The following is a 288,358-nucleotide window of genomic DNA, read 5'->3' on the forward strand; positions in this document are numbered from 1 at the left end:
CAATATAGAATATCAAGTTTACAACAAGATACAGTCTGCAACAAGCTGCCCACTGACTTTGCATAGTAGTTTATATCCACCAGTTTCTACTCAAGAGATTATTAGAAGTAGGTTAATTTTTTTCAGTGAATCTACTGAGGAAAGAATGTTAAGGAGAGTAAAACTGTCCTAGATGAGAGTCAAATAGTTTTTTAACAGTTTTGACTGATAACTTCCTACTCTATGCTTACCTGAACCAAAGCTATCCAGCTCTTAGGACACTATATAAACCTTATACATTATATGATGGAGAAAAATAAGCTTACACAACAGACTGCACACACATACAGAATTTTATAAGATCTTCTCTAAGGGATGTTGTCATGCCTCTCATAGACGCTAGTCCATTATTTATCCCCAAAACACTGGTCTGGGGACGTACTTCAAGTTTAAATTCATTGAGATAGTATTTGGTTACTGTTTCCTCATTGGTATTTCACTGCACAGCACAGAGCTCAGCTAGACTGTAGTATGCTGGATAAGGCAGGTATGCCTTCTTTGAGAAGTTACGGGAAACCCTCTCAAAGCCTTTCACAGTAGCTTTCTGAGCTTCTTGGTCTCCTGATCATTCTGCCCCATCCTACTGCCCTCTGACTTCTTGCTGCCTTCTGTCTTCTTGCAGAAGTTTCCCTCTAGTCAGCTTTTGCTAAAATGCTTTGTTGAAAAGAGAGAGATGTGCACATATACATACCTTATATTTATACAGGCTGAACTGGCTCGTGTGCTCTACTCTCCAGCAATCTTTCTGGCACAGTTTCTCTCTCTCCTAAAAAGCGATTTGAGAAACATCCTTTGCATTACTCTGTGATTTCTGTTGGCTTACTTCCAATATGCAAAATAAACAGAAAAAAATAGAAGAAAATTGGCCCCTGCCTCGAAATTCATGTCCTCCTTTTCTCCCCACCTCCCAATTACACCTGGAAGTGCAGTTACAGCTCATGAGCAGCTGTGTGGCCTCTAAAGGGCAGTCAGAGCCCAGGGAATGCTAACACACTGGGAGGAAGATTCACCCCCCCAACAGACAGAAGTTTATCACAGCCAGGAGGATCCTGAGAGAGACTGTAACATACACAGAGCACTTTATTTTATTTTGTGAAAAACAGGAACCTTTCTCTTCCCCCAGTCATAATGCTTACACTGAGCTCAGCCTCAAAAATGAGCAGGTAAAGTCTGTCTGTCTGTCTCTCTCTCCCTCTGGACAGGGATTGCGGTAGCATCAAAGGGAATGCTCCTGTCTTGGCATTGCTTTACACAAAGGAGAATTTCTCTGTCATGGGCTTCATTCTACTGACTTGCTGGGAAGTTACAGAAAATGTGGCTTATTTTTGTTCCTTTCCTTATTATAACCAAGTGTTGGTCCTAGCTTACAATTTCCATTTAACAGCCAGGGCTTTGTATTCCCAAAATGTAATTGCATGTCTCAGCATTGTCCTTGCAGTGTCATGCACCACTACAAAACCCTGAGCTGTACCAGCTTTAACAAAGAAATCTATTTCCTTATCATTCCAGGAAAAGACTATCTAAAACTCCAACTATTTCCTGGCCTTGCCATATTTGCTTATCATGGACTGGGGATTTGGTTACAAAGCCTATACAGTCACATTTTGTTACCTAACAGCAATTACGAAAAGCAAATTTCACCTTCTGATGAATCAGATACTACTTCAGTGTTTCCAAATGCTTCGGCTGAGCAAGTAATTATCTGCTCATTTCATAGAATGAAAACCATTGGCAAAAACAGAAAGCAGACAGTCCCTCTCTGGGAAACATTTCCTAGGGAATTTTGGTGGTATTAACCAGAAAGGAGGAGGCAGCAGCAATGATTTAAGTTCAAAATCATTAAAAACTCTCTATTTTTATGTTAACAAAGTCTCTGCTGAATATATTCCTTACTGTTAAGGCCAATCCACACACATTCATCCACACCAGATATCCATCGACACTGTAAGTCTCCTTCAATTACACCAACACCGTAAATCTCTAGCTCAAACGCCAAGTGGCAGCCCAAGCCATCCCCTCAAAATTGTTTACTTTCTGGATATGAGGATGAGCCTACCTTTCTCCAGACACTTCTCATCCCAGTCTATTATTTCCTTCTTCCAGCTCACCTAAGTTCTGATCCTCCTCCCATCCTAGTGCAAACCAGAAGCGCCTTGGGAAAATACGGTATAAGAAAACCTGGGGTACATCTTACTGCTGTGTTCAAGATGTAGGCATCAGAGTATGAATGGCTTTGGTACAGTCAAAAGATGATATAGAGGGGAGAAAAGAGGTGGCAATTCATATAGCTCTGGCTAACCAGGATCACCCTCTAGTCAACGCTAAATATAACCACTCATATAGGCCCTTTTGTCATATGGGTTATATGGCCTCCTTGTTCCCCAGTAGCAGCTTTTGTGTATTGATTCTAGTTAGATGTAATCAGAAATCTATTGTAATCAGAAAACTTCCACGGCACTCAGGTCCTTGACTGCACGGAAACATCTGCAGTTGGTGTAAGGCTGCCTTCATATTAAGGGCAAGATGTAAGGGAGGGGGAATTGGAGATGAGCTTTACAGAACTCATTAAGGGTTTGAAGGTACTGGGCCATAAATCATCATATGGATATACTGATTTGATTTTAATGCAAATACTTAATGTTACCTTATTTGTGTTTCAGAGTTCTGAATTTTAATATGGGGCAGTGAACAAGGAGTTCAAGTTCAAACAAGGATTAGTATTTGACTATGCCCAAATCCGATTCCAGCCTAACAGTCAACTTAATGTTTAGTGTTTGATTCCAAGTTTGTTTCTTTTTTCAATTTTCTTTTCTTTCCTGGAGCACAGAAACAATTATCTAAGTTTACAATGAACTCTTGGCTACGTCCAAACTACAAAAACAAAGTTATTTTCAGGCTGGGATCCTATCTAAAATGGAGAGTAGGTTTGTGCTATTTGCTCCCTCCATATTTTTCAAAATAATTTAAAAAACTAATCTTAGTATATCTATGGTAATATCTAATTGAAAATCCAAGGTAAGCTTCTATGTAATAAAGAGAGGCCAGAGAAGGTGTCAAACTCATTAACTTATATATAAACTATGGCTGTTTGAGTGCTAATACGATTGCATTATATCTAGGCAGAGAAGAGGGGGGGGGGGGAAAAGAGTAAAATCCAGCTGACTAAGAAGTAATTAACTTTGGTACTTCATCTTTTAACATTTTAAGGTGGAAGGAGGCCATTTGCACCAAGTTATTGTGACCATTTCACTCTAATTATGAGTTTCTGAATTCAAGAATCTTTAAAAATGTTATTGTTATGATCCTAATATCACATCCTAATATGTGATGAAGTAATACTAACCCGATCAGGCTGTTTTAGAAAAACAGCATGAATGCAACTAAGAAAACAACAGGACAAGATGTGGGAAAAGTAGTTAGTGTTTTTTGGATGCACAGTTGGCCAGAACAGATTATTGCGCAACTTCAATTCCTAGGCATGGGCAAGTAAAAATACCTAGTGGCAGTAAGCTGACCTGCTATGTTTTCAACCATTAAATCAACGTTCATTTATATTCTGTAGTCTGCACATAGGCATACAATTTTCTGCTGTATTATTCTTGAGCACAGAGGCAGTTACAATAGCATGAAAGACATCCTATAGCTATAGGTAAACAGCACAAAACTTTCTGGCCTACTGGGTTTCTCATTTTAACTGCAGTGTTGCAGCTGAAGCACAGAGTCAAGGGAGATGCGGGCTTAGACTCAAGCAGATGCAGAGAGTACTGAGAAGTTTCTACTCCCAGCACTTGGAGCTCACTGCACAGCCAAAAACCTAGAACCGCTCTTTGTGCTTTGGCTGCCAGTTTGCTTGGCTCTCATCTATCTGCCATTAAGTACCATCCACAGCTCTACATAATCTCCAGTGGTAAAAGGGATTGAGAAGTGCTTTCAGCTGCAGCATTAAAGTCTGTCCATGCCTGCTTATACAGGAGAATACATTTTCTGTTCCTTTCCCTTTAAACAGCAAACACAAGACAGTGAGGTTTTGGTGCTTTTTTAATTGTTGTTTGGTTTTGTGTTTTTTTTTTTTTTTTTTTTTTTTTTTTTAAACTAACATTAGACTTTCTCAGGGAAGCTCAGCACTGACTTACAGCCAATAGGGCCTTACTGGGTAGCTGCCAAATGACAATATCACCTCTCAAAAAAGGTTTCCCTTTCTAGCTATCTCTGTGTTATTTATAGGCAAAAAGCAATGGATACAAAAAACTCAGGGGAAAAGGGAGGGACAGCATCAAGTAACTTGGGACTTTATTCAATTACTGCCCGACAGAAATATTTACCAAGGTCTCTTTGAATTGCTTTAAAAAAAGTTTCTAGTACAGGGAAAAAAAGTCCATTATTCACAATCTGGTAGCCTGGAGATAAGGAAGAGGCTTTAATTTCTAAACAAAAGGACACTTGGTATTAAAACCACCTGCAACATAGTCAGTTCTAGAAAATGATGAGGGAGGGTTTGTTTGAGTGTTGTTTGTTTTTTTTTTTTTTTTGGGGGGGGAGGGGGGGGAGTGTTAGCTTACTTTAGAAAGCGTGCCTAGAATAGAAAAAGCTGGTGGAGAAATACAGTGTGGGCAGAATTGCAGTTCCATGGGACAGCCAGGAAGTTTCAGTGGAACTGTTCCCTTGCTTTAAATTAGGCAGCTGCTTACGCACATAGCAGAATTTTGCCAAAGTGCATTGTTTTTTCATCTTGATTTTCTGAGAAAATGAAGTTCATGTTATTGTGCTGCCTCTTCTGCCTCCTATTCCTGCCATGAAGGCTTCAATGGGTTGGTCAATTCCAATCCAGTTTGCTACAAAGCTTGAAATACTGGAGTTATCTGCTGCCTCCAGCCCTTTGAAGACCCGCAGTTGTGAAGAGAGGGGAAACTGTTCTTCTCTACCCACCTAATCTCAAAGGAAAAAGTATAAACAGCTCAACTTAGATTTGTTTGGGATGGCCCACCTCGTATTTGGGAGGTAAGAGCCAGCATCTGCTTAGCTCTTAACCAGCCATAGGACATGCTGCTCCCTGACCTGTGAGCAAGCTAAATAAAGGTAGGTGAAGATGGTGGAAGGTGTGTGTTTGGGTGGCTTTTTTGGCATACACGTGTGTGTATGCACACATGTGCATGACAGTAGGAGGCTAGGCCACTACAGACTGAGACAGAGAGGGAGCTAAAAGTGCATCTATGTAGGAGTTTACACAAGACTTGAGGTGGAGCTCAGAAATGCAAGGCAAATTCATAGAAAGATGCAGTTCTGTAAGGTCTGCTGTTAATGGCCTAGCTGCTCTCCCACTGCACTCATCACCCAAGAGGCAGAGCGCCCTGTCTCTTTCTTAATTAGCCCTGGAAAATTAATGATCTATCACTTTAACTTGCTGTATTACAACTTCTATTGATAAACAATAGATTAACCACTCAGGGAGCAGCACAAATAGCAACAGACTTACTTCAGCAATCATAAAAAAAACCCCAACAAGCTAGCACTCAAAGGAGGTTCAGCGAGGAATACCTGAACATGCATACCCTTTTAAGGAGCTCGTGTGCTCCTAGTTTGCCATCACAGGCAATTAGTCTCAGAATCACTAGAAACATTAAACTAACTACACTTGATGGAAAGCCTAGGATCTACTGACTTTCCCTATACTGCTAGATTTAAATTCCTATGCTTTTACAACATTATAAGAGAGAAGTTAAAAGCAAACATCAGAAACAAGGCTATGGAGCAATCAGTGAAATTTCTGATAAAGGCACTGAAGTCCAAGAGAAGGAAAATTTCAACATTTTGCCGTTTGAATGTACTCAAAGTCTTGATTTAGCCACTTATCTAGAAAACAATTAAATATATTGTCATTGTATATGGCCTTTTCATAACAACCTGTAGCTCAGTTATCTTGCTCTGCAAATACAGAGGAAAAGTGGCAAGGCAGATCTAAAATGGAACAATTAACATTGGATTTGCAGGTTAAAAACTCCCAACCCCAGTAAACAAGGCCTGCTATCATTTTTAATTTGAACACTAAAGCTCTTGGCCCATTAAACTTTTTTTAGTGTTAATTAAACCACTACAATTTCAACACTTAAATTAAACTAGGCAATTTCTGTGTTTATAGAGGTCTGGCATTCTTTCAGTTGAAGGTAGAAAACCTATCACTAAAGTCCATCCACCCGGCTGTTTTGCTTAATCTCCTAGAGTAAGTAGGTAGGAGCAACCCTCTGCCCTCCCCAAATGTCTTACTGCAGTGACTTACTGATTGTTCAGCTATCCAGACATATAAACTGTCCTCTCTCCAGAGGCTGTAATGGACAGTAAGGGTGATCAGGTCCACACAGATTTTGCCAGCTATTGAACTGAATAAAGCCTTTCCCCCGCCAGCTCTTTGGCCAGTCAGGCCTAGAACCCTGGTGACATCTTAAGTGTATTGAATTTAGATCTTGCTGAGAATTTTGTATATTATTTATGAGAATGGATTGATTTTTCTTTTCTGTGAGGGAATAATATAGCATGTATCCCTCCCTCCCCCATCTGTACTTCTGGTAAAATAATTCCTACATAAATACTGATGCATCACTGCCAGAAGCATTGTACAGTTTTAAAAGACTGCTTCATTTTGTAGTTCCTCTCTTTACCAGGGATTCACAAGAAATTTATGGAGAGGAAAAAAACTGAATACAAAGGAAATTCACAATTACCTTTCCTGCTTGCTGTTTGTGGTGCATTACAGCATAAGGTTAAGTTCTCTAGCCTCTTGTTTGCTGTCCTTCAGTCACAACTACATGTTATACAGATACTTATTTCATCTTGTTCCAAAGCACATTAAAATTGAGAAGCACTGAGGCAGTGAGTTGAATAGTAGTAGTAGTAGTATCTTTCTTCCTCTCACAATATATTATGCATATTTGCTCTTTGCTAGCTTACACCTGATAAATCAGAAAGACTTAGACAACTTCTGTTCATGGTTTTCTTTCACAGGATGAGGTTCCTATTGTCATAAGACATTTAAAAAACCCCAGCACATAGGGCAAGAAATATAGGTTTATGAAGTGATATTATGGCAGAATTTGGGTTCCTAAATTCAAAACTGTAATCATGAATGTGTAATTCTGCTGAACAACTGCTGGGCCCTGAAGATGCTCTTAACTCCAGAGATCACTTTTGGCTTTACTTCTACAGGTTTTAAATACTGCGTGTTGAGTTGAGCAGCCCTCCAGACAGCATGCTGAATTTGCATCTAAGGGTGGGATTATAATAGAATTCTGAATTATGGCTAATGCTATCAGTGTAGCAGAGGTAGAGTGTTTATAGTTAGGCACCAGTGGATTTATTTCTCTGGAGCATTTGATCTCCTGTGATCCATTCTTCAACAACCATTTTCCAGAACAAGGTTGTCCCTATTCAAATAAACCTTTGCCCCTTATCCTACCTGATAATTTTTGCTTCATTATTTATCCCAAAGCTTATCTACTGCTTTTTCTTACTGAAGATGTCTCTGTTTCTGCTCCTGTTTTCTCCCCCTGCTTTCTCCCACAACTATGAAAAATTAGTATTTCCATCCACTCCCTCAAGGAGAATGAATCAGGTTATACCTATAAGCAGCGAGGAGGAAAACAAGGAGATGGCCCTGGGACAAAGCAAGGTTTGCTCAGAAATTTCCTATTGGGAAGTAAAAGGCTACAAAAGTTAGCGTAAATTGTGAGCCAATTACAAAATGTCACAGCAGTAGATACTTCTAAACATCCTTTTATAAAAAAAAAAAAAGTGCAGGTTGAAATCAGAAGAGGTCCATCTTTTTATTTCATGAAAGCAAGTTTTTATTTATTTAAACCAAATAGAACGATTTAAGATTACTACTTTTGTTTCAAATCTCAAGAAGAAAAGTTGTATTTAAATAAGTGCCCTACCATTCACTGCATCAGGGAAATGCAGTAATTCCAAGAACCTGAAAGTGAAACTTACAGTCTCATAAAAGGTTAACTGACTCCACTGAGCTGCAGCATCTCAAGAATTGATGAACAGAAACCAAGGCATTTACTAGAACACCGTCATACCGGTTTTCAACAGCCAAACGTACAAAAGAGCTGCAAAAGAACTCACATGGCTTCCCACCCCCAAAGATGCTATACAACAGTTCAGTGGCAACACAAAGGAACACCTTAAATCAATTGGCGGGTAAGCAAGAAAACACTCAGTGGAAGAATAACTCTCCTCACAGAGAGTTAATTTTGGGAGAAGCTTCTGCATAGAAGCAGCCTTGCTTGGTGCTGAGGAAGAAGGGGACAAAAGATTGGAGGAACAAGTCTCCAATGCTGAGATCAGTTCAGCTGCACCGAAGTCAGTCTTGCAAGTATACATTGATATGGTTAATACCCAGACTGCACAAAAGGAGGTTTATCACTAGAGCTGCAGTGCCACCTCCCTGACATGGCTGTTGGTTGTATCAAGGTTGAAGTGGTACAGCTACAAGCTTGGTAAGGAAAATGAATAAGCCTAGTTTTCTACTGGCTTAATCAGATCCAGACTACAGCACCAGCCAGTACTGAAATTACCCTGCTAAAAAACCCTGCAATTCTTTCTTGACCAATGCTGCCTTCCCATTGAGTGTGCTAATGCCAATCTCCCATAAGTCCTGAAAATAAAACAGCACTACAAATCACAACTGGGCTTGCTCTGTGGGAAGTTAGTTACTCTAACATCTAGGTTTGGGCCAAATATTCACCAGGGAGAACAACTTCACCCCATTTGTAACAAAAAAACCCACTAAGTGCAGTTTATGGGCACAATGGTAAAAGCCTAGCCTGTAATCATAGCACCTGCATTACTCTGATACAGTTGTACTCAGCCCATGCTGCCACTCCTGCATTTAAAGTTTTGCAAAATATTCATATGACCTGCCAGACATCTCCTCCAGTGCTCACTCCAACTTATTTGCTGCTGCTGCGGCAGCATAGCCAGGGGGTGCTCTGTACCTCAGCGTGCTTCAGATACACTGGGCCTGGATTCTGTGGGCAACACACAGATGGAGACACTGTCCAGACTTCAGAGGGAAGAGTCTAAATGTAACTGCACAGCCCAGTCATGCCTGTTGTGTTAGCGCAAAATGAGCATTTGAGAAGTGATAATTTTTGCACTTGGAACTGAGTCCCTGGAACTGCATACCCTGCATCTGCTGAGCCAGTATCTTCCCTCTCTAGACCATCCCTCATACTTCAAAGAACAAACCAAACCAAACAGCAGAAGAATATAGACTCTGCTGGCTCTGACACCGGATACAGTGACTCAAAAATAAGGCATTCTGCTTTTCTCCTTCCCCTCCCTTTCCCCCCCTTATAGGCATTTAGAAGAAATCTGTTTCATATGATCTGAGCCCTTGTTTTAAATGGGAAGGATACTGTCATCATGCCATTAAGGTCTACTTGCAAGTACAGTTTTGATCCCTAGCCAGTGCAAATCCCACAGATCTGCTCAGCACCTTTCACTCAATACTTCAGACTAAGAACAGAAGCAATCCTGTCCCTTTGTATGCAGATATTTGTATGATAGATAAAAACAAAAGGAGGCTACAGCCCACAATACTTGTGCACATACCAAGTCCTGACAAGGACTAAATCGTAGCTCTGAAGGGCTTCCTTTAAACTGGATACTGATGCAGTAGTCACAAAATGAATGACAGGTTTCATTATAGAGATAAGAAGGCAGCAGAAAGCAGCAGCAGTAGTAGTTAAGACTAGCTCAGAGAATGCACATGCCTGGCACCCAGGGCCTGGGACATGCTGAGAGTTTTCAGTAAGGTTTCACGGAAGTTTAAGTGAATCTCAGCCAAGATGCTGTGGTCCTGTGCCTGTCCATCCCTCCCCATCTCTCTCTTGTGCCAGCAGTAAAGTTTATGTGGCTCTACAACGAAAAGGTCTGGCAAAGTAAGAAGAAATAAATTATTTTGGAATTTTTTTCTTCCAGTTAGAGCTCACGCAGATTAGCTCCCTCACCACAGACACAGGACCAATATTTTAAATGCGAAGGAGAGGAGAGGCAGGGCTGTACAGCAGACGCCAGGGAGAAGGGGCTGCCAGTACCCACAGCAGACCAGCTGAAGCTGACATGGAATCATGCTGCTGTCACTTGATTCTTTATTCACAGAATGGAGATATTGAACCTCTTTGCTAGTAAACAAGTTCACAGACATAAAGTCCTTTCCTTAGTTCTTTGCACGCTTCTAGAAAAAGTGTAAAATAAACCAAATCTCAAACACTGACAACCCACTTGGCTCAACAGGAGTAGCATTACCTTAATGGACTGAACCGCTGGAGCACTCTGTCTTTAGCCTCTGCAAGTTGAGTGCAGAAAAGCTTTTCATCTGAGCTGTATAGGCTAGCTCTCAATACAAAATGGACAGTGGTGTGAGGGAAGAAGAATTTTGCTATGGGAAGATGATGTCTAGTCAGAGAATGTCAAAAGCTTGGAAGCCAGTTCTTAGCAAACAGGCTGCGAGACATGGAAGATGCTAACGTGAGCTCGTCAAATGCATGCCAAGAATGTGAAAACCAAAAACATGGTTGACAGAAAGCGGCCGTGTCTTGATATCCCACTCCTGAGAGCAGAAAGTGGCTGATGGCTCGCCAGAAAGGTCCTAGATTATCAGCCAAAACAAATGAAGGAGATTCCCACTTTATAAATGGTGAGACTGAGTGGTAATCTGATCAGCCACACCTAGAGAAAGCATACTTCAAGCCTCCATCTGCCTCCCCTCCCGACAATGTGACCATGTCGTCAATGTCAAACTATTTCAAGATTACGAAAATGTGTTCCCTAAGTGCACCTCTTGTCAAAACACAAAAAGCTTTCTGAACAGGACAGGAACAAATGGTACAGGCAAGATGGCACAGTAATGCCTGTAAAACACAGGCAAGGTAGGGGGAGAAAATATCCTCTGCAAGGTCTTCAGGCACTGAGTATCAAACTCTGGAAAGAGTCTGGATTGTTGCAAGGTACTCCGCAGTAAATCCAAACACTGCATACTGCCTCCTTCAATTTGGTATTTTCACTTTCCATTCTGTTGTCTCCATGGGATTATCAGCTGGAAACGGACACACTTGATGGTTTCTGAGACCTCAGATTCCATTATTCTGCCACAACACTTACTAATTATAAATGCTTTGCCAAATATCTGATGTTTTCACTGGCTGAAAGCCCACACTTAATGGGCTGATAAAGAACAAGTGCTGCCAGAGAATAGTGTGTGATTGGTTACACGGGTCAGCTGAAACTGTGCCCTCAGGGGGTGCCTGCCTGAGCAAACAGCATAAATGAACATTTCCTGGGTGAGAAGCTGAATGAATTCTACTCCTAGAAGAGAATTTCATATGTTTAACTATTCCCAGTGCTACTAAGGCTTCTCCTTCCATGCTGAAAGTTGAACATCCAATGCAGGTTACTCTCCCAAGAATGCTGTGACCTATCTTCAGTGACTAGAAGACAAGATATCAAACAATCTGAGTGAGTTGAGCTCAAAGATGAGTCTGTGTTTGGCACAAATACCTGTTTCTCCCTTTTCTGGGCATACTGAAGGAGGATGCTTCCAACACTAATCTGCATATTCTTGCTGCTGTATCTAAGTAAGACGTTGTCCTTTTTCTCCTATCGTTCTGCTTCCTCTCTTGTTTGCCCTGAAGTCCACAGTTCCCTTGCTCTGTCCTCTCCCTCTCCTGCATTACTGCTCCACACCATCATCAATTCACACCCACAAACCTGCAAGAAAACAAAGAGAGAGGAAAGTTTCAACCTTCTCCTCCACTCCATCCTACCCCCTCCCACTTGATCACTCGGAGCACTGTTTCTTACAGAAGGTCTGAGACCCAAAACCAACATGGGTCACTGCTAGGTGCCGTACGAGTAGTGTCCCATCTAAGCAGGCAGAACAGACCCCAGGCTGGGGAACGGACAAAAGACAAGCAGATCTATACCAATGTGATGGTGCCCACATGCTCCAAATACTTTTTGGTTTTAGGATTAAATCCTTTCCGGGAAACCATGTCAAAGTACATTAGCTACACAAAAGGTTGGAGTGAGAGAGCAGAAGACCGAACAGCTCAAATAAGATGGTGATCAGCAAGAAAGCTTCAGAAAGCAACTCAAGGATGCCAGTGGTATCAAAGGGTTGTTTTCCGAAAACTTCAACAGCTGTTCTTCTGGCTTCAGACTTCAGTTGGCTTCCTTTGCTTTGCTGTTTCATTTTTCAAAAAGCCATGTGCTGGTGGAAAGGGGAAGATACCAAATGAATGTTAGTCTCTCTGGCTCCTAGATTCCTCAGACCTTTGTCATCTAAGCTCTCTCAACAGCTAAAACCGCCCTTCTCTCAGCTTCTGGAGGTTACACTGATGACATGTCTTTAATTTGACTTATCAGCTGAGTGGATGCTCATTCAGTAATCTGATGGCAGGCATATGATTTGAAATCAAATAGTCTAGTTCCTAATAAAAAAAAAAAATCACTCACTTCTTAAACTTTCTTCCATGAAGTCTTTGCTTCTATTGCACCAAATTCAGGAAGTTAACACTGTGGAGACGGGGTGGGGGGAAAAAGCAAAAAACCCCACATCCTGTCCTGTCACTCAAACTTGTCAGAGGCTTTGAGAACCTGTGCAAGGGAACAGAAGGGAACTACAGGAGAAGCAACAGCACAGGTGTGCAGAATGCTCTGGAAATGAGTAAACCCCAGGGCTGGCTTTCTAGACACAGTCAATGCCCAACTTCTGCTGTTATTGATTATGCCCCTTACACCTTTCCAGTTATTTATCAGTCATTTTACTTGCCATCTCACTCATATTCTTTTGGTAGTGCTGTCTTCTTAGAAATATATTCAGTGGTTTATTCAATTCTGCCAGGGGGGAGGAAGGGAACAGAAGCCACCACCACCTGGAGGCTGAGCAATTAATCTTTTTAAGATATTTTAAGATTACAGAACTGTGTTTTACAGACACCTTTGTAGGGCTGTCTTTCTATTAGATGGAACATTATCAACTCAATTCTGTTTATGATACTTAGGCTTAATTCCATAACCTGTGTTGAGTGAACATTTTGGTATCAGCACATAGTGTCATATAAAGGTGAAAGTAACTTCTGTGAAGGCTGCAAGGCAGGGGAAATTAGGCCATTTAGTAGCATCAGTCAAAGTTAGTTAGCATCAGCATAACCCATCCAGGCTCAAAGCTAGCTAATGTAAAAGGTCTATCTAGTTTGTTGGGAATTCAAACACCACATTGAAAAGGAATAAATATATGTTTTAATACATTTTCACAGATGGTTTAATAAAAAAGCAACTTTGAACTGAAATAACTTTGAAATGACATACCTATTTCAGTGGTGGGCATGCTAGAGCACAGTCTGCAGACAGGCTTTTCACCACCTGTTGACTCCTGTGTTTTGAGTCATTAGCTGCTGTAGCTGCATCAGCAGAAAGCTAGAGGGTGGATGAGCAGAATAACAATTTGTAGGAGTTGAGCTAGCTCTGAGTTCAAACTCAGGTAAAACTTCAAATTGCTGTTTATCACCAACTTTGCTGAAATCCCTGGAGTGACAATGATAGTTTCAATTTTCTTTCTCGTGGTTCAGCTGTTGTGCCCATCACTGAGGGAGGAGCTCAGTTTCTATTTCTCAGAAATAGAATCATAGAATCATAGAATCATTGAGGTTGGAAAAGACCTCTAAGATCATCGAGTCCAACCATCAACCCAACACCACACCATGCCCACTAAACCATGTCCCTAAGCGCCTCATCCACACGTCTTTTAAATACCTCCAGGGATGGGGACTCCACCACTTCCCTGGGCAGCCTGTTTCAATGTTTCACCACTCTTTCAATAAAGAAATTTTTCCTTACATCCAATCTAAACCTCCCCTGCCGCAACTTGAGGCCATTTCCTCTCATCCTATCACTAGCCTCTTCACCCTTAGGATTCCTGCACTCAGACAAGGAATGTTTCCAAACTGAAGGATTCTTAAAACATTTCCAGAAACAATCCCAGATTCCTCAAGAAAAGCAAGGACATTGACCACCTGCATCTATTCTTGTTTGCAATGGACCAGCAGGGGCAAGGCCATGCCTTCACAGCAATTGTTCAGTGCAGTGGGTCAGTTTTAAATGTCTTTGTACACATTCTGCAATTTGCTGAAACAGCCCAAAACATATATTTTATAATGGGAACCACCAAACTTCCATGACATAAGCACTGTGTCTAAAGGTCACTGGCAGGGAATGCATAAAACAGACTACTTCTCCCCAGCTACTTCAAAATATAGAAGTTCTGGTATTTTAGTTCTGGACACAGTTCCATTTATTTAAGCTAAATGTGTCTAGTGTTTCATTTGGTCTCACCAATGGACCAAGCATGATCAAAATACTCCTACCAACAATTCCACACAAGCTACTTCCACTTTTTTTCCCCCCCCATCTAGTATATTTTACGTTTTTGTACTTTCAAATCTATCTCATTTAAATCAAAACTGGTTGCAACACACGCAACCCAAAAAGAGTTGCATCAATATATACAAGGACATGGAAACTTGCAAGGTAAAGGCAGGAGCAAATGACTACTTAAACCATTTTCTGCAAGGAAAAATATATTGAAATGACACACTCCTGAGTGTATTTTAAAGTTAAGCTTCTGTATGACTAACGACATTAGAAGTCCATCTCTGGAACACAAATAGTGAAATAGTCACCCATAGGATGAACTTGCAGGCATGGTTTGTTTCAAGGATGGACAAAAAAGGATGATTAGATACTTTTTCCATTCAAAAAATGGTTTGGGGTTTCTTTAATTTATTTTGGCAGGACAAGGAGTCTGTAGTGGGTATTACTGTCTTGATGCTTTGAAGAACACTTTTTTTTTTTTCATATTCCCACAGAAAATCGTTTGAAGGACAAAAAAACCAAACCTTTGCCTTTTTATGTAAGAAATGGCTATGGCCTAAACCAATAAGAGAGCTTAAAATTAGTGCTTCTAATGTGACCACTGAGACATTTCAGACTTAATTACATCTGAAGCAGACTTAACCACCCATTTCTCTCCAGTTTCACACAAACAGTAATTGCCCCTGTAGCCGCACTGCAACATTGTAGAATTAACCACATCCTAGAGGAGCTGGAAAAGAAAAAAGGGAAACAAAACAGACTCCAGAGTATCTATCCAGGCAGAACAGGCTCATTGATCAGTCCGGCAGGTCTCCCTTCTGCAGTAAGAATTAGAACCATTCCACTGAAGTCAGTGTTCTGTACCAAACGCCTAACGCAGGTAATGCTCTACTTCCTTACTTGGCTTTCTACTTCAGCTCTTGTTGACTTACATGAAGTCAGAGATACAAGGAGAACATTCCTGAGTCTGTATATACTTATGTATGTACACACATACTTATGATCATCCTTATTAATCTACTTCTTAAAAAAAAACCCAATATTTTTACTTTAAGAAGCTGTGCAGATTTTACTGCAAGCTGTAATCTTGTGCACCAAATGATACACTAACCCCAAGGCAAAAAAAAAAGTGTTATTAAAGTTAGTGCACTAATATAAACACAAATAAATAGCCTCTGTAGTTAGTGCACTAATATAAACACAAATAAATAGCCTCTATTAATAAAAATGTTGAAATTAATGTCCCCACATAAGTCTTACATCTAGATCTTACATTAGAGGCCAGCGACCATACCGTGGAAGCTGGAATGTGGTTCTGCAGTTTCAGTACAGCTGGACCACTCCAAACATGCTCCTCTGTGACAGGCAACAAATCCTCAGTGAATGAAAGAGATAGCAAAATACTTTTTACACACTTAGGTCCTGTGAATGAAAGAGACAGCAAAATACTTACACACTTAGGTCCTGTAATCAGTGGGGCTATACACAAGCTTATCTGTTAGCCACAGAGCTAGGATACTCTGCAGATTCAAAGCCTAAGAGGTAGCAGAAAAGTCCAGGAGTTGCCTGGCACGGTAGTACAATTCAGGATGTCTCTGCCTTGCTGCAATGCTGCTCAGCACTATGATACTCTTGCATAGGGAGATAATCCCCCCTCATTTTACAAACTATCTCCACTGCATACTGTTCAGAGTGTACAGCTCCCAGCCACCTTCCCACTACTACATGTTCCAGACTGACTCTGGAAGCAGCATGGAGCAACAAGCTGCTTTGTTGCTCCAAGATTGCAAAGCTCATTGAGGGCCACGTACTTATTTTATGCCTTGTACTTACAAGTTTTGTTTTTCTATCTTGGCTCAAGCAGGTTGAATTACAGGTTCCCAGTATTTCTGTTTCTTCACTGCCTGCTTTAATATAAAGAACAGGATTTCACATTGCACATTGAGCTGAGGATCCATCCTCCCAAGTCTCCTGGAATGGAGGAGGAAAGCTAACAAAACAAGGTGCAGCTGCTCCTTCTTGCCCACCAGGTTAGAGTTGCTAGAGATCATCTTGGTTCACTATACAGAAGTGATTATTGGATCTACCACCTAAAAATGAAACAAAACATCTTACACGAACATGTTACTGTGCAGATAGATTTGGAATTGCTCCAAAACGAACCCTCCACACTGTGAGCCAAATGCACCTGAAAGGCTGGCACTCTCTCACAGTCAAAGGAGTGTTCGGGTGAAGACAAGTCTTTAATCAAAATTTAGCCAAGCCAAGGAAGACTATTTCCTCCAAAGTATTTTGGCAGCTATGTAAGAATTACATGTTATCTAGCAGACAGTGGTTGCAAACAACACTTTCGCAGGAAAGCCTTGAAGCTGATAAACTGTGATAAGCAAATTCAAGTGAACTGCATGATGGATAAGCAGCAAAGCAAAGCCACTCACATCTTGTTCCCAAGAACTTTGGAATTAAGTTACACCCTTATCACATCAGCAACAGGGTTTGCATAGGATAATATGCATGTGGTGTAGAAAGAGTATGACTTAAATGGAAGTGTGGCTGTGGACAGTTAAATTCTTACAGATGACATGTTTTTTATAGTACCAGTTAAGTAACTGATACCCTGACTAGAGTTCAAGATTACATACAAAATGCTATATACTGATGTTTTTCTCTTGGACTGTCCTGTCAAATTAGGTATTATTTTCGTTCTTTGTATGACTTAGAAGTCTTCTCTCTAAAAGCTTCAAAACTTCAATACCTGAAACAAGACCTAGTTACATAAAAGTTAACAAAGGGTTTCAAATTTCTTATCAGAGAGAAGCCAAAATGGAACAGCAAAGCCTGTGACCAGTCAGACAAAGCAAAGGGACTTTATTTTGAGCTTAAGGTATGCCCTACTATGATAAATGTATGCCTAAGCATACTGGAGAAAACGGCTCTGGTTTGAGAGATGCGGGCAGTCCTAAACATTCAAAAAGGTTGTAAGCACATAAGCAACATTATACATCTGTCTTGTTAAAGATTCTGGAAACTACTGTATATTTTAAGACACTTAAGCTTTTCTTTTCTTTTCAAATATAAGAAACTTTTTGAGCTCTTATCCACTAGAAATGTATGTAAAAACCTCCTGAGTTGGTTATACAGAAAATGCTAACTTCAAATTTTGCATCAGACTCTTCCGTTTTACCAAAATTATACATCAAGTAGCCAAGATTTTTGGTATAAATTCTTGAAATCACTCTGAAACATTTAAATGGCTTTTAACATGTATCACTAGCACCAATGAATCAGTGGGCACAGAGCATTGAGAGAACCATTTAGGCTTTCAGTAAAGTATCTCCACTCTGCCATCTTCAGGGAGAGTGCAGAAAGGAGATGGCCAGAGCTACCAGGAGGCAGGAACAGAGTAACTACGCAGGGTGAACTTCAGAAACTTGCTCCTTTCCATCCTTGTTTTGCAAGCACTGAGCAAGACGTGCTCATTTCTCAGGTTACTGTCTCTCCCATTTAACAATTCTCATTTTGCCTGTTGGGACCTTTTTGAGAAACAGGAATAATGGATAGAAAAAGGCAGAGTTCATTCTACTATTCGCGATTTGTCATTTTCCATACAGCCTCTACAAAGAGAGGTAGAAACAAGCTAATTGTTCTGCCTTTAGCCAACTCTATCCTAGGGTCTTGTAATCCTTACCAACAGTTACTATTTCCAATGCCATTGGCTGAACTAGCTGGGGAGGAATGCGTTAGCTAACAAGCAGCAGGTAAATCTCACATTCAAAGACAACCGCTCTGTAACACACTGATTTCATTTAACTTTAGAATATCAGACAGAAATCACAAGATGTGCATAGGAAGTATTCCCAAATCGTAACATATACCAGACTGTATTCATATAGATTAACAGATGTATCAGATAGGGTAACAAATACTGGAAATACAAGATTATATGATTACTGGCCAGCTGGATTTTTTTTTTATGGTGCTTTGCTTTGTTTTTTTTATTTAATTTGTTCCATCTGCACATGGATGTCAATAGATAAAAATAAGTTAAATTAAAATTAAAGTCTAATTACTGTCTTACTTGAAAATCCTCCCCTGAATAGGGCATTAAAGTTTATTTTAAACTATGCGTGATTGCTTTGATGCTTTGTAAACTCTTACAAGGACAAGATAGATCAAGCTGCAGACAGCTTCAGCAGTGACCAGATGCAGCGGGTCCTATTAGACCACACAATCACAGCAGACCTGTACAGTAGCCTAAAACTTTTCAAACTCAGTTCAACTTGAGTAGAGAATGCTGCTGACAGAAATGTCTAGTTTCTTTTTAGGAGAATAACTCCACTAGTTTTCTGAAATAATTTATAGCACAAAGTACTTCAAGGCTCTCCAGCACTGTTCTCTGTAAACACCTGGGCAGGTTAGAGAAGGAACTGCTTCTTTATCTGATCCTAAGCCTCCCCTTAGGGTTAGAAAGCCAGCAGTCTCACCAAATCTGAAACATTCAGGTGGCAGACCAGCACAATTCTGAATCTACTTTGTAGTCTTTTTATTGATGTTTTTGTTCTTACTCATTGGCAACCTCACCAGATGTGCTACAACAACCACTTGTGCAATTTCTCCTGTCCCATAACGGATGCAGACCTAAAGACAGTTAACCTGCCCCACTGAACAGCGTGCCAGTCAAGGTGCACCTGAACAATATAGTTACCTACATTTGTGATGCTGCACTCTCAGTCCCCAGAAAAAGATGAGAAAGATCTTAAATAGAAACCAGTAACAAAAGAAAAATGCCAAACCTTTTCACATGCTGAATCAACAGTGAGTCACGACACTCCTAGACTCTGACTAACAGACCAGAGAATAAAGCAACATCGCAAAGAAAAAAAAAATCCTCTATTTAGTGTGGCCAATAAAAGATAATGCTAAGAAATAATAATGGGAAACAGTGGCTTTTTTGTTCAAAGATCAACTGTGTTGGTGATTTCTTGAGGTTTTTTGGGTTGTTTTTTTTTTTTTTTGATTCCCCAGCAAAAAACCCTCTTGTACTTCATAAAAACAGAGGGTAAATTTAATCATCGGATATTTCAAAAAACTGTTAAAGTTCTCACCTTAACCATGATTTCCCAATTAGTACTTGTTAGTCAGGGGCACCTACTATTAAGAGTCATGCTTCCCTCCAAATGAGGATATATTCCTTTCCACCTCCAGTTTGTGTCAGAACTATTTGTTCACTTTTAGCCACCCAAAATCAAATTTCCACCTTCAGAATATTATCCTAAAGCAAAACTATGCAAACCCAATCCATTTACTAGGGCCTGGAATTGGTAGAAAAATTTTGCAAAGCCATTTTCAGGTATTTAAAAAAACCTCACCACCTCTTGCAGATGAGTATATTTTTATTAGCTTCTTGTCATATTTTCTCCTTTTTAGTACTTTCTCTGTAGTTTAAACAAGCTGAGAAAGGCCTACCAGTTTTCCTCAAAATTAACTCAGAGAATGAAGTGTTTTGGTAGAAAAAGAAAATGAAAAAGCAGCTCTTCCTGAACTGCATGGTTTAAAATCATAACAGAAAGTCCCTATTATGGTTTATGCAAGAAAGGTTTTAAATATCAGAGGATCAAGATTCTGCTCTTCTCAATTTTATCAGCCTACATGAAAGAATTCCCATCTTGTGATTTTTCTGAAGCCTTAAACCAATTAAAAAAACCCACCCAAAACCAAGCTTCCCTTCCACATCCTTAAAAAAAAAATACATAAAAGCAGAGAGGACAAGGGCAATTAGAAATTTAAGTAACCCCCTTTAAGAAACTAGAAGAATATTAGATAAGAAAGACTGACAGAGAATTTTCTATTATTTCCACTTTGACCATTCTGAAGAGACTTTCCTTCCACCTTCTGATTGTAAGAAATTTTAGGAAGGACAGTTGTTGAAACTGAAACACTGAATGCTAGCCACCAAAAAACCCCCAGTGAATATATTAACTGTCACATACTCAAAAAGCAAGCCTTATCTCCATAATTCACCAGTCCTACCCACTACTCAAAACAGCTTGTGCTAAGCATGCCATCTCCCTGCTGGGGAATCCACCTCCAAAGCTGATTGTTTGGTACATGTTACTGAGTAGAATTTCCTGTGCACGTTATTACTCATCTCACCCTGATGTATGACAAAAATTGGCAAAGAGGAACTCTGCTTTACCAAGTGCGTAAAATCTGTAGAAATTAAAAAGTAACACACAGTTGCATCCTTCCTACACCTAACCTAAGACAAGATGCAAAACAGTCAAAGGAACACTAATAGGATATGTGGTCTTGCCAACTCTTGTGATTTTATTATGAGTTTTAATTACGGAAAGGTTCTTAGAATCCTAATATTGGAACAGTATTACCTGAGAACCTCATCTCTTACTGAATAAAAACATTTCTAGCCTTTGTGACAGGTCAGAAAAACAAGGATCCGGAAATCTACTCCAAAACAAAAACTGAAATCTTCACACAAGAGAGCATCAATCCAAAGGACACTACAATCTCTGAGTGAATTCATGCTGCTGTGAGGGATCTCCCCACTGATCAGACACTGTAGAATCATCCTTGACCTCTTGCCTCTCCACCTCCCTCAGCCTGAACCGGGACATCAAGAGGACTCAGGGGGAGAGGGAGGGGGCAACAAAATGCTGCATTTGGTGGTAAGGCATACTCACCTGCAAACAACTTCTGTCTCTAAACTATCCAAGTTTGACAGAAGTACCTGTCATCACCCACTGAGATGACTTTGGCTTCTTTCTTCCCCTTCTCAGCAATATGTAATTTTAAAGACCTTATCTACTAGCCTTTAATAGTATATTAATAATATTATATTATTAATCACTAGTCTATCAGGATGTGTCAGAGGAGTAAAGCATGTGGGATAAGTATTGAGTACAGTTATTTCAGTTCACAGGTGACAGCCAGGAGTAAGTCTGATTGTTATTGCATAGTCTACTGGCTTCTTTACCGCTTTTGTTTAAGAGAGGACAGATGCAAGCAGTTTTCCCTCAATGTTAGAGGCTGGACAGAGTGTTTTCACTGTTATTCAGGGCAGGAGAAATGTACACACGCATATTATCATTACAACCAGGTTCTCCTAGGAAGAGAGAGACTACTTGTGTCCTTTGTAGGCCCTGCCTCCCTCTGCTGACTTGAAATTCTTTTCAAAAACTCCTTTTTCTATTTCTGGTAGCTCTAGCTGTTGAGGGAAAGCAAGCTCTGACTATCTCTGTAGCGGAGATATAGTCTGATTAACTGCCTCCTTGACTCACTTGTCCATCAACGTACAATTTCAAACAGCAGCTGGAAATGAAGAGCAAGTTAGCATAACTGTGTAATCAACTTTTCCATAACCCCTAGTTTGGTAACTACCACCAGATCAACATGACACTTCCCAGCCCTTTAGTAATAGAGTGAAGTTGATACATTTGACCTATTACTGCAACAACTACAGCTTTCCAAAAAGAGCTTGTGGGGACGCTGATGCTGGTACATACACTGAGGTAGCTCAGTTTTCAGTTAACTTCTTAGTTTTGTGCAGACTTTTGTTCTATTGTTTCAACTTCATGTAGAAGTCTCACAAAGTAAGTCATGTTTACAGCCCATTTGAGTCATTGACAAGAGCAATGTTGTTGAAGTAAAGAGCCAAATGTTTCCTGGGAATAAATGACCCATTTTGGAAGAGCAGCAGAGCTAGGAAGCCTCAGGAAACATTCTATTATTAACAACTGTACTAAAATAAACCTCCTCTCCACATTTTGTAACAATTGTTTTAATAAGTTTTCTGGCAAGATGCTAGAATAAATTATCATTCTTTGCTCCTGTGCCAATCACATTAACTCCTGCAACCAGCGTAGCTCAGACAATTGGGTCACTACAACTGTTCATAGCACTCAATTAATCTACACAAGTTTTAAGTGTACCTTGTAGTTTCAGACATTTTTCTAAGCTTCTCAGAAACCTAAATCTGCTTCAAATAAATGATCCAAAAAAATGAAGACAAATTTACACAAAGATGTCTTCATCCAGTTAACTTAAAGTCAAAATTTATTTCTGCAGTAAAACAACAGCTTGTTTTCTCATCTTGTGTCACAATGTTTATTGCATACTAAAGCTGAGAAAAATGATGTGTAACTAGGAAACAGAGCCTGAGTATTCATCTGTCCTTATCGGTCATCCAAACAGGCCAAAAAAAAAAATTAAACTGTGGCCTATGTGAAAAATAAACCTTTATTTGGGGGCAAGACAGTGAGGATTGAATGATGAGATCAGTATTTTCCATTCAACAAGCACATTTCCCAACTTTGTAGAATGAGTCTCTGAGGACAGGCAAAAGCTTTCAACGTTTTTCAAAAAATCTCATAATCTAAGCCTCAATAATAAGGCACTTGATAATCTAAAAATTTCACCTCTTAAAATCCATTTTAGAGAACCTGCATCCAAAAGCAATAATAATTTTAAGACCTAGACGTGTGCAGATAAGCTGTTGGTAGAATCCTTGAGCTAAATACAGACACACATCTGACCACCATCCAACCAGACTGAGTTACTCCCCATCAGCTCAACTGCCTTAACTGTGTGTTAAGACTTGCCTTAAACCTTTCTTCTAATTTTGCCAGTGGAGAGTTGCAACACCAGCATTGCAACTCTCACCACCTCTCCTTATTTGAGAGATAAAAGTTAACAGCTTAAAATTCAATGGAATTTTCAGGGAATACACTCACATAAACAGTGAGCTTGCATTCCCAGTTGCATGCATCACATATTAAAAAAAGATCACCAGAAAGTGCCAATACAGCTTTTGTCTTCACACAAGCTCTAACATGGCAGCATAAAAATGCAGTTAGGGATGTAATTTCTTCCCCCCTACCAAACAACTGCATCCATGCAATCCCAGTGAGCTCTTGCCTTGATACAGAAAGAAACCAAGCAGTTTAGGTGTCAAAGAATAAAGATACCAATCTCCAAACACCGCATCTTTACTTAGACAAGAGTTACTTTGATAGACATAGTCACACAGTTTCACTTTCTTATTTATATAACTATGCTGCAATTAATTATCTTAAAGATATGGATTTACCTATTAAAGGACTGTTCAAGTGGCTGCACTTATATATTCACGGGGACTAAGAGTGGACTAATACAGCATTGCATTTCTGTCAAGTTCATTGTCATCTCAGTCAAAATGAGAAGAGGGCTTGAGGCTGTGCTTTCATTCCGTCTCTGACCATTAGTAACTCAGGGCAAGATGCTGAACCTGACTTGATGTCCAAGTCTATAAAGATCTTGTACAGAAACAGAGGAAAAGTGACAAGGCAAAAGGCTGCAAAACTTCTGAGGCATCAGAAGGATACAGGAACCACAAAACAGTTTCAAACAGAAGGGAACTTCCTGGCCATGAATTATAAAATTGGTATCCTTAAAGTATTATTGGCATGATGTAGGAAGTCCAACTGCCAGGAACAGATTTAAGCTCATTTTCCCCAATACACCATGTTTTAATATTTGCATCTTATAGTAAATCAGTGTTGTCTCCTACCTATGATACCTAGCTTGCTTATTTCACAGTAGAATGCGATTTTATTTCTTCCTAAGAAAGCTTCTGGAGCAATGCCTAGTTTGAGAAATAACATTTCACAAGGAGTGTATATTGACTGTAATTAATTCCTATAGATGGAGAGGCTAATTAACAAGAATCCAACTAATAACTCGGTTGGATTTAATCCATATACTGAACTGGCAACATGCACCAGAGAAAGAGGCAGAGGGTGCAAGGATATATTTGGGGAAGAAATCACACATGACAGGCACTTTCAAAGTGGTTCACAGACATTTTAAATGTTGCCCAGCCATTCTTAACCCTTGGTCTCATCTACTTTCTATCACCTCTGCAGGCTTCTTTTCTGCTCTCTCTCTCATGCTCTTTCCTGCATACACAATGCAAAAATACCTTGGCTATTTCAGTTTTCAGCTTAAAGATGAAAATGCCTGACATTCCCATATACACACTATTCTTCTTAACAAAAGCAAGCTTCTGCAAATTTTGCATTTCACTGTTACTGAGTGTCCTTGTGCATCAAATCCAGCAATAGAACATGAAAAGGAAGTTTTCTTAGTAACACCATTTTTATTGCCAAGTTTCATTTACAAGGAAAGGTCTGTTGTTCATTCTCATCCAGGTTTTCAATAGCCATGACACATGATTAATACCAGCAAATACAGACTGTGCTATAGAAATCTGGATTTCAGAAACATACACCAATATTTTCTAATTTCACTCCCTTCCCAGACACTTATTTACATTTTTCTTTAAATTAACATATGATATTGTCACATTTACTCCAAATGTCTAACATAACTTACATTAAATAATTAATACTTATTGCCTGAAAAGACAATTCTGAAAGACATTTCAGAATTCAGTTCACCTTGTGTTTGGGCTTTTTTCCATGTAAGTGTAAGTGCATGTTCAGGGCTTTTTCTCCTCCCCGCCCCCCCCCCCCCCCCAATGAAGTACATTTCAGACACAACTTTATTGGAATATATTTCATAGGAGGACAGTCCTTCATGTTCATTAAATGCTTTATGTAGTGTTTAAATCCCAGGTACATTCATTCTTCTAGAAAAATACATTTCCCCCTCTTTGCACTTCAAACAATCAAACTTAGAAAACAGCTCAAAATGAAGTAAAAAGTTTGCAACAAAAATATCAACACACCTATTCACAAGTGGAGATGCTTAAAGTTATCCCCTAAGTTTAAAACGCTTCCAGCAGGTCCCCTAGAGTTGTAACAATGTATTATTTAGTGCTATCGCTGGCAAAACAAAGCTCCTAGAAATTCTAATAGTCTGTAAATTCACACACTTGAATCTATTCTCAATCCTTTTCAAAATTATCTTCATGTTCATTGTAATATTTCTGCCACAGTTAGTCCTTAAATACACCCAAATACAAAACCTCAGACCTTCTCACCTCCTCATACATACTTCAGTTATCAGATTGCAGTTACTATGTCTTAAACTTACTTTAGTATGAGTACCCATAACCAAAAGTAATGAGAACAAGATGAAAACAAATCTCATGTATATTAAGATTACGATCTTAAAAGAATCCTGGGAACACTATATACTAGTCTGAACCTTATTTAACTCTAACTTTTGTCATCAACAAGTATTCTTAGTCATTACCTGCTTTAAGCCCTTTTAAGTTATTTTTATAAATAAATGCACTCCACACATTTATTCTAACAAGACAGTCATAACAATGACTCAAGTATTTCCTTTTCATATTAAGAACCAATGAATTCAAGTCAGCAAAACAATAAAACAGATACCGCTACAGTGCACTTTTATTAGACAAGCAAAATTTAGCTTTACATTTATAATACATTAATAAACATTAATAAACATAAAGTACATATTTTATAACACCTTGCAAAACAAAAAATCTGAGCAATGCGCAAATCTAAAAATTTTGGGAGATCAAAATAGGGAAAAATCTGTACAAATGTAATATAAAAATATGTTTCCATATGAAAGAACCTTCTGTTTGAGACTCAGTCCAGAACTGCATCCCCCATGTCTTTATTGCTGCTCAAAAAATGCTGAGCAGCAGGAAAAAAACCCAAGCACTTCCCCCCTCCCATCCCCTAAAAACATCCCACCCTAGCAAGCCCTGCTTGGATCACCATCTGCTTTTCAGAAGCCAATAGGAGACAGTAAGAGTTATTATTAGGAGACAGTACGAGTCATTTTATTTGTTTCTAATTCATGCTGCAAATGTTGGGAAAGGTCAGAGCAACAGAGCAGGCAAGTACAGGAGAACCACTTCAAAGACTTCTAGATAATAAAAGTGCAGTGCCCAGGTTAGTGATATCCCAGGGTAGGCCAGTGATGGTTAAACAGTGACATACCAAAAAACTCTTTCAAGAAGAGTGACAGTAACAGTTAGGAAGAGAATTTCCAACATACATTTAGATGCCTAGCAGTAGGTTGCCTGAAAATAAGTAGGAGACTCATCAAGGAGACTCATTATCTTTGAGGCAAAATGCCTAGATCTCACTGATGCCCCCATCTGATGTCTCTTCGCAAATCTTTGATTCAACTATAGGATTAAAACAGTTTCCTAGACGACAGCTGCCTGTGCAATGTTCTTTTAAAAGCAACTCCCCATTTAACTTTAGCTGGTTAGCGAAGACAACATCAGAATGCTTAGCATAGTGGGTTTGTGGTGGGTTTTTTTTTTTTTTTTTTTAAGAGTACTACATGCAGATTAGTGAAACTATTCATTAGGCTGTTCTGTAGTTATTTACCTATAACATGTGCAGCAAAAAGAGTGACTGATTACACTACAGCACTGACAGCACCATGTGATTAAAGTGTTTACTTTTATGAAGTGGCTTCATACTTATACATACAGTTTGACCTGCTTGTCTGATAGCTTACATATGTCTTCAAGCATACAGTTTTAAGTTTAATTTACTACTAGTAAAATGACACCCAATTGCAGGGCAATTATTGAATTCCTAGATTGCTTAAAGTAATCATCCCAGGCCACTTGCAGTAAGTGTGGAAATTATAGTCACTCATGTCTTACTGCTTAATTAGAAAAACAAATCACAGTAATATCAATCCTAAAGATTGCTGATTTTGCTATAAACAAACTATTTTAACCATCAGTTTTAAAATTCTACACACAAGAATACTTCAAATCCACAAAGGAACATTATTTCCCCCTGTATTCTGTCTCTATTGGGCAAAGGGTTCATATGAACCACTGGACATTGACAAATTCTGAATACTGATCTAGATTTGAGTCTTAAATTCTGGATATGGAAGAAGAGTTTTTAAATGTCACATACCTGTCCGTTAGCAACAATATTGCAAAAGAATAAATGAATTCTGGAAGGTATTCCCAATTTTTCCTCACCAAGTGACTTCAAGGAAAATTCCAACTGTGTTGTAAAGCGAAGAACGTTGAGCTTCTTAACAGGTGTAATTTTATATCTTTTGCTTTTAAGCTCATCTTAATTTAAGGAAAAGAAGTCAGAATTTTAGTTTATCATGAATTAGCAGCGGAAAACACAAGTGAGCTCAGTCCTTATGTTGTATATAATTCATGACTTCACACACAAAATACAGCTTTTCGTATTAATATATGTGACCACATTTCTAATGAATTTGGTTTAATCCACACAGCTTGTAAAATGAAGTGCAGGAAGCTTAACCTTTGGCTTCTTTCTATATCAAAGAATTTCTGCAAAACAATTATTTTTTTGCACACAAGTTTTACACTGCAAGCAAAGCATTATTTCCATGGTGAAGCAGACATTAGAATTGGGCACTAGTGTTTCCTCCCTTCCCTCTTTACCAAATTACCAAGTGTACACCACCATTACTCTCTTCACAAATGAAAAGCTCAAGTCTTGTTCATTGTTGTACACTGGATGACAGAAAAGCAAAGGGGACCAGCAAGAGGCAGCGAGACCTAACAGTGAAGGCAACACAGTTCTGTTAAACAAGTAATATCTTGGTAAAATTTGATAAAATGAGACACATAGACCATAAAATAGCAAAGTAACATTCAGTATGCCTTGGCTTCTTTGGCTTCTCTTCTCCAAAGGAAGAGCATAATACAACTGTTTCATGTTAACAGAATATGGCTGAAGATAGGCATAGCCTCTACAAACAAACACTGAGAATTTAGCATCTCTCTAAAATTTTGGCATTTGCTCTGGAACATTGCTATATTTATTTTAGAGTGACTCTACCTCCCTCTACAGTATTACACTGAAATAGTGAGCTTTTTGAATGGTCAATTGTTTAGCTGTTGCTCTCATTTGCAACTTGGTATTTGGATTTGGTTAAAAAGAGTGATGTTACACTGACTCAAATCAACTTTTGTTTAGAAAAAAATTACATTTGTGGCTGATGTGCTAATGCTTTCTTGGTTGAGTTTCCTTTTTACACTGAAAGGGGGAATAAGGAAGCAGCCCTTGAGTTTTTCTGATAAGGGAGATATAGACACGATACTCTTCAAGGAACTGGAGATGACTAACACCGTACTTGCAGAAACAAAAGATGGCTAATGACAGATTATTTCAGCATCTCCAGAGCTTTTACATTCTGAAGTCTCCTAATGCAGCATGAAGCACAGTCAAATTGTATACACATATACCTTGATTTTTTTACTTGTTTGCTTCTAATATTAATTGCTTCTGTGGCATAATCATTCAGAGATTTAGCTTGGTCTGTACCAGTCGTAGCATTTATGTAACAACACGACATTGGTAGAGCTGGTGCAGTCAGAGCTTTCCTAGTGTAATTCCATCTTTGCAGAGAGCTTTTGATAGAACTGCTAAAAGATATCCCACCTTACTACCCCTTGACCAGCAAGGCCCTGCCAGCAGCAGCCTAGATAGCAGACCTAGCCTTCTATTTTCCTAATAATAGTATCTATCTCAGTCATTTCCTGTGAAGCTCTCAGTAGACAACTGGTCACGTGATATAAAAGCCACTCAAAGGCAATGAAAAGCACAAAGTCAGCTTTCTTTCCCTTTGTCCCATTTCTCCTGCAGTACGGCTCACGGGTGAGATTATGCATACCCATTAAAAAGACTCCTTGTGCATGGTCCTAATCTTGCTAGAACTGAATTTGAAATTAGATAAAGAAAGATCAAGGTTTTCCTGTCTAAAATTAATTCTATTTAAGAGAACTCAGCCTGCACAGTGGCATTTTGTGTAATCTAGGTCAAGAGTTAAGGTTAACAACTAACATAAAATGCTTTCAAATTAAGTAAGGCATCATTTTTTATAATGATCTTCAGAATATTACTGGGGCTACAGTGTAATGCTGCAACATACTAGAGGAAGTCTAGACTGCAATCAGTTCAGCTAATAAAAATTTATGTGCTCCTTGTGCCCAAATTGCTGCTGATGTCTTAGGCTTGTTCAGGTACATGTACATTAGCTGCAACAGTGACTGCAGTGTAAACTCACCCTAAGCATATGACCAAAAAAAAAAAAAGGTAGGCTCTTACTCCAGCAATGCCAAATTCTCATCCCGTATGTGGGATGTGCCCCTCGGCACATCCATAGCAGTGCCAAGGACACCTAACTCTCAGAATTCATTTAGAGTTTGGGCTACTCTGGAATGGTCAGAATATTGGTTAATTCAATTTGAGACAAAGTAGAAGTCACAGAAAACTAGAAATCAACAAAACTGCATGTAAAAGCTAATAAGGGAAGAAAAAAAAATTGCTGGCATTCAATAGCAGACATCTTATATACACATTTTACAAAGATTAAGTTATTATGTGAAGGAAGAAATGGAAAAAGCAAGCAGAGTTATACTTGCGGATTAGTCAATCTCATATATAAATATAATATTTAAAATCACTTCAAGGATTGCATCTGACAGCCAGGAAGAGGTACAATAAGAGACTGGGAAGTAGGTAAAAACTTTTCAGATTCACCTACTTGATATGAAAACAATGTTAGTAGAGACAGAGTGAGGAAACAGATTGCACTGATGACTGAAATCACAATACCAAGTTAAGTAAATACTAGTCTTCAATCTTTTGAGAGCCAGAAAGCACTCAATGTTATGAGCAGACCAATAATGACAATCTGCTCATTTTACTATTAATTTAAATTAACACACATGGAAATTGATGAGAAATCTTAAAATTCCATTCATGTTAAATCACGTATCAAATCAGCAAAGAACATTCCGAACTTTAATCAACACTTTTCCACTACTTTCTGTCAACTTGGTATCAGGATCTAGGAAGCAAAGTAAGGCAAGCATAAACTCAGAATCACTTTTATGTAGCAATGTTGTTTAACTGTGATACTATCCCAGATAGGAAAAAAACCCCACACGATACCTTTCCTTTTGAGTTTCAGACTTGCAAAGGAATTATCAGTTAGGTGTGGTGACCTTCTTCCTACATGAAGATGAAAAATTTAAAAAAACCTCTTTAGAGTAAAACTGCTTCTGCCTGCTTCTAGAAGTTGTCCTTCAGTAGAAAGGGCATCATTATTCCTCAGAGGTGTAGCAATTTGACTGTCAGAAGCAAACAAACAAGCTATAACAATCTCTTAAAATTTCACATTCCTCTGTAGCTGGTTAAGCAGAGACTAAAGTAGTCTCAAAAATCCCTTATGTTAATTTGAATAAGCATTTGTCATTACATTTCAGGCTTTTACCTTTTAAAAAATTGTTTGATATATATCTTGCTTTGAATCAAACCTTGAAATAAATATTACACGTGGAAAACACAATATTGAAGTCTGGAGTCCTATGAAGACAACACTGAAAGTGGCCAAGCCTGCCGGTATCATGCAGAACTCCAAAAGATGAATTAGATCAGGATTAAAAAAAAAAACAAAAAACCCAAAACAACAACAAACTGAAAACCACACCATATCTCAAATGGAAATGTTATCTCTGTACTACAATATATATTTTTTCTTGTCAATAGTACGTCTCCAGTTTCAGAGAAGTAATGATACAATATCCTGAAGCCCGGTATCCAAAAATTTCTTCACTTTGCCATAATACTGTAGACCTTTTACAATTAACGTAGTTCCTGCAGCTGGAACTCTGTAATAGAAAGAAAGTAGGTGCTCTGAAATACTTTCATGTTCTTGTATAACAGAAATTGGTAGGAAACAACCAGTCCAGATTCAAAAGTTTTTTTTTTCTTCTCCAGTTTAAATATGCTGAGCATCTGATGTTTACTCTAAAAGTTGCCCACATTCTCTTTCATCAGTGGGCCTCTTCTTGCGGACCAGATGGCCTCAGGCTTCAAGAAATATCTGCACTCCCAAAGAAAAAACAATGAAGAATTTGGTTGCATTTGCTTCACTGTTTATCACAGTCTGCAGGTGGGCTTTAGTCAGAACGCTCTTCCTCTACCTCTTTTACCTTGCAAACTTCAACTTCAGATTGCAAGGAGGACTGAGGAATGCAGCTGAATGTTCGAATGCTGTGTGGATCAACTGGTGGCACCAGTGTAAGCGACTCTACACTTAGTGCATCCGTATTGTCATCTGTTATTAATGATATTGTGGGCTGCTGTGCAGGAATCAGGCTAGGAGACAGGTTTGCTGTTTCTATGTCACTGTTTTTTACAGTATTCTTGCTAGACTTTGAGACAGCTGAAAGAGTTTCATCAGTCAACATCGTCTGACCAGAAATGGTCATCTGAGGCTGCTCTGGAGCTGAAGTGTCATCTAATAAAAGAAAACACCAAGAAACAATGAATATTCAACTTAGTATGTACATTAAGCCTAACAGTATACTATTATTTATGAATATTTAAGAATAACTGCATGGAAAATGCAGTTCTGTGAAGCACTATGCTTACACATTCACTTTTTAGTAATTAGAAATAAAACAAAATATTATGAAGGCATAACATAAAATGCCAGCAGGAATATGTTCAAATTAGGAACCAGAAAATTTTACACATTTAGTATCAGAATATGCAGCAATATCAGAAATATTCCTAGAGCGAGGAAATTGAGGGGAAGAATAAGAAAGCCTCTCCGGTTATTTAGTATAGACTAAAATGAATAGCCACCCCATACCAGGAAGCTCTTGAGAAATGTAAAAAATAAAAACCCCTGAACAACTAGTTTTCCCAAGAGGTGGCTTGTTTCCTACAAAAATTTGGAAGTCATTCTCTCATTTCATTTTCCAGATTCACATTTAAGTGACACCTTGACTACAGAAAGCAGAACTATGGAAGAACAGGAAGGAGAATAATGTGCTTACTGTAACCAAAAGGTGTGCAAAATAGGCCTGTTTTTATACAGACTTGTGTTATATGATTTTTTTTGTGCTCCTAAGCATGGAGCATACAACACAGATAAAATTAGGAATAAGCATTACACACCACAGAAAACTGATACACTACTCCACCTTCCCACACAATAAAACACATTAACACCTATTTGTACTGTCCTTTTCCCCCTTAAAATCCTAGCTAACTATCAAGTAAACTGCTCATTTGGCTCAGATTCATAGTGAATGGAGGGGATGAGGTGATATAGCCTTATATGAGCAAGTATGCCCAGAAAAGTCAGGTTTTTTTTCTTTTCAGACTAGAGTAATAGATGCCATGAAAGTAACAGGTATCCAGCTTCAAGACAGACCATTTTTAGAGCTCTTGCAAGAAACAGCATGTGTTCAAGTGTACAGGCATCTGCAGAAAAGTCTACAAGGCAATGTAGTGAATACAGAAGCTAAGAATTAGGTTCTTTTTTTAATACACAGTGACCTTAAAAATATTTCCGTTTCAATATGATTCCAATTAATCCTGTAAGAGAACAGAAAGCATGAACATAAGGCAAAAAAAAAAGAAAAACAAAGCTGAGAATGGAATGGATATCAGTAAGGTATCAGTGGGATAACAGTAAGATTATTGTTTTTTTTTACCTTTCTGGTAAGATAACCCCAGTGTATTCCCACTTCAGAAAACCACTCAATTTTACTTTTTGCTGAATCGGTGGCTAAAGCTTCTCGCTTTAGTAAAAACAAAATTTATAGATTGTAAAAAAAGTCTCCTTTTAAATAAAAAGGACATCACTGGTTATTTTTGAAAAACAAGGACAGATCCAAAGTAACTCTGCAGATTCTTCTTTTTAGCTGTTAAGAAGCTTTAGTGAGAATGTAGTGATTGATAACAGAGGAAGTGATGCAAGACTTGCATGGAAAATGAACTGCTGAGAACACTGAAATAAAGCCTCATTTCTCTGAATTCCAAGATAAAAACTAACATTTAAGTATGCACAAAACAGTGAATCTCTTTGCAGTGATTTTACTTTCTGAATTTATAAAATCTTAAAAGAATATAAAATGTTCTTTGCCAAGATTATTTTTTAATCTTAATTATAGTACGAATATTCACCAAAATTCAGGATTCAGAAGCCTGAGACATTCTGGTAAATAAAGTATTGTCAATCAATGGCATTCTGCTCAGGAATGTTATATATGGCACATTTCTGGTGCAGTTCTGCTATTTCACTTCTGATTCTGCAGTTCATTTCTTAAATCATTCCTCCCCCTCTCCCAACAAAATATTAATATATTTTCTCAATATTTTCATTTACTGAAATCATGACAGACATACATATTCTTTTGTTATGCTGTATTGTCCCCAAATCCTTCCACATAGGATCTAAATTAATGCTAAACTGACTCCCTTCTTAATGCCAGAAAGAAAAAGAAAGTATTTGAAAAAAGTCTCCATTAAAAAAAAAGAGTATCTGGAGTCAACAAGTTCAAATTTTCTATCCAAAAGTCTGAAAAAATTCAGAAAAAAGATAAAAACATCAAAAAATGTAAGCAGAACATACTCTGTCCAGTATTTTAGCTGCAGTATTTATAGGGAATACAAAATTAGAGCTCTTCTATGCTTCCCTCCTGCTTTTATTTACTATTGATAGAACTAAGTCTCTCTCCTCTACTTTAAATATTTTATTAGTTACTGTCAGAGCTTCATTTCTGTTACTCTGTTACTGTATTTAAGGGTAGCAGTGACAGATTTCTGTAACCCAGCCTGGCATTACTGCCAAAATGGTAAGGTATTTGCAAATTGCCACTCATCCCTGCAGGGGCTGAAAGCAAATAACAGTACACAAAGGGGTGGGGGAGGGAGAATTTTTAATATTGTCTAGAAAAAGTCAATAGCTCTCACTACTATTTTGCAATATTTTATCCCTTCTGGACTAATACTTAACTAAAAATCTTACTCTTCAGTCACAGCTATAAACTACGGCTGTGAGAGCGGTACTTACACCTTTGTGACCAAGCTCTCAAATCCATAGGCTACTTGAGGTGTATACTTAGTGTGAAGCTGCAACTGTAAGCTTGTGCTAGGTTAAGTTTTTAAGCATGATCATCTCCCATATCTTTTGGATACAAGGATAGAGGAAAACAATCCTAGACTACAGATGAAGGAAACTAAATAGAAAATAGAATACAGAGATCCAGCATCTTGGAATAAAAATTTGGTATATAAGAGGCATTAGAATGATAAATTAGACCACCCTCTTGATGTAAAAAGTTTTCACATATAACATCTCCCAGTTAGCTGAATACATGGCTTCAGGACAATAATTACTAATGAGAAAATCTTTGAGGCTCAAAATTTCAAAGTCTTTTGAAGTCATACTCAATTCAGAGAAGGATCCAAGTAGATAAATAGATATTTATGTGTGATCTGAATTCTTAAAGTCTCTGAAACTGGAATAACAATTGGCAAAAAGATGCACCCTAGCTGAAAAAAAAAAAGGTCAAGAAGGGATTATTACAAGAATGTCAGTCTCTCAAATCCAGATAGGTACCAAGCTCTTGATTCAAAAGAGTTTCAAGGCACCCAGCATGTTTAGAGATTAAGTTCTCTACCTGTTATCTGAAGCTTCTGTCTATATTGCACATAAAAATACTAACTGGCTTTCAAAAAAACCCAAACTCCTAAAACTTGGTTCCAGTTTGACTTTTGGATAGAAAGAGCAAAAATAATTTTTACCTGAATAAAATAACCAGTCACTAAGATATGCTCTACTCTTAAATATCCAAAAGTTATCATCTAATATGGGGAAAACCGCATTTCTATTTACCTCTCCCCAGTCCCCATGTATTTAAGCAAGAGTGTTCTGGCAAAAAATGTAAGCCAGGTCTGCAACAAAACCAAGGAGAATGAAGTCAATTTCTTAAAACAGTTGTGATGTTAACATTTAGTTCTAACAAACACCCCCCACATACTCCCAAATTTAAGTACCAAACAAGGTTTGAAAACAAAGTGTCATTTTGCAAGTTTCTGGGTATTACTAGCTCTCTCTCTGGTTGCAGTGGCTTCGGCAACTTTAGATGTTTTTCAGCACTTCTATAATGCTACCAAGATTATCATTACAGCAAAAAAAAATCCAAACTAAATCACTCAACTTCTGTTATGTTAACTTATGTTAAGGATGGTCATTAGTGAAAGAAGATAGAAAAGAACAGGAAAAGGAAAGAATGAATATCATCTACAGAGAAGTGTCCTAAGCTGTACAGCAACATACTATGAAAGAATAACAAAAATATAACAGGACATTAAGTGAAAAGATGCAAAGTAAATATATAAAGATGAAAAAGGTGTTTATATAATATTAACAGAGTAAAATACCTTCATGCCATGATAGTAAAAAAAAATAAATTAATCAAATACCAGTTAAAACAGGTTGTATAAATAAGAAGGTAGTCTGAAGCGTATTTCCACCTTTTTTGCATCTGCTTCCCCTCACCTCCTCAGGCAATTAAACAGTCCATAAAGCCATCTGCCTGAGTTTGATGATCACAGAAATATTAAGCTTGTGCCACCACAGTCCAAGGACAGTCTTATGCTGAATGCTTGTCCATTTTACCCGAGTTAAATAGATTTCTTGCTGCTAGCCAAGTACCCGCATTACTGTCCATTCAGGAGCCTGTGCTTACTAAATTCCACTACAGCCATGGCTGCCCCTGTGCAAATGAAGACATAGCTGCTTTGAAGCTGGAGGCTTGATAGCAGAATTTCCATCTTTAGCAAGAGCGCCAAGAAACATGGGAGAAACTGCAGATAAGGCTTTCAGAAACGGCTGATTATTGCTTTACAATTCTCCCCAAAAAAACAGTAGACAAATATTTATGATGCTTTCTTCAGTTTCCTACCTCATTGCTGTCAGCATGGAAACCAAATATGTTCTATTAACTGTTATGGGCTTTTGAAAGCTTATGGAGGAACCTGCCTGAATTGATATTGCGCGAGTTTCTGTTGCAGCTGCTGCTTGAAGACCTAAACCCAGTGTCCACCGTGACTGTCAGCCTCCGACAGACTAAACACCCGCCGACGTCCTTTCCTGCCAGACCTTACTAGAGGAAAACAGCGATATATCATATGAAGGCTTTAACAATGAAACAAGGAAGGGAAACTGGAATGAAGACAAAGGATAAATGTTAGAGTAGCAACAAGAATAAGTGACAAGGACACATCCATAACTGCTGGTACCTTGAATACAATTTGACACCACACCAAGAGTCTTATAAGTTTGGCAAATACTTCTGAAGCTGGAAGTATTCATTCTTTAGAAATAAGCGAGTTTAACTGAATTTAATTTTTTGCTTACCTATCTTGTTCATAATACATTTTGGGCTATGTCTGGCAATACCAACAGCACTTACACTGAAGAGGGACTGGCAGGCATTTATTTGCATTACAATCTACTGACATGATTTAGAAATCTTGAGAGAAGCTATTTATCACAAATTCTGCTGACACAGAATTATTCTGATTTCCACTGGCCATAAATTATGAGAGGTGCACTACCGTGCAGGTGACAATACTTCAAACCATTCAGCCCTACTATTCTGCGATATGAAACTGAAGTATTAGATTTGGTTTATAATAAAGCCAGAGTGTTTTAAAAGATAGCAGCAGTTCAGATGATGATGCTTGGTGCATAGAAAGTTTCTAGAAAAGACACTTTCTAGAAACAAAAGTACTTCCTCACCTAGTTGGAAAATTAGTAGCATCATAGAACAAAAGAGATCAAACCACATTTACATTACTGATTATAGAGGGAAGAGACAGGGGTGGTTTCAGTAAGATGGCAGGTACTGTTCTTACAGGCTCTCCATGCTTGATTTGTCATCCTCTCCTTGGAATAGATAAATTTTATTTTACAGACTGGAATACAATATATTCTCTGCAACAAGGGACAGCTCTTTGTACTTATTTTAGACCTTTTACCATCAATATCTGCCAGAAGTATGAAATACAGCACAACTGGCATAGAAGATCAATGCCTTCTGAAGTCCTCAATATCCACTGCTCCAATGTAAACATTTTCTTATGTATTGAAGCCAATTGCATTTTAAAGCTTAAGGCAACTTAAAAAGTGATAAAATACATAAATGACATTACACATACATAATTCTGGAAGACTGCTAACTTACAGTAAGAGAGCTTCTTTATCTTATTTCTTGGTATATATAAAAATAAGCACTTTAAAGAAGCGCACGGTTCCAGCAACTGTAGCCAAGAAGAGACTGTATTCTAAGCTCAGAAGCTTGATGATTAAAATCTGCCTAGCAAGAGAACATTTTTATCTTATGCATAGCAACACTTCAAATGGACGTTAATTAAAAAAAAAAATCATGTAAATATGAAGAAAAAAACCAACCTGATAGCAGCATTTGCAGAACCCGATACTGCTTTTTCTGTCTTGCTAGGGATTCTGCTTTCTTTAAGGGATGACTTCCGCTTTTTCAATTTTAAGGAATGGAGATCTTGTAAAGGGCTAAGCTTAATTCCCAAATACTGCAAATGGGAGAGCTGCTAGGCTTTAAAATATCTGTGCCATGAAGTATTGTGACAATTATTAGGTAGGATAGCTGATATCAACTCAGGAATCATAAGAGTTTATTTTACTCATGACAAAGCAGTTAATGCAACTATTGTTCTCTTACAATGACTGAAACATGAACAGCAGTCATATGATTTTATGTAAGTTCAGTTAACCCTCCTCCTCATATTAAGACACTGTGATTGTTTGATGCAGGTAGGAGTGATAACAAGTATAGTATTTTTACAAAACACCAAATTAAAATTAATTTTTTTCCTGTGATACATTTTTGAAAGCTCTTTTACTGTTTAACCATTAATATACACTCTATCTTGTAACACTGTTTTCTCTCTACTAACAATTATGCCATTTGTCTTTATTTTGTTCTCATCTATCACTGTTTTATGTAAAAGTCAGTGTGTATATTCCAAACCTCATTTCCTGAAACAACTCTGTGAAGACTACAAGTACCATCTCAAATATATCAAACTCTGAACAGTTTAAATCTGTCAATAGACAGTAGCTTAGGACAATAATCACAAATTTACAGTAGAAACAGCTGTTGTGGTTTAAGATGTTGCTCTTAAGGAAGGTAGTTGAGGTAGTTTCCTTGAAGTCCACATACACATCTCCCCTTTATCTTGTCTGGCCTTCTTGACTGAAGTTCCTAAGCAACCTAGCATGTTCTTCACGGTCAACAACCTGAGTAGTTGCCAGAACAAACAGGGGAGCAGGGAAGGAGGGAGGGACAGAGAGCACGTATGTGTGCTTGTGTGAGTGTGTTTAAAATGGAATGGGAAATGAGAAGGGAGATTCAAATGTGACAGACGGTGGCAGCATTCAGGTGCGACCTTGGGGCATAAAACAGATGTTGTTCACATCATGCAAGCATCCTCTTCTGCTTCACAGCAAAGTAAGGCAGTTTAGTTTCAATTGTCCTCAACAGGTTAAGGGAAAATCACATTGTTTTACATTGAAGTGGGTGAATACCAATAATTGTTTCTGTAACTTAGCTGTTCGTAGGCTTCTGCATGAACAGATGTACACTGCTGAAATAAGCAATAGTGTCTTGACCACTATCTGTGTTATATCAGGTCTTACTGACCACTCAGCTATCTGGACAAACAGATAATCTCTTTCATGGTCATGCTCCCAGCAACAGTTTCCAGTATAGATCACAATTACATACAAATACTATAAAAGGGAGAACATTCATGAGAACATTCATTACAAACTTGCAGTAAACTGGTCAAATCAGTTAATACAGAAACATTGTTCCCAGGAGTAGACAATAGTATTGATCTGCCACTGAAGATTAGCAAAAAGTGTCACCAAAGCTCCCTGGGTTGGAGAAAACCCTCCCCACGCCCCCACCCCCCCAAAGACCCAATACCAGGGATTTCAGAATCCTCTCTATATACCAAAGATCTTGAGACACCATCAGCCACTCAGCTATTACTATTTAAAACATTACTTGTTCATTATTGGCTGCAACTACATTAGCAGTTTAGTTCAGACCAATAGAGCAGCTTTGAAGAATTATGCACACTTACTGCTTCAGTCTGATTTTAGGAACAGTTTCTGTGCATTAATGAGATTCTTTCACAAGGAAACCAAACTATAAGATATGCTGCAACTATGCACCAAATACACTTCAAATATTAATAGCAACATACGTCTGAATTAATAATTGGTCCTTCAGACAATCACATACATGGCAGGGATGCTTGGTCCTGAAGGTCAGAGTAAATATGATCCACAGCAAAATCCCTAAGCCACGTGCAGATTAGATGCATGCACCTCAGCACCAACTGTTAATTGTCCTATTGCACCAAATTACCTGCTCATGCACATACAGTCACTGTCTTTGTCTTTATTACTGCTCTCTGAGTAGAGCCAGCACAACAAAAATCCAGGAGTTGAGCTCAAAAGTCATCCCTGCAGCAGGCTAATGCAAGCTGCTGACTTGGGACTGAAGTAGCTGATGCAGATTCTCATGTTCCTTTCCACTGACTTTGCTGAAGGTTACTATGCTTATAGTGGTAGGGCACAGAATGGTATCCACACAACTAGACTCACTAAAGCATCTACATGAATGCGCCTAGATCCTGTGCAAAAATCCAAAACCCACCCAAAGATTGTTTTCCTGCATGACACATGGCACTTTGAACATACTTTATGATTAAGCTACCACGAAGGTCATACTAAGTGTGGACATTTCATGCAACCTAACTGGTATGAAACCAGGCATTTAAAAAAAACCTTTCCTCTGTTTTTTGGTTTGTTTTTGTGGGATTTTTTTTTGTGGGGGGGGGGTGGGGAGGAAAGAGTTTGTTTGGGTTTTTTTCGGTTGTTTTTTTTGTTTGTTTGTTTTTTTTTAAAAACCAATGAGCAGCCTCCTGTCATCAGGCTTTTTAAATTGCAGGAAAAATAAACAGAATTTTATGTTACACAAATGCCAACATACCATGTAAGTAGATTTTAATTTTGTTAACCACAGTCTATGATTACGCTTCAGTAAAGCACTATCTTTTTATGCTACATGAGGAATTATGTGCTCTGGATCTACTCAGTTTTTCATAGAAGTCAGATTACATGCACTTGAAGGACCTCAGTTTGAAACTTCATAAGCAGCCTTTGCTTACCCTTTCCAGCAATATTTCTTGCAGGGATAGTCACTTTGGACATAAAATATATACTGATCTCCTGACACTGTCCAGTGAAACCTGCAAAGCAATAAATGCCTAACAGAGACTGCATCATTTCCTGTAGGACTGCAAAAAAGTGTAGATCTACATGAGGCTTCCAAATAAAGGCAAAATGGTGTATCTTAGAAGAGGGAACAAGAACAACCATTTCAAGGAGCGATCAACATTGGAAGTGACCGTTAAAATGAGGGGGCTGTTTGAAAAGGTCTTGAGAATCAAGTTACCTCTATTGTTTTATAACCAAAATGAGGTAGAGTAGGTCAGGTCTAGCATGAAAGCATGTCAGTACCCACCCTTCAGGATTTACTTCTTTAGTCTCCAGCTTGAGGCTTTACCTCACACATAATTTGCACTCAGAACAAACAGCATTACAAGATTCTCTACAAATACTGCACCACAAAAAGGAGGAATGAAGGCGTTCTAATGCAACAAGTCGTCCCAGTATAAACATACCCACTAAATATACTGACCAACATAAACATGTGGTAGCTACATTTGTGAAAGTTATACCGTTAGGCTATTTATATGGCAGCTTCTTCTGCACCAATGAAACAGCCTCCTCAAATTTAGTGGTGTTCAGCCAGAATAGTGTTATTGCAAAAGCTTTACAATATTAGCATCCTAAATAACTATTTTCAAATATTTCATATTTGGCCCATTGTTACAAATTAACATGAGTATCAGAAAAACATACAAAAGCAAATGTCACCCAGTTCAAAAAAGACGCTTCATGTGGAGATAAACTTATCCACTACGTGAAAGGCTAACAGTTTACATTATAAATTTATGCAAAGTAATACTTCAGTTTAAAAAACCAAAACAACCAACAACATTTTAAATTGTATGTGCTAGGAGAAAAGTCAGACAAGCAGGACATTATTTCACCAGTACTTAAAATCACTGCTGAAAGATGCCAAGTATTTATTAGAAGTCCAGAAAGCTGAAGAGATCATTAGAATTTACACCACAATTTACTTTAACTGGTTTAGTTGAATGATCAAGTGAACTAAAACCATAAAGTTCTACTGTTTTTAATCCAATAACATAGTAACTTAACTTTACAATAAACTACTCTACATCCCTTAGTGCCTAGGCTGAAAATCATGATTTAATACCTGATGGGCTCTGTGCAGCAGAAGGAGTGGATGTTGAGCTTGCAGTCACTGAATCACAGCGCCCTGTACTCCCACTGCCACTGGAAGGTGATGGTGATGAGAGTGGTGAGGGATTGTGCTGATTTATACACTGCGCTACAGCAAAGCCTGCAAAACAGGACAATGAAGTTTAGCTTGAAAGAGTTAACCTACATGAACAAATTGAGAAAGGGTAAGAGCAAATATTGCATCAAAGTGCTGCTAATTTCGTGTAGTGACCCAGAGGATGCACCCTCTCCCGCCTTCACCTTGGAAGCCTGAAAATCTGAATGCATCTTAGTGAAAACATGCTACAAATGCTGATCAACGAACAAGAAAGTGGAGGTTAAGGGATTCAAAACGTTTTAAAACTTAGAGCTTGCACAAACAGTCAAAACATGTCAAAACTCTTCAGTTTTTGATATATTCAATAAATTCATGGGTCACAGATCTTAATGTGATAAGGAAAATGGTTCAGTCAAAAGTGAACAAAAACACACTCAGATAGAAGGCCTGCACTACATTTTTTTTATTGCAGAGATAACTTCAGAAAATTTTAATCAATCAAATCTAATGCTGGCACTGGATTTGATTCACCTTCTCACAAGTCAAACTTCTTCCAGTCTGAAGACTAGAAAGGTCTATACAGTGTCTGACAGCACTTTTAAAATAAGTCTTCTTCAGGCTTTTAGTCTAATATTTCCTCAAATTCTTTACATTGTAGCATCCTCTTATTTCCTAACATAACCTTGCATTTGTTCCTTTCTCCTTCCTCTGCAACCCCCTGCTTCAGTCTTTGACATGCCTTAAAAAAAAAAAAAACTTCACTTTAGTTCCTTCCCTCCTCACATACAATGACTCATGCACTTTCTCTTTTAAGATGCAATTTCAGAAAGTATTGAGGACCTGTGGCACAGGGAAATCCATTGGAAGTATGCAATTTGGGAAAGAAGCGCAAGGAAGGAATTCAAATCCCTGGTTTCTCGAACCCAGCATCTCAGAACTGAATAACCTGAGAATGACGTACTTTGCAATATTTAATTTAATTGATTTAGTCAAGATGAGAAGCCATGAGTACCCAGAATTATGCATTCGTTGCATAAGACTACACTGAATCAGAAAGTAAGCAATAGTTATTCCATGTATGTTGTGCAAAATATTTTGTGCAGAAGCATGCTATGAGCCAAAAGACAACTGAAATTTATTCTTTAGGTTACTGGTGAAAGTGTTACATTGCCATTCAGTCATATCCTACTAAAATAAGTGCCTACAAAGGTGTCTCCAGTAAGTCCAGCAGCACTGCAAACACATGCTGAACATTTAGTAGAAGTAAACAATTAGTAATTTTTTCTTTTACAGGTGAGAATGATTATATGGTAACTTTGTACAAAACAGATACTACATTAAAAACTTATTTGACATAACTAGCTTGTATTTATGAACACCCTTATTTTTATATTGCAATGTGTCTGGTTGACACAATTCACTTGTGACAGTCACAGATTAGAAATGCCAAGGCATACACTTGACTGTTATTTCACCTCAACATAAAGAGAAATACAAGAGTATCTTTGGAAGAGTTAGAACACTTTACAACATCAGTCTTGTAAGAATGTAGTTTGTATTTGAGAAGAGAAGCTGGAATATGGAGCAAAAGAAACAAAACAAAAAAAACCCCACTGGGTGTTTCAAAAGCATGTTATTTTAACAATTTTTTTTTCTTTTTCTTAAGTAGTCATGTTCTATTATATCTGACAAATACATTTTTGTTTGCTGTTTAAAACATCTTGTGTTTTCCAGCGATTGTTAAGACTTTCTTAAAGCTTATATTTTCATTTAACAACAAAATGAGTTTATCATTGCTGAGACAAAAGCAAGTAAGCATGCTCTGGCTTTCAGCAGATTTCGGATCAAGAAAGTCAGAGCACTTAACTCTTGTGTCAATCCTCTGCCAGATTATCAGAAAAAAGTTTTTCAATGACACTATAAAACGTCCAGGCTTGACAAAAAGTTTGCTTTTGCACAAAACCCATAGTGTGAAAATACTCCAGTTCTGAAAAACTTCAGAAATTATTTTCACACACTCTGTTGATCCCCATATGTTGAAGACCCCCCCACTTTGGGATGACCTGCTAACTCACTTGTGATTAGACTGTTTGAACAAGTCAGGATATCTCCCAATATATAATGCTTTTTATAATTTCTGTTCCCCAGACTCAGGACTCGGACAAGTTGAGCTCCAATTTAGTCGTAAGGCAGTAGAACATCTGCTTTCTAAGTAGGGCATTTGAATTTTGAATCACTGAAACACATTTAGAGAAATCTTGAGTTTTGTGAAATGATTGGCAGCTAGTGATAACAAAATTGCATCTTTTTGTATAATACAGCAAAATTAAGTACTTTCAAGCAGTATGAGATTCAACTTTAAAATTACTCAATCCAAAAGGAAAAAAAAGTTCTGGAAAAAAAACTCTACAGAAAAGTCAATTTGTGAAATAGACGATAAGGAGACAAAAAAAGCAAAGAGCTCAATTTAGAATTATTCCTTTAATCCCAGTTCCAACCTAATGTTTTAGCAGTAGCTGTGGCCCTTTTCTGTCTTGCTAGCTCTAAGGTAAATGAAGCAGTGCACAGTATCCCAGCTATTCTTACAAACTGGCAAGAAAATGATCATAACCAAATTGAAGGAGGAACTATGCACAACTCACAGATGTGTTGCATAAATACTGAGTATGTGAAACATGATTTAAACTAAATTTGTAAAGGAAGGCAAAGTATTAAGACACTTCCAGTGAATTTGGAGAAATTGCTATGGATGTATCGCTCACAATGTACCTGGAATACACACCCAGGTATTACTTGTTTCTCTAGGAGTAAATTTTTCCATAAGCCTCGTCCTGGAGTTGTGTTCAGAAACATATCACAATAAGCTTTTCATTGCTTATACAACTTAGAGTTCAGCTTTTGCAGACACAAATCACAAAGCAAAAATTGCTCAATAATGAATGCTAATCTTACCTGGAACTTTGTCAACAGATGCAAAAACAGAGCGTTGCACTGTAGGATCACTGCTACCACGCCGTGATTGATCATAAAATCTAAATGGAAGGTGTTGGGCTGTAGCTGCAGAGCCATGTCCAAAACCCATAACTTCAGTTGAAGACTGAACAGGAAGATCCAGGAGAGCTATGTTTAATCACAATTGATAATTTATGTTACTCAAAAATACATAGAAGGAAGAGTAGGTGAAAGTAAAATGGATAGTTTGCTCAGGATCTTAAGACTAAACCAGATTGTTTAACGTAACTTGCCTGCATTTACCTCTTAATTATGGTTACAATTGCACTGGAAAAAAAAGAGAGACAACATTTCTGGCAACCTTTTCTACCATTGCTGTCCACACCACATCCACACTAAGGAAGCCTCAGAATACAGTGGAGGAGAAAAAAAAAGCATTACAGTAAGCTCCTTGCATTAAACAAACCATAGGAGCTATTTTAAAAAAAAAAATCTTCTGTTTTTCCCTGTACAAATAAAGTCATTCATTAGTTACAGCTGAACATCGCAGAAAGCCATTTAAAGAGACAATCTGCTTTAAACTGGCAAAAATGCCTTTGCGTTACCATTCAACCTAAAATTTTAATATCGAAATAGACCTGTATTAACCTCAAAGTTGCTTTAAATTTTTTTTAACATGAAGCAAGCCATAAAAGTATGACATATCTATTTTATAAACTCAAAGCATAAAACTTTTTAGTTAGCTTCCTACAGAACCATAAGACACTAAATCTTAAGCCATTTATAATCAGAATAATTCTCTGTGCAACTCAATAATTTTAATACCAGCTATGACTTTGCTTTTCACAACTCCGATTAGTTCATTATTGCTCTTGGACAATCCAAGTAACTGTGATAGCTGGTGTCCTTTTCAATTTGCCCACCTATTTTCCTTCCTGTACTTCAGAATTTCCTCTTCTATACTCATCAATTCATTCAGTTTACTGGTAAGCTTCAACTTATGCTTCACTCACTTAATATTCAAGTAATATTTTAATCACTCTTTGCTATTTACTCAGATTAACTTTCTTTCATCTCTTCGCATGCATTTCCTCCAAACACAGAAATCTAGCTGCTGATACTCCACTTAACATTTTGGATTGCTCATCATCACTACATCCAAGCATTAAGCATTATCATCAACATCATCAGGACACCATCCAACTTGGGACTCAGGCAAGCTGAGCTCCAATTTAGTCCTAAGGCAGTAGAACATCTGCTTTCTAAATAGGGCACTGAATTTTGAATCACTGAACCACATTTAAAGAGAAATGCTGAGTTTTGTGAAATGATTGGCAGCTAGTGGTAACAAGACAGGATTCCTTCTTTTTTATCCTTTCTTTGATGTGTCTATCATTAAATATGAAAACACATATTTTACTCCAATAAAATCTATTGCTTGGAAACTAGACACTGGTTTACAGTTTTCTGTGGCACACCACTTCTTAGATTTTTCTAACATATCCTTATGTTACAAAGTGACTTGCTATGACATACAAGTCTTCTTTCTCAGAATCATGTCAAAATAACCGTTCACCTGCTATTCTCTGCATTTTCATACGCCGAGCTTGGATACGGCCTTTTGCAAGACGTTGTTTTGCAATAATGCAGCGAATGTGATCAGAAAAAATAAATGTAGCTTGAAGGATAGGGAAGGGCTTAGAATGAGGACTTGAGGCAGGCTTATGAATTATTATGTTCAGAGCTCTACTGTCATCCTCCACTCCCGTCACCTGCATATCCTAAAAATAAACAGAAGGCAAGTAGCTAATGAAAATGTTAGCATTTTTAAACTATAGATTAAATATCAACATTGAAAGAAAACCCTAAGAAAGCTTCACTAAAGCTCCTAAAAAACCAGTTTGTGTTAAAAAAAAGGACTATGCAAGTTGTACAACCTTGGATTTAGTTCTTCAGAAATTGGTACTCGTAGAGATTAAGTCAGTTTAAAATTTAATTAAGTTATTTGAGCAGAGTGAATTTTCAGGAAATACAGTGTTGGCTAAGGCAAGAAAGAGACAAGTGAGAGACACTTCTTAAAGCTTTTGAAATCAATTAGATAAGCACAGATTACTCTGAAGTTACAACCTGTCACCTTCCCTACCTGTGTAAGAAGATCAGAACTCTAGGAGAGTTCATTACTGTGCCACTTAAGGAAAGTGCTTGGGACTCAAATCCTAATTGTATACGATTTCAGTGTTCAAATGAACACAGCCCAAAACATATATTGGGGAAGTTACCTCATTTTTAAGTGTGCTTCTAGTTAGCTATGTAAACTTCTTCAGAAAACCAGAAATAGTTAAAAGACAGGAACAAGAAAAAAGACTAGTAACAGAAGAAACAAGTAAGCACGGTACAGAGCTTCAATATATAAGCTAATATTGGTATTACTATTTATCCAACATAAACATAGATTTTCAGCTGAGAAAAAGTAACCACCCAGATTAAAACTTCTCTTACCTGCAGAAGTCCTGCAAACTTAACTACTCCCCAGCCAAGTCTGGCAACATCTGGCTCAACCAAACTCATCTGGTAAATATCCACAGCCAGAAATCTTTGAACTTGACCCCCATCCTTTGTTATGACTGTACATGCAATTAGATCACTGTTATCTGAAGGAAGGAAGGAAGGAAGGAAAAAAGTTACATAGCTACTGAAGTTAAGGATTCTGGGTTTTGGTTGTTTTATGTAGCATAAAATGTTAATATATAAAAGTGTAATCATCTTTACAACACATGTATAAAGTTATTCAAGGGTTTGGTTTTTTTAATATGTATTTTGCATTTCCCTATCATATTTATAGTTACACAGAAAGGGCAGGATATATTTTAACAACAGTGGTTCAGCTATCTTACAAGTTATGTATAAGATGTGTATCATGATGCACCTTGCTTTCTCTTACCACCTTCATTACTTTTCAGTATAAAAGGTCACTTCATTTCAGGAGTGAAACTGCAACAGTGTTGATTTCTCTAAGCAGAAGCCTCAGAAAATCTTGTCAAAAGACCACAGATACAGTCCTACACCACTGCAGGCAATTACATCTACCTCATTATAAACGTAGGCTCCATTCTGACACAAGTTACATTTCTACAGGTCTGAAACCCGACTATTCTGAATGTTGGCAGCCTTTCAAATTCAAGACTATATGGACTCTCCAGGTAAACTGTAGCAGGTTTTTGCCAATATTTGTTAAATGCGGTGACATTTTTTCCTTTACCCACCCATTTTATTCATTTATATTGAATAAACATATCCTCTCTTAATCATTACTCTAGGACCCCTCAAACAAGCCCCAAATTATAGATCTCAAGAAGTAAATACACCATTCCCTGATCCTCCTGCATCTCCTCACTGCACCTGTTCCAGTTCAAACCCATCATTCTTGAAGAGTGACTAAATCATCTTCTTCACATCAGCTGAAGCCTACTGAGTGCCCCATAAACTGGCACTGCTGCCTCCTAGCAGACCTTTGCTAATCTTAACTAGAATTGCTTTTTCCTTTGCTTCAAATTGATACTTTCATTCACATACTTAACACACACAGGTCTTTTTCCTCTCTCTCATCTAGTCCAATTTATAGCAAGTAAAAGATTCTATGACCACACATGCTGTCCTACCAAGTTCATAATCTTTGCAATTCTAGATGGTACTCCACATAATTTGATGGATTTAACCAGCTAAGTTGCAGCATTTTAATTATTTCCTGCAATAGTTTTGATTAAGTTTTGGTTTTGGGTTTTTTTTAGGATAGAAACCATCTGACTTGAAAACAACAAATTTTATATTTTGCTTCTACCCGAGCCATAGTTTTTCAACACACTCATTCTCCTCAGCACTCGCATTCTTTTGTATTGCTAAGGCATTGATAGAGTCAGCAGTTTGGAGTTATTTGTTCAAATAGCCTTTCCTAAAATGAGGGTTCAATGCTATAGGCAACAATTGCTGTTAAGATGTACGAGGCTTTTTTTCCCTCCTATTCCATATTCACATACTATTTTTTAGACGTGTCTGTATACTGAAATCAGTTTGATAAATGGTATAATTTACAGTAAGGTAAGTACCTTTCAAAAAGGCTGCCTTCTTATTCAGATTTTTTATATCTATCTGAAGGGAGCTATTCTGACACACAGAATTCAATACATCTCTAATACTTATCGCAATATCTACACACTGAACACTGATGTTAGGTGCTCTTGCATTTGAAAACCCAGCTGTAGCATTTCTCACATTATTTACACAATGCATTAAAAATAATCCAGCAAAAGTTCAACTCTGTGTTCAGTATCTGAATTAAAACAATGTATAAATATTTGACTGTTTCTCCTCTTTAGTTTCTTATGGAAAAAAAAACAACCCTAAAAATAAAACTAGAAGAATTAGCTAAATAGATAGGAATGAGGCTGCAGGTTATACAAAACAGTAAAACTTAAATTTACTTATCCAAACATCTAAACAAGTAGTTAACACCATATTTCATACTAGAAACATCTGTGGGATAGATATAATCTACAAGTGGAAGCATACAGCTCTTTGCAGTGGCAGGTCATACAACTAGGGACAACAGCCATAAATTATGGTTTGGGAGGTGGAGGAAATTCTTTTGTGCATAATACAGCACAGCAGGTTACCCAGAAAGATTGTGGAATTTCTATCACCAAAGGTTTTCAAGTTTCAAAAAACCAAAACAAACACTCCTCCCAAAACCAACCTCTTATTCCCCCCAACTGAGAGGTCCCTTCCAACCAACATTTCTATGATTCTACCAATTACCCTTTACCAGCAGGATCCATTCAAAATTGATTGGGTGGTAGGAGAGAAAGGGAGGAAATACAGAACCCTAATACAATTAAAAGAGGATAATTAACGCTAATCCAGTGTGAATTTAGTGTGAGCTTTTGAAATTTGAGAAAACAAGTTTAATCAATAAATACAACACTGCTAATTTTCCACAATAGATACAGGACATGATTCAGTTACATGAGGATTGATTGCTATCACCTTCTCATATGCCCTAGAAGGCTCAAGAAATCCATACAGGATTGGCAAATACTACTATAGGAGCCTATGGGAGATTTATTCCTTTTTAGAGAAGCTGAAACACCAGGCTGAAAATCATCGGAGATCTAAAAAGGCAATGTATGCTATGTTTAGCCAACAGAATCCTACTCCAATATTATTGTACCAATGACATTCTAGTAATCTGAACAATGAAAGATAACAACATATATTAAAGGCACCAAAAGCTCTATCTAAATTTTTGATCCAAAAGTGTATCTGTATTCGTATATATTTTATACACACACATCTAGAAGTGGTGACAGAGGTATAGATCTAATACATCCCTCCAGAAATTACTTTCTAATACCTAAATTATTCCACCTTTTCATTTATAACTGGAAAGCTTGAAGTTATTATCGATGTTTCTAAGTCATGGGAAAACAAGAATAATGCAAGTGTCATTTATTCTGAACCGGTCTGTGAATTTAGGCATAAAAACATATTTGATTGTTTTGAAATGCATACTGTTATATACATCAGGGAATGAAAAACAGAAGCCTTCTAGTAGACTTGGAATTACAGTTGATAGGAAAGTGAATGTATTTCTACAATGAAATGGCAGACACAATCTCTGAATGTACACAATGGGGTAATAACTCTGCTTTACAGTGGTTTATTACTGTAACACTGTGCCAGCTGAAGTACACACAATTTTAAAGAAGCAGGCGGAAAGCAACTTGAAAGACCACCACAAGAAAAACTGACATGAAAATTAGAAATACCTTTTTTTTTTCTTTAAAGCAAAAAGCTTAATAATTCAACTAACTTAAAGAATACCTGGCAGGCAGGAAGATTTTAATCCACACATAAATAGTACAAATGGATAAGAAATTTAATACAGGGCCAAGTCTAATAGACAAAAGCTACAAATGGCAGCAGTTCCATGGTGAAAACAATTGACTGACAAAACTACACAATTGGTAGTCTGTTCCTTCATGGGACAAAGTTTCTAATCAAGAACTAACGTTTTTCTAGGAATACACTTTGGTTCAAACAGAACTAGCTTCAGGGAAGTTGTATGTAATACACAGGATATATGCAATGGTTTTTTCAAGCCATAGAAACAGAATGAAACAAGAAAATCCCTATGAATATAGCTATTTACTGAGAAGGAATTAATTCTCAAACAGTTGCTACGACTAAACAAGGATGGGCGTACTATATGGCCTATTCTCTATATTGCATAAACTTTTATAGCTGATATCTTCTTTTGAAGCAGTTTCAGTAATAAGCATAAAGTGTTAACTGTTAATGAGCCCTTAAGGCTTTTAACAATTATAGATATGTTTCAAAACAGGACTTTGGAACATTTCTGGTTACTTCTTAACTTGGGACCCTTTATTTATTGCCTCTTTCATTCTTTCAAATCCAATTAGTCCATCAACTTATTTCAGTCGATATGAATTCCTGTAACAGCCCTATTCTTCTCAAGACCTGAAGTAACTGGATTTGGACCCCTCCGAATACGTAATGTGAGGTTGCTGAATTTTGTGGATTATCTATTGTGAGATTCTCAACATATAGGCCACAACACCAAACAGAGTTGTGAGGTTCTCAAATACATGGTTTTGTCCAGTATTTATACAGTTTTTAGTGCAACAGCAAGCAGATTAAAATACTAGGAATTACTGCTGTACAAATTCAACTGCCTGACTACAAAAATGCAGTACTTAAGGTAAAGAACTCAAAGGGCAGAAGTTGTTTTCCAGAGCAGAAAGTTTTAATTTTAGATCTGACAAAAACTTAAAGCATTACTGTAAAAGTTTATCAAAGAACAGAAAGGAAAATTACTCATTTATTAGGTAACTGTTACAGGAATCTTTTGAGTTTATACAGCTGAATGTACCCCATTTACATGACTGTTTCTAGTTCACAGCTGCTGAAGGGTCATAAGCTACAGTCATCCTTTATGAAAAAAAACAGAAGAGAAAGTGTGGTTAAACACATTTCCAGTGAACTGATCCGAGAATACTTACAGCTATGCTATAAAACAGTTACAGATACCCAACCGCATTTAGCTGAAAGAATTTTGAGCCCAGTAAACCTCAGTACTATTGAAATTTGATCTGGGGATTAAAGTGAACCACAGACTGAATGACTCACTGATGTGATACTGCTGCAAAAAAAGTGTAGTGTCATTTCTGAGACTAACAGCAATGCTTAATTTTTCCTCATGCAAAATGAAGCTCGTAACTAGTTTGGACACTACACCTCCAAGACATGGATCCAAGATTTCTCTGGACTTTCTCCAAGAAAAATACAACTTTTAGGAAATACAGCCTAGGAAGGAGAATTCAAAGACTTCAGCTGCTTGCAGTGAAGATGATTTAAATTAGGTGAAAATATTACATGAACACAGGCAACTATTTGCTTGGAAAGACTGTATTATATGAAGTCTTTACGAATATAACAGCTACTTTAGGAGATGGTCTAAACGTACCCGACCTGCCTCAGGGCTGGATCTTTAATAATTTTATAATTTACAGTCATCACAATTCTAGAAATCATCTGCAGACATTAAAAGCTCTTACAGAAAACTTTCAGCATTTTGTGTGCATAGCTGGCAGTCCAAGATAAGCATTAGACTGCAAATAGTTAATGCACCACCTCCCACTTCACATAAAGAAGTTTTCCCAACAGCATGTAGCCCATTTGGTACGATATTCTGCTTTACTACTTACTATGACAGTCTTTAACTGTGAAGTTCTTTGCAATTAAAGTTTTGCACTTTGACGAAATGAGTTTATAGAGAAATACACGATCCTTGACAGAACTATGACATATTCCCCAAATATACTCAGATTTTACAAAGCCATTTCAAATTTTATGTAAGTCCTGTGAAACAATTATCTGCACCATACTCTCTATCCAGAATGCTTTTGACAACCTACGTCTTGACCATGTTGTTGAACAGTTTAAAATTAGTTAGTTCTGAGCCTCTCTGAAAGAGGGCTGTTTATTGTGAAGAGTAACAGAATTACTTTCTCACTATGTCTGCCATCTCTCTTTTTTTCAGTAGAAAGTCAGAATCGCAGTTCACATATTAGTCCCTCCTCTTGGTCAGGGCAGGATGCCACCACCCTTCTTGAGCAGGGGAGCACTGTTCCCATCAGGAACAGCAGAAAAGAGCAAGAATAACTGCTAAGAGTGACTTTAAATCTCTGTTCGTGCAAGAAATACTAACCACTTTAAAAGAAGAATTCTTCTTTAATGAATTTCTCACCACCTGTTTCAGATAAAGAAACAGGTCTCAAAGACAGTTTTAATGCTGAAGACTTTTTATAAAAGACAAACTGTGTCAAGATTTACTGAACAAAAAGGAAGATTCGGGAAAAAGGCAGAGAGGTTTAAGATGACCTTGGAAAGAGGGGAAAAATACAGAACTGTATACACATGAATTGAGAAAGCAAGATAAGTTGAGGAGAAACCCAGGACGCACATTTCAGAATGTAAACCAAAGGACAAGTCATGTTAAAGATGGTTTGGCTTGTGGTTCCCCCACATACTTTTTTCATTAAAAATCTGTCTTTTAAAAATCACTTTAAAAACTCCTACGACAAAGTATGTACAACCATCACTGTGTGGGGAAAAAAAACCAAACCAATAATCAGACTAGGTTTGAGTATACTCAAACAAAAATCTAGTGGAAGAAAGTAGCTAACAAATACGTTTACAATAATAACATTTACCCTAGTAGCCATTGCAGAATTTTGAGAGCATATCTTTTCCCCATTACTGTTCTTGGTAATTTTTTTTCCTCTGAATATGAAGATTTATTTCTATACTCCTCCAAGTAACTGAAAATAAGGGACAACATATTATAAAAGCTAATCACACAAAGGGTACTTCAACCAAGCAGAAGCACGCTTGCTCCTAAAACTTATTTTCCTATAAACACAAGACTACTGATTATCAGGCAGAGGGACTCTGTATTGCAGTGTCATTTTCTTGAATTGTCTTGACATTGTCACGCTGCACTTCTGACAACGTTTTTTTTTTAAATTATTTAAATACCTTGAGTTTTTTTTTTTAAACAGATACCAAGTTGTTAAATACAAATCTAGCATTTGCTCCTACCAGGCAGGTGTATTTTAAAAATATTTGAAACCAGTACTTATAAATCTAACAGAGAAAAGATCACTATTCACAAGTAAAACATTAAATAATTAACTATTAGCAAATAAGCAAAACAGTCCAGTCAAGCTTTTTCACATTACCACCAATCAAGCTCTTTCACATTACCACCAATAAATATAAGATTTGAACACCATACACACTACAAATGAGTTATGCCGCTAAGTCCAGAAAAAATCTTGCCTCCTGATGATATTCAGGAACTAGTGGATATTGGCATTTAAAAGGAGTATCTGCTGGAAATTCTTATAAAAGATGTGATTTCCTCTCAGATGCTTATCAAGTTTCAAGCATGCTGAACATAACCCATTTTCTTGTACCATGTGTGCTAGTAGTCACCAACTTACTAGTGCAGGCTAGTGAAAAAATTTGTCAGAATGTCATGGAACCTTCAAACTCATGTCAGTGTTTCATGACCATCTGGAAAATGCTCAAGACTAGCGTTTACTAGCACCTATAGTGATGCAGGAAGACAAAACCAGATATGATATTCTCTTCTGCAAAGCATAAACCTAAAATGACTAGCTATTTTTGCTCAAACTGCATTTTTTTTTTAACATAAGCGTATATGTAATTCTTTCTCATATATATGTGTGTGCACATGTATAAAAAGCATTTAAATAGATGCCTTTAAAAAGATATTTTGGTCTCTTAAATGCATTATAAAAAATATTAGAGAGGTATACAGGAAAATAAGCTGTCATTTCAATTTATCTAAAAACCACATGATTCTGCAGCAAATGAGAACCAGTGAAAGCTTCATTTTCAGCTTGTAATGAGTACCTGGATTTTAACATTGGCATAAAGTTCAGACAGATCAGTTTTCAAATCAATAAATCCAATTCACTGATGTTTGCTTTGCCATTATGAAAACAATGTAAAAAGTTAAACACCTTCTTACAGAAGGCATCTAGTTGTGACATTACAGAGAGAAAAAAATTGAACTATGTTGTTTATTAAGCTGTATATAAATAAACTTCAGTGTCTGAGGGATGACAACATTGAACTGGAGAAGTGCTAGACTGATTATGTTATTTCACTATTACTGTACTCTGACACCAGAGGGAAAGGCTCTGTGCGAGAGAAATCACACTTGCCAAATCTCTCAACTGGTCAGAATCTGTAATGAATTCCTGAATATGACAATCCAGAGAGCATATCAGAAAAACTTCTGGGGAGAAAACTTTCCTGAGAGGAATTATCTGCAGAAGCATGAGGAATGACAAGGACCTTGTTTTACATGTAAGTCTTCGTAACAGGACAGTAGGCTGGGAACAGTTAAATTTTTATCACGAAAAGTATGCTTGTCTTGCTCTGAAATAATCTCTTTTTAAGCCAATACCTCACTTTTGAAGTGAGAAGGAAATGCCACTTAATCACCTCCGAAGAAAGCTTAGCAACTGTACACTCTAAAGCCTCCAAAGCATCTGTTAAACTTGGAAAATCCTGGTATTTCACTCACAGAAGTGTCATTATTTAGGAAATCGGGAATGGAGATCAGTCTGTTATACAGCATTAGCCTTCATAGACTAAGCAACTGAAAGACTATGCAGAAGCATTTGCATCAAGAATGCAACAAATCAAGCATCTACCTAGGTGTTCCCACAAAGTACATTTAGTTGAAATTAGAGGACATGTCCCTGGTCATACACCTGCACTACATTTTGGCTTAGTCTCTTTTCCTCAAATATGACAACATACTTAGGAATGAGATAGACAAACCCCAAACATCAGTACTTTGGAAAGAAAACTAAACAAAAATCCCTTTTAGCATACTCAACGTAGTCTTGAAAGTAAGTTATTGTTGTGGTTTAACCCCAGTTGGCAAGTAAGTACCACAGCCGCTTGCTCACCCTCCCCCCCCACCCCCCCAGTGGGATGGGGGAGAGAATCGGAAGAGCAAAAGTAAGAAAACTCGTGCATTGAAATAACAGTTTAATACTTGAAGTAATAATAATAAGGGGGGAGGGCGGGAAGAGATTTCTTTTGATTTCTTTTCACCCACAGTGAAATCTCTTACTAAACTGTAGAAGGAAGCTTTCATTTGCCTAGGCAGTTTATGTTCAAATTAAATGCTACTTATGCAAATACACTGAACTAAGTTTCATTTTCCTGACCATAGAGTACAGTTTATGTTCACTGAGCAGATCTGCAAAGTACCTCGATAAGGACTCAAAAGACAACCTGGGGCCTGGGCAACTCACTCTAGTTGACGCCGTTTTGAGCAGGGGGGTTAGACTAGATGATCTAGTCTAGAGATGATGATCTAGACGATTTAGACTAGAGATGCCGGGGGAGTGGAACCTCAATCCATCCCACTCCTACCAGTTTGATGCCAGAGCCAGCAATAGATGCCCAGAGCCTGGAGGAGGAACACAGGTGAGCAGGAGAGCACCTGAAGAGCAGCACAAAGGAACTCCAGCCAGTGAGACAGCTTCATCAGGGGCCCAACTTAAATGCCTCTCTGCAAATACATGTAGCACGGGGAATAAACAAGAGGAGTTAGAGATGCGCGCATGCCTGCAAGGCTACGACCTTACTGGCATCATGGAGACGTGGTGGGATGGCTCCTATGACTGGAGTGTTGGGGTAGAGCGATACAGGCTCTTTAGGAAGGACAGGCAGGGGAGATGAGGAGGGGGTGTCGCCCTCTATGTCAATGACCAGCTGGAGTGTGTGGAGCTCTGCCTGGGGATGGATGAGGAGCTGACCAAGAGCTTATGGGTCAGAATTAAAGGGAAGGCAGGGGCAGGTGACATTATGGTGGGGGTCTGCTGCAGGCCACCCAACCAGGAAGACCGAGCGAATGAGGCCCTCTATAGACAGACAGGAGCAGCCTCACGCTCACAAGCCCTGGTTCCTCATGGGGGACTTCAACCACCCCGATATCTGTTGGAGGGACAACACAGCAGGGCATAAGCAATCCGGGAGGTTCCTGGCATGCGTCGATGATAACTTCCTTCTCCAAGTGGTAGAGGAGCCAACGAGGAGAGGTGCTATGCTGGACCTTGTTCTCACCAACAAGGAGGGGCTGGTGGGGAGTGTGAAGCTAAAGGGCAGCCTGGGCTGCAGTGACCACGAAATGGTGGAGTTCAAGATCCTTAGGGCAGCGAGGAGGGCGCACAGCAAGCTCACTGCCCTGGACTTCAGGAGAGCAGACTTTGGCCTCTTCAGGGATCTGCTTGGTAGAGTGCCATGGGACAAAGCCCTGGAGGGAAGAGGGGCCCAAGAAAGCTGGGTAATATTCAAGGATCACCTCCTTCAGGCTCAGGAGCGATGCATCCCAACAAAGAGGAAGTCAGGCAGAAACACCAGGAGGCCTGCATGGATGAACAAGGAGCTCCTGGACAAACTCAAACCCAGAAAGGAAGCCTACAGAAGGTGGAAGCAAGGACAGGTGGCCTGGGAGGAATACGGAGAAATTGTCCGAGCAGCCAGGGATCAGGTTAGGAAAGCTAAAGCCCTGATAGAATTCAACCTGGCCAGGGACATCAAGGGCAACAAGAAAAGATTCTATAGGTACATCGGGGATAAAAGACAGACAAGGGAAAATGTGGGCCCTCTCCGGAACGAAACGGGAGACCTGGTTACCTGGGACATGGAGAAGGTGGAGGTACTCAATGACTTTTTTGCCTTGGTCTTCACCGGCAAGCACTCGAGCCTCACCGCCCAGGCCACAGAAGGCAAAGGCGGGGACTGGGAGAATGAAGAGCCGCGCACTGTGGGGGAACATCAGGTTCGAGACCATCTAAGGCACCTGAAGGTGCACAAGTCCATGGCACCTGATGAGATCCATCCGCGGGTCCTGAAGGAACTGGCGGATGAAGTTGCTAAGCCACTATCCATCGTATTTGAGAAGTGGTGGCAGTCCAGTGAAGTTCCCACTGACTGGAAAAGGGGAAACAGAAGCCCCATTTTTAAAAAGGGAAAAAAGGAAGACCCGGGGAACTACAGGCCAGTCAGTCTCACCTCCGTGCCTGGGAAGATCATGGAACAGATCCTCCTGGAAGCTATGCTAAGGCACATGGAGGACAGGGAGGTGATTCGAGACAGCCAGCATGGCTTCACCAAGGGCAAGTCCTGCCTGCCTGACCTAGTGGCCTTCTATGGTAGAGTGACTACATCAGCAGACATGGGAAGGGCTACAGATGTCGTCTATATGGACCTCTGTAAGGCCTTTGACACAGTCCCCCCACAACACCCTTCTCTCTAAACTGGAGAGGTATGGGTTTGATGGGTGGACTGTCCGGTGGGTGAGGAGTTGGTTGGATGGTCACATCCAGAGGGTAGTGGTCAACGGCTCAATGTCCAGATGGAGATTGGTGACGAGTGGCCTCCCACAGGGGTCCATACTGGGACCGGTACTGTTTAGTATCTTCACCAATGACATAGACAGTGGGATCGAGTGCACCCTCAGCAAGTTTGCAGATGACACCAGGCTGAGTGGTACAGCTGACATGCTAGAGGGATGGGATGCCATCCAGAGGGACCTGGACAAGCTCCAGAAGTGGGCCCGTGTGAACCTCATGAGGTTTAACAAGGCCAAGTGCAAGGTCCTGCACCTGGGTCGGGGCAAACCCTGCTATGAATACAGGCTGGGGGATGAAGGGATTGAGAGCAGCCCTGCCGAGAAGGACTCGGGGGTACTGGTGGATGAAAAGCTGGACATGAGCCAGCAATGTGCGCTCACAGCCCAGAAGGCCAATCGTATCCTGGGCTGCATCCAAAGAAGCGTGGCCAGCAGGTCGAGGGAGGTGATTCTGCCCCTCTACTCTGCTCTGGTGAGACCCCACCTGGAGTACTGCGTCCAGCTCTGGAGCCCTCAGCATAAGAAAGACACGGACCTGTTGGAGTGGGTCCAGAGGAGGGCCAGGAAAATGATCAGGGGGATGGAACGCGTCTGCTATGAAGAAAGGCTGAGAGAGTTGGGGTTGTTCAGCCTAGAGAAGAGAAGGCTTCGGGGAGACCTTATTGCAGCCTATCAGTACTTAAAGGGGGCTTATAAAAAAGATGGCGGCAAACTTTTTAGCAGGGCCTGTTGCGACAGGACAAGGGGGAATGGCTTTAAACTAAAGGGGGGCAGATTTAGACTAGATCTAAGGAAGAAGTTTTTTACACTGAGGGTGGTGAGGCACTGGCACAGGTTGCCCAGAGAGGTGGTGGATGCCCCATCCCTGGAAACATTCCAGGTCAGGTTGGATGGGGCTCTGAGCAACCTGATGTAGTTGAAGATGTCCCTGCCCACGGCAGGGGGGTTGGACTAGATGACCTTTAGAGGTCCCTTCCAACCCAAACTATTCTATGATTCTATCTGCTGAGGTTCCTTCCAACCTCAATTATTCTATGATAATTCTCCTCAAATCTTATTAAAAAAAAGTTGACTATGATGGCCATTATGAGGCCTGTATATTTGGTAGAGACAGAGTGAACAAGGAGACTTAACTATAATGTTACTTTTTTCAGTTTTAGTAAAGAAATAACGGCTTTAAATGTATCATCATTTACCTCTTGGCCATGGCATTTACAACAGTGTCACTAACAGAACCAGCACCCTGAAACCAAGCTCCAAGGCTGTTAATGTGAGCTGCCAATGAACTTCACACAGTGAGCTGCTGAATAACATTAAAGAAGCCACCTACGTGAGACACCTACAAACTCACATGCAGTCTAAGGCTGGCAGTTATCACATAATATGTGAGTGCTTCAAAACTATTTACAGTAAAAAACAATTCTGAAAAGTAACAGCATATATTATTCTGGTGGCAGCATACCCAGCAATATCGGATGAACCTTCTGTGGAACACCTGACTCATTTCTAAACGTACAGTCATATATAGTGCTGACAACCTTGCAATTACACTTAAAGATTTACAATGAACATATGCGCATCAAAATATTAAAATGCTTCTTTACAAGAAACTAACCTTTCTCATCAAGCTCCCATAAAACATCAGCAGTGCATTCAGGAAAAAAAAAAGCCCATTTTGATAAGGTGAGTTTTGCAGGGTTTTTCAAAATCAAAACAGTAGCTGAAATAATTACTGCATCTTGTTAACCTCTACTCCTTCTTGATACTATATGTATATGAATGAGCATAACCACTGGAGGCATCTCAATCTTCAGAAAAATTTAAAAAGCATTGTAATATAGATTGAGGAAAAATTGTTAGATCAAAGATATCTCCAAAGTGATAATTAAAAAAAGGCACACAATTATAATTTTTTGGGTCACATTTGCCAACTCCTAAGTCTCCTCCCAAGATATGGCACCTATGCAGCAGCATGTATCCCATATGGTTTCCGCTGAAATGCTGATATTCTCTTATCTCTCTCTCGGGCAATGAAAAGACTTGAACTGGAAACTATGTCTTTATACTACCACATACACTAGAACTTCATCACTGTACTACCTCAAGTCACATAGTTTAAGTAACAATAGCAGTAATAAGCAGTTTAGAAAGTGTTACCAACTGAAATACATAAACTGATGCACGTGTAAATGGAGAACTTCAAAGGCCCCCGTGACTGCAGAGTATTTGCTGGTAGCCTTAAAAATGTTAAAATTAAAAGTAAAAATAAAAATCACAAAACAACTCATGACTTTGAGCAAAGAGTATGCAGTGTTGTAGATGGGAAGAAGCAATGGAAGGAAAAAGGTAAATGTCCCAAGGAAAAGGTTAAAAAAATCCCAAAACAACAGAACAAAACAGGGAAAAAACAGCTAACACCAACCCCATAATCACGGATACTCAGCAAGTGACTTGTTAAAACCAAATAGTATCTATTTGCTGTGAGGATCAGCTCCAAATATCTGTATCTGTGCTACACAGTATTATTGTAGCAATTTACTGACAAGAAAAGCTCCTCCCAAGGAAACACTTGAAACATGATCATATTTTGCAGACACAGATACCAGTGCCACTTCTTTGGAACCGGTCTAACACCTGTCAACTTGATTTGAAGGTGAAATAAGTCTATGCCTTTCCAGCTAACCAGGAAAGAAGTCTTTTGAAACCACCATATGAAACTCCACATCAGGCACTGATTGTTCAAGACAGATTCTAACTCAAGGACAGGATATGAGAAAACTCAACAGAAAGGGCTTTTTACCGCTTTTTTCAGTTTATTTCAGTGTCCTGGTTTCGGCAGGGATAGAGTTAATTTCCTTCCTAGTAGCTGGTACAGTGCTGTGTTTTGGATTTAGGGTGAGAACAATGTTGCTAACACACCGATGTTTTAGTTGTTGCTAAGCAGTGCTTACACTAGTCAAGGACTTTTCAGCTTCCCATGCTCTACGGACTGAGAAGGCTGGAGGTGCACAAGAAGCTGGGAGGGGGCACAGCCAGGACAGCTGACCCAAACTGGCCAAAGGGACATTCCATACCATGGGACGTCATGTTCAGTATATAAAGCTGGGGGAAGAAGAAGGAAGCGGGGGATGTTTGGAGTGATGGCGTTTGTCTTCCCAAGTCACCGTTAGGCGTGACGGAGCCCTGCTTTCCTGGGGACAGCTGAACACCTGCCTGCCGATGGGAAGCAGTGAATGAATGCCTTGTTTTGCTTTGCTTGCGTGTGCGGCTTTTGCTTTACCTATTAAACTGTCTTTATCTCAACCCATGAGTTTCCTCACTTTTACCCTTCCAATTCTCTCCCCCATCCCACCGGGGGGGGAGTGAGCGAGCGGCTGCGTGGTGCTCAGTTGCCGACTGAGGTTAAACCACGACATTCAGTTTTTGGAAACAGGCTAGAACTCTGTTCAAAATTTTGAGATCCTGGACTCTTCAGATACAGGCTGTTTTCACCAATAGCAGGGTGATATGTTTAACTGAACTTCTGTAACTCTGCCAGTTGTAGAAAATTTTTGTTTACTAATAAACGCTGGAGTATATGGAAAGAGTAATGCTTTGAAAAAATCTATGGCTGTAATTACATATTGTGGTCCCAAAATAAAGACTAAAACCTTCTGTGAAAAGATCAGAAAGCAGTGAATACACTAAGGCACAGAACTACTATCATTATGTGGATACTTGGTGTTTAAATTTAAATATGTAACAACAGCACACATAAGGAATAGATGCTACTGTAATACTCTTCAAGTGTGTAATGCTTCTTACTACAATTCATACTGTTTATAAAGTCTATTATTTGCACTAGGTGTTTACTAAAGTGTCTCAGGAGTGTACCTGGAGCTACCAAAACATCTATGCAAAAGGTTCAGGTTTAACTCTGATGTAATCTATAACAGTTTCCCATCTGTCCACAGAATATAAACACATACACATACATTTGTCCATTCAGACATTTTGAAAGTCCTATATCGATCCTTCTGTCTTCTGATTTATATCATACTGAAAACTGGTTTGGTAGCTAACATCTAGTTGATAAAGTAGTGATCTTAATTCTTAATTAAAAATTTTAATTTAAATAAAAATCAGGTCAAGCTAACCACTAGACTTCTAAAATAGATTATCTGTAGGAAAAAAAAATGCTCTTTTCAAATGTTCCAATAACAGTAACACACAATGAGCAGCAGGGATACATAACACATTATCTAGTTTTGAGTGACATGTCCCCTTCTGGGAGAAGCAGCTTAAAGAGGTTTCTTCTGTAAAGATAAACTCAGTTGCTTAAGTCTACATTAATGAGAATTTGGTTCTCTCCTCCAAAGAAGGGTGGATCTGCTGTCCCAAATTGCAAGTGTGTAATAAATCGTAATTGCTATTGTCAGTGAGTTCCTGGTTTTGTAATCAAAGAGCTACCAGCATACAGCAATATGCTTATTTCAAATTATATTACAAAAAAATTAAAGTGAGTATAGCCTGGCAGATTCTTATCTACAAGATGATTCGTAAGCACTATTCCACAATTTTGAGTCCTTCTGCTTTTATACTGCAGTTGTGAGACTTCTTGAATCCTTTCCTAACTACATTGGAAAGGTGATCTTAACTACATAACCTGATGTGTTAAGAATTCCACATTGTTACTATTATAATTTTGATAGCAATGAAATATTCATTGTAGAATAGTCTGCAGATTATAAAAAAACAAGCTAGAAATCACTAGCTAGAAATCCATGAGCTCTTCTAAAAAAGAGCACTGGGAAAGCACAACTTAGCAAAGGTGTTGGGAGGACTATCAGGCAATACTTTAGGAATAAAATAGGTTAATTCATATGAAACTATTTCAGTTCTCTCCTGGGATGTACTACAGTCATGCAGGCATCTCTCCTGCCTTCCATTAAGAAAGCGGAAAAGCACAGGTAAGTAGTCACTCAAAGAAAAAGCACCTCCAGTCCTTTAAATGAATCAAAGATAAGTAAGTATTCAGTCAATCCCAATGTTGTTCTTTATTTGAAATACCACCATTTACCTTCTCAAACATCTTAGTGCTGACTCAAAGGAGAATTCTAGTCTTCCTATCTCAAAAAAATAGTTTTTTTAACTTTAATTTTTTATTTTAAGCTTGAGTTTATGCTTATTGTAGTGGAAAGGATAAAGTCTTCTGAAAATTAAGATGCGAGTTATCAGGTAAGTTATAGAAAAAGAAGAGACTGTCATATAAGGGTTTCTTCTCATGTAAGGATCTCTAGAGCACCAGCACATAGGTTCCATGACTAGGGCAATGGAACCTATTTTTCTTCGCTACTTACATGCGCATGTGTGCAAACACATATGAATGTATATACATACTAACAAATAATAGCTTCATGCACATGCATACAAATACCATGTGACAAGCAGCTCAGTACCACTGTGGCCTTAGTTCATATTGGTCAGTATAAATTTATATTTTAAGTTAATGACTGTACAGTTAAGAACTATATAATATGCCTTAAAGCAGCAAATGAGTTTAAATCTAAAAGGGTGATGTTCTAAATCAACAGTACAATTTTAAATTTAATACTTCTTAAAAAAACCCTTTTTATAGTAGGCATTACATCTTTACATTTTATTCAAATAACACTTTATTCAAATTGAAGCAAATTAATTTTCAGGCTAATAGTTTGTTGTTTTGGAGGTTTTTTTCCCCTTTTTTTACATCCTTTCTATATAGAGACCCTTTTAACCATTTATATCCAGCATCCCACACTGGAAGAAGGAAACAACCTTGGCCACCATTAAATATACAGAGCGTGGACCACTACTTTAGCAATTAATCTGGCATAATGGACATGTAATAAAAATTACAAACAATTATACATAACAAAGTGAAGTATTAATAATCTATGGTCTAAATGACATGTTCCAAGAAAAGGATACCTTGTATTCTGTGTAAAAGCAACTGCCTTAAATGAAAAGTCATAAATAAAAAGACACCTGCAATGAACAGCACAATACCTGCGGTGCAGTCCATTAGATTTTAGAATGAGAGAAATCAGCATTTCTCTAGACTAACAGATAAACAAGGACAAAAGGTGTTCTTTTTCTTTATTTTGGGGGGTGGGGAAGAGGAACAAATAACATTTGGAAACTATTTCAATCGGATCTACTTTTTGTTCAGTATGTTCTTAAAAAAACCTAACTACTTCATAATCACATTTCCAGTTAGTTTAAGAAAAACAGGTTTTTTTTCAGTAGAAGCTGATTCATTATTTCATCTCACCCTCTGAAAAAGAGCCAACATTACAATAAATACCTAACTCATTTGAAACAGGAAACTGAGTTATTTCTATATTACTAATCCTTTAGCAAGTCAACAGTAACTAAATTCTGGACATCATTTTTTACCTGACAACTAGTAATTGCATAATGTAATTAACAACATCTTGCGCTGTTCATTCTCTTTGGGAAAGCTTTTTGGGAAAGACCAGAAGTGATGAGTTTACATTAAGCTCATTCTGCTTAATTCACCAAGCCAAACAGTACCAGTAGGAAGAGGACAGAATACAACTATTGAAGAACACATTTTAAGAAGTATTTTCCCTGTACATCTTCTTAAGTCTTTTAAATAATACAGAAATTCAACAAATGGGAATTGCGATGACTCAGCTGTCAGTCTTCCACACCATTGGCCATGTAGCTACCAAAAATGCAAACACTGCACTGATATCTTGATACCTTCTCATCTATTGTAGCCTAATGCTTACATTTACTTAGTAAAAGCCTGTCCATATCCTACAGCATGTACATTTTTACAAGTTCAGTTAACTGCTTTGATAGCATTCTTTCCACATTTACAGATAAATGAGTTTATTCTCAAAACCGTTCACTGCTCTAACCTGCATGGCTTGGACTTTATGCCAGAGGGAGTGTCCTCTGACATTTTCAGTATCGCAGACATATTTTCTAAAAATTAAGTTTAATAAATTTTTAATGGTAATTTTGAAATATAGTTTATTTATTTAAGGTTTAATCTGGATTTCATCCATTAAGCTACTGCACAGCAGCTCTGATATCACAAAACTTTTGCTTAGCTCACTTGATTTCAGTGTTTTCCTTTCACTCACATAATATTCTTGATGGACTTGATGCACAAAAAGGTCTCAGATACTGGACATAATCCCATAACATCTACTAGGGCGACTGTTTTTTTTAGTCGGAGTAAGATCAACAAGCACTTAAACATAGAGAATCAAAAAAATTAATGTCTGAAACATCAAGCATTTTTTTCCTTCTTCTATAAGAAAAAACCTTCAAAAATTAAAACCCTAGCAAATACACACTCCATTTTAGCAATCACATGCCCTCTAAAGCTATGAACGGTACCTGCAAGTTCTTAATAAGACAACTGCCTGAACAAAAGCTAGCTACTTATCAGCTAACACCAATATGTCAAATTCTTCTAGGTCTTTATTACAAGAAATGGAATTAATAGTATTGATATTATCATATACTTTCTTTTCAATTCTAGCCTAAAAGCACACTTCTCTACATATTTTAAACCTTTAAACAAAAAGCAAGTGTCTCACATTATAGTAAGATTAACTTAAAACATGACAAGTTACTGTTTCTTAAACAATGTCAGTGCTAGAGACAGTAAAACTACAGCTTTATGATTTAGGCCAGAGTTACTCTAGAAGTTGTACTGTTTAGTAACACATAACATCATCTAGAGATGTATATTTTGATGTTAAATGAATACAGGTATATTCAATTTGCAGACAAATAGCATACTTCATGATTCTACTACTTCAAACTTTTTTGTTTCTTCAGTATGGAGAGTGCAGCAGTATTCTATAATACTGCAGAAAGAAGGTACTTTGCCTTTACTTCATAATAAGTACTACTTAGTATCACAAGGTCATTCTGGACATTACAGACTGATTCCCCTTGGGAATCAGCATCCTGTTCAACTATGGGAGTAAAAGCTTCCATAAGCCAACTTTAAAATGACAGAAGAGATGTGAAGAAAAAAAAAAACTCCAGAGCAGGGGGACACATGATGATGACCAAACCCCCGTATCAACAAAACAGCACAGTGTAGCTGTTGGAGTAATTACCTCCAGTCTCTTAAAGTTCATGAATGGTTTAAGTGCATTTTGAGTAGGTGAAAGCAGAATAGAAGAAAATCCTCCTAGGATCAGTTCATTTAGAAAACTAACATACCAGGAAACCAGATGGACTGTGAATCCTTTATGTGCTAATATTTAAACCCTGGAATACTTACTAACAGTCTCTTTTAAAAAAAAAAAAATACAAGAAGTGTTTCAAATCCAGTAGAAGACAAACTTAATACAATCATCCTTTGTAGTCAATTACACAGCCAAGATAACTATTTGGGGGTTTTACCTTAAAAAAAAAAAAAAGCCAGCAATTTTTCCATGTCTCAGACTATTTGGGAAATTGAGGGACTACTTACTCAAGTCAAGAACATCATCTGTCTTTATCAGATCTTCCTCCCTTGTGAGTGGTAACTGAGTTTCTGGCTCATCTCGCAAGTGCAGTGATAGCGAACGGAGCATAAAGAAAACTCTGATTGCCTTGAGAAATTAAAAAAAGAATATTAAAATATTGATGTGCTCAGTACTACATATTTTAACAGAATCTTACAAACACATACTCGCTTTCACAACCCCCGAGTTTGTTGTCATGCAGTAAGTCTACTTTTTAAATTGAGAAAGTAGAATGTAATTTCAAAGTTAATTAGAAAAGGATATGGAAGGAGTTGAAACATGCTATTTATTTTCAATGAAATAGAAGCAGCAGAGCTTTTATCCCACTGGCACACTTACACAGACTGTGACTGACAGGCAAATGATTACAGGAGCTGTTTAAGCAAAAACAACAAAAAAACCCCAAATAATCCAAGATTAAATCATTGTTTTAAGACTGATTGTATTTACAATACCTGTACACTACAGACAACTACACAACCAACCTTCAGAGACTCCCACATTTTGAACTTAACTTTTCTGGCTGAGTCTAGCTAAGATGTCTATGAGTTTGAGAGAAAACAGTGGGGATTTCTGAGTTTTAGTTTGCTGTGTTCATCAAAATTAACCACGTGCAAATACAGCATTCTCGGAGAACTTAATCGATATTCTCAGAAGGTCTACATCAGGGCAAAGCATTCTGAAAGCTGCACCAGTCCCAAGGAACTTTCAACAGCTGCTCTGTGAAATTAATATTCTTGTTTTGATTTAGAAATTAATGACATATGGTATGCAAAGACTAAATAAAGTACCAAAGAACAATCATCCTTTTATTAGCCACATTTTGAAAGGCACCATTTATAATCCTCTTCCACTATAAGAACTGTACAGCAAATGAAAAATCATTTTTTATTACTTCTGGTGTTTTCTTTTTTTAAAACAGTTTCCTACATAGTAATTCTGTGGCATACCGTATATTAACTGCTGCCTTACAGTAAAAGCATCAAATTCATGGAACAGCTGCAGTGCCCAGGAACTCCCAGATTGCAGGAAGTATTAGGAAAAACAATCTAAACTGCTTTAAGGCAAACCCCTTCTCCCCTCTATTTTTAAAATCAGCAGAACTGTGGCTCCTGTGAACCAGAAATGTGAGTGCTTGGTCAGCTATCATACTGGCGGTGCTTTCAGAAACTGCTGGCAGAACAGGGATGAAGAGAGGGAAGTCATATCTGGCTCTTCCATGAATTGACACCAGAGCAGATGAATTTGGTACACTGCTGAAATCTAATAGGGCAGTATGATTATTCGGAGCAAAGAATGTCAAGGATATCTAACAAAAATACGATATTAACACTACCTTATGTATAAGAGCAGAGTCACTTTATAATGGGAGATGATCTCTCCCATTTAGGCAGATTGCATTCTAATGTATTCTAGATTTTCTGAAATGAAATAGGATTACTATAAAGCAGTTTTACTAACAAATGCTTCAAGAAGAATTCATGGTATTGGGTTTAAAAGTTTCCAAATTCAATCAAGAACAGCAACATCCTTGCATTTTTGGTAACCCAAAAGTCAAACCCAACGGTTTGTTTTTTTTTTTTATTTCAGAAGGCAGCCATCACTCAGCCTGCTTTCACTTATTTTCCCCTCAATCCTCTTTCCCTCCTAGACAGAGCACTAATTTTCCTCCCATACATTCCCTATAAAACTAATGCCACTCATCTCCAAACATGTAATCACATTTACTGCAGAATAATCTACAGGAGTAGGAAAGAAAATTAGAACTTCAGCCTTTGCAAGGAAAGCAAAAATAATCAGAACATCAGATGAAAAGGGAACTACACTGTGCTTCCTACAATACTGATAGCCCTCAGTTTGCTAGCAATATCAATATAAACCCAAAAGCATGTGATTTGTGACTTCCTATAACATTTTATTAGATCTCAGTAAAACAGCAGAGCAGTTCAGTGGCCTAGAATTTTTTTTCAGCTGACTTCTGTTTTCTTGGTTAAGTAGGAACAAATATGAATTGCTATCTACATTAAAGAACTACGCATTATGATGAGGCATACTTTGCGCTGACTCCTTCATTTATATACACTTACCATGTGCAAAGAAATAACAGGTTGCAGGGAAACCTACCAGTATGTTATTACATTCCCATGAAATAGCGTTCTCACAGGTAGTTCAAAACCTTCTCTCAAAGTCTTTGCTTGCTATGTACTCCAAGGTGCAGAGTTCAAGACCCATACTGTTCATTACTTCCCAAATAAGCACGTAAATGAGTTTGCATTATTCTACGTGACTGGTAAGCAGTACCATCTTTAGGACTATAGAAATCAGAAGGAAGAGATGCAACCAACAAGCAGTAACTGGACTATCAACAATTCAAAGGAGCATCTGATTCTCGGCAGAAGGCTTGATCAAGCAGTAGTAGCTGATTTCAGAAAGCAGCCTAACAACTTCTGGTCATTTTAATGTTTTAAGTCAGAGGGGTTGGCTGTCTGGATTTTGGAGATGTGCCTTTGATAACTCGAAAGATACCTGGTTTCTGAGAGTTCCTCCTACAGTTGTTAAGAGGAAAAGAATTGCCACTGAGAGGGACTTTCTATAGCAAAAGAAGAAGTGAGAGCCTAAAAAGATCTGATCTCTAACAGCTAAGAACTCATGATATAATCAAAGTATGGGACTTCTTTACTTGCTAGTGAAATAAAACATGAGAACTTTTTTAGAATCATGCCATGCGATGCTCAGAATTGAATCACTATCCATTTGAAACTGTCAGCAAAAAGGACCTCCAGCAGGTTAAGTGGCAGCAGCAATGTCACAAGATACACCTGAAGTTCAGCATATTGTTATGGCAATTCAGCCTAAGAGAGGTAGCCTAGGAAAAAAGTAGCTTAGTAATTCTAAGAAATTCTAAAACTTCTAGAGCAATGCTATCAGGGGAAGGAGGACCAACAAGGAAGCATTCTGGGAGTTCTTGCTAATAAGAAAGACCCTTCCATCCCAAAGAGTTTACAGGAATATTTGTATTGATTTTTGAATTTCCACCAACAGAAGTTAAGCTATTCCTTAGTTAGCACATGAAAAACCATGGAGCAGTCAGTTTCCATTAATGTGCATTTCTAAGTATCATTCTGTTAAATGCCTCAGAGAATTCTAGGCCACATTTTTCCTTTCTAAGAACAATACTTTTCAAGATAATTCACTGTACTTTATCAAACTTAACTTGCTGTGATAACAAAAGTTGTGTGGCTTATAATAAGTAATGAAAACAAAACTTTTCAGAAGATTCCTGGAAATATGTTTTTTCAAGAGTACTTGAATATACTTACATATACATTTACATAAATGCAAAGCTACCCAAAGAACAGCACTTTCCAAATAATAACGTCGTGCAGTAATATACCTTTAAGATTTACTGGCACTGCAAGGCTTACAGGACACTGCCAGATAAGGGCCAAGAACTGATTATCCCAAGAATGCTGATAATGATGATGTTATTCAGGACAGTATCACCTCTACAGATTGTATCAGTCATAAAAATATATATTTTGCTATTTTTCTCCTCACTCTCAAGATCTCTATCATGAATTACTTCAGCGAGATTAACACTCCTGAGTAGAATTCTATTTTCTGCTGCGTCTAGAAACACAAGCAATATGAAACCAGACAGCCTTCCAGGGGAGATTCTTACTATAGGAATATAAGGAAAGATAGATCGAGATATCAGATCACAAAAGGAAACTGACAATATATATTGAGTATCATCAAAATGCCTTTTTATGTAGATGTCTCCATGGTCTAAAAAAATTAAAACCCCAGTGCAAGAACATATTGAATTGACTAGACACAAGAAATTGTAGAGAAAAAGTTTCTCCACTGGACAGGTAAATATTATATACTCCACACACGGGTCTGTCTTCATCAAGTCTTTATTATTTTATGGATTAAGCTTCCAATCAAGCAGCTTTCAAGCAAAAAGTTTCTATTTCTAGAATTGTTGAAAGCCTTTGGCATCATTCTGTCATGAACAAATATAAGAAAAATAGTCTTACTCACTCTTCGTGTTCTTTCCACATCTCCACAAGGCAATCTTTTCACAAAATCAATACCAGTCAGTGGTGTCCCCGTTGGAGGCAACAAGATTGAGGCATCCATCATCAAGTACTCTACATTCATGGGTTTAATCTATAAAAATATTTTAACATTGATTACTATACAGAACAATAAGCATTTGCATCTTTACTTTCAAATACAACTCACGGTTGCATATTTTAAGAGAAAGGAATTGTTAGACTTGTGAGAATTTTTGATACCATCCATCTTATTTTAAGCTCCTTACATGCAATCTCTATTTTATATTTGCTCATCGTTCCCTAACACACTGTTGAAGTTTCCATACTGAAAAAACACGGGAAAAAACTCTGAAAGATTACAGAAGAAAAGCTATTTCATGAGTACCAAAACCCAAAGTCTGTCAGGTTTGATTTTACATTTTGACTCAAATTTGTAATTACTTCAATCACAAGAAAAAGTTTCCCATATCTATTTCTCTCCAAAAAGAACTCTCTAGTCTCTAATAACACAGAAACTTTCACACTAGACAATTCCCTTCAATCTTGCCACTAACAGAGTCTCTCCCTTACATGGTTGCTTATTGTTATGAATAAATAATGTCTGAAATATCTATCCTTCTGTACCTTTGGGAAATTTCATCCAAGTTCTGTTATATACACATGCACTGGAGACATGAGCTTCTTTTTGCCAGAAAGCCAGCTGGAATGCCTAAGACATATAAAAGCCCTTCCCACAGCTTGTACGATATTCTGCATAGAAGAAAAATGCAGTCACGTGGGCATTCCAAGATAGTCAGCTGTAACTGGAAGCATTCCTGGCCACTTTGCCATGGTCAGATACCATAAAAGAAGCAGACTGAAACAAGGTCCAGAATTTTCATAGTGCAGTCTTGAACTGCTGCCTTGCACACATACAAACTCAAAAATAGTCTTTAGCCAATTTTTCTGATCTCAGAACAATTCATCTTCAGCGACTAAAACACTGGATTAACAAATTCAATTAATGTGTAGAAAGATACAGAAATCTACATAGACAAGAAGAACAAATGAGAACACAGAACTAAAATTTCTAACAAGTAAATAACTACTTCAGATGCAATTCACATGAGTGTACACTGGTTTAAACAGCGTTTTACATCATAAAAGTGAAGAATGTTAAAAAAAGGAAACATTGCTGAGAGCAAAAATATTAAGAACTACATTGTTCAATTTATTTGCTCCTCTGAACTCGTTCTCATCTATTGTTCATGAAGATACAACTTTTTCCTTTTTTTGTCATTCAGACAGAGCAAGTATACTTCGGCCTTCGTAGAAGCTCTATACCATGTTACTTACACAACTCATCTGACAAGACAATATCAGTGTTACTTAGCACTTAAATCAGCCTGCCCAGCAAGCCATTTGCTAGCTAGGCGAATAAATATGGTTTAATGATAACAAAGTTCAAGCTCCAGGGTGTAGCTCTGTCTTTTATGGTAAATAAAAAAAAATGCAGTCTCAGAGATACAACAGAAAAACCTACACGTATACTGAACTTGCAACATAAAAATGATGCTAGTATCGGTGCCACTTCTCAAACTAAAAGTACAGCAATACTTAACTACTAGAAAATTAAATGTTTCACTAAATACTTCTATTATTTAGGCTGGTAAAATACATGCAAGATGCTTCCCATATTAAAAGACTTATTGCAACACACCAACTGTAGATTGTGCTTTTTCAAAAAGACAGCTAGTGGCTGCTCATTAAATCCTGTACCACTGTACTTTCATCCGAATTCTATTGAATTGAAACAGATGATTAGTTTTAAAACATGTTTACCAGTTAAATATGAACTGTCTGAGATTAATCTTAGTAATCTGTTAAAACTTTCACAGCTGGTACTGCAGTGTAGGCAGTACCTCTCCTAGATGAGACAAAGGCCCTGATATTTGCTCCCTAGAACCCTGTTCTCTACTGGTAAGTGGCACCACTCAAAACTGAAACCTTGCTGGGCTTCAGAAAGATATGGGAAGATTTTCACATTGTTTAGTAACTAGAAAAAAAAAATTAATCCAATGTCTCATTTCCCAGGATAAAGTAATTTTTGTATATTCACTTTCAGAAAGTAATAGGCTTTTATTTAATAGAGCGCTGTGAAATTTCACATAAACAATTTATGTAAGTGTAGACACAACTCCTCAGAGAGAAAAAACCCCACCCACATTTTGTTATTCTACTCCCGGAAACAAAGATACCAGCATACTCAGTAGTTATCAATAAGTACTTGTTCTTGCTCCTGTGTTGTATCTGGGTTTGAGGATTTGGCAGGGTGGAAGGGGTCTCACTTACTGTCATACTCCGGTATTCATCTTCAAACATATCCAGAAAAATTTCTTCTCCCTTTCAAAAAAGGGATATGAACATATCATGAATCCTTATGGCTATGCAGCCATGCTTGTTTGTTTTTGTTTAATTATGTACTGGGTTTTCCTGTCCAGTCTCTGGCAGGGGGGCTGCAGGGGCCTCTGTGAGGAGAGGCTGGGGCTGTCCTGTGCCGGACACCACCAGTTCCAGCCAGTTCCAGCCACTTCGAAGAGCCCCACTGCAGGACACAGCTGAGCCCTTCAGCAACACTTATGGCACCTCTGGGAAAACACATTTAAGAAAGGGAGAGAGATTCCTCTGCAGCCCGTGGAGAGGACCATGGTGGAGCAGATATCCACACTGCAGCATCAGAGCAGGTGGATATACCCTGAAGGAACTGCAGTCTGTAGAGGACCCACACTGAAGGAGATTTTTTTTTTTCCTGAAGGACTGCAGCCCACAGAGGAGAGGACCCACATTGGGGCAGGGGAAAAGTGTAAGGATGAAGAAGCAGCAGAGACAAACTGTTATGGACTCACCCCAAACCCCTATTTCCCATCTCCCCTGCACCACTCAGCAGGGGTAGAAGGTACAAGAGTCAGGAATGAAGGAGAGAAGTTGAGCCTGGGAAAAGGGGGCGGTGGGGGAAGGTGTTGTTTTAATTTGTCTTTGTTTCTCACTATCTAGATTTATTTTAACTGGCAATAAATTAATTTTCGCCAAGTTGGGTCTGTTTTGCCCATGACTGTAATTGGTAAGTGATCTCCCTGTCTTCACGTCGACCACAAGATTTTTTTCATCTTAGATTCTCCCTCCATCCTGTTGAGGAGAGGGAGTGAGAGAGCGGCTGGGTGGACATTTGGCAGCCAGCCAAGGCCAACTCACCACAAGTTACTTATTTTCTGTAAGCCACATTTGAGAAAACATTCTTCAAGAGAATTCTAACAAAAATAGGAAGAGATTTTAAACACTTGAAATCTCTCATGGATTTACTGCTCCTTATACAGAAGTAACGCCTAGGGCTAAAAATTTTATTTCTGTCATTGTTTACAACACAAAAAAAAGGCAAAAAGCTGCAGAGATCTCCAATAAGAAAAAAAGATTAAGTAAAATTTTAGATCATCATTTCAGATAAGACACAAAAAAAGTAATGCCAAAAAGAAACACATTCCATATTAGTGTCAATGATAAAATCCCACAAACCTTCTAATAGTATGGCTCTGTTCCATGAAATACATCGCAGTTGCAACAAAAGCACGACTGCTAACTTGACCTCCAGTACAAACCCTATGAGACTTCTAACAGCCTTTTTGTGACGTATGTTAGTGTGGTATAGGAAGGGCAGGAAAGGACAGGAATCCTGCAACAAAACACTTCCTTCTCTATCACAAATATGGAGTTCCCACCTTAGAAGAAGTGCTGCCTTGGGCACTACATAGAGACTGGGCTGCAGACTTGCTTCTAATTCTACATTATGTAAAGGATTTTTTCTTACAGCATTTTGCATATATACCTTATAGAAACGACGGAGGAGATGAACACTTTCTTCCCTTGCACCCTAGAAAAGATAAAATAACTGTGTTTCAGGGAGTAAATACACCATTTACTCAAAAGTCACATTTAAGAAAACCCCAAAATTCATACAGAAGAGACTGTCTATTAATACCCTCACACTCATAGACTTCAGCCCAGAATTTGATAGAATATAGTTCTTGCACTTATGAAAATACAGCTTATGTGAGCTTGTTTCAAAAGCACTTTTCTTTACATTTTTGAGATAGATGACGTACAAATTTCAGAGAGAAAATTAAACATGACCCTGCTTGAGAAGTTAAGAGTTTAAATAGCAAGGTAACAGCAAAGCTGAGAACAGAACATGGGGTATTGATTCTTCGTGTTCACTGCACAGAGCCACCAATGGAAAGATGTTCTAGAAGCTCAAATTTCACATTTATGCTTATTGCAATCAAAAATGAAACGAATTTATTCAACTATGCTACAAGACTCAAAGATAAGTAATGCTGTGACTCCTAATTTGAAAGAAAATACTTACCTCAAGGCAAGCAAGGTGAACATCTTTTATGATGCTGCCATTTTTAGAAAACACAAGCTGCTTCAGCAACAGGCAGCCAAGTTCTAAAGTTGCCAAACGGATTTTTCCATCTATGAAAAGAAAATTTCAATATACAAAATAGTAGCAGTTTAAGTATTGCTCTTCTCATTACCCAATGTTCTTAAATGTTTCTACTCTTCTCTGCAATTGTCATAAACTTTGCTCCTCTATCATACACACCCTATCTGACAAGGATGAGTGCTGATGGCTATAAAAAAAACCTGGAAGAGTAATTTAAAGCAGAAGAAAATTTAAAGCAGAACCATGCAATAAGAAGGCAATAAAGATTAATACTATTAGAAAACAAGCCAAAACCAATGCCTTTATCAATGTAAAACTACAGAAGAATCACGTTTGGCATGGATAAAGTTACAAGATGAAAGGAAGTTTTGTATATAGCATACTAATAAGGCATAGCTTTTCCTTAAAAAAAGGATTCAGATTCAGCCTGGATGCAAGAATCTAGAGAAGTCAGACTGAAAGAATGCATTGAGATTTTAAGCTTACAGTTTCAGACGGATGTAAAAAAGAAAAGATATTAGAAATGTACAGTCTGAGCTCAGTGATCAATACTAAGACAATATACCCAAGAGACAGTTTGACCCCAACTCCCATCTACTATTTTACAAGTTAGCACTATGCTGCCAGAAACTAAAGATACAAAGGTCAGTACCCCCAAAAAGAAGAGAAAAGGAGATGTTCTACACAGCATTTAGCAAGCTTAATAAAACCCCACTATTTCCACCCCTCCCCAGAAGTGCTTCCGTTTAAATAAATGCATTTCCTCATCTTGCACTCTTTCCTTCTCCAGTATGTACAAACTCTTTATATATAAACATGCTTTTAATCTGTGACAGGCACATCAGCATAACAAGTTAATACTCTATAGATCAGTCTTGCGAGTCAAATAAGCGTTAGATTTTATTCTGCAGACAATCAGGAATTTGATAGTGCGTCAGTTTCAGGGGAAAACCAGTTCTACTCATTTGAAGTTTTAAGAGGGGAAGTGCAGGGAGAAAAGCTGTGGCTTGAACAAAAATCATGTTTCTGTGGAATAGGTCACTGAGCCTTATATCCCTCATTTCACAAAAAAAGTTGAAGTCAGGAAGAAAACCCACATTTTCTGCAAAACAGTTCAGAACTGAAAATACAATCTGCGATTAAAAAAAAAATCATGGGAAAGTTTGCTATTGCCTCTAGAGACAAATGACTCCTATAAGCAAAGGGTACCATATAGTTTTCAAGACTACTTCTCCACTGGAATTACTTTTACAATCAAAAGTGCCACAGATCATATTTTTAGGACAAAATCCTACATTAAGCTGAAATCACTATACATCATCATTTTTGTTTATTCAAAAACACAGGAAGTAGGAATTAAGACAACAGATCCTGTATAGTTGTGAGTATAAAAACAACTATTCAGCAGAAATCCATAGTTTCTGGTTCCTCAACAAGCAAGGAAAACCTGATAGTTGTCTTTCACAGACCGTATCTACTTATTGTTCATCGAAGAGCATGCTAAACAGACGCTTTCCCCTCAAAGACAAGAGGCTAGGTAGCTTTTTTTTTTTAAAAAAAAAATCTTCAGAAATTTCAGCTTGGCAAGAAAACAAATATTGGAAAAGTGATACCTGGTTGTGCAGCATAATTCATTATCCTGATGAGCCCTTCTGCAAGCACATGATTATATGAATTTCTCTCTTCAGCATGTTGAGCTGGAAGTTGAATTCTCTCCAGCTTGACTGGGTCAATTCCTTTTGTGGGGGATGAAGGAAGAAAGCTAAGTTAGAAAACAGGAGTATGCCTCGAGGTAAGTATTTAATAGACTGTAGCAGTTTTCTCAGAACAGTGCAATTAGCAATACAAAACTGGGCAAGTTAGTTTTGAATTTCTATTACAAGGAAAAGGAGGAACAACAGAAAGACTAAACACATTTATGTATCACTGAAAAATCTCAGCCTTAAATGGAGCCTACTGGGTGAAGACACTCAAATCCCAAAGCGGTTGGTGACATCCAAACCATTTTGCAGCATCTAGAATTCTCAGACTATTTGTTTGCATCTACATCTGAAGAGCATAAAGGCTAAAGGGGAAAAGATAAAAGTTTGATTTTAAATTCCGCTTTGGTAGTAAGTGATCAGTTCATATATGTTTTAAAAAAATAGGAATTTTATTTTGTAACTAGTAGCCTCTTATTTAGTACCCTCCCCAACACAAGTCTCGGATTCTCACTGACTTCTTGTGTAAGGAAACTCAACCCATCTTTCTTCAACTATTCCTCTAAAATAGCAAAGTTATTTCTCAGAACAGACTGGTTACTGTAAGACTTCTAAGAACAAAACACAGTTATGGATTGCTGAGGATCTTCCTGTCCTTGTTCTAAAGAACAGTAATAAACAACCCCATAAAACAGAAGATGACTATATTGTGGTTTATAGTTTCTTCCAACCCTGAACTTGTAGTTAACTCTACATAATGCCATTTATGATCTCTTATTTATTTCTTCACTAAGCATATGTATTTGGAACAATTAATAAAGGTCTGTTTGAAGATTAATGACAATGATACAAATGTTCTCTGTCTTGATGAGACTGAAGAAAGGGGTGGGGGGAGGAAGGAAGCAGGGCAATCAGAGTATTAGTGTTCACAACAATCTAACAGTTTAGTAAAGAGCTACAGTTTTCCTTCTGGAAAGGAAAGCTGCTTATGAGTAACACAGAGAATATCTATATGCAAATTAAGTTCTCACAGAAGAACATGGTCATTAACCAGCAGAAAACATGGGGGAGGAATGAGGCAGGACCAGGCAGGTGTTCAAAGTGGCCAAATTGAAATCACAGTGAAAGAATTCATATTCAGCATCTTTCATTTGGTTGCCTGTCTGCGAAGGATGCAGAATTCTGCGTTCTTGAGATACAGTACATGCTCTAACAATATATATGAACGGCTCCTTCTGGGATTAAAAAAAAAAATCTCTCAGATACAATTTGCAACAAATTTGTTTAGCTGCATACATGTACCTCTTCGGATTCTTTCTTCCTGTTCACACAGATATTTCTTGCTCGTGAAAAACAAGCACATTTTCTTTAAACTCATTCAAGAACATGGTGCAAAATGCAGACTCGGTATCCAAATGGAAGGAGTCATGATCAAAAGCCTCAATAGGGTGTCTACATTTAGCAACAGAGACTGAGAAGGCTGCTCCCTTAGAGGCAAGGCCTGAAACCAAAGTTCTTGGATAAGCTAGGGCAATTCAGATTTTTCTGAATGTGTTCTGTTGTAGACTTCTCCACAGTATCAGAATGAGGGGGGAAGGTGAAATTCAAACTGACCAGCTAGAGAATCAGAAGCATATCTGAAACAGCCAATATACTGAAATAGAAAACTGCAACTCATTTTCCTGTGGTGTAGAGAAGACAAGCTTGTGTTGCATTCAGTCACAAGAAACCATCCTAAAATTCCCAATTCATTACCTGTTTGTTTGAACTGATTCAAGTGCTCCCTAGAGCATTTACCATCTCTGTCAGATAGACAGTAAATAGACAATCAGATCCTAGACACACAACTCCTAGAGATTTATTACTTCCTGAAACTGGGGAAACAACATGGCCTCTCCATGTTTGGAGAGAGACCTTCATGTCCTTTTGTAAAAGAAAAGGATCATTGACCCATACCTTGAGAAAGTCTGTAAGCAGACATCTCTCTTGCATTATACTGAATTCAGATATAAACACTGGCTCCAGCTCAATCCTGAGGCACCTTCCATGACTGATATTGAATTTGATGTAGAAAGGAGCAGCTGTACAGCTCCTGAGCTTTCAAAGAACATTCTGCTCTTGCATCAAACAGGGGCACTGAATCAGCAGCTTGTAAAATCCCTGCTCTTCAAGACACAGAGGCACTGATTCTGTGGCCCCCAAGGCTGAAAGCAGCCTATTAAAGGGCACAAGAGGAGTGGGTTGGTGAAAGACACTGAAGACCAAAACTGGATCTCATCTGTCTAGCACGTAAGATCTAGGGTCAAGGATAGGGGGAGAAAGGAAAATAGCTTCCAAAGAGCAACAGGCCAATATAAATTGTTGTCAAGGAAAGCCAATGAGTATAGCATAAGAGTTTTTCATTTAGAGAGGGCTGATGTGACCACCAAAGAATGTAGATTTTGACCCCCTAAATGCATAAAAGGTATCTCCAGTTTTAGGGCCAGGATACTTTTAGTCTCTTAAAAGGTAGATATTTCACTGCCTGTTGTATTTCTCTTGGTAACTCTGCATATCGGGTGAAAAATAAACTGCACAGAGATTGCTGAAACTAAGCCGTAAGAGGCTGCATCTGCTGCGTACCTCACTGTTTACAGCAATGCTATAGATGTAAGCAAATCATCTTTGAAACAAGAGAGGATGTCAGACTTTTTCTGGGAACAGGATATTGAAGAGTGACTAATTACACTGAAAGCAAATACAGTGGGCTGAAGGACTATGGTCTTAAATAGAAGAATTCTTAAGAAATACAACCCTAGAGTGCAGGCTTACTCCTTTACAATGATATTGAAAGACTTCTGGGGACTCTCTGAAGCTACAACAGTTACAACTAATGATTCTGGCTATTCACAGCTTCAACTAATGAATTTTAAGAGGAGAGAATCCACCTCTGACATCAGGGTTTTCTAGTACAGTGATGCTCAAAAGTCCCTTGGACTTCTGGAAGAAGTATACTGGTTGCAGGGGCGGGTGGGAAATCAGAGATGCAAGTCAGAGAGGGCTAGAGCATGGCAAGGCTGTGGTGCTATCTTTGGTGGTATTAGTTGCATCATCTCTTGTCGTAAGAGACTGAAAACCCTGAAATTGTCTGCAAATTATAATCTCGGAGAAGCATTCCTTCATTCCTGGGAAAAGATAAAGCCATCAAGAGGATGGAGGAGAACAGGAGGGGCTCAGCTTAGCTGGTTCCCTCAAGACTCTCATTTCCACTCTACTTTTCCATTAGAGGTAGCTTGAAGCTAGAACAGAATCCTTACTTTTAAGCATGCCATCACACCTGATGCTCTTTTGCTCAGTTTACTGTAGCAGTTGATTCACTTAAATCACTAGTATGTTATAGGAACTATCCTCATAGGCAGAAAATAACTTAAATTCAGCTCTTGATTCCTGAAACACACGATTATTCACATGTATGAGATGTTTATATTATTGCTCCATAAGGAATCTATTTAAAATGCACACAAAGATAAACAGCAAAAAAGCTAACCATAATCATCCCTTAGAAAAGGTTACATATTCTCATACTGTCCGAATTATAATGAAGTACACATTTAGCATAGTTTTGCTAGTTTATAAAATAGTCCAGGCTCTTTGGGAGACTTGCAAGATGTATTATGGCATAGAACACTGACAACTTAAACAAGCTTTCAATCAATTACGGCACGATGGATGAGAAGGCTGTTGAGGAATTGCACAGTATAAAAAGAGTTACTGAAGCACTGTCAAAGCTGGATAGAAATAGGCAACACATGACTTCCGTAATCACATCTGATTCTCAGGCCTTGTGAATTATCTATAAGCTTAAACTATACAAAGATTTCATTTTAACATATGGGGACAAGTTTTACAACATTTTATACTTGGCTTACATGAGCTAACACAGTACATGCGAAGTGGGAAAGAATTGGATCCCATATATATGTGTAGATTGAATATAGTGGGCTTCAACTGAAATTAAGAGATTAAAAATGAAACACAATAATCCTATTCCAATTCCAAGAAACCTATGGAAGAAAAGTTACCTGATCTTCACAAAGCTTTCTACCAAACTGTTCTTAAAAAGGTGATCCTTAGCAACTGTTTTTACTTAGAGCATACTTATTTTTCCCTCCCCCATATAAAGAATTTCTCACCGTTTAAGACATGCATAAACATGTTACAAACAGATCATGCCTGTCTAAAACCATGTGTCTCATTTAGTTTCCTCTGGAAAAAGCAAAAATTGCTTACCTTTGTTGTGTGACATTGCATATAGAAGACAGAGCACAAAGAGGGCATAGTAATCATCTTCAGCACAGTCCAGTGCATTATAGACCATATCAAGAAAAGGCCTGTGGAAAGGAATAGTTTTATAACGGTTAAGAAGAAAAAGACCATATCTACAGAAAAATGAGTAACTATCTTGTTCTACATGTAGCTAATGGAAGAGGCAAATTTACAGTAATGCACATTTTCAGGCATTAAACAAAACTTAACCTGTTAAAGAGTACTCAGATTATGGCCATGCCTTGTATTTACATTCTGGTATTAATTCTAATGTTTTAATGGGATTTGTTACATAATACTTTCCCAAGAATTGGTTTGTCACACATTTACTGGGTTGTGTGTAGCACATTTAGTATGTATGCAGAAGCGTTGTACAGCTTGTTTTAAGTGTATACATAAGTAAGTTCAAGGAGCTGCTATCACTGTTGCATAAAAAAGACTACCTTAAAACTCATGTACTAAAAGTTTTTACTGTTACAATAAAGCAGTTTTCAAAGTTTGGAGGAAGCTATGTTATTCTAAAACAATCGGTCAAAAACTTTACTGTTGAACAGTTATAGGAAAGGAAAACAAACAAGGAAGGAACATTTGAATGGAAAAAAGAAAGTTTTGGACTACAGATGAGCTTTGTTTTCCTGGGTTTAAGCATGTGTGACCTACGACATATACACAAGAAGCTACCAACAGTGCCAAGTTCACCCTTCACCTGTACCCTGAGCAGACCAGAAAAGTCAATTTAATCCAGAAGCCGATTAGACAGATCAGATATGGCTGACATTCAGCTGATACTAGCACAAGTGTGATGGCAAGGCAACTTGGCTTCTTGTCTTAAGCTGGCTTGCATCTAATCAGTTCAGAGCACAAGTAGAAATTAAATCCATTTTCACAGGTGGCCCAGACAGACACCCACCCCCCCACACCCAAAAAAAAAAAAAAAATCAGGGAAGTGTCAGAGTCACCAGAAGAGGAGAGTTTAGAACCTTGATTTAGAAAAGGTAATTCCTACCTCTCAAAGTATTTTTAACAGTGAAAGGAAAAAAAATCCTTACATTACCTAAATTACATCCAAATAAAATACATTGAAATAACATCCAAAGTCATAAAAAAAAATACATTTTCCTATCTTCAGACCTAGCAGACAAGAAGCATCCACTACAAACTCATTGCTGTGGTTAGCTATGGGTCAGAAGGGCTATCAAAGATCAGAACACAACATACCTCTATACCTATTCCAGACCTGTGGCGCCCTCATGGTCACACTTAATGTATCCCAGTAAGCCACTCAACCGAAGTCATAACAATGTATTGAACACTTCCCATCAGCTCCATGCACATTTCAACAACGTGCTCTCTTTTACTAAAACAAGGTTATGACAAGAATAACAGAACACGCTGTTCCTCTGCTCAGTTCAGGACATTGCAGTCATATGTTTGTGCATTTCTGAAGCTGGATTACAAGCATCCTCTATGATAACTTAAATGCCACTGAGTTATGATCCATCTTTGTCCAAGTTCAGCACTGCTGTATGTACCTAAGCCAAATTTCCCACATGATGTTCCTATTGTAGATCTCAAAAGAACATCACTATTCAAGCAAAAATAGCCTAAAGAATTAGCAATGTTGAAAATAAACCAAGAGTGCCTTCAGTTTTCCTAAGCATTAAACAAGCCCTACAAGCCTCATGACATCCTGAAACAGGGTGCTTTACACATAGCAAAGGGAGTTGAGCTTCAAGGTCTAAAGAAGAAAGAGGACCAAGATATCCAAGTTCAAGATTATTAAAATACTTAAATGCTAGATAACACTACGTCTGTTGTCAGACCAACAATAGGTGGTAATTACCCTAAAAACTGACCTATGATGTAAAAGTAATATTTATTTTAATTTTATTAAAACCAATGTTTTAGGAGGTCAAAACTGCAGAAATATCAGTAGCTGTTCCATTAACACCAATATTACATGGTATTAAATGACTTCTGTAATCTCTAATGCATTTTTCATTGTTTTTCCCCCACATACTACTTAGATTTGTGAAATTACATAACTTCAAAAAATATGATTACAGCAGTGAAAGAAATAATTTTCATTCCAGATGCTTCTTCACAGCACCTATCTATCTGCATTATCAAAGTCTCAATGGCAATAATCTGAAGCCAAAACAACTTCTAGGAATCCCACTCATCAACAGGTCCTCATATAGACTAAATACAGGATAGACCCAGAAAAACTTCAGCTGTAAGAAAGCAGCAACAGAAGGCACAACATAGCATGAAGGTTTCACATTCTGGAAAAAACTTTGCTATGTAGAATATCATAAAAGGAAGTTAATTTAAAACAAGCCTTTAGGCTTAAACTTTCCAGTAGTGAGGCACATCAAAATGAAATTACACCCCAAAAAAATTAAACTTTCTCTTGTATGTTCTTCACAGTAGTAAAAGGGCCAGGGGGAATTGAAAACTTGACTTACCTTTTACAGCTACAGATTTTTAACTGCAAACTGTACTGTTTTCCATTTTAATTTTCAACAAATATTGGACAATTTTTAAAAAACACTTTTAACATTAAAGGCTATATGGCAAGTATTTTCAAATGTATTTCTTAACTCTGTAAGCATTTTCCTCCTTCACTAGCCTTTTACTAGTGACTCGATAGAAGAAACAGATCAAATGCCATACAAGTATTCTTCAAATTACTTATTCTTGTGGAGTGTGTCCACAATTGAAGACTGCAACACATTAGGAATCACTATTATCACAATCATTAATGATTATTCCAATTATGGAAGTTTCTCCCACTTCAAGCATGGAATAAAAGATCACTGCATTTTCCACTACCACATGGCACCTTATCCACAAGGCTCAGTGATTCCAATCAGTGTAAGAAAGAAGCTATACACACCTGAGCAAATTTCTTGAGAGATTTAGCTACTGTTTCAAATACTACATTTGGCATATGGAATAACACAAAATTTTAAGCTACAGCAGCTTATCCACCTATATTTCCAAAAATTCATGTACAAAACTAAGGCCAAAATGCCCTACACAATGTCTATCCTTATTTAAAAAATATTTTTAGCTCTGCAAATTCTTTGATGCTGTTTATTTTTAGAAAAGATGCAGTATACTGTCAGATCATATCTGCAGATCAAGGGTCCTGAAATGCAGACATTTGCCAAATGCATTGGCATCTCACATGTAAGTATGTTGCACATTTCAAGACCTGAGCATCCTAGTTGCTTTAGTATTCAATGCAGTCATTGCCAATTTCTTTCTAAAAACCATTTGGCACATATTTTAGTCAAAATATCAATAATCTAGAACAATGTATTTTAAAGCCAGTTCAAGTCGAGGTTGGATTTCACTTTTACAATGAAATTAAATGTTATCTTTATTAATGAATGTAATCTAAGCTACATAAAAGTTATAATGGAGACAGAATGAAATTCTGGAAATACTAGGCAGCATTTCCCAAGTTTAAAAATAAATTTGAAATCCTATTAAACGTGCATTTCCCAGGAGACACATTTGCAATTACTTTTGTGTCAGGGATGGCACGTTCGGTTTCTTTTCTTTAGCATTCTAATAACAAGAACACAAAATTCTTACTGAGATAATGTCTTATGGGTATTTAATATATCCAAGTTTAAATTTTGAAGGCAGGGCAATTTCTGCTCCCAGAAACACTTAAAAACTGCATTTCCAAGAAAAGTTTTCAATAACCCTAAGATATACTAACAGATCTTGGAAACCGTACATAGGTTAGCAGGGTTTGTTCGTTACTACTACTACAATTCTGCAAAATTCAGCCCTGAACTGAGGAGATTTCCTTGTTTTTTCCCTATGGGTGTATGCAAAATTGACAGATGTGACCATAAATATCATTAAGAAAACTTCTTCTGGCTTAATTTAGAGGCTTAGAAAATTCTGGAATGAAAACATTTATATTCTGGTTTTATTGTGTTAATATTCTGTAATTTAACTTTACCAACTTAAGGCATCACAATTGCCATAAAGGAAAGCACAAACTTTACAAAGGAACAGGACCATTTCCCAAACTGATCAGTAGAGAGGCCATATCCCATTTTTCTGTTGCCTCACTTATTTGTGATCCACAAGAACTTCAGTAATTTTAATTGGAGGCAGATTTGAAACATCCCTTAAGAGAAGTGAGAGTTAACGGGAGGGCAAGTAAGGAAGCAATCCAGCAAAATATATTACAGTTCCTTTATACCTGTTCCAGTTTGTTATCTCACTCCCAGAGGCAGCTGCACTCTTTTCTTCATCTGTTGTGTTCTGTTCTGTCACAGTAGAGATAGACAATTCTGACAGTTTACATCTCTCCATTATTACCATCTCTATTTCTAAAACAAAAACAAAAAACCCACCAAAATTTGATATTTTTAACAAACAGTTATCACAAGCTCCTTCGTATTTTCCGTTTTGCATTAAAAGTGACTGATGCAACTATATGTAAGAGGTATAACCATAACCTCAGAAAGGTTAATGAATGAATAGATGTAGGCAAGTTTTCCTCCCAATAAAGAAATTTGCTTACATTTCTTTAGGGAATTTAACTGCTATAAGAAAATTACACATATACATATGTAAAGAAAATACACAGATTATTTTGGCAAATAAACAAGCAACAGTAATCCCCCTCCCCTCCAAACCACAGGACGAAAACACATAGAACCTCTTTCTGGAAAAAAAATTTCTTTGTGAAAATGCTGGTGAGTTTGGGGCATGGGTGGACATCAAGTTTCATAGAGGGTGTAAATAGGTCTCTGCAATTACAGCAAACAGGATACCCGGTCCCGAGTGCTTCATAACTATTGGCTTTAAGTAGAAGTATTAGGACCCAATCTAGCTTTTGCTTAAGAATTTGGACAAAGATGACTACTAAATGCACCAGTTTACACAGTAGGTCATGTCATATTTTCTTCAAATCATGGTAGACAATACATCAGTTATTTGACACCATTTAAGGAAAGCCTTCTCAAACAGACTGTTTACCTAAACCAAAATGCAACTATGTTTGGAGAGGCTGTCAAAGCGTAAAGGTCTTGTTTTCAATTGCTTGCATGCAATTCCGCCACATTTTTCCTCAATTTATGGCTAAAGTAAAGACTAGTTTCTGATGTACATCCTTCTAATAGTTACTAACTAGAAAAATAAATAGTTACGATATGCTCTAAGACCACTCATCCTATAAAACCAATTCTTCTTAAGGTTAGCATTATGTCAAAGATCCTGAAAACGTGCAATTAATAAACTTCAGAAGTTAAAGACGTTTTCTTCAGTTCTGAACTATTTAATATCATCTTCTACCATGTACTGTCACTTTTAGCACACTTGTTGAATTTTATCATTGAAACATGCATAAAATACTCCCAGCCATCTTACAAAGGTAAAGTGGCTACACCATTTGCCTTACCACAGAAGGAAAAGTTACAAAGTTGTGAAGCCTACTTATAAAGTGCTCCATAATCATGTACACCTAGGTGCAAGGCTTGCATTTGTGATAAGGGCCGAAGACTACAGGAAGATATGAAAACACTTTCATAGTTTTTAATCAGATTAGAAGTAAATGTTCTGACAGAATGATTTAACATGAGGAAAAAAAAATACAGCCAGAGACTGAAACAAATTTAATAGTCCCATGTTTACCTAGCGCAACAAGAGAACAAGTCACGTAACAGATCACAACTAGGTCCATGCAGTAAATAAAAGTATCCAAATTGTAAGCATCATTTTTATTTGCTGGTATACTCACCTTCGTTTTCACTGCTTGTTCTGATGCCCTTTGAACTCGCTTCTGTACCTTTAGTTTTATCTAGATCATCTTGGTTATCTTCAGATCCTCTCTCCTCTTCATCTTCTTCCCCAACATTTTTATAGTTGGGTCTTTTCTGCACCCTCTTCTTCCCCTTCTGTTTGTTAATTTCAAGAGACCTCTCAAGTGTTTCTGTTGGTTTTATGAAACATCTGATACTTGACTTTGCCTGTAAATTTGAAGAGTTTACACTGAGTTACAACAAGACATTTTTAACTCTAATTGATAAAGAAACTTCAGTCCATATAAAAGAGGGTTTTCTAAAAACCTAATGTAAATTAGCACACCACTTACAAATCTCAAACCCATTTTAAAAATACAAGAAAGCAGATCTCGTTATATTAAATCATCAGTAGAACAATTATCTCCAAAGTAGCATATCCTAAAGATCAAAGTATGCCATCTTGAGACACAAAGATATAGAACTACCTATTTTATCAATAGAAGTTTATTAATATTTTTTCCCTTCTTTGAACTTTCTTAACAGGCGAGACAGCTAGTACATATAAAATTAAGATACCTTTTGCAAAAAGGATAAAGGCAGCAAAATCCAAAGTGTGTGTTGACAGCAATGTATTAATATGAAATACACTCTTTAAATGTCTTCAGCAGTAGCAAGGACAAAAACCAATGCTCTATGCCGCGAGCTCTTTTTGAATCTTAAGGTTCCCTCAACAGCATACTAGTCCTTGTATCAACTAGGAATAAATGGCACTGACATCAACCCTTTTCGGGCCTCCAGACATTGACTTACCAAGTCCAGAACACCAACACCATTTCATTTGTTAGACTTTAATATACTTGTGTTCTACCCAAAGATATCAGAAGTTTATCTTTCAAGTCAAAACACTGTTTTTGGACAAGAAGGCAAGCAGTATTAAATCAATACCTGATTTTCCTGATCATTAATTTACAGGGCAAGAAAATAAATTTAGATGACAAATTTCTCCCAGAGGAAATAAGTATTTCCAAGAGCCTGCGCCATCCTAACAACAGAGAACAATGTATTCTTACAGAAAGACACAAGACACTACAAGAAGTTCTGTGACTAGCAGGACTAACAAAACTTGGTTTCCTACAATTTTGCAGATTGTTTCTGAGCTGTGCTGCTTTGAGCTCCCTTCTCACTTGTTAGGCCTGCCAGCCGGATTACCAGAGTAATGCTCTCTCTCACCCAGAGCTATAAACACTGATCAGCCAAACCTCTCTGTTACTGAGAATTGAAACACATGGTTTGGGGGCTTCCTGCCAGCGCAGGTTTATGCTGAACAAGACTGCTACAGAACCTTCATTACCTTTCAGACCTCAATATTTCAATCACATTTAGTTGACGCTAGCTAAAGGGTTAAAAATTTAAGGGCAAGCAAGAGAAAAGAAGTAAGACTAGAGTAAATACAAAACTGATTCCATTCCTTGCCTTAAGTGACTCAAGTACAATAAGCATTGAAGATGAGTGCATCAAAGAGACCTCAGAGAAAAAAGTTTGGAAAAATCCCTCGTTTCACTTAATAAGGAACATGTATACATAAAAACTAAGAGATTAGGAAAAGATCTGGGAAGAAGCCTTCTACAAGTCAAAAGGCCAAAGTGTTTCTCTGAATCTTCTGACTTTTTAAAAAGGTTTATAGATATTGTACAAAAGTCACCTTACACTTCGCACTGAAACAAACCATAGGAGGAATCTTTCACAATACCAAAAAACCCCACAATGTGAAATTTACCACACTTATGTTGCCCAGTAACCTCTCTGATATATTTTTAGTCTGATCAAACTGCAACATAGGAAGGTTATAAAACAACCAGAGTTACAACCAGGTTACCTTTTACTGACGGCTTCTGGTCAGAAAAGTCATAAGAAAAGGGAAGAACACATTAAGTCCTATTCTTTGGGGGGTGGGGGGGGTGGGGGGAAGGTAGCATGCAAGTCGCATAATGCATTTTCCTCTTCCTGCATTCACTTACAATTGCTTCCTAGAATCCTGTAGCTACTTTCTTTATGAGGAATGCACGTACTTAACATCCTTGCATTTCTAATATGCTGTTAGCCATATGAGCAAAATAACAGAACAGAACAGTAGACAGCGGTGTGCTCATAAGCACTGAACCACGGTCTGGTCCATCTCAAGAAAGAATACTGAGAAAAAGTCAAGATATATACTCTGTTCTGCTAAGTATAACAAGGCTAAAACATTCTAAAATCAGACTTAAAATTAATTTCCATAGTATATGGTTTATCTAAGTTGATTATACAGTTTGAGACGCTGCTATTTTATATTTTTAAAGTGTCTTTCAACCGTATTTTCAATTATGGTTTATCTTGTGCAGTGTGTGGTGGTAAAATAAGGCAGTACCAGTAACAACTTCTATGGGAAGGAAAAAGTAGGTTAAACAAGAAACCAAGAAACATGAAATAGGTAGAGCTGGCCCACATCCGAATTATGCAGGAAAACAGATCTCACAGGATGTAAGGTAAACCTTAGCGCTAACAAGTTTAAGTACATTCTGTTGGCTACACATATTCAACTCTCATCACGAGATAAGAGTTAGTATTTCTTCTGATGCCATCTAAAAATAGAAATACAGGGAAAAACATGGAAAGAAAAGTGTATCTTAATTTGCTATACTTTGAGGTGGAGAACCTGTTCAATGGAGGTTGGGCAACCATTACTACCCTATGACATTGAGCAGATCTCCATGGGTAGGTTATTGCCAATTCATAAGGTATCAGCAGTTAGATCTGCTGGTGATTTTTTCCGCAAATTGATTTCCAGTAAAAAGTACCATTTGTTCCTGTTGTGACAACTACCATTGCTCTTTTGCCCTAAATAACTCTGGATACGTTGTATTTATACACAGCAACTGCAACCCTTCTCAGCTTTGTTAAGTATTCTTTACTCATTTAGTCTCCTATCATGAGGACACGTGACCCTGCTTCTGGTAATCTCAGTCCATACTCTCTACACCTCATTCCACTTTAATTTATCTTATTAGGAAGATGAATATAGATGTGGGGTTCTACTTACTTTGGGTTTTAGAAACTACATGTTAGTTAGAAACTGACAGTTACACTTCAATTTAAATATATCAAGACGTCTCAGTTACTAGATATGAGCAGTGTTAGGTACAGAGCAGGGGTTGAGAGATAACTGGGGCTCACCATAACACACAGAGATATCCCCAAAACAACAAGCTTAGGAGAGAATCAGAATGATTACCATGGGAAATTATAACAGAAAGGAAGTAGTAAAATATAAATTTGGGTCTGATTTAAGAACACACACAATTCTTCACAATTTTGAACTCAGTCAAAAAGTAAATTAAGAAATTTGCTCATCACTTTTCTCTACTAACCCTAGAACAAACAGTTCTGAAGTAGCTTCTGAAATATCTTCCATTATTCAATAGAAGTTTGTCATTTCTTTGCAACAGAATACACCACGGTAATAACTTTGCAATGATCCTGATACACCTTATAGTCCAAAGAACAGCCCCTGAAATGGTTAGCAATGCTCAAAAATCAACTTTCTACTCTAAGTCGTCCTATCAGAGCAACAAGAAACTGCCTCACCTTTACTTAAGTTGTCTATACCTCCGTAACTACAGCTGACTTTAGCCTCACTGCATTTTGTGTATCAGTAGGAAACACCATGCAATATATGCAGTAGTTGTTCATACTCATCAACTGAGAGCAGCTAACTTGATAGCTCCCCTCACTGGAAGCAGGGCATGGAGCTCTTCTGCTGAAGATAACTCCCTGCTCTTTCTGCAAATAACCAACCTCCACCAGTAGGCTTTCTGACAGCATAGGTTTTCCTCTCCAAGGTTTCATTGAAGAACATGGTGGAATTTACTAAAAACTAAAGTTTCTCCCATGGAAGTTTCTTCCTCATCTCCAAAAGTGCCACCACTCTGCTCTCCCTGTAACAAAGCTCCACCTCTAGCAGTTTCGCTAAGTGTCTATCCTAGAAAGCCAATACCCTTCCTATTTACTACCTGTTCAGGTATGACAGAACTCCCAGTTTACATGTCATGAGGACACATCTTTAAGACCACTAAGAAGCAGCAACCTAAACAGTATTACAAACATAAGAGAATAGATGAACAGAAGTTTATAGGAAGCCCCTAATATTCCTAACATCAGTGCAAGCACACAAACATATGCTACAGATATTTTGCAACTCTGTACAGTAACTACGACAGGAAAAGAAAATCTCACTTCTGCAACAACTGGTGCCCCACCCTCCCGCCACAAATTTCCTAGTAACAAAGCTGCTTCTGCACAAGTAACACACACGACATTCAGTACACAGCTAGCAGAAGGTCAGACATTTGCTAACACAAGTAGGAGATTGCTTTATCTTAAAGCATTCAGTCACTTCTACCATTCCACTGTAGTTTTTTCTAAAGAAGATTAGATTCTAAATATCAAGGTCAACAGAACCCAAAAGCTACTGGCTAAGATCAGCCCACACAGCTTCCACTGCACAGTAAGAAGAAATTTGGAAAAGTTGACTTGTATCATGGAAGAGTTGAAACTCTCAGAGCTATAGCCACTGCTGGGAAAGAACGTGCATAAGAACCAATCTACTGCTTGTTATAAATTAAACATTGTCAGTAACTGTTTGCTGACCAGTCAGACATTAGGGGACATGCTGAATCTTTAGACAGAACTACAGCCAGAAACCTCTTAACCAAAGTAAGGTCATACCCTCTTCTTATAACCATCCCCAAACAGGCCTTTAGAAAGTAACAAACAAGCATTTCACAAACTGTGAAACCCACAACAAAAGGGAAAAAATCATATACATGACACACTTAGAAAAACACTAACAACAGCATCTAGCAACATCTACACAGAATTAAATCTGAAGGTACAAGGGCAATGACAAAGTGATAGCACTCCCATGTATTTGTGGCTGGTCTATATTCTCTTACGCACACTGACACACACTTTCAGAGATGATCAGTTCTACTGCTAAAACACTGGGAATATTCAGATGAAAATCTTTATTTCCTTCTGTATCCAAAGGATATACCATAAGGCCAGGTATTTTTTCTAAGTCTCTCATTTCTACTACAAGTTGCATAAGGAAATAATTTCACAGGAAAGTTGTGACTCATTTCTATTTCGCTACCAAAACGCTGATAACAAAAACTGAACACACAAGACTGGATTACAAAAGTGTCCCATCAAAATGATGGAAGCCTTTGCAGTGTCTGACCCCCACGGAAGCAACTAAGTGTTCTAATTTGTGTCCTACACATTATTATACCACCACCTGAAATATATATGCGTGCACAAAAATATTGCAACTTTGACAAGAATGTAATACTGTAAGTTGCACAGAGCATTTGTCTGCTATCATATCCAACAACAAAAGCTGAAATCTCCTATTGCTGCTCTTCTCTCCTAAACACAACCACCTTAGCTTACCAGTTTCCAGATACCTGATTTTGTTTTTCAAATATTTTCTTTGCCCATAAAAAAAAAATATTAAAGATTAGTTGGCCACTTACTGAGTTTTTCTGTATATCTTGCTCAACTTTAGAAGAAAACACGGAGAGGTCACCATTAAGTATAACCTCAGCCAATGAGTTCACCAAAGGGGAGTAATGTATAATTAGAAAAACCTATTAAAAGAAGGGTGGAAAGAAATATCAGACATGTATTACAGAACACATACAGTTTCACAATTTCAGTCACTGAACATACCTCTTTGACATTGTTAAACTGGTATCTTAAGTTTACATATACAGTAAAGTACAATTGGTAACACTGATAGTTCATGAAATCTACTTCAAAACACAGGAGACCATAATCCCCTCTACAAGTATTTGACCTTTATCTACATTTTAAGCTACCTAGTTTTAATAATTCTTCATACTCTTCCCTCCTCCTGAGAAATGTAAATTTTCTCTCCTCATCAGCTTTGAGATGAAAGTTGTGTGATATTCTAGCAAGGAACCCAAATTAAAACTGCTCCAGAAAATCGGGTTTTTTTGAGAAACGACACAAACTGATCATGGTACACAGCATCCACTGACCTTCTTGTATGCCAGTGACTGGCAGGACTCCAGTAAGTTCTGTGTTGCGCACACAATTACTTTGCAGTGATTCATGAGTAAATGTCATGCAATAGGCTGAACTGGATCAGAAGCAGCTTTTCTGGCTATGAAATCGCAATGAATTATGGTCTAGCTACAAAGCAACTAAATAACACAGGAATAAGGGCCATACTGCCTATAACATTAAAGCACTTACCCAGAAGTGCTTTTGTGCTTTAACAGAGTTTTCTGTTTACACTAACCACTCTATTTTGAGGCAAGGCTTACAAGGTTGGGCCAGCAAACAACTGGCATCGAGACAGAACCGGCTCAGGTCCAGCCGCAATAGCCTTATGTCAGCTTATATCCATTCTCTTCACAGAAATATCAAAGCTGGATCCCTAAACAGTGGTTCTAGCTGAAAAATCTCCAAATAATTTCTAAATCAGTAAACCTAATCATTGTTTTGACAATATTTAGCTAAACATGATCTCCACAGGTTTTCTGATTAAAGTCAGAACCATTCAAGACCTTCAAAACTGAAGTGATTATTAGCATGTGGTGGTGACCTATGTAGAACTTTGGAAAGTCGCAACACACTTCAAAAATACTTTGAACAACCTCAGAAATCACTCAGGCTTCTTCTAATTCAGAAAGCATAGCTTGACTATACACAGGCATGTTTTGGCATAAATACACTACACGTTCACTTTGTGAACAGTGGATGGTAATCCATAGCAGTGAATTTTCACCTGCTAGTACGAGTCTCTCAAGCACTTGTCTCTAATACATGAGTAATGCCTAAAGCATATGTCTGGTGTCAATAACAGAAACAGTTAAGAAGGTTTTTCAGATACTCAGTGTACACTTTTTCAGATCCCACTCCATCAAAGACAGACTCTAGGTTAGAAAGAGGTGGAAAAAGATGCATTTCTGCCAGTTACAGAAAAAGTAGCTTGATTTTCTACATCACATCCTATTCTGACACACAAAATTTGTTCCCAATTCCTTATGTTTAGGAAAAAAGTTCCATTTTCTTTATTAAAAACAATAAAGAACATAGATGCAAAACCTTGAAGTGATACCTAGCCAATACTTCCACTGGAATCAAAGAGGTTAAAAGAGGTCAACATATAAAACTCTATGATGCAGATCCCTTTAGTTTCAAGAAGCTGTTGCTCCCAAGGTTTTTTCTCCGGTAAGTAACTCCCACAACATCACAATTTTTTAGGTTTAAATTAAGAAGCATCAAATTATATTAACCTGAAAAATCACATTTTTCAGAAAAGTTCTTAAAAAAAGAAGATGCAATTATGGGCCAGACCATAATAAAATGACTAACGTAAAAATCATAAGTTCAAAGAAAAAAAAAAATAAATTCTATGAATACAAGTCAAAACTAATTTCTAAGAATGTAATTTAAGAAAACTAGTCTTGTAGCAATGCACTCAAGACCACAGGGAGAAAAGATTATTTTTCTCTACAATAAAATAAAAAATCCACTGTAAAACTCTCTTCATTTGAAAATAAATTCCATAAAGAAAAGGAGGTGGGACTGGTAAGAATAAGAAATAACAAGTACTTAATTACAGATTTAATTCATCAGGCATAATGAAATTCAAATTGTGAGAAAGTTTGAGTTTTTGGTGGTGGTATTTTTGCGGGGTTTGTTTGTTTTGGTTTTTTTTTAAATAAAAAAACCCATGAGATCATTGCTCCCTCTATTTTTCAAAGAGGAAAATTCAAACCTGGAATCTTCCATAGCTTAGGCAGATTTAAAGTGCAATACAGCATCTATCTAAATTTCACCTGCAATGTTACTAAATTCTGTCCTAGCATGTTGCATGGCTCTACTATGCACTATTTGTCAGGCGGTGTACATAAACTATATAATCACTGAATGCTCTAAAGGCTACCCTGTGCTATGGGATCCTCAGAAGAATGACATTAACTCAAGTAAGAAGCTATTTTGTCTGTCCATAAAAAGACAAATGATCTTGCTTTTTTTCCCTTTTTTTTTTTTTTAAAGTGGAAACTGATAGGTTCAAAACTTCATTTGCCAAATTGCCTTTAATGGCTTTGCCAAAATAGATGAAAATACAGCAATTCATAAACCATAACACTACTGCAAAACATGTCCTGAAATAGGACAAAATACTTAATACTTACTTGAGAAAGAAGGTAGAGAGAAACTTGGAGACTTATTTTTGGACGCTCTCCACCCTATGGAAAAAAACATTATGAAAAAAGCCAATTTATTTATACAAAGTTAAAGCATTTACACTGTTTAATATTTTATTTAAAACAAAACTTCTAATATAGTATTGTTCCTCATTCTGCTACAAAATATTCAGAAAGCATCATGCTCTTTAACATTCACTTCTTGTAAACTATTTCAAATGAAGACTCTCCAAGAGTCGCTTACTCTACATGCTTAAAAAATGGCTGTTGATTACTGTCTTTCAGCATCACTTCGGTAACTTAACAGATGAGTATTGAGAAGTATCTTGGTTTTCACTATGCTACTATTCCTTCAAAAAGTACTTCTCAGTTAACATTCATTGAAGTCTGCTCTAAAAATTAGCTATTCAGAAACAATGAAATATTACCCACATAATAAAAACACGTTCTTGACAGATGCTTCTCTAAATCAAGTAAATCACATTGGACAAAAATATTTGAAATATAAAACTTGAGCACAACAGTACTGAATTTATATACCAGTAGTAATGAAAATGTTTCTAAAAATAAATCAGTGATACTTTAAAAATCATCATCAAATAAATTCATCAGTTATCTCAAGAGGTAAGAACAGCCCAATTTTATGATCGCAAGTATCTCTGACCTCATGATAATAGATACATCTGCCTGAAAACAGGAGGACAAGCAGATTTTTGTACATGCATGAATAGAAAGAGTTAGAACAGCTGAAATGAAAGTAAAAGCTTCACCCTATTTCAATGGCAAGACAAGCAGCTGATTGTTATTCAATCTTCAATGAATTTAGCATACTGCATGTGCACTAACTTGCAGTAAACCTGACCTCTAGTTAATGAAAGTATGCTGAAATTCACAAAGCATTGTGTATCTTAAGAACAAACACCACTACAGAAAATTAAGAAGGGGGAAGGGGAACCCAGGAATAAACAGAACATTGAATTTGGTTTTTTTAAAAGACAAGTGAATACAGGAACCTGTACAACTTTTAAAAGAACAGTTTCTATTTCATTAAAAATTAGCTTTCCACTAAATTTAAAGGCTATGCTTTAAAAATAAATTCAACTTTATCACATTCAAACACAGCTTATCTGCAAATAGAACCAAGTATCAAAACCAACAGTTTATATTTTCTACCTGGAGTGAATTTTTACACCATGGAAAATTTACGCATATACTACGAAAAGGTATTATAATCTGCTTTTGCCAGGATACCAGTTACCATACCAGAACAGGAAATCACACATCTCCCAGTGTCAGAGAAATTGAAACCCTGTTCCAAATTTGCAGCTCTTCTCATCTCCACTATTATTAGCATTTAACAACCATGTAATCCAAAACAGTACTTATGTGGTGAATAAAGTTTCATCTGTTCTGCCCTTAAATTCAGTCTCAGGATATTCTCCCTGCAGTCACCTTATTTAAGCTGTTTCACATAAAACACACAAACATAGATATTGACAGTATTAACCCTACTACAGAATACACCAGCTGAACAAATCATTATGCATACTGAAAGCAAGTAATACCTCTAAGACTTAATTGTTTGCAGGTATTAGCTTACCTTATCTTGATTTACTAACGAATACACATAGAGGGGAAGAAAGAGCCTATTAAGTAGGTGGTCTGTCAGCACATCATTTAAAAATTCACAATTAATTATAAGGATATCATTAAGGTAATGTAAATGGTCAAGATGTTCTGCTACCAGGTCACTCAGTTTGCCCCTATTTCTGTGCCTGAAAAAGACAGCAGAAAGAAAGTCTCAGATACAATCAATTGTCAAAGTCTTAAAAACTTAAGGAAAGAATTAATGTGCATCTTTTCCACAGACCACCTTGTGCAGACTGACTGCCTAAAGAAGGTGTTTTCAGTAAAGTCAACTAATGCAGCTAGCAAACAGTATTCAGGCTTGTACATGCTTTAGGATGCACATATCAAGTTTTTCCCCAAGTTTTCAAAAGCAGTGTTTTTACAAAACTTCGCTTTCCGTTGCCACAGTCTTTTCACAAGCCAACCATAAAAAGTGGTAAGATTTGTTTCCGAAAGTAAAAGAAGAAATCTATGTTGTATTTAATGTCTACCTCTTCACTTTAAGAAAGCAAGAAACAGCCACCCATTCTAAGGTGGGGGTGGGAAGGCAAACCAAGAATAACCTGAATCAACAAAATATTTCTGTAGTTGATAGTGGAATATTACACAGGAATTTCAGGTCTGACAGTTCTCATATTAAATAAAGTTCACCTTTCCAGTTTACATTTTTTTCCTAGCATCTTTTCAGAAAGCTGTTCTACTGAGATGATACACAGAAAAGGAGCATTAAAAAGACAAATTTAATAAGATTGAGAAGCACAAAGTACCTTTTGTGTCTTCTGGGTATCTACTAAATTTAGCAGAATTAAAACAAAGATGAAGAAAAAGCATGTTGCCAAACACTAATTTACTTGTACAGATATTAGCACAGATAGGGCATACAGCACTAACCACTATTAATTCAAAGAATCACTACAAAACTTTGCAAGAATGAAGAGCTTGAACTGTCTACAAGGGAACATATTCAGAAACTAACTTAAATGGACTACTACAGACAAAATAAAGATAGTATCAACATCTGGGTAAAGCATTTCCATTCAATACCCAGCATTTGTAAAAGCTTACTCTTCATCAGTCTGCACACAGTTATCCAGTTCTATCACGTGGCTTCCGATAAACCAAACGAGGTTGGAGAAATAAGGGACAGCAGTTTTATCTCTAATGTAATGCAGCATAGGTTGGTTGTCCACTGAAGAGAAATTGTTAAAAAGAAAAAATCAGTTACCAATTTTTTTAAATTATTTTTTTAAGAAATACAACAAAGTAGCTTCTGAATTTTGATTACATGCTAGCTTTTCATACGAGTATATACCTGACATGATCTTATGCATGAAATGGACATCTACAAAAGCATCATATCAATTCTTAATTGGCTTGAATGAGCCCAATATTGATATATTTACAAATCTAGTGGAATTCAGAAAGTTTTTTTTAGCACATTCTTTATTAAAAAGAAGAGGAAAAAAGCGTAAGAATAAAGCAGTAATGCTGAAAGTCAAGCTAGTTAGACTTACATGACACTGCATTAAGGAACACAGGAATCATCAGTGAAGGAAGGGCAAAAGAAACAGACAACAGTTAACAGGATTAGGAACTGGGATAGTGACATCCTCCAAAAGGGTTTAAAAAGCTAAAGCACAAAGCATCTAAACTAAAAGATACAGGGTAGGTGTTAGATCAGAATATATGCAAATGGATAGTCAGAAAATTATGAAACCTGAACATCTGAGATGTGATTTTTTCAACTCTAACCTTTATATCACCACAACATTCAATGAAAATTCTAGGCAAGTACATTTTTTTACCATAAAAATATTTAGTTACATAAATATATAACAAATAGGATACGAAGCCTGCACTTTGCTCTTTTTGTGGGCTCATGTTTGGGTTTACAGCTCCTTGAAGTAGAAAACAAGTACCAAGTGCCCATTTCTCAACATATAAAAGACATTTTGTCCCTTGCAGTCAACACTATAAAGAACCTATCTGCTATGCAGGCTATCCAGTTATTTGCAAAGCCAACCGTTCATTGTTTTAAAAAAGATCTTACATTCTTCTATGATGAAGACTGTCATCAAATCACTACTTCTCTTAATTGACAGAAAGCTGTGTAAATTCAAAATGTAATTTAATTTAAAATGGATTAAAGAATAAGAAGCCCTGCATGAGCATATTCCATAATACATTGTACTGGTTTTGACATACATACTACCTTGCAGCACACTGATTTCAGAGGTAGAAGTTCTGAATACACACCAGTTTTTCCTACAGAGACTGCTGTGATATTTTCAGGCTATTACAGATTTTATAGACCCCAAGAAAAATTTAGGGGGAAGTGACTTTTGGACATTGTCTAGTCCAAACCCATTCTCAAAGTAGCTTTAACTTCAAAGTTCAACCAGGTTGCTAAGGGCCTTGTTGAGTTTTGAAGATCTCAAACAATACAGCTTCCTCAGTTTCTCTGGAAAACCTGTTGTAGTCCTTAACTATTCTCACAGTGAAGTTTTGTTTTTTTTCCTTATGTCCTACTGGAATGTCCAGCACAGGAATTTGCGACTGCAGCCTCCTGGCCTTCACTGGGCACCTCTGGGAATGGTCTAGCTCTTCTTTAGACTGGAACGACTGCAGCACCTAGGAGCTCTATAATCATATTCAAATGCACTTCAAATCCAAAAGGAAGTGATGTAGCCAGCAAGGTTACTGCTTCATACATTATAAAGCTCAATTTCATAAGTAAAAAATACTTGATATTCTTAAACTACTTTGTTTTGGGGGTTGGGTTTTTTGGATTTATTTGTTTGTTTTTTAAATACAGTCACATTCTGATCTCTGTTGGAAGGGAAGCTAAAAGTTTCTTGTGTATGCTTGATATTCTTTTGTTTTTTTTAAACCAGTTTCATCTGTGAGGAAACAATACTATTTACAAGTAGATACTGTAGGTTTGGGGTTCTGTTTCATATAAACCAAAATGTGTATCTGAAGCATGTCAACATGCTAAGCTTTTCAATCTCATAAAAGAGACAGAAAACCCTTAAATGTAAATAACTGAAAATTAAACTACAATGAAACAAGCATTTTGTACACATGCCTTTTTTTAATATATAAAAAGCATACCTTTGTAGACATTCAAAGTTATAGTCCTAACAGCAATCCTGACCATGCTTTCTGGGTGGTTAAAAAATTTAATAGCTTCAGTGTACAAAGCGAAGTCATTAGTGTGCTGTAACAAGAGGAAAGAAAGTATTTATGAATTAACCAAAACATGCACAGAATATTTGTTGGGAGTATGAAAAATGTTTCCATGTATTACTGATATTTTTACCTTCTATTTAAGTAATCAAAATGATTTTACAATGCACAGTCAGCTGCATTTGTAGCTCCGCATTAAAATAAACTGCTTTAAGCGTCAGAGCTTTCCATGTTAACTCTGCACATATTCAGTGCTTTAATGCCCTCTTCTGGCAAGAGGTGGAATGGAGCAAGGAAAAATCCATTTCAACTTTGGCCTTTGATTACTCAGGCTTTTTAGACTTTGACTAAGCCTCTTAGAACCAAGTGGTGCAACAGAAAAGATCCTGTTTATAAAAGCACACAAAAACAAGGCATAAACAAGTCGAATTCTCAGGGGAGTAGACTTCAGAACTACTGAAACAGTCTGATATAACACTAACTTCCAGATTTTGGTTTTATTATAGTTGTATGAGGACAAAGACCTCCTTTATCATGCTTTTGCAGAGACCCCCACAAATGAATTCTAAATCACTGATACTACCATTATAAAAATAAATGCAGGACATGCTGAGACAAGAGACTTAAACAGAATGTGTGCCAAATTGCTATCGATTTCTAATTAAAGTCCTCTTACCGTTATACTCCAACTCTTTCTTCACTTACCTCATTATAAAAGAAATGTACAGTATGATTGTTGAGTTTCAGGGAAAGAGTTTTCAAAAATGATATGTAATATGCCATGATCTCCTCATCAGAAAAGTCAAATTTGTGGACAATAATAGAATTTACATAGTTATTAGAGAGCAGGTAGTCTGAAAAATAAGAGACATTACACCGGTTAACAGAAAGAAAAAAATCATTATGCTAACTAGCTGTATTTAAAGTACCAGCTAGCAACAAACTACCTGATGCTTGAAGATCCCAATTTTTAGCCAAACAACTCAAGTGATGGCTTCAAGCAGTAATATAAGGAAATTGTTCCCTACAAAGGTCTTTGCTCCCAAGAATAAGACAACTGAGAATATACTTCACCTTCCTCAATTTATGTAGGCGTTGCAGCTAATAACACTTTAAATAACTCCCTTTTCCTCCCAAAGTCATAAACTCTGAAAGGCTTGTATGTGACTTTCTCTTCATGATAGTTGTGGAGTACTTCAAACTATTAATTCTCTGTCTTCTTTATATGTTTCTAAAAACCTTGAAGTAAATGCAAGTGGCTGAATGCCAGCCCCAATGTCAGAATAGTTCCAGTACAAATTATACAACAGAGTTCTACCACATAACCTGCGGCAGCAAGGCGAACATTTCAGACAACTAATTTGCTGACTTAAAGAACCTCTTGAAACATGCTAAATAAGTGTTTCAGTAGTACCAAATGACTACTTTTGTACTACTGAAAATTTACATTAAAAGGTATTTTGGAGTCAAATTGCACTGCATTTTCAGTAGCATTCAATTAAAAAGATTGTTAGGAATTCATATAGTTCTTCTGTGAAGGGGCACTAGGACTAAATTTCATTAAATGAAAGGGAATTCAATCAAGTCTTGATCACTTAATCCTACACAGTTTAAAAGTGTGCCCTTACACAGTGATGTTTCATGACTGATGTTCTCAAAAAGGATGTTCAGAGTCTGCAGAAGCTGTACACACACGTAACGACCAGACTTCTGACGCAAGATGTTCAAGAAGAAAACAAACATATTCTTCTCCAAGAAAAAGCTGAAATAAAATAGAGGTGTCATTAAGTTACTTGTTGTATTTAACAGGAACATAATTTTACTAGGATCAGGGACGATTCTAGGCAAGTGTGACAAACAGTATGTTTTACATTTATGAAGAATTATTTTTGCAAAGTTTTACCTGTATAACAGAAGAATATTTTCCAAAAACCTTAAATATTAACAAGGGCATTTAAACATTCAAATTATGCAGAAAAGGGATGTCAAGAAATCAGGGCCTTTTTTATTTTATTTTTAATATATTCAATTTATCAGGCAGCTTCCCTACCTTGCAATCATATTCTTCGAAGGGGAGAGCCTCTAAATGAAGGTTACGTTTTGTTTACTTGCCCCCTTTAAGCCAACACACTTTTTATCTTCAACACTGTAGACCTTATTTGTGATCCACTTTATTTTTTTTTCCACACCAGAAGCAAGAATTTCATGGTTTATTGTACAATTCAAACAGAAGCGAATGCTTGCAGTGTTTTTAAACCAGAAATGCATGCAATTTAAAGAGAACAGTGTGGACTCTTCCCTACCAGAACATCATAAACATATCTGATGATTTTTTTTTTTTTTTTTTTTACATTAACTGCTGAAAAAACTCCTCATTCCTAAAATCCTCCCAAGCAGAAAAAACAGTGAGGAATGTGATGGAGTTACAGTATAGATATGAGTAATCAGAATAAGTTAATTTTCTTATTAACTTAATTATTTCTATTTCTATTTAATTATTTCTATTTCTATTTAATTATTTCTATTTCTATTTAATTATTTAATAATTTCTTATTAACTTAATTAAGTTAATTTCTTATTATTATTGGGTCCACATCATAACCCAATCATGTTGAAATCATACTGTAAAAGTAAAACCAACGACTCCCTAAATAAGTAAAGCTAAGGTGTTTGGTGTTTTTAATTACTTATCTCAATCACAAATTGCCTTTATAAAGGAGCAAGTGTCTTGAAGCAAACAGCCAAACAATGGGCATTAATACAGTCAGATTTGCAATTGTGAATATTTGTTTTCAAGTTCATTTTTCTATCAGGCTATTTTATGAGGGTTAAAATAACATCTGAACAAAAACTCTAAATAGCATAGCTAGAATAAGATATCTATTTGTAGTATCTTATATAAATTGAAGTGAACAAATTAAAGTCATATGATTATTAATAGATGTGCTGAGTAAATCTGGGCCCCAGAATAGGTTAGATTTTGTATTTATATCAAAGATTTGAGAGTCAAACAAAAGCAGTACATGAAAGGGGCTCTGGACTTGGAACCCTTTTTTGTTAACAGAAGCAAATTCTGTTTCTTTGTATGACAAGAATATGATCCTGCTTACCCATCTACTACAGGACATAGCTTTCTACCCACATTCATGAAATACAGTCTTGGAAGAGTTAACCTTTTGAACTAGATGTCTATGCAACTCTAATTATTCTTCAAAACCAGAGTCAAAATTGCTTAGAAGTACTTACTCAAATACTGAGCTGTCATTCTGATCCCCCCATATAAGGATCTCTGTTATAGAACGAATAGTCTCCACCAGCAGGTTGCGGTTGTGATCTGTTACTGTGGTATTTTTAGTCAAAACATGATACATGTACCTAAAAGAAAAAATAATTACAAATAATATGCTATCCTGCCACTTTCACATGCACCATATTTGTCTGTAGTCACTGTAACTTAATGTAGACACACACATACACACACACTATGTCTAATCATTGTACGATTTTAAAATCCTAAAATTTCCTTTTAATATTGATGCAGAGAGAAAAGTAATTGTTAAACAGAGTATGTGACAAATGAAACAAACCCGTAACTAGCCAGGTGAGTTCTGAATGCTTACACTTATGTTAACGTAGGACTAGAAATTATGTAACACTTGTCCCATGGTGCTTCTTATGGCAACCTGCTGAATTTCTTTGGAAGTATGTTAAAGGAGTGATGAGCAAGGAAAAGGAGAAATAGAAGAAACAGGTAAGCATGCAGTAGCTGATCTGGGAAAGTAATTCTGGAAAGAGGCACATGCAGATCTAACTAGAAAAGTTAGATCCCTTCTCTTGTCTGCAGAGACACTTTACAGACTCACGTCAATTTGACGGTTAATATATCAGGACTGTCAAAGACTATTCATTCACCGTAGCAAAGCTTAATCATCAGGCCTGCGGCCCTTCAAGCATAGAAATACTGATCCGAAAGGTGGCAAATTCCAGCTTTACCATCTCAAATGGCAAGAGTTTAAGGCTGTCTAGTGAAGTTTAAAAAAAAAAAACAAAACATGTCTATATTGCACAGGTGACAGGAAGCTAAATGAAATTTGAAAGGCTTGTATTGTATGTCCCAGAACTTTACTCAGTCAAGGAAGCACATTTCTTCCCCCCCCAAATAAGATGTTACATCAAAGATTACTTCCCTTTGTCCTAAAAAAAAAAGGGGGGGGGGAAGAGGGGGGCAAATTCTAATAAAAGCACAAGAATCACCACTGCTTTTCTACCTCTTTTTTTTGCTTTTATATAGTAATAGATAAAAAGGATGGATATGAGAAAGGTGCACAGTTATGAAAGTAATTAAATAAAAATATGATCAAAGAAATTTCATGTCATTTTAAAACTACAAGAGATTAGTTTACTAAACACAGACCATATATTGCTATACTGCAATCTACTGAAAACCAGGAGTAACACCTGAGCATTCAGGATTATCTGGGCAATATACTCACAAGTGTTTGGGAAGGAAGACGGATTTTCCATACTATCAACCTTCCCATGAAAAGTGGAGTTATTTTTGGGAAAATAGCCTGTGTGTCCTGACTCTGGGGCAGCCTATCGTTATTGTTTTGGATTCCATGAAAGTTTGTTCAGTGATTCAGGTTGAAATTTTAGGAATCTTATTAGTACGATGCGGGAGTTTAGAAGTTCAGGAAGCCAATTTTTAAGCAACAGACCCAAAGACCTCAAGCAGCTATTACGTAAAAGAAAAAAATACCAATTTTGCCACACTACTGTAGGGTTCCAGGAAACACTGTGCATTTCTACAACAAAATTTTGGGGTGTCTGGTTTAAAGTAAGTTTCAGAAGTTTAGGTCTAAAACAGACTCAAAATCACATTACAAAAAACAGTATTCCCATCAATTTTATCTACACTAAGAAACTGAATCACTGCACAGGGCAAACATGCAGCTAGAGACCAAAACACTATTTAACTGAACACACATAACAGGCTGTTCCAACTATTCATCAGACTTACGAAGACAAAAGAAGATACTACCCAGTTTCAGAATTTTTTTCATGCTTGAATTAAAGAAAAAAAAAAGTTTGGTCATATTTGCAGTTTACTTAAAATTTGCAAAATTTGGTTTGGGGAATCTTCTTCAACCATTGAGCTGCCACTCAGTTGGCCAGAGCTTCACAGGACTTGTGGCAAGACACAGCCTGTCCTCGTAAGCCATGCAGGAAGCAGAAGCTATTTCAGAGAAGTTTATTATGCTGTTATGGTAAAATGCTATATGCTTGCTGATCTTGATATTGCTTAATCATCAAATAACAATTTTATTGTGTTGAGTACTGTATAAGGACGTCGAGAGGTAAACATGTCTCAGAAGTTCACAGTTTTAACAAACTTGATATATCGCATGCTCCCCTTCCCCCCGAAAATCAGCAATGTGATGAACCTACATCATATTAAGGTTAACCTACCAGACAGCAGAGGAAAGAGGAAGAAAAAGGGAAGAGATGGCAGGAGGGGGAAAAAGATTGGCTTTTCATTCTCCTTCTCTTCAGTAAAAAAATTTTCTCTCCCTCTTCACATTGTTTTTTCCCCCTCATAAATCAATACTCATTTTCCAAATCCAGAACAGAAACTGCTCAGATTGAAACCATTTGAGGAAAAGTTGATTCACAGCTATCTCCTACAGTCATAACTGCCTGGTCACGTGCCATACTGTAACAGAGGTCACTAAATAGCAAGTAAAAGAGCACCTGCAAATCCTCTTCAACTAATCGAGGATCACAGTTCAAGATTCCTTCTGTGGAGACTGACAGTGTGATGGCTCACAGTGAAGATGTGAGAGTTTTAAGTCTGACCACCTATGAGAATTCCCAGGGCATTCTAAAAGAGCTCATGGCACACAAGCCCTGCAAAAACTTCCCATTATGGCACTATATGTATTATCAGGACAGTAAATCAAAAGACAGAGCAAAAACTGTCACTCTCTGAGCATGCATCAGTTAATGGAACAGTGAACAACTGAAGACAGAAGGCAATTAAATCGAAACAGTTCATTCCACCGCAATCCATATAGGAAGTATTTTTCCTGAGAGAGTTAAAGAGAGTAATTAATACTACACTACTTCACAGATTTTAGCCTATTTATTTGAAGTCATATACAAATTATTGCATCTGTGAACATGTATTTCTCATTAATAAGTTACAGTGTGCAAACTTGGGAATAAAGTTTACTCCAACAGCAGAACTCTGGGAATAGGAAGCAGTGGGAAGAATTACATGCTATTACCTCACCTCGGGAGTCTATGGAACATAGAGCATTACAGATGCAAAAAGCAAGAAACATTTAATAGTCAGGAATACATTAACTCCAAATTAATTTACTTAATATCAACATTACCACAGTTCCTTGATTTGCTAACACACTGATGCACTTAGAGAAAACCTGGGCTTCACTTTCAAGCTATTCCTTTAACTACTTATTTGAAAATGAATGAGAAAGCATGCACATACTTGTTTCTCTTACCAGACGTGCAACATACCATATCATGAGAACATAAAGCATCACACAAAAACAGTATTTTTATATTTACATAAATCCTTAAAGTCTATCTTTAAATGTTGATTACAAAACAGTCAAGTTTGTGCTCCAAAATGCTAAACCCTCAAAGAGGAGGTTTTTGTCATCTCTCTCTATATATATCCGAAGACTGGTTTCAAACAAAAACCTAATAAAAACCCACCATGCAAGAAGTGTCAAAGCACCTGATACCATCAAAATCAGTGGGAGATTTTGCCAGCAACTTAACAAGACAAACAAAATTCTGAACATTTTTCTGGTAAGAAACCATGCTCAAAGGGATAACATAACAACTCATGAATACAGAAAGTGTGCATTAATGACTTTCCTACTTATTACTTACAAAAATGCACTAATACAGGTAAGAGTTTAGGAAGTCAAGCACTCAAATTTAAAAACCCCAGACTTCACCATAACATGCTTGCATCTTCATGCTGCCTGTAACTATGTAATTACATATTGTTCTCATAGAGGAAACTATGTATAGCATGGACAGTACTTCAGGAAATGAATCAGCTGTGAAACAAGTCTTCAACCATACGTGTTTATGGACACTGCATCTGACCAAGTCATGAGAAATGTTCAGCATGCAACTCTAATGGTTTAAAATCTTTTGTGCAATCAGTATGCAATTAAAATATCAAGTGTAGAAGCAACAATGGGAAACATACTTGAAGGTAACAACAGGGCTATGTAAAATACCTCTTAGAAAAGTAGGAAAAAAATTTGCATCTAGAAACAAAGATACTAAGCTTAAGTTCCAAAGCCTTTCACTTTAGCAGGAACACCAGAGAGATTATCAGATGAACTCTTCAGACATAGTATCCTGGTTTCGGCAGGGATAGAGTTAATTTCCTTCCTAGTAGCTGGTACAGTGCTGTGTTTTGGATTTAGGGTGAGAACAATGTTGATAACACACCAATGTTTTAGTTGTTGCTATGCAGTGCTTACACTAGTCAAGGACTTTTCAGCTTCCCATGCTCTACGGACTGAGAAGGCTGGAGGTGCACAAGAAGCTGGGAGGGGGCACAGCCAGGACAGCTGACCCCAACTGGCCAAAGGGACATTCCATACCATGGGACGTCATGCTCAGTGCACAAACTGGGGAAAGCTGGCCAGGGGGACCGCTGCTTGGGGACTGGCTGGGCATCGGTCAGTGGGTGGTGAGCAATTGCACTGTGCATCACTTGCTTTGTGTAGTATTATTATTATTGTTGTTGTTATTTTATTTCAATTATTAAACTGTTTTTATCTCAACCCACGAGTTTTCCTCACTTCCGCTCTTCCAATTCTCTCCCCCATCCCACTGGGGGGGGGCAGGGAAGAGGAGTGAGCAAGCAGCTGTGTGGTACTCAGTTGTTGACTGAGGTTAAACCACAACACACAGTTACAATACCACCACTTAAATACTGGGGAAAAATGACATAAATCCTCTTAATCCATTCCAATGCAAAGTCAAGTCTGTAGACAGATGGGGAAAGAAGATACAGTTATGCTCTCAAGGAGGCCTTACCATGCATCTGCTAAGGTTAGACTATCCTCAACTTGGCAATATGAAAGACTTTTTGATACTTTAACCATAGGTCACAGCTCCTAAGGTGAGGAGCTGCAGAAGCCAAGTACAGTGACTATCACAGTCAGCAGCTGGAGAGAACCGTAAGAAACCCTGACCTACACAGGAACACCTGGCTTATGTGCAAAGGTAGGCCGAAAGAGAAGAACACGCAGTTCGTGAGAAAGCACTAACTTCAAGTTCGTGTAGCAAGACAGACTGTTGCCTAAAACAGCCTTGATGTATTTGCTTTTAGAACTGGAAGCATATAATAAACAGAGCAGAGGACTACATAAAGGGAGGAAAAAAAGGTCTCATTTTAAACTGCTGGATGCCACCTTTAAGAAGTGGATTCTAGCCTTGTTTCAGACACAATCTCATGTAAAGAAAAACAAGTCATTTCTGACCATTTTCAGGAGCAATCACTAACATCATTCCTGTTTCCAGAATATTTAGGCTTTTTCCATTTATTAAGTTATTGACATTCCCTCAATTACTAACCAAAGGGCACAAAAATATCAAGTTCTCTGAAAAATAATAGTCAGAAGCACTCAGGCAGTGCATGGTACTGTTTCATAGCCTCTCTAGATCGCAATTCAGCAAGGTATTAAAAAAGCTGGATTAAATTGCAACTGTTTTCACTAGACCAAGAGACTGTATCAAAACACTTAATACAAACAGCCTCACAATTTTCCTTTAGCCAATCCATTCTATGGCATGTTTGCAGAAAGACTAAATAGTAAAATTTCAAAAGCAAGCCTCAAACAAACTGCATTAAAGCTGATGGGAAAGGAAGTTCCAGATCCAACATTTACTGACAAAAAGCAGTAACTCTCTCAGTATTACTAAACAGGTGTATTGTTTACAATTTAGACTGAACTCTGCATTATGCATGTTAAAAAATAAAAATATTCCCTTAAGGATAGCCTGGGCTGATTTCACTCTTGTAACATAGCATAATGCATCTTTTATAGGCTAAGCTAACCTGTAATAGCAAGGTTGGTGCGTTCCACTCAACTCATTCACATGGAACACAACATGGGTTTTTGACGAGTTGAAAAGATGAGAATACAGACAGCTCACAAGATGGTGAGCTTATCAAGACTGACTTTCTTTCATGACCCCAAAACGAGGGGTCTTTGCCCTTTTTCCTTCTGTGGCTTTACCCACTTCAACTGCTACCTTAGAAAAGTCCTAAATTTCACTTTACCACGAGGTAGCTACCTTTGCTGTCCACACCTAGCTAGAAACTGAAATTCATACAGCCTAGCTAAACAAACACTTAAAATATACACAGTCTAAACAGATCAAAGGTCTTGGCTGTCTTTTATATACTACCATTTTAGATTTCATAATTAAAGAAATCACATGCAAAAAAGCAAACAAACCAAAGCTAGTATTTTAGTAGAGAACCATATACTTCAATTCTCAGATAAGAAGTCAAGCACAAGCCACAACACTTATAGCCTAATTCCCTTTTGCTGCAAATCAAACAGAGTATCACTTTTTCTACCCTCTGTGGCCCTGAGAGAACATATGGTCATATTCTTCTTGCCTGAAAGATTCTAACATCCTAAAGTCTCCCTCTCACCAGCCTACTTTTTCTAAACTTAAACTCAATTTGTTCAAATTTTGTCATACATCAGCATTCTTGCTCTATCTTCAAGTGTAATATCAAAACCAGACAGATCTAAAGCTCCACTAGCACTGAGTAGTACCTAATGAGTACCCCTTGCATGTTAAATAGAACATTCTTATGTTTATATCTGAGCATGACTTTTCCCCTTTTTCCTGCAACGCCAGATCACATTGACTTACTAGTCCGACCTACCATGTTTTCAAAATTACTTTCTGCAGTCCTACTGCCTCATCAGTTTTGTATTTCTGGACTTGATTTCCCTGTCTTTGGTAAAGAAGTAATGCATTTCAATTAGTCTTGCTGGTTTTGAACATTTTTCCAGTTTAGAGACAAGGACCAGAATGCATAAATCATCTTGATAAAGTAATTGCAAGATCCAAATCTTGTATAAGTGCAACCTGCTCATTACTGTCAAACCCCATTCATGTTCCCCTTGTAATTTGACTAAGTGTTGAAAACTACCCGCCACTTATTTCTCAATGAACTATGTATTCACAGTGATTTCATTTAGAAAATGCTTCCCCTCTTAACGACCTCCTTTTCTTGTTCAGTAGAAAGAGAAGCTGTAACAGTGGATCTCATTTTTTTCTCAATAGCAGAACCCTTAAAATGGAACAGAGAATTTAAAATTATCCCATGCCATCCTTCCAACTCTCCAGTGGCAGAGCTAGAAAAAACTATTCCACCTTCTGCAGTCAGCAGTAATGCAAGGATATCAGACTCTAGAGACTAATGTTATAATTCTCAAGCTCAACAGCTTTACTTTTGCCCCAGCTGCTGAGCCCTCTAATCAGGGTACATCCCCTGGATCTGCAAAACCACCATCCTGACCACCATGAATCACTGCTGACTACTAAAGACCCACACACACACACACCTCAAAAGGTCTATATTGTTTACAGGCTGTGGGACCAGGCTCCTCGCTTCCCCGTCTTAGCCACTACCAGGAAACAATCAAAGTTCTCCCTCAAAAGGAATGTGATATTTCTTGTATTTATCACCTCTTACACTCTACTCCACTGAATGAGTCTGTGACATTATTAAAAATCAAACAAACACGTATCACAGCCGTCAGTGTGACATGGCATCACAGAACTGCGTCTGCCCTGAAAACATTTTGGGACGAAGAGGCAGATTTCTGTGAGAAAGACACCAACCCACACCGCACGGAGAGCCTCCTTCGCCGCTGGCGAATTGCTCCGGGAGCTTTCGGCGCGGGAGAGCTGCGTCAAAACGCACAGCCGAGGAGACAGCGAGCGACTGGGGAGCGTCGCCTGCCGAGCCGCCTCCCTCCTCACCCCCTTCTCTTCCGGGACGCCTCCGAGCCGACCCGGCCCCGCTCCGCAGCCCTCTCCGAGGGAAAACCCTGCCCGAGCGGCTCCGCAGACGGAGCCCGTCCGCGTACCGCCCCCCGCGCCGGCTCGTACCCTCCGAGTCCCCTCACAACCTGGGAGAGCCGACCGCAGCACGGCTCCCCGCGCTAGCCCCCAGCCCCGCCGCCCCCGGCTCTCCTTCCCCTCACAGCTGCCCCCGAGCCCGCGGCCGGCTCCGCGCTTACTTGAGGTGGTCCAAGGAGTGGATGCTGCGGGCGGCCTTCCCGTGCCCGCCGCCCACCCAGCTGCGGGAGCGGCCGAACATGCTGGCGCCGGACGGTTGCTACGGCCCGCGGGGCTCTACGGCTTCATAGTCCCGCGGGGAAGGGCGGGCGAGGGGCGAGCGGCGCCCGGGCGGGCGGAGACCGGGAATGAGCCCCAACGGCGGCAGCCACCGGCGCACACAAGCGCCAAGGCGCATGCGCGGGCGAGGCACTCTGGGAAGCGCGGTCCCGCGCCCCGCCCCGGCAGCGCCGCGCGGACTGCAAGTCCCAGCAGGCACCAGGGCGGGGCCGCTGTCCGTCACCGGGGAGCGGAGAGGGGGCGAGCGCTAGCAGGCTCCCGCCTTCGCTCGTCAGGCCGGAACCGGGCGCCTTCTGGGGACGCCCGTTCTCCCGGGACCCCCGGTTTGGGAAGGCACCCGCCAGGGCCCGACACGTGCCGCGGCCCGCCACCGTCACGGCCCGCCACCTGTCGTGACCCGTGCCCCGCCCGCCGCGGCGGCCCGCCACCTGCGAGGAAACGGGAGAGTCCCCGGGGAGCCCGGGGTTTTCTCCTTTCCTCTCAGGACTTCCCCAGAGAAGTGGACACACGAGCCCTAAGCCGCCCTCCCCTGAGGGCCGCACCTCGGCGGTTTTTCTCAGAGTAAACGGAGTGGCGCTCTCCGGCAGGTGCTGAGCCCTTCCTGAGCGCCGCCTCAGCGGGAGAGAGAGGGGGCCTCGCGGGCTGAGGGACGCCCGCACCTCCCGGAGCCGGAGGGCTTGGCTCGATTTTTTATTTAATTGATTCCTTCCCTCTCTGGCAGTTACGAGTTAGATCTCGTCAGGTCGTGAGAGGGCTGTTAAGTTAGAAGAATAAAAAAGACTTAAATTTAGCCTAAACAAAAAATAGCCTTTTAATGTGTGCATGTACCCCCCAAATACATTGTAATTTGCGATCTAATTTGGCCCCCGACGTTCCTCGTTCACCTTCCGTAACGCAAAATGAAGCCGTTCTGGTGGGGTCAGCTCGGACCAGAGGAGAGCCGGATGCTGCAGGATGCTGCATTCCTCTTGCTAAGGTTTTTCCAATAAGGATTGCACATTTGGTTTTGAATCGGCTTAAAAACTAACTTAATTAAAGCAGAACAAAGAGAACAGGACCAGTAATGACTGTCTTGACCTGGTTTTAGGGTTTTTTTTGCTTTAACCAGATAAATAAACTAAATCTAAGTAAGCTGAAGAGTTTGTCAGCCAGTGTCAAAAAAACCCCCAAGTTTAAAATCATGCCTTTGATTGATTATATTTTGTTATAGGCAAGACCTTGGTCAGCAAAGAAATGCCTCCACCGAGGTCAAAAGGGGCCCAGGCCTGCACGGCGCTCCAGGAGGGCCCTGTGCAACAACAGGGGAACAGAAAACAACCTCCAGGGGCAAAGAAACGGACAAAACCTGCCCACGCTGACCCCCCCCGGGCTGCTGCGGGGTGCTGAAGCGCTCGGGGAAGGCGAGGAGCGGGGAGGCAAGGGCCGGGCACCACAATACGCCTCCTGTGCCCTCCAGCCCGACGCGGCCGGCCCTCGGGCAGGCGGAGCGGGAGCCGGCTGCCGGTAAACGCGGCGGAGGCGCCGGCGCCCGTCACGGCCGCTCCAGGCCAACCAGCAGCGCCACGGGCGGGCGGCGCCGCGAGGGGACGCGGCGCGGGTAAACAGCGGCGGCGTGCGGCGGGGGCAGGCGGCGGGGCGGGGAGGCGAGGGGGCGGGCGGACGGGAGGGGGTCCTGCCGCGCAGGCCGCGGCTGGCGGACTGGCTGACGGCGGCAGGTGCTCCGCGACGACGCGCCTGCGGGCTCCTTCCGCGAAGTTTGCGGGCGGGAGGAGGAGGGGAGCCGCGGCGGGACTGCAGCAGCCGGGCTGGAAATGCCCCTGAGGAGCCTCCTGCCAACGGCGGGGCTGCGGCAGCGCCGCTGAAGCCCGCGCTGGCCGCCCGCCTGCCGGGGCGCCTCTTCCTCCGGGGAAGGAAGGGACCGAGCCGGCCGCTCTGCGGCTGTGCCGCCTCCGCGCCCCTGCGGGGCTCGCATCTTCCCGGGGTCCGGATCCGGCTCCGTCTCTGGGGTTTTGCCTTTCCTGCCACCGGGGCTGCGGAGTGCGGCCCTGCGCGCCCCGCTCCCGGCTCCGCGCCGGCGCCCGCCGCTCCCGCCGGCCCCCCCCGCGCCGGTCGGGCAGGTCGGTGCCCGCTGCCCCTGCCGCCGGAGCCTGCCGCAGCCCCGCACGGCTGCATGCCCGCCGCGGTCTCGGCACGTCTGGATTCGCTGGAGTCCTGGGCCTTCCATGCGCTGCTGGTGCTGCCCTATATGTTTTACGTGGGCTTGTTCTTTGTCAACGTGCTGATCCTGTACTATGCCTTCCTGATGGAGTACATCGTTCTCAATGTAGGCATCGTCTTCCTGCCCGAGGATATGGACCAGGCTCTGGTGGATCTGGGGGTGCTTTCCGACCCTGGCTCCGTACTCTACGAGACGGACAGCGAGCTGGATGTCTTTGATGGGTACTTGGAGTGACGCCCCGGGGCGCTCCGAAGCGACTGCGGGGTGACGCCGCCCGGCCCGGGGCTGGGGCCGGGTGTCCCGGCATGGCCGTAGCTCGGGGACCGCCGCGGCCCCGGGATGCCCTCGCTGCGTCTCGGCTCCTTCTGCCCAGCATCTTCCCTTCCAAACGCCCCCTCCCCCGCCGGTGCAGGGGCGGGGGGGGGGGGGGCGCCCGGGACCCGCTGCCGCCGGGCAGGGCCGCGGACACGCAGAGGGCTCGCAAGGGAAGTAAGTCGTTTCCTCGGGCTCGTCCTGGGCAGCGGCCCGCGGGGCGCTCCCGGCGCCGCTGCCCCCGTCCTCCGTGTGCGGGCCCGCCGTGCCCCGGCGCGGCCACCCGCCCGGCACGCCATCCCGCGGGGGCGGCTGGGCTGGGGACAGCCCTCCCCGGGACGGAGGCAGGGAGCGGGCGCTGCGCCGGGGACACGCACCGCCGCAGCTTCTAGCACGGGCGAGCTTTGCGGGCAGAGGGCCGGGGTCGGGCTGCCTGCGGGGCGCTGAGCGCTGCCCGGCCGCCCCCGGCGCTTCCTCCCGCCCGGCACCGCCACGCAGAGCTCCGTGTCCTCTGCTGCGCTGCGGGGAGAGTGTCTTTCCCTAAGGACTAATTTTCACAGTTCTGAGCCACTGCAGCTGTTACGCTAGGTGTTATGTTTACAGCTGGTCGACAACTTTGCTAATCCGGTCTTGAAAGCAGCTCTGAATCTAAATGAACATCCAGGCTAATATTTATTAAAATTCAGAGACCATACTCGAGCCAGAAATACGTCTTAACCAGGTGCCCTTTAAAACCTCTATCTTGGATAATAAGAAACCTACCCAGCTCACCATTCTTCTCATGTTAATCGTAGCACAAAGGTTTGCTTGATCAATTTATCATTGTAGTTTTGAGTGATACTAAAACTCTGGAAATGTTGTAAGGATTTAGCATTTTAAAACCCTGAACTGCAATTGGGAAGAAAATCACTATTTCTAGCTAGGACTTTCTGTGCCAAATGTATGTTAATGAAAACATTCACAGTTTAAATTAAAATGTGTTAGCAAATCTGCCAGTAGAATTTTTAGCAAAATATTGTCTGTAAATTTGAAAACCAGCTCAGGATACCTTTTTATTTTCTATTTGAAATTGTGGAAATAGGAAATTCTGTTGCAAGGTTACAAACATAGCCTTGGTGAACATACTATACAAATACCATTTAACATCAAGGTATTTTAATCAGGCTTCTAATTTAAAAAAACCCAAACCTTTCCTGTAATGCTGTCCTTCATACAGGTTAAAACTATCTCCTCAGTATTTCTATTCAGATTCCATATAAAGCAATAGTAGCTGATTTTGGTCAATAGTTTAGAAGGGAAAAATGGAAATTTTTGGTGTTGGAGTAGCATTGATTGCGCAAACACAGCTGAACAAAGCTTGGTCAAAGGCACATGGGAGCATAAGAAGTGTGGGGGAGGACACAGATATTTGTTCGTACTGAAGAAATTCCACTGCATATAGTTACTGCAAATGAAAGTGTCCACGCCAACATTTGGTGGTCCATCCCAAGCAGCTGGATTAGAATCACTTCTGCTAGAATAGGAGGTCTGGAGCAGAACTAAACTCCCCACAAAACACTGTTGGCTACTTTTGTGGCTGTCTCCTCCTCTCCCCTTTCAGCTGGGCAAATAACACACGTTCTGTATTCCAGGAAAGAAATTCATAAAAACTAATGGAAAATTAAGCAAAATCTTTGGTGCAAAAAGCCCTAGCCATTTTCTCCCCCAAAATACCTTTTCCCAAACCCTTAATCTTATTAGTCCAACACCGTCTAATACAGGGATTAAAATTTTTTTTTTTAATCACTTTTTTGCTGACTGGGATTTGTCATGATGAGTTGCATCTAGTTTTCAGGAAGACCTAAGGAGAACAACAGACATACTTTTCCTCAGTGGATTTTTCATACTACATGAACATGTTTGATAGCGCAGGGTCTGAGCACAATTCTGTTCAGTGTAGATAAATGGGCTTCTTTAAAATTTTCCTTCATATTAATAGGATAAGCAGCTTTGCAAACTTCTTGGTATTCTAACTATAAAACCATGTCACTTCCATATGTAGAAATCAAAATGCAGTGGTCTTCACAAAGCTCAGAAGTAAGTCTCAGTCTATATCCACCTTGAGCTAATGGAGCTCTGCACAGGTACCAGCTCCAGCCTTGATTCTTTAATTTGGAAGTTGTCATGTTAGATGGTGGTTTCCACTGAGGATCAAATCACAAATCCCTAAAGTTAGATCAATTATTAGGGAGCAAAAAATGTACTATTGCTGTGGTTCATCTATTTATATATTTAATTATATTTATATACGCAGCAACCAGGCCACAAATTGCATAATTATTTAGCTACCAGGCAAAGACTCAGCGTGTCACCATGAAAAGGAATTTGTGTTAATATCCCGGTTACAGGTTTCTTCACTGTTCTGTGCCATTCCTCCTCGCCAGTTCCCTAGCAAGGCAGGCAGAAGAGGGTCCTAATTTGGAGCTGTGTTTCCTGCTTTGGAAGCAGAAGTAAGGCACTGAAAGGGAGGATTTAAATCCCTTTGGTGCCTAGCCTGCAGTGACCCGAGTTCTGTACGAGTGTTAACCCGTGCTCTCCATAGGCCTAGGAAGGCTGCCCACCTGCCCTCTTCACTTAGACCCAGAAGTGCTGAGGATTCACAAGACACTGCAGGAAAAATGGGCCTCAGTTTTACCAGCTGAGATGAAAAATACATAGGCATACTCTTTGCATTAAATACTAGAGGAGTGTTCTTCATGTGACTCACCAGTGATTACTGAGAACAAGTAAAAACCTATGATTAGCCTTAGCTGAAACCTTGCAGTGTGCTCCTTGCATTTAGAAAGAGGTGCCTTGCACCCAGGAGGTGAGTGGCATGCATGACAGGGAAACAAAGGGGGGAAATCCCAAGAGGCGATTCTGCAAAATGTGGAAAGGCTAATTTAGATGTAAAAATAAAAGAGCATGTGGATCAGAAAAGCTCTCTTCTCTCTTGCAGCAAAACCCTCACTTGAATAAACCCAATAGGAGCAAAATTATGTCCAGGTTTCTGAGCATAATTGGTGGCAGAGATTGAAGGTAGACAACTAAGCAGCTCAGAGAAGCTTCCTATCCTATTCAAATGGAGAAATCCATCTGCGTAAACTGAGCAGAATTGAGCTTGCTCATGTCATCAACTGTTTTAGTGTGAGTGTGCCAGGTTCTGTATTATATTTGAAGTCCCCTGGAATAAGGTGATATGACTGTTCTCCTTGTACTTTCTTAAAATCAGATGTGACTCATCACGAAGTACTCTAATCAGAGAGAAAATGAGCAAAAGTAATCAATAATGAAAACTGAATAGGAAATACTGGATTTATTTAATCTTACAGTACAAGCATTTCCTATATTTTTTCATCAAGGTGAATTATGATGAACATCTTCAGTGACCAGAATCCAGCACTCAAAAACTTGTGACTCAGCACTTCTGCTGAATGCCAGCTTCTAAATCCTGAATGAAAGAGCGAGCTTTACTCACTAGCTCATCAATATAGTGCCAATTAGAAATGCAGGCTCAGTGGAGAGGGAAATAAGCATGGTGGACTCCGTGTGTCTGCCACTGATGTCTTCTGTGAGCTTAACTCACTTGTGCCTCCGTTCCATCTCTCTAAAACAGAGATGCCACGTAAAGGAACAGATCAGAAGAATGTTATCACTAGCAGTGTCAGGATAGACATAAACGCATCAGAATCCACCTCCTGACTTCTTCCTTTTCAGACTTTGAATCTGAAAAATTGAGAGCACAGTGATCCGTTAGTTATTTTACCTTGCCATTTTTCACTATGCTCTTCCCTTATTTGTAGAAATCTCCATGTAAAGAAAAAAAAGGTGGCTTGTTGACTCCATGATACAGATCAGTCAGCTATTTTATGAGTTACAGTAACACCAGGATTAAGAGCAATAGCTGTGATTTTTAGAACTGTGTTTTGAATTCTTAGATGCTATTAAAATTAATAGAAGTTGAGTGCTCAAACTCACCTGATACCTCTGCTTTAAAGAGACTTTTGTACTCTGACTCTTCTTAACAGGAATTCCATCCTAGATGGAAGGAAGACAAAATTGCGGTTAACTGATGAACTGTCCATACAGACTCATTAACCACAGCCATGGACAGTCCTAAGTGATTTTCTACCAAATGCATTCATTTATATAATGCAGAGAGAGGAGGCAGATTTTTTAAAAAGTTTTCCAAAAGCTGCTGTTAATAACATGAATTGAAATGAGGCATAGAAAATAAAGGGACATGCAATTTAGGATAGAAATAGTTCAGGCCCGAGTATTTCATGTGTTAAAAGCCCCAGCCACAAGTGATTTTAAAGGATCATTAAAAAAAAAAAATCTCTGTGGTTCTTCCCTACGAAAATGAAGCTTACTGTAATAGCTCGCTTCAATAGGTGGCAATAGCCAATTATCAGTTTTAAACTGTCAAAGGAATTAAGAAATGAATCCAGTTTAATTCTTCATGTTTGTTTTCTCTGGAGGAGGGGCAAAGTGACACTATAGTTCAGCTAGCAACTAGCAATCCTAAAATAGAAGACAAGAATAATTTGTTTAGAGACATTTAGTTTGTATATTTGGCCAGTCCAACTCTTTGCATTTGTCCCCTCGTAATGATTCTAGTTTATATGGAGTACAACTGTCCCAAAGAATTAAATAGTACACAGAAGTGGCTAAATCATTCCATTTCTTCAGGGAAACTGTCAAACTGCCTTTCTTTTCCCAGTTGAGTTTTAGTACTTTGGCCACAAACTTTGGAAAAAAATAGCTGAATAGTTTGAAGGATGCTCTCTGAGGACACAAACATGTTTCTAATATATGTGATAAAAAGCGTAGAGACTAATAGCAGCCATATATGGAAAATAACGGTATAATGGAAAATGATGACGTGCACTGAATGATTTATTGCTGGGTAAAGCTCGAGTTCAGTCAATAGACTTAAGGCTATACACTCTCTGAAGGGCCAGAAAAAAAGACCCGAGGCTTGCTCAGACAGCAGAGCCCCAGTAGGCCATGAGATCTGAAACACACTTTTGCAGAAAGTCAGGAAACAGAAAGCAGACAATGTCAGGATGCAGAACAGAGTCACCGTGTTTCCTTTGGTCCAGCCTGAATTGTGAAGAACAGTAACTTCACAGACAGAACGGACAAAAATATCATGACTGAGTTTCTTCTTCTGATGCTAGAGTTACACTATAATAGCCATACTGTTAAATGCTTACAGGTATCTTTTAGGCTATTGGAAGACTATAATTCTGAGATTTTAAAAATATTTGCTACCTTTTCACTTTCCATTGGTTTTTGAAATTTTGGAAATTTTCTGTTAAAAATCAGGTTCACGTGAAATTTGAAGGACAAACTTTTAATCCGCTGAATAGAAAGGCAAGATTGAATATCCTGGTCAATTGTATCATTCACACCCCATTTAATATCTGCCACTACAAATTACAGTCTTGGACTAGCAGCCCTACAGCAATATTTGAAACTTCCATTAGGCAGCTTTATACCTTCCTTTGGAGGCCCGATACATTTTGCTGTGCTATTTTTAAGTCAGCCTAGAATTTGATCTACAATGCAGAATACTAACGATCTCTCTGAACTGTCTGCTGTAGATCAGAGATTTTAGTTCAACTTGGAGAGCAATCAGATAAACATCAAATGAGTAACCTGTTAGAGCTGCTGCTTCCCCTTTTCTTGTTCTTAGTCTAAGAGACAGGATTTTGAACATACGATTACTGTCAGCAGGGTACTGTAGCTGGTAGACATTTGGCAGAAATACCTCACTGGACACAAAAGCGTTTCTTGTTTCTGACCTAGCATCTACAGTCAGTGGCACAGAAGAACATGCAAAATGTCACGATGAGTCAGACCACGATCACCCAGCCCCGTGTTCTGCCTCTGACAGGAGCAGGGGATGCTCTCTGGGAGAGCACATGACCCTGACCAAAATCTGCAGTCCGTTCTCTTTGTGCTTTCCAGGATCTACAGTGGTAGAATGAGGGATGTTAGAGGGCACATTGCTGCCCAGCCCATTAGCAAATGTTTTCCAAACTCACCACCTTTTGCCCACTCAATGTTACGAAATCCTTCTGGAGTTCCTTGCTATCAGTACAGCATCTGAATACCTGAAAGAGCTTATTTTCTGCAGTCTTGAAGATTTCTCTGTTCGCTCTCTTCTCTGGGTCAGTAATGGTGATGTTGAATAAAAATTCTGGTATACCCTGCTACTGACTTCTTTCCTACCAAGCCTTATTGTTTGCTTCCAATCTTTTAATCTGCTTTCAATCCATAGAAGAACATTTCCCCCAGTGCTGTGTCAACCTGTTTGCTTTCGGCTTCCTGTTAATGATACCTTATTCCTCAGTCTGTCCATGCTCATGCAGAACATGTGACCATCACATTTCATTCTTCATTCAGACTCCTCGGAGATTCTGTTACGCCTTCTGCACCTGAAATGGTGGCAGCCCTCCTGCCTCAGGACCCCTTGTGCCAGACACCCTGACATACGATCTGCTGAGCCTCCGCTCCAAGCACAGAAAGTGAAGACCAGGAGAGAGGCTGTGTTTTGCCCTGCAGCCCAGTGAGAGCCTTTTCATAGAGCTCCTTGCTTAAAGCAGATCTGTTAGCAGGTCTGTTACGGCTTTGTACCACAAAGTCCCTTCCCGTTATACAACCGGATTAGCATCTTTACTGTGTAGGGTCCCCTGCCTTTCCACGCTGCACAGCAGGCCTGTAATACCTATAAAGGGCAAGGAGGGAAGAGCTGTCCTTCCAGAGACTTGCTCCACACAGCACAGATGATCTCCTGAGCTGCTGGCAGCCAGGGGACCTGTTCTTGGTCTTCTGTACCTCAGCTCTTCTTCAACACAGATTCATCCCCAGACAACCATCCCCTCTCAGAGCTGCACCATTCTACGCTATGTTAATTAGTGATCTGTAAGATCACAAGACCAAATGGGTACAGTCACTATTGCCCAGCACCTTCATAATCCACAGCTCTGGTTCTACTTAAAGGCGGCTTCTCAGGCCTTGTGTTTACCTCTGATGATAGTAAAAAATCACCTCTTAATAGCTGTCAGATATTTTGACCCAGTCAAGGCAAATTAGATAAACTGGGATAAAGCAATATAAGAGTAACTTATTCTTGTCAGTAAGACCACGAAGTTACCCCAACATGTTATTTAACTCCGTAACTACTTACCAGTGGATCCAAAACGCTTTGAACAAGGTGACTCTAAAGAAAGAAGAGAGAAAGTGACCAAAATCAGAGGCTACGTCAAATGTAGGCAATACATAATTAACACAATTATACAAAAAAAGAACAACAGTCTAATGAACAGTACCTGGTTAAAAAAATGTAGCCAGTTCAAATATCAGTTTTAATAGGTAGGTATAATAATATCAAACCTAGCATAAAATAGGCTATCCCACTGTATGTCACGGCTGGCTGTACTCTCTTAAGAGCAACCCTTACTAATTGACCTGATGGACTGTGGTTGATAGCTTATTCTCATACCCCTCACACTAGTATTGTCATGCCTCTGTTAAAATTACACTAAGGACTAGTGTGCTCTGATATTAACAGAATGTCCTGGTTTCGGCAGGGATAGAGTTAATTTCCTTCCTAGTAGCTGGTACAGTGCTGTGTTTTGGATTTAGGATGAGAATAATGTTGATAACACACCCATGTTTTAGTTGTTGCTAAGCAGTGCTTACACTAGTCAAGGACTTTTCAGCTTCCCGTGCTCTACCGACTGAGAAGGCTGGAGGTGCACAAGAAGCTGGGAGGGGGCACAGCCAAACTGGCCACAGGGACATTCCATACCATGGGACGTCATGCTCAGCATATGAACTGGGGGGACTTGGTAGGTGGCCGCTGCTCAGGGACTGGCTGGGCATCAGTTGGCAGGTGGTGAGCAATTGCATTGTGCATCACTTGCTTTGGATATTCTTTATTACTATTATTATTATTATGCTATTTTATTTCAGTTATTAAACTGTTCTTATCTCAGCCCACGAGTTTTCTCACTTTTACTCTTCCGATTCTCTCCCCCATCCCACCAGGGGGGGAGAGTGAGTGAGTGGCTGTGCGGGGCTTAGTTGCCAGCTGGGGTTAAACCACAACACAGAAACTGTTACATTGGTTTCTCTGAAAAGTTTTTCAGGCCTTTACTTCTCAAAGAATCGTTATCCATAGTCACAAAAGGTTTAATTTGTTTTGTTTGTTTTAAAGAAGTCAATGGCATGGTGCTATATCTAACATACACAGTGACTTCTCTGTTCATTTTAGGTCTAGAGGGTTACTCTATTTATGTGTTTCCTTTTAAACAGATTCATTAGACACCTGAAATGGATTATAACCAGGTTAATGGATCAAGTCATGGAAAGAAACTATACTCTGAAATGTAGAGATGAAAAGAAGGACGAGGGGACAACAAGAAGAGTTGTCATCAGACCTTGTCAGTTGTGACTTTTCTCCATGGTCATTGCCTCTTGGGTGTGCACTAACTGCAGTGATTCATGCACCATACTGGGCTTCCATAGGTAATTCTGGGATGGACTGTATGAACAAATAGTATAAGCTATGTTCTATTATAACAGAAAATCAAGATGTTACTCAGATTTGATAAACTTTTGAATAGCTACCATGTCACCCAAATGGACACGCTCTACATACTGCTTAAGCAAGTTTTACAATCGCACATTGAAAACTCTACCAGCCAGTAGTTCAAAGACGATGCTCTCTCAGGGGAAAATATGCAGGAGTGACTGCAAGGAGATTCTGTTCAGGGCAGTATTACGGCAAGAACTGTGCTAGTAAGATATTTTATTTAAATTGTGAGTTTTGCAATAAATCAGAGAGTGAATTTTATATGTCAGGTGGATTCATTATCTAACACAAGATACTTTGCAGATTGTTTAAGCTCATGTTCCTATGTACAGATGTGAAAGCAATACAATAAAGACTGATCTTTTCCATGAAAAAGTAAGCAGTCATTTGTTGGAGTTGTTCGTTTTCAATTTGAACAGAAAATAATTGAAATATACTTTCCAGGAAACTCCAGTTTTCCTACAGGTACCAGCAAGTAGTTCTAGATTGTTGAGATGGCCAGCACGTAAGAAATCCTTCTCATGAACAACTACTTAAAAAATCAGACCTGAACTGAAACACCAGGAACTGCACACTGTAGGGGGGTGAGGGGGGGGACCCACATGTAGTGAGGGCAGGTATTGTACTGGTTTTGTCTTACTATATTTTTTAGAAAAGTCTAATTTTCGTAACTGTGCAGTTAAGCCAAGTTAATGTACCAAGAACATTTCAGATAAAGCAGAATTGAAAATATTTCTCCTGAACTGTCTCCATGCGTTATATCTGTCCTCTGCAGTCTGTGACTCTACCATCTGCTCCCAGCTCAGGCTTTCGGATCCAGACAGATGGCGTCATGAGAGTCTCCTGACAGCCAGTATGAGGGACCAGAGGGTGACAGTTTAGATCCCCCTTGAAACAATGACAAAGAAACTTGCATATCAAACTCTTTTTTCCTGATACTCTCAGTGTGTTGCACTCAAATAGCATTTTTTAACTCCTAGTGCAGTAGAAATTAGCTCCCAGTTCCCAAAATTCTGTGCCCCAAATGCAATTTTCAGCTGCTCCTGCAAGAGGTGAAGCACTGTCATTGAACTAAGTAGCTTTTCTCCAAGATAGGTTCCATCAGATACAGTTTGGGGCCTTAAAACACTGACAAGTGCTTTGCTCCATACAATCCCTGGCCTGCAATTCAGGGATGAAGTCACTTAGGACACCATATTGTAACACGTAAAGATACATTGAGGGAACTAAATCCCCATTTAGGCACCGATATAAAGAATAGCCAAGTTTTTAAACTTGTGAAGCTTGTGTTCACATGCCATTTGGTACTAACACAAGAAAGGATGAATTTTGCTACTGAAGGCGGCATTCCTGCTGCCTATATAATTAGAAATTCATACTGTTCACAGAGACGGCTTACACTAATTTTTCAGGGGCACATGTACGCCATTTTAAGAACACGGTTCAGTTTGTCATTATAGGTACTTACTGCAGTATCTACTAGCTTGTAATCATTTCGCTGCAGTGGGTTTGTGCCACATGATGCGCGGATCAAGCAATACAAATTCCACCAAGTAATTCACTGTGGAGATTCTGAATCTTAGATCAAGATTTCTGATTTCTCAGAACAGCTCAGCTTCATATGTTTAAAGGATGGGGAGAGTACCCAGATTACAGGGTCTGACTACCATCGTAACACAAGCCTTAGCATTTTAACAAGGCTTCTTTGACAACAAAAAGAGCATGGGCATAAAGAGAGTAGCATTTTTCTCATCCTAAAAGATTTTTAGAATACAGATTTGATCAGAACAGCTTTTTTAGGGTAGCCAGTGAATTCAGTCCTCTACACACAAGGCACTCATTTGACGACAGCATTTTGGATAAGCTTTGTGCCACAAGAATATCCAGACTTTGAAACTTGATTAATTTTTGAACTTTTAACTGCAAAAAGTCTGAAAGGATGAAAACAACCTTTTGCTGTTACTAGCAGGCGGCTTCAGTCAGCACTTTTATATCTTCTAATTCTGGACTTACAGTCTGTCAGTTGGCATTGCAAGATCCCATTGCCTGTTAAGAAAGAATTATTTCTCCATTTCCAGACCACTGAACTGGTAAGTGCCAGCAGGACCAACCTGTCTCCCTCGCACACAGTGCTGTCCATTAACCTACAGTATGAAGCCCGGAGCATGCCATTATGTTCAGAAGCCAGCAGTGGTTTCATAGCGTTTCCAAGAGAAAAATCAAAATAATTTTCAACAGGTACTGCAAGCTACTGTAAAAAGGAATACTCACTTTTATTAATACTTTAAAAAGATGTATAAAGACAATGAAAACAGTGCATCACAATTTACAATCTGTACATTATAAACATACATCTCCCACTAACTCATAGAAAGAGAACAGCAGTATACTCAACATGATTTCATCAGTGCAGACAGGGTCCTGTAACACTTGGCTGCCTGTGTAATATTTAGCACATTCTCAGATCCAGTCACAGTGAAGTGTAGCTGCAGAATGTATCCCTAAAGGGGCATTTGTTATCCAAAGCTTAGTTAAGGGAAGCCAAGACAAGGGCTCACCATAGATCTGCATGTGCAGATCAGTGCCACAGGCTGATGGGAACATCACACAAGATTTGGCTCAAACTACCTCCCATACAAGCAGCTGAAAGAGGGGAATGTAAATGAGATTTTTTTCCATGACTGTCTAGAGAGAAGAACCATGCAGATAGTTAAGAAAAATACCACTTTCTAGTTACAATCATATTCTCCGTAGAGTTTTTCCACCTTGCTCTCTTGTACTATTACCGTCGCGTACTAGGTGTGGTTCCCAGCTCTCCTTTGATTAACAGAAACAACAAACCAGACCTTCCTTCCTTCCTTCTTTATTTAATTTGTCAACCCTCCATCCCTGCTGTCAAGATTCTGCAGGCACTGAAACTTTAGCAGAGAAGTATCATTTGCTGGAAAGAACATAAAGATTGGGGTTTTGAACTGTTTAAATTGAGGACTTTTTTAAAACCAAGTAACAGAGTATTTGAGAGGTTAGTTGAGAGATTCTAGTTTGCATAGAACCTTGGGTCAGTATTGTCAGTGTTTCCTAGCAGAGGAGATTTCAAGGAGGTTGTTGAGCTAACCCTGAGCTAACTGTGAAGTAGAAACCTCCCTTCCCAATTTGTGGCATATCGAATATTCCAAGCTTTTTCCATCCTTTTTTGTTTTTCTGTCTCCAGACTGTATCTGGACAGGGAGCCAGAATTCTAGTCCTGACAATTGTCTCGCTACAATTATAAGTTCTCTCCATGTTCACAGAGCTGAAATAGAAGAAAAAAAAAAAAAAGAGAAAAGAAAAAAGAAAAAAAGGAGACAATTATTTTGCTATTGCAGTCAGCAGGACTGGTATTTGGCCCACATATCACTGAGGCCAGCAGCACAGACACACGATAACGCTTTGAAATATGTTGTCTGTCATTGCCTAGTTATTCATAACTGTAAAAGAAGGCTACAAAACTCACAAACAGTAGTGATTTCACTGTCAAGTATAAAATAGATACTTGTACATTTATGCTGCCACCTGCAAGTGAGAAACTAAATCCCAATCCAGGTGTATGAACGAAGAAAAAAAAAAATTAAAGTTCTCAGTTGAGACAGAGTAAAAACCTTTGAAGATTGTCACTTTGAGGATTTTTGTGCAATAAACTGAAGCTATTTGTATGTATTTGGATTTCTGGGATAACATCAGAAGAATCCTTAATAGTTTTCCAGTTTTAATTCATTTCTTCTCTTTACTTCTTTCTTTTTTTCCTAATCTTTTTGAAGGATTCTATAACAAGAGAGTGATAGAAAATATCTTTCTATCCCTTAGGACAGCATTGGTGATTAGCATCAAGAAAAGAACCACTTCTAGATTCTCGTGGATAATCTTACAATATCAGACTGTTTTCTAAGACTGATCATTCTTATTTACGCTCCTGACCCTAAAGCTTCAAACCAGTCCAGACAGACAGGTGAAATCTGTATCACTGAGCTTTGGAAGTCCAAAATCTTCAAACTGAATTTGATCACAGTTACCACTGGCACTGTGAAACAATTAGATTTGATCTGTCACTACTTCAGATGTTGCAGGTCCAGCAGCTTGCAGTCTAGTCTTTGATGAATTGATGATGGAATTTTATACTATCAATATCCCAGTGATTCCTGGTCACCTTTAATGGTGATCACAATATCCAGATGCTCTTTTCATCTTTGAAACTTGTTGTTGCTTAACTCTTCATCACTTCAGTAGAAACACAACTGGGTCTTTGAATAGCATTTTAAATTACCTTCAAAAAATTTGAACTCCATCATTCAACCACTTCAAGCATCACCCAGAAGCTTAGATGTGACTTTTTTTTTTCCATTTTGCCACTATCATGAAAATCAGCCACCGATTCATAAAGCAGCAAGAAGATAGGAAAACCTTCCCCTCTTCTTTATGTTACCTGTGAAATGATGAAAAAGAGAATATTAGATGTATGCCCATCAGCTTAATCACCATTAACATCACCAAAACCATGTATTTGATACGCTCTGAAAACAGACAACAGTGACTGGTAGATGCTGGATGTTTCAAGTCTGGGAGGATCCAGACTTCCTGCTGCTACTAATCCTCAGTGCTAATGACGAAGAATGTTTCCTCACATACTCAGATACTACACTAACGTGGTAACCGGTGCCACAGGCACGTGCTGCAAACATGAAAGAACAGCACTGGAGGGAGATGCAAGGGGCTGTTTATGCAGAGCTGCGTTAAACACATCTTTTGAAAACTGACCAGTGGCCAAGAATCACTGACTTGCACAGAGCGGAACTCTCTACCACTGACTGCCATTGCTCTGGGTCCAGAGGAAAACCGAAGTCATTTGGGAGCTGACCTGCATGTTCAGAGATTCTTATCGCATGCTCCCCTTGAATGACAGACACAGGAGGTTAGAGAAAGCTTTGCTTTTGTAAGGTTTCCTGGCAGTGTTCACACCCCTAATGTCTTCTTTCCCAAGTAGGTATGGTTATTCAACAAGACAGAGTTAGTTGTACTGTAGTCTATTAAGGATCAGTACAATTTTTCACTGTTGCTGTATAAAGCTAGTCTGTGAAGCTGGTATGGCACCCGAGTCTTCCACAACCTGTAGCCTGATCAGTGCCATATATATATAGCCAAGTCTACATCTGGTGATCAGTGCACTGAGAGCAAAGGTCATGCAAAAGCTTGGCTCACTGCATGGTTTAGGGAGCCATTGGCAACTGCAGCCATTGCCAGGACCATTCAAACCACAGCTCAAGCAGCTGGCGATCACTCTGCAATGTGTTTTTTGCCATCTGAAAGAAAGCTGGAGGACATCTAGTGTCTGGCTTGATTTGGACTTCTCATTCTTCACTGGGATCATTTCACTGATGCATCCTGTGGAATTTTTTTTAAAAGCAAGAGGAAGCACATGGCAGAAAATTGGGAGCAGAAATCCTATACAAAACCCTGACTTCCTGTGCCTGCTGCAGCTTCTTCAGTCCAGTCAAGGCAGTCAGATCCTGGTGATCATCAGCAAACTGTTAACAAATTGCTAATGATGCAATTATTTCAAGGATCCTTGAATCTGCAGGCAGAATCAATGAAGTGAAAGTGGCTGCCAGTGTCTAAACCGCACAAAACAGACTGAGAACAAGGAACGTAGGAACAAATGGTTTGCTCTGAGTACAGTATAGGCACAGCTTCATAGCGAGACAAGCAGCTGTTGAGGATTTGTGTTAAAAAATGGAAAAGTGAAAGAACTTACTAAAAATCAACACAATAAGGAGTACAGAACTCATCTATTAAGCATGAGAAGTACACAGAGCTATTTAGTCTTCCGCAACAGAAAAGAGAAGGTAAGCAGGCCAGCTGCCAGTCACTGAACCGGGCTGGACCAGGAGTCCTAGAAGTCCATTCTTGTTGATGCAGCTCTTGCAGTCTGCTAGTGCCAGGGAGATGGGGGATGCAAAGCGAGCCGGGGGAAAGGGGGCCTGATGTGATATTGATCTGTGCCACTCTAGGGCAGCATCTCTTTACTTAGCCATGCATGCGTTGATACTGTTACTGTGCCTGCTGCCAGTGAGACCAGGATCAACAGCCGCCACAAAAACAAATCTTGCTGTTTCAGGGAGCCAGGGTTTATGTTACCTTTATGCAATCATCTGAATCTACACACTGATCCTAGAGTCCAGCTGCTGAAGGTGTTCAAGAACTCCATAGGGAATGGTGGGATTCCACATCCTGGAATGGGCAAATTTAGAAAGGAAAGAGATTTTAAGAAGCGTAATTTGCTTCACAGTTTTTTTGGTGTGTTTGGTATGTTTGTGTTTTGTTTTGGTTTTTTTAAAGTTGCCTTTCCCTTTTGAATATCATTCTATAAAAGTATTTATGCTATGGAACAAATGAAAATGCATTTTCATTTAGAAGAAAGCAGTTCACTCCCCCATAACTGCTTATTGGACACACTACAGTCCCGTCTCCATAACTGTTCTTTAGCTTTCTATCAAACTTCCCCTGAATGTGTGCTGGCAGCTTCAGTCTATTTAACCTCTAATGATGGCTGCTCATTGTTTATCCTTCAAATACAAGTCCTGCAGCACAGAGTAGGTCAGGTACTCTGGGAGGGTAGGAGATTAACAAAGGGAGGCTCAATGTAAACTACGCTTAAAGCAGGAGAAGCTTGCTTGCCTGGGACGGTTGGGAATTAACGCGGCTGAAACCAGAGACAACATTTTTAATATTTCTGTGGCTGCTTTTGTATTTTGGTGATGTCTTTTTTTGTGCCTCTCATAAATCTGACAAATACAGAACACAGCTTTAGCATGAATTCTAACCCAATTTACAGAACAAAGATACAGCAAACAGCATATCAAGAGACTTACACCAAGTTCTTTATATGGGGACATTTTCGTAGGCTGTCAGTCAGCTGCTGGGCTCCAACACCAGTTATTTTGTTATACTGAACCCTGAGGAAAAAAACCCAACAACCTTTGTTAATCCAGATCACATCATATAGCGGTATAATCAAACATTTCATTCAAAATAAAAAATACTATATAGGCTTATCTGCAGATGGGGGAAGAGAGAAAAAAAACAGTATAGGTCCTTGATTAAAAAAACCTGTAATAAAATACTGAAAAGGTCAAACTGGAACTTCATTAAGTTAGTTCATCTGAGGGATTCCTTATTCTATGTACCCGAGGTCCTTCTCCAACTCCCCATGACCCTATTCTCCCACCTTAAAACTGATTTTTTGGTTTTTATGGTGAACCGCTCCTTAATCCTTTCTAACCACTGACTATCTGGATTCTGCATAAGCACATTTTCCCTGTGAAATTTCCCTGAAATTTTCTTCCTCAACTTCTGTCTCCTCTACCCCGAGCATGGAAGATTTGAATTTTCAGTATCCAAGCAAGTAAGCTTTCCTGGGCCATCTCAAAAGATTTCGTACTCACTCTAGCACTCTTAAAGATGTCATCGCAGGAAGAACTTTGGCAAGATTTTCTGCTCCAAAATCACAAATGCTATTATTGTATAAGCTGCAGAAAAACAAACCGGTATAGTCACAATTGAACAATGGATAATGTAAACAGATTATATATTAGATCAAGGAATTTCAGATATGGTTGGTACATCTTAAATTCCAATTTATCCTTCCCTATTTGCAGCTAATATTTAAAACAGAGTTTCATATTTTCTGTATCAAGTAAGGCAAATGGCCACATCCCTTCTTCAGCTAGCACAGCTACAGCAAAAATAGGACTAGATTCTTAATGAATAACGAGAACATTTCTGTCTACATTAGATCAAATTAAAAATCTGCAAGAAAATGAAGTTCAAAGATTTGGGAGACAGCATTCAAAAGATTTCCACGTGAGCACATTATTCCAGAATTGCACACCACGGTTTCTAGCATTTCCTACGGAGACACTTCATTCAGGCCTATGCCAGCCATTTTAATGAAGTGGGATGGACCATTGCTCCCATATCAGCAAACACACATCACCTCCTTACTGGCTTAGGGCTTAGCACTGCGCTTAGCAAGCTCCGCATAAGCTTGCAGTAGATCATAGCCCTGGGTGGACATTTGTACAAGGTATTATTCATAAGTGGGTATTACGGATTGGATTTAAAAATCAGTACAGTCCTCGTTATATTCCTGAGATATCCTTCTGTATGTCTACACTGGGTCATACATGCATACTCTTCTTTTCTCTCTAAAGGCTTTATGCAAGAATGAAGTCAAAAGCTTGGCTGCTGCACAGTGTATATATTTGTTCCATGTTCAGTAATTTCTGACAGAGATAGCAAGCTATGTTGTACAAAACAACTGGACAGGCTACAACTACTTACCTCAGTGTCTTTAACGAAGACAAGAAAGGAAGAGCTGTAGCTAGTTTCTCCGCACCCACATCTGTTATCTTATTCTGTGATAAGCTACAGTAAGTGAGATCGCTTTGTTAGTTGAGCACATTTATTCTAATTTATTACAATGTGGGGAAAACTCATTTTTTATGTCTTTTTTATATAATTTGGTCAGTCTGTTTAGACCAAATGCAGGGAAAAAGACAAATTACGGCCCTTGAGGGGAAATAAAGAATTGCTATAGGACTAACCTATTTCTCTAACGAATGTACAGATTAAGTATGTCCATAGACTCATTGGTCTTCCATGCCCACGGGTCAGTTGTGCCCATAATTGTTAACACACAGTCCCTTAAGGCTCTAGGTTTAATCTATTTCTTTTCAAAATTTTCCAGAACTGTTAACCTTGCACTTACTTTAATGTTTCCAGTGATGTCAGGGTTGGAAAGACTTCAGATAGGCTCTTTGCTCCTTCATCTCCTATGCCATTTTCACTCAGAGCATCAAGGCTGGGTGATGACAAAGAGAGAATTAGCTTCCCTTTTAATCTAAATTTTTACGGTTTATTCACCTCAGAGACCACTCCACACATCTTGAGAAGCTCCTTCTCTGCAGTAGCCTCAATCAGCAAGAAGCATCACACAAATTGCAGCTTCTCTAATAAGCAGCTTTCTGCTTCCCAAATTTACAGTGCAAGAATTTTTTTTTTTCACTAGTTGAATGGCTTGACCCATTTCCTTTGATATGCAAATGGTAGCACTCAATGCCTTGCTTCCACCATACACTGAAGATTATTAAAATGGTTATGAAATAGCTGTGTTCCAGCTATGCTGAAATGAGACTTCCTGTGCACACAGAAATTCAGAACTGACAAAATCCAGCAGATGCTGTAAATCCCTGCCTAAACAGCTCCTTCTCCAGATAGGGAGTGTTAGAAATGAAGTTTTTCCTCATTCAGGTATCCAGATGAGAGTTTTAGATAGTCACAATTTTAGATACTAGATCCCCTTCTAATCTGACAGACAATGCTGGGATACATCGGACTCATTTCAATTTTAGAGCTTTATTGTCTTCCCAAAATATCATGAAAAGGCCAGATACAATATAGACAAATGGCCAATGGACTGAGCCAGTAAGGTCAAAGGCCCTCTCAAAACCCAGTAATCTTCCCACAGAGATGACGGCAGAATATTGACTATTGTTGCTACAACTGTTTCTAGCGTAAAGAAGCTTAAAATTCAGAGACAGCTGGTTTGTCATGGATATGAGAGAATAAATAGTAACTGGCGTTCTTAAAACTCTAGGAGGGGGCAAAGACTGCGTGAAAATACATGGACAGAACAAAACCAGATACTAGCTGAGTATGGCTTTTTTAATATCTTTTATATGAATCAAATCCACAAAGCTCAATCTCTTCCAAGTTCTACCAGAAGTTCAGGATGTTCGTTGACACCGCAAGGTGCACAGAAGTGGCACAAATACTGACGTTAACCCCCAAATTTAACACTGCTTCTGGTTCAGGAGGGAGCCTGTTCTCTCCTGGGGCAGACACAACCGTGAGTCCCTCAGAAACCTCACCACGAGGTAGCCTGGGGCTCGGGCATGTTATGGAGCTTAAATAAAGAAATAAGTAATCTGCAGGCAGTGTTGATCAGTGCTGTGGCAGAAAGGGGGAGCACCCCGTGGGGCTCCGAACTAAACCTTTCCCACAAGCTTTTAACCACTGAGGAACACACGGGGAAGTGACTGAGGGGGTATCGAACCACTACTAAGTGTCTTAAGGGAGATGAAGAGCGCTAGCTTTTAGTCTGCAGTTATATGCTCTGAACGTTTTTGTTGTTCAGTTTGTTCATCAAAGCAAGTACTCTTGTTGGCAAATAAAATGTTTCTTGGGTACGTGAGCTCCCCCATCATCAAGGGCTGCTGAGAAGCAACATTAGCAAAGTTAATCTTTAGCATTACTCACTCTAAATGCTGAAGTGATGGAAATGCTGCAAGAATTTCCACGAGTTTTAGGAATCCCTGTAGGCCACGTACTGGACCCAGCCTGGAAGAAAATAAATACAGACAGGCAGCAGTTTTTTCACGTGCTCAGAAATAGCAAAAGTTATGAATTTTTAAGTCCTTCCCCTGCAGCCCCAAATGCAAGCTAGTTTACACTCCTTAGAAGCAGCCATTCCCTACAATCTGCAGCAAGGATTTCTGCTTTGAAGCCTCCAGGCTTCCCACAAGGCTAAGGTCAGACAGAGCAGAGCTGCTTGCACAGAAGCAGCGGTACTTGAATTTGCCACTTTTTTGTTACTCTTTGCAAGACTCATCTCACTTGTTTTAGATTCCTGTATTTCTGTTCTTTTTCTACTTTTTTCAGATTTTTCATTTTAAGTGTTATAACCTTGATAATGGAGATTAAAAAAAATCTCCCCCCCCCCAACTATTGGCAATTCAGACTAACTTAAGATCAACATTTTACTGCAGCTTAAAGCATAAATTGAACTTTAATATTCCAGCTCCAAGCATTTGTCCCTCAGACGCTAACCTCTTATTTGGAGTTTCCTTGGTATCAGAACAAGTTCAGCCTAGTTAAAAGGATCAGAATTTTAACTAAAAAATTAAAATAAAGGGAAAGTAGGAGAGGAAACGAGAAGAGAAAGCAGCATAAAATGAGAAGTGAGGCCAAGCATAGCAGTTCTAGACTGGGTTAGATGTGAAGAGCGGGAAACAGATGAAGACCTGATGAGACTTCTCCATTGCATTGGTGCAAATTCTGTCCAAATTAATTCACACGCTATGGCAGTATCTTTTAAGCAACAGAATAGTCTTGGAGGCTGCTTACAGTTTGTGGGAAAAAAGAAATGTTACTACACCTCCTTTTTAAAGTCAGTGTTTCCAAGTCAATCTTCCTTCTTCCAGGAAAATGGTGCTAAATATTTTATTTGGGAGGTATTTTCTGACCTTATTCTCTCATGGCCTAAGCTCTGATAGGGCAGAAAATTACATCAGAAGACTCAGATAGAAAAGTTGAGCATTTCTGGGGGAAAAAATATTTCCCGGGTAATTGGATCACGATGAAGACATTTTGTACCCTGTGGCACAAGATCTACATCTAGTGATAAGGAGCTAACTTGTAGTAAAACCAAACAAAATTGATACAACCATGTTGATCTGTATCACTGCAGGAGCCAGAAATTACTTTTTTCAGTTTTGGCCATAACTTAATAAATCTAGTTGAGTAAAGCAAAAGAGAAATAAATGGGGTTTACTTAATGCTTTACCATAAACTAACTATACATCAGTTCAATGACTGTAGCCAATATCCATGACTCTTCTCAGTCTTAAATGTAATCATATATCAAGCAACAGAGAGGTCTATCACTTACGCAAATTCTAGTTTTCTGAGGTTTTTGATGGCAGGAATTTTGATGGCAGGAATTTCATAGCTGCTGCAACCAGATGCATCTTGCACACTAAATAAATCACAGTAGAACCAGAGTATGAGAAATATTTTAGCAACCAAAACAGTGCTTTAAAAATAATTTCTTAGTAAACTTTTCCAGGAAATAAACTGCTGCTGCATTAACTGAGGAACCAGGAAACTTCAGAATAACTTCTGCTCCAACCTTTCTTCATTCAATTCATTTCAATCTGATAGTTGCCTTTCGTAGTGCAGTTGTTTGCTTTTTCCAATAAAACTTAAAAATACATACTTCTAAATCAAGTATTTTCTGTCAAACTCAAAACTTATTTTCTGTATATTTTAATCAAAATCCTCTGCCCGTGTTAAAATGGAAGCCACCATTTTTATTTTAAAAAACCCAACCAAAATACTTTATTTATGCATGCTTTTAATTGCAACCAATCCCCTAGCCACATCATGAGCAGGGATGAAACACAGGGTTTATAGATCACATAACACAAGCTTTTACCTCCTGAGCTACAGGACTGGCTCAGGTCAGTGACTGGTGCAAAAACCTTCATTTATGGCCCAGGTGCTACAGGGGGGGAAATCAGTTAGCCCAAGTTATGTAACTGAAAGCAATTGGAAGATAGCATACTCAGAGATTAAAAAGAAATCTGAAGAAAAAAATGACAGCTGGCTTTTTTTATTGGCAGTTTTGATAAATATTCTGCATGGTGCTGTCATTGCTCCTCCCTGCCACGTCAGCCACCACACATCTGGGTAGGAGAACACTCTGAGACAATACAAGAGCTTGCACTGCCTTAGTTACTTCTCCTTTGGACAAACAGAGGACTCCATTCTCCAGCACTGTCAGTGAACCCCCATTTTCTTAATTTGCTAGTATATTAAGAGGACTTTTGATCATAAATGAGCCTACCAATTGATCATCTTCTCTTGCATCTCTACAAGGTCTGAAAGGTCACTGACGTCCTTCATTGTCTTTGCCTTAAAGGGATCAAGAACAAATTTCTCTGTTGATGCTCTCAGCAGTTCGTAGTCTTTTGTTTGTTCTAAAGATTTCCAGAGCCTGACTGTATCACTGAGGGAGGCCCTGTGAAGTGACAAAACACGTGAAATCAACAGATATGACTGCTGTCGTTGTATGAAAGTGTCGTCTACATACAGTCCTATGAATGACACTGCTATGTACAAAGAATGACCAACCTGAACGATGCCACATTATTTAGGCCAACCAAGTCTTTTAGTCCTTGCATGTCAATGCTGCTGTTTCGCAAATCCAAGGAAAACTCTTTTCTTGACCTTTTCAAAATAGAGTGCAGGACATGGACATCAGGTGGTGTAAGAACTATGTCCAGAAAAGACAGGTCTGGCTTGAGCCTTAAGGCCACATGCTGCAAAAGATAATCGCTTTGTGTTTCATAAATACAATGTAAAAGCTCGAGTAACCTCTCCGGACAGAGCTCATTTATCTGCAGCCTTCTAATACATTTCAAGAGTATATTCTGCTTCCTGGTTGATTGTTTTACATCCTTATTTGAAAGGGAGCAGAAGTAGGGGTCATCCTGGAGGAACAATAATCCAGCCAAAAATCGAGGCAGTAAATCTAACCAGTTATAAGGTTTTTTCTTCTTGGATGGAAAAGACAGGTACTTTGTTAGACTTTTATCCTTGATCTCTTCTGCTAACATCAGGTGAAGTGCACCCAAGAAATTCTGAATGACGAAATCAGAGAACGTACTCCCAAATTCCTCTTCTTCACTATCTGAATGTCTGGGGAACGCAAATGGCAGGAAAAATCCATATTTAAGAGCAAACTCTTTAACTTCCTTAGAAGGAAGATCACTTTTCATGGCACTTTGGTGCTTTTCTCCAAGATACCAGGCTATACGGGCTAGCGTAGCAAGACTCTCTTGATTTTGCATGGCTGTAACATCTGTTTGCATAGGTATTATCTTTTGCTGCACAAATTTCAGGAAGACTGTAGTAAGAGTTGAAGGAAGGCTTTTGTCTCCCATTTCAAGTACTGTCTCACAGAGAAAACAAACAAATCTACACATAACAGGGCTGTAACAATGACTGAACAAGTACTCACACTCTTTGATTAATTTCAGTGCATTATCACAGTAGGGTAATCCTTTGAAGTATTTGGTTATGTATACTTCTCTCTGCTGAGTGGAAAATCCTACTATTTCAATAGTCTTATCCACTTTGGACACATACTGGTACACCTTGTCTTTTGGTCTTGCTGTAAGTAATAAAGTACAACCATTGAGTATCTTTTTTTGGATGAGTCCTGAAAGCAGCTCCTTTACACTGCACAAGTCTTTTTCAGGCTGGCTGGCTGAGCAACGAGGGAAATTCTCATGATCGCACAACCCTTCAAAACCATCAAAAACCAGAAGGACTTTAGCAGGATTTTGCAATATATACTCAAAGATCTCTTTGCTTCCCTCTTGAGGTTTTACAAAAAATTCAAGAAGCAGATCCTTCAGGCTGTATCGCTTCTCAGGCAAGCTTATTTGTTTGCAGTCAAACCAAAATACAAATTCAAATTGAGAAAACTCTCCATTGGACCAGTCCTGGCAGATCTTCTGAACAAGAATGCTTTTGCCCATTCCTGCTTTTCCTAGCACCACTATCACTTTAGTCTCTAAGCCTTTACTTCCTGGGATTTGAAATATTTGGCTTCTTTTAAGGGCTGCCTTTTCCTTCCCTTGCAGACTGCAAGTTACCAGCTCCTTTTCCATTGCTTTTACGCTGTTCTTCCCAGTCTTGGTTTCAGTTTGGTTTTGAACAAGTGTCCCATCAATAAACAGGTCATCAAGAGTTACTTCACGCTCCATGGCCACAGATTTGCACACATCTTGGAAATAATCCATAAGTGATGTACAGAAAGCTTCCACTGGCTCTAGAGAAATAAAAAGCACACACAAACTGAAGAAACCGGTCCACAAATTACAACATTGCTTCAGGGTGGTTTAACTGCATAATTGTAATATGGTCAAAATACATCAGTTCCCATAAAGCATGTAGGTCTGGATTTATCCCATGTAATTGCAGGTACTTAAATTAGGAGTGCAGGCACGAGAGACACTTTTAGGCCTATGAACGGAATAATTTTGGAGGTACCTATGCATATGATAAAACCAGCTAAGTACACTGACCTCCTGAGTAGGTACTACAGCTAGATATTTAAAGCTAGAGAAGTCTAATATCTTAAAAACAGAAGTTGTGCTCGGACACTTGGAACAGCTTCACAAATTATTGAATAACAGTTCCTACAACACGTAGCTTTTCTGTATGGAAAGAAACACAGAAAAATTAGCCAAAAATACTGGAAGCTTGAAGTTCAACAGTTCTAAACTCACTTGGTCTTTTGAAAGGTTCTTCAGAAGGAATTACGGGAACTCGGACTTCTTTGAACATTTCTAAACCTGGAGAAACAAAACAATAGACTTGAGGAAGACACCTAGATAGTCATCGATTCAGCTTTGCTAATTTTAACAATAAGAGTAATGCAAATTTTCAAGTTAATTGCAACGTATGTTATGTATCATCCAGAGAAAGAGATATTTTGTTTATTTTACAGGGGAAAGAAAAAAAAATCCTCACACAAGTACAATTCAGCTGACATGAACTGTTGCAGGCAGTATGACACTAAACAAGATGACAGCTGTTCTGACAGTTGTACGAAGCAGAAGACCTATCATAACAAGGTGACATCCACTGTTCTTTTCAAATGTCAGTGTTTTGCATAAATTCACATTCACTCATAGGACTTCTTTATGCCATCAAAAGCAATAGCTTCCTTTTGTTATTCTACACCTTGTAGCCAAGCATTAAGGATGAAAGTCACAGAAGTGACTATTGGTAACAGAATTTACCCATTACTTTTCCTGACAAAGTACTCTCACTGTCCAATTTTCTTTCTTTTTGCCTCCTTGTTTTCAAACTACTGTAGACCTTCGCACTTGGTCAGATGAGCAGTGTCTGCCATACACAAAGAAATCGGGAATTTTTCAGAGAAAGCATATTTTTTACAGACTGTTAATGACAGAGTATCAGTTTTGACAAAACTTTTAGTAGGAAAAACTTTGCAGATGCAGGACAGAATTTAAATTGACAGAGACTGTAACAAACCCAACCTCATCAATAGTCTCATGGTAACCACACTCAACAGAGATGTGGGAAAAAAAACCCAACCGAAACAGGTTAATCTCCCTAGATTTGTACAAATGTATTTATTACCATAATATTTGGTTCATTTTGATGTAGAATGTGGTTTTAAAATAAAATACAAATCTTAAAGTTTCAGAGATCTGGAAATCAATTCCTACCCTGCATGGCAGCAACAGGTGGAATGGTTAGAGTTCAGAGTTGCTTCTAGCAGGGAAGCACCCACAGACTTCTAATAAGCAAGTACTTTTTCCAGTGAAAGAATACATTTGCTATAGAGATAGCTCTCCTCCTTGTAGAAGAAAAATCGACTTAAGATATTAAATAAAGAGGGGACATGCCTGTTTTCAGGCAAGTGTCTGTTTTTTGTTTTCTATTTATTTTATTAAATAAAAACAACAGAATGGAAAACCAAGAAAAGCTGTAATGAGACATTTAGATGGGAAGCAGCATTGGTCAAATCAATCAGGTGTTAATAATTTTTAAAAAAGGAAAAGAGACTGGCTTGCTAGCTTATGTGCTAGCATTTGGAGATCTGAGGTTTGCGACATACTCACGTATGTTGTGCTGCTGTAAATCAATTGGAATTATTAGTATTGTGTATTCACATAAACAGTATATATCATTTAGAAATACTTCCCCAAACCTAGGGGTATTTGCCTGTTAGTCCCCACTTAAAAATTTGCTATCTTCGTGGTGTTAGCCACCAGAGGGCAACAAAACACTTGTACTAAGCTGCAAGCAGCTGTAATCGCCAGGGTACGCAGAGATCAGCAGGTAAATGACCACTGAAATCAAACTCCCTGTCCTAACAGCTCTCTGAGCTACCAAGGCTCTGATTTCTTTATAAGCCTTTCTGTATATTAGGCTTTGGTATTGTTTAGTTAAATAAGTTGTCATCATTTTGGTTTTGGGGCTTCCATGCGAGCTGACTGCAGTCTGGCTTCCAGCACCAAGCATTTAAGATGCTCAGGCCATGCCAGTACCAGCACCACTTCCACTTCTCATGGTGCCCAAGCAAACTGGGCTTTTGTATTGTTTTAACTAGACGAGAAGACTTCTTCCAGAAACCGGACTTCATAGCAAACGCAGTGGATTGGCTGCTAATATATAGCTGAACCTGTAGCTCCACAACCCCTTATCTGCTCTGTATTTTGGACAAGACTAAGCAGCCAGTGATCAATACAAAGAAGGAAATGCCATTATTTTTTATTTTCCTCAATAAGGTCAATATGAGTAAAGCCTGGAGGGGAGAATTGGCTTTGGGTAGAAGCAATATGCTCCCTCTCCCAATCCAAAGTACTGTATATATAAAAATTCATTTTCTACTTACCACATAAACTAACTGGAAAACTTGGGGATATCAGTGTTTCTGTGGAAGAAGTCAGCACTGGCAAGAAACAAATGATAGTTTTCAGCCTATCATAGCTATCAGTAACTGAAATGAGGGAACTTAGTACTTTGTTGACAGCATTAATTTTCCAGTACTTTCTGCCTATTTATGTGGATAAAAGGTTATTGCTCTTACCTGGATATATTACAACATGAGATGTGCCATTTCCAAGAACAAAGTTAAGTATCTGCTGAGGAGGATCTGCAAAGCCTGTATTCTCTTGGCTTCCTTTCACACCAACAGGTAGACACTCTGGAATCAAAGGCGCTGAAAATCCTGAAATGAACGCAGAATAATTACTCTTCTGTTTTTAAAGGCTCCTGGTTTCTAAAGGTTTCTAAGGAAAAAAAAGCTTTCTAAAAGCCACTTATCCTTTCTGGCAGCTTCTGGGCAAATATTCCCAGTGGAGAGTTTATGAACCAGAATTCATAGGATCACATGAGATCCATAGAATCCATTAAACAAAAACTCTTAAAAGGTATGATGAATGTGAAATACAAGGGATTACCCATCTTTTAGTGACCACTGGTTTTCGATAGTCTAAAGAGAAATTCTATTAACATCAGGAAAAGTGCTTAAGGCAAAGTCTATAAATGTATGGGCCAGAGATCCAGAAGAGACAAAATGTGTAAATATTATGTATCTGAATTAATTTTACCATCCTTGGCCCTACATCTTTCCCACATAATTGCAGATCATGTAGCTTGTACAAGCAGCTAGCAAGCATCCTCCCTCTGAACCCGCACTGGGAAATTTTTTTGATGATGCAGTGCTTGCAATTTAATCAGCCATAGCTCTGAGTTTCTGTAGGTGTGACAGAATTTCTTCTGCTACATTGTGCTGTTTCAGCTAGCATCAGATACTTCAAGACTTCTAACTTATCCACTGCTTTTTGGTTCCTTTCCAGCATAGATTTAACAGTGAAAGGTGTTGAATTGTGTCTTTGTCATTAGCACTTGCCAGTGTACCATAAGCACTCTCTGCTACACAACGTGATCAAGGCAAGGTGGCTACACAGCCCATCACTTGGATTAGTACTCAGTTTTTGTGAACAAAATTCCAACCCAGATTTTGCTCTACTATTGCAAATTATCCTGCAGTCCTTTACAAACCTCTTGATGAAAAAGAAATTTGAACTAAACCAAAGTTTATTAATGAAAATTTTGTGATTTCCTACTCTTAAGACAAGTAGAGTAATTATTTAAATTAGCATATAGTAAATAATTCTGTTCTCTTGTTTATTAACCTGCACTTCACCAATTAAATGAAAGACTCATTCTATTTCATTAGGGGCAATGCACTTTTAATTTTCCTTGAATATTTTTCATTCTTTTAGTGAGTGCCACACTTTTAAGTGCTTGATTGAAACAGCTGCCATACTTGTTTTCCCCACCATCGCTCATGGACAATGACCAGATTTATAAGAGAGTTTTCCCCTTGTATAAATCAACCTGTGTACAGGTACCCACCTATAGCTGTACTGTACATACCAGGAATTACGAAACTTCTTTCCAATGGATTGGTAGCAGGAACAGAAAGGGACATGTGCTGGTTAGTTAGTGAGGTGGAGCTAGCTGGATGGGTGTTGAGAGGCATAGCTAAGAAACTGCCATTCCCTGCAGGCACTGCAGGGACTTCCACTTGAAAGAAAAAAGGCAAAACAAAAGAAGAAAGTTATTTCATGGCTAGAAGTTAAGGAGGCCAAAGAAGATGTTTCAACAGATATCATAAACCACTTGATTCTGATCAGCTGTGTTTTGATTTTGCAAAGGCAAGAACAATTCACAACAGCTTTCTGAAATTTACTCAGGTCTCAAAATCTAAAATGTATTCATGAAATTCTGTAGTAGATGACTTCTTTCCAGTAGTTCACTCTTTTAATTTTCTTCATCTTTCCTGGCCTGTCTTCTTTCTAGAAACCTTCAGATATGTTTAGATGTAAATGATCTTACACATGGATGATTGAATAACAAGGTCTTACATTGGCTGTACTAAGTTTCTCAAGCACGGTTTGTTACCTTAATATTGCACAAGATTAGAGACGTCCAAGTACAATAAACTGAGGACCTTGACTCTCTACTTAGACACTACCGTGCTTGTAAGGATCACTAGTCTGTGTTAAGAGAGCTTCCCAAAGAACAGTCACAAACACCTGAGTTTTAAAAGACGCAACTTGCCTGCAGCACTTGTTTTTTTTTAAGAAGAGGACAAATGGGGAGGGAGACTCATGTGCATTGTATGATTTCATCTGCTTATCAAAAGTTTCTTACAAATCAAGTAAGATACACTTGCTTATTTTGAACTAGGCTGCTAGTTTCCTTGGTTTTGCCACACCCTTATTGTCAGAGTTGGTTTTGCTTTTCTTTCCCTCTCCTATCTAGCAGCAACAGTTAAGTCTCTATTTCATCGCTTTCTGCAGTTTAATGTTTTATAAGGAGCTACAAACCTGTGTGGGTTTTGTGCCACTACAGTGTACACTGTCATCTGGAACGCAAGCTCTTTAGGGTGGGATGTGTTTACATTGTTCATGAGGAACTGATGTATTATTTTGTTATAGGAATCTTTCATTTTTACTTTAAAAAAAGACTTTTAAAAGTGTTTTTCAGCTTGTGTGTAAATCAGCATGTGAAATTCCCACATAATTTCCTATCCAAGGACTGTTGTGTTGCTATGGTCAGATAAGATCAGGTACTGTTATAGCTAGCCACAAACAGTTGGGCAGTGGCAGTTTAATTTAATTCAATTCCTTTGAAATAGTCTCATCCTTGGCTTACCACTCTGAGCTTTAGTACATGTTATCCTCTTTACTGTAGATAGTCTTACAGTTCTGAAGAGTTGATGCACTTGCCTTTTCAGGATCACACTGTGACACTCATTTTATGACAGGTTAAATAAATTCCTGATTTTGTCACGTAGCTCATCTTTCTGTCACTTAGATTTTTTTGTACCCAGTACTTATACTGCCTTATGTATATATTCCTTCCCTCAGCACCTTCATTGGGTCAAGTAAGGTAGAGAGAGTGACAATATTCTGAACACTTTTCGGAAAAGGATAGGTGCAGCTTTACAAAGCACCTCTTAGCTCTGTGATGATACTGTAGACTGGAATGCAAGTTCTGTATGGTGAGGCATTTTTACTGTTTGTTTTTGGGTTTTTTTAAGTCAGGAATCGATGTGCCATTTCCTTACTGAAAACTCTCATTGTTAGTATGGCATAAACATAGGCTTTCAAAAGCTCCAAATCTATAAAGGAATTTAAGCAGATAGAAGGTAATCCACCTTTAATGGGTACTGACTGCCAGGAACTTTACCTGTGTCTAAATAACTACAACTGGCAGGCACCGGTTCAGTAGGAACTCTGATTACCTTTCCAGATCCAGAAAATGTATTTTTTCCACAGCTAATTCTGCTCAATCCCCCCCCAGAAGTCCACATGAACAAATGAACATTGGAAAACCAGCTTGGGTCACAGTCCCAGTGCACGTGTGTTCTCTCTCTGACTTTCATTCAGTCTAGGCCAGTTCCTTAGCAATTGCTGGGCAATTGCCGGCCTGAATTTTGCTGAGGTGCAGTCCCATGATCCAAGCACTCTCTGGACGGCTCTCTAGGTTACATGCTGGTTTTGGCTGCCTGCCCTGACATGTACACGGCCCATGGGGTTTGGTACAGTCAGAGTTCCCCTTAAGAGGCTTGGGAAGTGTGCTAGCATACAGTAATGCATATGTCACTTCAAAACACAGTATAATACATTCACTCAAAGGTGATTGCTCTCACATGGATTTTGGAAGAGTATTTTGCTGGTTTAGCTATGTCTGAGACACCCATTTAGGCTACAGCTGGGAAAGAACTTTAGCACCAGTTTACACCTAAGGAACAAGTTACAGCCTGCCTGCTGGCCACAGGTACTGCCTTGTAGATGGTCTAACAGTGTGCAACACCTAGAAATTTCCCTTTCTCCCATTCTTACTTTGGTTTAAAGAACTGCATAACATGGGCTGGGCCAAGAAGCCATAGTTATTATTTTCACTAGCGTGTTTCACTGGATTTTTGGAAAGGGTCACACTTAGAACAAAGAGGATCAAACCCAGGAAATGCCAAACTATGGCCTGAGTCACATTACCCGTCATAAACAAAGGTGATAAAAATTACAATATTTGGCACTGACCCAATTCCCCACTGTTTTGCTTTCTTCTCTCAGGTGGATTTAGAAAAGTTCAGCTGTGCCTCTGCTGATGCTAAGGAAGTAATTTTTCTATCACCTGGCAGGAACATATGCTTTTGAAGCATAAGGATCCAGCTGTTCCCAGGCTACCACGTAGTTGGTCCTAAGACGCACAGTTTAATAGCTACTGATAAGAGGGCACAGACTTGTTGCATCATGAATTAGTCAGAGGTGTATGAGAATGTGATTCTACAGTGATTTCTACTCTGCTGGAAGTAGAAACATGAAAATGCATGACAATGCTGTATCATCAAATCTACGAGAGCAAACTTTCCCTAGAAGGTAGAGTTACAATACCTAACAGAGGATGAGACTTTGGAACACACACAGGAGACAATAGATGTTGAATAATCTTTTCCTGTTCAGCCAATAACCTACCAATTTTCTTGTATTTGGGTTCTGAAGCATCAGAGAAGCTCTCTGCAGAGCCTGAGAAGGCTGAAAGAAACAAAGGTGATAGTAAGTGACAAAAAATTGAACTAGTTTGGTAATTTTAAGCTTCCACTGTGGAAATTTATTTTAACTTTTTAAAGTAGAAAGGGGTGTTATCAGTTTCAATTCAGCTATTTCAGAACTGTACAGGTCCGATGTATAAAACATGAATGTGAAAAGCCTCATATTATTTTACTCTGACTGTGAAGTTTCAATTAGGCTGCAGATTTTTGCGCCAGTAATCAAAGATTTTTGCTGTTGTTCTTGCTATTAAAGAGGGAATTGTTCAACTAATGCTTGCTAAGCTATAGATACACTGAAAACAAAGTTAACACTGTCACACAGATGATTAAAAAAAGGGAAGAAATATAACATGCTTAACGTCATGTTACAGGACTACAAATTCTGCGAATTGTAAAGAATGTGCTTGGGGTAGCTGTTTTCTCTTCCAGCCCCCACAGGATGAGCAGTCAGAGGAAGCACATCTGGTTGTACCAGTGAAGATCTACATGCGAAATGCATTGAGGCTGTGTTAAAACCAAAGTACCGTAATGCAAATTTAGAATTCAAACACTACAGCCTTTCAAACTCTCATTGTTTTTCACTTACTTCGTTTGTGACATTTCTGCATCTTTATGTCAATAAATTTCTCAGTGTTTTCAGCAGCCATTTCATCCAAAATAAGGTTCCCTGCTAAAAACATGAAATATTGCCAAATGTCAACCTTTGTTCTCCTAGAAAAATTATGGGAAGAGGTAGAAGCAAGAGAAACACACCAATCGGCAGCAAAGATGTAATATGCTCCAAATAAAAGATAAAACCCAAATCACTCAATAAAACACATATCCAGATCGATAGGATTTAGAAAGCCCACAGAGCTCTGAATGCAGATTCTGTCACCCTGTTTCTGAACTGCAAAATATTAATCTACTGCCATATATTCAGTGGCTAATAAAACATAAATACTTCTCAATGCTCTAATGATGAGCAAAGGATAAAACATCACAGCCATATCACAGAATGATCTCAGTACTAGTGAAGTTACTTACTCATTTTATGTACGAAAAGGATTAGATCCTTTAAGAGACAGAATAAAGGGTTCTAAACAGATTTTATATTTTGTGTTGTAAGAACTGTGAAGTTATTCATACCATTCTTTTACTGGCAAATACGTAAATACTAATATTGTACCTCATTTCCTCTAAAACCAATACAAATTTTGCCATTAGGTGCAAAACCATCAAATTCTAAACACACCAGGGAGCAGTAAAAAGCATCAAAAAAGTCACATGAGCTTCCTGTAGCCAGAATTGTTCTAGGGAAAGACTGACCTTGGGTAAGTTATTCCAAATTACTTTGCTCAAACATAAAACAGGATATACAGATATTCTGTGAATCTTCCCAATTCTACGGATTTCCCAACAGCCACATATAAACATAAATATTCTGAAATAGCAAACAGCTGCATATGTGCCACTACCAAAACAATGATTTTGTACCAAAAGCCAAGCAATTTTCTCTGGTCAAGGACTGAATGAAGGAATAATTTACTACATGTGTATTATACCATTGCTGCATTGATCAGAGAGAGAAGTAAAATTTGACACTCTTCCTGAGGCAGCTCTGTGCATCCTGGACAGAAATAAGTGTGCATGAACTGCATTTATATGCATGCTAAGTCCTCTGAGTGGGTCAGGTTTAATGAACTTATGTATATCATCCGTGTTGTGCTCAGAATAAGTCTGATGCTAACTGAGGGCATATACTGCAGTAGACAGTTAAGCTGTGCATACACTATGGCCATGGTGACGTGATCAGCAACAGAGATAAAACTGCCATCATTGAGAAAGTCCTCCAGAAATACAGAAAATCCTCAAAGTTTGCCAAGAAAATCCTGGGAGACAGTTCCCAGGGGGAAAGAAGAGGATACCAGATGTATAGAAACCTCACTAGTGTTCAGATTGTGGGGATGAAGTACAGTGCAGATGTTAGCCAGAACACTGTCATGGAGAAAATTAATCTTTGCCACATAAATCTTACCAAAAGTGTCTTCCACCTGCTTCTCCTGTGGCTCTTTGAGCACATATTCTGCTAATTCAGCTAGCAAGAAGGGAAAAAAAAAAAGGAACACAGTAATGACACAGTAAATTTCACAGAAAAACTCTTGTAAGCTTACCCTCTTTAACAGAATTCTGCAGTATAAGTGAAATTGAAGAGTTAAATTAAGTTTTTCTTGTAAATTGTTGTTCAGGAAATAAAGAACACGAGAAAGGAGAAGTTGAGACAGGAAGTATTAAGCAGAAGGAGCCATTAATAGAGAGATTTTCCCCCAGCAACCACAAGCTACTGTTCATCTGTTTCCCCACAATGCACAGGTTTAGGTACCCTGGCTAGATCTACCATGCATGAGGGACAGGCCACTTGAGTACATGCCGCTGCTTTAGACTGAAAATAGAGTTTGTAAGAAACAGCTATAGCAAGTGGTTGGAAAATAATGATTTTAAAAAACAAAAATTGCTTTCATACCTATTCTAGCATAAGCTTCTATGGTGTTGGAACAGAGATACAATTCATCCCCATTTTCACCATTTTCCATCGTACACAGGAAATCTGTATTACTGAACTGATCATAGTTGCTGGCATCAGCTTCAGGATCTGGAATTAAAAAGGAATACGCATTGGCTCAATGAATACCATAACCAAGGAGTAAAAAAAACATAGCAGGACATGCAGAAAAGGCAGATTTGTTACTTCAGCATAAGGCTTTGGCTCTTCATTGTATGTTGGCTAAGTAGGAACAGAACTGAACTCTCAGTAATTTATAGTCACCCAGAAGTCAACACTTTTCTTTTGCTAACTCTGAGACTTCATCTCTCCTAGTAAATAAAACAGTTTCAGAATCCATTCTATGACACTAAGGCCTACATGCATGGCCTGGACCCATCCATACTATTAAACCTTCTTATTCTTCAGGATATGGTGGTACCATCCAAATTCACTGTTCAGAATGATGCTGGGTCCATGCTAACCCCTGAACTGCAGCTACAAATTGCCTGTGAAGCTGCTAGTTGGCCAAGGCCAAAAACATGCCAGGGACCATGCTAACATCTTCACAGAAGAGATGTCCAGCTTCCAATAACTGGCGCCACGTCCTGACAATGTTCAATTTATCTACATCATCTCAGACATTGCTAAGGCTCAAAAGTATTCAAATCAGTGAAATATCTCTGATATAACAAGAGTAAGTCCTTGATCCCTAATTCATCCTACTTTCAGTCACCGAGCAAGTGAAGCCATGGGAGTGAAGAAACACTCCTACAGGTGTTAGTAACAGTCAGAAGTTGAAAGAGCAAAGCTCAACCTAGGAAATAATTAATCACAAAGATTATTCCAGATTCTGGTGCTCAGTTCTCCACTGATTTGCCCATGTACCTGCTGACATTGGTCACTCATGAAAGCAACAAGGATGTGAGGTGGTATCCTCCAATTTGGTAACGTTTTATACCTATTGGGCAGAGAGCTATAGGACTTCATATCTGGCAGACATCTGTTCTTCTCCTTTCATTGCCACTCTCAACCCACAGTCCAGCTCATTTGTTTAAAATAAGCTTAGCTATTGCTCCACAACACAGTCAGCAGCACAGATACCGTTTCATACTTTTATACCAGCAAACTCAGGGAGAGCAGAACGTTCCACAACCTCCCCACAAATCCAGGAGCAGAAAGTTTGAGAGCCAGGGCAACCTCCTAACCTGATTACCTGTAGGAACTTATGTGCAAGAAACTATCATCTTTACGCCCTGGCCCTTCTGCTTTCTGATCTATCACAGAATCATAAAATGATTGGTCTGTGCCCCCAAAAGCTGTAAAACGGCATCTGGTAATGAAAGTCCATTGTGTTGGTGCCTTAGGATCTCAGAAGGAAATGAAATGCTAGTTTGCTTGCAGACTGGCTTTATCACAAACTCGTCTAAAAGTCTCTGTTTTGCAAAGCTTTTGGCTTGAAACTACAAAAGTGTTGACAATTACACTTGACCAGCTTACAATAGCAACATCTGCGAATAAACTACTTACAGGAATGATATCCAAACCAAAGACATTAGCCTCACACCTTGATGAGTGACATGTAGAATATGTTTTGTTAGACTCACTGAGCAGGAAGCTGTAAATATTTAGTTTTAAAAACATGATATTTTCTGGAAGCAGTTACTATTTTATATACAGATACTGACAAAGTTATCATATCGTAAGACCAAGTGTCTGTTGAATTTAGTCCAGCCACCATGATAATCTGCCATTAGATGGCTATGTAATTGAGAGGAGATGGTAATAACTTATAACATGATGACTAAACTAATCAAGCATTTTTTAGTGTTTTACTAACCTGCAGGGAAGTCACCTTCTTCATTTCCAGATGACTTAGGATCAAGGAGAGTATACAGATGCAATGGATCAATATCACTGTGCAGCAAATCAAGATAGCCATTTTCAGACACAAATGCTGAATCCATGATTTGTCTCTTGCTGTCTGAAATCAAATTGCAAAACAATTAGCTATGACAAAACCACAGTTTTTTTCAACCAAAACTACAAGTCCTGCACTGTGGCTTTCTGTTGACAAGACACTGAGATCTTAAGGCTGTGGAACTGGTATTGCTTACCAAGTCTTGCTCTGAGTTACTTAAACTTATAGATCCAGATACAGCTTGCAATGAGACTTATCTATTTTTTACACCAATCAGGGGAGTGGGATACTACAGTCTGACCACCTGGATCAAAAATTGCCAAGTATTGAATGAATCACAACTCCTCTGTTTTATCAGGGTATAAATGATGCAAGCACAGATCCAGCAGGTATCGGGGAAATGAGAAGACTGCAGTGAAGAGGATGGAAGAAGAATCCCATTCTTTACTGTCAGGACAATTTCTTCTCAGGGAAGCAGCTTCTGGCTGGGATACTACACCCAGTTCCTAAGCCCTGGAGGTGACATTAGGAGACATCCCCTCAGCACAAGAAGGAACAGTGATATGTAGAACACTTACTTTATACAATTCTTTCCCAAACCATACAGTTGATTGTGTACAGAATGGCATGGTCACCTTGGGAATTAGTTTCTGGTAACAGGGCACTCACTGACATTTTGGAATCTATCAAAATTATTTTTTAATCAATTCTCTTTCCCCTTCAGAACTCATGTGCATACCTACTCATGAGTTGGGAATTGCTATAGCCATTCAAGCAGAGTGCCATACATTATCCAGACAAATCTGACTGATCTAAGGTGCTCCCTGCTGTAGTCACCCGTGTTTATATGAGAACTGCTTAGACTGCTGCAGCTACATTTCTTGACAAAGTCTATGTCTTCCTCCACCTCATTTTAAGTCCCTTCTATTTCCTTCCAGTTACTGCAGCAGGCACTAGAATAAGCTCAAACATTCCTCCTGGATATTCCACAGGTAGTGGAATAACACTACTTGTTGGTTATTCATCATCTTTATCAAACTATTTCAAAACCAAATATTGGCTCCTCAGTGTTTACAGATCACTGATATGAATGCTACCTGGGCTAGTGATCCAAGTAATTTACTCCACCATAATATTGAGATACCAGCATGAAATGAACAACCAGCAAAATTTCCAGACCATATCTGTCAAAATAGGTGTCCAGACACCACAGCCATGAAAAGTTTCAGCTTGGCATCAAGCACCATATTTTGCAATGAAGGATAGCTATAATACAGTTCTCAAATATTCTGCCCTTAGCAGAATGCCACTGATGTCCCTGGCTGCACATGTCTACTTTCCTGAGGTGTGCAAATGTGGAGCAACCAGCTGTACCATGAAGTCTACCTGCAACATGAAAAAAGAGAAATACAGCTAACGCTGCAGCTCTGATGAAAGAAGGCAGAGCAGACCTAGTCACACACTACCACATGCTGCTTTGTTATAAACTAATCTTCATTCCTCTTACCCTTCTACACGGTTGTCCCTATGAACAGCTTGGAAATGGACCTCTCTGCGTTCTGCTGCAGAAGACACCAGAGTCTAGAGCCAGAACTTAGAAAAGTGGGTGGACACAGTGAAGTCCCACGAGTAGGAATAACCTACACGCACGTAGTTCTCCTTTTTCATGTTGTGTGGCCTCATTACGTTACCAAGATTACAAAAATTTGGTATTATTGCCTGCCATGCTATAAATGGAAAGCAGAAGTTGACAAACCTGCATGAGAACCAAGAATGAGGTTATAAACATAGCAGATTAAATTTTCAGTTTGTTGCAACATTTTGCTTTGCCCCTTCCTTTGTTGAATTAACGTAAAATCTAAACAGAGTTGGGCCTTTCAGAATGCCAGGTTGCTGGACTTTGTGAATAACGCTGTTGAAGCATTATCTCTGAGTCAATATAATTTTGAGGTTAGAGACAGAGAAGTAATTGGGCAGAAGCTGTAAAAGGAATGCAAGACAGACAAATGCATCACTTCAAGCTCAGTGATTAGTAACCTGCTTGATTACAGCAGACAAAGAAGAGGGCAAGTCCTATGGAAAGAGGCTAAGTAGGCCTACTTAATCTTCATGGAAGTACTAAGCTTTCATTAAGTCATAGTCATAAGAGCTTTTGTTATTTTAAGCCTTTCTTTCAATAGCATTTCCCTGTGGATAAACACATAAGTAATGCAAAATGTTTTCAGCTACAACGGTCAGGAAGTCAGGAAGCAGTCAAGAGGAAGTTTTGCCAGTGCCAAGTCCAGCTAGAGAGCTGAAAATTAGAACGTAAAAGGTGCTATAACCCAGGAGCACAGGAGTGAGAGAAACATAGCCTTCTACCCTGGGAAGAATGAAGATTGCCACTCTTTCAAGAATGAAAAACTTGATAACTTGTCTTTTTTGTTTCACCAGTCTGAATGGCCCTTGGCTTACCCTCTTCTTCATTACTTTGGTTTTGACACAAATCTATACATAGCTGTCTTTGTACTGACTAAACTGGATTTGGGATGCTGCAATTTCTTTCTGTAGCTGAACCAAAAAATTCTTAATAGCAGCTGTGCTTTGCTGCATTAAAATCACGGTGCCACCATGGAAAGCACTCTGTCCAAGGGTGCAGGAAAAAAGAAGTGAGTTTTTGAAAGGTGAAAATTTCTACACCAAGAGCGCCAGAGGCAAGGAGAATTATACCTCAAGGACAGCAAGCGTTTTGCTGCGTGTTGTAACTGGAGCACACAAAACGAAACCAGACGTTACCAAGCCTGTTTACAACAGCAAGTCCTTTCCCAGGGCTTCCCCTTTTTTCTCACAGCACCCCAGCAGTCCCCTGTCTGAGACAAAATATGAATAAGCTCTATACTGCTCAGCACTTTCTCTGTTGTTTCATACATGATTTTAACTTAGTTTACTGATAACACATTCCCTTTGGGGTCCCATACAGTGCTGCCAAAATGGGCGTTCGGCACATTTTCACATCAGAGGACTAAAAAATTTCATAATAATTTCTGTGTTAGGGCTGTGAACACTAGAGCCAGCGCTCAGCGGGAGGAAGACAGACCCCGCACCAACCTGCAAGACAAAGTACTGAAGTCCCCAGGGATGCCTGCGCCCTCCTTTGTGGCAGGCCTGCATGGACAAAGTGCACGTGCTGGGCAGGAGGAAGACAGGTCCTAGTTCTGAGTGTATTTCCATGCCATTCAGAAAGTTCAATCCTTTGTGGTTTGGACACTGGTTAAGACAGATTTTTTTCTTTAAATCTTTAAATGATGACATTACATGTCATTAGGTGACATTATATCACATAGGTGACATTACGGTGGGGGTCTGCTACAGGCCACCTGACCAGGAAGACCGAGTAGATGAGGCCCTCTATAGACAGATAGGAGCAGCCTCACGCTCACAAGCCCTGGTCCTCATGGGGGACCTCAACCACCCCGATATCTGGTGGAGGGACAACACAGCAGGGCATAAGCAATCCGGGAGGTTCCTGGAATGCGTCAATGATAACTTCCTTCTCCAAGTGGTAGAGGAGCCAACAAGGACAGGTGCTATGCTGGACCTTGTTCTCACCAACAAGGAGAGGCTGGTGGGGAGTGTGAAGCTCAAGAATAGCCTGGGCTGCAGTGACCACGAAATGGTGGAGTTCAAGATCCTTAGGGCAGCGAGGAGGGCGCACAGCAAGCTCACTGCCCTGGACTTCAGGAGAGCAGACTTTGGCCTCTTCAGGGATCTGCTTGGTAGAGTGCCATGGGACAAAGCCCTGGAGGGAAGAGGGGCCCAAGAAAGCTGGGTAATATTCAAGGATCACCTCCTTCAGGCTCAGGAGCGATGCATCCCAACAAAGAAGAAGTCAGGCAGAAACACCAGGAGACCTGCATGGATGAACAAGGAGCTCCTGGACAAACTCAAACACAAAAAGGAAGCCTACAGAGGGTGGAAGCAAGGACAGGTGGCCTGGGAGGAATACAAAGAAATTGTCCAAGCAGCCAGGGACCGGGTTAGGAAAGCTAAAGCCCTGATAGAATTCAATCTGGCCAGGGACATCAAGGGCAACAAGAAAAGATTCTATAGGTACATCGGGGATAAAAGGAAGACAAGGGAAAACATGGGCCCTCTCCAGAAGGAAATGGGAGACCTGGTTACCTGGGACATGAAGAAGGCGGAGGTACTCAATGACTTTTTTGCCTTGGTCTTCACCGGCAAGCGCTCAAGCCTCACTGCCCAAGCCGCAGAAGGCAAAGGCGGGGACTGGGAGAATGAAGAGCCGCCCACTGTGGGGGAACATCAGGTTCGAGACCATCTAAGGCACCTGAAGGTGCACAAGTCCATGGGACCCGATGAGATACATCCGCAGGTCCTGAAGGAACTGGCAGATGAAGTTGCTAAGCCACTATCCATCGTATTTAAGAAGTGGTGGCAGTCCAGTGAAGTTCCCACTGACTGGAAAAGGGGAAACATAACCCCCATTTTTAAAAAGGGAAAAGAGGAAGACCCGGGGAACTACAGGCCAGTCAGTCTCACCTCCGTGCCTGGGAAGATCATGGAACAGATCCTCCTGGAAGCTATGCTAAGGCACATGGAGGACAGGGAGGTGATTTGAGACAGCCAGCATGGCTTCAACAAGGGCAAGTCCTGCCTGACTGACCTAGTGGCCTTCTATGATGGAGTGACTACATCAGTGGACACAGGAAGGGCAACACGTGTTGTCTCTCTGGACCTCTCTAAGGCCTTTGACACGGTCCCCCACAACATCCTTCTCTCTAAACTGGAGAGGTATGGATTTGATGGGTGGACTGTCCGGTGGGTGAGGAATTGGTTAGATGGTTGCATCCAGAGGGTAGTGGTCAATGGCTCAATGTCCAGATGGAGATTGGTGACAAGTGGCCTCCCACAGGGGTCCGTGTTGGGACTGGTACTGTTTAATATCTTCATCAATGACATAGTGGGATTGAGTGCACCCTCAGCCAGTTTGCAGATGACACCAGGCTGAGTGGTGTGGCTGACATGCTAGAGGGACAGGATGCCATCCAGAGGGACCTGGACAAGCTCCAGAAGTGGGCCTGTGTGAACCTCATGAGGTTTAACAAGGCCAAGTGCAAGGTCCTGCACCTGGGTCGGGGCAAACCCTGCTATGAATACAGGCTGGGGGATGAAGGGATTGAGAGCAGCCCTGCCGAGAAGGACTCGGGGGTACTGGTGGATGAAAAGCTGGACATGAGCCAGCAATGTGTGCTCACAGCCCAGAAGGCCAGTCGTATCCTGGGCTGCATCCAAAGAAGCGTGGCCAGCAGGTCGAGGGAGGTGATTCTGCCCCTCTGCTCTGCTCTGGTGAGACCCCACCTGGAGTACTGCGTCCAGCTCTGGAGCCCTCAGCATAAGAAAGACATGGACCTGTTGGAGTAGGTCCAGAAGAAGGCCACGAAGATGATCAGGGGGATGGAACGTGTCTGCTATGAAGAAAGGCTGAGAGAATTGGGGTTGTTCAGCCTGGAGAAGAGAAGGCTTCGGGGAGACCTTATTGCAGCCTGTCAGTACTTAAAGGGGGCTTATAAAAAAGATGGCGGCAAACTTTTCAGCAGGGCTTGTTGGGACAGGACAAGGGGGAATGGCTTTAAACTAAAGGGGGGCAGATTGAGACTAGATCTAAGGAAGAAGTTTTTTACGCTGAGGGTGGTGAGGCACTGGCCCAGGTTGCCCAGAGAGGTGGTGGATGCCCCATCCCTGGAAACATTCCAGGTCAGGCTGGATGGGGCTCTGAGCAACCTGATCTAGTTGAAGATGTCCCTGCCCATGGCAGGGGGGTTGGACTAGATGACCTTTAGAGGTCCCTTTCAACCTAAACCACGACAACTTCTAAGACTCTCAATGGTTTTTTTCAGTGCTGTTGTAGAGTCCAAGTGATACCATATGAATTAAAAATGCTGGAAAAGTAGTAAAAGAAATAGTGAACATCACCATACCAGGACAAAGAATGTAGTTAAAGAAGGAGTAGGTGTTCACTTAAATCACATACAGGCCTTAAGATGGGACATTTTAGATTTCTAAAGATAAGGGAGGTTGTTGTGATTTACCATTTTACCCCAATAATTTGATTTAACCATGTCTTATATTTTAAAGGCTAAACATGTTAAAGACTCCAGGCAATGCAGTCTGCCACTAACTAAAATCAAATGATATCTAAGAGAACGGAGAAGGATTATACAGACAATAATGTAACATTTACTCCAAAAATAAGGTGGATGCTTCTGAGGAGATTTGTTACGAGGGTTTCCTTCCCAAAACTCTGTTGACATCTGAACTGACAGGTAATAAAATAATCTCCCACATGAGTATAGAGGTTAAGAAAATGAAAATATGTAAAGTCACGTCAGGAACAGAGGAACAGCCCCCCTCCCCCCCGCAATTTAATTTTTGTAGCAGTTTAGGAAGCTGAGGATAGTTCATAGAAAAGATTAGTAGTGCCATGCAAATCACACATTTCTTAACCAGAGGATGACATAACATTACAGCTCCAAGTCTTAGGTTACAGAAAAATAAGAGAGCAGGACTGCTGTGAAGACAGGAGGTTGAAAAATTAAACACAAAGATTGCTGAAGAAATGTTACTTTCTTGCAACACCTCTCCCCAGATCCACCACTAACAATTCCTCTGCTCCACAGGTACCAAACAGATTTTCCTTTCAGAGATGGCCTGATTATTCATAAACTGCAAGTAATGGTGCTCAATTTATATTTAGCTTTGAAGGTTTTAGTTTTTATTTCAGATCTATTAAAGGCTTATACATCTGAAAGCCGGTTTAACTTTTCCTGTTGTATTACCTGATTTAACAAAAGATACTACTTTATCTTGCCGATGGAGTGGTGTGTTACTTTCCATGGGCTTTATAGTCTAAAAAGGAAGAAGAACAGAGATGATGCTGGAAAAAAGCTGCTCTATATCCTGCCACATTCTCCTTTGTCTCCCTTAGAGATGAGTTTAAAGAAGTTAGAAAAAGTATCAATAACAGGTAAAAAGAGCTTCTGCCTTTCAATGAACTTAGCTGTATAGTGACCAACACAAGAGATAAAAGAAATGTTACTAGCCTTGTGCTGGAGACAGCCAACTTCAGGGAGACTAATAACGTACTCTGCTGCAGGTGTCAGAGTTGTGATGTGAGAGCAGAATTTGCCTTTTCATATCCAGTATAGCCTCGTGTGTCATGGCTGTGCCCAGCTCTCCCATCCCAGCAGAAAGATGAAATAAAACGGCACAGCAGCCACCTTGCCTATAAGCTTTTTTGGCAGAAAAAGTACATTTGCACTCAGAGACTTTCTTCAAGACAGAATCTCAGCCCTCCTAAATGGGAAAGTAAAGCTCTAGGTTGTCTTGCCAGACCTGTAAAAAAACCCCTGGAAATAAGCCAGTTCCTTCCAATGATCTTCAGTTTCACTTTCTACAGGAGCGACATTTATACAAAAAACAACTACGTTCTTAACAAAGTCTGAAACAAACTACAGCAACCTTTTGAGCAAGTAACAGCTAGCCACAAAACAAAATCACTAAAAGGTCTCCAAAAGTTCACCCACATTCAGACTTCATCCTACTAATATTTCAAGCAATACAACGCTGTAGTTACCAATATCTACAAAAGGTAAGGTAAGATGAATTTACCATGACAAAAGCACTGCATTCAAGAGTTGAGGAAAAACTGACCTTAGGAAGCTGGACAGTTCCTGTTCTTTCACTCTGGATTCAGTATCAAAAAACAAGGAGGGCTACTATTACTGCCCGTATAGAAAGTCACACCAGCAAGGAGGAAATGAGCCAGATCAGTCACTGCAGAAAAGTTAAGGGATCAGGGGGAATTCACAAGAGGAAAATTAAGAGGAACCTCCCTTCTAGCAACCCCTGTATAATAAGCACTGTTACCTTTACCTCTCACTTGTCACCGCTAAGAAGAGCTTGCACTTGTCATTAGTTAGGAACAGATTGATTTTTTCGGTTGAAAACCGAAAATGGACAGGAGCTGCCGGTAACCATTTCTGGTGCTCCCCAGAATTCTTCCTCTCCTTTTTATTCCAGTTCAGATCTGTCCCAAAGTCATGCTGTTAAACAGTCCATCAGTAAGAATAAAGCATGAAGCATGCAGACACTCTTACCTCGCAGCTCCATTTGGTGTAATGGAAGTGAAAGTATTTCTTTCACACATTCACAGGCTCTACCAATACAAAATTAGTTTGCTATCTTGTGCAAGTATCTCTTGCCATTGGCCCAAAATGACAAGTAGGATGTTCTACAAAACAGGAGCTTGTAAATCTTGTCTGGCTTACACATGGTGTTCAGGGTTTGTTCATCTAATCATCACTTACCCTGCCAGCGCCTACCTGGTGTAAGACAAACAATCTTGAAAACCAACTTCATTTGTGGGCATTCCTGTCACGATGCCTATAGCTGCTTCTGTGTGGCTCTGCAAGCTTATTGGCCTATTTTTCTATTTTTTTATCATGCATAGACCTACACAAATTAGAAATTAATTATGAAAGAGAATATATTCTCAAGTGAGCAAATACTTTTTATAGTATTATTCCATTGGCTATAGCTTATAATAAAATTTCCACCAGAGTCTGAAGGGGAAAGGAAGGAAGTGGGATCTGATGAAGTCAACAACATCCAGGACTTGCTGCTTCAGTAAGGCAAGTTTTTAATCAGCTGCTCAGTAACAAATGGCTTTTGCACAAGGCAGCAGGTCCTATAAGCAAAGCAGCTGCTGATCTGTCTTTTCCCTTTGCAGAGGAGATCCACTTCCACCAGGTTCTACGGAACACGCTCACTGAGAAGAGAGAAAGCTGTTTCATTCCTGGGAACAGCTGATCTGTTCCCAGTACTGACGGAGATATGGGGCCGAGCCTGTGATGCAGAGCACTAGCCTCTCCAGGCTTTCTAACCAGCCAGGCAGCTGTGTTCTTGGAATTCCTCTATGCACATTAGAAGAAATGGTATAACAGCATTCAGAACAGAAAATAATGAAAGGCTGCACAAATACAGATTCTGTATTTTAGTGCTCTATTTTGATAGGAGACGATAATACAATCACTGCATGAGAAATCCCTACAAAATTTAAGAGGGTTATTTGTTACTTATTCTAATGTGCAGCACAACCCCACAAGTTATAAGGTCCTTTACCAGCCCTGCAGGCAGATTTCTTTATCAGCTTCTGAGGCTGCAATCCCATGAGGCGATCTATATACTTCAAGAATGAAAGTTTGGGGAACAAAAGAGTTCAGCTGTTCACTGTGATTCCAGTTCATAACTGCAGCAAAGACTGGTTGTCCGCTTTCTGTATAACACCCATAGCTGCTTAGAAACAGCAGAAAGGAATTGCTAAAGCAAATCAGATTACTGGTTCATCTAGTGGACTAGTCTATAAAGATGGTCTTAGAGACAGAGGGAAAAGCAGACTGGAAAACAAGAGGCTGTGAGACAGCCGAGAACTGCCTGAGCTTCTCAAGTGACCATCAGCTTCTTTGCTTCAATGTTTGCTGATATGCTGCCCTACTGCAAAAGGAGGGAACAGAACACATTGATTAGTATCGGAACCACTGCAAAATGGATGTCAATAGTGCACTTTGCAAGAGGGGGAAAGCTGGGACTTTTTTGTCTAGAAAGTGTAAAGATCTGTTTTGTGGTAGAATAGTTGCAAAACTATTAAGTAGTTAGTGAGAAACCTGCTGATATCTATCTGTTCCTGACCCGAGTTTTCTTTGCAAGGCTTCTTCAGAGTGAGACAATGATTGAATATAAGGCTGAAAAATTAACAAATTTCAAAAAGAAAGTCAGAAAAGAATTTTCTTCAAAGGAAGCTGAAGTCTCCAATACAATTTGAGTATTTCCTGGTGAGTCTTTGAAACCACTTTTTTTAAGCCTGTCTCTACTACAAAATCTAGAGGACAGTGACAGTGGTTGAACGTGTGATGGATGAAGACTAATGCTTCTTCTGATGCACTTCAGCTTTCCTCTGTCATGTCTCAAATAAATGCAGGCTTTGTGACAGAGATACAGAGCCAGGCATAACAGGATCGAGATCTCTGAATGGAGATTTTAGGTGCTACCATTACAAAAATGAGAAGGAGCAGGTATCTTTTCAAGCACTTCAGGGATTTATTTAAAAGTAGAAACCAGACTATATACAGTCCCAGCATAAGTGACACTAGGCCACTTGCTATGATATTCTACATTTAAAATATGAATTCTTGGCATTAATTTGAATGTGCGTAGTAACAGAGCTAAAATCTTCCGGGTCAGTATTTTGCCCTCTCATGAACGACCTTAATTTTTCTCCCCAGCATTTCCTCTTGTACTTTCATCCATGCCTTAAGAAGTGATGTCCAATACTGTATTTTAGGAGAGGAAAAAATTTATACCCCTCACTATGTTGCACTCAGGATCCTTCCATCAGTTTTACAGGACTACCCCAATATTCTACTAAGTATTCTTTTACTCTCCTTTTACAGTTGCTTGGTTTTGTAAAAGTAGTTCTGAATGCTATAATTTAAGCTGGGATTCTGTCATTTTACAGCGGATGGACAACGTTAAGATTGTCCCAGAGCTATCCCTGTTCTCCAACATATACATAAATCCTCTGGTGGGTCAGACTAAAAAGTGAGTTTACTGCCTCAGAATTATAAGGTGTCTGCATTTTTATCTCTCCTGCTGCCTGCTAAAAACCTCAAAGCTCTTGAATCCAGCTTCATAAGTCATTAAGTACTTCCCCTCCTTAAATCTGCAGCTGTCTGTTGTAGACAGTGCAATTTTGTTGCTTATAGACATCTGGAATTCAAAGTGGAGAGCATTCCTCCCATATATGATTGAAAAAGATAAGAGATTTCCCTACGTGAGTTGCCAGCATGTGCCATGAACAAATGCTACTCAGACTATCAATGGTTGGTATGTCAGGTGAGAAAAACTGACCTTATTATGGTCTCTTTTCTGGTTCTACAACAGGTGGCAAAGAACAAGTTTTATTATGGCCTGGCTATCAAAATGGTTATCCGGTAGCTACCCTGAATGGGTGGATCTCTTTTTAGCTGCTCTTGCATTACATTCTGCTCTCTTCTCTTCCCCACCTGCTCTCCACTGATGTACTTTGCACTATGTCACAATGCAATGTCAAAATGCAATAAACAAAAGTAATCTTTAACAAAGTAAAAAAGAAATAAAAGCTGATTTACCAGAAACGTACTTGCTTCCTGTTGGCTCATTATCTGTCATATTTTGAGGCTTACTGCCATAGAGGTTTAAACAACAGAGGGGAACCAAAGTGTTCAAGTACAGGTCCCATTTTTCCACAAATGTCAGAGATATCTTCCTTGCGAGGTCCTCTCTGTCTTTTTCGTGGAGCAAGGCTTGATGGTACTCCTTGGATATCACATCTTCTTTCAGCATGAGGTTAAGCAATGCGTGGTCATCAGAAGCTGTAGCAGTTGAAAGAATCTTCCTTACTCTAGGCAGGATCTCCTTAAAGAGATTCATACCTGCATCTGAAGATGTTTGAAGGGGGTCTGAGCAAAATCTGAACTGTTTCAATAAAATAAAAAAAATCCACTCAGTCAGCATCAAAAAGCTGAAGTGAAAAAAAAAAAAAGTTGAGAGAATTTGGCCTACAATAGCAGAGGTATTTCCTCATTTGATTAAGCCTTTAAATAACATTTGCAACAACAAAAAACTTCTTGAACAAATGACACAACAGCACAATTCTTCCAACCATTCATAAAACACAATTTTTCAATCAGCAGCATGGTCACCTGAAAAACCAATTTAAAAAAATATTTATCCCATTAAAGAAGGACTGCTATAGGTGGATCTTTCTCTCCTGGCCCAGGTGGAGTGTGGGCCCATTAGTGGGCCCAACGAGGTCATTGCTGAATCAGAACAGTACCAAAAGCTTCAGCACAAACCACATCTTCTGCAAGAGGGATAGGTTTAAAACTTGGAGACTCTAATGTAAGATTAGAGATTAGGTTGTGAATAAATTCTGCTTGCATGAAAGTCAAATGGGGTAGAACCAGGGTAAAAACTCTGGGGTAAAAAATTATCCCAAATCGGGCTCTGGTTTCTGCCATATCTGAAGTTATTAGGAAGAAAAATAACTAGGAAACAAGTTGGGCGTGACTTCCATATATTCTTATTCAAAGTTAACATACTTATATTCCAAGGGGCAGAAACTTTAAGCTAAATTCCTTGACCAGAAGAGTTCTCAAGTCCCCAGTTTAAATAAGTAGCAAATCTTCCATACCACCAAACACGTCAAAATACAGCTCCAAACCTACTACAACCTGAGCCCTCAACTCAGCTCAAAACTATTAAGAAGTCTTTTTTAATATTGCCTTCTTGAGTCATTTCTTGCTCTTCTGTTGTACTGTTATTCTGATTGCTATAGCAGAACCTACAGCCTTGAAATAAATACTGGGGCAAAATTTCTAGGGCTGTCTGGGGGCTTACAGACAGGATCTTTAAAATCCAGTCTGCTACATGGTTGCCTAAACAAGCCTGTAGGCTGAGTATGGGATAAATATTCAAATATATCTAAATATTTTTCTCTGTATTTGCTACTAGGTTTTACTACCTAGAATATTGCCATGATTTCTTTTCACCATTGAACACATTTGAAAGTGGAGCAATAATTCCACCTAGTAAGAAACAATGCACTGAGAGGAACTTGCTAAAACCTTATAAAACTTTTAAGTACACTACTGAAAATTCCGGTTAAGAGCCAAAATATCTTTGTAGAATACTATGAATTTGCTGCTTTTTCTGAATATTCATGTTTATGTTCAATATCAGGAAGTGCATGTGAAACACTGGGAAAATCTCATTATCTAATGGTATGATTTTGACTTGCAGTGCAGGTAGGTAACAAGTTTTACTCTAACTATATAAATGGCAACTGAGAAAAGCAGATTCATTTATTTTCCTTATGGAAAAGTAAATCCTTTAGATCTTTCATGCATATTCTTATCTCACTCAGAATTTGTCTTTTAAATTTATTTTCCTTCAAAGTTGCTACCTACATTGATTCAAACCAGAAGAGACGACATTAGTTTTGTTGAAGTATGAGTAGGAATAAGCTCCAACTCATCTGGAGTAGCATCGCTCCTGGGGTATTACGTGAAAAGGACTGTTTCCCTTAGTTTTATCAACATAAAACTGCATTGAATAAAATGCCTCCACTTGTACTTTACCATCTTGTGGAGCAGAACACATGCCGAAGGCAGCTAGGGGTTTGCCTTGCAGAAAGTTGGGAACCGCTTGCTATCATAGCAAATCTGAAGGAGTTTATCACAGCTTGGTAAACTGTGAACTTGGTAAACTGAGGGGAAAAAAAAAAGTATTGTCTCCATTATTTGGCCAGGGAGGTTTTCAGAAACCTTTCTCAGCATCATCAGTCACATTCAAGGCTCCCCTAGGCAGCAGTTCTGACTAAGAAGTCTCCTTCTTGATGGGAGGTGGAGAGTTCAAGCCACAAGAGAAGTTGTGTATTTAAAGAAGAAACTCAATTTAAAGTGTAATCCTCAGCCATTCTCTGCAAGTCATTGACCTGCTGCACCGTAGCTCTGCAAAAGCCAGATACGGAAACCCTTGCTCAGTGCTCCAGGGCATAAGTGTGTTTGACTGTGAGGGGATGTAATAATGTGGGAATGATAGATTTCTTTTTGTGGGCAAAGAACTCCCCTCCATAGGATAGTTCCCTCCAGAAGCAGACAAGCAAGTGGGCAAATACCTTGTGATACGTCATCATGATTGCCACTTAAGCATGAAAAAAGCTGATTTTCTGCAAGTGTTTCACACCTTAAGAGATTTCCATCTGCAAATGTGCCCAGGCAAAGTTCACCGTGAATAGGAGATTATAGGCTTTTCAACCCGAAGACGATATTGTTTCTTCTATTATGTCTAGATTTGAGACAGATCAAAAGTGTGATTGCCTTTGCATAGGTGTTAAGATATAAAGATTTCAAGTTAATTCCCATTTTACTCTTCCCACATGTTTTAAGGATTCCTGAGGAGTTTTCCAAAAAGATCTGCAAGATCATCATCTGGGAGGAAGTGTGGTTTCTATACAGCTGTCCCTGGCTTTTGCTGGACTATAGGCAAAGATATCAAGCAATAATGTGCTAGAAGTACTCTGCCTTTGACCTCAAAACTGATTATCTTGTAGCTAAGGCCAAAATAAGGGAAGGGGGACTACAGTGGCTTAAGCCTTGAAAACTTGATTAAAGTTCTAGTGGTGCTACAGTCCAAATTTGCAATTTTGAGAAAATAATTAAATGTGATTTCTATTTCTGCTTTTGTTTTTGCATTTATATAAATAAAAAAAATTTCTTACTATCTTGACACTAGATAAAATCGAAGGCTCGTGACATACCCAGATGCCAGGTGCTGAAGGACGTAAGCTGGCCTACATTGGTACGCTTTCAGCTGCTTCACTGTCCCTAGGAAAAACAGTGAAATGACTTGCTAAGATTTTACTAAGATTATTTGGATTTCAAAATTAGCTGTAGACTTTGGGCAGCATCATATTTACTTAGAAGTGATACTTCCTCTCAATGCAGAGAAATCAAAAGCATGAGTTCTCCTTTTTAACTAACTTTCCTCTTTAAAATGTATCATAGCACAAACAATGTGTGTGAAAAAGAGAACTAAGCCAGGCTGTACATTTTTACTATTTGTTGCTTCTTATGTTGCTATTGTTTAGCACTTTCTGTTGCTACGGCATGTCTTTTCCTTTGGACTTTGAGAGGAAGACTACCACGACGATCCTTAAAAAGAGATACAGCTGCTATGAAACATCACTCTTCTCTACCTAAGCTGTGTGTCTGTCGGTTAAAGAGAATCCTTAGAACAGGAAGGGAAGTTGTGCAGTTGAATACATACATTCATCTGTGAAGCAAAGTAGTGAAATGCTGATGCCTATATACTATACAGGCTTGAGTCACTACAATCGGAAAGTAGGGAAGTTTGTTAAATAGACTTTCCAGTCTATGAAAAATTGCTCAACCAGCAGTACGTCAAAGCTATTCAGCCTGGATAGAAGAAATCCCAAACAAAAATTCTGGTATTGAATCCAGTTTATGGCCAGAGAGGCCAAAGACACTAGCTGACTGGAAAACCAGAGCTCGAAGATAGAGCCAACATCCCAGGCAACATGAAAGGAATTTTCAAGGAAGTACAGTTCATTCATAATACATTATCTACTGAAATCAATAGGGACTTTGCAGCAATGTCCATGAGCATTAGAGAATGCTGCCCTCAGTGAATATCTAATTACCAGCCTATCCCCTAACTTTATTACATTTTGCAAAGCAAAATTCTGCAGGAACTTACTTTGGGTGAATCCTAGAATTCACCCAAAGGAGTGAAGAAAACAAAAGGAGACTTTGGTTACCAACATTGTGTCTTTTGTCGTGCATACACACTCACACAGGATTTCCTAAGTAATTCTGCCAAGGTTTACAGCTCTTAATGTAAAAACTTTTATGTCTATTATGAAAGTGACTTCCTGTGGGAAGTAAAGGTGTGATATTATGGAAGATGTTTTGAACATAAAAGGTCTATCTTTTAGATTGTGGAGTTGTTTGGTTTTTTTTCCCCAGAGCTTGTTTTTAAAACTGTGTGATCAAATCTTTTCCCTGTTTCCTCACCTCAGAAACTAGCGGTGCTTCCATTGATATGTAAAAGTCCTTCAGCATCCTTCCATGCCTACACTTCTAGTATCACCTACCATATTGCTTCCCAAACACTATGATGAGCCTCAGTAGCGCAGCATGAACATTGCAGGTGAGACATGGCATAGAGCCCAAGGTAATGCACTACAATGCTGCTGGTCTTACTGGCAGCTTCCCCAGAACATAATTTCTCAAGTGAGGTTAGGAACACAAAAGGTTGGGAACTTCCATTCTAGTAGGTGCAAAGAAAGATTAGGGCCTCAAATATTTGTGGCCATTCAGAATCTCACAGAACTTTGGACAAACATTCTCAGAAGGCTGACAGAACAAGGCACGCTGAACAAAAGACCTGTTTAGATGACTGCTTTGCAAAATCCTGATAGACTAACTTCGGAAGGCGTTCCTGCAGAAATGACCTTGGTCCCTACTTTTATTAAGCTAGGATATCCAAGTTTGCTGCCAGTCTGCCATAAACATTCAATGGAATTCTTCTGTTTCTCTAAAATATTAGAGTTTAAAAACTCATAGCCCTCACATTTTTAGCTTAGGAACATAAATAATAGTAACAACATAACGACATCAATTTGCCAGCCTAGCTTGTGCAGTCCAGATTCATTGCTGTGCCAAGAGGACACAGCTACCACAAAGCTCTCTGTGGAGAATTAGGCAGATATATGACGACAAAGACATGAAGCTGTTTTCAGCAGCAAGGTATCAAATATTTTCTAAACTATCTTTAGGTTGATAGGCCGACATTTAAACTATGAATTCCACCACTTTCTTCCTCACCTGAATACTAGTGATTCATTACTTTCACTGGCACTAGAATGGTTGTGCTATGGTACATGCTGGAACTTCCTAGTGAAAAAAAAAAAACTGAAACAACTGAAAATTAACAAAATATTGCTGGTTTAGCAATATTTTGTTAAAGCACTGCTGATTTATAAGCATGCATTTCTCTTATTACACTATTTTTACTAGCAAGAGGTATTTCATCAGGAAGCCAAGGATAGAGCGTGAAGCTTTTTCACTAGCAGTTGGCTGCAGCTACATGCTCTGCAAGCACGTCATGAGCACCAGGACCTGCAGCAACATCCAGCTGCTGCATGGCCTACAGACGGAGGAAAAGACACAGAGAAAAGCTCTTATTCCTTCCCTTGGTTTTCAAGAAGTCTGTGAGCATTACAAACGCACAGATCTCCTAGCAGTAGTTTTGCGACAGACAGTGCACAAGAGTATTCATCTTGTTAACAGAAGGACTTGTCATTTATATATAGCTGAAAGCAATTAAAAAAAAAAAAAAGAAGAGAAAATTCATATCTTTTCTGTCACCACCGCTAGACTTCATGTAACTAGTCCAGTAGACTGGTGCATTGGAGCATGTGACAAAAAAAACTGTAATTCCCCTTACACTGAAATAAAATAGAGCAAGAATGGGAAACAGAATACAAATGCAAACCCAGACCAACAAGGAAAAGGACGTGTGCAAAACCACAGCCTGTGTCAAGTTTCAGAATGATGGAGGCAAGAAAACCGGGCAAAAATACTACACTGACAGTTGAAGAAACCACATATTTTAGGGGCTTCCTTAGAGCATTTCTGATTTTTGTCAGCTAAAACACACACCAGTCACAAAAGATACTAAAATCCACGTCAGACACTAGCTTTACCTTTAGTCACTTGAATAAACCAGCACTTACCACAACTTCCATTCCAGTAGCTGTGCTGTTATTCTTGTAACTGCAGACGGTGAATGTGGTATCATAGACACAGTCACACTGCTTTCTTTTTCAGGAGCTTCAGGTCCATGTTTCTGCAGTCCTGCAGTGTGGTCTCTGGGCTGCTCTGCCACGGGGAAGGGGAGCTCTCAAACCCTTCTGCTGGTGCTGCTCTACCCTGCATGAAAGATGAAAGCCAGACAGCACATTCTCTGAGAAAAAACCAGGCTTGGGTCCTTGCCCTTCTTCCAAGGTTTATTTCAGTATTTTCAACTGGTGATTATTTATAGATTTTAAAAATGTGTGGAACATGAATTCAGGCCCATTCACAGGAGAAACAAATGCTTCACCCTCCAGTTGGGGAGTCAGGCAGAACAGCTTTCATGGGAACAGCTGTGGAGGCCTTCAGTACAGCCCAGAGCTTCCTCCTCTTCTAGGAGGAGGTTGAGGCTTGTCACCTTTCAGGCAGCAGAGGGAACTGTGGTCTATTCCCGAGCACAGACTCCGTTGTAAAAAGGGCTCAACAGGCCACAGACGTGAACCTTGCTTTTGGTTTTGCAAAAAGAGGTTGGGCCCCTACCTCCAGGAGAGGCTCAGAGCTGTGTACTGCATATAGAGCAAGTTATCTCCAGTAGCACCTGGTATATCTTGTAAAGAGCATGCAGTCAACGTGCCAGGTCCCATTCCAAGGCAGTCAATGTTCCTGTGGCTTATATGGGGGATCCAGCTACCTAAAGAGCAATCCTGAGCACCCCTACCTCTTTGTATGATTCAGGCCTACAGAAACAGTATGGATTTTGTGAATTTTAATTCCTCAGACACCCCTTCAAGTTCTCTGTGACTGAGTACAAGGAATTTTAGGGAGTTGAAGCTATTCAGTGAACTAGAAAAAAAATGTAATAACAAATTAAGGGAATATACTATTAAACAATAATGCTGTAGAAGTAGGGACCACGGTCTGCTTCACAAAAATCTGCAGGTCAAAAGAACTAAGAACTGTAGGTACAGGTTTCTCACTTCATTGCATCACCAAATTAGGAACTCTTTCTTACTTCTCTTTTTTGTGTTTTGTCTATATTCTACTTTTTTTCTGAGAAAGTTATTGCCTTTACCACCCTCCCGACACCAATTTAGAATAAATAAGAACAACAAATGCAAGCAAATATAGCAAAAGCTGCTTAACCATAGCCTCCACAACAAAAGATGAAGTAGACATTGCCAGTGAAAGCAGTGGTTGAAGAATTGTCCAGCAAGCACCCCAGGGATCCAAACAAGACTATGTAGATACTACTAGCAGCAAGAAAAAAAAAAAGCAGCTAATGAATAAGCAGCCTTCAGCTTTTATAAGCAACTTCAACTTTTATTATTGCAGAGAAGACAGTAGAAGCAACAGTACTCAATTTTTCGTATCAGCCTTCTGTTGTACTAAGTTTCTCAACTGTTTGATAACCCTTAGGGTCTTTTATTTAATAGGTTTAGATTAAGTTTATATTAATTTTTTTTTCTCAGGAAGCCTACAGAGGACTGGCTTAAGTTAGGAAAGGTATGGGATACTTGTGTGAGTGTGTACCAGCCTTTTAAATTCATATAGCAAAGGAGGGAAGGGATCCCAAGCACCTCTTCTGGTGAAATCAGAAGACTGTGACTCTGGGAAACTGATCCTATCCCTGCTTACCACAGTGGATCTATGAAGTCACTTAAACCAAACTTTTGACAGGTGTCCAAACAGCCCAAGTTCCTTATTTTTGGAGTTCCCAAATTGAGAAATAAGAGATGATTTGCAGAAGTACCAAGAACTGCAGCTGAGAATGACAAGTTTTGAACATATCAAGAGATACAAAAAGCCAAACACACTAAGAAGTCTGCATCCAAATGTTGGGAAGCAATGCACGCCAAGCTGGGAGAGAGCTGATGACTTTGCTTTGGCTGTTTCTAAGTGACCACTGCACAGTCTCAACAGAAAAAGATACTGAAGTGAACTCATTACAAATTGCAAAGCATTTTGTCTCCCAGGTAACTGCACTAGAGATTCTTACAGCATGAGTTAAATAAGGCCTAAAGCCACACAGCGAATACAGAGAATTAAATAAGCTATTTAATAAAAATACATAATGTTTTCTTGATTTTTTCCTAACTGAAAGGAATATAGATACTACTGCACTTTTTAGAATCAAAACCAGTTACTGTGCAATAATGGGTATTTATACTCCTCTCTTGAGATACCCAAAAATTATTTTTCATCTCTTTAAACATAACTGAATGAAGGATCAATACAGCCTTTTTTTTTTTTTTTTTTTAAATCTCCATTTATATTTAGGGCCCAAACATCTTCAGCTTTGACATATCTTTTGGTTACCCATTTCTTACTGATGGCAAAACTTGATCTCCACTGAGAGTGTATTGCTACATATCACCCAACTAAAAGACACTATCCTGACCTGTCAAGTAAATGCTGCGGCTTCTCCCCTGTTAATACAGAGCTGCTGATTACAGCAATTCAGGTATGTACAGCCAAAAAATTCCATGGAAATTGGTTCTGGGCCAAAGCAGGAAATAATCTTTTACAAATTAATTAGAAGGTGACACTATTAGAAAGTTATCTATTTAATACCTTCTCTAATTTGGCTCATCTCCTCAAAATTTAAACATTTTACTGAACCTCCAACAAACCCTGTAAGTGTATCTAATGCGAAGGAGGTAAGAGTTATTCTTGGATTAACGGTATTTTCCAATACTCAGAGGAACAGAATACTTAACCATAAACACCACTAAGATACTTAAACCAGAGCAACAACTGTCGAATTATTCAAAATACCCTTGTACTGTTTACAGGGCAAGTCTCCGATACCATGCCAGTGCAAGATTCTGGGCAACACTCCAAAGAAAAAGAGAAATCAGCTGACTTCATATTAATCACATGATTAAAACACCATATTCGTCTTAGAGGAAGTTCTATTTATTGTTAAAACAGAGACCTTGGTTATTCATACCAAGCCTTTGACATTGATAGTGCTTTACAATAGAAAGGCCATTATTTGTTCTGGGGAGAGGATTGCCTGTAAGGTAATGGTAAGCACAGAGCAGCAAATGATAACAGTTTTGAACTACTTTATGCTGTATGTTTCAGTCAGCAGTTAAATGAAATTTAATATATTTCATAAATGGTCAAGGTTTTCCTGTGTACAAACCTGAAAAACCAAACCACAATTCATAAATTCAGTGAAACTATCTTTACATTTTGTGCTGTTGAAGCAGTATTTGAGGACTTCCATCACCATTAGGGTGTTGCTGACCTTTCCAATGTTCTAATAATTTGTAGTTAAATCAGAACACTGAAAAATGTTGAAAATAGGACAGTGTTCTGCAAAATCCTAGAAAACACTAGAAACTTCTAATGAGGTTTTGCTTGGATGTATTTATTTTAAAACAGGGAAGAATGCTTTTCTAATAATCCCAAAATGAAGAAATTCTTGGTTTGACCAATGCTTCCTCTAGCGACCAAGGATTCTTTCTAGCTCTTAATTTGCTCTGAAAGAAAATGATAACCCATACAATACCTTGAATAATCACACAACATAATTTGACATAGCTTTTTAGAGAATGTTACTAAAACCATTTCCATGGTACAGTGATAGTATTCTGTGGGATTATCTAATAGAGTTTGTTAGGAAAACAGATAATCCCTACAGTGAATCAGTGGAGACAAGCACTGGAAGGATGGAAAAATTAAAGAAACATCTGTTTTAAAATTAAAAAAGAAAACACAGGCTCTGTTTCTTTTTTAGTTACATCATTTAATCTCTAATGAAATGAGTTAGCAGCACCAGAGTAGTAAATCAGATACCTAATGTTGTGACAGGCTAATTGTCACCTCTCCCATAAAAGCAAGTACGTTTTATCCGATAAGGAACATAGCACACAGTTACCTTCTGGTGCCTTAGAACAAAAGTGCAACGGCTCAGACAATACAGCAACATTACAGAATTACTAAATTAAAACCATCAGACTTGCTGGCAGAACTGTGCTGAGAGGTGAAAGAAGAGCTGATACAGTAGCTGAGACGGATAAGCTGGCAGTCAAGATGATGCCAGACCTTCCTCCACTGCTTAATGCTTCTATCAGTGCAGTTCCGGGAGCTGCTTCTGAGTCAGAAGCCAGTTCTATTTCAGTTATTGTTAATATGTTGCTCATAAGCAGAAGCGCATGTTGATACAGTAAATGAAGTAGAGGTCAGCTTCGGGTACGCACATAAATATTTAATAACTGTATCTCATGATAGCTCTCAAAGAGTTTATATCTTCTTTGGGAGTGAAAGCCTACTTAAATATTTTAATATTGTAGGCTATCATGAGCCATCCCATCAAATTACAGACTGCCTATTCAGTTTTTCAGTGTAAATCTGCTGTACTTCCTGACACACTATAAAGTGTTGTTTTAACACTACCAAGACCAAAATATGACTACCACAATATTAACATTATTGGTCATAAGATACACCTTTTCCCCCCTATAATCACAAATCCTACTAACAGCTACTAACAGCTCTGCCGGTTTTTCTGATGCATTAGGTATTGTTTTGCTCTAATAAGAGGTCTTGCACAAAGCTACTTTCCAATTAATGTTTTTGAAATGTTCACCTTAGTAACTTCTGTACTTACTCAACAGATACGTTCTGGTTTAGTTAGATGTTTTAGAAAAGGCTAGGAAGTTGTTATTTTGCAAGCTTATTTAATGCTAGTAGCTCATCAGATCTACAAGAGACTGATTTATCAGATCCTCCTTGATCCTCCACTTCATACTTAGCTGACTGGACTATTTCTCCCCATTATTGTGAAACCCTTACCCATATCCTGAAGCTCAGTTGTCTCATTTCACTTTCCTACTTCCTTAACTCTGCTGCATAATCCATCTGCAATTTCAATAAAAGCAGGAGAAATCTTTAGTTAAAGGGCTGCATTACCTATGTCACACTAGTAGTACATCCACAGTATTACAGTTGTAGTGGACTGTCCCCCAAAAGCTGTACTGCAACAGGGGCACAGGGCCCACTGTGAGGCAGGGGACAGCACACGGGGTTTGGCCCAGCACTGACAGGACAACAGACTGTTGGTATCAGCTGAAGTCCTCAAACGAGACATGCAGGTGCGTACCATATTCATACACGTACGTTCACCTTTCTCTCCACTACTTTTTCCTTTTGGGGTTTATCTTTAGCACAAGACCTAAGAAGCCCTGTCCAGGTTGGTGTGTTTGGCGAGCAAGCAGCCATTGCCAGCAGAGCAGACACCTTAAAACGCTGAACAAAGGGCTCTGGCTACACCGAGGACTCCGGCTCCTCACGCCTGCAGCATGGCCCGCTGACGAAGCCCGTCTGGCCGCCCTGGCCTCGGCAAAGGCGACCGCTGAGAGCCTAAACGTGATGGGCAGCTAAAGGCACCTCAGCGACACGGACGCAAGGGAGGAGGCAGGTCTCCACGCCGGGCCCAGCACTAGCACCAGTTTAACCGGGGTCGTCCAACTCCAGGCGCTGCCGAGCCCCGAGCCCGGCCCGGGTGAGGCGCAGCCGGCCGCGGCCTCCGGGCGAAGGGGGAGACCCGCGCCTCGGCCTCCCCGGCGGGGCAGGGCCGGTCCGGTCCCGCCGCGGGCTGACGCCGGGCAGGCGGCAGCCCGGACCCTTTTCCCTGAAACACCTCCCGGGCCCTGGCAACCGCCGCGCCTGGCAACCGGGCTGCAGGGCCGGGCCGGCCGGCTGAGGCGGAGGATGAAGCAGGTAGAGGCGCCGGCGGGCGGTGCGGGGCGGGCGGCGGCGCGGCTCCCCCGGTCCCTCCCCGCTGACGGGCTCCCTGCCGCAGGCGCTGGTGGACGACACCGAGGATGTGTCCCTCGACTTCGGGAGCGAGGAGGAGCTGGCGCTGCGGAAAGCAAAGATCAGGTAACGGCGCGGGGAGCGGAGCGGGCACGGCCCCGGCGCGGAGGCCTCAGCGTCGCGGCGCCCGCCTGAGGCAGCCCCTGCTGCTCCAGCTGGGCTGAGGCACTGAAATACAAGAAACTCCGCTTAAACACTTAATTCCCATCTTTCACAGGGAGGGCGGTCAAGCGCTGGAACAGGCTGCCCGGGGAGGCTGGGGAGCCTCTGTCCAGGAGGTGCTCCGTGCTGGGCAGCCAGCTCCGGCTGCCCGGGCCGGAGCAGGTGAGGCCCGCGGCCCTGCCAGCCGCACCGCTGCTGCTGCGAGCCCGACTGCTCGGCAGGCTCAGTGTCATCCTGCCATTGGAAACAGAAATTTTACATACCCAAAGCCAACATAATCACAAAAAATTCCAACCCAACCAAACAGTATTTTGGTTAGAGCTGGAGAAGTGGAGAGAGCTCTCATCTTCAGCAAAACAAGTTGTGCAGTGGAGTGCTCTGGTGTTGCATTGCACACCCAGCTGAAGGGAAACAGCAAGTTATTTGCAATAAAACTGTCATGTTTTCCTACCACGGGATGTGATGTTATGTGGAATATAGTACATCTTACCCTTGTAGCTGTTACCTAAGAAAACCCAACCCATTGATCCATCTCATCTATCAGGTTAAGCAGTCTACCGTTACGTTACCAGAGGTGTCACTCTGCAGCTCTGTCCGCACCGAGGTCCCAGGCAACAGAGCTGTTGTTCCATCTGGCTTTTGAAGAATCTCCAGTCAAAGACTGTCAAGGGAAAAGTTTTATGTCAAAACGAATTATACATATGCATGCAGTCATCAACAATAATATATATAATCAGCTTTGATTTATATTGCTGTCTTCCCTTTCACCTTGCCCAAGTTTAGTCTGGTCCATTACAATGTTATATTTCTTGTAGGCATAAACAAAGAAAAGTAAGAGATGTTAAGCCTAACACAAACGTTATCTGAGATGTGCAAACAAGCAATCACATAGCTTTATAACACAATTACTCTGTTTTACTAGTGTTTGGTGACGCGTTTCTGCCCTTCCAGCGCGTTGGACTTTGCAACTACATGATGAGTCAGCCATGACACAAGATTAACATTGCCAGAGCTGCTTTGGTTCTGTGTCTTAGCAGCAGCACATTTCAAATGAAGGTTTATATTTTGGTACAGTCTTGGAGAACATGGCCTAAATGATTAAACTAAACTGGGAAATACAGCATAGGACTGTGTCTTGAGCACGCAAGCCACACATTCAGTCTATGGGACCAGACTAGAGTTAGCGTAAAGTGAAGCCACCCTGAAATGTTTGTAGGAGGTCCACAGCACCAGTTACTTTACTCTAGCGATCTGTTCCTACTGGTTCATGCTACCTGATAACATAGACAGGCAAAGTATCAGTAAACCATACTATTAATTGATCCACTTTGTGTAGATACTTATTTCATTAGAGACTGTTCTTCTTTCTTGCCCTCATTCTGACAATACTAAAAGATAATCTCATACTGAAAAATCTTCTGCTATAGAATACAGAAATGAAACTCCTTACATTGTTCACACAGAAGTTGTTTTTATTTTTCTGAAGAATATTGTGCAAACAAGCCTGGAACACACCCATGTGCTGCAAAATTTGTCTTATTAGAGGGCATAACAACATGTCCTAATCATCTGTCTTTAACTTTATCCCAATCTCATATATCTTTAACTTGGTTAGAATTTGCATAAGCTATGACAAATTGTGCTTTTGTGATTCTCCAAGGTATATGCAATTGCTCCTTAAAAGCAAAAGGTATGCGGATAGTGATTTAGTTAGTGGCTACTTTCATAAGAAGGCTAGGAAAAGAGGTAACTTACACCATGTTTGCAGTTCATTGCAGTATCAGAACATTTGATCTGGAACAGGTAGGAGCATATGATTGCTTCTTTTTCAAATCAGCCAGGTAACACAAGGTGATCAAGCCAAAGAGCCTGTTTGTTCAAAATTTGCCTAGATACATTTGAAGTACCAGAGATATAAAAAGCAGCACGTAGACTGCTGCCATGGCACTTCTGAGCAGGTACTGGGAATGATTCTCCTGTGGTTCAGTGGTATACCTTAGGGTTGGCCCAATTTGATTCCTTAATATGGGGTGCAACTAAATTCATAACAGCTCATTCCTATCCTAATAGGCATCGTGCTTGCAAACTGAACGGAGGTTATTGTAATGAGATAAACGGTAATCATTTAGCCTCAAGGCTCCAGTTCTACACTATATGGGTGTTTAGATGCAACAGCGTAACTAAAGGTCCAAGCAAGTGGGTTGCTATGCTTTCAGGAGCAAATGTATGCCAAGCAGAGCCAGTGCAGAGTTTTAGTTACCTTTATCCTTTATTGGATTTGAATGCAAAAAAAAAAAAAAAAAAAAGAAAAAGAAGAAAAGTTATCATGTTTTAAAGCCTATACTGTCTTTCATTAGTACAAGAAATCATGTTAGTTTATACAATGATTTCTTAATGCCGTCATATTTCTGGAAATTAGCTTTTAAAAAAATTTTATGAAGTACAATTGATTTCAATATAAATGCATTCACTTAAGAAAAGCTGGTAAGTTTTTTGTTTCAAAAAGGATTAGCTTCAGGTTTTAAAAGACAATTTTATCTATCTGGGATTAGCTCCTTATTAAAAATTCTGTTCGTATATGATAAGAGCTGTAAGTTTCATCTGATGGCTGTGAATTAAGAAAACACATTTGTTCTGTTAAGTGAGGAAGTGAACAGTTTATCTACTAGATTCCATTAGTTTCAGAATTTTTTTTTTTTTTTTTTAAAGCATAAACAGGTTGGACATTCTCTGAGATTGAGAGAGTTGTCCAAAGAATGAGGTGCAAGTTTTGGTATATCTCCATATTCCTCCCCTAGGACAAGAACCTGCAAGTCCTTGTCTTTGGCTTGGCTAGCCATATCCTTGTGAGAGGACTGATATTCCATAGTGGCAATGAAGTGTTTAGCGCTGTAATAAACGTGAGCCTCTTGCTCATGTACTGTTTTTTTAGTAGGCACCCTTCAAAGTTTGATATTGGAACAGAGTCAGCATCCAAACAGTAGTTCATCATCTGACTTCCAAAATGAAACACTACTTCTCCAAAGTTACTTTCACATTTGAAGCACTGATATAGTTGTAAAGGCTCGGTCTACCCCGATGTGCTTTAGGGTTGTGATCTATGAATAGCTTGTATTGACACAAGATACCACTTATGCAATGAGCTCTTACATCTTCTTGAATGAGATCAAGGCTTGAAGTAGCAAGACACTATCTGTTTTTGACAGTTCACAATATTCCCTCCGCTCCACCAACCCACCCACCCGTCTGCTTATGACAGAAAAGCTCCTTTCACTTAATGTCACGTGTTTAGTTTTAAGTCAGAAGCAGCTTTTGGAAAGTTTGAGGTTAGCATGGGCATGATCAGGAGTAAATATAAGCTACAGCTGTGCATCGTTCTTGCTTCTCCAGTCATGTGTGTAGTACTACAAGAACAATATTGCCATTATAGAATAGATAATTACTAGAACAGTTGAACAGCTATAGAATTATAATATTACAATAAAGATATAAATCTAGTAACTATTATAATTTAAATCTAATTATAATTTAAGTTTATAATAAATAATTATAATTGTGTATATATTATATGTATAATTTTATTATACACAATAATAGAATAACAAATTTGATAGTTGAATAGTTAATTATGACCTAGGCCATACTACTGTTAATTGTTTACAGAGGTAGAGGAGCTTAATGAGACAGTCACTCACTTAAACCCCATCTTATTCAGAAAAGAAGTTTTATTCACTCAGCTTCAAGGAAGGAAGTTACTTAAATGCAATAGCCTCTAGTTAATTGTCACTTTAAACTAATTAACACAAACACAACTGTACAGAATAAGTTTTTGTGCTTGTCATATTACACTGAAAGTTGTACTGCGCTTGTTATAGCATTCTCCAAACCCCTTGTCTTACTGTACAGGCCGATATTCCATGCTGTATAGTTACTTCTTCCACTGAAATTCCCCTTTATTTTGTTACGGACAAAATTTTGTTTGATGAGCAAAGCACAAATATGTAGTGAAATTAATGAACATTCATTCATAAGAACTGAGAGATTCCCAGATCGTACTCCCTCTGTAAAAGGAAGTGTTTGGTTTCAGACATAACATATGAAGGTTCATTTTGTCTGATACCCAACAGCTATATTATTTTTACTTTAAATTTTTTAGTCTCAGAGTTTCTGTTCTTGTTTTCAAAACAGTTCTGAAAGGCATAAGATCTGTCTCAATTCTTTTGTGCTTTGCAATGCTGATTTATTTCATGAAATGATGAGGATTTTAGGGTACAGTGTTGAACAACCACTAAATTCCTTCATGCAGTACCAGAGAAACTGGTGAAAGACTCTAGATTTTGTTCTATCTCTGAGAAAGTTTTGACATGAACAACACATTCCATCTTTCAGCTTGAGATTGAAGGTTGGCTATTGGAAATACTATTGCTTTGATAATTAAGATATACATCAACATATGAAATAATAGCAGCTACAAACCAAAATACCATTGTAGACTAGAAATAGTTGTGTTATACTACATTGTTAGCAAATACTGTAACGTTCCTTCTTGTCCCATAACTTCATAAGTGCTCTGTGTTTTTTTTTTTTTTCCCAGGCACCCACTGGCCACCTTTTTCCACCTGTTTTTCCGAGTGAGTGCTATTATTACCTACTTGTTCTGTGACTGGTTCAGCAACAGCTTTGTTGCCTGTTTTGTCACTATTCTCCTCCTTCTATCCTTTGACTTCTGGTCAGTTAAGGTAAGATGACCCTGAATGGTAATTACCTTTGAAAGTATTTTGTGTGCCATTAAATAAAACAAGAAAGGAAATATGTATACTGACAAAAAGTGACAAAAACATTGTGATCTGTTGACATATTAAATGTCTAGCCATTTTCATTAAGACATTTACATATCTTAGTTACTGTTTATCACCATGTTCTCTATGCCTAATGGGAGCTACTAATATAGTGAGAAAATTGCTTTTTCATAGGTAGATTTGTTTGTATGCTTTTCCCCTTAAAAAAAAAAAAAAGAAATAAAGTAATACTGGCTTTCAGTAATGGATGCCAAAGGGTGTCCAAAGCTGTAATACTGTGCCCAGACCCAGCACGCAGGCGCTGCAGAAGGCTCCTGGGAGCTCAGCTATGGCACCGGTGCCCTAATCACATACAGGCAGGTGGGTCAGGCCAGCCCAGAAGCCCAGGGGCTCTACATGTGGAACAAGGCTTTCGTTTTGTAGAAGTGAAGCATTGATGCATCTCCAGTATACTGAAAACTCCTACTATTCATCCAGGTGCAGAAATATTTTCTTAATTTGTTTGCTTGATTCCATGCAGCTTACTTGCTTGTAATTAATCTTCCATTTCTTCAGTGTGTTTTTGTTCACAATTTCCTCTCTTACCGAGGAAATTTGTTTATTGGGGGCTTCAACTAACTGACTTAGAAAAGATACATACTATAATTTCTTGCCTAAACCAATGTTATTGTGCTAATTATCATATTAGAAGAGGAGAACAGGCCTCTAAATTTGTGGTAACTCATCCATCCTTAATGACTGTTGTGCTCAAGCTGGCACAGATTTTAGAACTAATTTTAATATTTGATAAAAGAATATGATTTTCAGACATGCTTGTTTTGGGTTTTTTTTTTTTTTTAATGTTAGTCTGACAAGTGAATTATGCAACTGATTAATGCAAATAATTGTGTCTGTCACTAGAATGTGACAGGAAGACTCTTGGTTGGTTTGCGTTGGTGGAACCAGATTGATGAAGATGGAAAAAGCCACTGGGTGTTTGAAGCAAAAAGGGTAAGTATGTTAATAAAAGTTGGCACAGGACAAACAGAATCCATAGGAAATCTTGTTAAGCTGATACTAAGTCAAATAAAGTAACAAATAGAGCACTTTTGTAACAGTTACATTATCTTCTATAGAAGCTGGATAAAAAGTAAGTATTCAGTTGCAAGCACACCAGATTGTCGCATCCTCTAGAAGCATTCAGAACAGAACTGGTCTCACAACATTGTCATCGTATGCATCAGCAGAATAAATATCCATAGCATGATACTAGCGGTATGAAGCATTTCTGGTAGTTCTATTTTATTTTCTAGTGAGAACATCTTGTAATAAACATATCTTCCCATAGTTAATCCCAATGCAGAGTCCTCCTCAGGAAGGATCTATGTTGAAAGCAATGCTGAATAGTTCCAATTCAGTATTTTAAAAAGAATGTTTTAGAATCATAGAATGGTTTGGGTTGGAAGGGACCTTAAAGATCATCTAGTTCCAACCCCCCTGCCATAGGCAGGGACACCTTCCACTAGACCAGGTTGCTCAAAGCCCCATCCAACCTGGCCTCGAACACTTCCAGGAGGGGGCATCCACAACTTCTCTGGGCAACCTGTTCCAGTGCCTCACCACCCTCACAGTGAACAATTTCTTCCTTATATCTAATCTAAATCTACCCTCTTTCAGTTTAAAGCCATTACCCCTTGTCCTATCGCTACATGTCCTCGTAAAAAGTCCCTCTCCAGCTTTCTTGCAGGCCCCCTTAAGGTACTGGAAGGCTGCTAGAAGGTCTCCCCAGAGCCTTCTCTTCCCCCAGGCTGAACAACCCCAACTCTCAGCCTGTCTTCATAGGAGAGGTGCTCCAACACTGGTCATCTCCGTGGCCCTCCTCTAGAACCATGCTCATGGAGTATGGTGAGGAAGAGAACCTGGATCACAGAGCATTCTGATACTGCTAGTGCTCCCCCAAACACCCTGAGCAAAAAAGCTATAAAACGGCCCTTGGCATTGCTGCCAGAGTCAAGACTGCAGGTTTTTGCTTTCACTTGCTAACGTTCTCTCCACAGCCCCATTCAGGCAAGAGCCTGGCAGAATGCTGCTTCAAGTGCTACTCATTAGGACATTCCTTTCAAGCAAATCCAGCTGTGCACACAGCCTGGGTACTGAGCCAAGCGTAAAATACTCTGAGTGCGCGGGTCTGGAGTGCCCTCTAGCAGCCCTGCGGCCGTTTGCGATGAGAACGCAGCCAAGCAGGAGCGCAACTGGCAGAGTAGGGCTGCACACCGTTAAGAGGATGACAGATGTTAACGTTCTTCCTGTAGTCTAAGTGAAACCTAAAGAGAGAATATAGGCAAGCCTGCACGAAATCAAATAAACTAGAAGACCTTCAGAGTTTCTTAGTTCCATCAAGTCGAGACAGTAAGCAAGAGCTTTCTTAGCACTTAAAAGCAATGGCATCCATAAAATGACCTCCTGACCTCAAAGTTGCTGTGAAATGAGCAAGCCTAGTTCACCTGTTACAGTTTGTTAATTCCAGCCTAGAAGTACAAAGTTGACTCATCTGTGTGGGCTAAAGCCTTCCAAAAGTTCTGGCAAATGGTAGCTTGATTAATGTGAAACTCACGGTACCACAAGAAAGAACATGTAATTAGAGTGGATTGTATTTTTGTCATGGCTTATCCATGAGAAACACTTTGTTATGGCAAGGTCCTGGAATACATGCGACTCTCTTACTTTCCAGAGTCAGGTGCTCCCTGCCTCCTTTGCCAGTCCTCTGGCAACTTTTTAAGATCTCTTCCTTTATGGGTGAATTTGCTTAGAAATATTCCAAGTCACTTACCAACAATAAGCAGCAAATTCCTGGTGTACTGCTGATGCAACAGAGCTTCGCCCTTGAAATCCTATCTTCTGCCGAGGTTTACTGGAAGAAAAGTAATTCTTACACTTACATTCCAAACATCACAACTCTCTTCTCCTTTCCTTGGGATGACTGCAGCCTTTTGTAATCTTGCTCATCAAGTTAACCAGGTCTTTTAGGTGCAGTGTTCTCAGGTGTATTGACTTTTTTTCTCCTAAATAGTTAGTGCGAATGCAATGTCACTGCTGGGTAATTTGTCAGTAATTTGGGATACAGGTGATTAAACCCTGTTATTGACTCAGAACATCTGTCTTTTTCTGTAACTATGAAGGCATAGAACATTATTCTCTGGACCTCTGCAAGATCACTGGTTTAGAAGGTACATGAAAAAATTAAAGACAGCTTGTAATTATTGCATCTTGTAGGGTTTTCTTAGGCAAGATAGAGTAACTTAACTGTATTTACAAGTTGGATGCCATTGTCTGCTTCATGATGGATGGACAGACGAGTCTTATTTTTACATGGAGAATTCAAGATACTGCAAATGAACTTAAAGGCTTTTCAGTTTTCAGAGTGGAAGAGCCCACAGGGTTTTCTTTTCGACTTGTGAAGCTTGTATTTCAGAAGCTAGCACTAGTGGTGGTTGAGTGGTCTGAGGTTTGGAGTGAGATTTTGAATTCTGGTCTCCTAGGAAAGATCAGAACCTTCTGAACGATTCTCTTTCTTTAGTTTCTTTTAAGTGTTGGGAGTTAACAATGAGCCTTTCAGTGTAGATAGAGACACATGAGTTGTGCTGCCCTGAGGAAATCTCCAACCAGGGCTTTTTGCAGCCTGCTTTGAGGTTTTTTGCTCTCCCTGAAGAACACAAATAGAGCACCGTGAATAACGATGCCTCTTTCAGGGAGATGCCAGCAGTTGCTACAGTGTCCAGCACTAGTATTACAGAACAGGCATTTTTGAAGCCACAGTTCTTAATTTATGGAATATCAGTGGACTTCATAAACAAAATTGAAGTATTAGTTTACATAATAGAAAACTAAGCTTCACGCAAGATTTAAATTAAGCTAAGATACCACATGTTTTTAGGAAAATGTATGGAAATGGGCACTGTTGTGAGAATTCCATTGCCTGAACTGGAACCAACTGATAAATCCTATGGGGGATCTTTAAAGTTTGCTTGTTAGCACTTGCAACAGCTCATTGCAATTTCCACATTAGATACTATAGCTTTTCTGATTCTGGACTGATTTTTTTTGCCCATACTTTTGATTTGTGAACAGGGCGCATGTCACGAATCTACACTACCGACAGTGAAGTACTCACACTGAAGTTCTGCTTGTAACACTGTCTTCTGTTTCACGCTTCTCTAAGGCCTTGGTAAAGTTTGAATCTAATTTCAAAGTTAACAGTATTTCTGAACTTCAAAAGCAATTATCAGCGTAACAGAACTTTGACTTTAAAATACTACTAATCTGTAGTGTTAGTGGGAGCTGTCATTGACAAAAAGAATAACTATCTCATTTAAATGTGAACAGAGACCAGAACATTTTGAAAAGAAAATGCTGTCATGTACAGTAGGGCAGCAGGCAGAAAACTACTTCTCTTCTTATTCAATCTTCCTTCCATGCATAAAAGTGAAATTTAGGTAAAGAAGTAATTTTGTCCGTTGCTCTTCCTCTGCTGATCTGTTATTTATTGAGGATTTTGTCTTTGTGACTATTAGTTTCAATAATTTTCCTTCTAGGTGCCTACAATAGCTGCCTCAACTGAAGCTGAAGCTCGAATCTTTTGGCTTGGTCTCATTATCTGTCCAGTTATTTGGACAGTGTTTTTCTTTAGCACCTTGTTCTCCTTGAAGCTGAAATGGCTGGTAAGTCTGGGGGTACTGAAAGACCTATGGCTGACAGACAGTGTTAGTAGAGGGAAAACCCAGATCTGTTAGTTTTGCAACAGTCTTTGAACCAAATCTTCCAACAGGACAAAAATTCCACTAACAGTTTCAACAAATCAGAGGAGTTTCCGGCAGTCAAGCCCTGCGCTCTGGAACGGATTAGTACTTTTCAGCCCCACTTCTACTAGGTTACCAGACTTGACTATGTCAAGTCCTTCATCTAACTTGAGAACCTTAAGTGGTTGGCAAAATTATGGACTTCTTTTTAACTGTAGCAACATACTTTGCCCCAACTTATTTCATTCAAAGGGAACTAATAGGAGAGGACAAAAAATGAACCAGTGATGCTGGTTTTCAGGTTTTCACATATCCTTGGGACTTGAATGTTACTTGCTCTTAAAAGCAAGGATTTTAGATCTCTGCTACCATTCCCTTTTGAAAGAACCAGTATCATAGTGCTTAAAACCTTGATAAATTGAGCTGTAAGTATGTATTTTATAATTACTGTATTTATAAGCCATCTACTCTACAAAAAAACCCCACCACACATTTTTCTAAATACAAGAGGAAATTTACCCCATATATTGCATTATGTTGAGATATTTTTGTCTATGAAATCTTCATGTTTTCCCCTGTAAACATTAGGTGCTTCGATAATCACCATAGAAAACATTTTGTCAAGCTCTAGCCACGCTAAGTACAATTTCTTAATTCAGTTTGAAAAGATAAAATTGTCTTGGACGTGTGCAGCTACATAACCAGCCAAGATTACATTTTATTATTAAATGAAACGGGAAATTCAGCTGTGGGTATGAATCAATTGCAAGTCATCAACTACTTTCTAGTGCCCAAAACGGCATAGCTAAACAGGCCATAGTTAAAATTAAACCAGCAGTCTTTCTCCACGGCTCCACCTTTATTTCTGAAAACCAGAGATCGTTTGCTGAACTAAGAGCTGGTTGGAGAAGGAACCCTAACTAGCACTGGAGGCAGGTTGCTCAGGTGCTTGTAAAAGGTGAGTTACACAAATGAAAATACGATAGCTTCCAGGAAACTCTTTCTGAGGCTAAGAAAAACATTTTTTGTAAGTGATTTCGTTAGTCAATCAGATGGGTTCTGCCTGCTGTGAAGCCTATATTACCACAAAAAGATCTAATTATTTTCACTGCCTGTTAATGCTAGATATCGATTCATGTCTATCGATGCTCTGTGTAAATCTGTAAGTTACAGGATCTTATTTGTATATAATAAGGCATTTGTCAATTATACAAGCCGGCAGGTTTGCTATGTATCCGGATGCGAAACTATTAGATACAAATCAGGCTTAAAAAAAGTGAAATGATTCTAGAATCAGTTGAATAAGTCCTTTTTTGAATACGTGCTTTTAGGAAAGTAACGAAATCTCTCAAGATACAGAATGACAAAAAAAAATTTCTATCTGTTCTGATAAAAGGAGAGGCATTTTGTAGAAAGGAACTATAGTGTCTAGGTTTGACATGATTGGATGTCTTTGAGGTCATTTATTATCGGAAGGAATATCCCCCTTTTATAGCAGGTATGTATATCTAAATAGTATGTATACATACATACACTCACACGTGTGTGTGTGTATATATTCTACACATACAGTCTCAATACAGCAGTGTATTTGTCCCAGCTGAACTTGTGTTTGTCCACAGGCTCTTGTGATAGCTGGGATCTCCCTTCAGACTGCTAATTTATATGGCTACATCCACTGCAAATTAGGGGGACAAAAAAGCATCAGCAGAGTAACTTCAAGGTTTTTTGTCACAGCAGATGTTCCCAAGAGTAAGTACGGAGTTGGTCTGTCAGCTACAGCCCATGAAGTGTCACACACTGACCTGCCTCACGCTGTTGGTTTTGGCTCTTCCCAGGTCTTAGCTCCTAAAGTAACTCCTGGCAGGGCTATCTTGCTTCTCCAATAAGCCTCTCTTGTGGAACTCGCTCGGAGGGGCCGAGCCCCATGTCACTTCGCTCTGTTCAGAAGCCTGCTGAAGCTTCACAACTGAGCTGCTTCCAAGCCCCACGAAGAATGTCCTCTAAGTTAAATCCTTGGAGGGATGCCTTCTGAGGTATTACAAAGCCTCTGCCTAGGCACAGCTGGGAGAGCTATCTTCAACCCGCAGGCTTCCACCAGGCTCTTCCCTGCTTTTGGTAAGAGTCCTACATTCTCGGTTATGCTAACAGCCACGCTTCCTGTGTTCATTCTACAGGACAGACAAGGAGAATTTCAGAAGACCGCATTGAAGAACACGGGAAGACAGGCACTAGATAAGCAAATGAGGAAGAACTAACAAGGATGAGCAGTAAAAATATGCATTTATGAAAGCCGTTCTCCATATGAAGATATTTAAGTAAAGCTCTTCTAGAATTATGCCTGCATGAAATAATAAGGATTTTGTCATTTGTGTTTGAGTCTTTAGATTCTGACAGGTTTAGAGCCTTTGTTACTTACTTAGAAGTTTCATCAAAAAGTGGTTTGTATAGGCAGAAAAAACAATGCTTATGGTTTATACAGAGCACGCTCCTTTAAGAAAAAAAATCTGTCAACTAACCTGAAACTGTTGGATTATCTTAACCAAGAACGAGAATGTAATCAAAAGATGATGCTCGTTTGTTCAATTTTGCAACTACAATAAACAAAAGTCAAACTGCCTTTCCCTCTTGTACACAATACTGATTTCTCAAAGCTTTGATTCCTCAATAAAAAGAGGAATTACAGTCACAAAGGGCCTCTTAGTTATTAAAGATACCGAACGTTTATTTTAGTGTTCAGGCTCAGGGTCGAGTAGAAGAAAGAACAAGTCACATAGCATGTCCACACTGTACTTGTGTGAAGCAGCCAGTTACGCGTGAATAGTTAAAATATGTTAATCTTATTCTGATACCTGTAATAAAATACTGTACTGGTACTATAATTAACTTGCCTGAACTCTAGTAGGTTTTTATTTTAAAACTGATGCCAATTATAAAGAAAGGAGACAATACTACACTAAATTTCACTCTAAATATAGATCTTTTCCACTGAAAGATACTGAAATGATGTTATTCAGTAAGAAAGAGAGCGGGCATTGCAATTCATCCTAGCGCAGAAGGCGGGCCAGAGCCTGCTACGGGTGCATAGTAGATACATTAGACACAGCGCCCCAATGTCCACGAAGCATATTTTATATTCAGCTTTCTAAAGAACATCTTGTATACGCACGTCTTCAAACGCTAACTTCATATTCAGGTTATTAGTACTATGACACTGGATGCAGATGATCCTACGTAACAGAGATGAAGACTCGGTTTTATAGCTTTCTAGCAAGCTTTGAGACCACCGGTGAACTACAAGAATCTCAAACTATGGAAAAAAACAAAGGCGAGAACATTTATATTAAGAATTTATTTGCAATATACAAAAAGAATACATTCCTTCTATTAAATCAAGGCATAAGTTACTTTTCTATAATTAAACATGAACTACATTTTTATTCCATTCATACATTAGATGATCTTTTCTTCTTGAAAATGGTGTTGATCACAGTATTCCTGAATTCCTGCAAAGATGGAAGAAGTAATAGAAGTAACATTTCAGTTGCACATCAGGAGTTCGTTATTGCTGCATCACTCTGTCCCCCTTGGTGCAAGTATCACAAGTCGGGCCTTTATCACAGTGCAAATGGCTTCAGGAATCTCCCAGCTGTTTGTATTTTTAAACTGCACATCACCAGCTCTTTATGTAGTTTTTGTATGGGTTTTTTTGTGCAATTACAATGAGAAGTGGAGACAGTAATTAGCCAGCTGTATCCTATCAGCTACGGCGAGCACCCCTCAACAGGCCTGCTGGAGAATCTTAGAACTTTTCTGTGAGAGCAAGTACACACTCCTCTCTTCTGAAAATTAATGACTGAAGCCAAACACTGAAACCAGTTACCAAATACAATTTCGTTATCGCTTTAAAAGCCTGTCGCAACTGATGCCCAGAAGTGAACTCAGTATTTGCATGTTACCTTCATAATCGCCATGCACATTTACGATTTTTATTATTTGTGGCAGAATAACGTAATTCTGTTTAGCACGTTTATATATTGCAGAAGTGCTCAGAACCGAGAGGATTCATTTGCACGGTGATTTTCAGACTTACTTTGAATGATATTCCTGTAAGATGATGTAGCTGGAGACTCAGGTGCTTCAGACAAGAAAGACTGGCCTTTGTCACAACTTTTTCCTTGAAGGACAGGGAAAAATATGAAAGGAAAGCAAGGGGAAAAGAGGAACTTTTCTTTATTTTACCCTTTATCCCGCTACCAGTTATACCCCTCCAAAGAGCCATTTGCATCTGTTCCTTTTAAGAAGTCCTTATGTCAGTAATAGAACTACAACTACAGCTTACAGTTTTACAAAGGAATACCACTAGCAGAAACCTTCCGTCATTATTTTGGAAGTACTGACCTGTTCCTTGATGTCATTAAATCAAGTATTAATTGCTAATCGCTAGTGGGCAAGGAACCAAGCCATCTCCCTCTCCACAACAGAATCTGGCTGGTGCCACTCACAGTGAAGTTAAAGCACTAGTTTTAATGCTTAATGTCTGCAAGATACTATTCTTCATAGTGGTTACGATTTTATTTGGTCTGCACTTCCAGGTGATTACACCAAAGAGAAAGACATGCTGTACTTCAATATGATTATACAGCTGAAAAGATGCATAATCTAATCTTAATCAAGATTAAGTTTCGGGCTAAGGAAATTATCCTAGCACTTTCCTCTTTTCACACCATGCTATGTCGCAGTTCCAGTAACTTTTGATTCAAAAAAACGTTCTACCTAAAAGTGGGTATTTACCTAAGAGACAAAATGTTTAATATTCTAATTTACCAGTGTCCAAGTCAGGGTTTCCAGCAATAACAACAGTACAGGAGGAAAAACTTGTTTTCAACGCAGTGCAATACAGTAACTTTACCTATTTGAGGATCTAGAGGCACTTTACCCAGGAAGGAAACATTTAGGTTCTGGCACATCTTCTCTGCACCTCCAGTAGTCGGGGGAAAGATCTGAGATTCATTCTGGGACAATGTGAAAATTAGAGTTAAAATATTGCAGTTCGGAGAGCGAGGCGTTTTCGGAGCAATGTTTTATATACAAACAACGTCAAGATAAAAAATGCTGTAAAATACAGCTAGCCTCACCTTGCACTTAGGACATATAAAGCCACTCATATTTTCCACAACCCCAATGATCGGCAGTTTGACTTTATGGCAGAAGTTGATCTCCTTCCGAACATCCTGAAGCGATACTTCCTATAAATATGAGGGCACACTGCTATTTTGGCGGTAATGTTTTGATGCTGAACCCATTAAGTTACATCCTTAGAGCTATTTTAAAGAAAGTTCATAATCAATTATTACTGCTCTCTTTGTATTTTGAAGAATGTAAACCTGTGTTATGTGCTCTAGCAACAATTCTGTGCGTAGCAACAGAACAGGTACAATGGTTCTAGCCTACTGAATGTGGTTCTGTTTTGAAATCTGACTTGACTCTAGTAAAGATTCAGCCATATTTATGTTTTATCTCATATCTTTAGTTCTTTAAATGTAACATTTAAATCTTTTTTACATTTTCAGTTTGCAGAAAGACCCCTGGCATTCTCAACAGAGCAGGCAAGGACAAGAACCATCAGGCTTACGCTTGTTCTCTCTTTTCAAATTAGATTTCAAATGGCTTATCATGCTCTCAGACTTTTTGCATATATGCCTGACCTCATTCAGTTCTTCCGTTCCCTTCTCCTTCCCTCACCACCTATCTGATATCGCCCTCAGCATTTCACGTCCTTTACATTTTATTCTTTCAGCTGTTGTGGAAATACCAGGTGTCTCTGGCTAGTTTTATCTCCCGTTCCTTTCCAAACCAGGCTTTAAAACCTACGTTTGTATTTGACGTATTCTGAGTTTCAGCTCTCCAGGGCCTGATTTTTCTTTTAAAAACGCACATCTCCAAGTTGCCTACTGGAGGCAACAGGCTACTTCACGTGGTGTCAAACAGCGCACATCTTATCACCTAAAAACTAAACTTCCTACCGACTTCTGAACATTAAGCCGTTGGCAAGTGAATTACAAATTGGCAGTGATGTGAACTCTAATCTCGAAGAAGGAAGTGAAATACTGCGCTTCCCTTCACCACACAGATCATGACGGCTTTTGATTGTGAACTGCTCAGTGGTTTAGTGACCCACTCAGATCCCCTACTCCACCAGGACACCCACCTAACTCATAAACCAGCCAGCTGCAGGCACAAAACAAGAAAGTCAACTCCCTCAGATTCTGGCCCATCATTTCTCTGAAGTGAAATAGAGACTCTAACGCAAGGATTGGCTTTAACGGCCGCGATGCTTCTATCAATGGAGATTAAGTTCTCATACCTGAGGGGTAGTGATTATAACAGCACCATCTATGTGCGCTGCACTGAGGTACTGCACGATAGATAAGTGTTCATCTGATGTTCCTGGAGGCGTATCTACAATCAGGTAGTCGATTTCACCCCAGTCCACGTCACGAAGAAATTGTTTGATCAACCCTGAAAGAAAGGATAAGAATGTGGACGAGAGAAAAAAATATCTCCCTATATTTCAAATTTGAGGGTCTACTTCAAATTTTATAGTCTAGCTGTACAGATTCTTCTGACTTATCAACTTAAGTACAGAAATGCTTATTTTGCCAAGGCTTTTAAAAAAACCCCAACCCAATACAGCATTTAACCTTCTAACTTCATCAAATGGATATGTTCAGCTAAAGAAAATGAGTAACCAGTCACTCATTTTTTCCCTATAGCTTACTATACTATATTTACATTATTAATTAAACAAGCTCATGATACTAAATCTTTCAAGTACATAAACTGTTGTTGAAAACACTTGATACATACCATTTTTTTTCGGTCCTCTCCAGATGACAGCATCATCAGGACTACTAAGCAAGAACCCCACAGACATGACACCTAAGTTTTCTTCAACATACTAAAAAAGAAGTAGAGAAACTCAGTAGAGCATATGGAACAGTAAAGAAAGAGTAGAGAAACCAACTCTAAACCCAGGTTTTACAGAAAAAGCAGTCTGGACGTGGGGGGAAGACATTAAGAAAATAAAGGCAGAGAACCTTACGCTTCTCTTTTATCAAAGGGCATCGAAAACTGCAATTTTGGTGCAACGCTCACCAGCTACATTCACAGACTGAAAAAAATCTAGTTGCCGTTAAGATTTACAGTGGTTTATGGAATCACTGTAGGCAGCGTAAGGATAAAAGCAGCTTTCCCTCTTAGCACCAAGCTGTCTTTTTAACAGCGTACACACTAAAGGTCATCTTTAGACAACCAACACGCCTGCAAAACTTTTCCTGTGTTTTCTAAAGATTAATGAGGTTTCTCCTGGGTGTCAGTTACTCTTTGTCTGTCACGGAAAAGGTGTCATACTGTACAGCTGCATGATAACCAAAACCAATGAAATCAAGTAACATATTTATTGCCCGTAGTACAGTAGGAAAGCCGGTAAACAAGAGATACTTAAAATAACGAACCTATTTTAGAAACGTAGTATTATTATGATGAACAAAACAAATTTAACACTCCGATCTATACAGCCTATATCCAGATTCTACAGGCTCTGGATATTGACGTCATTAGAAAAGGAGTTAACAGAAGTACCCTCTGCCCCTCCCTCACTGGTTTTTCACCTTATAAGACAGAGCCTAACCCGAACAAACCCAACAAACTTTCTGAAACAGCTGCACCAACTTACCACCGGAGACCATCCAGATCCACTCTGGTGAACCTGAAAATTGACGTGATACATAAAGTTACATTAGAAATAAATACAGACGTTACATAAAACGTGAACGTAAAGAAGTGTTTTATGGGTAGATATCCTGCCTATAGTACGATACCGCTTTACTGGAGCAGCTGAGTCAAAAACTGCGGGAGGGCCAGATCCCCATTAATAAGTGAATGATAACTGTTCAACCCTTTTGCAAGAAATTTACCCATGACTTTATGTATTTATATGAAGTATTCTAGGGCGGATAAAGAGCATCATGCTAACATTACTTAAGTTTTAAGTAGTCGCGAATACGTGGCCGATATGCAGCAAACGTTGGTTTGCAGAACTGCTCATCCTGAAAGCAGACAACTCTTTTACACACTAAATTACGCTGAACTTCTCCATCTCACCTTCTGTATTTCCCCACCCGCTACCACACACGTTTCGCAGTACGCTGTCCTTTTAGGAGCTTTAAGTCTACAAAACCCTGAAACGTTAATGAAAAATTGAGCAGAAAGCCTTTGAAGAACATGCTCGAGCATTCACTTACCTGTTCTCCTTCCAGACCCATCATTTTAGGGATTGACGGCCCACAGATATCTATGTCCAGCAGAGCAACCTGGAAAACAAACCAACCAACCCACCCCACTGCAAACAAGCTCGCACAGGACTGCTTCCAAAGTCTAACTCACGCAACGAAAACACTAACAATAACACAGGAAGTAATTTCAAACCCTTAACGAGAAGGGGAACACGATCAGCGCAGTCATGCCCCGCCCGGTCATCCCCGGTGTGCCGCGGGGCCGGTGCTCGCCCTGCCAGCTCCTCCCGCCCGCGGCTCCGGGACCCCCCGCCTCCCGGCTTCAAACCGCAGCGGCCAGCCGCCCCGCGCAGCCCACCTGCTTGGCCTCGTCCGCCGCCAGCCCGTGAGCCAGGAGGGCGCTGAAGGTGCTCTTCCCCACGCCGCCCTTCCCGGAGAGCACCAGGACCGTGTGCTTCACCGAGCGCAGCCGCTCCCGCAGCTCCGCCGCCTCCGCTGCGGGGCGACGCGGCCGCCGTCAGCCGCGGCCTGACCGCGCCCCCCGCCGCGAGCCCCGCGCCCCGCCCCCCCGCGAGCCCCGCCCCCCCCCCCCGCCCCCTCAGGGCCTCCCTCACCAGGGTCCGGGGCGGCGGCGCCGGCAGCGCAGAGCCTCTGGTTGGGGCAGCCCTGGCAGGCGGCGGCCCTGCCCGCTCGGGCGCTGCTGGTCCCTGGGCAGTCTGCAACGGACAACGAGGGCTGCAGCACGAGTGCCGGGCGCGGCCGCGGGCCGCCCGCCCCGCGCCGCCGCGCCGCGCCCCTCACCCTCCGGCCGCGGCCCGTCCGCCGCCTCAGCCATGGCGCCCCGCTGCCGCGTCACATCCGCCGGGCGCGAAAGGGGCGGGGCTAGGGGAGGGCGCCTCGTGCCGCGCGCGCATGCGCCGGCGGTTCAGCCGCCGCCGCCGCCGCCAGGGGGCGCTCCGCGCCGGGGCCGGGGCCGGGGCCGGGGCCGGGGCCGGGGCGCGGGCGGGGCGGCGTGCGGGGCTGCCGGCAGGCCGGGGGAGGGCCGCTGAGCGCAGCGCTTTACTAGCACCCCTGAAGGACGGGAGGGCCTGAGGTCGGCTGTGGTCCCTGCGGCGTGCGGCCGCGCAGGGCTCGCGCTCAGCCGGGCGGCCCCCTGCCCGCCGTGAGCGCCGGCCTCCGCAAGCAGCTTCCGCGTACGGGGACCGGCAGGGATGGCCGGGAGGGGGGCTAAAGAAGAGCCGTTGCTGACAGCAGCGCGTTTCTAAAGCTACGCTGGAATTTCTCCACGAGAACGGCATTAGATAGAAGCAACTGACAACGCTGCCGCAAGACATTCCAGTTCCCACATCGTGGTGTTACTCGAGGGATCCGCGTGTCCTGGGAGCCACCCCGGGGGTTGTGCCGTTCACCCACGTCAGCCGCTAGAGGGAGACGGGCTCCAACCGTTGGGTCAGCTTACCTTGAAAGCATTAGAGATTAATGCGCTTTACTCTTGCGTTTCAGAAGTTTTACAGCTAGGAGATGGTGTATCATTTCGGTAGAATCATGCCGCTGCTGTATTTCGTAGCAATTTTGAATGTATTAATTCCTGTACCTTGCTGGTAGACAATTTGTATTAATTTAATGGGTACATTCATTGGGAAGATTATTCTACCTTAACTTGGCCGATCAGCTTCTGAGCAATCAGATAGCCACTGTATTTGGTACGTAAAAATTAATGAAATAAATTAATAATAAATTAATTTTCCAAACCAAGGAAGCGCGCGCCAGCCTGTGATGTAATCCGGGCCTTATTACTGGCCACCTCATCCCAACCACTGCTGCCTTTCTGCCTCTCCCGTGGTCGTTCCCGGGCACGGCCTCGTCCTCTCCCCCGTTCGTAACATCACAGCCGAAGAACTGAATTACAGATGGCAAACGTCGGTGATTACTCCTGGCACCGCTCATCACCCCAGCAGACGCTGACAGTACACCTGCCTAAAAGCTGCCCGTGTAAACTGCAATTGTAAAACTGAGTCACCTAAAGAGACCAACCCAGAATCCCCCACAGGGGGTACCTTACCGGCAGTCAGCAAAAGACAATTCCTGCCTCAAAATGCTTACAATCTACATAGAAATGAGCACTAAATCACGGAACCATACTTAGTCTTACGAGGAGGAAAAATGTTTTTCCGAGATCTTTGACAACGGATCACAGATTTGACAATTTCACCTTCCCTTCATTTTCCCGTTACCTATGTATAAAGTTCTCGCAATACTGTTACGATTAAAGCACTGCAGACGCCCAGCCATTGTAGCTGCAGCAACAGCCATCTGAACACCTGCTACACGAGTAAAACTTAGGTGTTCAGAAAAAGGCATTAAACAGTGTAACCACTTTGCTTTGGAAAAATGCACACAATACATTCATGTCCTTTCAAGAAGTTTTCGGTTTTTCTCCTGGAGATGCACATAACAGGTACGAGCCTCGAAACAGCAGCCCCTCTTGTGGCGGCTACTTCCCGTGAGGCAGACTGACTTACTCCTGAGACAGGGCCCGTGAATTCTAGTTCAAAAACCACTGATGGTAACTCAGGCTTGAGAGAAAGGCAGGTTGGGGCGGGGGTTTTGGAGGAACCGTGAGTGAACCAGCACGTTTCCTGCTGGCAAAGGCTCCTTCTATTGCTTTGGTGGAGGGTGCTGTAAAAAGAGTATTCTTCTGATTTGAGCACAGTCAGGAGTCTCGGGAATTCCCATTTCTAACTGATTAGTCCCAAAACTTTATTGTTTTAACATACAAGTGTTTAAGTTACTATTTAAGTCGGTCTTGCCTTGGAAACACAATATATAGAAAAGAGTATCTGGTAATATTTGGAAAGGTACCAGCACATCCTGGTGTTAAATCTGTCTTTTTCCGAGGAAAATACTGCAGTTATCTTTTTATGAACACTCTCCACTTCAACAACCGCAAGCTTTTTAGAAAGAACACTCTGGGGGGAAAAAAAAAAACCACAAAAACTTCTGAATAACTGTCCACCTACAATAAAACCATAGGAAAAAAATCTTAAAATACATTTAGTTATTTGATGAGTTTGGCCTCTGTTTTTCAGCCATTAATAAATAGGCTATTGCCCATTTTCCATTTCAAGTATATTTACCTCAGGTAAATGCTCATTATCACTTGATACTTGTACAACTTCCGTACTTACTGCTCTGTAATTAGATTCTATGGGAAACTAATGAAAAAAATGTTATGTGGAGGTGGATCCAAATGTTTAAGCAAATTCAAATGTCTGGGGTGGGAGGAACTGGCCAGTAAGACGTATCTGAGAAATTTATACTGTACCTTCCCTATGAAAAATTTGGCTCTGTTTTAGACCACAGCTCAGTACTGCACTTCAGGTCTGTGCTTCCTTTCAAACATATGGATTAGATTCACTGATGTCAGCAGGACTTTCACATTTTAAACTGAGGTATGTGTTCACATATTTTTCTTTTGGGGCCAACAGATCATTTCCCGTTCCCAAAGTTACATAGAACATTCCCAACAAAAAGCACCAAAAAGGAAAAGTGAATCTCCTCCTCAGCACCCCCCTTCCTCCCAGCCAGCAAGGGCTCTTCCTGCAGGGGTATCTACCCGGGCAAAAAATAGGCTTCGTATAGTCTTTGAGTCAGGCTGAACTCAGCGGTGACCTCTGCCAGCACTCTTGCAATCTCTTGTGCTCGGGAATAACTTTACCCTCCTGGGCAGCTGCTGAAAATTAGTTCCATCAGTTATTGCAAGAGGGAAGGTTTTTGTGTGCGTGAGCATTTGCAGTATAAATCTTACCCTGTTTATAGACCCCAGTCTGGTGCCTCTCCACTGCGTGTGGCTCCACTGCCCGTACCTCACCTCCCTACAGGTAGCACTTACAGTTGTGCATATTTTAAACATCATGAGAAGATAAATTTAACTTACGATGACCATTTGTTTAAAACTACCTCTTTTTTTTTTAGCTGGGGTGTAATGTCATGCTAGCTTTCTGAGACAAGATATGCTGTAATGTAATGCATAGCTATACATATATATTTCATTTCCCCAGCTTGAAAAAAAGGTTAACAAGCTGTTTCATAGTTATATATCTGGAGAAGAAGAAACGATGGCAATTGTTGTGCATTCAACCTAGAAGAAATCTGTGTTGATTTAAGGACTCTTAGGATAGTGAAATACAGTGCCTAATTACACATCGTTATTTATGTTCAAAATTCTTGGCACAGAAGATGGGTCACAATGCAATTTTAGAGCACTGGATTTCAGAAGGAGTTTTTTGCCAGAGAGGCCAGAAGGCTGAAAGGAAAAATTAGAACGGGAAGTTATCTGAGAAGTTGCTCAACGTTTTAAACTGGAGAAAAGTCATCATCAGAGGAAGGTCTCTCCATCTTTTATACTTTTTATGGAAGATGAATACAGTTGAGGGGAAGAGCAAAGCCCAAAATAGTTATACTGGTTTTTTTGTCCATTTGGACCAAACCATCTGCAGAGATCAGTAGACAATCGTTAGGGATGATTCCCAGAGTCTGTTTCGGTTCAGAAGGTTTGTTTCCACTGCTGCATTTCCCTGCAGCCACTAACTGATATACGTGAACCACTCTGAAGTAAAACTGTTATTTTGTTTCGCTCAAGGTAAGCTCACTGAAGGTAAACCTACAGACCCATCCAGAGCGACCCTTCGGCAAATCCCCCTGCACTATAACCAAATAGTCTCACATCACGTCTAGACCTCGGGGTCCCAACACGCACAGTGCTGCTCTGCGGGGGAAAGCACTGCATCTCTGTGGGAAAAGCAACGTGCCCTAGGACAGGAGGTACAAACGGAGGCCCCCTGGAGCGCTGGAACCCAGGCGGGTTTCAGCCTGGTGGCGAGGCGGAACAGCCCTCGGAGCTCTGTGACACCTCCGCTGTGTCATAAAGCACTGCGCAGCCCCGAGAAGGGTGGCAGAGGCCCCGGGGTTGCTCAGAGTGGCTGCGTATGCCGGACAGCCCGAGGGTGGCTGCCTGAACCCAGTGCAGGATGGAGTTTCTGGGGACCACGCACCTAGCCAGTTACTGTGGCACAAAGAAGAAGTGCCTGTTCCCGGATCTAGCTCCCACCAGCACCACCAAGGACACCTATCAGTCCTACTACCTACCAGGCTACCGCTGCCGCAGCTCCTGGAGGCCCAATCTGCTTCACAAAGTGGTTTCGGTCCCTCCCAGCTCTGACAAGCAATTTAATCCCACTGGGCGGCCGCCCACTATTCTGCCTGCATCACGTTCTACCCTGCATGCCCGCTACAGCACTCGTGACTGGCACCATGCGAACATGGTTCAATTAAAAGGCTCCGAAGCCTCCAGGTACTCCGCTGGTAGACTGAACGCTGATTCAATGAGACTGATCCAAGATAAGGATCAACTGACTTATCGGATGCAAGAAGACAGTAGAAGAAACCTGGGAGAGAGGATCTCTAACATTGATTTCTGGAGATCTGAGCTCGTCTATGAGCTAGAGTGTCTGCTGAAAGCGACCCAAGACTTGGAAACAGCAAAGAAGCGGCTCGAATGTGCTGCAGATGAAATGCAAGGACCACTGAAGGTAGGTTTGACATAGCTAGTTATTTCACGACTGTACTGCGGAATGGGTAAAGAAAGTGGCTTTAACTCTGTTGAATACCAGTATGACTTTTACCGTTATCATCAAGACAGATCTTGGTGAACCATTACCTTGAGTAAGAAGGAAACCTGACCACCATGGGCTTTATATACAAAAGTCAACAAAGGAACCTATCAAGATACTTCTATGCCCTCTTTTCCTTCCTTTCTGCTTGAGGCTCCAGGAGGCTGTCTGCCTCAGGCACTGGCCGGTCAGCTCAGTACATTACAGGAGAGCAGAAAATGGCCCTCTAAGTTGCAATATCCCGATATTCTTATCTGGCTCTGGATTTTCTCCTATTGCTTGGTGAAAATAATATTTTCACTTAGGATGGCATATCATTTGTGTTACATTTTGAAGTTCTCCAGAATCTTAAAGGCAAATTAATTGCAACAGAAAAAGCCACAGTAATAGAAGTCAATGAACGATGCTAGCAAAAACTCAAAACATGCAAAAACTAGAGTCAAAGTTCTCTCATAAACATCAGGAGTATTGCTGATGGAAGCTACGTCTATCAGAAATGTTTCTAGGCAAGTACAAATAGAAAACCAAAATTCAGTATTCAATAATGACTTTTTTAGTTGTCTCTATCTGTACTGATTCAGAGTGGCAGGCTGAGGACGCTTTCTATTCAGGGAACATTTTCTACTGAAAGTCTTTGTGCCAGCAAATGCTGTTTCATTTATTAGTATGGTTCTAAACAAGTGGATGAGACATTAAGAGTGAAGTTAACCTGCTGGGGCAGGTTAACTGAATTCCCTCGTCAATGACTGTAGTTATGCAGTCATTCTCTTGTATAGGTATGAAACTTCCAAACTTTGGCATTGGGTAAGGGAGGATGAGGGGAGATGAGATTAAAGGATTTTGCTATGGATGAGTGTAGAACAACACAGGTGTTTTAATCCACACAATTTACAACAAAGCTTGGGCATGTTGAGATGTAGGCCTCGCTGCACATTAATAAGCAGCTAATCAAATGGCAGCTGTGGTGGCAGCTAATCCTTAAAAGCATGTATTAACAGGTAAGTAGGAATGAGCCACTAAGATGGATCAGTTGAGCGCAATTAGGCCACCTCCTATTCTGTTCCAACCTCAATAGATGGTCATTACTTGACGCGTCAGCTCAGTGGCCCCTTCAGCAAGGTTCAAGGTTTCACTCCACAACGCGGTACTGAGCCTATTGCAAATGTTCCTTGGTTTGCTTGCAGATAGCCCTAGAATGCTTGTACCACCGTGAGAAGCGGAAGGGTATAGACTTAGTTCATGACTATGTGGAAAAGAACCTCATAAAGGTAAGACCAGACTTACTAGTTTATTTTTCAAACTGTGGAAATAACTAAAATCCAACTAAATATTCATCAGGGTAAAAACATTGCAGTAATTTCTTCCTTTCGTTCATTTGGAAGACTGAGGGGGGGAAAAGAGGAAGAAATTTGGTAAAACCGTATATATTGGGGATGGTTAATGTTCTATTCATCCTTCCCAGAGCAAAAGGAATAGCCTAGCATCCTTGTGAGGTCTTGTCCAGTTCTATCTTCCCTGATCCTATAAAACAAGGTAGAACATTTCTCAAGATTGTTTTCTGGGCCACGGTCTATAAAATCTCAGAAGTTCTTAGGGCTTACAATGTAAAATGCTGGTTTACTGCCTTGCTATATATATAGTGTAACTGAACAAAGAAAATGAGGTGGATAGTAGTGATTGCTAAATCTTTGAAATAAAAAAAAAATCAAATAACATTTTGCTAACATATTTGAAAGAAGTTATATTGGATGTGTATGAGAACAAAAATGTATGAGAACAAAAAGAACATTATGGGACAATGGCATTGCTTCAAGCACTTTTCTGGATTGATAGATTACAGAAGGATGTGCAGACCACTTGGATAACCGAGATGCTTGTTCAGAGCCTACAGCCTGGAACTTGGAGTTTTAGAGTTTTAATGAAGAATCAAGGAGTTAATATATATTAGCTTAAGTATTTCAGCACTTAATTTAGCATGAGAATTCAGGGTAAGATGAAATACTGCTACATGTCCACATGAACAGATGAAAATATTTTTTCAAAATGAAAAATAAAGGCTATTTGCCTGATGTCCCCAAGCACTGCTCTGACTATGGAGCAGGCTAGAGAGTGACAATAAAGGACCACAAAGGCTCGTTTTGTAGTAAGAGGAAAGCCAGTTCTAAAGTTGCTGTCACTCCTACACATACCACACAAGTACAGAGACAGAGCCTGTATTTTTAAATTTGGGGTGTCTTAATGACTTCAGAATAATTTAAAACACTTTACTCCCTGTTTCAAAAGTCACAAAACTGTACACACTTATGTAAGAGGGTATGTTAGGCTAAAACAGAGTTTTTAAAAAGGAAAGAGGCTGGAACACCATAACGTTGTTTGAGGGACCGCATTACCATGTTTGTATAGTTTTCAGTGTGGTTGGTTTGAGTATTTTTTATTTATTTTAAGATGAGTGGAACCTGGCTTTGAATTTCTTTGACTAATATTTATAGTTTTGAAGAATATTACAATATACTTCCTTAGGGAGCCTGTTTCTGAAATCAGATATTTTTTCAACCTACTCCACTATTAGCAAAATATTTGTATTGTTCTAGAAAAATGTAGAAGTAGTTAGAGAGGGTAGTTTAATGGATTAAGGTTCATGTTTCAAGTATCTTCATTACACTTAAGCCAAGCAAAATTTGACTTTATGTTTATTCGAATGACCTCATCCAATCAAATCTACTAACATGTTTGATATAATATAAAAAGCCATACAAAACCAAGTAAAAAGATACAACTTTGTCGCACTGAGGAAGAGAGGGACCAAAACATGCATCCTTTCTTGACCTACATTGCATTTGAGATATGTGAGATGGTTGCAACATCTAGAATGCAGAACAAAAAGGATAAATTCACTAAAACAAATGAAGTTTGAAAGCACTGACACCATGTATTTTCCACTGTAGGAGGTTGATGTATTCAAGGACTGTCAAGAAATATTGACAAAACTTGCGCAGAAAATCAGTAAACAGTTGGGGTAAGACTTTATATTTAATTCCTGTTTTAAAGATAGGAAAGCTGAATTCAGTGTTGGCTAGTATCTAATGACAGATTGAAAATAGCAAAGGCAAAATCAGAGACTTAGCCTGTTAGATGCTCGTTGCCCTCCACTTCTAATTCTTACCAAGGATAGAATTTGTATGTTAAACTGCAGAAGAGCAATACTTACCGTTTAAAGATGACTGTGACTCAATTTTTAAGTCATATTTAATCTGAAATCCTTCATTAAAATCAGGGACACCAAAATTATAGCTTAGTTGTGCCAATGTTGCTATGTGGCACATTGGAGCGAAGTTCAAAGGGAATTTTTTTTTTTAATTACAAAACTAAATTCAAAGGAAAATCATTATTGACAAAAGAAAGAGGAATCTAAGCACATCATAAAGTATGAGATGAGTTATGGAATGGACTTAAATTATTTTGATGTATATTTATCTATGTTTTTGTTATGGGAGGCTTTGGAATTTATTTTATTTCTTTGACAGTACACAAATAAATGCAAATTATATTTAAGTCTTATTTAATTAGGTAAAACTATTCTGAATACAGTGTTCTGTTAACTACACAGAACTGATACAAATTTTAAAAGGCATGTTTATATGACATGATTCTCAAAAGAAACAGTTCAAGTACTCACAAGGAAGATAAAATTGTACAGTTCTTGATTAATACATTACAGGAGAAAAAGACATAAGTAGATTTTATAAACAATTGCTCTTATTAATGGCACTCAGGACTCTCATGAGTCAGGCTAGATGTATTTCTGCAGTTCATCCCGCTACTGTAATATATTGGGTATATGACCAGATAAAAGCTAAATTCGTATTTGGTGGCATGAGCTCTGCCTAGCTCTCCAGGCTGGCATTTCTGGTTACCTTTGACTCAGTTCTGTCACCACATCAGGCAGACCGATAGCAATGCCAATTGACAAGTACGTCACGGAAATGGCAATATTTGCAAAAAACATCAATATGTCTGCTGTCTCCCTGATGCACTGGAAAGCAAGACTTTCTTTCTTCGTCCATATTACTCCCATTCTAGCCCAAGGTCTGCCAGGCCTTCCCTCCTTTTGGAAGAGCCAAAGGAGATTAAGTTACTCCAAAAATTCCTTGTGGGTAAGAAAGCAAAGATGGAACAACATATTTCCCTCCTCGTGATCAAGATGAGCAGAAATATTTAAACAGAATTTCCAATGATGTACAATTTGAATTATGCTAAGGGAATTTGTCCCCCAAATCAGGAGAGATGGGAAACCACAACTCTGGTCTGCCCTCTTCTTTCTCGTTTACAGCTTTGCTAGCATGAAGGTTATCACTGAAAACCTCCTCCCTTTTGCTCTGAGGCTTTCCTTCATGCCACCCAACTACCTGTTGTTTTTCACCATTGTGGTTGTCTGTCATCAAAATGACAAACATTATTAAATGCAGCGAGTTAAATGCAATTCTTTGAGGAATACTCTCTCAAGGCTGAAAGAGATGAACGGGACAGCAGCTCCCTCTAGCTAAATTACAGCACCAAGCATTTTCAAGCCACTGTAAATGCCAACAAACTATAAAATGAAGCATTGTAGGAAGCTAATGGAAGCAATTAGCTATTTAGCACAACAGCATTAAAGGTGGTTCAGATCAAGGTAATTCTTTCCCCTTCACAGCATCAACAGAGATGCACAGCATGCCCTGGAGCAGGATCTTTCTGACAAAAACTCAGCCCATTTTATTGATGAGAAGTGCTTTAACCTGAGGAACACATCGGACAGCATCAACTTTTATCATGGAGTGGAGAAAGCAGATGGGACGTGAGTACGAGTGGCTATTGTAGACTTCTCTTTCCCTGCTCCCTGCCGTAAGAGCCTGATTACAGCACGAGTCCTAGCCTTACCTTTGAGAAGTGATGTAGAATGAAGTAGCTTCTCTCTCCATATGTCCCTGTCTTTCCTTGGTGTGAAACCCTCCATCATCCTCAATTATTCTCTGCCTCCTAGCAGCTGCCATTGTTGGAGGCCAGGCAGAAGCTGGCAGTCTGCAGCACCTACACCGCTGATGTGCAGTGAGCTGTGCTTTTCAGCAAGGATGATCATTTACAACTGCGTTGCAGCTGACTCCTTGCCCTCAAACTCCTTTCTGCAGATGTCTCCCTTTGGTTTTGATTTATACTGTTCTGTGGCTTTTGGGTTTCAAAACCACATCCAATCAAATTAAAGTGCAGCTAAGGTGTGCAGTTAAGTGCAATGTGGTAAACAGCATGCAAGTGTACAGCAAGGACTATATATATTTTCCGTAAAAATAGCTTGGGTTATTTGGAAATCAGGCCATCAAGCTATACGGAGGTATGTATTAAAGAGGATGATCACAAAGATTTGGCATAGCTTTAGCATTACAGACTGAACTAAAAATCACTGAACTAAAACGTCCCAATTGTATACAGTTTTAAAACTGTTTATTAGTAGTGGCCTCATCAAGACCTGCATCCAATCCAAAAGCAATAGCCGAAGCAGCTTGCAATAGAGGGCAGTGTTTTTGTGCTAATGACTTGTTAGTTCCTTTATCGCTCTTTAACACAGCAATATTTGAATGGTGAATGTACTCTACAATCTCAAATGATGACGACTCTGTCTTGTTGGAAGGAGAATGTTCTGCTTCTCATTAAAAGATCACCTCATTCACTACTGAAATGAGGGCATATCTGAAGGAAACTTGGCAGGCATTCTGCTGACGCCAGTAACACTACCTACTTTTAGGATTAGCAATGAATAAAATTATCCTTGTCAGCTCTGGTAAAAAGCAGATTCACGTGGATAAGTTTTACAGCCCTTTTCCTTTCTCACCAACCATTATCCAAAGAAATGCCATTTTTCATTAACATTTTCCTGAAACCATCTGGCAGACTGAGACATACCTGCAGCACTCAGGAGCAGAGCAGGTGTTTTCTGCCTCAACAGAGCCAGCCAGATAAATTCCAGTCTGAAAAAGCAATGTTAAAGAACAGATTAAGTACTAAGTACTTCAGATAGTCAAGATGGAAACCTACTTGAAAACTTAATTTTCTGATGAGAATATGAATATAACCATCAGACCATAGAGGGGGGAAAAAAACCCCAACCCAAACCAAATACCCTGCAGAAAGTATACCGAGATTGTCTGGATCAGTAGTTGTAAGTAATGTCTGCTCAGGTTTAGCACACTGATTTATGCACTTTACTGTGGTATCATGTTGGTTACCTGAAACTGCCTAAATAAACGTGTGGCACTAAGGAATTCCAAATCGTTTAGGAAGATCAGTACTTCTGTCTGGAGGGAGAGGAATACCCTATGAAAAACTGAAAAAAGGGCCCCTGCGAAAACAAGCACTGACAAAATTAACTTTTTCTTTTTGCATCCCTTAATATTTATTCTCAGTGTTCAATTAAAATCTAAAGTCAATGTGAAACTCAATAAATAGTGACCTGTCCCTGCAGAGTTTAACACACAGGCATAATTCTTAGAAGGAAGTTTTGTGTGGAGAAAGAAGTCTAAATGCAGGCAGAAGTTTGTCTCAGTGTTTCAGTTTGGCAAGTAAAATATCTGTACCTTTTCATAAAATGCACTAAATATTTCTGGGTGAAGGGAGAAGTGACCTAGTAGGCTAAACAGCGTATTAAAGAAGGTGGTGAATTTAACTCCAAAGAGAGTAGCTTATGCTGCACCAGTTTTCAAGCCAGGGGCTCAGGCTGCGAGTTGAGAGCCCCACAGACTCCCAGTTTGGAGAGACCCGAGTCTGGGATTTATGTTCATAATCATGTTAATTATGATAATGAAGGCCATCTATGAAGCTTGGACACAAAACCAAGCATCCCAAAGTTTGTTTACATACAGGACATTACAGCAGGAACATTAATGGGTGGCACTTTTCAGTGCAGGAGCCCTATATTCAGTCTTTCTCTGTGTATTCATAGGCTTTTCCAGAGCAGAGCCATTTCTGCTTGTCTCATAGATATTACTAAATTTAACTGTAAGAGCCGTGTAAATTAAAGCAGAGGTGTTCATTTTAACACATGGAGAAGCAAGAGGATGGAGATATTTATCCAAATGACACAGAAGAACAGTGTTGGGGCTGGGAGAAAATTCCAGTTCTCCTTACTCCTAGGTCAGTGCCTTATCCATTTTCCTGCCATCATTCCTTCTGATGATGAGGGCTACTAGGATGTCAGAGCCACGTGCTTTATTATATAGGTCTCACGTATCTCATGAGGTAGGGCTGCTCTGATAGCAGACCAGAGCTGTCTGAAGAGCTCTGTAACAATCCTTTCTCCTTCGGTTTCTTGCTCGTTTTCCCTAAACTAGGTTGGGCTTTCATGTTCTCTGGTGGTTGGTGACACACAACTCGGTTTCCCCAGGATAAGTGTTTGGATTCACAAAAGTAGATGGTATTTGAATCTAATCTGATGGTGTGCAATGTGCAGGAGATCACGCTAAATAATCTAATAATCCATTAAGGCCATAAGCACTCTGAACCTTGACACAGAGAAACATGTCAAATTTCAGCTGAGATACAGCAAGTAGGAATTCAGACCATCACCTAATCTGTTAAAGACAGGAAGAAGTTGTGTTGTTGATATTCATACCTGATCCTGAAAAACTATTTTTAAGCATCAATAAACAAAAAGTATGCAAGAAAAGGTCATTCTTTATACAGCAAAACATAAACCTACTTACTTTGGAGTTGATGCCAGGGCCACTAAGACCTTTAGTTAGCAGCTACAATATTCAAGCAAATGATAGAAACTCTGTCGAAGCAACAGCTCTCCAAAATCTTCACTTGTTGTTGCCAAATCTTTGGCTTGTAGAGGAAAAAAGAAAAAAAAAGTGGGTATGAAACCCATAAAATCACCTGATGTATGTGATTACACAGTTTGCACAGTTCAATGGATGAACACTTAGCGTAATTCAGTGTAATTATCACTGACCAGAAAATAGCTCGCCTAAGCTTTTATTTTTTTATTTTCCCCTTATTTTAAATTTCTTACTAGTGTTTCAGTTCCTGCAACATGGGCTAAATTCAGTGAAGACAATATCAGGTGCTCTCAACATGCAAGGGCCAACTCTGTCAAGCTCCGAGAGGAGGCAGAGGTTGGACTGGAGAGCACGTCTGAGGAGATGTGGAATCATTTCATCAGTACCAACCTGGCCTTTAACAATCGTATTGCTGAAGTAGCTGATGCAAAGAACAAACTCCAAGCACAACTGGCCAAGGTAAGATTCACTAATAGTTGGCAGCTGCATATTATCTTAGTTGTACCTGAAAGGCATAGAAATCTTCTCCAGTGTTTACATCCTTCCTGAATAAGCACCTCCTCAAAAGATACACCTGTATTACCTGTCCTCAGATGGTGCATTTGAATCACACGGCCTGAGAAGAGCTCACTCAAAGACTGACAAGATGACAAGGTTTTACAAGGAACCGTGCAACATCTGTCCATAATCACACACTGATTATTTTCATTTGCAACTTACATGTTTAAAGTGGGGAAAGATATCTTACATGGTATTTTTTTTTTTTCAATTTTACATTTATAGATGATATTCCCTGGCCATTTCCTGATACAGAAATAGTACATGAATTACTTTTTTTGTTTGTGTGGGGTTTTTTTGTTGTTATTAAACAGTGAACTAACTTTGGAAAGTGTGCACATAAAAAGGCCCACAAACAGCAGCACATTTATCTGTTTTAGAAGAAGCAGAAGACTAAGTTTTTGCACTTTCATTTTGCAGCAGCAAGGGAAGAGCTCTAAATTAACCAAAATTTAGAAGTATTTACATGCAGAATGTCATTTTGTCTACCTTTGACACTTAAGTTCCAAGTTTGCCTCTCCCTTTTGATAAATACATTTCCACATCTTTAACCTGAATTTTGGCCTGGTTGCGGTCGGAAACAGCCTGATATTTCGGAGTGGGCCAGACAGCGAAGTTTTCAAACATTTGTTCTGCCTTTGTCTTCACATTATACAAAGCAGAAATGACACAGAAGGAGACAGACCTGTATTAATCTCTATCTGTATTGCCTTTTCAGTAAGCTTTCACTGAAATAAGTGATGTGTTGGAAGTGTATTAGTTGAATTTTAAAACGTATTCTGAAGTTAAGAAGAGGTGCTGCCTTTGTACTGACAGATAAAATCTGTTAAGCTAGCAAGACTCCCTGTGTTACTTTCATATGACTTCAGTCAGAGTTCAGTAAGTTCTTCCATTAAGACTCTTTCTCTAATAGAGGAGCCTCATGTTCGCTCATTTGTTTCAATGCACATTTGGAAACAATAGAGCTTTCCTGCCATTCTATTTGCCATAAGTAGTTTAAGATGTTTTCAGTTTATTTTTAGGGACTCTTAGGAAAGTGCAAACTAACCAGCTAAATATGTGAAGTCACAGCACATAAATTAATGTTTTCTTTTTTTTTCCCTGCTTATAAAGCACAAAGGATGTTGAATGTAGTTTTTTTGTGTGTTTTAGATTGTATATGATCTAGCCAACTACAGCACTTTATCCCTGAGTTGGCCATACATACAAGTTTCTCACGGATTTAAATCTATGAACGTTTGCTTCACATTTTCCATTGACCTTTCTAATGCTTTTAAGTGCCCCTTTTATAAAAGAACTTCTAGCATGAGGTAACACAGGGTGCACATACAGAATCACAAAGTGCATTGTGAGATATCAACATATGAGCAGGGATTTTGTCATGGAGCCCAGCTGATACTATGACATAACTGCTGACAACTGGTATATAACAGGGGAAAAAAAATTATGTCCCTATACTGTTATACCATTAAATAGCAATCATAAGCTATCTGAAGAAACTTGACTAATCATATCTGTATAAAGAATAATTAGCTTGTATGGTACACATGGATAAAAAAATGTATCAAATAAGATTGCACTCTATGAACTAATGCTGCTCTTACTGCTGAGTTACTAGATAGCACATACATAGCAGAGATACTTTATTTATTACAAACTCCATAGTAATGTAGTTACATCAGAATAACAAAATGCTAGAGGAGAAGAAAACTGCATATGCTGGTGAGGAGTAATTCAGGCTAGTCAGTGTTGTCAAAGGAAAGGAAAATACAATAGGTTTATTGAGCAAAACCATTGCTGGTTAAGATGTGGGTGAAGTTATACGGTAGAAGTCCTGTTAATTCTCTTGCTCATGACCACACCTCAAAAGGACAAGAGGAACGAGAAGGCGAGTGAGGGCAGAAGTGAGTAAGGAGTGAGTGCTCCTAGGAGTTATCTATAGGTAAGCATAACAGAGTACCCTTTCTTCTTTCTCCAGGCTTGCAGTATAGTCTGTAATAATCGGAGAAAAGAATATTGCTAGGATATGCTTTAAGAAGACAGCCAATGGCTGTCTCAAATTCTACCACACTTCTATTCTTCCACTGGGATGCGATTATAGTCAACTTCAGCTACTACAGTTCCTGTTCCCTTCACATCTAATAGCAATTAGACAATGGGTGCCACAATTGCATTGTGTTTAAAAAAATCAGTCAATCTTTCAAACGCTGTTTTTGCACTGACTTCTCAAGCAATGAATGCCACTTTCAGAGACATCCTTCTCTCCGCCAAATTATTTCCCTAACTAAGCAGGCTAGCTCCATAAAATGAGAGGAAAATGAGCATAGAAAAGATTTGCTATCTTGGAACCAGGCAAAGCTATTAATGAGGTCTGGAGCCTGTTTCAGAATGAAAAATACTCTTCTGATTTGTGAAACAGCAAAATCTCTTCCAGACAAAAAACCCACCAAACTACAGGGAACCTCCTGCAACCATTTGTTTCTAAAATCAGTACCCTGAAAAAGGAAACAATCAAAAAATACATAAAAGAGTAAGTAGTGTGAATATCGTGATGATCTAAAAATGATCCTATGTTGAAATGGCACATTTTTTTTTGTTTATATCACTTGCACATAGAAGATCGGCTGGTTAAAATTAAAACCAAATGCCTAATGCCTGAGCATGTGATGGACCACAAGCTGTTTAGAAACATAGAGCACCAGGTGGAACAGTTTGTCTTGCATTGTAGATTTCATCTGTTGGCCCTGGAAAAAATTCATTTTCCCTTGGAACTAAGCTTTTTGTAAAAACTGATCTAATTAGACTTAAACTCTGGAATCAGTGCACTGTACTAGTGTCTGTCATTGATATTGTGGTGGTGACTATGCTGTGTGCTATGGTTAGGATTTGTCATATCTTAACTTAAAATGTTTCTCCTGGCCTGAATTTTTTTCACGTTTAGTTTATATTGCCCATATGTATAATGGCTTTACGGCCACACGTTTACAGTCCTGACTTTCTGTGCAAGAATGTCATTGCTTCAAACTTTTTTAGGGAAATCCACTACAAAAAGGAACACGGGTGTTGCCCTGGTAGTGATCTATTGGAACATTCTTGCATTGCTGTAATCAAATGGTAAAGGGCCTTTCTCCTCCTGCCTTTCTTTCCCTTGCTTGATGACAGTATTATATCACATATGAGATTATATGAGCAAAATGCCATTCATTTATAGCTTGGAAAACAATAAACAGGATTAAAAATACAAGAATGAACAAGATTTAGTTAGTTGTGAATTTATGCAGGCAAGCTAAGGAATTCCACGTGCAGTTTGCTATACCAGTTACTTCTGAAAAGCTAGGATTTTCCCCTCAGTAGGCATTTGCGCATATTGCATCAGGTACCTCCTTTCCTGGGTGCTGTTGTCTGCAGCAGCCCTTCACGGGACTGCTGTTCAGGAGAAGGTTGCTGGGTTGATATTCTAGATCAACAGTAGTTGATAACAGTTATGTTATCGAAGGCTCTGTATGAACAATCTACAGCAGTCCTTCCAGCGCTTCCTTCTCCTCCTAAGTACCACCAAACTTGTATTTCTCATATAAACAAAATGTAAGGAAAAACAGTGATCCATTATTACTCTGTTTAGTTTTATTCTAGGATATTGTCTTCCTTGATGTCTAGAAAAGTGTGTTCCAAAAGATACACAGAATGTATTTATGTGATGAAGGTATTCTGTTTTTACTTCTATCAAGCATTATGCCAGGGGTTTTGCCAAGACCTTCTCCATCGATGACATAATGTCTCCGTTTCAGGTTACAAACTGTAGAAGTCTCAGAGTAATAACTGCACAGCAGTCCATCTGTTTTTATAGGCATTTTGTTTGCTTCTAGTACTGCTGGTGGACTCGTACCTCAGTTTCTAACGTTTCTGCACCATTTACCTTGAGTTACTGAAATACAATTGAATAATAGACTCCAAGAATTTTCCTGTTGTAACTGATCGAGGTTCTGCCATAGAATTTAACCTAGGTTCACACATCATATTTAGAAGCACATGAAGAAAATACAGTCTTCAGAAAAAGACTTCAGCTGGTTTGCCTTACCTGGATTGGAAAGTGTGTATAGTTAAGCCAAGAGAAGCACCTAAGAACTTTTCCTGGTAGGCATTTGAAAAGCAGATTTTTGCTCCTTAAATAACTTTCTCAAACTCCAACATTCAAGCCGCTTGGCACACAGCCTTTGCTTCTTTTTCATGTCTAAAACAGTCCAAACAAGACAAAATGCCTTCAACTTCTAGTCATCAGACAACACACATGATGAAAACATTCATATGCTATCATTTTATAATATATATTCACCTGTCCCATCACATTTTTTACTATAAACCTACAACAATTTCCATTTAGTTAGAGGGATGGTTTAGCGACTTACAGATGTCTTGTCTTGGAGCAGATCAGATGTGGTTTTACCCTTTATTCTACTTGGAGCTTGGTCCGAATCCCAATACTGACTAGGCTCCAAATTCAGATCAAGTAACCAAGTCAGCACAAGGGAAGTCTCCAAAGAGCATTTGTTGTCAGTGATTCCCACTTGCTTTTCTGAATTCTCAGTCCAGCTGCTGTCCGCGCTTACTGTTATTTCATTGATGTATTCAGGAAATTGAGTTCTCTTCACTTCAGATTTTCATTGTCTGCTATTTGGCTTTTCCTGCCTGCCACTTCTTTTGGGGAAGCTGGCTGGTGAGGCTGACAAACCCCAAGTCTATCAGAAGTCTGGGAAGTGATTTGCATAGAGTAACAGTAAAAAAGGATTAAATTGCTTTTGTATAATTTTGAGCAGGAAACTATCGAATGCAGAATGGAAATGCTGTCCTTAAAAACCTGTTTTATATGTGTCCCGGTCCAGTTCACTGTAGAGCTTCTATGTTAATTTATTCCCTGCCCACTTTTGCTTGATTTTCTTCTAGACGACTTAGACAATTTGCCATCTTTACAGTCGCAATCAAACTGAGTACGTGGGGGCAAGGGTGTGGTATAAAGCATTTCCTACTTCAACTCCAAAGCCCGAAGTCATCACAGCTGCAAGAATGATTAAAGGACTGGAAAGCAAGCAATTGATAGAATAAGCTCCTCAACTTTCTCTTTAGCAGGGTGATGTTAAAGCACTAGATGACACTGCTTTATTTAGCTTATCCGAATAACAGTCGGGGTAGGGGCAGAGAACTTGCTAAATCCACAAATATCTATACAGAAGAAAAAAGAATCATAATACACGACTTTTTGCTTGAGCAGACAAAAACAAAAGAAGAATCAGTGGCCAGACAAAAGCCAGACAAATCTAGATGGAAAACATAAGCACTTACTTTTCAGAGCAAAGGAATTCATCACTGCAACAGCTTACCACAGATAGATGGCTTCATTAGCACCAGGAACTCAAGACCAAGATCGCTGTTCTCCCTGAAAGCTCTGCTCTTTCTACAGGGACTGGCTTACAAAGAGGAATTTCTACAGGATAGACTAGTGACCTGCAGGTAGTGCAGACAGTGCATAACTAAGACTTCTTTCTGAGCCTAAGATTGACAATGTCCCATTTCCATTTCTGTCCCAACTGCACAAGGCTATGGTTAATTTATCTTACGTGATTCTGGGATTAATCTTGGTCATAACAATGCGAGGTTCATCCAGAATTTGGATAGCAGAACCCTGGAAATACGAGGTGCTGGAGGCAGAAGGCCAGAAGCCCTAGGCTAGGTATTTGGCAAGCGTTAGATCACAAACCAAAGAAGGTATTACAGGTCCACTGTGTTTCATCATCACTGGGCTCACAGAGCACGTGGTCGTTCGGGGATGCAAATGTTCTGTAAGAGTCTAATTGCAATGTAGGACTCTGGTCAGGCTTCAGGGCTGCTCTAGGACCAGGTTTTTAGGCTGGTGAACAGAAAATATAGTGTACACAATTCAATATAGAAGTATGTAGTCTTTAGCATGCCTCAAGAAACACTCAACTTATGCCAAGAGATGTTATGGTAAATATATTTTACATCTGGTGTAAAAGTACGCAAATCTTTAGGAAAAGAAGGAAAACCTTTAATCATGGTGCCAGCCCTTCATTAATATATTTGTGTCTCTTTTCTATAAAGTTAATATTAACATAGTTACCTTGGCTTCAGTCTCCTGGAAATAACCAATAGGGCAGGATGTTTATGTACATTAGCTCTGGGAATCAGTCAGACCAGACAGCAAGTGACATATTTACATAGTCCAGTATTTATACTATACCTAAATAGCAGATTCTCTCTGCCAGCTCCAACACCTGTACTGTGATCAGAAGTTGTTTCTCTGCCCAGAGGCAGTGCCCAGCACCACCCTTCCTGCAAGCTTTGCTATTCCACTACCCGGGAGCACAGGGATCAGAAAGATGCTAGAAAAACAGGTACATGTGTAATAAAATCATGAAAAAATAACCACCCACTTCAATAAATGAGTAGCCATGATTCTGAGTATTTCCACTCAGTTCACTGAGAATGTGGGCTTTTAGAAACAGCTCTGTTTTGTTGTTTTTTTTTTTTTTACCCCTGGGGTGTGAAAAGGCAGTATATTACATCAATATATGATGGAAATTAATTCTCACTTCCCTTTTTGCCTGGTGTATTTTTACTCTATACCTGAAGAGCCTACAGAATTTTGTTTTAGTAAGTTACTCCATCTCTTAAATGTTACCCCCTCAGAGTGTCCGTCCTTCACACATTATTTTTATTAAATTTATTTATAAATTTAAGGAAAAAAGCTTTCCTGTCTTAGCAACTATTGAGTATGTTTATATGGTGGCTAGAAGGAAGTATTGAATACATTTAATATTTACACAACTTTCTTCTAATTCAAGGGATGAACCTACTTAATTTTATAACTAGCATAAAATATAGAACGAAAGCCAGGAAAACCTCAGTGGCAATAAAACCAGAAACTGCCTACCAGCCTCTGAAATAGTTTTCAAACTTCTTACCTGAGAAATTCTGAAAGGAGCCCTCCTACGGCTGTTGAAAAGGACACAGCCTGCTCCTCTGAACAGGAACATAAAGAAATACTAAAATACGATGGGAGGTGCCCATGCAAGAAGCATGCAGGAGAGGTGTAGCAGTGTTGTGAGCCGAGGGAAGGAGTATGCGTATGGCAGAGGGTGTACTTCCCCTGTGGCACTTGCCCCACAAAGCCTTTCATCTCGGACCCCAGCGTATCCTCACATAACTGTTTTAATATATTTTTGTTGATCGCTTTTTTCCCTTCCTCTTTTTATGCCTTAATATCTCAGTTATTTACAGTTTTTCACGCCTGTTCGTGGTGGCTGGGTATACAGTTAATCTTATCATTTAATACTGGAACCTCTTTGAGAATAAAGTTTTCAGACGATTAACGAACAGTGCCTCAGAAGCGGTTGGGAAGGTGTGTGCTGGTTGGTGTAGGCAGCTCAAACTTGCCTGGAAAAACCTGTTTGAAGGAGGAAATAGTTGTTTAAGCTAGGAATAGACTTTTGCCTGCAAACCCAGAGAAATTACAGATGAAAGCTAAGGCACTCACTGGAAGACAAAACCAGATTTCTCTCTCCTAAAACTGTTGCTTAATCTCATGAAATCATAAAGACTTGCATAGACTACCTCAGAGTACGAGTTATGGGCAAGTGGAGAAACCACGCAGGAAAAGCCTGGCTCCTCAGCATGCCATGCAGCAATGCTCCACTTCATGGATTAGCCTAGGGGGAACACGAAATGAGGAAGGCTAGAGTTATCATAATCAAGTGACAGCCATTGCGCATCAGGATGTATTCAGGTTGTCATGAATCCAAGTGTCTTTATTTGCAAAATAACAGAAATCTCTTCTCACGCTGACGGGGACACAGCTGCTAAGTAAAGGCAGCTTGGATTGAACGGATGTCAGACTTTGCTGCCATTGATACAGAAGATAGCTTCTTTCTGCCACAACATTTACGTGTGAGAAACTGAGGTGGTTGCTACTATTACTGCTCCCTTCCCCTGCAACCCTTCCGCACTCAGGCAATTCATATAAACTTGCAAAAGAAACAGAGTTTAATTCAAGGCAGCAGTGCTCATATATATTTATAAAACTGTTCCTTATTCTCCGAAAGGGCTGTCTTGCAGGAAACAGAGATGGACATATGTAGTAGCTTGTCTAGAAAAGAAGCATTTTCAGGCTCCAAAGGGTCATGAGACAAATGCATTACATTGACTCTGTAGGCAAGGCAAATTTAGCTTACCATGACTGGGTTGAAATTTCATTAATGATTAGAAAGGATCTCATTCCTGACAAGAATCAATATTATAGAGCAGCTGCATGAGCCGTAGCCGTTTCTCTCTGGCACCATCTCTTTCTAGAGACATGCCTCTGATAGAGAGATGTATACCCTCCTCTCAGATGAGGCAACCTGAGACAAAACAGAGCATGCACAAGGTCCAAACTGCCTGTTTTATTGTTATTTTGACCAGGTTTAGCAAAAATACATTAGTAACATAGCAATTTTGTTCTCCTAAACGATGATGCACTCTAAAACTGCTGGTCCTGCAGCATCTGAAAGCATGATACAGTGTAAAATGGAGGACAAATACAACAGAACTCTGAGGCTTATTCTTGTTCTTTGATAGTTAAAAGTGTAGCAAGGAGGTATGCAAAGAGTTAAGCGTTTCCTTGTGTATAGTTATTGCTTCCTCTGTTATTTTGAAAATATTTTAGAAAATCTAGGCCAAGTTAAATGATCTTATGTTTTTCTCCCCCTTTAACTTTAATAAAACTGTTTTAAAATAAACATCTTGTACATTTTTAGGATCAGTGGAAAAGTAAAATAGAAACTGATTGCATATAAATGTGAAATTGATTAGATTATTTTCAGAAATTAAAGTAAAAAAACGCATACTGGAATTCAGTGGAAGGAAGATTTTTTGTAAGATTGTTATACCAACCAAATGAAAGGCCCAGGGTCCCTGGGTCCTCTGTTTCAATCTATGCTGAATAGACCAATCTGTGTAAGGACACAGATTAAATGTCCAGATGTATGTTTAAAGCCTTCGTTGTTTTAAAAGGGTAGTATTTACATTCTGATAGTTTCCTCTTTTCTGTGAAACCGTCATGTTTAAGACAGTTATAAAGAAAATGTTGGGGATTTTATAGGTAGCCTTTGGCATGCGTAGAACTTACAGTACGCTTTAGCTTTCAGATTTGTTGACTGTATTTATGCCAGCCCTATTCCCATTGTTATAAAGCTTTATAAATAAAAGCTTGCAATATTCCCAAATCCGGACCGATCTCTCCACTCCTAATATGCTTGATGAATTGTGCAATGCATCGGTTCGAAGATGTTTTCCCTGGGCGCAAACTAAACCACTGCTTCTCTTAACTATGAAACTCAGTCATCCCATATGAGTATACACAACAAATGCACAAAAGTTACTGCTCAGAATGATTTTAACTCTGCTTCAACACAGTTAAACTATCTGAATGCATTACCTGTTGATGTCACATTTTGTTGAGTGTGATTTTTTTCTTTTAAATGTGCTTTTCTTTTTTTCTGAAAAGATTCCTGGACTATTCCCCACCACCATCTGATTAAAAACAAAACAAAACTTGATAAGTCATAAAACAGTGACCTGCAATTAAGCTTCAAAAGAAACAAACAAACCCTAGAAACAACAAGAGCAAGGGACATGGTAATCTCTGTCAAGAATTTGTCTGTGACATGACAGTAAAAACTGTCAGGCCCAAATTAATTTCAGATTGGAGATCTGGGTTATACTTGTAATCCAAAGATTGCAAGATATCATAGTTTTACTTTGAAATAATGTGGTCGTATACCCTAAAATTAATTGTGAAATCAGTCACGATTACACTATTTAGTCAATTAAGTATGATAACCTCAACAAATGTAACTTTTACAAAATAATTTGGATGAAATATGAAAACATGGATAAAAAAAAAGTTTAAAAAACTGACTGAGGGGCAAAATATTATATATAAAGAAATTTACAAAATGAGGAGGCACAAGAATGTTCCTCCCACCATATTACCGGGCTGCTGCTTTTTGCATTCGGATACTAAACACCGAGCAAACCTCGGAAACAACAAAGAAACAAGGATAGCTATCAGACTGTAGCATTTTAAAAATGCTTATGTTGTACATAAGACTGCCCTGATTACATGATGAAACATGTGTGACTTCAGCAGCTCTTTCGCTCGGTCTTACTGTATCCAGCCTATAAAAACCGTGGCCTTGGTGAAGTGAGAGAACAGTGGGAACGCAGTTTTCTACAAGCTCTCAAGAATGCTGCAGCACAAAACTTTACTCGTGTCCTGGAAGGGAAAGCTTCCGGACGGGCAGCTGCCTGAGCCAATGCCTCACCATGCTCTCTTAGCAACACGCTGCTCAGCGTTTGTTGTTTTTGCTTCCTGCCTTTGGAGGTCATCCAGAAATGACGTAGACTGGTGCAACACTATCTGGTGATCCTCCCCACCAATCCGTTTATGTACAGTAAATTATCGAAATCATTTTTATCCAATGAGTGGCCAGAATGAGTAATTGAAAACTGTTTGTACAAAGCTTCTGCGATGCTTTGGAGGTGGTTCCCCCGAGGCCATTTTTCTTTGTATGTCTTAAATGACAGTGCTTTAAAAAAAAGTAAGAAAAAATTTGAGAACACACAATGAACCTAAACCACATCCACTTACACGCAGCCAAGCAGGGCTTAAAGATGGATGCGTAGTTTCACATTTGAATTTTGAGTTCACAGGCAGGTTTAAACAATATTTTTCTTTAGCGAATGGGTGAGGGGTTTGCTCAGTAGCACTAATCAATTGCCTCGGTTGTGCATAATGTGCTTGCAGACTACTCCTACCTTTATGAGCAGGACACCAGAGCACCTAGTGAAGTCATGTGGCACAAGAATATAGTTACTGCACACTGTGCCGACACAAAGTGTTATAAGGGTTGGACAAAAACCTGATTTTTCAGTGACTTTTAGATGAAAACTCTTTTCATGACTAATGAACTACTGGATTCTCAATAAAGAGGAACATTTTCTATTTAGACTTCAGAGCTTTCCCTTTTTGAACTTTAACATTGTGTGAATTTGCAGGCTGTGCAAGCTCTAAATACTTTGAGTCACTTCTAGATACAAGACGACTATTGTCCTATGTCAGTTATATGCCATTATTTATGGGGGAAGTGCGTATATGACTTAGTATTCTAAAAAGAGAGGGCAATACAGTCTCCCGCTTCTGTGTCACTAAGGGAACACCTATGTGTTTGCTATGCGTACAGTGGGCAGTAAGTGCTGTAAAGGAACGGAAACAAACCTCAGGTTTGATGATTACCAACATTCATGCACTTGAAACATTACTACTGAATTTGAAACATATGGGTTTGTACTTGCACTGTGGCCACATATGAATGCATCAGAAGAGGATTTGAGAAAAGCGTGGGTTCAGAAAACTGCTCTTCTAAAGTTCTCTCCACTAGCTGAGCTTAACGAAAATGGCTTTTCCAAGAGACTGAGGACAGTTTATACATGGGCAATCTGCTCAACACTGTCTGTTCTGTCAAGAATCAGCTTGTTCCTTCTACATCTTAAAAAAACATCTGATATGTAATTTATCTTTTCATGCAAGCAGAATGAAAGAGTAAAGCGCACCCAACCATTACAGAAGCACTGTCACATAGTACTGGAATGGCCATGGTTTGCTATAGGCAATCCTTATATAGTAAGGATTTGTGGCAGAGGAGTAGCACTGTTATCTGAAATACTGAAGACTACTAAAGTTGTTCCCTGGTCGTCTTACAAATTTGTGTAATGCTTCCAGACCCTGCCGCAGTATGTTTCTTTGCACGTGCTGCGTCCCCTTTGATGGCTTCCTGCCTTCCTTCCATGTGTGGAATAAACACGAGATACCTATACTGCTTTCAAAGAAAAGGAGGGCAGGAAAAAAATTTCTCACAGAAAATATTAATTTCATCCTCTTCTCTAACCTGATTAGAACAATTAGCACTAATTAAGTGTAAGAGAGCTTGTAACCTAACTCCACTCACTGTATAAATTAAATTGTTTTGATTCATATTATCACAGGACAGAAAGTATCAGCACAGTGACTACATTACATGCTTACCGTAACACGAGTGCATTTGTGAACTGCAGCATTGCTCTGGGGAGCTGGTTTCACAGCCATGGTTCATTTCTAACCAAGTGCTCTGGGCTGCTTTAATTGCACTGTTTCATTGATAGATTTGCTCCACAAAGGTGAATCACCATTTCCACCTGCTGCCTAAGAGAGAAAGTGTTATTACCAATAAAGCTCAAAGTCTGAACCACAAAGGTCCTACCCAGAATCTGAACTGAGAGTGCAAGTCCTCTGTTCCACCATAAGTAGAAAACAAATAATCCACTCAATCCTTTCTGAAATTGAGACATAACTTTGCTCAGTTCTTACTGGGCTGAGATACGTGCTGCTTTGTTTCATTGTTTTTACTTTGAATTACACCTTTTTATTAAAAAGAAATAAATCTGCTTACAACTTGCTCCAAATTGTAAGTAGAATTAATGTAAGAGGCCAACATCCTCACAATACCCCACTGCAGGTAACAGAACTACGCCACAATGAATTTGGCTCACTTGCACGCAGTTAAGGCGTAGCATGGGAAACACCGCTGTAGTGACAGAAGCTATAACATAAACACAGGAAAGGAGGACCCTGCTAAGCAGTGGGTGACCTCTAAAAGCACTGCGTATTCTTTGCCTCACAGCCTTGGTACGTCCCCACAAGTTGATGTTTTTGGTTAGCGATGAAGGTGAACAGTGGGAGCAAAGGATAGGACTGGCAGGCTTGTAAAACTCTCCCTGACATACATCCGCTTAATCACCAGCAGCCTGCCTAGGAGCTGCACCTCACCTTTGTCACGTACAGATAAACACGCGCTGGATTCTCTTAGGGAGGTTATAAACAGCAAAGTTCTGACAACAGCATAAACTACTCAAATTCTGCTTCTGAGCAGCAGAGGACCCAAATCCTTGGTGTTTTCAGGGAAAAGGAAGGATGTGGGCTTGATGCATAATGAAGACATTTAACTTCATTAAGTCTCTTTCCCTTAGTTTTTATCTATAGAAATAAGTATGTGTAACCAGTAAAATTGCAGCCAAGTTGTAAAAGGATGTATTTAACAATGCACTCTTATCATAAGTGGTTCCTCTGCAAAACAAATAGCCACCAAAGCGCTATGGATTACCTGCATAAATATTCCCTGTAACACACAGCTAGCTTACAGTGATTATCTAATTAAGAAGGAACCACCGCAGAATAAAACTACAGGGAGAAATTTACTACCGTTAGCTTCACTTTCTTCCATACTGTGTTCCCTTCATAACAAACCAGCTTTTTTTCCCTGCAGTCTATAAGCAGTTAAAGCTTCTTTTTGGGTGAAGATGCTCTTAAGCTAGCTCTGTGAAAACCAACCTTGGACCCAAAGGGCTCAGTACAGTGTGGAGACCTGACTTCAAATCAGTACAGTCATGTTCGTATGCTGCCGCTTCAGGGTCCAAGGTGATTCATCTGTTGGAAAATTGCATTGCTGTAAGGGTTGAACTGGTTTGGACAGTGCTAGCCAGGAGATCTTTCACATTGCTCTACTATACAACGTCAACAGGCCCTTAAGGATTTGGACTGGGGCGCAGGTTCCTGGCATCCTTAACTCTTTAGGTTTTGTCTATAAATATCCTTTCAGCAGCAGGAACTAACTGAATTTTCAAACCACACACATCATTAGCAAACCTGGTACAGCTTAGTGTGTAGGCTGATCTAAAGATCTAAATAGCAGCATAATTTAAATCACTTTATGCCATTTTTAGTGGTTGTTGAAATTCAAGTTGCATTGATTTTAGTAGACTGGCTGAGAAACTCCATTAGTTCAATTTGTTCTCTTCCATTTTAAAGCTGTCTATTGGAAAAACTTGAATAGGTTCACTACATTGGCTGTAATGAATCCTGATAAATAAAAGTAACATAATCAATTGGCTGGGAAATGTTACTTGAATATAAACATTTTCTCCCTTCTTTCTTTTTCAAGACTGAGCAAAGCTTTTCCCTTGCAACTTCTCTCATTTTTTAATACAGATTAAAACATGTAAGAAGCACTTACAGGGTTTTCAGGGATAATATTATATGATTAACATACACTGCAACTAAACCCCATGCTATACTAATTCCATGGGCCTCTCCTTTTTGGTAATGTTTCATTCTGTATCTTCTCCATTTACAGAAAATAAGCTTTTAAAGGAAGTTGGTCTTCCCTCTACAGCTCCCAGTGGAGTTTTCAAAACTTTGAGAATTTAGTTTCAGTATGAAAATATGACTTGTGTTCATATGTTCTTGCAGCAGATGTCCCCAAAACACTTGGAGTATGAAACAATTTCAGAGGGGACATATTTGATTACTTTTGAATTTTTATGAGGCAGAAAGAAATAAGAATTGAATGAAAATGGCAGTTTATTGGAATTTTACCTTTGCAAAATGTTCATAGACCAAGCAGCAGATTTTTTTTGTTTAGGAGAAAAATTAGATAATGAAGCAAAATAGAAATAAGTCCCTGTAGAGCTATAAACACTGCCTCTATGAAAATGGCTTTATCACAAAAACACAGTTGGAATTTCTCCCATCACAGTAATTCAGTGCTTCTCTTCTGCTTGTAATAAATTTATATTCCAATTTGCCTATAAATTTCTTAATTTTATAATAGGAAAGAGATGGTGCATTTCTTAGTGGAAGTTGTTTGCCTGTTTTCCAGGAACAACTTCCTTAAATGTTTTCATTCGATGTATGATTGTATGGGCCTCCTTCTTCTAGCTCTCCTATGAGCTTTGATTACCATATGTCCTTTTAAAATATGGCAAGACCAAGCCAACATATTATACAAATACATCTGATTGATATGAGTTTATAGTAATCTCCTCCCCTAAATTAAGCAAAATGACATGCCAGAATGGAAGCAGTTCCAATAGAAGTGTTTAAAAGCAGGGGTGAGTTCTGATTTTCTACACACATGAGGCTTACAAAAACATTCTGCTTTGTTCAGATACTTCAAGAAATCTTCCAGACAGAAGATACAATCATGTTACTGGAGAGATCCATAAAGGCAAAGGAGTACCCACTGAAAGTGGCTCAGACCCGCCTGGAGGGAAGAACTAGACGACCCAATATAGAACTTTGCCGTGATGCACCTCAGTTTCAGTAAGTAAAGGCCAGACTACTCCGTCCCTTCCTTCATCAGCCACTCAAGAATGGGAAATTTAATGACAGTGTGAACATCAGTTTGATGAGATTAGAACTGCATTCATTACATTGTGATATAAATTCTGGAAGAAAGTAGTAAAATCCAAGTAGCTATGTTGAAATAATGGGCCAAAACATCTAATGTTCAGTGTGTAGTTGCCTTTAGAGTCCTTCTCCCAGGACAGTTAAGAGCTCAATTGCTTGTTGGTGGCTGACATCTTTTGGGATTCAGTCTCATGTCCGAGTTGTGACTTAGGAATTGATTTTAATTCCATTCTGTATGAAACACAAGATTTCACTTTAGGAAATACCTAATTTTAGAAACACATTATCCCAGACAAAATTCTGTCTTTTGATGCAAAAAACTATCTAATGGTCAAGCTCTTTAAAAAGTTAATTGCAAATAAGAATGAGACAGCATCTCCTACTGCCTCAACTAATTTTCAACTATATAGTGCCTCCAGTATCATCTTTGTACAGGTTAGCTCATTTGGCATACATTTTGGTTATATAGCTGTGGGGACTTCCCAGCACATGTTGGCATCAGCTTGGTGATCCCTGTGCTATGATCCATTGTATAGTGTGTATTGTGTCTTTATAGATGTACAAGAAGATGTCCGAGATACTAGCCTTCCTTCCCTGATGACTGAAGAAGGGTCTTCTGAATTGTAATCCCATTTATCTCCCTCCAATCCAGTTGGAACACATCAGTGTTCCAAAAGAACTCTATTGAGTATATCTTATTTAAAATACTGTCTTCAAAATATCTGGGGGGGCGGGGTGGTGGCAGGTTCTCAAGAAATACTGCACCTGGAGTGAATAGCTGGAGTGAATTTCACAGTCCAGTAAGAGAATTTTGCATATTTTTATGAAAAGTAGAAAACTATTCCCTTTTTATTTTTGTCTCTAGCAAAATCCCACTGTATACAACAGCTTCACATACAATGAGATTAATGAAGTACATAATGCTTAAACTGAGTATTTCTATTATTTTTCCCTAAACAGTGTTTTATCAGCTCAAAAAGCTATTCAAACAAGGAAGGGGCAATAAATCATAGTTTATTGTACTGGCATCTTTTCACTTTTTTAACTCCTTAAACCATAAATCGTACAATGCAATATATCTTTTTTCAGCCTCAACTCCTTAATTGGATCTTGACATTTCCTTTGGTGTATCCATATATTAGATTTCTTCAACTTCATGCTCTGCTCTCCACATCCATTCTGTCACAAAATATTGTTCTGGGTCTGAATTCTTTTATATCCATTTGGATAGCTTTATGCACGTGGCTTTTCATATCACATAAATCACACCTGTTCTAGACGCAGGAGCTCAGCTGTCAGAAACCAGAAAAACTTCTGATTGCACCGTAGCATTCACTTAGCAGTTACATTTACTATGGGAGCAGATCATTTGCCACTTCAGTTACCACCACACCATCAATTATGTATGCAAATAAGCTAGTATCAGCATTTTATTAAAAAACAAAACAAGACGGCCTTAAATATTAACACACAACTCCAGTTTTATACTCACTCTGAGTCTTGTTCTCTCCCTACTTCCTCCCTGAAGACCTCTTCCACAAAAATGTCTGCAGCATTGTGATTGGTATCAGTCCAGTCAGCCGGATTGCATGTATCCAAGATACAAAACTTGTTTGATTTAGGATCAAAAATGTGCTGAAGCAGTATCACATTACCCCTTCTTCTTCCCACAATTGCCAGTGATGCTGTTGATGTTCCAAAGGGTCCTGCCCAAAAAAGTTTGGAAGCTTCATTTGAAGTCACTGGAACATCAGAATGTCTTTGAAAATTTTCTTCAATTAGAGTGAAAGGACATTAATGTGACATACTTAAAAACAAAAAGTACATAGGGGTTCTGAATCAATCTAACTTCTACTAGCTTATAGAAGAGCTTCACAAGCTGTTACACAGCTATTTGGAAGTATTTTAGGCTTAATACACATGCAAGTTTTCTGTCAGTCTAATATGGCTTCTAATATTTTAACCAAAACATTTATACAAGTACATCGTTTACTAGATGTAGTTATATTGACAGATAATTAGCATCTCCTGTTCTCCTTCCTCCAATTCATATGAATTTTGCTCTACCACAGCTCCCTAATCCAGACCAGGTTATTTTGGATGCTTTACCTGATCCGAATCATTGAATGTTATGGTCATCGTAACTGCAATTAGAAAGAGAAATTCTGACAGGGTATTTGAAATTTGGACACTTTTTTCTATCACAGTTTTTGGCTGAGCTCACATCTCAAATAAAATGTATTTTCTTAGAGACAAAATCCTATCTGAGAAAGTAAAACCATTTGCTAATTCACTTTTTAAGGATTTTTTGCTTTTAACTAATTTGTTAAGTGTATTTCTCTCATGTGGTTTAAAGCAAGGAGGAATTCAGCCCAATAGCTCAACTGTAATAGGGAAAGAAAATATCAAATGAACCACTTCTTTGTAACATATAAATGTTATCTGAGTTTGCTGTTTATTTAAAAGGAAGTGCTGATGTTGGCAGTTGTTCTCTGTGTGTGCTGCCAACTTTGTAGTTGAAGGGATTAGGCAGAAAACAAATTAATAAAGTCTAGTTTTTCTGTGCTGAAACAACTGGGACTAACCCAAAACAAGTTAAAGTGGGTTCTGGAAAAATCAATCTTTCTCATAGTCTATAGTGGACTGAGCAATTAATAGAACATTAGACAAAACACAAAGTTGACAGTATTAAAGAGAGTTTACCAGCTCAGAGACTGTACAAGAAGATTTGCCACATCTCCATTGATAAGCCACTGGAAGAAATGTGGCTAATATCAGCTCACGGAAAGTCTTGATTTCAGAGCTCCACATTCAATGGTTATTCTGGCAAGTGATTCTTGTACCAATTAACAGGCTTCTGCACCAAATCTAGACCATTTAGCACATCCTGCTGCGCAAGTTTAAGCTATCGTGAACTACACCAACACTCTCCAGTAACATCCATCCCAGACATATTCTACAGGACCATATGTAAGTGCTCAACACAGCCGTGCTAGCCCTAGAGAGGCTACACAAATGAGAGGCTGCAAGTGAAGAAGATAGCAATTAGAAAGATACATCAGAGTGGCTTAATCTGCTGTTGAAAGTCAACGCAAGCAAGAAATCATCACTTCTTAAAGGTGCTATGCAAACTAGTTTGGCAAGTAGGTTTCATACTGATTCAGTCCAAGACAGCTGTTCAAATCCTGCCTGAAAGCACGACCTGTCCACTGTCAAAAAAGGAATGTGGTGAGGGACTGCTGAAGTTATGTGAGCAACCTGTCTCATTCTCTTTTCTCAGGCTTGTCACTGAAGTTTACGCTATAGATGACACCTTACATACCTTAAAGCGACGTCTGCAAGAAGCCCACGATACTCTGCAGATGCTGATCCTCAACAAATCAAAGCTGGAACAAGAAATTTCTGTGAAGGCAAACTCCTTCTTCATTGACAAGAAGTGTATGGACATGCGCAAAGTTTTCCCCAGCACCCCACGGCTCATTGGCTACACTTGAATGTAACCTTTGACATCCTAGTGCATGATATAAAAGTTGCAAAGGTTGCAAATATTTCCTGAAGGAAATAATTATTATTCTGTTTTCTCAAATAAAGAAGTCCTATAGAAATAAACTAATGAAAATGAATATCATGCCTCTCTCCTTTGAACAACCTTGTATTCTCAGCTGTAGCTGAGTAGACTTATTCTAACAGAATCAGACCACGCTAAAATAACCAAATATTGCAAGACATATGTGAGTTACTAGCTAGAGAAAACGTTAGACTGAAATGCCATACTTCTCAACAGAATTAGTACAATACAGGATTTAACTGTTCAGGATAATGTGCCATCTGTGTTTCAGTCCTTGTCTGGAAAAGTCCAGTTTAAATACTCTCCTTACACTCTCCTCCTGTCTAGCAATGCTAGATTTGATGTTTGGAATTAGAGGAGGTTGAATAAACTTGATTCACAGAAACTGAAGGGCAGCTTCAGTGCAATCACTTCAGGTACACGTGTAGCCTGTATTCATTGAGTGGGAATCTTTCCACCTCTACCTCTTTTTTTTCTTTTTAATTTGATTTTTCATACAATTAAGTATGAAGAAAATTTGTCTATTTATATGAACTATTTGTGACTGATGTGATATTTGCCTAAGTCTGAAAGGTCTTAACTATTTAGAAATACGTACTATCTATCAATAGATCTCAAAGGACTTCATGAGCAAAGACAGCACCATTGCTCTATTGTGACTAATGAGAAAGTTAAGACAAAGTGGGAATGGAACCAGCATACGGGAACATGATGTGCTTAAAGAGCACTGAAATTGTCCTTCAGTCTGTGAGTCAAGATTGCTCAGCTTTCTAGTTCTCAGCGGAGCACTACTCTGTGTGATGGAGAGGAGAAGGGTGGAATGGGCTTTGAGATCTGACTTTTCTGGATGACAGTTGAAACCCATTAACAGTGAGGTAATCCTAGTAAAGGATTTGAGGAAGAACTAGTTTTAACTAATGGTAAAACAGTCTGACCCTTTTGGACAAAATGGAGTAATAATGTTTTACTGTTATTTGTGTTTCTTTCCTGGATTTACTCACACTCACTTACAGAGTAACCGGCAAACTACAATTCTAATATCTGAGCTGTTTCCTCCTACCTCAGCGTCCTCTCTACAGGGCAGCTCTAGGAACACATAAAACGCATTTTACACTGGACCAAAGCCAAATCCAAAACAATGCTAGATTTGAAAGTCTCCTGAATAAACTGGCTCTGTTCCTTACCCTTTGTTTTGTGTGGGTGGTGGCTTAATCTAGCTACCAATAAAAGTAACATTTTTTGTTACTGAGGCACGCCGAGCTGAGCGGTGCTGATACTTCCTTGTGAGTTAACCTCAGTTTTCACTGAGCGTGGTTGTGGCTGAGCCATTTGACACTCAGTTTTTCTCATTCAGTTAAAAAAGTAGTATCTCCTGGCTATTGTGTCAAACCATGTACATAGTGATATGTTTCTGAAGATTTAAAATCATGGGAAACCATTTTGGAACACACGATCGAGAAGTGACATCCAGGCCTACTTCTGATACTCGTTAAACCCATCTCACATTGACCACACTGCATCTTGATTTTCTTAATGAGGATAATGCCGGTCATGTTGCACATGACTATGGACAGGGCAGGCTGCTCCATCCAGCAAGCTGATGCCAAATGGTGGCTTTTTGGGAGGAATCTCTCTGAATATAGGGAAAGTTCCAGAAATAATTTGTGTTTATATTACCACATATGACTGCAGAGCAGTGCGATGGCTCCTGGTGACGTGCCACTGGAGACAGGAGGAGTTCTGTTACTGAACACTTCACCGGTAATCTGGTTTGAATTAATAGCCATACCTTGCTGTTTCTTACTCAGAAACACTTCACAACAAACTTTATCACAGAATCCCCCTTGGGACATGACTTTAGGTGGGAGGAGTGAGGAGTCTCACTGCTTTGTTTCCCAGCAGGGAAGACTGTTACCACTGGTAACATATTCCTCCCTCTCTATGCCTTTGTATGGAGGCAAGGGAGATTTTATGACTTGCTTCTGTTACTACCAAACTGTAGAATAAAGCACTTGATTTGCATTTCATATACTATTTTTACAATGTATAAAGAATAATATTTGTGTTCAGCTGTTAAATATTGACAATAGTCCCACCCTATATATCAAATACTGACAGCTGACCAAGCAAAGGAGTAAAAATTATTTGGAAATTTGGATCTTCTTCAAGGCTTTAAACACATTTCTAGAAGTTGGAAGCTTTCCCAGTTCACACAGCTACTCTAACAGCTAGAAATAGTTTCTCCCCTCCTTATGCCAAGAACTCAATTAAGAAATATATAGCAGAAGGGAGGCACTTCTAAGAGAGCTGAATTCTTGCAACAGTTCTTGACAGAAGAGGGAAAAAAGGAAAAAAATCTTTGCCTGAAAACAATCAACATCAGTGAAAAGTCAGCCTGAATCAAAGCCCTGAATTTGCAAATCTGGGGGCTTTGGGATGGAGATGGTGGGGCTGAACAATAGTTCTGAACATCACAAATTCCAGCTCCTTCCTGACTGTGCCTTTGTTCAGCAAAGTTCTCTCTCCAAGACCTGGGCTCTGCTTTTGGGTGGAGTACTCACTTGGTACACTGTCAGTGCAAACAACACTGAACTTGGTTGAACACAGTGTGAACTCCTCCTAAGAGTGACTGCCTAAAACCATGGATCTATGACAGTTAGCACTGTTCTTTGAGAGCATCATTTTGCATGATAACAGTAATTCCCTGAGATTCAGCTACCATCAGCAAGAATAAATTTTTACTGAATACTGCAAAAATAACAACACCGTACAAAAAAATCATCTTCTTCCCTAACTACAGCTGACCAGAAGATACTAAGTATATTATCCTAGTGGAAAAAAAACTCGGTGAAGAAAGTTTTCTTGTCTTTCATTAGTGGTATCCATGCATGCAGCACGTTTCAGTTGCTGATAGTGTACGTCCTCTTTTTAAAAGTAAACAGCTTTCATTAGGCTATTGAAAAGGAGGAGACTTCCATGGACTTAGGCTATAAACCTATATAAATCCAAAAAGGCTAGAAATAAGTCACTATTTGCTTCTTAGAAGTCAAGGTAGATGGATAATGCAGAAAACCTGGATTGTAGTCTTGTTCTGCCACTGATTTACTGCGTAAATGAATTTACACTCAGCCTCCAGAATGCAGTTAATCCCAGTTGTGATGGGAATATGTGAAAGGAAAGACATTTCTAACAATCATAAAGATACCTAGATAAACCTGAGAATCTCTTAAAAAAAAAACCAACCCTGACAGAATATAAATGTTCTTTCAGCTTTTTTCCATAGATCTCTCTCTTTATGAACTAGATCATCAATTATTGTACTCACATGCAGCCACAGACATCAAGAAGCCAGATCTACTGTATTTCCATGTATAGAACCAGAAATTTAATGACCAGTTCCATAATACTTGAAAGATAAGAGCTGTTTTATAACAAATAGAGTAATGCAGAAAAGACCAAAACCTGTCCCTGCCTGTTTCAAACAATGAGATAATTTTAGTTCCAGACAAGCTATTTCCTAACATTATCTAAACTATAGCTCATAAAAGTTTATGGACTTAACCTCCAAACAGAGTAAGAAAACAATGGATCTAAGTATCTTCACTAATGATAATCCCAGTTCAGTGCCACAAGGTTACTGATTATAGCGAAAGTAGCTTATTTTACCCAAATCTACTAGTAGTTTATTCCTCCTTTTTTTTTTTTCCCTTTTTTTTTTTTAATTTAAAATCACAGCAAGGAAGCAAAATTTGTCATGTACAGATTAAATGTCTTGCCACACAGAATTTACAGATGATGTCCACAGTCAATATGGTGCTCATTACAGCACATGCAGGCCCACCGATGTAATAAGATATCCCAAATCAAATGAAGGATATATGCCAACAGTTTGGTAAGTAATTACTATCTTGGGTAAGGTTATGCACAGACTTAGACCTCTGCAATATTCAATCTGAAGATATGAAGATGGAGTCAAACTTTCAGGTCTTTGCTCTGCAGCTGCTTCAGCAACACTGATTTCACAGAATCACAGAACAGTTGACATTGGAAGGGACCTCTGGAGATCATCTAGTCCAGCCATCCCCCCGCTCAGAGCAGAGTCAACCAGAGCACATTGCTCAGTGCCATGTCCAGTCAGGTTTTGAATATTACTGAGGATGGAGACTCCGCAACACCTCTGAGTAGCCTGTTCCAGTGTTTGATAACCCTCACAGTTAAAAATGTTTTTTTCAAGTTTAAATAGAATTTCCTGTATTTTCACCTGATCCTCCTCTACCAACTGTAAGTCTTCCTTGCTCCAGACTTTCCCACTGGTCTCAAGGACCTGGGATTTCTGAGGACATATCTTACCAGTAAAGACCAAGGGTGAAGAAGGCATTGAGTATCTCGGCCTTTTCCATATTGCTGTCACTGAGTCCCCTGCCCCATTCACCCAGTGGATCCACATTTTCCCTAGTCTTCCTTTTGTTGCCAATACACTTGTAGATGCCCTTCTTGTAGCTCTTCATGTCCCTTGCAAGATTTTGGCTTTCCTGACCATCCCCTCATGCTTGGACAGTGTCTCTGTACACCTCCTGGGTGACCTGACACTGCTTCCACCTCTTGTATGCATCTTTTTCATGCCTGAGCTTTGTCAGCATCTCTTTGTTTATCTGTGCAGGCCTCCTGCCACCTTTGGCTTATTTTCTGCCCATTTTAATGGACCATTCTCAAGCTCAGAGGAGGTTGTCCTTGAAAAATCAGTAAGACCTCAGTGACCCCTCTTCCCTCCAGGAATATCCCACGGGATCCCTGAACAGGCCAAAGTCTGCTCTCCTGAAGCCCAGGGTTGTGATCGGACTATTTGTCTTGTTTCCTTTCAGAGCCTGATCTTCAGAATTATTTTCCCCTGAAAGAAAGAAAGAAAGAAAAAAATCCACAACCTGGATATCTCATGTGAAACCTCTGAAATTAAACATAAGGAGAAGTAAACCCTCTCCTGATGGTAGTGCTACAGAAGAAAACCTAGACATTATTCAAGCCTGTTCCGTAGATATTAATTCTCTCCTTTTCCCCACGAGAACAGAGGTGGGTATCATTAAGGTAGCAGAACCTAGGGAACCCTCCCTTTTCATGCTCTCCTTTTCAGATCAGTTTTTCTTTTTTATTGGTGGAGCAGTGTGACTGGAGCTTGTTCTCCAGCATGCTTCCCCATGCTCTTCTTCAGAGTATATGTTGCACCTTATTTGAGACAGATCCAACAATTCAGCATAACCTCCAAGCCTGTTTTGGTCAATACAACAGATCTACAGACCAAAAAGGATTTTCTGGGATTTTTTTTTCCCCTAGAAATTACAGGCATGAATTTAAAGCATTATGATAATGCATTTCCCTAATACAACACAACTCCTGATAGCTTTTGGAAACAATGGCAAAGTGCATGCATCTAAACTATGTTCAGCAGATATGAGATTTCAAATTTCTGTCTCCTTGAATCCTGATAAGAGAATTTTCTGTTAGATGATTGAGTTTTTAACTCACAAGCAGCTATGATACATGCTTGTCACTACACACAATGGTTTGGGCTCATTTTCTTTCAACACTGTGAGAGAAAGCATACGAGGCAACACGTCCTATAAAAGAGGTTCATGAGAACAGGAGAATTGCAACATAGCAGTAGTAGATATACCAGTGACAAACAAAAGCAAAAGCAGATGGCTCTGGACCTGGATTCCGACACCAAAGCAGTAGTTTACAAACTACCATGAACTTTTCAGCTTATTTATGCATTTCTTCCCCCCAAATTCTTTTTTAAAGAAGGAAACCCATCCCAAGTAGATTACAGGCTTCTTTTTTAAACCAAGGGATTAAATTCTTACAGTAAAGGCACAACCAATTCCAACAATGAAAAATAAATAACCAATAACAAATAAATAAATAATGCTTTACTGTGCAATAAAGTATTTAAATTTATAGAGGATATAAAACAGCAAATCTTTCTTCCAATGCAAATTGCTTTGAAGCGTTAAAGAATGGTAGAAATTTCAGTATCACTGAATTATGATCCCACATCATGTAAGAACATGCTTGCTCTCCTCAAGTCGTAAAATAACCGCTGGCTCCTTATTATGTGCATTACCAGTTCAGATCTGTTCTCTGGCCTCAAGCCTGCTGAAAACCATGCTGTTAAACAAACCTTCTATTAAAACTTAGTCAGGAGAATAAGATGCAGGTCAGACTGGTCTAAATATTATTCAGTGGAGGAAAGACCCTCCTAACTATTTGGACTTCATAGCTCTAGTTATTTTTCAACTGAAATCCATAAATGTTTATCCAGTCTTCCTATGATGTCCTTTGATCTCTTACATTTTTATTTTAAAAACACAGATAACATTCCTGTATCCATATTAGACAAATAAGTAGAGGAGACAACACAGTGGTTTGAACTTTTGTTTGGATTTTCTCTCAGTATTTATAAACACAAAACAGTCCTTCATTGGTTGCCAATGCAAAGAAATTCAAACTTATATAAAATACCCATGCTGATCTGGTGTATTTAATATAAGGCAGACCCATGCTATACAAATGAGACTCCTGATCAGTTGTTTGTGAGTTTTTTTGTTTTTTTTTTTTTTTTTTTTTTTTAAAAGGCATTTACTGTGTTGTATGACTATCACCAAAGCCTCCAATATTGAATGGAATTTTTAAAGTGGAAAAAATTGAAGGGAAATATGTCTAAATAAATAAGGCAGAGGTTGTCTTCTGGTGGGAAATTTCTTAATGTTGTGAAACGAACATTCATAAGAAAATTCAGCACAGAAAACCAGGCTTTAAACAAACAAAAGACAGTGGTGAAAATAGTCTCTAGGTCAGAGGGCAACAAGCAAAGCGTGGTCAGGAAGGTGGTGGGGCAATGAGTGTCAGTGGGTCCCTCCTCTCCAGAGTCTAAAAGCTCATCACAGTTACTCCACAACCAAGCAGAGCTGGCACAGCAAGAGCAGGGAGCTACAGTGACACTGCGGGGTACTGAGTAGCAGAGTGACGCTCTGAACCACACTTACAGTTACGGTCACAAGAGCCATCCCGCACACTGCCGACTGCCTAGATCGCAGGCATCCTGCAACAACCCCTGCAAAATGCTCCGTGTAGCCTGCGCATTCTGGTTTGGTCCTTTGCTTTAGCACGCAAGGAAAAGCGTTTATTGAACAGGCGTCTGATATAGCAGGGCTCAGGCTAAACATCTAGGCACTTCATATGCTACGGCGTAGTTAAGGCACTGTAGGAGGAAGAGCAACATTGTTTTAAAAGCTCAGCTTCAGAAACAAAAACAGTCATGTTATTACAAACATGCAACAAAGAGGAGTGTATTCATCCCCTCATATCACATCTGTGCCCTGCAGGCAATGTTCTGACAGAAGTCTGTGAAACTTGTACTTGCAGCTATCTCAGGCAGCTCCACCTATGACTGTCTCAGCTCTGGCTCTCCCAGTGCCTGACATGATGCCAGAAATGTGTACGTGACCCCCTAATGTTCCTATGCAGTACTAGCTGTCTTTAACTAGCAAACATTCACAAACACGCCATACAGGAAAACAAGGTAAACATGAAAACGGACTTAGAAGTTTTATTTGCATCTCTCGTGTTCATTTGCGTACACTGCAGAGAAGCACAGTGATCTAAACACGCTGACACTCCTGAATCTCTCTAGGGAAGGACTGTGCTGCTGCTCAGTCCTGAGGGAGCTCTAATCCAGCCCTGTGTCCAGGCAGTTTGTGATACTTCTGCACTGCAAATGCTGCTGTGACTTCAGCCCACGGACTGAGCTGATTAAATGTTAACCAAGGATTTTGTACATGTTTTACAGCCAAAACTGAGCTCCATGCTACTATGGTTACTGCATTACCTCCCTCAGTTGCAGTATTGCTGGATGCTTTTGTTGCAGTCTATCTGTCCTGTTGGCCACTCTTCTCCAGCATCAGCATTTTCTAGACCTCAAACATCCTAACCCATAACTGGCACTAGCAGTCCTGCTGTTTTCCACTGGCCCCAGATTCCTTGTTCCAGGGTCCATTTCTAATCCCACTCCTTTGAGGAACAGAAAGGGTCAGCTGCAGAGCTCAGCCAGACATCCTTTATTAAGGGGGCATGAGAGGCAGCAACCACAAGGCTGGTCTATCGATGGCTGAACAATAGCTGGTTGGCCAAACCCAGCAGGTGGAATTCAAACTGAACTACCCACAAGCATCCTTTATGTGTTACACACATTTTACTAGATTGCAGGATACGTTGGCTAACTGGCTAAAAAACATATTTGCAGACAAAAATCATTTTCTTGTCATGTGCTTTTTGCTGCTTTTGGAGCTTGCCTGTCTTATGAGCAATCCATACATATTGTTAAGCTGAGCTACAGGGTCCCTAGTTTTCAGTAGCCTGTCAACATTAACATTGCATAGCATCACACAGCACTATGCAGAGTACTTCAGGGATCTGCAGCGGCTGATGGTTCCCCCATTGGTTATCACAAAGTTTTTACAATTCAGCTATGCCAAAGTCTAGTGTAACCACTGTTGCAGAATTATGCAAAGGTACAAGAAATGGCTGGTCAAGAGACACCAGAAAAACCTCATTTGGAAGAACACAGCAATTTTTGCTTCACTACTGCTGATGGCTCCAAGCAGTAACAGTGGTATTACCATTGTCTGGGGACATGCACTCATGAATTTTTGCGTAATGCATCAGCTCTGCATGGACTTCAACAAGAAACCTCTCTTCATCCTCCTGTAGCAGAGTACATATTTGAGCGAACCATGACATTACTGAAAGGGACAACTTTTGTTATCAGGAAACCAGCTATCTTGGTTAGCTACTTCAGATACCATGACAACTGCTTTAGTATTGGTAGGTCAACAGCTCTGGCTAGCCCTGGTGGAGACTTGTTATGAATGTTGTTTACTTCTAAATTGTCAGCACCAGTGATGTACCTGAAACAAATACCCACCTCTCAGGAAACGGCTTTTCAAACGAGAATGGAATTAGTGATGACTGCTACGTGTCCTACCTCTGACCCTTTGAAGGAAGGGACAAGAAACTGCTTTCTCTGCAGGGTTTGGGGGGGCGTGCTCTTGCTGTGCACATCTTGTTAGATTTTCACAGAGCCGTGCCTGAACAGTAAGGAGCCACTGAGAAAGCTCAGTTATGCATGTAGCCATTGCAGAACTGGGGTTGTGCTCTTGCTGGTTCAGTGTAGTTTAGTTGAACTGGCTGTTGAAATTGCAGTTGCTGGTTCTAACCTGCCTCTGGCAAGCTCTAGTCTGTGCCACTGCTGCACCCTATCCATGCACCCTACCCTGCCCGCTCTCCTTGGGAGCTACAACACACAAGCACTTGTCTTCCTGCTGCTACTCCTTTCTGCTTGCTCAGGCTGCGTGTCCCCACTTCACCTGTCTCATATATGGGAAAGCACAACCCTTGCCAGGCCCCCCCTTCCTGCCATCCAACACACGAAGGGAACAGCACCACCATGCCTCCATTTCATGCAGGAAAATACATATTAAATAGACTCAGTGAAAAAGCTGTTAGATGCCAGTGTCACAAATGCTGTTGGCACAGTGCAGCCTCCTAAGTGTCTGCAAAGACATACATACTCCTATGAAAAGGGCAAGTCGCAAAAAGTGATTAGCTTTCCAGCTGAATTTTGTAACTAGAAAGTGCCACCCCAAGCTACATGGGCTCAGGGGTGCTACAGAAATTAAGTGACATATAACCCATGTTCAAAACAGAGAGAGTTTTATGTCTAACTACTAATGGATACCCTGTACCACACATCACAAAATATTTCTCCCTCTTCCAGAACCTTAAAGCTGAGCTTATTCCTTAAGTCTACTGGAAAAAAGGAAGAATTCATCTGTACAAGTTACTTAGTGCAGAATTAGTTTTGTGCATTGGATTGAGCATGAACGGGTTGATTTGCCCAATAAAAATATCAGTTCATATATTTCTCCTCATGTTTGTTAGTCTAAGCAGAGAGAGTACTTTTAAAAATGTACTCTGAATACTTCATTAAAGATTTTTGGCATAGCTGAGGTTTCCTGTGTCCCGAACACTGAACAGACAGTAAGTGCCTAAGCAAACAATGGCACTTTACTGAAGTCAACTCTATACAAAGAAAAACTCAGGAATAATATGGCCTAGCAGAGAAGTTCAGTGTCAGGGGGAGACTGCTGAGCAGGTTTGGGTTGTTTGTTAAGCTGCAAGTGATGTACAAGGCTTTGCTGCTAAACAGGTCATCCAAGGGTGGGTGGAAAAATATTAGTTTTTCCCTCATCTGCAGTTTGTGCAGGAAAGTTGACAGACTTGCCAAGCAGACAGCCCTAAATGATACAGTATTTCCTGTACCTCAACTGAAAGCACTCGGGCAAAAGAACTGCTACCTGGTTCTCCCCAGGCGCAGTTAAATTATAGCTATGCATTGGAGAGCTCCACAATTTCTATACATAAACGTTTAAGCACTGTGATTTATTACTAGTAGATAGCTCCAGCATGTTAATGTGCATTTATCTTTCATATTCCAAGAGCAGCAGAAGAACTATTCTTGGTATGACAACATTTACAACAGAGTTTATGCAGCCAGATTTCCCTACTTAAGGCCATCACTTTGTATTTAGACCTGTCATAGTCTTGCAGAGTCCCCTGGCACATGGCACCGAGCCTGGTGGCAAGGGTGTTTAATACCTTGAGCAAAGCAGAGGCAGGGGAATATTCAGGCACAGATGAGGGGAAGGGGGAACGACTGATGAGACAGTGACAGACTTTTTTTCTGAGCTGAGCAATATGCAGGGCTTTAGAACAAGGTTCCAAAAAAAGAACAGCTACAGATATGAGTGCAACTAAAAAGAGGACAAAATGATACAGATTTACCACAGGCAGAAGGCATCCAGTAACTTGATCTCTTCCCATGAGAGGACAACATTTTTTTTTCTTTTAAACTACGGAAATGTAGTAGATCTAGCCTATCTGGGTTTTTGGTATAACACTTCATAACTCATGGGGAATTAACTCTGTTGAAGACAATACTGAATAATACAAGAATTGTTAGGTAAGGAGCTGGCTAACATGAAGAGTTTTACAGTCAGATGCCGCGCTCTCCCTCCCTCGTCTCTGCTGGTTTCTTGCTCCCGCTATTTCCTCGGTTGGGTTGCTGGGCAAGGACCGATCTGGCTTCTCCCCCATCCAAAAGAAATGCATACAATCAACCAACCATGGCACAGTGGTAACAACTGGTCAAATAACTCAGTGCTGAGTTGCCTGAATGTATCCTCTGGAATGAATTATTTCCTTCAGGTTTGGGCACCTGCCTAGAAGTCACTTAATCAGAATTGTGCTATGTATCCTCTTCCCCATACCACCAGCACCCTCCCCAGTACATGCTGGAACTTTCTTAGAACCGCTCTACATTTTATCCTTACAGTTTCTTTGTTTCTGAGCTAAGAGTGTTTGATTTAGAAGAACTCCAGAAAAAAATCTGCAAGGACTGCAGTGAACAGTCATTTCCTTGTAATTTTCCATCAGCTAAGACGCATGAAGGCTGGAGTAGCCCAAGAGAGCTCCAAGCCTGCCTTTGTATCTGCTTTTATCAGTTTTGATGGGTTAGGCTGTCTTTGCTTTTCTGCATTCCTGCTCTATGTTGTAGGCATTAAAAAGCCTGAAATGGAGCTTGTGGTGTTTCTCAGAGTTTCTCCTTTTAACATCAGGCGGTTCTGGGTTTGGTACTTCTGCTCAGAGGAGGACTCTGCTAGTTGTTACTGTGAGGGAGAAGGCTTTATCCCACAATGTGATTCCTGACCCAGCTACAGATACTCTAGAGAAGCCAAGAAAAGACTGTAATCCTAGCATGAGCTAACAAGCATGCCGTGATCCTATCAGGCATCAGGAAGAGCACCTATTCTCACCATTCCTCTTGGGGTGTGTTTCGGAAAACTACAACACTCTCAGCTTTGTAAGTAACCACAAAAAGACCCTCCAAAATAATTTATAATTAAAAAATCCAACCCAACAAATAAAATATGCAGTAAACTGAAACAAATTAAATCCTGCATCAGTAGCACTGTGTTTATACAAAATTGTTTTCCAAGAGTAAGCCAGAAATTAGAGCTCTGCGACGAGTGGTTTGTTTTTTTTTTCTTTTCATTCCAAATTCAAATGACTTTCATTTTTCAGTGCTAATCTTAGAATGGAAATCTTAAGATTTCATTTGAAAAACATGAACACTCTGGAGTTTCTGAAACCAAACTATCAGAAACACATTCACATAAAGCTAGATGAGGTAGCTGTGTTACATACTGAAACGAGAAGCACTAAGCCGCAAATCATTTTCAACAGACCAGACACTGACTGACTTCTGCCCAACACTAGAAGAACTGTTTATAGCAGGACTGAAGACTATCCCAAAACAGAATCCAGGTTATAGTGCCCCTACAAGAGGTTGAGTAACCAGTCTCCCTTGTTTGCTGATTAAGTTTTCACACTTTTGATACCTCTAAAACTGTCAAGTTCTCTCGTTAAGATTCAATAGCAGCTGATGTGTGCAAGTCTTAAAACACCAATGCAGACAGACTAGTAATGTTGGCCAAAGACACTTTAACTACACAGCCTTCCTCCTCTAAGATGCCTTTCACTGGAATCAGTATCTCTTTCCAGCTCAAAAGTAGTAATCAACAAATACAGACTACAAGAGTAGCACTAACTTACTGTTTTCTCTTACAGAGCACAGAAAGATTCAAAAGGCACAGAAGAATGACCACTGAATTCAGTACTGACCCAGCTATGGACCTTAGATGTCTGAAATGTGTTTGGTATCACGTTACCTGGCCTTTTTCTGAAGGAAGATTGACTTGACTGGGAAAAATAATCAAAGGTAACTATTTGGCTCAGCAAACGTCTTTATGACTTAGAGAAGAATGCTGTTACACATATGAAATGCCATGGTTTTTTTTTTTTTCTAGCCTCCAATCATTTTACTATTCCAAAGAACAGTAGTTGCAATTTTCTTACTGACATTGAAGTGGACTCAAAATCTGAACTGCCCATGCACAGCTTTTCTCAAGCATCTTCCTGCAAGCTCATTTTATCGCAGGTGCTAAGACTGAGACCTACTCATTTAACAGTGGGCTAATATATTTGGAGTCACAGATCAGATTGTTTCACTACCCAAGGAAAACACACTTTTTCTCCATCACTAACTTGCAGCCATGCATTGATTTTGCTGCTCCCTGGCATATGGTCCTGGCAAAACAAGCAGCAACTGCCACCCAGAGCATAGAAAGTGTTGAGAAGGCTTTTAAGAGAGAAGGAAATGGGTACGCTGCTACCTTTGAAGAAAGGAACAGATCTCACCAAGCGGGAAGAGTAATTTGGAAGAAGTTGTAAAGGACGGGGGGGGGGGGGGGGAAATGCATACTGGCAATACAGGGACAGGGGAAAATGCTCAGTGAAGGAGTTACAGGAATCAACTTAATTTTATCATATACATGAGTGAAGTAGAGAATGTAATAGTTATCGTCCAAATTCTTTCCTGCAGAAGGCATTTCCTTCCTGCCTGATGCATTCAGCCATGGCAGCTTAAGCAAACTGTAACCTTTGCTTTTCAGCTTGTCTCAGTAATGAAGTGAAAGAATGGCAATGAACAGCATTAGCTACAGCATAAATATATTGATTTTTCAGTCTTAGGCACTGACAATGAGATATTCCAGACCTGCAATATGTAACTATATACCATCAGTCTGTGGTATATAGTTATGCTAAGCATTCTCACTGCAAAACCATATGTGCTCTATTATGTCCTCCCTGTTCCCTCACTTGCCTGCTTCTGTACAGTAAACAGCAGATCATGGTGTTAGCCCATGATTCTTTGTGTTGAGATGTTTTACAGTTCTTTCCCAGGCCACTATAGAAGAACTAGTCCCTCCTTTGGAAACATTTATGGAAAATATGTTGAAGGGGAACCAACATTTGAATTATTTTTGCCTGCTTCCTCACAGCAAAATAATCAGGCTGCACCAAACTTAAAAGTTTACAGTTCCAGCTGAATGCTAATTTTAAAGCACTTCCATTGGCATGTTGAAGCTGAAGATCTGGGTAATATACTCGGCCAATCATACAAAGTACAATTTGTAAACAAAGAAACACGTAACCTTCCCTTGCAAGCAGAAGGAAATGACACTGATAGCTCATCAGTGAGAATCACTCACAAACAAGTTTTGTTGATGTTAATTATCAACCAACCAGCCATTGCTTATAGAAGTCTGTCTTCCTGACTGCTGAATATTGATTCTGGACGCAATAGGCTGTAGTACCATTGCTATAGGTGCACCCTTTTGTGATGGGAAGTCCTATTCCATTATTGTTAAAGGCCTTCAGCACCAAGCCTGTGAACAAGCTCTGAACAAACTTATACAGGAATAAGGTGGGGTTTTTGTTTGGTCGGTTTGTTTAAGTGTGCTCCACTTTCAGTAATGACAGTAATGAACAGTCAATTGCTTCTTTAATTGCTCGTTTACCCATTGGACCCTTCAATCTTTATGCTTTATGTGATATAGTTCATCAGCAGTCCAAATGCTTAAGTAGTTTGTCACACACAGAAAGTGAGTGACATTTCTTTCTACAGAAAGAAACACAGTCTGGGATTTGTATTGGGTAGAGAGGTTTACAATGTCTGACTCTCTAGGCATTTCTAATTGTTCTCAGTATTTCTCATAAACCATATCATTACCAAATCAAAATCATCGTAGTCAAACTTCTCATTTGTTATTTCTTGCAAAACTAGGAGAAAATTATCTCTTCTACAAGTGTTCTGCATTCTTCTCTTGTTTAGAAATGTCAGGGTGTAAACAGAAAACAAAGTAGTAGCTTGTTTCCATTTTTGCTTCCCAGAGTGCACTGAACAAATGGCCTCTTACATACTGGACACAGGGGAAAAAAAATGATGCAAGTAATTAAAATGCCAATTTTATTATTTTCAGACTTTTCACATACAGAACATTCCTCAACATTAGCAAAGCTAACACCCATTTATTTTAAAAATAAAATCCTTCTGAGAATCTAAAAAAGCTTTGAGGAATTTCCTCCATCTCTGTAGGACTAAAGATGCCCAATGTTTCCATACAATACTACTCAAACTAATCTTCCCCCTAAAAAGCCTTCTACTTGCCAAGGTTTTTTTTTCCTGTTCCTTAAAAAACAAACAAAAACTTGTTTTGAAAGAAATATGAAAGGAATCAAAGGAGTTGTGTTGAGCCAAAAGTCCTCCTTTCTCCACCCTCACTGTACTCATCTGGAAAGCATCTGGCAAACAAATCCATTGATAGTTTAGAAAAGCCTTTTATCTGTCCTCACAGGCTTAAGAAGGAAAGTGGATAGCATACACATTCCATGGACTAATTGTACGTTCCTTTTATATTATTGCCATTTCTAAAACATAAGAGTACAGCATAACATCTACCCCACTCACTAAAAAAAAAAAAAAAAGGGCTTCCCCGGGAAGGCTGCATGAAACCCAGGTTAATAAAACTTGCAGGACAGCCAGCCAGCTACGTTGATTCAATACCATCCTCTCAATGGCAGCACAGCAAGTAGACACCAACGTACGGAGCTTACTTGCGTCCACTTGGGCTTATTGCTCATTACTTGGTTATGCTGGATCAGCTACATCCATTGCCCCAACCTCATTTTACTGCCTTATTCTTTACACCACAATTCCTAAGTCTTTGAGATATGTAAGTGGCTGGACTGCTACTGAACCTAGAGAAAAGGAGCAGAAATGCGTCCAGACTGTTTCTGTACGTATTTGCTGGGCTCTCCCTTGATCCACACTCCCCAGCTCCCACACACTTGTTACGAATGATCCAAATAACGAACAGCGGACTGCAGTTCCCTTTAAAATGTTGCCACATTCAAATGTAAAGCAATGCTTTGTACCAAAGACAGAGAAAAAGTTTAACTCCCTTAGATAATTTCGAATGTTCACTATAAAATATGACCATTGCCTGGACAAAGCCGGTAGGCAGATTACTTATAGAAATACTGTCACTCAGACAGTGAATGAGTACCGAGATCATTCTATAGTTTTCCTAAGGAAACCCAATCTATAGAAAGTAGTCAATGTACAATTAGGCTTTTTGTTCTCCTAGAGTTATCAGGAGTAAAGGCAGGTACAGTAGGAGCTATGTAGATGCTTATTTACCTACAAAGTCTTTTGGGAGCAGGGGGGGGAGACAGACAGGAGCCACATTTCTGAGTCAGACTGACCTGCCTCTCTTTCCCACCTCAGCAAGGCCAGCATGTGTGTGTGTGTGCATGCACGCACACTTTTCAAGGAAGCAGCATAGAAAGGAACAAGTCGACATCTCCGTCTTCGCACAGACTAATGCAGGGAGATCAGCGGCATGATATCTCTTCAGAAACATGAAATGTAGTATTTTTCTATTAAAACTATATAAATACACACATTGTAGCTAGACATTAAACTGGCAAGTTGGGAGGCACATGCAAGTAGTACATGCAAGTCCTCCCAAACCTGATCCATCCCATATGATATTAAACCACATCCTTGTTCTCCCACTTTCCCCTGTCTTCAGTCAAAACTGAAGTTTATGTAGCTGAAAAACTATTTATGGTACAGTAGCACTTGTAATGGCCCCTTAGTCCATTAGGCCACTGTACAAACTGTCTCAGTTGCCTCAGGAGGTTAGTTACAGTTCTTGCCTTAGAGATACTATAGTCAAAGCAGAATTTTCTGCTGTTGCTGTCAATGAGAAAGAGGTGCAAGTTCAGAGGTGGAGCCAAAACTTTAGCTGTTGAAATTCAACATTTACAATTTGACCCCTTATTGTACCACTGGCATATCTATCAACACAGACCACGCTCCCTAGTTCAACAGATTCCTGCAATATCTTCTAAGTTGCAACCTAGATACTTCAAGTTTTCAATAAAGCTTCAGTCATTACACCCTATGGGAATAATTTTCTTTGGGTAACTATACCAACATCAGTTTATCCCATTCTTTATAACCCAATTGCCATAGTAATACCCGAAAGTACAATTCTTCCCTAATACAGAGTATAACAAGTTCCAGTCTCTCAGATGACCACTTTCCATTTCAGTTTTCGGCTTTTTTGAAAAAAGTGTTTTCATGCTATTTAATTTTGATGATGAGATTATAATACTGGCACACCAGAAGTCACAGATCAGTACATTGCACTCTACACAAAGAACTGGTTAACAGTAAGTAGTCCAGATAAGCACAGATGAAGAGCAGCCATAAATCCTGCCTCCATACTGTAAGTCATGTAAGGCCAGGCAACATACCCTCCTTAACTGGAATTACAAAGTATACATGTTTCTCCTGGTACATAAATTTAAAGCATGTAAGACACAGCGAGAGGAGGAAATTATGCACTGCACTGCCTTTCATGCACATTTATGCAAATTCCATGATTACATTAAGTTATTAAAATGGCACTATGTAAATCTGAACATGCATCAAAAAAATGCAAATATTTATATAAAAGTTTAAGTGGGAACATTTAGGATGGTTCTTTGCTAGGAAAAGATTAATTTTCAAATAGCTGATCATTTTAAAGTTGGAAGTTGGCTGTTTATTAGAATTCAAGCATTCAGCAAACCTTTGGGAACCTAATTCCTTTCTGTGCTTACAGGTACCCTCAGGAATCAAATTCCCCTCAGAGTGAAAACTTACCCCTAAACCAGCATAAAATACTAATTACTATCCTGTATATAATAAAATACCATTTTTCTGTTTTTAGTTTTCTTAGTATTTGGCTTCCTGCAATGATAAATACAAGTACTCCAATGCCATTTCCCATACAAAGTGGCCGCAGTATTGCTTTCTCACTCCTTCCTCAAATATGTAAGATGTACTTGCAAGATTAAAAAAAACCCCTTTTTTAAAAAACCCCACATTATATGAACCATTGCAATATATTCTTTGGCAGATGCATAGTCTCAAAAGTTATTTTAAATCTGTTAAAGAAGTTAAAACAGGTTTGCAAATGACTCAGACTTTGAGGAGAGCTCTTGGGAATGCTTTCTTGGCTGTCTTGAGATCCAGAACTGAGAAGAAATGGGGGAGGAAGGATTAGTATTTTTTAGCACTATCAAACTGGATTTTACAGGCCATCATTGCTGTCTTTAAGACTTCACGTGTCTTGGAAACTTACGTAGCTCAGCTGTACACTACGCACTATACTTCATCAAGAGGAAAGAGTGCCACATTACCAAAAAGTACAAAGAAGTCCCCTAAATATTATGAGCCACTGAGTTTCTGGGATGATACTTTCAGCTGGAAAGAAAAATAAAAGCTCTCATTTGTCCACATTTGTACTTCTGATTTATAATGAGGGCTAAAATTTGTTTTGAAGGGTCTATTTTAGAATGCAGTGCTGATCTGCAGAAGCTGCCATGCTAATGATATTACACGATGTTTGGCAGTCCTCACTGTCTTGCCACATACTCCTCCCAGCTGCAATTCCATTTTAGCCATTCCACTGAAGTCTCTTTAATGGACTGTCAGAGCCTGAGGACACTGATGTTAACAGCTACCATCAGTTAAAAACTAAAGCAATTACAAATAAAAATCAAGTTTCCTTTTTTCTGAATGGATGACTACTCTTCTCTTCCTAGAGACAGCAGTTACTTGAGACCGAGCAAGTTACCATTCGAATGCCATGCTATTACTTATGAATTTCTGACTGTCACACACCAGGGAGAAGTCTCACTGCCTCCCCAATAATCTGGTTTACACGCAGAAGGGTGCAACAGGTTCTCTGCCCTGTTCTTTTGCTTTGTTTGTTTGATTTCCTTCTACTCACTACAGATTTTATCTCCCCGCCTTTGCATTCAATTATTATTGGCGCCTAACTTCAAATGGACAACAGCTATGCTACTAGATTATTTTCACACAGTGACATTTGGGTTCTTTTTCAGGTTAAGTAAACTAGACAAAAAATCAGTGACAGAAAAATTTCTAGCGCTGCACAGAGAAATTCCAAGAGCTGCTTGTCATCTGTTGGCTAGGAGAAAGAGACAACCCCAGACACATTTTTTACAAAATCTCTTTCAGTAGAATAAAACAAGATTTATAGGATTTAGACTGAGCTAACATACAATGGAATATTATACCTGCCAATCCTCACTCATTCTTTATTAGTATTATCTACTTTTTAATAATTATTATAGCATCCCCACTTCTCTCATGAAACATTGTATAATGTGTTTTTCATTGAAGATTTTAAAGTTTTTATTATTTCAGCCACTTAATTCTGTCTCAGACTGGGGGGACAGAAGATATTCCACTATATATACACCAGTAAAATCATGTCATCACATTTGATTTCTGTAGCACTCTTCCAGAATTTCTAATTTTAAGCCACAAAGGTGATCTGACTGTATGCTTTAATTTTCATTCAAAAGGAGAGTATAAAGAAAATATGAATGGACTGTGTAGAAAAAATACACTCCTCCTATGCTATGTCTTCAGCTATATGTGTGCACATACCTATCTCCTTATTTCTGTGGTCAGGCTGTCCTCCCAAATTCAGTGGCACTGTCATGAATTAATGCAGACAGGCACAAAGAATGAGCACGGGCTTAACGCAAGCTTTATTTAATGCAAAACAATGAATGTCAGAGGGTTAGAAAATGACAGGAGGTGACTGTGTGCTTAAAGTTGTATCACGCTGCCATGAGCACAGGAGAAAAGAAACTTACCTGCTCAGGTACTGAAAAACACAGCCATAAGGCTAACTTTGCTGACAAAGCAGCAGGTGCATTCAGGTTAATTATATCCTGCCTTCAACAACATAAAAGGAGAGCTGAGTTTTAAGATTCTTGAATGTCTTGAAATTACATGCTCAGATTGCATGCTGACCATTTAGCACCTATATGCATGCATGACACCCCAGGAGGCTTCTGCTCTGCCTTTCCCTTTGCAGCACTGGCTAAGGTTCCACCTTTAAAGCGTATTAGGATCTTCTGAACAAAGATATTTCATATTATTAATTTAGAAGACAACAAGCAAGCACTAGCAGCATTAGTCAGTCTAGAGCACGGATCACAGCCTCACGAGACAAAACTTTTCCAGTCTTTTGCTAAAGGCTTTCAGCAAAAGGAAAAATTAAACCTAGATTTTGCTATTTGACACTTTTTTTTTTCCTTTTTAAGTTTGCATTCCTCTGAAGAAATACAAGCCAAAACATCCATTCTACTTAGGTTTGTTATATGTGCATTCCTCTGCAGGAGCTACATATCTAACTGATTACTACTTGTGTTAGTTTTATTAGAGATCATGGAGCCTTATACCTTGCGGCAGTTAATACAGCTCAGCATTTCATAAAGAACTGAAGCCTCTCCTCCCCCTTCCTTGTTCACACTGTCCAAATTCTGTTTATTTCAGAATGTATTTGTAGGTCCTAAGCCTGCTGTGACTCTGTTGATATTAACTTACAAAGCTGAAAGTATTAATGGCTAAGGTTACAAAAAAAAAATCTCATAATTCTCACTCAGACAGGATCTTGAGGTTAGACTCAAGTTTATGACTATTACACCACGTATACTATTATCGTTTTGTCAAATATAATTTCCTATTAACTTCTGGTTATTTTTAGGAAAGACAGTCACAACTAAAATGGGTTAAACCAAGTGTTCTTCTTTTCACACCTTCCACTAACTAGGATCTTGTTCTACACCCCAAAGAAAAAAAAAGAAACTCCTGAAGTTTTACTCATTTCAGAAAGAAGAGTGCTTTTCCTGTTAACTGTTATCCAAGTATCATCTTAATTTATAACTGGATATTAATTTTGTTACAAAAGATGATGCTTTTAATTCATGAGATGGAAAGCAGGAAGAGGAGAAATATTTTACTTACATCAAGAAAACTAGAACTGAAAATAAAAAGGAAACCCCAAATAACAGAGCATCAAAAGTTTACAAAAAGGAAAAAAAAAAAAACCCAGTAGTAAGTGCCCTTAAAGTAATTCTCTACTTGGGGCTGCCCTCAGACCAAACTGGAACAGCATGCAGCCTTGCCAGCCTGAGGACAACATCCAGCCATGACTCACCAGTGAGCAAGCATCAGTGGGAACCTGGCAGCTTTCTATGTCTCCTGAGGCCTGGGCTTGTGATGTCCTCTGTCTCCCCTCCAGCTCTGCCCACAGGACTGCTACTAGGTCATGCTTACAGGTGAAATGCGGAGTCTTGGCTAATAACACGTTTGTGCTTCAGTAGGGAGCCTGGTTAAGAACCTGTCAGGGCTGCGCTCCCACAGCAGCAGCCAGGTCAAGCAAGCCAGTTGCTGAACAGAGCACTGTCTGTATTTGCTTGTAGCATTGCCCCCTCTCCCAGACATCAGTGTTGACTTTCTGCCAAGTGGCAGTGGATATCTGTGCCCCTTGGATGTCATCATTCTGGAGAAGCAGCAGTGATACTGAATCTAGATATATTTTAAGTGGAATTGCTTTTGCTAACACATACAGCCCTAAAATGAGGTGTCCAGTTTGTCAAAGCAGTATTCTAGATGGTCCCTAGATTGGGCTTAAAAATCAATTCTTACACACCAACCATATCACAAATCCATCCCCTTGTACTATTTGGGGTTTACTTGTGTCTTCCAGATCTGAAGCCTCACAGATCTTGGCATGCCTGAAGTTACCCTTTCTTAAGCAAGGGTCTTCTCCTTCTTCCTGTTTACCCACCCACTGTAAGTAAACTTACTCTTACCTATATTCCCTTTGATAAAAGCTGCTTGTAAGCTGACCCTTGCTAGGTATGCAGTAGTTAGGTGAGAAACATGGCATACCCTTAAAATTCCTGCGCACTTGCTAACAGCATGATGAGACAGTGAATCAGTACATACCACTAGAAGGTTTCAGGCAAAGCAATCTCCATCAGCATATTACCCATATACTCCTATGCACAATCACTTAACCATAGTCTGTCAAGCAAAACAACCTCTTAGATCTTTTATTTTTCCACTGGAAGAACCGTAAATCAAAATTAGCCTCTAAATAGCCCTGTCAGTGGTACAATTATGCATACACACATTAGATAACCAAATAAAGTCTCTTTGGTAGTCTATACTGACAGGCCATGATGAGTGGCCTACTTCTTTCATTGACAAAATCCTACAATCCCAATGCTTCTGCAATCTTAACTTCTCCCTTTGGATCCCATAAATTACTGACTGCTGCTCCCTGTACGTCAGGATTTGTGTTGGTAGAGAAAGTGCAGGGAGAACTGATTTTAACAGAAAAGGACAAACACATAAGCGTTGAGGCAGGATCTCCACAGACATCTAAAGAGGAACCTAGAAGAGCAGGGCCCAACTCCAGGCTGCCTACTGTATCTTTCTGATCATAAAGAAGCTCTACCCACATAAAACAAAAGCACTTAACAGATCACAAATGCAATACTTACAGGAAAACCTATGAAATGACAAACAGACACGTCACCCAATGCACCCCGTGAAGAAGAACAGATTTAAAATACATTTGTTTTTATTTCCAGAGTAACACTACTGTCTTTGTAAACTCAAAGGAGCATCACAAGCTAAGACAATGTTTAAACTGAACACTAAGATCAGGATTCAGCTGCCTATGCATGGTATTCCTACTGTCATTTACTGTGTGCAGTGTCCCACCGTGCCTCTTACTACCATGCTGGAAGGGTGTTGGTCTCTTAAGTCCTACATCACAACCTCAATCCACCCTGTGCACAGGTCTCAGGCACCTAAGGGCATTTCAAACAGATCCATAACTCATTAACCTAAACACATAATCCCTTTCCTCACATCACCCCTCTCCCCAAAGACGAGCATCCTCTTCTCTAAAAGCTACAGAGGCTCTGGCACATCAAGGAGGGGGAAAAAATTAGCTCATGACTGAACTAATCAAAGTGTTCTGAAATAAAGCATATCTATTTATAGGCATAAGGAATTCACGGGTATTAAGGTCTTTCTCAGGTAAGGAATGAGCTCAGGAACATACTAGAGCTCCAGAACCTGGAAGCAATACTGGTTCGTGAGCTTGGGTCCATGCCTAAACTCAGATTTCAGTCGCTTTCATGTATTATAGTGCTCAACTCTTCAAACTTGTTACAAATCCACGTCCCGTCCAGACACTTTTCTGTATAAATATCCTCTACTCTGTTTTCAGTATACAGCAAACGTAAATTGTTTCTTGACTCAAGAAAAGGTTAAACAACAAAAAGAAGCAGCAAGACTAGCATTCCTAACAGTCTGAAAGCCTCATGCGTCAAACAACAGAAGTATTGTTACTCATTGCCATGATGTTACAGTTGCATGACCTGGCAGGAATACTATACAGTTCCCAGGACTCAAACTGAAGTGCTGTGAGAGAAGTATTATAGACTACAATTCTTTCTTTTGCAGCTGAAAACAGAAAAAGCAGTCAAAATAGATACAGGCCCCCAACAGAGAGCAGGTCGCATGACAGTCAAGAATTTCCCTGTTTAATGATATTTAAAAAAAAAAAAAAAAAATCACAGAAGTTACAACAAAATCCTCAAGTTCCACTGCGGTTACAAATCTGGAACTTAAGGCTGGGCTTTGAGAGAGACATACAGATCTCCTCTCCAGCACAGGAAACGTCCTTTCTTGGGAAGATTCTGAATTTTTATTTAGCAGATTTCATAATTATTGCAATAGCCCAAAAACTTGTGGTAAAATTCATCCTTTTGTGCTGTCTGTGGCTTTGGGATCTTCTTTATTGATATAGGATTTGTTATATGGTTTTGGAAAGCAATTTTGCAGTCCAGTGGCCTATGCGTTAACTCCTTTATACCCTTTTGAACTGGCTGCTTCTGCACTGTTACGTGTAACTGCAAGGACTGACCTGATCCAGGTGCTCCCTTTCAATCCAATAGGTTAAATTTCCTCTTAAAAGGAAAGAGCAGGAACCTTAATTTGCATTACCAGCAGTAATACATACAAAATGCTACAGCTAACAATATTACAACATAACTAGGGATACTACAGGATACCACAAGCGTGAGTTCTTTTCCTATTGTAAATATGCCCACAGAAGTGCAACACACAGAAAAAAAAGAAAATTACTGGTTTTTTTCACATTGCCATTTTGATAGGCTGTCTTTCAGGATTTCAATCTGTAGCCCGTGGGCTTTTCTTTTACACTGAGAAGTTTGTCACACTTAACATCAGGTTTGCTTACAAGGAAAATCTTATCCAGAAAGCTAGGAATAGATTCCTGTATCCGTTGATATATTTTGCTCAATCGTCTCTGCTTATAGAAGGGCTGGGCCTCAAGAAAAATTAAGCTTCATTGCACCTAACCACATCTCAGACTCTCATGTGCTTCCTCTATGCTTTGAAACTCAGTGCAGTCTCATCTACATTGGCTCCCTCCACAGGGATATCCCTCACACAGCCCCAATACTGTGGGGAGGGGCTGTATTGCAATACAATAGCAGAGATTTGCATTCCTGCTGAGTGCCTGTGTTTAATTTTGAAAGTGTACCTTCAGTCTAATGAGGAAAAAATGAAACTAGGTGCCTAGACTGATATGATAAGTACCATTGAATGCACAACTGCAGGCAAACAGTAAGCATGTTCTTTGCTTATTTCCCACAACAGGTTTTGCCCACTGAGACATGCCTTGAAATTAGAGGATAAGCAAAAAAATAAGGGAGAAAGTGTGCTGGTTTTGGCTGGGATAGAGTTAATTTTCTTCACAGTAGCTAGTATAGGGCTATGTGTTGGATTTGTGCTGGAGACAGTGTTGATGATACAGGGATGTTTTCGTTACTGCTGAGCAGTGCTGACACACAGTCAAGGCCTTTTCTGCTCCTCACCCCACCCCACCAGCCAGCAGGCTGGGGGGGCACAAGAAGCTGGGAGGGGACACAGCCAGGACAGCTGACCCCAACTGACCAAAGGGATATCCCACACCATATGGCGTCATGCTCAGCATATAAAGCCGGGGGAAGAAGGAGGAAGGGGGGGACGTTCAGAGTGACGGTGTTTGTCTTCCCAAGTCACCGTTACACGTGATGGAGCCCTGCTTTCCTGGGGATGGCTGAGCACCTGCCTGCCGATGGGAAGGAGTGAATGAATGCCTTGTTTTGCTTTGCTTGTGTGCGTGGCTTTTGCTTTCCCTATTAAACTGTCTTTATTTCAACCCACAAGTTTTCTCACTTTTACCCTTCTGATTCTCTCCCCCATCCCATTGTGGGGGGAGCGAGCGAGCGGCTGCGTGGTGCTTAGTTGCCGACTGGGGTTAAACCACAGCAAAAAGGAAGAGAAGGAAGATGAAAACAACCCTCTTTAACCATCCTCTTTGCCACTCTCCAGACTACTACTCCTGTTTAATCTTGCCTTAAGGTATCATTAAGAGACATTACTTATAAATACACCGTATAAGGGAATAAACACTTGTCCACATACATACAGTTCTGATGGAACAGGATTATTTCCTGGGCTGGTTCACTCAGTGATGGGATCATCCAGTACCTCTTACTCCTCCAGACCTTCCAACAAGACCCTTCCTGACAATTCTCTTTTATTTAGTCTTAAATGGGTGAAATTCACCTGTCTACAGTGTTTTAGAAGATCAGGCAAAGGTATTGCATCATCTTCTGTAAAGTTTTTGGAAATAAGAAATAGAAACAACTACTCCCCTTCTGCACTCCCATGCCAGTCCTGGGGTTTACACAATGTAGCAGAAATTGGGCTGTATGAAATACATGAAGTGGTAGTCAGAGGAACTGTATTCTGCCTGGTCCTGGTCAGAGAATGTCTACTGGCTAGTATTTCTCTCTCATATTCAACCCTTGGTTATATTAGCTATCAAATCAACCTCTGCAACTTGGTGGGAAAGTCACCCTAAATTAGCTTCCTGAACCTTTTCTGCATTTCAAGTTCTCTATTACACTATAATACAGCTATTTTGAGAAAAAGACAAGATGCTTTATACTTGGCACAATTGTGTGAGGCTGTCATTAATGCTAGACAAATCCAAAAAGGCAAGTAAGTTTAGTCTAGCAAAGCAGAGGGTTACATTCTTGATTACAAAATAGGAAATAAAAAGTTATCAAAAACAAAACAAGAAAGAGACAGAACATACTTGAAACGGCTCAATTCTCCCAGCTGTCTCAAGACTTTTCTGAGTCATGTCCCAGGAGCAGAGATGGGGAAGATGTAACGTGGTTGTACCGAATCCCGAGTTTTGACTTTCAGAAATAACCTCACATTATTGTGGAACTAGAGAGTTAGCTCTGCTGAGGTTGCTCAGAGCTGAAGCTACCGCTCTCCACTTCATGCAACATCCATTTCTTCCCCCTGATATTTGTTCCCAGCTTGGATGACATTAGCATTTTCTCTGCCTGGGTGATTTGCTGACTTTACGTTGCTGTCTTTGTACATTCTTTTAGCTTAAGTGATCTTCAAGAGGGATAACATTCTTCAAGGCTCATACAGCACTTTGTCACATCTCATAAACAACACTACTGTACCTACTCTTTAACTGAACACATTTTAGTATGACATTGTATCTTCAGAGAGGTCACTATACAACATTAATCATACAGATGATACACTTGGTTGTGAATGTGTGTTCCCTCCCTAACATTTAAGGGAAGGAGCCTTCAGTTAAGGTGTGTTCCACTTTCCCCTGTGACAGAATGGTTGAGGTTGGAAGGGACCTCTGGAGGCCATCTGGTCCAACCTCCCCTGCTCAAGCAGGGCCATCTTTTCTCCCCTGGAGGGAGAGGAGAAACATCTCCATCTTTGGAGTTTTCAAGACTCTGCTACAGCTGATCGGATCTAATGACAGCAATAGCCCTGCTTCACATACGAGGTTGGACCAGATAACCTGCAGAAGTACTTCCCATCTGTATTTCTAATCCCATAAATACACATGTGCTTCATTCAGCTGAAAGATTTTTCCTCTTTTCTTGGTCAAAAAGTACCCCCATCCAGCAAGTCAAAGATCACTTCAGTCAGCATGCCTTATTCCATCCGATTTAATTCACACATTGCAGTTCTACATCCACTACTGGCAAGCAGACACCTCCCTAACATACTGAACACTTCAGGTGCTGTCTTACTAGAACATAAACATATGTTTAATGCTATGATGGTTTGGTTCCTTAACACTAGTTGAACCTTGTCTTCCCTTCATGAAATATTTACAGCTTTTTGGTAATATTTTGTACACCTGTTTTTTTTTTTCCATTCATCTAAAAGCCATTGCTAATGTTTGCATAATAAGGGATTGTTTTAGTGAACAAAGATAACACTGGCAGGTCAAGAACAACATGAACAAATTAAAATAGTAAATAAAGCCACTTAGAATTCAACAACACAATATACACAGCCACAAATATTTAAGTGTATTACTGCCTACTAACCTAAATACTATTCTTCACAGTACATCTTGCATTAAATGAACAGAAGTTAAAAGAGCGCTACTTCAGGTGTCTGGAATATACCATCAGCTTTTATTAGCTGTTAGGGACAATTCTGCTGTGTTTAATTAGCATCTACAAAAGTGCTTCTATTTGAAAGCAATAGAAATACATTTTGATCTGTCATTGAAAGCTACACAGCCAGGTGCTTTCCCCTTATTCACAGGTTAAGTCTGTTCTTGGAAAAGTCATCTCCCTCCTTATCTTAGCATTCCTCATGATGGCTGGCAGTTCCTTAGTTCCAGCAGAGTGCAGCCGTCATTGGAGTTTTGAACACTTAGGCACTTAGACTAACCCTGTGGAAGGTTATCATGCAGGTCTTTCGCCTGCTATGGATTTGTATTCAAGGGGAGCCAATACAGAGAATACTACACAGAAGCCAAGTGTTCCTTGGAATCATCTGTTCATGGAAGACAAACTTTGTCAAAGATTTCATAGTGCTTCCATTTGATAATGAAATTTTATTTTTGTATGCATACATATGTAGATTGCAGAACACCACATCTCTTTGGTATGTAGTCATATCACTTGGTAGAAGAGTACATCTAAAGCTACTTACTAGTTTATTAGTGAAGGAGAATATAAATCTGAAGTTTTTCAGTATTTATCATTTCTATTCCCTTAACTAAGTATCTGGATGAACAGGTTCAATACAGTAGTTTGATACTGAATGAACCTGGCAAGAGACAGGAAGAATAAGCAATAATTTGATCTACCAATCTTAAAACCATTTTAAAAAATCTTTAGTTACATACCAAGAAATTAACTGGATTCTTGTTGGTACATAGCAGCTTCCACCTTTGATAGTCCAAAAGCACTGGATGCACGCTAATGGATGGATTTTAAAGTTATATTGGAAAAATGTGATCTAGCTACTGGCTGTAATTTGGGAACTATCTGCTACAACTACATGCTAGGAGACAGGAATAAGACTAAATTTCCTTAGTAGAGGTGAAACAGGACTGATGGAAGAAACTGCTTAAGAGTTCACAGAGAGAGATCATGTAAAGAAAGGGGTAGATCACTGTTCTGACAGAGAAAAGAACAGTCTTTCTTTGAATGTTCAACGCTCAATGAAAATTATTACACTTAATATATGCCACTAATCTTACCACGTGCCCTGAAGACCTAAGTGAGCCTATGCACATTGTTCCCTGATGTTTTTGATGGCAACTAATTAATTTTAATGAGAGGGAGTGTTGAGGGGTTTTTATCTCGCTGCACTGCAATTTGTTTTCACCGGCAATTGGTTGAATTTTCCTTTACAACATGCAGGTTATGAATCTCTCATTTATTTTGACAATGCAATCAAAGATTGATACATCTATGTTTAAATCATTATGTTTTTAAAAATTGCAGTTCAGAGTTCCATTTAGGTACCAAGCCAACAGTGATTTATTTAAGGCTTTATTGTGTTCTCAATTACTAGTTCAGTTGCTTTTGGAGCTTTTTCTCTGGCCTCTACCCTCAGTTCCTACTTGGACACTCTTGCACATCCTCCATTTGTTATTCTCTGAAGACTTTGGTATCCAAACCACTGCCTTATTTTTTTCTTGCTCAACAACAGCAACAGGGAGCCAGTGGCAAAGGAATCTGGCAGAGGAACCAGTCACCACTAATTAGTTCATTAAAGCGCATATCATCTGGAAGAAGATACTGTATACTAAATATGCTACCTTGATTCTATTAATCAAATAATAAAATTCTACTTGAACTATAAAATCTGAAAGTAAAGAAATACAGAAATGAAAGAGTAATTTACTATGCTAATGAAAGCAAAACCACCCATTCCTTTCAGCTCCTGAATTTAAGTGTTGTGTTAAAAATGCATTTTTAATTTAATTGAGTGTTTAAAGCTAAAAATAAGATATGGAAACAGTTTGTCAAAGTCAGATTTTTTTTTTTTATAGGAGAAGAGAGCATGGGGGGAGAATTTGATCATTTTGGGTGACAGAAGTAATGTATTCCAAGATGTTGCCACAGGCCCTGGACTGCAATTGCACAGACAATATACTATCAAGTGATTACTGCGAGCCACTGGATTTATTTTAAATTATTAGTTCCATCACAGCTTCTTTCTGCTGAAGAATATAGGATTATTTATATTTAAATTCCTTCTGTAAATCGGAAAAAACATTTAAATGCTTTGTTAGCAATTGTGGCACTTTGGTGACATTTCTCATGGGGAGTACTATAAGCTTCCATCTTCCTACTTATGCAGGAAAGTGGGGGATGTCCAAATATTACACACGAGATACTTGTTAAAAGACAAACTTCTTTCATCAGGCTGTAAAGCAGGCAGGACTTGCCAGCAGCTCTCTGATAGCGGGTATTTCTGGTAACAAGACTGGTGGATAGGAGCACATATACAGTAGGCTCCCTGTTTCCATTTCAGCACCTTTCATTTCATTAGTTGGCCCACTTCCAATTGCACACGTCTTTAAGCGAAGTCTTCCCAAGGGTTTGCAAGGCAATAGGGACAGTTTCTGATTTTTCACGAAGGCCAGCCAAACTCTCCTAGCCTAAATCAGAAGGCTCAGGCAATGACTTGATTGTAAAACAATCTTGAGTGCATGAATCTAATTGGCACCATCTCTGTTCTACCAGTGAAGAGTTGTGAAAATTCCCAAACTTACCTAGTCGCATTGTCCAGAAGTGTTGCAAGCAAGAGAATAAAAACCCCTTAAGTTATTTTTCTGCTCTAGTCTGTTGTAGATTTATCTAACATTCAGAAATCTTCCTGCTGCTTCTTCACAAGTTACTCAAAAAGGCAAATAAGGGCGTTCACTACCTTGGGAAAACACTCTACTAGATTAGTCACCTTCACTGGATTAATTTTCGTCATTAACAAATATATGCATCCTACTTGTGATTTAGGGAAATCTCATTTATAACATATATTTCTATATAGGTTTGTTTGCTTTTTTAAATGCAGACAATTTCACCTGTAGGAAGACTTCTGACATGTTATACACATAAAGAGGACTCCCCCTTCCACCCCCCAATATATCTTGCCAGTGTTTTTCTCTTACATCATTATGTAAGATAAGAAAACAAAAAGGTATGAAAATCCGACTTCATCAATGCTTGAGCATACTTCTATCACTGCACTTGCTCATGTTTCCTGTAAATGCTAACCATATTGATTTCATGGCTCTCTGGCACTGTGGCAGAAAGTTTGAGTCCGAATCCTATTAATTTTAATTTTCATGAAAAAATAACTTCCCTATCTCCTGTAAGAGGAGAGGCAAGTAAGTGACCCAGTGAAGATCTAAGGAGAACTGTCACACCTTTGGACCGACCATGGATGGTGTCATAAGACTCAGCTACATTTACCCACCTCTAGTAGCATAAATACACTGTTCAAGACATGTGAAACAAGCCAAATACTTGTGTGCGATTGTGTACTTTTCCCACTACTTTCCATTTTTCTCCTTTTACTCTACATCTTATGCACATTTTGACAAAGTTGCACTACTGACAGGAGGCTGTGCTTATGGCTAAAATATCAGAATAAACAGTGGGAGTTACTTTCCATCCCTGCTGTACTATTCAGTGACTGGACTCTGTGTACCTATTTTCCAGTATGTGAGGTAACACCTCCTTCACAGAGGGATTGTGCATCAACATTTCTTAGTGATTAAGACTCTACATTGAACTCTGTTGTATTCACAGACATTTCTCATTGGTATCATGTGACAATCCTGCATTTCTATTACTTAGATTTCTCCCTGTCTTTTCCCCTCACAGTAATACTGGCTTGGCTTCCACTGCTCTGGACTGTTGGCTGTAGAGGGAACCGGGATAGGCTGCTTTTAACAAGCAGCAGATTTCATTTTAAACCCTTTTGCACAGAATGCAAAGTCTTGAATATTTTCCAGAAGTCTGAAGTGTGTTGACTTCTGTACTCTGAATAATAAACACAACTGTGCTTGTCTAACTAAAAAAGTGGAGATGCAGTTCTGTTACCCATTCATGATAAAGCAGTCAAAATGCTTTCACCCTGTCTACTCTATCAATATCATAACTGGGTTTCTCTGTGTGGGGGCTGGTAATTTTTATTTTGGGGGGGAGGGGTTTGATTTTTTTTTTTTTTTAAAGTAGTTCCTTGGACTAGCAGCCAAGATTTCAAATAGTTCCCATTATATAGATAACTAACAATCAAGGTGCTCCTCAGTCTCTGCTACTGAATTGTGCAATTCCTTCAGCAGGGAATTACCCTATGCCATGTGCAAACTGAGTGTGCCACTTTGCATCAGCAGCAGACAGCCTGGGAAAATACTGCTTGCCTGACATCATAATTCTTTAATCAAAAGAAAGTCTTCAAACTCTAAAGCCTCTAGGGATGTTAAGTTTAGCTAAAAATCTAAATGTTAAATTACACCCAATTGGAATACATAGCAGCATCTTGAAGTAAGATGCTGTGACTAAGGATATGGTAATGACAAACAAACAAACAAAAAAATCAAAGCACAGCCATGCCCAAGTTAGGCAGTTTAAAGCTAACTCTGGTATTATAGAAAGCAAGTAATGCCAACTCAGATGGAGGAATTATCCAGCTTCACCTCATTCTGCTCTCTTATTTTTACGTCTAGGCAATACTGATGCTCAAGCCAATACACAGCAAAGTCTATCCACAGTCCTGGTATCAATGCCATAGCTAGGCTCACTCTGAAAAATTTAAAGCGTCAAATTGTTCAGGTCACAGCTCAGCAAGGGCAACAGACCAGCCAAGGACATGGATTGTGGCAGCTCCCTCTGAAGTCAGCATGAGGTCTTATTATAACCATTTCTTATCAAAGCATCAGTCAGAGGAAAAAACAAGTGTGACCAGAGGAAAGAGGTGCAATTCTAGGTACTGGCACTGTCTCCTTTTGTTTATGCCCATTTCTGCTGTAGATAGGCAGACAATATTTGTCTTTTGCTGTACACGTTAGTCTAGTTTTCTAATTACATTTGTGTTGCTTACAAGTGTGAGAACAAAACTTGGTCTTCACCTTAAAACATTTTCCAGCCTTATTTGCTATGAAACCTTAATTGCTTTATAAAGTGCAAGGGATATTGTGTCTATGCTTTTTATTAATCATTTAGAGAAGCTCTGAGATATTATACTATGATAGAATAAAATATGGCATGGACTGAACAATATTAATTGTCACCTACTCTATCATCAAAATGCAGTAGAGCTCACAGCATCTTTAAGACAAAGAAAACGGCTGTTTGCAGAATGATTTTTTTTTTTTAAATGGGAAGCAATTTTCTTCCAGAAAATCCCCCTTCCCAGTTTCATACGGGTAATCACAAGGTTTTCAAATAGGGAATTAATTTGAGACTATGTATTGCAGTTGCTTTCCTATTCAGTGTGATCTACTGTTTTTCTCACTGCTTCCTTTAATATTTGAACTAGAAGAAAGAGAAGTCCATCAAAACCTTTAATTCCTTAATCTAAATATCTGAGCTAACGATCGAGATTTTTCAAAAGGCAAAAAATTGGTTCAGACAAGAGCAGAACAAAGTTGTTTCCCTTTCCCAAAAACATACAAACGTATAACATTTTAATGTACATTATAAAATTATAAAATCAATAAGTGACTGTAACCTCAAAGGACCATTCACTTTGCTTTTTGGACATTAACAGCTATGCTAAGTGTTGAACTTCATACAGAGGACCATGAGGGGAAATTTCTTATAAGTGACCAGCTTTCTTACCTGCTTGTGAAATACTCAAGTACAACTGTTAAGTAGACACAGACAATTCATTCTCCTACAGCTTTTCTCCATTTGTAGTCAGAATTCAACTGTTCACTCCTTTGGTAAGGATGGCCTGTTTTGAAACGCTGCCACTCATACTGCATATGGCAAGTTCCAGCTCCCTGCAGGTTCCCTGTTTAAAGCCTGTCACTGCCTCAAAGATTTGGCTCCACTCCAATTCAGCTCTACCGCAGCCACACTCCACCTTCATGTCTACACATTATCTAAACTTTCCCTTTAAAATCCTTAAAAATAATCAAGCCCTATGACTGTTGGTAAGATTACATCAGTATTTTGCTTTCACTTAAAACAGCAGAACAACAAAAAAAAAAAAGCCATGAAGTCTAAGCCACCAGCAGGGATTAAATAGACAGAGAATGCTCATCTAGAAGGAAGCAAATGAGAAACTTCTTTTCCAGCTTTCAGGAATACCATACAACCTGGTAACTTTTCAAATCACAAGATTCCTTCTATGTTCCCATGGAGGCTTTTTAATATTACAAAATATTAAAATAAACATTTTAATTGTACCCCACCAGGTGAAATCTTCTCTGTAGCCCTCAGCGCAATGCCACCTCGCAGTAACTTGTACAGTGTCCTGCTGTTGGTGATGCAAGGCCAGTGAGATACAATAAGCACCAGTGATGATTTTGGACTCTCTTGGAAGGCTGCCTAACTTGTGCTTGCTGTTTAGTTTTGTTTTGATTCTCCCTGGGCCAAAACACATACTTCTTACTGTATATGTCAGTCTGGCATCCACAAGTCTACCCTGGATCTAAAAGAACCATTTAAGTACATTTACTATTTGATGTGGTTGCCTCTTGAGAATAAAAGCAAAGCTGTGAGATGGGGTTTCAAGCAGTCACCTTCCAGAGCGAACTGGCTTTGCTGACTGGCAGAAGACTACCCTGAAGGGATCTGCAGAAGGACCTAATGCAGGCTGCGGCACCAAAACAAACCAGGTTGGCTACTGTAGCGTTGGGAAGACATTGCCATTATGATCTCCACCCTCTGCTGCACTCTCAAAACTTTTTATTGCATAACCTGGGGGGGGAGGGGGAAAGCCTGTGATGCAACACCAACATTTTAAGGAGTCCCCTGAAATGTTCCTCTATTAGTTGGTGATAAAACCCACACACCACAGAAGCATATTAACAGAGAACAATGGAAGGAACTAGATCACCTGCTTTTCTGTATAAGCCATTACTCCCCACTAGGTTAGTGAGTAAAATCAGAGTAAGATAATTCACATTTATCATCAGCAAAGGTCTCCCTTATTCCTGTATGCTTCAGATTCCACCTGAAGCCCTTGGTCTTCAAAGCCATCAGTTGTTTATCAGTGCTAGGAAGCACTCTGAAATACTCCTGCCATTGATAACGTTTGCTCAGAATCACCAGCTACAGAGCCATTGATATCTTAATACGTTATGTACTTTTTTTGAAAGAAAAAAAAAAAGCAACTTAGGCTACACAAACTTGAAGCTACCTGGATGCCCTTCCACTCCAGGGCTTCCAAAACTGCAACATTAATGGACTGCATCAGAACTAGTAATAAAACCCCCTTATATAGATGTGAGCGAAATACTGAACTCAGCTGAGTCAGAAACACTGTCCGTTCTCTTCACTGATAACAGCCAAAATAATAATCCCCTCTGGAGGGGAAGCAGCTCAAAGTTCTGGAGATAGGACCCTCTTGATCAAAGTGCTATAGAAATAAAGCTCCAAATTAAGTCAAACTAACAGAAATCATACTGAGGCATGCGCAAGACTCAGTTATAGCAGGAGGACTTTTCAAAAGAATGGAAAGTCGATGATGGGGAGTGACGTACATATTTCAACCATTGTCTCATGTAACAGGGAAAGGGGAAAATAAGATGCTGTAGGAACAGGGAACATTTGGAGAGTCCCATAGAAATCTAATTTTCATGAGCAGCATTTAGTACTCTCTGCAAGGCTCAGTGACTACAATATTTAAGAAATGTGAAATGGCATACAAATATTTAAGGAACCTTTCAGTAAAAAAAACAAGACAAAGACACAGTGCAGTCTTGTGCATTCTTGAGGCAGCATCTCAAGACAGTTCTCAGACAGGTGGTTCTGCAGTCTCCAGCACACAATGGGGTCTTCACCAGCAGCGAAATAATCCCAGTAGTTGCTGCTGAAGAAGCATGCTCAGGTAGTAATACCTGCTTTGAGTAGTCATCTTCTGAGCTGAAGCAACTGCTGAATTACCTTTTGATCCTTTTGTTGTGAAGTAAAGAACAATACGTACTACTCTGCTGTTGATGGTGAATTCATTGTATCTCAATTGTAAGGGACTGGACTCAAAAGTCTATTGTGTATCAGAACAGGTAAGATAAATACTATGTTATCTATTAGATGACTAAGTTTCTAATTTACTTTTTTTTTTGGCTCATAATACTAGAAAACCCTTGTGGGTAGAGAAGTACTGTGAACATATTTGTCTCATCATCTATTAAGAAAGAAGGCAGTCTAGGAGGTGCCCAAATTTTCAAGTCCACAGTCAGGTTTTCTTGAGAAACACACGAAATCTCCACGTACAAGACAGTGTTGGCTATATCCACTCATTTAGTTTTCACCATGGCTGTATCAGTGATGTTGGGCCTTGGCACTGGAGTAGTCACAATCTCATTTTCCCTTCAAAGAAAGGACTCAAAGGCAGTATTATCTGGAGATACCTTTGAGCAGTTTGCTGTTCGTACAGCACAACATCCCAAGATTCTGAGGATCAATATGCTGTAAATTCTCCACTCAGGAGCATCCTTTCATATAAATCTTCCCATCAAAGATCCCGTTGGCAGAGTTCTCCCCTTCTCGTACCTGGAATCAGCAGACAAAGAGGGCACATCTGCACACCTAAACTCAAGACAGGACCTTTCATTTTCCACGCGTGGCCTCAGAAGTGTCTCTCTGTGTATTGAACAAGACAGCACTAGATGAAGAATTCTTAACTGGAGATGAGTTTCAGCAGCTAAGTCAGAAGGCCAAGCAGCACAAATCCTATGTAAGTATAAATCCCGCAGTTGTGCTTTTTGCTTTCTGTCCTGCTGCCATTTCTAACTTTGGCTGACTGTGTTTCCTTTGGGAATCTAGAAAAAACATGCAATTCCCAGCAGCTCCAGCTGCAGTGATGAACTTCCCCTTGGTTAGAGGTACACAGAACTAAATCTGTTTTCTTAAAACTGGTGAAAATGCAGATAAACTTATCTGGATTTCATTAGTCAACCTTTAGAGGTATTATAGAGAAAATAAACAAAGCCATGGAGTAGATATTTATTTGTCATAATAAAAAGGTTCAGACTTGTGGGGACTATTCTTAGCCAGTTAGGAGCCAAAACTTAACTCTTAGCCTAACAGCTGTTATTACTGTTGTAAGTTACAACAATTTGCTAAGAGCGACAGCAAGTTTAAACCCATTTCTTTTCAGAATTCTCACACAGGATAAGCCATTTACTGTTTTAAGTCTGTAATCTAATCCTTATTTCTAATTCCCCACTTCCCAAATCAAGTTTTATGTAGATTGGCAGGCAAAATTCTACCAATTTTGGTCATAATAAATGCTACTTTATTCCATGAATAATTTTATGAAATATTACAGATCCTCAGTAAATATCCGCAGTACAAAGCTGATATTTCTTGAGCAAGAGTAGTATCCGATCACTGCTCCATCCTACCTGTCCATTTAATTTTAAAAGCTAAACATGACAAAAAGGAAATAACCTGTTGTGCATGCATTACTTCAAAATATTTTGTCATTAATTCTGCAAAGAAAAGTAAAACAAGCCATCAGGCAAGAGCCTGTTTCATGTAAGAAGATATTCTGGCCCAGATTTCAAGAGAATTTCCTTTAACACTTTCTACAACAGAGAGACAATGTTTGTTTTCCCAAACCATTACAGACTCAAGACACAACAGGAGTAAAAGTCTGTTAACCCTGAAAACCAAGGACTGACAGACTACACTAGGTGGCACTGCTACACATGGCTTAAGTTTCTTTACTGCAGGTTCAAATTAAGCTTATTTTTTTAACAAATATCTGTATTAAGTTTGAGGGAAGTGTTTTGAGGGAGCTTTGGGAAGCAGCAAGGAAGCACTCTTTGCTATCCTGTAATTACAGACAATTCTTGCTATGAAGTTGTTACCTAGAAACCAGCCAGTAGGAGTCTTGATGATAATGCTGTTCCCTCCTTCAGGAATTGCGTACCTGCTGTTTAAACCAGTCCTTCAACAGTCACACACACAATCTAAACCAAACGTTGCCTTTGCAACGCAGACAGGAGACCAGTCACTGACTTTGGCAAGATAGAGAACTTGACCTGAAAGAGCTGAACACTACCAAAGACTACAAGCAGCAGAAGGATGACAGTACTTTAGAAGCCAACTAGGTTAGAGATAGACAATAAAAAAGTTGTCTTTATATGATACAGTCTAAATAATTAATTTAGGTGTCCTCTTTTAACATTATTCAAAGGTTATTGCTGCATTAACAGTGTTCTACAGTTTGTATTTAGACATGAATTACCCTTTTGTTTGCTGTTTTTACCTTTTGTTTACTGTTACCACTTAACAGGACACTTACATACCAACAAATAGGACCAAATAGCTAGTAAAATGAATAGTTGCAGGCATCCAAGTGTTGTTCATATTAATTCATAGCTCTGTGCATTGCACAGCAGGATACTTACAGCTAAGTGTCTGTAATTTGACTTGTCTTTTAAATCTAATTCCTTCATAGTAGCAACTGGAATCAACTGAAAGCCTCTTAGCATTGCAACCCCAGGGTGTGGGCCACACGGCCAGTGGGCCACCCATTTAACAGAATAAACTCAACCTTGCTTTTCTTCTTTACAGTAGTTAAATAGAAGCAGGTTCTTAGAAATTCAGAAGGGTGGAAGAGTCTGGCTGCACCACCTGCCTGACAGAAAATCTTACAGGTCTAGAACTCAAACGCTATCCTTTATTATTTCATCTTCTCCAATTCTTTTTGGGTAAAAAGGAAGACAGTGATACTAAAATTAATCATAGCTGAAATTGGCAAGGCTTTCTTTTCAAACGCATCAAGTCTTGACATTAGAGATTGTTTAAATTAGTCATGTCATAACTTTCCTCCAGAGTGAGTTTTCAACACTGAAAATCAGTTTCAGCCAAAGAAAAATACATGAAGCAGTTTCCTCAATAGAAGGAAGAGGGAAAAAAAGAGTTATCATTATGTCTTTTAGTCAACAGCTCAGTGTCCTCACACTGGACTGGAGAAACCATATTCACGTTCTCTTCTGCTTTATAATACTGGAAATAAATACGTAGCAGAAGATTTGTCACTGCTTAAGTGAAAGCTGAGGTTCTGGAAAGTAGGAAGTCTCTGTTACTGCAAAATAACTACCAAGACACATATGCCGTTACACAAAATTCACACAAATGGCTAGAACCACAAAAAACATGCAGGTAAAAAGGAGAAGCAGGAGTCCTGCTCTACGTAATTTTATTTTTGTCCTGCATCTGGCAAGAGCACTACTTACTCCTCTGCTTCCATACCTGAATGGTTGAGGATGTTCACTCTTCAAAGTCCCATTAAATCTCATAGAGATCAGGGTAAAAAAGCTCATGCTGCTCAGAAGACATCCTGTAATATCATATTCTGTGCTGAGAAGGTACCATGAGCTACACTCAAGCCTCATTAACTCGTATATTTGGAGATCATTATGTGAAAAGATAAGAAAGGCATCACCACTTCGGCACACCCACTCACATTTCAGCCCAAACATGAGGATGTACTAAGAAAGTCACTTGGAATTTAAGCAGAAAGGACTTCTGGCTACCCTGCAACCTATCTAATAGCCTAACATCTGTGGATGTGCTTCAGAAGCTGAAAGTCAGCAGGCTTTGGCCTGGATTATTTTTAAACATGGATCCACTTACGTCAACTTACTCTGTACTGTCATACAATGACAAGGAGCTGAGTTCTGTTCTCCCCTTCCACTTAAGAAAAGTTTTGGTGTTTCACTATGTACATAAAGGCTTGATAAAACTGGTTGTGGTTATCACTACAAAACTTTTGATTTGCAGCCACTAGGTGTTCAAATGCAACAATTCAAGAGCACAAATTAAACTCCTCCTGGTCATAGTGATTGGAGAGGAGCAGAGCTGCAAGGATTTGTCCAAAAGCAAGCAGGGCAGACTGATTTTTAGATAAAAGCATGAGTTTACCCTGCAGAAGTACAAAGTTTCTGAAAGTAGAATTTGTTATGGCTAAATTCATCTTTCATTCTAGGTTTGACAATGGATTTAAAAATTCTGAAAGAAAGTACTGAAACAGAAGAATTAGCGAGTCAAATGTTTTCTCATACACTTAGAGAGAACTGTATGTTGGGTTTAAGCCTATTCACGTGCCTTTAGAAAGTTATACTCCTATCTTGCTGAGCATCACAGAACTTAGTCACTTTTTTGTTTTAAATGATCCTACAAGAAAGATTCCTATGACTTAGGGGGGGAAAAAAAAACCCCCACCATTTTGTAGGATTCTCACTCTTCTGTGATAAATATCAACATTTCTTTAGAATCTCCTCCCAAGTCTTCTCTGATTACAAATGTTGTACAGTAGAAGAATCTTGCTAAGCAAATCAGTGGAGTTTTTAACATCAAATAATCATAAAATAGGTCTTTTTACCTAAAGCTATTTTTTCAGTATAATCAAAAAGTCAGTCTCAGTCTGGGAGAATACTTTTTTTTTCTTTCAGATTAATATCTTCACCATCTTTTCCCCAGAAAGAGAAAACACTTAGTCTGTGAATTTTAGTGAGAACTACATAGAACTTTTTCATTCTTTGCTTGATTCAAAACAGGAAAAGAGAAAAAGTAGAACTATTATCTTGGCAATCAAAATGTCATCACTGTACTAAAAAGCCCTAAAAGACAGAGTTTATAGTGGTCCCTTCTTCAAAGAAGTGTTAGCAGACATAGCTACACCAAACACTGATTTGTGGGACTGCTGTTATCATCAAACCAAGTTTGATTCAAATTTCATGATCAGAACAGGAAGCAACAAACTGAATGCAGACATTCCTGCTCCAGCCCGCTTTTAGTATTCTTTAGCTTCGGTTTCATTTCAAGTGGGTGACTTACATTTATCCAAGAAAGGGGGGAAATAAATTCAGCATCTTGCTGAAAACTGCAAAATGGAAATGTTGAAATGTATAAACCAGCTCATTGGCAGGTCCTCCTGACAGCAAGTCAAACTATTCCAACAGATTACATCTTTCTTGGAAGGCCAGAACGTATCAGGCAGTCCTAAATTATTGAACATATTCTACCACATGACTTCAATTAAGAGAAAAACAGTACTAGCTATTACCTTTATGAACTTGAAGACTAGCACTATAAGAGAAAGTTTGCATATTCAGGCCTCTGATCCTGTGATGGAGTCCAAAAGCACAGCATTATACTCTGATAGCATCCTACTAAGTTCCGTAAGACTGGGGTGGCGGTGGGAATCGTGCTCATTTCTGAGAGGGAAACGGTTTTACATTCCATGGTGCCACATGATTTGAGTACCCTGTTCTCTATGCAGAGGAAACAGGTGTCACTAAGCTTTTTTTTTTTTTATAGAGGACAGGAGAGAGAAAACAAACATGTACATGCTGATCCAACCTGGAAGGGTAAACAGCCTCAGAGATGGGCTGCTCAGAGGTAAGGATAAAACATGAATTGGATTGATCGGTTCAGAACAGTAGCTTTATCCTCAGCCTGTCTCTATTCAACTACCAGATGATTGGCAAACACTTCCCAGGGCAGATACCTGGCATATGCTAGGAACGGCAGTGCAGGAATTTGAACCAGGAGAGTTGCCCAGGCAGACTACATACAGTCAGTCTCAGTTCTGTCCTGAAGGATGTTTAACACAGGTAAGAAATGCAACAACTTCAGCAGGAGAGAATAAAAACCTGATACAAGTTACCAGGCAAGGCTGCCAGCAGAATTGCAAGCAGAGACTTAAGGACAGCCAAATTCAGTGGAGAGGGGGACATGCAGTGGAAGATCTCTCATTCAACTAAGAAGCCTTCCCTGTCAAAAAAACCCAAGAAAGTTATCTGTTCCCACAAAATTATTTTAGTTTTGACAAGCCAGTATTTTCCCTTATGTATTATGTAAAGCAGTCATTTCAGGTAAAGCCATTAGGAAAATTCCCCAGAAAAGCTCATATTAGTATTCCACTGCAAGTTCAAGGTCTGAAAGGCAACACTGCATTCTGCAAGATTTCAAAAAGAAACAGACCCCTGCAGTTCTTCACATTAAAGTCATTTATAAATAAGTGTTTTATATGTCTTTACCTCCTGGATGAGCCTATAAGGCTGGTTTCCTCATGTTTCTGAAAAGATTGCTTTTCTTTCTCTTTTCTTAAATGAAAACTTTGAGTCTCACGTAATCCTATCTTTCCATGAGAGAAAAGGAGACACTGGTGGGGGGGATGATGGGACACAAACAAGCTGAGATGATAAAAAGAAAAACAAATTAAAATGTTTGCTCTCCTCAAGCCCATTAACACAACAAAACATGGAAACCTGTTTATATCAAAACTGAATTTGTTTATTAAATAAGAGCTTGCATTCCAATATCTACTGACACATGCAAATAATCCCATTCAACAGTAAAGCTACTGCAGTACTTTAGTACAGGGTTTAATACAGTGGACCTCATTTGGCCTCATTTCACAGGTCTATGATCAAGGCAGACTATCACTGGGGGATTATTTAAAAAACAAAACATATCACTACTTATTCTGAATACGCAGAAAACTGAGAATATAGGAAGTTCATAAAGTAACAATTCTGCTTTTGGAAGGGTGGAGTGTGTTGTTCGCTCAGATTCTAATGGAGCCTATAATCTTTACACTTAGCCATTAGGAGAAAACAAAAAAGTGAAAGTCCAAAGGGACAAATTCTTATTTTTTCATTATGGGTTTAACTAGTCAGTATTAACTGATACACCTCCACTGCAGCAGACAGGGCTGCTTTCACCACAGGTGGTCTTCTTTGAGCACAATGTCTAAGCTCAAAGTTCCCTACCACAGGTTGGTAAACACAAGTTTCCCAGCAAAGATAAACAACTCAGCACAAGGCAGTTCAGCTCCCATGCAGCCACACCTTGCACCTGGCAGAGCTGCAGGCACTATCAAAGCAGGCAAAAAAACCACACCAGAAAGCCTGTTTCTCACCTGTCAGGCTGGTTTTAGGTGCATGTGAGGGAGGAGGGTGAGGGAATGACTCTCCAGCACTGGCTCTTCAACGAGTTCAATCAGTCCCCAGTGTTTTCAACACAAGTGATTCAACATTTTCAGAGTTGTTTCATTACACTATGCCTTAATTTAGGGCATATATTTGCAACGTCCCTGTTTGGACAAAGCTACAGGAAGTTTGGAGTACTTAATTTGTCACAAACATAAGCCAAAGGAAGGAGATTGCAACAGCTAGTCACACAGAAGATTTGAAAAACATGCTTGAACTGAAAGCTGGTGCTGCTATCACTTAAGAGTACAGACATAAAAAAAAAGCCTGAAGACTGTAACATCCAAAGGTTTGGATAAAAATGAGAGGTCGCTGTAGTTCCGGGTTAGATGTCTGAAGAAACGAGAACATGCACATCCACACGGCCCCCTCATTCCTCGTGACACACCCACTGGGTCCAGTTCCAGTTCCACCCTCTTGAGGAATTCACCGAGCACTGCCAATCAGCCACAGCAATCTATAAACTATCATGAATATTTTGGAACAACTGCCAACAGGTTTAGTGATAGTTGATTATTTTAAACTTCTGTTTTGATGCTTTAATCCCATTTACCAAACACTGAAAGGTTAAGGCAGATGAGAAGGCCTTATACCACAGGAAGAAGCTTTTTATCTTCTACACATGTGACTGTTGAGTCTTGCAGGGGATTGAAAAGCTCAAATATAATCTTGTTAAGACTAAAAAAAACCCAAGAGTGAACACAATTTTAGGACCACAAGCTAAGCACTCTGAAGGCAAACTGTCCAACTTAACACAGCATCAAGTAGTCTTCTGTGTCCTCATAGTAGCTATTACAATAAAGTTATAATATATTATTAGATCCCATATTGGGATTAAAAAATAAAGTATCAAAAGCCTTGCCTTCTCTCTCCTGAGAGGAACACTGCAGAAGTAGGGATATTACAGGAATGGTTGAAAGACTCAGCATGGTTTATATACACAACGGGATGAAACACAGTGCAGTACTGGCTGACAATATTCAACAGATTCCATATGTGCGACATTGAAGCGGTTGGAAAAAGTGAATCATCTTGTACAGAATGTGATGAGCAGTCTATGGCATTTAACATGCACATGAATCTGGATTCAGAACTTCACAACAGCCCTCACTCATAGCTGGACTCTTATTTATGGGAAAAAATGTTTTCTTTAAAGCATTTTGTTTTCTCCTTTTTTATAAGTATTGCACTTTTGTGGGGTAACTGAAGCCATTTTTGTTCTCAGGTGTAAGTAATTATTTGCAAGTGCACCTCACTAACATACAGCAGCATGCTTTGGGCTGAAGAAGTTAAACTGACACTATACAGTACCTTGTGGTTTGCAAAAAAGAGATAAGAGCTCTTGCTGTGCATGTTTTGATTAAGTTAGTGCCTGAAGCAAGCAAGTGCGGCTAACTCCAAAGATGAAGCTGATTTTTAAAATGCTGATAGCAGTCCTAGCAAGTTTATAGTCCTTGTTTATAGTAAAGTCTCACTGAAGAAAATGAGTAGTGTTGTGTACCTCAGCGGACTCACTGTCTCCTGTTCTTTCATATCTACCTCAGGGCTGCAGGTTCCTTTCACCCCTTGTTTACCCTGAGGCTGCTGCCAGCGCCAACTCAGCACCTGGTTGAGCAAGCACGGCAGGGAGATGCTTGGGCTGTCCACAGAGCCAGTCTCAGGGCATTCATCCGGGTTGTCTCAGCAGCTGTCATCAGCGCTTTGCTCCTGGGCTGTAACAAGTGGGACAAGCAGTCAGCAACTAATTTATGCAAACCCAAGAGGAAGGGCAGTTAGACAAATGTTACAGGTTAAACACAAGAGGAACAGAATACATATTCTTGCAATTAAATGAGGATGGCTATGTGTTATTGGAAATATATTGATAAATTGGGGGAATAAGTCACTATGGTGGCAGCAAGTTTGTGCATAATTAATAAAGGAACAATGAGGAAAAAAATATAATTTAAGAGGCTATAAAATAGGTAATCAGTGAAAGGTGAATAAACTGCTTGATATGGTTCATTCAGAAGACTTCAGTAACATAAAAGGCTCAAAGACTCCAGCTCTTTTTGAACTTCAGTACTGTCTTCCTAACACATTGACTAGAATGAATTCTGCTCTTCTCATTTAAGGGCAATAGCCTGTTTCAAGAGAGAGTTAGAACATAGAAGGAAAGAGAATATATGAAGAAACCTAATGCTGCTCTAGGATCTTTCATATTTGTGCTCTTCTGGGCCTTAAATAGAAAGCTGCTCTTACTGGGTTGAGTCAAACCTGTTCATAGTGAAGGCAGAATACCAGCTACAGTTAATTCTAATTAGATCCTTAAAAAAAAAGTCAGAAGAGATTCTTTATTGAATGGGCAGCATTAGCTTCCTCCTAAACCACATCAGAGCTTGAATAGAAGTTGGTCATGTGGCTAAAAATGGGACATTTGGGTGAAGAGGGAGAGGAACTGATCCCCTTTGGGATGATGATTGGAGGTACCACTCTGACAGCAGCCTCTCAGGCAGCACAGGTACTGCAGCATCAGAGACATATGCCCAAGAACAGATGTAAGCAACTCTGACCAGGGGCCCACTGGGAGGAACTGACACACAAAAATCCAGTCTCCATTCAATTCATACTGTGTTCAAACCAGACAAAGCTTGTTCAAACAGAACAGAGAAATGCACCTAGAAAACAGGAGTTTGCAAACTGAAAGCCAATGCAGCATTTTCTTAAGATGTGGTAAAAAAGCTCCCCAGGAGCTTCTGTGACGCCATCCTGAACTGAATGAAGAAACCCAAGACAAATAACATCAATGGATGAGACTAATGGGGAAACTCAGATGAGAGCACACTGGATAAATGACTCATTCCAACAGACTTCACATATTCTTTCAGGAACAATTCAGAAATCCCATACAGCTTTTGAACTCAAGCAATTTCAGTGCTGATGACAGAATGTTGCTACATCCCACCAAACCCACAACCATTTGCACCTACAAAGTGTTGTTAGGTCCATATTTCCACAACAACTGAAGTCTGTTTTGATCTGCTAGCTACAATAGCTTCCACATACATAAAAGGCTGCTAAGGACAAGACCTTTACCTTCCAACACCTTCTGCAAAGCAGCACTGCACTGAGACTAGAGCAGTCCTACAAGGTTGTGGCAGAGTAAGGAAACAAGCTAATTTGTCCTGTTTGTGAGGAGGAAAGAAACAAAGGGATTGAGAAAATATGGAAAGAGCTTCTACCTTTCCACTAAACAGAAGGATAAGAAAGCAAAGAATATTCCCTCCCTTCCTTTCAGCTAGGGAATCAACCAACAACCCAATCCTGGAAAAAGCAGAATTTCAGGGACCACAGCCTTACAAAAGTTACAGATAGACAGGAAATATTCCATTCTTCTCCTTTAAGGGGAATTTTCCCAAGTACAATATTTTTGGGGCTTGCCTGTCACCATCCTTCCAAATACCTGATGCTTCTTAATGATACCATGGACTCTGGACACGTTTAGACACTGTTCTCTACTGCCTCAAGCCAAACAAAGCTCTCCAGAAGTTAGTAGTATATGACACGCATTTGTCCAAGATGTAGCTTTCTCCACCCTCTCATTCCTGTGCAAGTGTGAATTTATATATGTCTATAACCGTTCTAAGAAAAATAAGATTATATTTTAAATGTCCTTATTGTGTTATAAAGTAGGTTATTTCAGGGGGAAGTTGGGGTACTTCCCCCAACAGTTAAAAAACACAGGTTTTTTATACCATACTGCATCACCAATGCTGAGAGAAGATGATAGATGCCAAATTCCCAACTTGACTTAGGTGAAATACCTGATGAGTAGAACATTAACACAACAAATGGTCATGTTATCACTAAACTGAAGATGACTCGCTTCATAGATGAAAAAGCTTCTGAATGTGACTCTTTCATCGCTTGTTTGGAAAGCATCCCTCATATGTGGGATGATCTTTTTCCTAATCAGAGGAAAGGAAATACCTACTTCTGAATCTATAAGCAAGCACACTTCACACAAGCTTCATATCTAATAGAACATTACCATCACATCCCTGCCTTCCCAGCATTCACCATGTGAGACAAACAGAGAAGAAAATTTTAAAAAAACCAAACCACAACATTTACTTACTTTACCAAAACTTCTCTGATCAACTCAGGCTACAAACATTGAGATTCCCATCACCTCACCACCACCCTAGCCTGTAACTCACTTAAATGTGCCCAGATAGATTTATACTATGCAGCTGGGGTACCCTGATAGCATAGGAACAGCACCTGCTCAGATTTCAAACACCAAGTACTCAATATCCCAGGTCCAGAGCTAACTTAAATAGCCCATCTTTTATGCTATCATGATTATCCTTCTCTGTACCCCAATTAACTGGTTCAGTTAGCCTAGACACAGCTATACAAGTTTCAGCTCCATCTCTAGCTTACAGAAGATTTACCTTTTCAGACACCGCTGATAAAAGATCTAGAAATTCCTACCTTTGTTACAGAGCCACTTGTTGACATTAATATTACTTACTGAGGAAAAAAACAATCAGAAAGATAGATGTTGCACCAGCCCAACAAAACTAATATTACAAAAAACCCAAAGTACTAGCTAACTAGTACTCTAGATTGGACAAAGGTGTTTTAACACAACCCTAATCTTTTGAAACTGTTATATTTAACACTTCTAGCTCTTTCACAAAACACCACTTGAAAAGCCTTCACCCATTTCCAAGGAGAGGATAAAAGCAAGCTTATCCACACCTTGATGATAAGTTTAAATTCACAAAGAAAGGGAAATACATTATGATACTCCTGAATAGCCAGTGGAGACCGGCAAATGTGTGAATTTCAGGTTACATTCACCCACAGTTTGTACATCAACACTACTGAAAAGTGTGCTTATAAACTAGAAAGAGAAGGCATTAGGAAAAAATGTAGAATAAGATTTGAAGAAAATCCAAGGATCTGCTATGGACATAGATGGTCTGCAAGTGACAGAAAATCAGAAACAAAGCATGACCCAATACTGTTTACCTACAGTGTATCTGCTCAAAGTGCCCAAAGATTTTTGACAAAGGTTAGTAACTTGTAGGTTCATTGTGAAGATGCAGATTCACAGACAACACTAACTGGTAGAGGTATGTATAAATTGGTCACTACTATGCAGAATTTCCAGGCAAAATATTTTTGTTTGTTTTAAGGAGGAAACTAGAAGGAAGAGAATGGCTAGGTAACGGGTAGAAGATTTAAAAAGAAAAAACCCTATTTGAATTAAGTGCCTGTCTCTCAATCCGATATACATTTATCTGCATGAAAATCGGCTGCTAGTTCAGGAGAGAGGAAAAAAACCCAGCTCATCCCTTTTTAAGGTTTTTCTGAAACTGAAAGACTCCACACAATCAATTGACTCCAGATTTTGTTACCTAGTAAAAGCTCTTAGAAAGAAGAAATGTAGAGATAGGTAACAAAAATCAAGGCACGGGAAACATCTTGAATGAGGACACTTGAAAAGAATGAGTCTCTTTAGTTCATCAAAAGATGAACAAGACAGTACGGAATAAAAGTAAACAAACTAGTGAATTACATAGTTAATGTACTTCAGAAACATTTCCTGCATTATGAGTACTGAATATTCACTTTAGAAGAGGTGACAAATTCAGAGCTGGAAAAAGTAACACCTTTCAGCAGTGCATAGCTGACTCACTGTCATAAAACATCACTGATGCTTATTACTTCACTGGACTCAGAAATGGGTGAGATGATTCTATTAATAGCAATATCCACAGTTCTAAAATAAGTATTACAAAATAGCCAGAGCTCTGAAAGTTACATAACCTCTTCAGCTTTGGAATGGGAAGAACTTTGGCCTTTTGAAGGTTAAATGAACTGTCGTAGTAGTAACTGTAGTATAACTGGCAGTAGGTTAATATCATTGCTAAAATCAGGCATTTTACCATATGATACCTAAATATTTTAAATTTTTATATTTATTGCACTATTAAAGACCAGATTGAATGCCAATACAGTCTGATTCTCCAGCAGTACTCTTCCTGTCAGTCTGTGTATGCAGACCAGCCTTATCTCCTTGGGTGGAATAAAGGAGGAGATGGATAATGTGAGATGTCGAAAACATTCTCTATGTTCACTTCTCTAGTACAAGGGCAGAAAGTGGAAATTACTGGGGGGAAAAAAAAGAAACTATTCCATGTCCCACTTTATTATTTATTCCCTGTATTGTCTAATCTCTTCCAACTTCTGCTCAACAATGCAATCTGTCTGACAGCAGTTGGCAGGCACGACAGCAGACTAGGCATTACGCAGTCTTGCTATCTAGAGAGAAATTCTGCTCTGTGATGTGATCTTGGTGATCTTCTTTCCTTGCAGCCCTCCAGCATGAAGAGGGGAAAAATCTATGAATATAGTAGATGTACCAGATAAATAATTAAAGAGCTTCTTGAACAGACCTGTTGGCGGACAAAGGTTACCATGGAAGTACACTGCAAGCAATTAAAAACTTAACATAGATTTGTACATGCTTCTTTACAAAAGGCATTCTTACTTTTATACTCCTCTAAAAATCCAATTCTTACAAGCCCTACTATGAGTGGCTAGAGATCTTGTCTATGCATTTAGTGACTTCATACTTTGTAGATCATTAATGTACTGAAACGTGTTTGCTAAGCAGTAAATCTCCTCAAAGAGGGATTACTGTTATCAACCAAAGGTTGAATATGAGAGACCCTGAAGAAGTTCAACACCCTTCCTGTGAATTTAAACTAAACACATACTACATTGCAGACTGCTCCACTGTTTGCTCTTTAAACAAAATGGCAGATGGATAGTTCTCAGTCAAAAATGATGGAGGTATAGGAAGCAAAACTACTGAATGATATTTAGGACTATGCTCTTGGTAAATGAAAGTTTATTAGAGCATAGAGGAAAAGACTTGTGAGTGCTTTCCAACAAAAACAGCTGGTACTTATGAGTTCTACTTATCCCATTGCACTTTTTCACATTGAAGGTTGCGAGATTCAAGGAGTAAAGACAGTTCCATGCCAGATCATCATTAAAGGAATTCTGTTTCTGTAAATTTATCACCAGAACATACTGGAAAAATAACATACAGTTTATATTAGTTTAGTTTTTATTATTATACAGTTTATATTAGTTTATATTATTTATATATGCCTTGACATCAGGTCAATTCCAGTATACTATCTCATCTATATATTCCTTGCTTTGTGCTGTGTTTAAACAAAACATTTTGCTCCACTCTCAAAACCCTCTTAGATTAGACACTTTCATTTACTGAATTATATGTATTGCCAACCATACTGGCATAGGGACAAAATAAGAGCAATTAAAACCTGTAAACTTTACCAAAACTGAAATATTCTCTCACCCTGATGCAGTGTCAGCTTCAGCTAGAAAAAGACCAAGCCAAACAGATCATCTGTAACTTTCTTGTAGTGCGTTCATGCTAACATATGGCCCTGTGCCACAGGGAACAATTTCCAAATGCATACTATTACATAGATAAAGAAACACACAGCTTTAAATGATGAATTTATAGATAAGTGGGAGCAAGATAATCTTGATGCTCCTGTGGTATTGAGGGCCATAGTTTCTTCATTCCTAAGATAAACTGTAAGTTATAAAAAAATGTAAATTATTGTATGTCCTGACTAATAGATTTTACATTGGATATTCCTCTCTTCACATAGAGGTCTCCAGAACATGGGCCCTGCAGGCTCACAGATCTTTATTCCTAGAGTAATCTGTGCACATGTGAACACATTCAAGTAGAAATAGTAGGGAATGGTTAGACACATACTATTCACATTTTATGAATAGCTGTCATTTTTAGAATTTTCAGCTTCCTCATACGTATATAATGATTCACTTATCTGTGTCTAAAACCTGGCTAAATAGGGAACTAATTACATAAATATATCCTTAGATCATTAAAAACGTCATTGCTAAGAAACTTCTTGGCATGCTCAATACCTGATAGCCTCTGGTGAACTGTGCATAGCAAAGCGTCGTGCACCTCTCCCTTGCAGGTGGTGCAGTGCTACTCACCAGACGCAGCCGCTGTGGCACCACGATCTCATCTGGCTTTCCTGCTTATTCTCTCCCTGCTGGTTTCATTCCATACCGTGCAGGAAGTTTTGCATGTCCTACAAAGAGAGTATTTGTTTAGGCTGGCAAAAAGGAGGCTAACAGGAATTCTAATAACTGCCTACAACTATTTGAAAGGGATTTGTGAAGACATAGAGCCAAACACTCCTGTGTAGTGCTAAACAATATAGCAAGGGCAATGACCACAAATTGCAGCTCTGAGGGTGCAGACTGAATGTTAGGAAAACCTTTTTTACCAGGAGGGTAGTGCAGCACTGTCGTGGTTTAACCTCAGTTGGCAACTGAGCACCACACAGCCGCTCGCTCACTCCCCTCCCCCCCGATGGGATGGGGGAGAGAATCGGAAGAGTAAAAGTGAGAAAACTCGTGGGTTGAGATAAGAACAGTTTAATAATTGAAATAAAATAAAATAATCATCATAATAATAGTAATAATAATAATATACAAAGCAAGTGATGCACAGTGCCATTGCTCACTACCCGCTGACCGATGCCCAGCCAGTCCCCGAGCAGCGGCCCCCCTGGCCAGCTTTCCCCAGTTTGTGCACTGAGCATGACGTCCCATGGTATGGAATGTCCCTTTGGCCAGTTTGGCTGTGCCCCCTCCCAGCTTCTTGTGCACCTCCAGCCTTCTCGGTTGGTAGAGCATGGGAAACTGGAAAGTCCTTGACTAGTGTAAGCACTGCTCAGCAATAACTAAAACATTGGTGTGTTATCAACATTATTCTCATCCTAAATCCAAAACACAGCACTGTACCAGCTACTAGGAAGGAAATTAACTCTATCCCAGCTGAAACCAGGACAAGCATTGAGACAGGCTGACAGAGAGGTGGTGGGACTTCTGTCCTTGGAGGATTTAAATACTTAGCTAGGCAAGCTTCTCTCAGTCTTCCTACCAACGTTTTTCTGACTTTATCATTCTTCAGATGCAAATGAATCTCAGATCATCATGAAAGTAATGCAAAAGTACTACAATAAAAACCATATCAGATCTATGGAAATAATCATAACCACTGTCTTGAAAGGTTCATAGAATTCTTCATACAAGCTGATTAAGCTTTGTAACAAGTCTGGATGGCACGTAAGTATAAAGTCCATTTCATAGGTAAGAAGTGAAGTCACCAGCTAAGCATTATGAGAAGAGTAAAGCAAGCAAAGGCTCTGCAATCTTGAACTTGTGTTCTAGCCAACAGAATAATTTACTATAAAAGAGAAGCAATCTCCAAAACCCTCTGCTGTGTTCAGTGAGCTCCCCAGGAGGGGGGGTTAGTTACCTGCCCAATCTCAAAATATTATCATCATCATCATCATCATCATCTGATTTTGAGGCTTCTAATCATTGCTGCAAGTGCCCTTTTACCAAGCTTTTTACCTTCAGGACAGGTTCAAGAGATGCACTTGGCCCCTTTGGTTACTCTGTAGGCTAACCAGACCAGGTGATTTACATAATTCATGTGGAAATAAATTGCAAAACCTCATGTGAACTCCTGTTATTCCTTTCCTTCCAAAATATTTTGGATTTTATCTGCCATTAAATCTTTATGAATACACACCTACAAAACAGTTTTGTACAACAAAAATAAGGTACAGATTCTCTCAATACTTAGTGCCCCTCCTTGAATCTTAATAGCTATTAGGCACTCAGTTTAAGTGAAAGAGGAAGAACTGCAAGCCTAGATGTTATATGAGCCTATGTTACATGCTTTTCCACACACAGGATTGCAAACAGCATCCTACATGACTTTTTAACCACGGAGAAAAGAACGCAACACAGTTTAGATGGAATTCTTAAAAGGAAGAGAGGTGAAGCTGCTGTGGTTTTCCAAAAACAGGCCAGCCTGGGCACTCCAGCCACAGCTCGTTCAACCCGAGCAGCCCACATGCAGCCAGCAAGGCATATGTTTCCTTAAAATTGCCAGGAATGCAAAGCAATGCTAGACAAGTCTAGACTGATCGCAGGATAAATGCAAGAAGCAAAGAAGTGGATCCAACTGTGTGGTGGATGACATTTGCCTGGCAAGGGAACAGTTACAAGAGTTCAAGTCCTGGACCGAGGCGGGAGGGAGAAAGAAACAATTTTCCCTGAAGTGCACTTGGTTCCAGAGGAGACTTCACCTCCCATCAGTGGTGAAATTCAGCTTAGCTAAGTTTGCTCGCCTCTTTGTTAGACAAATACCTCTCCCTCTTTCTTAACACAAATATGTGCAGAGCAGGTTGAAAAGCCAAGTCCCGAACACAGCTACTGCACAAGTCATGCAAATCAATCTCACTCAAATCTTTCTGCTTCTACTTAAAACACCAGATTATGCCCTTAACTGTTGCTCTCCCCATCTTTTGTAGGCACGTACCTGATGCCCCTTCAGTTATCTAGAACTTATTTGCACAGATCCCGTACTTTGCTTCATCTCACTTCCTGAATGTATCCTAATGATATCCTCTTTTTAATTAAATTTAATTAAAAATACAGCTTTAATAATTTCTACTTAAAATTTATAATGCTAGTCCTGCCTTCAACCAAGTCCTGCTCCGTGATCTAAATCCTACCACTGTTCAGTTTACTCCCCATGATGCTGTTCAAATCGCCCAACTAATTCATTACCTATAATGAAGGACAGATGTCAGTCCTGGACAACTGGTCAGCCTGGTGGAGCACACTTAGATTTCCTTTTGACTTACATGTATGTATTTCCTTCCTGTGGAAGCAGGGAGTGGGTCAGGGGGAAAAGGGAGAGGGCTGTACGCACCCAGGTCTGCAAGCCCAGCACAGACAGACCTAACTCCCTCATTAGTACTTTCCTTCTCAGCTTCAAATCTTCTTCCAGTCATTAACAGTCTTTTTGTTTGAACTAATCAGGATCTTTTGTTCATTCCCTTTATATCAACCTGATTTTTACAGTCTGCTGCAATGCTGCAACATTTACTTCCTTCCCAAAGTTCACTTAAAATTAAAATACATATACAGGTCCCAGCTATTACAATACAGCTTCACCTGCTTTGTGGAATTATTAATATTTTTTTTATTTGGATGAAGACCCATATTGATAACGTCTTAGTATTGGCCAGTACCTACATTCAAAAACCATGAGTCAGGTCACAATACATTTTATGACTGGCTTAAAAAATGATAACGTTTTAAAAAATGAATTTTAGGCTTCCTTTAGATGACAAATATATTTTCTTCCTTTTTTTTTTAATATGAGGGTAAAAGGCTTTCTCATATTCCTATGACTGTCTTCGAGAAAACACTAAATGCCTTGAGACTCCTAATAATGTTGCAAGAGTTACAACACACTGCTGTTTCCTGATACCCTTATGCGCTGTTTACGTAGTAGGAGTTAAAATCTAAAATTTGTAAGATTCGTTAATAATTCTAATTTATGTTTTTTATTAAAATTGCCTGTAATTCACTAAAAATTTAGCTCTTATTAATGATAGGGTTCATGCTATGCCCAATTAGTATTAATAATTGCAACTACTATGAAAACAATTTCCACTTTAATAGTACACAGGTCCAAATCCTGCCTGTGGCAACACTCACTTAAGTCAACGAGGTTAAAAAATGCGTATCTCCAGGCAGAACCTGGTTCATTGCCACGTCTGTGTCTCATGCAGCACCCCAGTGCTCCCATGAAGAGTTAAATGTGTATTCCACTGACTTCAGCAAGTGTTAAAATCTGTAGAGGCCGAGTTTTCTCCCTCTTCTGTAACTCTTTTCCTGTGAGATTTGGTTAAGTGATCGTTAAAATACTTAAACTTACGTAAGAATTCAGTAGGAATAACAATATTGTGTTCTTCTAATAGACAGCCTTACAAGGAGCTAACACTTACATGCACGGAGACATCATAATAATAAACAAAGACCATGAACTTCCAAACGGTGTGCAGAGTAAGAGCCTTTGTAGTGTCTGCTAGTCCTCCGAAAATACGCTAATCCGAAAATTCTTTTCAGATGACCCAGTTCCTGGATTTGAATTTTTATGTGTACATATTTGGAAGTGGACATGTGTACGTGTGCACAAATTTATATGGAGGGAAGTGTATCTGCACAGCAAGCTTGCTACTTAAGTGAGAAAGCTGCAGGAATGCTGTGGTTTGCTCCATGGGGAGGGCAGCAGAACCATCTTATAGATAGGTCAGTCTAGAGCTGTTTATTTACATGTGTTTTGCAGAGCAGATTCATACAGAAAGATAGCATCCTCACTAGTGGAGCTGTTTGTCAGTCACCTTTTTCTGCAAATGGGTACGTCTCTTTGTGTGTTTGGACACTAATAAGAAATAGAAACGCTAAGTAGCTTATTTTACTTTACAGATCAGATGAAAATGTGATTTATTCATTCCTTACATTCTAAATAGCTGATGTTATTTGAAACATGCTGAGAGTGAGCAGTTCTCTTGGGGGAGCAAACAGGCATATTTTCTAATTCGCTCTTAATGATTTGTGAGTGATGAAAGATTTGTGCTTTTTTGGCTGACAAGGTCAGTAACCAAAGTGACAAAATATATTATTCCTCTAAGCAGTACAAGTGGCTACTTTTCAAAATAGTGTCTTCTTGTAGGGCACTTTGACCTTGTTTGGGATTTTGTTTGTACAATGAAATCCTAGTCCTGCCATTTTAACCACACACTCCTGCAGATTTCAAACAATGCTAAGTTTTCTGTGGCCAAGTCCTTATTACCCCTCTTCAATAACAAGATTTAGTCTCCTGTACTTGTATCTCTAGCAGAGTGACTGCTTAGAAGTTGTTTTCTTAAGTATTTGATTTGTAAAGCTATATGTTTAGAGGGTTGGGTTGCTATTGCAATTATTTTAGCGGGATGGTAAGCAACGTACAGGTTTATTTGTAATGTATTAAGTCCTTGACGTACTGTACTTCAGAGGCTCCACAATTTATTTTTTGTTGCAGCTTGCCTTTAGTCCTTGCCAATTTATTTCCTTTCCTTTTCCAAACAAAGCTAGGGTTGTCAGATCCTAACGTTAAAGAATTTTAATAGCTAGATCCAGTTATGGAGCTAATTTTTAATTTACCATTGTCCGTACAACTTTTGACTAAATAGAAAAACTCTGCAAATCAACAGCATCAAAATACCCTCCTGACTTAAAGACCCTTGGACTCAATGCTTTTGCTACCATCATCCATAACCATTTTCTGAAATACTGCTTTTCAGAAGTTCTCATAATGAGATCACTGCACTGGCAAACAGCTTTGTCTGATCCAGTAATAACATTTCCAGGGGCAGCACTACAGTTTGTCTTGGCTAGTTTTTGTCAGAAATTTTTATTGGTTTTCTTAAAGTAATTACAACATTAATACAAAAAAAGCATTTTCCAAGGGAACACACAAGAGTGGGGAAGACACAAGAGTGGGGAAGAAAGGAAGGGTAAGCTCTTCCTTTTCATTTATTGTCATCTCCACAGATTTGCAGGTCCTGCAGATCAGCATGGTAAACAAAAATTTGAATTAATATATTCTATATATGTTTGCTGTATAAACCATGGAACATAGCTCCCTGACATGTGCTGTTTATGCCCAAGTCTTTCACTTGTTTCAGCAAAGCCTTACTGCAGCTAACTAAAGGCATTCATTTTCAGGAATATTTTTTGACTCGTGCATCTTTTGGTTTGGAGGATGACAGCAGGGTAAGGGGCAGTGGAGAAGTATGCTAACTGAGATGAAAGCGGGGAATGAGAAAAAGGAAATATCTTCAGATCCCTCAAGATTTCCCAAGTTTGTCAGAACTCCTTCCAACCTCCTTGTTCTAGGCTCAGCAAGCCTAAACAAGGGCTTCAGTTCTCAAGGAGTTAAGGATTGTTGGAAAACTGCTGCTCGTACTTAATCTCATCATGTTCCTTTGAGGGGGAGGAGGAAATGTTCCCAAGGCTGGAGTAGGAAGGGGTATGTGAGTAAGGTTGTTTACCAAGAACACACTAAGGTTTGTAAAGATCTGAGACACTTTTTATGAGTATACCAGGGCTTTCAGGGATGAAAGCAAAGAACTCTCTGACACCTGCAGAGGGGAAGGAGAAGGGGGACAAAGCTGTGAGAACCTTGATGTGCCTCAGCGGTCGTTAAGGTGACTAATGAAATGATGTTCTACATTGGGCATGGCAGCTCCCTTTGTATGGACTTGTAAAGAACCATGAGAGAGGAAACGTCCATGTCGCTCTTTACTTTCTCATTGTTTTCTCCATTCCTCCCCTCACAGAGCTGTCCAACAGTGGAATCGTTCTACAGCATACTTCCTAAGGTCCACAGGGGTGAAGAAATCATATTCCTCTGGATTTTGAGCGTTAGCAGAGTGTGATTTTGCTCCGAAAGACATAAAACATATTTGTGGTAAATTGCATGGTATTCATGTCTCTCTGTCCCTAACACTATGTGCATCACATGATAAGGCACGGATGCTTCCCAAGCAAGCATTTTAGGAATCTCAGCTGCAGATTTCCAAAATTTCCAATGTTGAGCATTTGCTGTTGTGTTTCACATTACCTTTGAACTCTGCAGGCCCTATTTTACAGAATTTCCTGTAAGAATTTTTAACTCTAAATAAACAAAATATGAGTCTCACTTTAGTATTTCTGCAAAGCCTTTTTGCTTGTCTGATCTGATTTTGAGAAAAGGTGACAAACAATGGAAGGATAAAAGCAGCAGCATGGGAAGCTCTGTGGATGACAGCTCTATGAATTGTGGGCAACATTTTACTGTTCACAGGAACAGCTAGACAAAGTATTACAAATGACTGTTTTTTTAAAACAGACACATTTATAAGTTGACCTTTCAATTACCTAAAGCTGCATGCTAATTTTCCCCATGCTACTGTACCTGGTAGGTACTGATGGAAGAAACACATGAGGTTTCTTCCATCAGCGCTCTTTTAAGAATGCTTTGAAGTCCATTCTACTCCTCCCTAAGTATTTGGCAACTACTGCCTCTTCATGTGAAAAACTAATATGGAAAAAACATAGCTTAAACAAGAGTATGTTCACTCTCAAACAGTGGGGTTTTTTGCAGCCAGAGGAAGCAATGACTGGGATAATTCAGCATCCATCCTGCTGGGAGACAGAAACTAAGAGAAACCTAACAACCTACAATCTACTTTTTAGATAACCACTTTCAAAAATATAATGGGCAAATTGCAATGAAAGGGTTATTCTCTCACTCATTAGAGAAGAATAGATGACTGAGAGTTCACTGTCTTATTGGACTTTAACTTGCCTCATATCTTGAGGACTATATAAGCCATCTGCTGGTACTGAAAAAAACAGGTCTAAGCTTGCTAAATGAAGCCATTATATTCAGACTTTCATTCTTCTAATTCAGATGCAAAATTAGAAGTGTCTTACTAAAAACTTTGTAATATAAAATCAACCTGAAAAGAGCCCGAGTTTGTTAGGTCATCTTATACAAACCCCTTATAAAAACCCATGTGCTACTGTTTACAGGTATAATGCATAAGTCACCAGGTCTAATAGTGGTAACCATCCTATATTCCAACACAAGAAATGGAGTAAATAGGAAGTAAAATAAAACTAACCAGGAATGAAAGAAACAACTATCGGAAGAGAAATGCTCCTTCATCACCAGAGCCCCCAAATGCCTTGTCCAAATGGTTTAATGATATCATTAATGATATTATCACCACAATGGTGAGATACAGACTGGAGAAGTGGACAATACAGTGGTTGGAAAATTGGCTGAATTGCCAGGCGCAAAGGTTTGTGACCTGTGCTGTGATGTTCAACTGGCAGCTGGTGACCTGTGGCATCTTTCAGGGGACAATATTGAGACCAATGATGTTTAATGTCTTTATTAATGACCTGAATGATAGCATGGAGTGCACACTCAAGAAGTTCACAGACAACAGCAAACTGGGAGGCATGGTTGATAAGCGAGGTGGCAGGGCTGCTAATCAGAAGGACCTTGACAGAATGCAAAAATGGACTTACAGCAACTGCAAAAAGTTCAACAAAGTTCAAAAAGTGCAAAATCCTGCAATATGGACTGAATAATCACAAGAAACAATACAGGCTGGGCACCAACTGGCTACGGAGCAGCTTTGCAGAAGAGGACCTGGGGGTTGTGATGGACAAGTTGAACATGAAGCAGCAGCGTGCCCTTGCAGCAAAGAAGGTTTACCACATGATGGCCTATGTTAGCAAGAGTTGCCAGTAGACTAAAGGATATGGTTATTCCACTCTACTTGGCACTTTTTAGCTCACCTAGGGAATACTGTGTCTGGTTTTGATCCTCACAGTTCAAGAGAAGCATTGAAAAATTTGAGAGAGTCAAGTAGAGGGCCACTAAGATGATTAGAGGATTGGAAAAATTGACTTCTGAAGAAAGCTTGGAAGAATTGGGTTTGGTCAGCCTAGGGAAGAGAGGTTTCAGGGAAGATCTAATCATGGTCTTCCAATACCTAAAAGACAGTTACAGAGAAAACGGAGGTACTCCCTTCACAAGGATGCATGGTGACAGAACAAGAAGCAACAGACACAAGTTGCTTCATGGGAAATTCTGTCTGGATATAAAAAAAAAATCTTCACTGTGAGAAACAACTGTGAAGTTGCCCAAAGAAGTGGTGGAATGTACCTTACTGGTAATACTCAAGACTCAGCTAGACAGGCTCTTGGATAACCTAATCTAAGGCCCGACTTTCAATAGAAGGTTGGCCCAGGTGATCTCCAGAGGTATCTTCCAATCTAGACTTTTCTATCATTCTGTATGTGCAAACACTTCAAAAACAACTAATGGGTGAAAATGAAAAAGATTCATAATACTGTTCACACGTATCATGGAAAGTATATTATTTGTCCTTTCACACTGCCCTTAAATCATTAAGGAAACTTTTCCATAAACCGATGAAAATGACAAGCTATTTTTAAAGCAAAATAACATTGCTATTTTATTATAATGGAAAACTGAGCCATTTAAACTTCTAGTCCCATTTATTTTACTGACAGATTATGTCTGAAAGGCCTTATGGAAGTTAAGTCTTCAACTTCCTATCTGAATGCTAAATTAAAGCTCCTATACCCTTATTCAGATCCGTAGATTTAAATCAATTGTGCCTGCAAGTAGTCCTGGTTTTTTTTCACAAGTACACAGTTTTGGGGCTTTCAGCTTGTGGGCCTCATTTCCTGATCAGTGGCAATGAGCAAAATCAAGGCTCCAACTTTCAGTCTTGCGTACAGAATACATACATCCATATCTCTCTTCCTAGCAGATTAAGAACAATTTATTCAATAATAAAAATGGCAGCACAGCTGTACAAGCCTACATTTGAACTCAGCTTCATTGCTGAAACCTCTTATCATTCAGCACTAGCTCATCACAAGTATTACTTGTGTCTACATGGCTGAATATTGGCAGTAAATGTAACTTCTTTTTGAAAAGTAAGCATGAAAAGGGTCTGGTAGTGATGTATACTCTGAATCAATAATCTGGAGGATTCTTACACAGATTCTTGAAGAAAAATGGTGTCAGTTTTTTTATTGTGCTAAAAGTCTTTCATTGGTACATTGGTTTTCATTGTGACAAACTACCAGACTGGTATTACAAGGATGCCTATAGAGGCCTAGAGTTGCCTTATGTTCCTCTTATTAGGAGTTTTGCCATAGTATTTCCACTTTGAGAGAGGTCAGATTACAGCCTATCTAGGCAGAGATATTTTTAGCAGGAGCCGTTTAAGATTTGGACAAGTAATTACTCAATTACCCTACTGATCAGCAGCTCCCTCAGTCTGAAGGCTTCTCTTTCTTGGAGTCACTGGCAATCATGAGGTTCCTTTCTTGCAGGTTCCTTCCTATTCCTGTTCAGAAAAATCCAAAGATCTTGTTAGCCTGTGTTTTTACTTACAACCTCTTATTGCACAGCAGAAAGCATGCCCTAGTGCTGCTTACCAGGGGCATGCTGCTTACCGGGGGCTCGCATCAGGGATGTCACCAAGAGGCTACCAAGCCTCGTACAGTCCACTGACTATTATCCGCTGCTGCTGTTTCACATGGGCACCAGCGACACAGCCAGGAGCAGTCTGAGGACTATCAAGAAGGACTACAGAGCCCTGGGAGCGGCAGTAAGCAACTCAGGAGCACAGGTAGTTTTTTCATCAATCCTCCTGGTCAAAGGGAAGGGGTTTGAAAGGGCCAGTTGATCTGGCGAGTCAACAAATGGTTACGGGACTGGTGCCACAGCCAGGGGTTTGGCTACTTAGACCATGGGACTCACTTTGAGAAACCTGGTCTACTGGGGGCTGACGGGGTCCATCTGTCAGAGAAGGGGAAGAGCATCTTCAGTCATAGGCTTGCCAAGCTGGTGAAGAGGGCTTTAAACTAAATTTGCCGGGGGAGGGGAACCTCAATCCATCTCACTCCTACCAGTTTGATGCCAGGGCCAGCAGTAGATGCCCAAAGCCTGGAGGAGGAACACAGGATAGCAGGAGAGCACCTGAAGAGCAGCACAAAGGAACTCCAGCCAGTGAGACAGCTTCATCGGGGGCCCAACTTAAATGCCTCTATGCAAACACATGTAGCACGGGGAATAAACAAGAGGAGTTAGAGATGCGCGCATGCTTGCAGGGCTACAACCTTACTGGCATCACGGAGACGTGGTGGGATGGCTCCTATGACTGGAGTGTTGGGGTGGAGCGATACAGGCTCTTTAGGAAGGACAGGCAGGGGAGAGGAGGAGGGGGTGTCGCCCTCTATGTCAATGACCAGCTGGAGTGTGTGGAGCTCTGCCTGGGGATGGATGAGAAGCTGACCGAGAGCTTGTGGGTCAGAATTAAAGGGAAGGCAGGGGCAGGTGATATTACAGTGGGCGTCTGCTACAGGCCACCCGACCAGGAAGACCGAGCAGATGAGGCCCTCTATAGACAGATAGGAGCAGCCTCACACTCACAAGCCCTGGTCCTCATGGGGGACCTCAACCACCCCGATATCTGGTGGAGGGACAACACAGCAGGGCATAAGCAATCCGGGAGGTTCCTGGAATGCGCCGATGATAACTTCCTTCTCCAAGTGGTAGAGGAGCCAACAAGGACAGGTGCTATGCTGGACCTTGTTCTCACCAACAAGGAGGGGCTGGTGGGGAGTGTGAAGCTCAAGAGCAGCCTGGGCTGCAGTGACCACGAAATGGTGGAGTTCAAGATCCTTAGGGCAGCGAGGAGGGCGCACAGCAAGCTCACTGCCCTGGACTTCAGGAGAGCAGACTTTGGCCTCTTCAGGGATCTGCTTGGTAGAGTGCCATGGGACAAAGCCCTGGAGGGAAGAGGGGCCCAAGAAAGCTGGGTAATATTCAAGGATCACCTCCTTCAGGCTCAGGAGCGATGCATCCCAACAAAGAGGAAGTCAGGCAGAAACACCAGGAGGCCTGCGTGGATGAACAAGGAGCTCCTGGACAAACTCAAACCCAAAAAGGAAGCCTACAGAGGGTGGAAGCAAGGACAGGTGGCCTGGGAGGAATACGGAGAAATTGTCCGAGCAGCCAGGGATCAGGTTAGGAAAGCTAAAGCCCCGATAGAATTCAACTTGGCCAGGGACATCAAGGGCAACAAGAAAAGATTCTATAGGTATGTTGGGGATAAAAGGAAGACAAGGGAAAATGTGGGCCCTCTCCAGAAGGAAACGGGAGACCTGGTTACCCGGGACACGGAGAAGGCTGAGGTACTCAATGACTTTTTTGCCTTGGTCTTCACTGGCAAGTGCTCGAGCCTCATCACCCAAGCCGCAGAAGGCAAAGGCGGGGACTGGGAGAATGAAGAGCCACCCACTGTGGGGGAACATCAGGTTCGAGACCATCTAAGGCACCTGAAGGTGCACAAGTCCATGGGACCCGATGAGATCCATCCGCAGGTCCTGAAGGAACTGGCAGATGAAGTTGCTAAGCCACTATCCATCGTATTTAAGAAGTGGTGGCAGTCCAGTGAAGTTCCCACTGACTGGAAAAGGGGAAACATAACCCCCATTTTTAAAAAGGGAAAAAAGGAAGACCCGGGGAACTACAGGCCAGCCAGTCTCACCTCCGTGCCTGGGAAGATCACGGAACAGACCCTCCTGGAAGCTATGCTAAGGCACGTGGAGGACAGGGAGGTGATTCGAGACAGCCAGCATGGCTTCACCAAGGGCAAGTCCTGCCTGACTGACCTAGCGGCCTTCTATGATGGGGTGACTACATCAGTGGACACAGGAAGGGCAACACGTGTTGTCTCTCTGAACCTCTGTAAGGCCTTTGACACGGTCCCCCACAACATCCTTCTCTCTAACCTGGAGAGGTATGGATTTGATGGGTGGACTGTCCGGTGGGTGAGGAATTGGTTAGATGGTCACATCCAGAGGGTAGTGGTCAATGGCTCAATGTCCAGATGGAGATTGGTGACGAGTGGCCTCCCACAGGGGTCCGTATTGGGACCGGTACTGTTTAGTATCTTCATCAATGACAGAGACAATGGGATCGAGTGCACCCTCAGCAAGTTTGCAGATGACACCAAGCTGAGTGGTCTGTGGTCGACACACCAGAGGGACAGGATGCCATCCAGAGGGACCTGGACAAGCTCCAGAAGTGGGCCTGTGTGAACCTCATGAGGTTTAACAAGGTCAAGTGCAAGGTCCTGCACCCGGGTCGGGGCAAACCCTGCTATGAATACAGGCTGGGGGATGAAGGGATTGAGAGCAGCCCTGCCGAGAAGGACTCGGGGGTACTGGGGAATGAAAAGCTGGACATGAGCCAGCAATGTGCGCTCGCAGCCCAGAAGGCCAGTCGTATCCTGGGCTGCATCCAAAGAAGCGTGGCCAGCAGGTCGAGGGAGGGGATTCTGCCCCTCTACTCTGCTCTGGTGAGACCCCACCTGGAGTACTGCGTCCAGCTCTGGAGCCCTCAGCATAAGAAAGACATGGACCTGTTGGAGCGGGTCCAGAAGAGGGCCAGGAAAATGATCAGGGGGGTGGAACACCTCTGCTATGAAGAAAGGCTGAGAGAATTGGGGTTGTTCAGCCTAGAGAAGAGAAGGCTTCGGGGAGACCTTATTGCAGCCTGTCAGTACTTAAAGGGGGCTTATAAAAAAGATGGCGGCAAACTTTTTAGCAGGGCCTGTTGCGACAGGACAAGGGGGAATGGCTTTAAACTAAAGGGGGGCAGATTGAGACTAGATCTAAGGAAGAAGTTTTTTACGCTGAGGGTGGTGAGGCACTGGAACAGGTTGCCCAGAGAGGTGGTGGATGCCCCATCCCTGGAAACATTCCAGGTCAGGTTGGACGGGGCTCTGAGCAACCTGATGTAGTTGAAGATGTCCCTGCCCATGGCAGGGGGGTTGGACTAGATGACCTTTAGAGGTCCCTTCCAACCCAAACTATTCTATGATTCTATGAGTCTATGATCCCTTCTAGCTATGTAAATACTGAACTTGTTTGCTAATTTTGACAGATACATGACAAGGCATAAACTGTAGCTATTTACATTTACACTAAATGTAAAAAAAAAAAGAAGTTATTCCACTCCTTATATTACAAATTAATGAGAGCAACACTTATACCACCATCCCATTTTATATATCTGCGAATTGTCTGTAAGCTGTTTCACATCGAACTTGCAACATTCAGTGCACACACATGTGCCAGTAAGATCAACATTTGAGCCTGTATTTCCATTAGACAGTCTCTCTTGGTCATGATGCCTGCACTTTCAGACCTTGCTCTGAAAGCTCCTCATGTATAAAAGGGAATTATAACTACTGGAAAAAAGGCTTATCTCAAATACACTGGCAAATTGTGTCCACTGTATAACAGCTGGTAGTGGGAAGTGGGAGCGATACATCTGTTCATTTATGAATTCCGTCTGGTTTCAATGATGCTGTCTAGGATATGGCAAGACAAGCAGGAAGAACTGGCATAGAACTTGTGTTTGCCCGCTATGAATTCTGTTGTCAGTAACTTTGCTTTCAAATAGCTTATCTCTCAAGATAAGCTTACCAAGGTAGAAGGAGGTACTTGGATATGCCACCTTTTCCTTCACACTGTCATCCTTCACACAAATGAGGGAAGAAGGCAGGAAAAAGGTCAACACCACTTTCAGATACTTAGCACTGCATTTAAAAAAAAAAAAATCACTCAAAGCACATC

The 288,358-nt window shown here is 39.7% G+C and overlaps 6 protein-coding genes and 1 long non-coding RNA gene across 12 annotated transcripts; 4 read left to right on the top strand and 3 right to left on the bottom strand.

Annotated features, from left to right (window-relative positions):
• Positions 1-26,796: 26,796 nt before the first annotated feature.
• CLEC16A (C-type lectin domain containing 16A) lies at positions 26,797-111,742 on the bottom strand. 6 transcript variants are annotated; one of them, XR_012996440.1, is made up of 24 exons: positions 111,547-111,742; positions 103,466-103,594; positions 101,848-101,981; positions 100,925-101,073; positions 100,145-100,250; positions 98,096-98,219; positions 97,002-97,176; positions 95,390-95,443; positions 92,693-92,806; positions 87,116-87,344; positions 85,574-85,703; positions 81,307-81,407; positions 76,951-77,073; positions 75,257-75,366; positions 74,717-74,761; positions 73,189-73,239; positions 70,841-70,969; positions 66,760-66,880; positions 47,228-47,379; positions 46,305-46,509; positions 44,729-44,896; positions 41,693-41,839; positions 30,381-31,731; positions 26,797-27,979 (listed from the first exon to the last, which is right to left on the bottom strand). XR_012996440.1 is itself a non-coding variant. In XM_076351459.1 (24 exons), the coding sequence occupies exons 1-24, from the start codon at positions 111,624-111,626 to the stop codon at positions 31,391-31,393; spliced, it is 3,237 nt and encodes a 1,078-aa protein (XP_076207574.1). In that variant the 5' UTR covers positions 111,627-111,742; the 3' UTR covers positions 26,797-31,390. The 6 variants fall into 6 exon arrangements, 5 of the variants coding, with proteins under 5 accessions (XP_076207574.1, XP_076207570.1, XP_076207569.1 ...); XM_076351459.1 differs by adding an exon at positions 36,274-36,393 and having other exon boundaries at positions 26,797-31,731; XM_076351457.1 differs by lacking the exon at positions 26,797-27,979 and adding an exon at positions 36,274-36,397 and having other exon boundaries at positions 31,672-31,731.
• A 2,055-nt stretch (positions 111,743-113,797) lies between these two features.
• On the top strand, positions 113,798-114,233 carry DEXI (Dexi homolog). Its single transcript, XM_076351185.1, has one exon. The coding sequence runs from the start codon at positions 113,835-113,837 to the stop codon at positions 114,114-114,116; it is 282 nt and encodes a 93-aa protein (XP_076207300.1). The 5' UTR covers positions 113,798-113,834; the 3' UTR covers positions 114,117-114,233.
• Positions 114,234-114,321: 88 nt separating this feature from the next.
• On the top strand, positions 114,322-123,195 carry LOC143166490 (uncharacterized). Its single transcript, XR_012996413.1, has 2 exons — positions 114,322-114,371; positions 122,541-123,195. It is a non-coding gene; the product is annotated as an uncharacterized LOC143166490 (long non-coding RNA).
• A 3,397-nt stretch (positions 123,196-126,592) lies between these two features.
• On the bottom strand, positions 126,593-160,851 carry CIITA (class II major histocompatibility complex transactivator). The gene is made up of 20 exons (XM_076351215.1): positions 160,536-160,851; positions 149,230-149,373; positions 147,372-147,500; positions 146,886-146,945; positions 145,455-145,538; positions 144,792-144,851; positions 141,682-141,831; positions 140,327-140,467; positions 140,132-140,188; positions 137,991-138,056; positions 135,826-137,530; positions 135,539-135,712; positions 134,582-134,668; positions 133,171-133,251; positions 131,621-131,713; positions 131,194-131,277; positions 130,296-130,379; positions 129,723-129,806; positions 128,989-129,081; positions 126,593-127,279 (listed from the first exon to the last, which is right to left on the bottom strand). Exons 1-19 carry the CDS (start codon positions 160,834-160,836, stop codon positions 129,009-129,011), a joined length of 3,657 nt encoding a protein of 1,218 aa, XP_076207330.1. The 5' UTR covers positions 160,837-160,851; the 3' UTR covers positions 126,593-127,279; positions 128,989-129,008.
• Positions 160,852-172,441: 11,590 nt separating this feature from the next.
• TVP23A (trans-golgi network vesicle protein 23 homolog A) lies at positions 172,442-185,031 on the top strand. The gene is given in 7 exon segments (XM_076351551.1): positions 172,442-172,565; positions 172,567-172,676; positions 177,367-177,511; positions 178,472-178,561; positions 182,143-182,268; positions 183,969-184,098; positions 184,524-185,031. Coding segments are annotated over 7 exon segments (723 nt in total). The 5' UTR covers positions 172,442-172,505; the 3' UTR covers positions 184,586-185,031.
• A 652-nt stretch (positions 185,032-185,683) lies between these two features.
• On the bottom strand, positions 185,684-191,483 carry NUBP1 (NUBP iron-sulfur cluster assembly factor 1, cytosolic). The gene is made up of 11 exons (XM_076351549.1): positions 191,445-191,483; positions 191,258-191,359; positions 191,002-191,138; positions 190,653-190,721; positions 190,085-190,117; positions 189,217-189,307; positions 188,714-188,868; positions 187,485-187,595; positions 187,259-187,361; positions 186,440-186,523; positions 185,684-185,852 (listed from the first exon to the last, which is right to left on the bottom strand). Exons 1-11 carry the CDS (start codon positions 191,476-191,478, stop codon positions 185,800-185,802), a joined length of 972 nt encoding a protein of 323 aa, XP_076207664.1. The 5' UTR covers positions 191,479-191,483; the 3' UTR covers positions 185,684-185,799.
• Positions 191,484-195,667: 4,184 nt separating this feature from the next.
• TEKT5 (tektin 5) lies at positions 195,668-223,509 on the top strand. The gene is made up of 7 exons (XM_076351550.1): positions 195,668-196,238; positions 197,504-197,583; positions 199,261-199,331; positions 201,006-201,149; positions 204,360-204,582; positions 219,774-219,928; positions 223,296-223,509. The coding sequence occupies exons 1-7, from the start codon at positions 195,674-195,676 to the stop codon at positions 223,507-223,509; spliced, it is 1,452 nt and encodes a 483-aa protein (XP_076207665.1). The 5' UTR covers positions 195,668-195,673.
• Positions 223,510-288,358: the final 64,849 nt, after the last annotated feature.

This window comes from Aptenodytes patagonicus, chromosome 13, assembly GCF_965638725.1.
Source record: "Aptenodytes patagonicus chromosome 13, bAptPat1.pri.cur, whole genome shotgun sequence".
NCBI classification, from domain to species: Eukaryota; Metazoa; Chordata; class Aves; order Sphenisciformes; family Spheniscidae; genus Aptenodytes; species Aptenodytes patagonicus.

Bases quoted from the DNA above. Each gene is read 5' to 3' on its own strand.
- CLEC16A (XM_076351459.1), bottom strand. From the start codon at position 111,626: ATGTTCGGCCGCTCCCGCAGCTGGGTGGGCGGCGGGCACGGGAAGGCC. The intron at 103,595-111,546 runs GTAAGCGCGGAG...TTTTTCTTTTAG, and splicing joins CACTCCTTGGACCACCTCAA to GTACATGTATCATGTTTTGA. The intron at 97,177-98,095 runs GTAAGCTTTTAC...TGTCTTTTTCAG, and splicing joins TGTGTGCAGACTGATGAAGA to GCACAGAAATAGGGGCAAAC.
- DEXI (XM_076351185.1), top strand. From the start codon at position 113,835: ATGCCCGCCGCGGTCTCGGCACGTCTGGATTCGCTGGAGTCCTGGGCC.
- CIITA (XM_076351215.1), bottom strand. From the start codon at position 160,836: ATGAATCTCTTTAAGGAGATCCTGCCTAGAGTAAGGAAGATTCTTTCA. The intron at 145,539-146,885 runs GTAAGATTTATG...TCATGTTTTTAG, and splicing joins GCAGGTGGAAGACACTTTTG to CAGGGAACCTTATTTTGGAT. The intron at 137,531-137,990 runs GTGAGTTTAGAA...TTATTTCTCTAG, and splicing joins AGAACCTTTCAAAAGACCAA to AGCCAGTGGAAGCTTTCTGT.
- NUBP1 (XM_076351549.1), bottom strand. From the start codon at position 191,478: ATGGCTGAGGCGGCGGACGGGCCGCGGCCGGAGG. The intron at 191,139-191,257 runs GTGAGGGAGGCC...GTCGCCCCGCAG, and splicing joins CGCCGCCGCCCCGGACCCTG to CGGAGGCGGCGGAGCTGCGG. The intron at 185,853-186,439 runs GTAAGTCTGAAA...CCATCTTTGCAG, and splicing joins TTACAGGAATATCATTCAAA to GAATTCAGGAATACTGTGAT.
- TEKT5 (XM_076351550.1), top strand. From the start codon at position 195,674: ATGGAGTTTCTGGGGACCACGCACCTAGCCAGTTACTGTGGCACAAAG. The intron at 196,239-197,503 runs GTTTGACATAGC...GCTTGCAGATAG, and splicing joins GCAAGGACCACTGAAGGTAG to CCCTAGAATGCTTGTACCAC. The intron at 199,332-201,005 runs GTAAGACTTTAT...TCCCCTTCACAG, and splicing joins AAAATCAGTAAACAGTTGGG to CATCAACAGAGATGCACAGC.